This window comes from Homo sapiens, chromosome 22 (genome assembly GCF_000001405.40).
Source record: "Homo sapiens chromosome 22, GRCh38.p14 Primary Assembly".
NCBI lineage: Eukaryota > Metazoa > Chordata > Mammalia > Primates > Hominidae > Homo > Homo sapiens.
This window is the reverse complement of record NC_000022.11, coordinates 45,663,102-45,949,448: the sequence shown is the minus strand read 5'-3', so window position 1 is coordinate 45,949,448 and position 286,347 is coordinate 45,663,102. Positions and strand designations below refer to the sequence as shown.

The following is a 286,347-nucleotide window of genomic DNA, read 5'->3' as shown; positions in this document are numbered from 1 at the left end:
ATGTCGTAGATTCCGAGAGTGGAGCTGGGTAGAGGGAGCCGAGTGAACTGTGCAGGATGCTCCAGCATGACACGTGGAGCACGGGGAATCCAATGGCCGGAGGGCAGGGTGGGTGGGCGGGTGTGGGGAGTGGTTTGATGGACACCAAGCAATCACCGAAACCTGCCAGGTGGGCTGGCAAGATCCCTGCTGCCTGTGCACAGCCCCTGAGGCCACAACCCCTCCCTGTCCTCACAGCCTTGGGGGTAAGGCTTCATCATGCCCATTTTACAGACAAGGAGACTGAGCCCAGAGAGGGGCTTTAAAAAGTGACTTTTGGGCCGGACCTGGTGGCTCATGCCTGTAATCCCAGCACTTTGGGAGGACGAGGGGGGTGGATCACCTGAGGTCAAGAGATCGAGACCATCCTGGCCAACATGGTGAAACCCCATCTCTACTAAAAATACAAAAATTAGCCAGACAATCCCAGCTACTTGGGAGGCTGAAGGAGGAGAATTGCTTGAATCCGGGAGGCGGAGAGAGGTTGCAGTGAGCCGAGATGGCACCATTGTACTCCAGTCTGCGTAAAAGAGCAAGACTCTGTCTCAGGGGAAAAAAAAAAAAAAAAAAAAAAAAAAAAAAGGGATCTTTGGAGCCTGACCTGGGTTTGAATCCAGCTGTGTGACCTTGAACACGTCACTCGGGGCTGCTCAGGGCCTCAGCTTCCCCACTGGTGATGTGAGCTCCGAGCCAGTAGGCCCTCGTGTGGGTCCCCATGGCTCTCCCAGGTGCTCAGTAAACTGCTGTTGTGTGCATGGGAGTGGGGCTAGTGATGTACCCTGCCCTCCAGGCTGTGGCAAGAGGCAGAGGAGGGGGGGGATAACTGGCAGAGTGCCAGGCTTGCAGGGGTGCCCAGCCCATGGGCATAACATGTCCTTCTGATCCTGGAGCCGAGCAGAGCCGCAGCTGCCGGGACACAGGCCAGACCTAGGTTCTGCAGGGCTTGGAACGCTGGTGTGGGGCTGGGGGTGGCGCAGGGGAAAAGCCCCTGGGGCCCGCTTTGTGGTGAGCAGCCTGTGGGTGGCGCCTGGCACAGCGAAGAGGGTGGCACCGCCCGCTCCCTGGGGCCCCACCACCCAAGTGCAGTTCCCTCCCTCCAGGTGCCAGCTGTGGCAGGCAGGGCTGCCCATCCACCCCAGTGGGGAGGGCGTCGGCACGAGTGCTCACTCATGCCAGGGCCCATCTGCCTGCCTGGCCCCTCAGCGCTGAGCTGGCGGGCTCAGAGGCAGCTGTGGGTGCCCCTGCCTCCCGGCCGAGCCCCCGGGGAGTTGTGGTGGAGCTGAGCGTCGATCAGGTGTCCCTCGCTGTTCCTGCTAATCCTTGCTGCCTCGCTGCGCCAGGAGAGGGGCAGACGTGGAAATCGTCCTGCTGCTCGACAGAGGGCTGGGAGCTTGGACTTTATTTGGGACCATGAGACATGGGGTGAGGGACGTGTGGGCCACCCTGGGCATCACTGTGGGGTCCCCGAGCTCGCCTGGGGATCAGGCTGTGTGGCATATGGCTGTGTGTCCTGTCCTGTTCCTCGATCCTGGGAGCGCTGCATCCCGTCTCAGTCTCTTCTGCTAGGGAGCCCACCTAAGACACCCCTGTTGCTTTCCCGAGCGTTTCAGAAGCAAACATTTTGGCAGAGCTGTCCACACCCACCATCCTCACCTCACACCCTTGATCGCCCCTACTGCTCTTGGTCTGGGCCGCTTGTGACCTTCCTGGTGTCAACTTTTCCCCTTCTTCCCTGGCTTCTGGGCCCCGGCTTGTAGCCTGGACTTCTCTGCCCAGTCCCAGCTGGGAAGTGGCAGCTCCTCCAGGTGCACCTTGGCCCCCTCGCCCCGCTCTGCCCTATTGGCCGCAGGCTCACTCCTGCTCATGGCTTCCATTCCCTGCGACCCATGCGAACCTCTGGCCTGACACACTCAGCACCCGTTACTTAAATCTCCTGTCCCCAGCTTTCTCCCGGCCAGTTGTCTCAGCAGAAACCTGGTATCATTTCCCCATACACCTCAGGGCTCTGCCCTATGGCTGCAGCATGGTCTGCTTTTCTGGCCCTCCCCTGGCAGCTGTCACTGCCTCCTGCCCACACCAGCCCTAGTTGCTGAGTTAAACAGAAGCTCTTCCTCCAAAACCTGCAGTAGCTCCTTATGGCCTCAGGATAAAGTGAACTTCTTAGCCGGGAATCTCAGTAGCTGCCTCCCATATTCACCCTGGTTCCCCACATCCCTTCTGAGAATCAGAGCTTCGGGCGTATCTGACTCCTCTCTCCTCCCCAAGCACGCCAGGCCCCGTTCCCCTTCCAGGGCTCAGCTGCGGGGAGTCATGAGCAGGAAGAGGGGCTGATCAGGGAGGCCAGCCATGTCCGAGGCCAGCTGGGTGCCCTGGCATGGGCTGGGAGCTGGGCCATAGGTTGGCAGGCTGCCAGGACACTCGTGGGAACAGCCACTCAAGCAGTGCCAATTAATGATTGGCCCTGAGAAGGGGCTTGGCCTGTGTGGGTGGGACAGCCCCTTTCAGGCGTTGACCTTGGGCTGTGCCTAAATCTCGAGGGCTGAAAGGGTACCCCTTAAAAGGGCAAATCAATCCCCTGTGCAAAGTTCCAATCCCTTTTCCATCACCTGGTGTGGGTGCTTGTATGCCTCTGGGGATGGGGCGCTCACTTCTCCCCATTAGACAGATGGTTTCTTCTAAGGACCCTGTGCTGGCTTTGCCCTGGGCCCCTGGGTTCCAGTTGCTCTGCTCGCCTCAGAGGGTCAAGGCTCACACTAGGCCCCCCTCCACTGCTGTGGTCCCCCTCGTGCCTGGAGGCCTCCTGAGCCCATCCCAGGCCTATTCCTCATGTGTCGAGAGAGGCTTGTCTCTTGTGTCTTCTGTTGACTGGAAATGAGCTTAGAGGTGACTGTCCCCAGCCGAGCAGTGTTCTGCCACGGTGGGGGCAGGAGAACGAAGGGGCAGCGTGAGCATCAGGAGAACCTCGTATCCCAGGAAAGTCTGTTGGAAACCTGGGGCCCCCCAACAAGGCAGGGAGTTTCAACCAGGCACTATCATCGAATCAGGGATGTCAGCAAGGGCTTCCCGGAGGGGGTGACCCAGGCCAGACTGGAGGTGAGCGCAGGGAAGGGGGTGCCAGGTGGACGGAACAGCATCTGCTGAGGCTCTGGGGCCAGAAAGCCGAGAGCACTTTTGCAGGAATGACAGGAGCTTCCAGGGCTAACAGGAGAGGCTGGAGGGTGAGGGCAGGGCTGGAGTACCAGTGAAGCTCTGGAGGGTCCAGAAGGCATAGGAGATTCTGAGCAGGTGAGGGCTTCCCTCTGCAGGCTGCTTCCTTCCAACCACTGCGCCGCCCCCATCCCCCTAGAGCCCAGAGTCCCCCAGGACCACGGGCCTGGGCCTGGGGCAGCGACTGCGTGCTCTTGGGCCCCCTAGCCCCACCCTTGAGCTGCCAGGGAATGCTGAGTCCTGCCCATCATGTGCTAGCCTCAGACATGACCAGGCATAGAGACTGCCCCTAATCCATGCTCACGTGAGCGGCCCGGGACACCAGCACAGCTGTCACCCGCTCCTGTTTGCTTTGGGGGCGAGCTCTGCGTGGGGAGTGTCTTCCTGGGCTGCACACAGCAGGGGCTCAGCAAGGGCTGTTGGCTGCTGGACAGCCTGAGGGGCCAAGGGACCCATCTCGGGGTATCTGAGAGGCCAGGGGTCGTGTGGTGAGAGGGTGACTCCCGGGCCAGGTGCACCTGCCGCCCTGCGGGGCTTTGCAGGCCAGGCCCAGTGACCCCCAGCAGGGACGAGGTCTCGAGGGCTGGATTCTTCACTTGTTCACTCTGGTGACCCCAAGCCACCTCTGGCAGGGAAGTGTTTGTAATATGGTGTGGACCAACCGACATGTGCCGTAAGTGTAAGATATGCATGGATTTTGAAGACTCAAATCCCCAAAGCAAATACAGTATCTCTTGAATAACTCTTCTACTGATTACATATTGAGATGGTAAGATTTTGGATATATTGGCTAAATAAAATATACTATCAAAATTAAGTTCACCAGCCAGGCATGGTGGCTCACACTTGTAATTCCAGCACTTTGGGAAGCTGAGGCGGGTGGATCACTTGAAGTCAGGAGTTTGAGACCAGCCTAACGTGGTGAAGCCCCATCTCTACTAAAAATTCAAAATTAGCTGAGTGTGGTGGCACATGCCTGTACTCCCAGCTACTCAGGAGGCTGAGGCAGGAGAATCACTTGAACCCGGGTGGTGGAGGTTGCAGTGAGCCAAGATCACGCCACTGCAGTCCAGCCTGGGCAACAAGAGTGAATCTCCGTCTCAAAAAAAAAAAATTAAGTTCACCAAAATTATTTTCACTTTTCTTAATGTGGCTACTAGAAAATTTCAGCGGACACCTGCGGCTCACCTGAACCTTCCGTTGAGCGGTGCTGCACCCATAGGGGACAGGAGGGGGTGGCCCAAAGTCATCTGGTCAGGGGCAGACGGGACAATTGAACCTGGATCTGACTGTCACTCCCAGGACACTGTCCTCCAGTGTGGGGTGGGGCAGTCTGAGGGTAGAGGGTCACTGAGCAGCCGTTTTCGGAGGACAGTCAGCGCGGGGGTGGGAGGGCAGCCACCTTCATCAGGCCTGGTTGTTCATCAGCCTGCATTCCTTGAGTGTCTGCTGTATGCCAGGCCAGGGCTTGCACCCAGGACACGATGGGTGAGCACAGGCCAATGGGGCCAGGCCGGGAGGCAATGCCTGCTGGGCCCAGTCTCGTGCTGGCCACACCTTGGTGGTCTGCAGGCCCCAGGCTGACGACCCTGGTCACTCCCCACCTCCACCCTCATCTCAGGGGCCCAGCCCAAGGCAGCTCAACAGACATTTCTGAGGCTCAGGGGCCAGGCAGCCAGGACTGTACGGACAACTGGGGCCTTGAAGGTCAGGGTCAGAAAGACTTTCCTAGCGGCGAAGCTGCCCAAGCCCACTCCTGGCTCAGGGTGGGACGAGGCCGGGGCTGCCCCTCCCCGGGAAGGCAGCTCACAGGCTCCTGGGAGGACGGAGCCTGAGGGGCTATGGCAGTGGCAGGGCTGTGGCCCTTCCTGGGGGTGGCATGGAGGCCCTGTGGGCTAGGCGGCTGCTGGTCCTCCAGTCCCAGTCCTTCCACATGGCCCCTCCGAGGCCACCTGGAACTCATGCAAGTTGGGAATTTTCCATCCTCCCCAGCGGAGCCCTGAGAGACGGACAAGAGTGGAGTGGGGATGGAGTCTGGCTGCAGAGAGGCTATGGCCAAGGACACAGGCCCTATCTGCCCGGGTCCCACTGTGTTACCCTGGGTGCAGCCTGGTGCCCTGGGGACCTTGATGCCCCACCTGCCTCATGAGGGGCCGAGGTGGGGGCTGGGACTCTGCCAGGATTTGGGGTTTCTCCTCAGAATGGGGACATGGAGGTCCCCGCAGAGCTTCCCACGTGGGTTCCGTGGGCAAAGGCTCCAGAGCCCTGGGCCACTGAGGCAGGACACAGACCCCGGGGTGGGTAGGGCCCCTCCCTCGGCCTCACAGGGGCACAGCAGCCCGGCCCTCAGCCATTACTCAGCCCAACTCCTGCCGCCTTTTCAGGAGGGTCATTTCTTTCATGTCGGTAGCCCCCGCCTGGGCTGGGCCCTGTCACATGACCGCCTCAGGTCCTGTTGTCTACACATCACAGATGGGGAGACTGAGGCTCCCAAGGAGACCATGTGGCTTACCCAAGGCCATGTTGCCCCCAAGGGCCAGAGAAGCCCGCAGGCTCTCAGGGAACCGCCCGCCAGGATCCAGGTGCTGAGAGGCCCTGGGGCAGCCCCGGGGAGGAAGGGGTCTCTGTGCCACCTCACACAGGCAGTTGCTGGCTTTGCCAGAGCACTCCCGAGGGCAGGCCACCCTGGGCTGGACACAGGAGGGGCCTCCTGGGCTCCCCGAGCACCTCAGGGCTGGGGAAAACTCCCGGAAGGCCAGGTCCTTCCCACTCGGAGCCTGCTGTCCCCACCTGGGGGCCTGCCGCTTGGCGTGTGAGGGCCTCCGCTGGGTCGGAACAAAGGCCTCGGGCGCACGGGCGCCGGCGTGTTTGGACCTGGCATGACTTTTTCCAATGATCTGTTTATGACAACGGCAGGGAAGAGCTTAGTGTGGAGACGCTGACTCAGCCCGAGCCCGGGTGGGGTCCGGGTGGGGCTGGAGAGAGACAGAGGGACAGAGAGGGACCAAGGGACCCAGAGGGAGAGGGAGAAACAGGGGGGGAAGGACAGAGATGTGTGGAGAGACATACAGCAGTACACCTGGCACACACACACATGCACACACACAAACACACGCACACACGTGCACACATGTGCACACTGCACACACATGCATGCTGCACACACGCGCACACACATACACATGCACACTGCACACATACACGCCTACACACATGCACACTGCACACACGCACACACACATGCACACTGCACACATACACGCCTACACACATGCACACACGTGCACACTGCACACACGCGCGCACACACACGCACATACATGCACACACGCACACACACACACACAGCACCCACTCAGGCTGCACCCAGGCCAGGACCATGAGGCCCAGGGTCCAGGCCTGCTTGGAGACGGGTAATATTAATAAAAGCGGCCCAGACGCATCCAGCACTTTTATGTTCCTACCCGTCCTGAGCCCTCCACTGCCTCAACTCATCCACGTAGGACCCCATGAGGTGCGTGCTGCTATCACCTTCGTGTAAGCCGCAGAATTAGGTGCAGGGTGTGAGGCAGCCTGTCCAGCCCTCCCTGGCCAGAGTGCACCTTGGCCCCGGCTGGTCCAGGTCAGGATTGCAGCAGGGCCAGGCAGGCGAGGGCTCTGGGCTTCTGATCCTTCAACTGCACAAGCAGGGATTGGGGCCAAGCCGTGGCCTGGAGGCTTCTCTGCCTGTGCCTTGGTCTCTGCCTCCACCCCGATGTCCCCAGCCTGAGCTCTGTGTGTGTCAGGGATGCAGATCCCAGACTAGCTCAGGCAGTGAGTTGTCCCCCTGGGACTGAGCCCTGGCTAGGGTCAAAGGGCAGGCTGGGGTGTGGACAGCCACAGGGGGCCATTGTGGGGCCCCACCTGGGCCCTGAGCTTCTCTTCCAGCTTCTGTGCCCAACAGCCACTTTGAGTCCTGTCTAGACCGAGACCCCCAGCCTGGACACGGGTGCCACACCAGCTGGGCCGGGTAACACCAGGAGCTGCGGATGTGGCCCGGGGGTGTCTCCTCACCTCCCTTGGTCTCAATCTCTACACCAGTAAACTGGGGAGGCGGGGACAGTACTCCCCATCCAGCTCTAGGCTGTGAAGAGCCTGGGAATCAGGTGGGGTAGGGGGCAGATGGGGGCTCAGAAAACCAAGGAGCTCCCCAGCCAGCCGTGTCCCAGGGACCCCTCCCCAGCCAGGCCTCAGGGACCCCACCCCACCCTGCATCCCTACCCTACCTCAGCCCCAGCAGTCCTCCCCTGACCTATTCTTCAGGGAAGTCTATCTCACAAAAGCTCCCCTGCTAAAGGGATTTTAAAGAACCCACGACACCAGGCCTCATCCCATGGTAATGGGAAGCTGAGGCTCGAGGAGTGACGGCCTTGGCCAGGGTCACGGAGCACAAGCCCCAGTTCCATGGGGAGTTGGCCCCGGGAGGTGGGGGCTGGGCAATGCTGGGACATCTTCGCGGGGCCAGGCTTGAGTTCCCACCTGCCCCTCGCCTCTCTCCTGCCATCCCTGGGCACCTTAAGCCACCCGTGGCCGAGGCAACTCTTTCCACTTGATCCTGTCCAGCTTCCTGGTAACAGCCCCCCACCAGCTGCCCTCACTGCATTGGGGTCCTCACTGCAGAAGAGTCTGCACTCTTTTTTTTTTTTTTTTTTTTGAGACAAAGGCTGGAGTGTCACCCAGGCTGGAGTGCACTGACGCGATCTCAGCTCACTGCAACCTTCATCTCCTGGGTTCAAGTGATTCTGCTGGCTCAGCTTCCCGAGTAGCTGGGATTACAGGCCCCTGCCACCACACCAGACTAATTTTTGTAATTTTTAGTACAGACGGGGTTTCGCCATGTTGGCCAGGCTGGTCTCAAACCCCTGATCTCAGGTGATCCGCCCGCCTTAGCCTCCCAAGGTGCCGGGATTACAGGCGTGAGCCACCGCGCCCGGCCCTTCTGCACTCTTTCCTCCCTAAACCCCCTCACCCGATCCACTTGCTAATCCCGTTAGCTCTACGCTGAGACTCTGAGACCTGGCAGCTTTTCACCTCCTCTACCTGGCGGGTCATCAGCATTTCTTACCCAAACCCTTGCACAGGCCTCCCGGTGGGTGGGGTGGAGGGTCCCTTTCAATGTAAGTCAAAGTGACACCTTCCAGGGGCTTCCATCTTTTCAGAACAAAGTCCAAGGTCTTCTCTGAGGGCAACATGGTACAGCCCCCAAGGGCCGTCCCCGACTTCATCATCACTGATCTCTGCTGGGACAAACCACTCATGCTCAGCTCATTCTCACCTCAGGGTCTTTGCATTGCTGTTCCCTCTGCCTGGAGCACTGTTCCCTGAACCTGTGTTCCTCACCTCTCCCATCCTTTGGGACCCACCTTCAGCATCCCTTCCTGAGAGGAGCACTCATTGGCCACCCTGCACCCCAGTCCCTCCAGCCACCCTACCCTGCTGGCTCCTCTGTGGCTCTGACCCCTGGCCTCTGGCGGCACTGTCTGTGAGCCGCTCCCAGCCTGTCTGCTCCCCGGGTTCAGTGTGTTGGTTCTGCCCTGCTGTGTGCTCGGCCTTGCACTTGACCTTGGGCAACTACTTGATGGATGGGAGGCTGAGAGCCTCACCCCTGGGATTCTGGGAGGTCCAGCCAGGAGGGAGGCTGTACTTGGTGCCAGGGACACACAGGTGGCAATAACGTGAGTGTTACAGGCAGTGTCGCGCGTGTGTAGAGTGTCAAGAGGCTGGCACAGGCAAGCGTGGCGTCCAGGTCAGTGAGGCACAAGGCAGACTTTGCAGCTTTCCCTGTCCCGGTGGGTGTGGAGTGGGCTGAGCACAAACTCTGGGGTCCTGGTCAGATCCCGGCTCGGTGTCTCACCTGCTGTGTCACCTTGGGCCAGTCGCCTGCCTCTCCTGAGCCCAGTGTCCTAATTGTGAAGTGGGGGGTCTTAGTTCATACCCATGGGGCCTCAGAGAGGGTTTAAATTGAGTAGGACACGGGTATGAAACCCTCTGAAAGCCATCCATTGGCCCTATGTGTCCATCACAGCTTCAGTGAGATCTAATCCACATACTTCACAATTCATCCATTTAATGTGTACAAGCCCACGGTCTTTAGTATATCCAGAGTTGTGTAGCTGTCACTGCAGTTGATTTTAGAACATTTTCATCACCCCAGAAAGAAACCCTGTGGCTTAATCAGTCCCAGTCCTCTCGCCCCTGGCAACACTCAGGTGCTGTCTAACTCTCCAACTCCTGCTCCTCTGGGCATTTCATAGAAATGGAATCACACTATATGTGGCCTTTGGTGTCTAGCTTCTTTCACTTGGCATGATGTTTTGGGGTTTTTTGAGGTGGGGGTTGAGATAGGGTCTCACTTTGTTGCCCAGGCTGGAGTGCAGTGGTGCGAACATGGCTCACTGCAACCTTGACCTCCTGGGCCCAAGTGACTCTCCTGCCTCAGCCTCTTGAGGAGCTGGGACCACAGGCACGTGCACCACCACACCTGGCTATTTTTGTGTGTGTGTGTGTGTGTGTGAGTGTGTGTGTGTGTGTTTGTAGAGACAGGGTTTTGCCATGTTGCCCAGGCTGGTCTCAAACTCCTGGGCTTAAGGCATCCGCCCATCTCAGCTTCCCAAAGTGTTGGGACTACAGGCGTGAGCCACTGTGCCCAGCCGATATGTTTGAGTTTTATCCACACTGTAGCATGTATCAATACTTCATTCCTTTTTAAGGCTGAGTAATATTCTGCCGTATGGATAGAACACATTTTCTTTATCCTTTCGTCCATTGATGGACATCTGGGTTGTTTCTACCTTGGGCTGTTACAAATAAGGATGCTATGAATACTTCTGCACAATATATAAGTGGGCGCCTGTTTCATTTCTCTGAAGTGTATGCATAGGAGTGGCAGTGCTGGGTCACATGGTGACCCTACGTTTAAGTTTTTGAGGAGCTGCCCAACTTTGCCACAGTGGCTGCAGCATCTCACACTGCCACGAGCATCTCACACTGCCACCAGCATCTCACACTGCCACCAGCATACAGGGGTCCCCATTTCTCCACATCCTCACCAACACTTGGTATTGTCAGTCTTTTTTGCCTTTTATTCCTAGTGCGTGTGAAGTGGCATCTCACTGTGGGTTGGATTTGCATTTCCTTGACAGCTAATGATGCTGAGAATCTTTTGTCTGCTTATTGGATGTTTTTATACCTTCTTTGGACAAATGTCTGTTCAGGTCCTTGGCCTACTATTTTTTAGCTTTTATTTTTTGATTGAAAATTAATACGTAATATTACACATATTTATGGGGTCCATGTGATATGTTGATACATGTATACAATGTGTAACAATCAAGTCAGGGTATTTAAGATTTCCTTCCTTTAGAATATTTATCATTTCTATGTGTTGGGAACATTTCCAGTTCTCTCTTCTGGCTGTTCTGAAATACACAACATGTTGTTCTTAACTGTAGTCACCCCAGCATGCTGTCAGACACTACACCTCACTCCTTCCACCTGTGTGTATTTGTACCTCTCTTTTTTTTTTCAAGACAGATTCTTGCTTTGTTGCCCAGGCCGGAGTGCAGTGGTGAGATCTTGGTTCACTGCAACCTCCCCTCTCCCAGGTTCAAGCGATTCTCCTGCCTCAGCCTCCCAAGTAGCTGGTATTACAGGCGCACACCACCACGCCTGGCTAATTTTTGTATTTGTAGTAGAGACGGGATTTCACCATGTTGGTCAGGCTGGTCTTGAACTCCTGACCTCAGGTGATCCACCCGCCTCGACCTCCCGAAGTGCTGAGATTACAGGTGTGAGCCACAGCACCCAGCCATCTTTGTACCTCTTAACCCACCTTTCTTTATCCTCCAACACCCTCCCCAGGCGCTGGTGTCTGTCATTCCACTCTCTACCTCAATAACTTCAACTTTTTTCGCTCCTCCATGTGAGTGAGAACATGTGATATTTGTCTCTCTGTGCCTGGCTTCTTTTACTTCACATGATGACCTGCGTGCCACTGCAGGGATGACAGGGTTTCATTCTTTTTCATGGCTGAGTAATACTCCATTGTGTATCTATACCACCTTTTCTTTATCCCTTCACCCGTTAGTCTTTGTCCTTTCTAATTGAGTTGTTAACCATTTTATTATTGAGTTGTAGAAAATGTCATTTTTTTTTTTAGACGGAGTCTCGCTCTATTGCCCAGGCTGGAGTGCAATGGCGCGGTCTCGGCTCACTGCAACTTCCACCTCCCAGGTTCAAGCGATTCTCCTACCTCAACCTCCCAGGTAGCTGGGATTACAGGTGCCTGCCACCATGCCTGGCTAATTTTGTATTTTTAGTAGACCTGGGGTTTCACCATGTTGGCCAGGCTGGGCTCGAACTCCTGACCTCAGGTGATCCACCTGCTTCAGCCTTCCAAAGTGCTGCTGGGATTATAGGCGTGAGCCGCTGTGCCCGGACAAAAATGTCATTTTTTAAAAAGAGGGGCAAGTACGGGAGGAGAATTGAACTGTGTGGGCCGGAAGCACAGACCCGTGAGCACAGGTTCACATGGCAGCTGGCGGGCACTGCCTCCAAGGGTCAGCCCAGGTGTACGCCAGGGACACGTGCTGAGGTGCACACCTGCTGCCCAGGGATGCCCAAATGTGTGTCTGCCCACGAAGATCCCAAATGTGTCGTGTGTCACACCTACAGGCATGAAGCTCAGGTCAGCCTGCCCCCAGGACTGTGTGTGCCCTTCTGGCCAGATTGGAGCAATTCTCTCATTTTGCAGGTAGGGAGACAGGGACACAGAAAGGCCCCTTCACCAGTCTGAGGTCACTCAGCTGGCCAATTTCAGGGTCTGGACTTGAAGGCAGGGTGTCAGACTCTGAGCCTCCCCCTTGCTTCCAGAAGGCTCCAGGAGCATGTGTGGCCCCCAGACCTTTGCCCTCACCTCAGTCACTTGAGAACCTCATGTCCTGGATCCCCCATTTCCTGAGCTGCTGTGTGACCTTGGGGAGCATGCTGCCCACCTCTGGGCCTCAGGCTCCTTGCTGGGGATGGAGGAGCCGCACTGGATGGTCCCCAAGGGCCTTCCCAGCACTGAGGCTGCAGACTCCTGGCTCTCCTCCTAGGAGGGCACCAAGTACCTCTCCCACCTCCTCCTCCGTGCAGTTAATCAGGTCATTAGGAGCTCAACCATGGCTTTCTAACAAAAGTGCACCGGCCCCTGTGGACGCTAGGAAGTGGCAGGGAGCTTGAGTGGATGGTGAGGAGTGGCAGCTGCGGCTGGGAGGGTGGACTCAGCCCCCAGCTTTGCCCTGAGGAGAAGAGGGGGAAGCCTCATCCTGCCCAAGCCCTGGCTTTGTTCAGGACACACATCTGCTCTTTCTAGAAGCTGCTCACAAAGATCTGCCAGGGTCCCCACCATCCTCCTCATGGTCAGAGTGAGATGACTGTGGATGAGGGCGCAGCTCTGCCCCAGCACACACCCCCTTCCCTGGACATCAGGGTCTGGCTGGCACTGCAGAGGCAGGGCAGGGGGCTGCGTCTCCTCCCTCTGAGCCTGTCCTGGGCCCAGCCAGGGGGTCCTTTGAGGGCTTGAGTTCAAATAACTTACGGAAAAGGGAGCAGAGCTGGATGGCCCTTGCATGGCCAGGCAATTTCTGACCCAGCAGCCTCCATTTACCCACATGTCTCTGAGGACTCTGATACTCTGGATTTGAGGGGACAGCTGGGCAGGGCCGATGGGGCTGGCCTTGGGGAAGAGGCTGTTTCCAGCCCAGTCTGCATGGAGCACAGACAGACACCTCGGTCTGTCCTGGAGTCCTTTGCTGTGTCTGGTCCACCCGTAGCCGGCCCTGGACTGCCCACCATCTTAGTGATGTGGGTACCATGCCCATTCATCCTGTTTGCTCTCAGAGCTGGCAGCTAGGGCTGTGCAGCAAGGTGAGGATTTTGAGTTCCATGTATCAAATGGGAACACAGGCTCAGAGAGGGCTGGTAACTTGCCGAGGCACCAGAGATAGCCTGCACTGGAAACAGTGAATCCTGCCGCAGGGCTGGAACCTTCAGGACCATTACTCAGAAACCCACCCAGTGCTCTTGAGGGCTGTGGGGTGAGGGGTGGCCAGAATATAGTCTGCTCTGGCATTTTCTAGGGATACTGCTGGATGCTGCTGCTGGCTCTAGAATCTGGGGGTACAGACCTGTGCTTGGGTAGGCTGTGGGTCTTCAGAGAGGCCCCTAGGCCCCCCGAGACCCAAGTGTACCAGCAGGACAGCTGCCGGCCCCAAACAGAGCATCCGTGCTGCCCTCATCCAGCTTCCCCATCACCACACACATCTAGGGCAGCTGCTGAGCTCAGATGGCTTTCGTCACTGCCATGGGCCTATTGCAAATCCCTTCCTGCTTTGAAGGCTCGGTTTTCCCATCTGTGAAATGGGTCTGATCAGAATGGGGCTGTCTTGGAGATAAGGTGGTGTGGGGGAGGTGCCCAGTCCAGACCTGCTCATGCATGGGATTTGGGAAACAGCGATGGGTGGGAGGTACAGAAAAGAATCAGATGTGGATCCTGCCTGCAGCCTGAGGGGCACCCAGTGAGAGCCCAGGGGAGGGTGTGCCCACTACAGAGGGCATTCGGGGAGGAGGGAGCCTCCCTCCCTGCGTCCAGAGCCTGAGGAGTGTGTGGATATGTGGGAGGGTGGGCAGGTATTCCAGGAAGGGAGGGGGCTGCTGTCCCCCAGGGCAGGCGGCAGGAAGCCAGCAGGTCCTTTATTCAGGAGTAGTTACTGTGCACCAGAGGTGGCTGCCCAACCTGCAGGCAGGCCACGCTGGGCTGCAGGCAGTGGTGGGCGAGGAGCGGTGGGGTCAGGCCTCTGGGGCCTTGGGGGCCAGGCCAAGGCACTGGAAGTCGTCTCAGAGGCCTTGGGGGCCACTGACAGCTGCTGAGCAAGGCACATGGGTCCAGGCTGTCTGCACCCACTGCAGAGGACCGGCTTCTAAGTCTAAGCACTGGCTCGCTGTCAGCCTGGAGGAAGGATGGCGTGTGGGCGGACTGGCAAGGTGCCCAGTCACGGCCCCAGGAGGGACTTGGGGAGGGACACGGGGGAAGCCTGCAGCCCTTCTGCCCTTCCCACTACACACCTAGGCACACCATGACAAAGCCCTCGGAGTGGGCGTCTAGGTCTGTAACATGGGGTAACGGGCCCTCCCCCGTGGGCTGTTGTGAGAATTAAACCAGACAACACAGGCAACGTGCCGGGCGCACGGGAGCCCACAGTCCACGGCAGCGACTCTCGCCGGACCTAAGGTCGTTCTTACTGATTGTGCCAAAACTATGACTCTCTGCAGCTCACCTCCCCCTTGTCTCCATGACGAGAGACCAGAGGGTTTGGCTCATTAAAAGCAAATAAAAAAGGAATTAGCAGGAGCGGCAGGCGATGAGTAACCGGTGAGTAACTGAGTCTGAGCCTGGGGCAGGCATAGCCAGGTGAGAGCAGGCGCTTGCGGGAGGCTGGAAGGGAGGCTTGTGGGAAGTGTCCTCCAAGGGTGCAAACCCAGCCGTGGATCTGCCAGCCTGCTCAGGGACTTCAGGACAGTGGCATCCCCTGACCCGCTCTGCAGCCTTCCTATGGGGCAGGAAGAGGAGGGTCACAGGCTGTTGTTCCAGGACCTCTGAGGGGACATCCACATCTGTCCTCAAGGTCCACCGGCTGGGCCCGCACAATCATTTGGGGTTCCTAGACCCCCTCCATCGGGTGACACATGCCCACTCCAGAGCCAGCTCAGCCTCCCTAGAGCTCCTACCCAGAGCCTGCCTACAGCTGCGCCTTTCCCCCAGGTCCACAGACTGTCCACAGGCAGCATCTTCCCTGGGGGCTGCATAGCCCACATCCCCCCTCTCCTCCTGCCCCAGGTCACCTTAGCCTCAGAGAGGCCAAGCTGGGGGCAGAAGGACCTTCCAGGGCCCCCGACCCCAGGCACTTTGCTCCTCCGTCAGCCTTCCTGGTCTTTGAATTCATTCCCTGGGTTTGAATCTTGCTCCAGCCACTCTCTGTGCCTCTGCTTCCTCCTCTGTAAACCGGGAATCATGGTTGGACGCGCCTCATCCTAACGTCCAGGTGAAATGGGAGCGCATGTGAGGGCTGGGTGTGCGCCCGGCGCATGTGGAGAGCCCTGAGGGTGGGCTACGCTGTTGCTGGTGCCGACCGGCCTCTGAATGTTCCGGAATCCACGCCTGTGTGGCCAGACAAGTGCCCTGACATCCAGCCCTCCCCAGCAGCTGGCCCTGGCACCTGGACAGAAAGTGCCACCTGCTTGCGAGACATTCTCCCCCTCCTCTGTGGCCACTCTTGACCTCACCAAACCCTTCCACAGCTCAGCATCTTTGCCTCTGTGTGCCCAGGCCGGGAGTGCACGCCTGTCACAGCCACACATACACCACACACACACAGCAAGCGAATCCATGCTCCTTGTTAAGATTGTACCCACTTAAGATGTAACCTCCTCCAGGAAGCCTTCCTTGACTCCACTCCACGGAGGTAGGTCAGTGAATCCTTTGAGGTGCCATGATCCCTCTGTGGCCCTTCTCCACCCTTTACTGGGATCCCCCTCTTGGTTTATTGCCCCCTCCCCCTACCCCCATGAGATTTCTGAGGCTTTCTTGCCAGTGGGCCCTGTTGTGCTTGGGGAATGCAGACAGAACGGGGCGTTTAATACCCCACTTCACACCTCATGCATGGGCTTCCCTTCGCATCATCTTGACCTAATTTAGACTCGGGGAAGTGGGTTCCTATATCCTCCTGGCCCTGGCCCAGGCAGGGAGCGGGCAGCGTGGGTAGGCAGTGGCCAGAAGAGGAGAGGCTGGCAGGATGAGGCCCTTCAAAGGCAGGGGCTGTGCTGCCTGCAGCTCAGAGGAGGCTGATCATTGCAGTCTCGGACCTTGCTGGGGAGGGAGGGATGCTGGACACCATCCTCCCCTTAGTTCTTCTCAGGAAGGAAGTTCCCGGGAAGCTGTGGCTCCCTCCATGACGGCAGACAGACAGCCTACCAAGGTCTTCTCCTAAGGCTGGTGGGCCCCATCCCAGTCCTCACCCTGATGGAAGATACCCTAGGGGAAGAGGGACCCCCACCTGGCTGAGCCCCCAGCAGGCTGCGGGCAAGGAAGTGGCCCCAGAGCATGCACACAGCCCCTAGCACAAAGCTGGGCATGCCGTTGGTGCTCAGTAGTTGTTCATAGAACAGACCTGACTTGCCTCTCTATCTGCGGGCTGTCACCTCAGCCCCAATAACAGGCACAGCAGTGGGCAACTGAGGGCTGTGCAGGTGCTCGCGGGTGCTGGGCAGGGGACTGCACCATGCCAGCAGTGTGAGTCTCCAGCTGCCCTCTCCTGGGCTGAGCACTGTCCCTGTTCTTCCTGTTGCTGAGATGGGCAGGGAGGTTCCCACTCACTGGAGTTTGGCTCTTGGTCCTCCAGCTGGCATGGTTGAGCCTGCTCGGTGTCCACATGGACCAGGCGCTGGGGACATAGAAATGACATGGACTCAGCCAGGGGCAGGTTGAGAGGGACCCAAGAGTCCAGAGCCAGGATGGAAGGATGCACAGGGCCTGGCCTGGAGATGGGGGAAACAAAGAGGAAATGAGAGCTGAACCTGCCCATCTCGGGTCTTCGGACCCATATGGAAGTCCCCGCTGGTAGGGCTCACCAGGGAGAGGGTGTCCGGATCTGGGTCAAATCAGGAACTGAAGGGTCAGGTACCAAGTGCTCCCTTCTGGCGGGGGGGGTCTGGGAAGGCTGCCTGGACAGGGAGGCCTCAGACCCGGGCCTTGGAAGGTCCTTGGGATTTGGGTATGAAGTGGGAGGGAATGCCACCAAAAAGACCACATAATCCCCAGGGGATGTGAGCAGCGCCTGGAAGGACTGAGTCACTGTTCTGGGCAGAGGATGGGGAGAGAGGGCTGAGGCAGCCAGTAGGCATTGACCTGGGACCCTCCCCTCCCAGCTCAGCCGTGGGCTTGGCTCTACCGGCAGAGGGGAGCAGTGAAGGTGCCAGCGAGGGACCTGGCCAGACTGCCCTTGGAGGGAACCAGCTGGTGGCTGGGGAGATGAAGCAGCAGGGAGGACTGCTGCCCAAGTCCAGGCAGTTCTGGGGCCCCTGGGTCAGGCAGGGGTATTAGGAGGAAGTGAGGAAAATGGGCCGAGGATCTGGAGACGGACTGAAGGCGGGTGGACCAAGAGGGAGATGGCAACAAAGAGCTTCTGAGCTGTGTGACTTCTGCCTGGGTTCCTGGCTGGGGGTGGGGACGAGGCCCCCCATGCTCCCCGTGGCCCCAGGTTCCATCAGCCATGCATGCCTGGTCCCCACGGGGGTCAGTGCAAATGCCCGTTCATGAGGAGGGGCTCCTGGGAGGCTGGCAGAGGGGAGGAGCAGAGGCATGGACACCCATCCCCCTCCACAGGTCCCCACCAGTCACTCTCAGGGCTGGAGAAACTGGGCCTCTCCTGCCCAGTCTTGGGAACAGGGAGAGAAGCTGTCGGCAGCACTGCATGCTGGAGGGCAGTCGCAGGGTGCACTGGGGCCTGCTGTGTACCAGGCACTCACAGGGTGACCTGGGGCCTGCTGTATACCAGGTGCTGCCCCTACCATAGCCCTGAGAGATGGCTCCCATCAGCCCCGCTTTGGTGAGTCAGAGGCACAGAGGGGGCGAGCGATGAGCCCAGGGTCACACAACCAGCCAACAGCAGGTGGATCGAGGCCCGGCACCCTGTCCCCTGAGCCCACCTGGCCCAGGGCCTGGGGTCTCACCTTCTGCACCTGTCTGTCCCCGCAGGGAGCCGTGAGGCTGCCTTCACGTACGCCATCACCGCGGCTGGCGTGGCGCACGCCGTCACCGCTGCCTGCAGCCAAGGGAACCTGAGCAACTGCGGCTGCGACCGCGAGAAGCAGGGCTACTACAACCAAGCCGAGGGCTGGAAGTGGGGCGGCTGCTCGGCCGACGTGCGTTACGGCATCGACTTCTCCCGGCGCTTCGTGGACGCTCGGGAGATCAAGAAGAACGCGCGGCGCCTCATGAACCTGCATAACAATGAGGCCGGCAGGAAGGTAGGGTGCGGGTGCGGCTGGTGGGGGCCGTAGCTGGGACCGCTGTATCACCCGCTGACCTCTCGGAGCCTCAGGCTCCTCTTCTAGCAGAAGCAGTTGAGTCTCCGTAGGTGTGCAGGGGGTGGGGCCGTCTGGGTCCTCCACGTGCATGGCTCTGAGCCTCCCAGCACCGGGAGGAGGCTGTCCCCATCCAGAGATGTGAGAGCCGAGGCTCTGAATGCCAACGCGATGCTCACGGCCCCCAGGGAAGATGGGGACTCCATTTCCATGCAGGGTGTGAGCTGGGCTTGGCTGGGGACCCCGTGGCGGAGGGTCCCAGGCCACAGCCCATGTCCCTGCCCTTGGCGTTCCTGGTCCCGGAGGTCACCTCGGCACACCAGGAAAGACTTCCTGGCAGAGGCAGCCTTTTTGCTCAGCAAGGAAGGGATGCCCCCAGGAGGCAGGAGCAGCCTGAGGAAGGTGGAAGCTGTGAGCCGGGGGCTGCTGGGGAGCAGGCCGCTCCTGCATGGGGCGGGACGGAGTGTGGTGGGTGGCAATGGAGGAAATTCAGGCAGGGACACACCGGGGAAGAAGTCAGAGCAAGCCGGGCCCCGCCCACTGGAGATGAGGGCCCCAGATACTGGGCTGGGAGGAGCAGCTGCACGGCGGCAAGATGGCCTGAGATAGGGTGGCCAGCCAAGTGGAACGCCCAGCCGGCTCCGGCTCCGAGGCCTGGGGGCTGCACCCAGGGCAGCAGAGCCTAGGGGGCTTCTCAGGTGTGGGACAGACTTGCCGTTCCAGGCAAAGTGGAGCTGAAGAATCCCTCGGGCCCAGGGACCATAGCTGAGGCCACTGGTCACTCACTGCCCTTTTCTGTGCCAGGTGCTAGGCTGGGCACGGGGCAGAGAGGAATCAGGGCCCTGGCTGTGGGAACTGGGTCCACATGAGGGGTGCAGGGGTCACACCCAGGACGGTGAGGGCTTGGTTGTGTAGGAGAGTGTCAGAGTGAAGCTTTGATGGCCACAGGGCTTGGGAAGCAAGTAGGGCCTGGCACAGAAGAGATCTTGAACACCAGGCCAGGGGTTTGACTTTCTCTTGTAGATGTGGAGGTTATCATGCAGGTGGTTATTAAGTTATTGTTGGATGGATGGATAGATGTATGAGTGGATGGATGGAAGGATGAGTGGGTGGATGGGAGGATAGATGGATGGGTAGATAGATGAGTGGATGAGTGGGTAGATGGTTGGATGGATGGATGGAAGGATGAGTGGGTGGATGTATAGAAGAGTGCATGGGAAGATAGATGGATGGGTAGATGGTTGAGTGGATCGGTGGGTGGATGGAAGGATAAGTAGACAGATGAATGAAAGGATGGATCGGTGGGTGGATGGGTGAGTGGATTCACGGGTGGATGGAAAGATGGGTGGATGGAAGTATGGAGGGAAGGATGGGCGGGTGGGTGGAAGGATGGATGAGTGGATGCATGGATGGAAGGATGGGTGTATGGGCAGGTGGATGGATGCATGAATGGATGGAAGTATGGATGAATGAGGGGATGGGTGGAAGGATGGTTGGAAGGATGAGTGGGTGGAAAGATGGACGGAAGTATTGGTGGGTGGGTGGGTGGGTGGATGTACAGATGGAAGGATAAGTAGATGGACGAATCAAAGGATGGATCAGTGGGTGGGTGGATGGATGAGTGGATTCACGGGTGGATGGAAGGATGGATGGGTGAGTGGGTGGATGGGTGAATAGATGGATGGATAAAGGAATGAGTGACACAGGCTTTGCCTCCAAGGAACTCACAGACAGCATGTGAGCACTAGTCTCCAGGTACAGGCAGATCACAGTCCATGCCATAAAGGAGGCCTACGAACCTTGAGAGTCCAGAGGAAAGTGTGGTTCACCTACCTGGAGGCATCTGGGAGGACTCCCTGGAGGAGGAGGAGAAAGAGGAGAAGGCAAGGCTGAGCCCTCGTGGGAACCACCACCATCCTCGAGCCTCTGCAGCTGCTTAGGTTCTGAGCAGAGCCTTTCCCACACCCCCGGGGAAGAAACTCTCACTCTCCCCATTTTAAAGATAAGGAGAGTGAGGCTCAGAGTGAGCAGCAGACCTGGATGAGTGGCTCTGGAGGCTTAAGCTCGGGTCCCTGCTTGTGGGGAAGTGTACACAGCAGAGATGCGGGCAAGAGCACTCCAGGCAGAGGGAATAGCACAGGTAAAGGCATGGGGAACCAAGGTCGTGGTATGTCGTGGTATGCGGTATGGGGAAACCAGGGCCAGGATGGCCGGGTAGGGTGGTGTTGGTCTCTGGGCTACAGGTGCCATTGCAGGGCCCTGGGGCAGTGACACTGACCAACTCAGGGACCAGGGTTGTGTCTGATTTAGCTCTAGGGTGCTGTGTGAACCCCAGGGCTGACTTGGTGTGGGACTTGGAGGTGTCTGGTGACTCACAAGTGATGGAAAGGCAGAAGGGAAATGGAGACAGGAGGTGGGAAAACAAGGCGGCTGGTGATGGTCCCCACGGGTGGGCAGGAGACAAAGAGGACAGCCACAGGAAAGGGCTCTGATGATGCCGCCAGTGGCCAATTCTCCTACCAGCCTTGTCTCGGATGGCCGGTGGGGCCCTGGCTGACCCACGCTGCTGCTGAGCCTTGACCTCCTCATCTGCACAGTGGGTGCAATGCACTTTGTCCCCCAACTCCTCACTGCCCCGACCCTGTGCACCTGTGGGGCACAAGCGTGGTCTGAGCCCTTGGAGAAGGCCGAGGGTGGTGGCATCACGGCAGTGGGAGGTGGGTGTAGGGTGGGGCTTTGGAACTTTCCATAAGCACTGAATCCAGCCCTTCCTGGGTTGGTGCTGGGGCCCTAGCCCCATCACAGAGTACCAGGCCTGCCCCTGCCCCCCAGCTTCCTCAGGACCCCGCTGCACAGTGAGGTGGGTGGAAAGCAGCTGACTGCCGCCACAGACAAGTGCCGCGGGTGGGGCCTTAGAGCAAAGGACACCTGTTCTCTCTCAGCTCTGGGGCCCCAAGTCCAAAATCGAGGTGCTGGTTGGCAGGGCTGCACTCCCTCTAGGCAGCAGGGGAGGAGACTTCCTGGCTCTCGCAGCATTCCTCAGCTCCCAGTGTTCCTCCGCTGTGGCCACATCCCTCCAGCCCCTGCCTGTCTTCACCAGGTCTCCTCTGAGCCTGAGTCGTCTTCTCTTCCATCTCTTTGTTTTGAGATGGAGTCTTGCTCTGTCGCTGAGGCTGGAGTGCAGTGGCCTGCTCTCTGCTCACCGCAACCTCTGCCTTCCGGGTTCAAGCAATTCTCCTGCCTCAGCCTCCCGAATAGCTGGGATTACAGGCGTGTGCCACTGTGCCCAGCTAATTTCTGTATTGTTAGTAGAGATGGGGCTTCACCATGTTGCCCAGGCTGGTCTTGAACCCCTAACCTCAGGTGATCTGCCCGCCTCGGCCTCCCAAAGTGCTTGGATTACAGGTGTGAGCCACTGCACCTGGCCCTGTTCCATCTCTTATATGGACACTCTCATTGGATTTAGGGCCTACTTGGACAACCCAGGGTGACCTCCTCTCCGTTGTTTCCTTGACCACATCTGTAAAGGCCCTACTTCCAAATAAAGTCACTTGCCGAGGCTCTGAGCAGACATGAATTTGGGGGGTTGCTATGCCGTTCCCCTAGCTGGCATGTGGCCCAGGCTGGTGTCCCTGATGGGCAAGAGTGAGATGGGCAGAGTCTGGAGGCCCGCCCCCGCCCTGCCCCCACTTCTACCAGACCAAGGCCCTGGCTGCCCTTCCCCAAGCTCCCTGGGGGGCGGGGGTGACCTTTAATGGGCTGCCGCAGGGTGCCTGTGCGGAAAACTGTCAGAGCAGCCCCTGAGGTTTTGGAGACCTGAGTGCCCAGTGCCCGGCCCCCAGCTCTGCCCCTGGCACATGGTCCCCACTGCTACGTGGGGCAGGCAGGTCAGCAGGGCAGACAGAGGCCATGCCCCCAAGACCAACCCAGTGAAGGCAAGAGATTGTCCATCTGCAGAGGCCTGGGGGCTGTTGTCCGGACAGCTGAGGGCACCTCTCTTGGTGACATGAGGTTAGAAGCTATCGCTGTGGAGTTCCACCAGCTCCTGGAGCCAGGGGGTGGGAACCCCCTTAGCTGGCCATGTCCCACGTCTTGGCACAGCCCTTCCCTGACTGAGGGTCCACAGCGTCCTGCTGGGTGGGCGCATTGTTCACACCGTCCTAATGGGAGCGCCGGATCCTGGGAGGGGCACACCCTCCACACTCTCCTTCTCGGCCAGTGGCTCATGATGTAACTTCACTCGAGGCCACATTCAGTCCACTCTGTGGGCTCGTGGTCAGAGGGTGAAGCAGACGTGTGCTGTGTCCCTGAGGGGCTCACAGGTCAGGGCCACACTTACTTAGGGGCAGGGACCGGCCAGCATGGGAGGTGCTGTGGAAGAGGGTGTGAGGCACCTCATTCCACAGCCGCAGGCCATGGCCAGGATCCAGGGTGAGGTGCCTTCTGTCGGCCCCAGTGGCCGGAATATCGGACGCCAGGCTCCTGGGCTGGTCAGTCTCGCCCTGGAAGGACTTTAGTCCACCAACCCCATGACTCCCCTGCCTGGCTGTAACTGAGCACTGTTTCCAGAGCACAGGCTACACCCTTATTCTGGAAAGAACATTGAATTGGCCCTTTCCTGGAGCCCCCTCAGTCCACCACCCCCCTGCCCAACCAGGCCCCCAGCGTCGAGGAGGAACCAAGGCCTGGAGGAGCGGCCCCTGCGGCAGCCTGCAGCTCCCCTGAGCAAGATGAGCTCACTCTGTGCCCTGCCAGGTGGTCTCTTGGGGCAGGGGGCCGGTCTCAGTGCTGGCACCACCATTGCTGTTGCTCGAATGCCCAGGGCACTGGAGAAGGAAACGGCACATTCTTGAACCCTGTGATCACTTCCTGGGAGAGGCTCTGACCCAAGGGATCCAGCCAAGCGAGGATGTGGCCCCTCGCTCTGCAAGCAGCGGCCCAGTAGGCTTTATTTGCGGATGGTCACGGGCCTGGCCCTGCGGGAGCCGATTATCCCCAGGCGGGCAGTAGCATGCAGCTGGGTTCCCTGGCCTTGATGAAGACCGGGAGACAGGGACAGGGGAGGGAGGAGGGGGAGGGATACAGGGCACAGTACCAGGGGCAGCCATCCTGGGCCACAGCAGGAGCACTAGAGGGCAGCTTGGGCCTAGACCACGTGGCCTGCACACCCTCTAGTCTGGACAGGCCTGCCAGGTCTCCGGCCATCCAGGCCCATCTGAGGAGGGTGAGCAGCCCGGGGTGGGGTGAACTTCTCCCGGCTGGGAACTCCGAGAGGGGCCACCATCAGGGCAGCTCCTGGGGTGGCGCCTGGCCTGGGGAGCATCCGAGCAGGCCGTGTGGCCAGGGCCAGGGACACTTCCAGGCCTGAAGGGCAGGTTAGTGGAGGGAAGGGCTTTTCCAGGAGGGGACAGATCCCAGCAGAGATGAACAGGGAGCTGGGGTGATGGACAGGATGGGAGAGGGACAGGAGGCAGGGAGGAGGTCCCAATATACTCTCTGGGGGTCGCCCAGACACGCAGTCCAGGCTCTGGCCCATGACCTTGGCCCAGATGCCCCTTAGCCCTGCAATTCCCCAAAGCTGCCCCGCCCTCTTCTCAGGACACCCGGGCTCCTCCCACCCTCTGCCATCCTGGGAGGGACATCAGCCTCCCTCTCCCACCTCCCTCAAGTCTCTCCAGTCTCCCCAGTCTCTCCAGTCTTTGTCCAAGGGCATCACTGATGCAGAGCAGAAAACACCCCAGCTCCAGGCTGCCAGCCTAGGGCCCACCCGGCACCCACCTGCCAGCCTAGGGCCCACACAGCACCCACCTGATGAGACTTTGCGCCCACCCGGCACCCACCTGCTAGCCTAGGGCCCACCCGGCACCCACCTGATGAGCCTTTGGGCCCACCCAGCACCCACCTGCCAGCCTAGGGCCCACCCAGCACTCATCTGATGTGCCTTTGGGCCCACCCAGCACCCACCTGCCAGCCTAGGGCCCACCCAGCACCCACCTGATGAGCCTTTGGACCCACCCAGCACCTGCCTGATGAGACTTTGGGCCCGCCCGGCACCCACCTGCCAGCCTAGGGCCCACCCAGCACCCACCTGATGAGCCTTCAGGCCCACCCAGCACCCACCTGCCACTCTAGGGCCCACCTGGTGCCCACCTGATGAGCCTTTGGGCCCACCCAGCACCCACCTGCCACTCTAGGGCCCACCCAGCACCCGCCTGATGAGCCTTTGGGCCCCCCAGCACCTGCCTGATGAGCCTTTGGGTCCCCCGGCACCCACCTGCCAGCCTAGGGCCCGCCCGGCACCCACCTGCCAGTCTAGGGCCCACCCGGCACCCACCTGATGAGCCTTTGGGACCCCCAGCACCCACCTGCCAGCCTAGGGCCCACCTGGCACCCACCTGATGAGCCTTTGGGCCCAGCCTTTTCCTTCATGCTCAGTGGTCTCCAGACCTTCGCTCATGTTGAACCCCTCCTGGAATGCTGTCCTCTTTGTCTAACGAGCTCCGACTCATCCATCAATACCCACACCTCCTCCAGGAAGCCCTACCTCAAGGACCCTCACTGCAGCAGGATTAGGCTCTCCTGGGTTCCCGCAGCACCTTCACTATGTCCCATGCTGAACTGTGAGCCCCAGAGGACCTCATGCAATCAGGCCAGGGAAGCTGCTTGGGGCAGTAGCCATCTCTGTGGGGTTCTCTCCCTCTTTTTCTTGTACTCATTCATTCATTCATTTTCTGGGGGACTTCTCCACTAGGCTAGAGCTGGGGGCCAACAGCAGGTGCCCCATGACCGTGAGTTCTGGCCCGAGGGACAGAGGGTGGCCAAGCCCCGGCAGGGCTGGGCTGCCGAGTGAGGCCAGCAGAGCTCTGACAGCTGACAAATGGCCTCTCTGCAGCCGTGGGGCGCCAGCTAATAATTCCCCATCTTCAATCAGGCCCGGCTGGCAGGGCCCTTTCGATCCGGGTAAATGAGTACCTGGGGTCAGGGCTGGCTCTGGGAATCAGCCTTCCGGGGCCATGGAGGGAGGCCCAAGGAAAACACTCGGCTGCACCCGTGGAGGGCCCTTGTGGAGCTGGGGAGAAAGAACAGCGGGCGGGCCGGGGCTGTCGGCTTCTCAGCATGCCCGGGCCTCGCTGATCCGTGTACTCGCCTCCCCTGCTCCCCTTGGCCTTGGGCAACGTGCGCCGAGGGCCACCGGCACACCAGGCTTCCATTAAACACCAACTGCATGCCAGACCCTACGCTAAGCTCGAGGGTGGGGAGCGGGAGAGATGGCAGGGTGGGGTAATGAGCATTTATTAAGCACCTACTGTTGCTGGGCCTACCCCACCTGCTGCCTGTGACCTGCAGCAGGTCCCACAGCCCCAAACCTCGGTTTCCTCACCAGTGCATGACCAGGATATAGCATCTCCTTGAAGGGCTGTGAGAGTCTAACAAAGCACCTTCAATAAATGTACAGCAGGCTCTGCCAAGTCCTGAATATTCTCACTGTACCCTCACAACCTCCTATGCAGTGGAGACCTATTGTTAGCAGCCCCATGTAATAGGTGAGGAGGCTGAGGGTCAGAGAGGGAGAGACACTCACCTGTGGTCACACAGCCCAAGGGGAGGAGCGGGCTCCAGGGCTGGGCTAGAGGCAGGGGTAGGGGAACCTAGAGGGGCCCAGCTTGGGCCATGCCGTGCCGAGCAGCTTCCCTGTCACCCGCAGGTTCTAGAGGACCGGATGCAGCTGGAGTGCAAGTGCCACGGCGTGTCTGGCTCCTGCACCACCAAAACCTGCTGGACCACGCTGCCCAAGTTCCGAGAGGTGGGCCACCTGCTGAAGGAGAAGTACAACGCGGCCGTGCAGGTGGAGGTGGTGCGGGCCAGCCGTCTGCGGCAGCCCACCTTCCTGCGCATCAAACAGCTGCGCAGCTATCAGAAGCCCATGGAGACAGACCTGGTGTACATTGAGAAGTCGCCCAACTACTGCGAGGAGGACGCGGCCACGGGCAGCGTGGGCACGCAGGGCCGTCTCTGCAACCGCACGTCGCCCGGCGCGGACGGCTGTGACACCATGTGCTGCGGCCGAGGCTACAACACCCACCAGTACACCAAGGTGTGGCAGTGCAACTGCAAATTCCACTGGTGCTGCTTCGTCAAGTGCAACACCTGCAGCGAGCGCACCGAGGTCTTCACCTGCAAGTGAGGCCAGGCCCGGAGGCGGCCGCGGGCACCCTGGAACCCGGCGGCATTTTGCACATCCACTCCTCACCTTCCCTGCCTTGGTGCTGCCAGCAGCAGACATAGACGGGTGCAGAAGCGGGGAGCTCCAGGTGCAGGAGGGCACCGGCCGGGGCCCACGCCCTCTGCCCGCCTCCCTGGGGCTCCTTCCTGCCACCTCCTCCCATCACCTCCTGCGGCAGAACAGCACCCGTGACCCACCCAGAGAGCAAGGCCAGGGGTCTTGGTGCTCCCCGACGGGGCCCGGCAAGTTCTCTTTCTTCTCTCTGGGAAAATGAACGTCCAGGACACACCTGTATCCCAGAGAGCAAAGTGATGAGGAGACTGAGCGTCCCCAGCCCCACCTGGCGGCATGGACACAGAAAAGCTACGCCGGCTGGCCTCTCCAGACCAGTTCCCAGGCTGGGTCTGCCGCTGGGCCCTGGGGCGGTGGGGACAGATGTTGACACAAATTATTTATGTTTTCTTAGTATCAGAAGAGGATTCTCGGCACTAACACATAGCCAGTCCTAACTCCGTACTCTGTGTCAGCCCATCCCCTAGACACCCTCTGTTTCCTTTCCCGGCCCCACCTGGCCGGCCCTCTGCCCCTGCAGAGCTGAGGCAGCCTGGGGTTGATGGGGACCACGCGGTGCCTGCAGGTCCTAGAAGTGAGCTGGGCAGGGGCTCTTCAGACCACACAGCCCTGACCGGGCCTTGGAGGAGAGCCATGGACAGGCTCCTCCATGCCGTCTTTCCTTCTTTTGAAAATCCTATCAATGGCTGGGCGCGGTGGCTCACACCTGTAATCCCAGCACTTTGGGAGACCGAGGCAGGTGGATCACCTGAGGTCAGGAGTTCGAGACCAGCCTGGCCAACGTGGTGAAACCCTGTCTCTACTAAAAATACAAAAATTAGCTGGGCGTGGTGGCGTGCACCTGTAATCCCAGCTACTCAGGAGGCTGAGACAGGACACTTGCTTGAACCCGGGAGGTGGAGGTTGCAATGAGCCAAGATTGTGCCACTGTATTCCAACTTGGGTGACAGAGCACGACTCTGTCTCAAAAAAAGAAAAGAAAATAATATCAAGCAAATCAAAATATCACCCACGTCAGGTTCCAGGAGTCCTTCGTTCCCTCCCTCATCCTGTCACCCTCCCGGCCTGGCACCTCCAGTTTACAGAGACCCCCTTCCCCCTGGAGCCAGCCTGACCCCTGGGACAGTGCTGCCGCGGGGGTCAGGCAGGTGGTGAGTGGTCAGGGATGTTTGTCCCACTTGACAGATGGGAACTCTGAGGCCCAGAGTGGCACAAGGACCTACCAGAGACCCTGCAGCTGTGACTGGAGGCTTCCACCTTTCTCCTGCCCAGCCTGGGGCTCTGGACCTGGGAGAACACATCAGGATGCCCGGGGTGGCAGTAGGTAGCTCCCATGCCTTGAGGCACTTGGCTGCTCCCTCCACCCCCTGACAGCCTCATTGGGGCCTGCACTCCCCTCGGTGCCTTTGAGGCTTCGCCTAGCCCTGTCCTGGTCCTTTTACCCTGACCCCAGTGCTGAGAAAATCTGGATCCAGAGCTGGACATGTCCTTTCTGGATGCTCCCACCCCTGTCTCTGAGGAGCATGAGTGACAGAGGGAGGAACTTGTCCGAGGCCAGAGAGGATGGTCTGCAGCTGGCTCCTGGTGCACCCCCACTGCCCACGGCCTGGCCCCCATTTAGGGTGTGTTCTCTTGGAAGCCCGTAGGAATGTGTTCTTGAGCAGCCGACAAGCCAAGGGCCTGGGCTCAGCCTGGGGCAAGTGGGTCCCTCCTGGGCTCTGGCCCTGTGGTCCAGCCCATGTGCCTCTAACCATGCCTGGACGCTCTGAGTCTCCGGGCCACCGTGAATGCCCCACCCTCAGCCTGGCCCCATCCCCTTACCTTCCCCAAGTCCCAGAACACACCTGAGTCCATAGGCCCGGCAGCCTCTGCAAGGAACCTGGTTAACTTATGTTGTTATATAGCGTCGAAATGTCTATAGTGTCTTTAAATTATTGTGACCTACACTGGGTACCGGAGAGGGGGATGGCTGCGGCCCCCATCCCTCATCCCCCATCCCATCCCATCCCTCATCTCATCCCTCATCCCATCCCCCATCCCATCCCTGACCCCATCCCCCATCCCATCCCTCATCCCTATTCCCCATACCCACCCCCCATCCCATCCCCCATCTCCCGAACCAGGCTCCTCCTGCTTCAACAGACCCTTGGGGCCCCTGATGCCACCGAGACACTCGCACTGTCCCTTGGCTGCCGGGCACCCCACTGAGCCCCTGCCCACCCCAAAGTCTGCCAGCAACAGGCCCTTTGCCTGGGTGAGACGGGGGTCAGGGTGGCCCAGATGGGGGTGATGGCGACCAAGGTGCTGCGTCCCCACCCTTCTGACGGCAGCCTCCCCTGGAGGGGAGTGCTCGGCCCAATAAAAGCTGGAATCGGAAAAGTGAGTGTGTGTGGAATCCCCATGCGATGTACCTGCAGCTGCGGCCCCACCGGTGGGGACACATGCTCTGCCCACCCAGGACGAGCCCCCGAGGCCTTCATGTGCCCCCAGCTGTCTGGCTTCCTCCTGCCCCTCTGTGGGCCGTCCCTCCCATCCTCACACCAGACACCCTTGCCCAGAGCCCACCCCTGAGATCAAGTCATGCCTACCTGCCTCCAGGCACCTTTGGGCTGTCCCCACCCAGCCAGGGGAGCTGGGGCACTGGACACAGACCCTGAGGCCTTGCTGGACAGCACCAGGCTCAGGCTGCGGGGACAGGAGGGCCATGGGCCTGGCACCTGGTTACTGGGGGCTGGGCCAGAGCTGCTGTAAGAAGAAGGGACAGCAGGCCCCACTGGGCCCTGTGCCTCTGCTTCCCTCTGACCAGGGTGGGGTCTGGCTTTCAGGGTCCCTGTAGGTCCATCCAGCTGGGTCTGGTGGATTTTGGCTCCACAGCCCTGGGGACTGCCTTGCTCTCACCAGGCCTGGGAAGGTGGCATGAGGCCCCCAGAAGCTCAACAGCCTGCAGCTGGCCACAGGCTCCGCTGCTCCTCCCCAGAGCCTGGCCATGGCAGGGCCTCCCAGCCTGCATCCTGCGAGAGCCGTGCACACGGCGATGCACAGCACTTCCCCGAGGGCCAGAGGCATGTGGCAGGGCCGGTTTGGCCACTGCCCGCTGTCCCAGCAGCCTGGCATCGGGTGGAACTGCTGATCAAACAGACCCCATCCTTGCTGTGCCCAGCCCGGGCACCCACGGAACTGGCCCCAGACCCAGATCCCAGTGGAGGGGCTTCTCAAGGGGAATGGACCCCTCCAGGGTGTGGAGAGGGGGCGACAGCCAGAAAAGAGTGTTGGATTCACAGTCCCAGCCCTGTTCCTTCCTGATGCATGGGCAGCCTCTGGGGCGACCCTCCTGGATGTACAGCCTCAGTCTCCCCATCTAAGAGCAGAGGGTGGCCCGGAGCCAGGACTTGGTGGTCGGTGGGGCTCATGGGGCTGGCGTGCATGGGGCCTGGGCTGGGCAGTTTGGCAGGAGGCCCTGGTTCCCCGTGAGACAGTAAGTGAATCAGCGGCGGCGGCGGCAGCAGCGGCACGCCGGGGTCCGGCTACTCCCACAGGGCCAGGAATGAGGAAGCCTCTGAGATGCCCGGCCCTGGTGCCCAGACTGTACTGATTTCTTGGCTCTGGTTCAACCCCCACCCAGTCCCCTCGGGCTGCCCTGCACATCCTCCCAGGGGGCCTGCTGGAGGCCTCACCCTTACTGCTGGCCTGGCCCGGGGGCCCACCTGACCCCAGCCTCCGCCCCTAAGGCTCACATTTTGGGAGCATTTCCCCCTGGCCAGCCCCTCGCACCCCCACTCAGTGGCTCACTGCTGCATGGGGTGGTGCCCCCACGTGCTTAGCCCTGGCCACCCCTGCCCTGCAGGTGTTGCCCACACCAGGGGCTTTCCTGCCCTCTGATTGGCCCCAGCGGTTCCCGCACCAGGCGTGCCACCTGGCTGCTCCCAGACATAGGCCATTCCTGTGGGCTTTGCTGCGTAAGGTTTGGGGACCGATGGCTGGAAGGGCCGGAGTTCTGGGAGCCCATCTCTACGCAGGCTCGCTGGCTAATTCCTTTGCAACTTCAGTTCTGCCCTGGGCTGGCCCTGACTTCCGACCCCACTTCCCCTGCGGTGCCTGTGCCCACAGCTGCCGGTGGTGAGGCTGGTGGCCCATCTGGGGGGATGCAACAGCTGACGACCCAGGCAGCCTGGGAGCGAGGAAAGGGTTTTTTCTGCACTCACTCCTCCAGGCCTCTGAGCCCGGGCTTCCCGCTCTGTAGAAGGGACGTAAGGGAACAGAGCCTCTGCCCTGCTGCCACCGGGTCCCCTCCTCCTCTCTTGGGGGATCCACGTCCTTCCCTGACTCACAGCTGAGCTGCAGCCCTGGCTCCCACCCTGCCCTGTCCCACAGGGCTGCCCGCGCCATTCACTTGGCACTGTCTGGTGGCCAGAGCACACAGGGGCCCTGTGGCCCTGGAGGGCAGAGGATGTCTCATTGGTGTACCCTTAGAGTCCTTTCTGACCCACTGAGGTGCCCACAGCCCATCCCCTCCCCGTCCCCCTGCAGAGTGAGCCCCAGCCCTGCCTGTGCTCCCGCTGGCTCTTCCCAGGATGCACCCCACACTCTTCCTTCCCTGACCCCGGCTTGCAACAAGCTGGCTGTAGAGTCTTGCTCTCTCCTCCTCCCCTGCCTCAGCTCCCACCCTTAGGGGCAGCGTCCTGTTTCTGTGACGGCCCCTGTCTCCCAAGCTGGCTGAGGTCCAGCACAGCCCCGTGCTAGGCCTTGGGCCTGTTCCACACGTGTCCACGACCTTTACAACACCCCTTCCCCAAATAGGTCAGTGCTAGTTCCATTTTACAGATGGCAAAACTGAGGCACAGAGAGTAAGGAAACCCGTCCAAGCTCAACAGCCAGTGAAAGGCAGAACCAGGATTTGAATCCAGGCCCTCTGGGGTCTTCCTTCTACCCAACTCATGTGCCTCCTCCCATGAGGGGACACAGAGGCCCAGGGACCTTGTCCAAGGTCACAGAGAGATGAAGGGGAACAGAGTGGCTATGGCTGGTCGCAGAGAGATGACGAGCAACACTGTATCTTCACCAACAGAACAAGAAAGACCCAGTTAAAAAGCAGCAGGCAAGGTCTGAGTTCGATGCGTCTGAGTGAACTTCACAACTCCCAGAACTGGGAGTTAAAGGAGGGGGATCAGGAAGGAGGGGCTGTGGACCACCTTTTCCCCAAGCTGGGCTAGTCTTGCTGGCCCCTTGGGAGGGGCCGTGGTCAGGGGGTAGAGGGGCAGAGGGGCAGAGCGGTGCACAGGGAGGGGTGGCTGAATCACCGTGTGCCAGACACACGGGAAAACCTGAGCTCCCCGAGCAGAGCCGCCAGCTTGCTCCCGGGAGAGCCCAAAGCTGGAGCAGGTGCTGCAGACTCCTTCCGCCACGGGAACCAGGGACTCCAGCTGGCGGTGACCCAGGCCTCGTCCTAGCCTGTTTCCCTCTGAGTCTGAGCTTGCACCTGCCTTCCTTCCCTAGGGTTCTACCTGTCTGTTCATCAGGTCTTTGCACTTGAAGGACCCGGGGACTCAGAGCCACTTGGCCTGGGTGCCCTAGGACCCTTGGGAATCAGAGCCTGTGAGTTTTGGGGATCCAGGGAGTTGCATGTTGATGCCCACAGCAGTGCCCCATAGATACACAGTGCCCAGTGGGCAGGTGGCCAGCAAAATGCAAAGGAGAGGGGGTCTCAGGACCCAAAGTTCACCTACAGCCTGCCCTTGGCAGGTGCTCCTGCCAGGACCCTGGGGTGAGCAGTGCCTCCAGCCAGAACTGGAGACCCAGCTCTTTTTCGAGTCGTCTGCTGACCCCACCTTAGGACACATGGAGGTCGTGCCAGGGGAGGCAGCCTGGGCCTCCAGGCCACTGTCCTGTGTCCAGGACCTCTTGTGGTCTGGGCCACTCACCTCTCACAGCTGGAGTCCTGTAGCCACAGAAGGGAAAACCCTCCCAGCCTCACTCGGAAGCAGCGGGGAGGAGACGCAGGCGGAAGCTGAGGAGTCCTCTCACTCCATCTGCAGGCAAGGGCCTGAGGCCAGCAGGGCAAGGCCGGGACACCTTCTGGGTCCAGACCCAGGTGTCCTACCTGAGGCCACACTGCTTTCCCTGGGCAGGCAGCCAAACCACCCTGAGGCCTAAGGGTGGCCTCACAAGCACAGTGCCAGGAGAAGCCCAGTGGAAGGTCTTGGGCAGGACCCCTGGAGAGGTCCCTGTGGCGTCTGCAGCCCTGGAAGCCCTCGTCAGAGCGGCTGGGGCCAAAGAAGCCACAGCTGGGGCCACTTGCCGGCTGGACCTGCGCACACCATCCCCATCTGAGCTGCTGGGGCCAAAGAAGCCACAGCTGGGGCCACTTGCCGGCTGGACCTGCGCACACCATCCCCATCTGAGCTGCTGGGGCCAAAGAAGCCACAGCTGGGGCCACTTGCCGGCTGGACCTGCGCACACCATCCCCATCTGAGCTGCTGGGGCCAAAGAAGCCACAGCTGGGGCCACTTGCCGGCTGGACCTGCGCACACCATCCCCGTCCGAGCGGCTGGGGCCAAAGAAGCCACAGCTGGGGCCACTTGCCGGCTGGACCTGCGTACACCATCCCACTTTTCCAGATGGGTGGGGGCCCTGCCCACGGTTCTTCCCTGGCCCCCGGCTCCAACCCTCCCTCTGGCTCCCACCAAGCACGGCCCATGGCATCCACCCAGTCACACACTCGTTTCTTCACTCATGTCTTCACGTGCCCATCACGTGCTGGGCACTTCAGCGCCTGGAGCATGGTCGGGCATTGTGGGGTCTCAGAGCTGAGTCTCAAGTGGGGTCCTCTCCCAGTTAGCCCCAGGCCAGGACGAGGGGCAAAATGACAAATGAACAGTTCCCCTCAGCCTCCATGACCAAGTGTGCCATGGAGGGAAGTAGGGGCCAGCAGTGCAGCCCTGCCTGGGCACTCAGGGATGGCTTCCTAGAGGAGCTGTGTGGAGGGTGAGACCAGAAGCAAAAGTAGGAAAGGAAAGGGGGGAGACCGTGGGAGCCAGAGGGAAAGGAAGCGGCGAGCCTGGGGTAACTGAAGGGACAGTGGAGATGGAGTTAGTGGGAGCTGGGGCAGGGGCTGGTAGAGCTTGGAGACAAGGTTTCAGAAGATTCTGGAGGGACAGAGGGGACTCTTGCTCTTGAGCCCCATGGTTTCTAGCATTCAGCAGGAACTCTCACCCCCCATCCCACCCACCTGTGGCCCTGCAGCCTGATGCCCTTTGGACAAGGAGCTCTCGCCCCCCTACCCCAACCACCTGTGACCCAGCAGCCTGGTGCCCTCTGGACAAGGAGCTCTCACCCCCTCCACCCCACCCACCTGTGGCCCTGCAGCCTGGTGCCCTCTGGACAAGGCCTGTGGCTGCCCAGCCACCCCCGGCTGCCTGCCAAGCTCCTAGGTCCCAGGAGGAAAGTGTCCCATGCTGTGATGAGGCTGTAGGGGAGTGGGGAGTGAGGGCTGGGCACTGGGGCCCCTCTTGGTGCTATTCCTAGCCCCCTCTCAAGCCCCCTGCCAGGCCCAGTGGGCTAGGGCTGTTGGCCTCAGGTTGCCCTGGGGAGGAGGCTGTTTCCCCAGGTCCGTCTAGCCCAGCAAAAGCTCTCCAGGAGAGGCTTCCACACTCCTCCTCTAGGCCTCGGTTGCCCTATTTGGACAGGCTGATCCCTGGGGTTCGTATCAGACCCCAGGATGGGCTGAGCTTGGGTGGGCACAGAGCAGGCTGCTCCCCCAGGCTCATCATAAATGCCTGCATTGCACCAACAAGGCCAATGCCAAGGGCTTTGGGCTCCTTGTCAACCAGCCCTGCAAGGGGGGCACCTTGCCTGCTGAGAGGGGGGACAGGCTGGCCAATGGGTCCTGACACAGACAGTGACTAACATCTGCTTCCTCACCTGGTTCCCAGGAAAGAGGGATCGATTAAATCTCAACCACAGACACTCTGGGAGGGTGAGGGCAGGTGGCGACAGATCCGAGTCACCAGGACTATCTCAGGGAGCCAGGGAGTACTCTGCAGGGAAGGGCACTCCTCAATCTCAAAGGGCCCCACTCTGTGGCAAGGGTTACTGCTATGTGGATCCACCAGCACCTCTCATTCTAGACACTGCATGGGGCAGCCCTAGGAGGCCTAGTAGGGGCAGGCCTCAGGCTGCATTAGAAAGGCCTTTTTCAGGCTAGCCAAGCCACTAGGAGGAGGGAATTCCCCACCACTGGAGGCATTCAAGCATGGTTTGATCTCCGCATGATGGAGAGGGAGGTGTGCAGCCCCTGGTGTTCTGATTCCACAATTCTGAGATGCTGAGAGGCTGTATGTTTAGTTGTAGTACAAGAAGACTTCGTTCTGTGGTTGGAAGGGGTTGCAGTTCTGGGCCAGGGTCTGGGGGAAGCCTCTTCTTCTGTGCCTGACACTGGGAGTTCCCTTCAGAGGTGAGAAGCTCTGTCTCACCCTTGTTCATTGGTTCCACAGACGTTATTGCTTCTCCCATGTGTCTGGCAAAAGTCCTGCCCACAGGGAGGTGACAGTCTGGAGGGGGATGTGAGACCATCAACACCTACTATGAAGGAAGCAGGTGTTATAAATCATCAAGCACTCAGCATGGAAGGAAGTCATCATGGCTCAGGAAGAGCCAGAGGCAGAGCAGGCCACACAGAGATGGCAGTGCAGGAGAGGAGGGAGTGGGGTGTGGAGGGTGTGGACGGTGTTCCAGGGGTAAGGCTGGGAGGCGGGAGAATGACTGATGGCCAGGAGCTGTAGGAGGTCAGTGGTTGGGACAGAGCGAGAGGAGAGGAGTGCAGAGGTGTGGCTGGGCAGACAGCAGGGTCTTTTTGGGCCACCAAGATGATGTGGCCTTTCCTCTCAGTGACTCAATGGGCACTGCAGGGCTGGTGGCAGACAAGGACATGGTCTGCCTTCATTTCTAAGAGGGTCCCTAAGCTGCAGTGCAGGGAAAAGCCCAGCGAGGCAGGGGATGAGGCAGGGAGAGGGTGAGGAGGCCACTCTCAGGTCAGGTCAAGAGGTGCATGGGAGAAGCATGGGGTTCTAGAGGCATTTTGCAGGCAGACCAGGGGCATCCCCGCACAGAGGTCAGGCAGGCTCTGGACAGGGACCCCAGGGAGGGAAGGCCAGAGGAGGCAAGGGTGTGCCTGGCCCAGGCTGAGCATCCCAGGTATCCTTCAGGTGTGGGGGGACTTTCTCCAGGCCCCCCCAGGGGTGGGGAAAGGAGCCAGGACACAGGCTCAGCGGGGAACCTGGCGGGGGAGGCACCTGCCCCTCGTTCACCTGGCATGGCCTGTGGTGGAGGGACTGGCTAGCCGGGCCCAGGAGCAGGCTGAGAGCAGGGGTTCTGAGCTGGACAGCCGCTCTCAGACAGGCTCTGGTGGGGTCTATCTGTGTGACCTTGGCCTCGTGCTACCTCAGTTTCCCCTGTAAGCTGGGTTGAGAGTGCCTGGGTAGCAGCAGGGAGGCGTACTCCATGGAAGCCCCTCCCCCTGCCCGCCTTGGGGGCCAAGAGACCCTCAGAGAGCAGCTGTGTCCCTCCAGCTGGCAGCAAAGCCAGGAGCCCTGGGAGGTCTCTTAGCCACCCGCCCTGCTCAGGGCCCAGCAAAGGCCCCTCCCCTCCCCTGGGCAGACCCATGGGTGGAGGGGAGATGGGGGTGTGGGTGCGGTAGGGGAGGGCAGGGCTGTGTCCTGGGAGCTCTGCAGACCTGGAGGCAGCCCAGGGTTGGCTTCTGGGAAGTTGGGGCTCCAGAAGGGGATTTTCATGGCAGCTGGATCGCTTCCTGGTGAAGATTCAAAGAGCCCCTTGCCCACGTGCCAACAGCACTTTACAGTTTATGAATTCCCCCTGTGACCATTATCTGGCTCAGCCTTGAGGCCTGGAAGCCCCCAGCCTCTCTGCTAGTTTTCAAGGGCCCCTCAGCTGGTGTCTCTCACCTCTCCTCGGTTCCTCCCCAGGGCCCTCTCTCCCTTCACTGGCCCCTGGGTCCCCTCCTGTCCCCAGCCAGCCAGAGAGCTCCTCCTTGAACCCCCCATCCCCTCTGTACTTATCATGATCTCGTAAGAGCTGCGCCTTCCCCGAACTGCCCCTCCCTGCTGGAGATTGCCTGGGGCCACTTGCCCTGGGCTCCCCCTGGACCCCACAGGCCCCTCTCCTGGGGGTCCCTATGTTCATGCCAAGCTGCACCCCCACACTGTTCTGTCCCCGCAGGCACTCGGGGCTGCAGTGTCTTCCCCAAACCCCGTGAAGTGGCTGACCATCATTTCCCCATGTCTACCCTGGACCCCACACCCCACACCCCCCAACAAGCCCTGCAGACTTCTCATCCTCCAGTGCTCCCTGGCTCCCCCTCACTAGCCCCCTCAGTCTCCACACCAGCCTAGCCAGGGCCAGTAAGTCCAGGACTGTCCCAGCCTCACCTTGGCAGTTCCCTCAGGCAGAGACACAGCCCCTTCACCCGGTCGCCCTTCAGGCCTCAGTGGGCACGATGCCTCTTCCAGAACAGGGTCGATGCCACCTGCCTGGGCGTGGCCTGCCTGGCCCTGCCAAGCCTTCTGCAGCTGCAGTGGGCAGCCTCCACCTCATAATCGTTTTCTGCCACCTTTCCTACACCCATCGCTGGCGGTGAAGTCAAAACTTGGCATGAGATCCGGAGCGCCAGACCAGGACTTGCACAACTCTGGGTGGGGCGGGAGGAATCCCTGTGGGGACGCGGAGATGCACCTATTTTTAGCCTTAAGAAGAAAACTCAACCCCAACACGCACAATATGCAACACAAATATTTGTTTTTATTCTTAAAAGGGCTCAAATGGAGGGCTTGGGGCCTGAAGCACATGCTTGGTTGCGTCATCCAACAGTCCCCACCCCGCAGAGCCTCCCGCTCCAGAGAGCCTCCCAGGGTCTCCACCCTCCCTGAGCTCCCCAGCCCTTCCTGAACTCGCCTGGCAACTTCCCCCTCTCACCCTTGCTCCGGCGCGCCTCCCCTCGGTGTGTTGTGCAGTGATGCCCTGCATCCTAAGGTTGGCTGGAGCTCCCCCTGCTTCCCTAGGGATGCCCTTCCTGCCCAGGACTCCCTGCAGCGATTGGCGGGGCCTCCGTGAGCCATGTGGGGGCCGGCGTCCTCCTGTTGGGGGTGCTGCTCTGATGGCCCCATCTTGGACCCTGAGCTGTGTCCCAAGAAAGCAAGATGTTCCCCAGGAGCTCCCAGGCTTGGAGAGACCTGGGAAGTCTGGCTGAGCCGCTGGTGGGGACAGCAAAGAGGCTTCCACGCTGAGGAACTTGAGCTGGGAGGGCATGGTGTCCTGGGGCTGCTGGAATGAATGACAGAAGCGGGGCTTGAAGCAACATTTATTCTCTCACAGTGCTGGAGGCCAGGAGTCTGAAATCGGCATCCTTGGGCCCAAATCCAGAGGTGGGCGGGGCCACGCTCCCTCCTGGCTCCAGGGGAGGACCCAGCCTCTGATGGCTGCCGGCGCCCTCGGCTTGCGGCGGCATCACCCGGACTTGGAGGGCAGCATCTTCAAATCTCCCTGCGCTCCTCTTCCCACGGCCTTGGGGCCGCAGCTCCCTCTTAAAAGGATGCCTGTGATTGCATTAGGGCCCATCCGGATCATCCCGGATAATCCTCCCATCAAAAAATCCTCCACTCAACCCCATCTGCCTTGCAGGGCAATCTCTCCAGAATCCAGGGCTCAGGGGCTGGACATGTTTGGGGGCCATCATTCAGCCTCCTGCAAGCGGCCTGGGTAGAGAGGCTCAGAGAAGACCCCAGGGGCAGCTCCTCTGGAGCAGGGGACAGAAGAGGGTCCATCGGAGCTGGCTGCAGCTGGGCATCCAGAATTGGGGTTTGGGGAGAAAAGCAAGGGTCCTGGTGCATTACAGCCCAGAGGCATGATTGCTGGTCGGGTGGGGGATGGCGTGCGGCAGGCCTGGGTGAGCGTCGGCTCTGACCCTTGGGGCTCCGTGTGCAGCAAAGCACCTGGCCCTGAGCCTGGCCTAGGTCATCCTGGCCCCTGCTCAAGGGCTCTCGTGGGCATCGGGAGTGAGGTGCTGTGCAGAGTGGATGTTCAGTGACCAGTGGCTCTTACCTTTCCCATGCCCCACCCCAGGCCTTCCTGCCAGGGATCATCTTACCTCCAAGGACATCAGAGTCTCCCTGTGGAATCTCCCCAGACCCCCTTGTCTGCCTGTGGGTCAGGTGAGAACGTGGAACCCCAGTTTTGTCCCCTGAACCCTACCCCCAACACCCATCTTTCACCCTGCCACCCCATCCCCTCCGCCCAAGCACCATCATCTCTCCCTTCAACTCTGGGCCTCCGCCCACCGTGTCTCCCAGCTGCCACTTGAGTGATCTTAGTAACATGCACAGCAGGCCGCACCGGCAGCCCGTCCAAAACCTCCAAGGATGCCCCTAATCCCTTCTGACGCTCTCAGGTCTGTGCCTGCCCTGGTCCTCAACTTCCGTTAAACAAGCCCCCTCTTGGGACCGCGGCACCCTCAGCCCCTCCGCCCGGACTCTCCCCACAGACCTCCCTGTGGTCAACCTGCTGATCCTCAGGCCTCACCCCCGGGCCCCACGTAAAGACACCTCCCAGTCACTGGCCACTGAGCATGGTCCCCAGGCCTCTGGTTTGTTCTGATCGGCATGAATGCCTCAGCTGGGGGTGGTGGCCGGCTTGTCACCGCGATAGGCCAGTGACAGACCCCGGGGCGTGGCAGGCACACAGCGAGCTTTTGTGGAACCAGGGGAGGGGTATTTTCCAGATACCGGTTCAATGGTGAGATGATGCCAAAACTCCAGCCCAGAGGAAGCCAGGGAGGCTCTCCGCACACTCAGAAAACAAGAATCTGTAAGTACAGAAGCAAACGCCAGGCAGAGAGGAGGCAGGAACCTGGCTGGGTGCCGCAGCTCAGGCCTGCGACCCCAGAACCTTGGGAGGCCAAAGCAGGAGGATTGCTTGAATCCAGGAGTTTAAGACCAGCCTGGGCAACATAGCGAGACTCCATCTCTATTTTAAAAATTAAAAATCAAAATAAAGAGAGGATTCAGGAGCCCGCCAGATGCACCAGGAAGCCCAAAGGAGATGCCGATGTCCCCTCCTCCCACCCCAGGCCTGGTCCCTCCCAGCCTGGCTGTGCTCAGGTCGCTAAGAGAACACGAGCTCCGGTGCACCTTTGTCCATTGAATGTGTTTTTTGAGCACTACTGAATGCAAAGACTGCCCTGGGAACAGTGTACTGAGTGTCAGATCCAGGAACACTCTGGGACTAGGGGACCCCGATGAGGCCCTCAACCCATCCATCCTTAGGGTCTGGAGACCTTTCCAGAGAAGAACAGAAGGCTGGGCATCTTTCTGGAGTGCCCTGGAGCCTGGCACACAGCAGGACTTAGCGAATACTTTTTGAACCAAATCACACAGGACAATTGGCCCCAAGGGATTAAGAGGAGCACATCTCTGTCCTCACACTGGGTGGGGCTTTGCAGGGGCAGCCAGGTGGCAGAAGCTGCAGGGGCGCAGCCAGGTGGCAGAAGCTGCAGGGGGGCAGCCAGGTGGCAGAAGCTGCAGGGGGGCAGCCAGGTGGCAGAAGCTGCAGGGGGGCAGCCAGGTGGCAGAGGCTGCAGGGTCTCTTCCATCTCGCACCGCATGTGCTGGAGGGAGAGGGGCTTGGGGCCTGGATCGCTGGCATGGCTGACTCAGAGGCCACGAAGTCAGATGTCATTTTGGGGTGCAGAGTGTGGGAGGACTTTTGGGCACTGGGAGGACTTTGGGCCATGTCTGATGTGGTCTAGGGCTCAGGGTGGGTGTCCAGGACCCGCTCAGGCAGGGTCTGGCCCTCAGACCCCCCTCACAGGACACTCCACTTGGATGGTTTTACAAGTCAGGGTCCCACAAAAGAGTTGGTTTGACAAAGGGGCCCCGCTGCTAAAAACATTTGAAAACCACGAAGTGAGTCCAGCCCTGAAGTTTTTACTCAAGGCTCTGGAGCCTCCTGGGTACTGGTTGACCCCGGGCCACACAGGCTGCGCTGCTCTCCTGGCCACATTTGCCCAAACCCAGGGGCTCAACCGCAAACAAGGGCTCCCTGAGGCTGGGCTGCTGGCTCCTGCAGACCCGAGGGGTGGCGCAGTTACCCACATTCAGCGCTGGCGAAAGCCAACCCCAGTAGACTGTGCTAGAATGCGCCTAAGTGAGACCACCACAGGAAAGAGAAGTTCCAGAAATTCTCTGAGAGCTTTTGAGCATGCTAGCTACAGTCGCTGAGGTCGTGGGTCAGGGCGGGCGGCATAGGGAACCTTGTCACCAGGCACAGGTTGGCTCACCTGGGGTTAGGACGGACTGGCCCACCTGCCACATCCCAGGAGGCCTGGCTGCTGCTCTGCCTGTGGGGGAACAACGCGAGTAGGCAGAGTACGCCTGTGACCCCGGGCATGCAGGGACCCAGTGTGACCCATCTTATGAGGCCGACCCCACACCACCCAGCCCCGGGCCTCCCTGGTAGACCCTGAGAGGTGAGAAAGGTGTGGACCCTTCCAGAAGGAGCTTCCTGGAAAGGAGACCAGACAAGGAGCCCGGGCAGGTCCAGGGCTCAGTGAGGTGCGGAGGTTAGCGGGCCACAGAGAAGGCAGTGCTGGCCCCGCTGCCCAGGGCAGAATTGGACCTTCCCAGCCTGACTGGTGGTGACAAGGGAAGGACCCCAGGGAGCTGAGGCCGGCTGGTTTCTGCCCTGGGTGCCCGCAGGGGAGGGGAGCTCTGGGAGGCCTGAGGGTCCCCAGCAGCTGGGGCTGGGTCCAGAGTGTGCAGGGCCAGGAACACCATACCTGGGCCACTGCCTGCCCCACCCCAGGGCCAGGGAAGCACTTGGGCAGGTCCCACCCGCTGGCTGCTCTAAAACCCCTCACATGGGCCTCACACCTGCCGTCTGCCACTGCTGATCACCTCCTTTGTGGGAAGGTCCCTCCTTGTGAGCCCCACACCGGCACCTGCCGAAGCCTCCTGAACAGTGAAAGAATGGATTGAACCCAGGAATGAAAGACCAGTGAAAGAGTGAGTGAGTGAAGGAATGAAGGAGAGAGTAGGGTGAAGGAGAAGCCACGAGGGAATGAAGAAATGAATGAGCAAGTGAATGAATAAGTGAATGAGTGAACACACGAATAAGAACAAATGAAGGTAGAATAGACAAACGGAAGAACAAGTGAATGGATACGTGAGTGAATGAATGAATTCGCGAAGCTCCAATTCTGCCTTAGAAGAGAGCAGGAGCATTCTCCAAAGAGCAGACCGCCCCATTCCCCTCTCCACGCCACGCAGGACCACACAGGGGTCAGTCCGGGTCCGCCGCAGGGCGCCATGGCTACTGGGAGTCCAAACGTCTCCCAAGGTTCCCTGTGAATTGGGCCAGTGAGGCCCATGCTCAGACCCACAGGACCGCAGGGCCCTTTCTTCGGGCCACTGCTCCCGGCCAGGTCCACCGGCTCACTGCCTCTTGCCCAAGGTGAGCATCCTGCCTTCTCTGTCTGCTAAACTGTGCATCCTTCGAGATCTGTTCACGTGCCACCTCCTCCAGGAAGCCCCAGTGCTGCACAGACGAGCTCAGGGGCAGGGTTTCCAGGGCCCAGTCCCTGCTGACCTGCTCCAAGGCCTGTGAGGGCCGTGCGGTGCAACCTCCCAGCCAAGTCCCACGACCCCACCCCTCTCCCAGCCCGGAGCAGAGCCTGAACTCCTGAGGGGCTGGCGGGACCCTGCACCGAAAGGGACTGGCCAGAATTTGGGGCCTGGCACGGCCTTGATATCAGTGCCCAGCTCCTTTGCTCCCGCATAGACCCAGATCTGGGTGTCCTAACATCTCCGAGCCTCAGTTTGCTCATCTGCAAAATGGGGCTCTCTCCCTTACAGCTCCATCGTGACCACGTAGCCTATGTGGCGTGTGCAGGGCACAGAGGCAGGCAGAGTGTCTGCTGCTGGCAGTGGCAGCATAGGCAGCACAGTCAAAGCCCGGACACGGACGGGGCTGAGCGTGTGACTGTGCCTCTGTGGATGCGGGGGCTAGCTCCCCCCTCGCTTCGGGGAGAGCCTGGCTTGGGTGTATCCATGGCTGCAGCTGTGGTCAGCCCCACAGGAGGGCATCTTCCTCCACCAGCCCACCAGCCCATCAGCCCATCAGCCTCAGCTGGGCCCTGAGGCCCTGGGGGCAGAGCAGGGATCCCGTTAGCCCAGAGCGCTCACACACCCACGGAGGAAGCCACCAGTGACAGGGACCTGACAAGGCTGATCCTGGGCAAGTTCCTTCACCCCAGGGGCCTCCGTTTCTTCCTCAGTAAAACAGGGCTTGGGCCACCCTGCGGAAGACATCAGGACTGGAGGAGGCCCTGAAAGCTCGGCAGTCAGCGCGGCTGGCACGCAATGGACAGCGGCCGTGCCTCGCTCGTGTTAACAGCCAGCAATTTGACTTCTGTGATCTCACAGCATTCCTTTGGCAGCAGTGAACATTCACTGCCCTCCTGGGAGCTCCGTGGGGCTGGGCACGGGTGTGGGGAGCTCACAGGCTGGACTCCAGGTCCTTCAACACTTGTGGACCTCACTCAGCATTACGGTTCGGCAATGGCTGCCCCGCAAAGGTCCTGTGGGGACCAGGAAGTGGCCAGTGGTCAGGGCTCCGGGAGCGGCCCCGGGACCTCACTGTGGATCTCAGAGCCCTTGTCAGTGCAGCTCTGCTCCTGGGAGCTGTCGGCTCCTGCCTGAGGGGCTGGGAGAGCAAGCACTGGGGGCCTCCTACCTCGGGGCAGGAGCTCCCTCTCCCTCCGTGACCTTAGCGGCAGTCCTCACCGCATTGTCAGGGGCACAGTGGAAGGTTCCCCGGCTGGCCCAGGGGTCAGATAAGGAAGACCCCCAGACCATCAGCTTGAGCCGGGGAGGGCAACCCTGCGGTTTTCACCGGTTGCCCCGCCCTTGGGGTAATTGAGAAAGCGGCTTCCTTTTAATTAAAGTTCTGCAAAGGGCCTGAGCTCCCCGAGGAAAGGAAAAGTGTCCAAGCAGAATAATTAGCCGGACAAAAGGCAAATCCTCTTAGCATCTCCCTGGGCGATTACAGGTTAATTGGTTGGCACTGCTGCCCGCCAGGGCCAGACTCCCGGCTTTCCCGCGCCTCCCGCCGCTTGCTGACCCCAAGGCCACACCTGCCCCGCTGTCCGGCGTGGGAACCCAGCAGGGCTCCGTCGCCCTCTGATCCGCCCTGCCCTGCCAGGCCCTCTCCTCAGCATCCAGCTCCTCCCTCGTTATCCCCCAGAGCCTGTGAGTCTTCGGAGCTCCTGTGCGGGGACAAGTGTCTCAGCACTGCCCCAAAGGTACACTTGTCTGTGCCCCACGTTCCAGCCACAGTCACCTCTCCACCTTTGCCCAGCTACCTCTCCGTCCTCACCCACACCCAACCCAGGATAACCCTTCTGCCCGGCACAGGAAGGCCTCGTTGTCCCAGCGAGCCTCCGTCTTCCACTCACATGGCTCTTATGACGGTCACCATGCCGCTGCCCCTGCTTGGGCAGCAAATCACATCTCTCCAAAAGGAACACCTGTGCACCGCCGCGGGGAGCGCAGATTATCTCAACCCTTGTGGACAATGGTGTGGCGATTCCTCAGAGATCTAAAAACAGAAATACCATTCAACCTAGCAATCCCATTCCTGGGTATACACCCAAACGAATAGACATCATTCTATTATAGAGACACATGCATATGTGTGTTCACTGCAGCACTATTCACAACAGCAAAGACATGGAATCAACCTAAATGCCCATCAACGGTAGACTGGATAAAGAAAATGTGGTCCATATACACCATGGGACGCTATGCAGCCATAAAAAAGAACAAGATCGCCTCCTTTGCAGGAACATGGATGGAGCTGGAGGCCATTATATTATCCTTAGCAAACTCATGCAGGAACAGAAAACCAAATACCGCATGTTCTCACATATAAGTGGGAGCCAAATGATGAGAACTCATGGATACATAGAGGGGAGCCACACACACCGGGGCCTACTTGAGGGTGGAGGGTCGGTGGAGGGAGAGGATCAGGAAAAATAACTAATGGGTACTGGGCTTAATACCTGGGGGATGGAATAATCTGTACAACAAACCCCTATGACCAACTTTACCTATTTAACAAACCTGCACATGTACTATAAAACCTGAACTGGAAAGTTAAATTTAAAAAAGGTTGCGTATCTCCAATTCATCCCTGCCCTTATCAGTTCCCTTTATGTGGCCAGCCCGCGTTTGAGTCATCTCCAAGGACAAGGGGCTCAGCCTGGCACACAGAGGTGCTTCATTAAGGCCTGCGAGGCCCCTGGTAAGTTGCAGTGCAAGGCTGGCTGTAAGGCTCTGAGAAGCTGCCTGGAGCTTCAACCAAGGGTCTCGGAGAAAAGGGACTGCCCTCCTGCCCACGCCCTCCACCCACAGGAGGGAGCTGGCCTGGGAACACTGGAAGGTATCCGTGGAAAAGAAAGAAGGCTTGAAGGACGAGCGCAGGAGGCGTGGGAGACCGATGGTGACTTCAGGATCATCAGATTCCCGAATGATCGAGGCGCCCAGGAACACAGGTTTCCATTTCCACCCTTGATGAAAGTCACTCCGACACATTTATTTTCCTGCTCTACTACATGAGGCCCCAGGGTGGACCCCTGAACCCAGCCACCATGCTCCTCCCTGTTCACAACCGTGGACAGAGCAAGAGATGCTCCAGCCTGCGTTTGGGCCGATGAGGACCCTGGGGCCAGGAGAGGTCAAGGCCTGGCTGACAAAGGTCACAGAGTGGCCAGAGGGAGAGCAGGGTGACGTGGCCGAGCTCAGGAGTCCTGAGATGGACGTGTCCTCCCGTCCCCCTGGCACAGTGGAAAGAAGGGTCACCACAGGGCTCCTCAGGGCAGCCCCGGCCCCTTCTCGCTGCCCCCGCCCAGGGCGGGCAGTGAGTCAGCCCCATAGCTCGGCCGAGGCTGCGGCTGCGGTGGTGTTTCCAGTCTCAGAGAGACGGGACAGCTGTTTATTTTTCTTGCAGTAGAGGAGGGGCAGGGGCGGGGGCAGGACCTGAGGAGCTGACCCTGCTGGTTCTCACACTTGGCCCAGGCTCCCTGGGAGCCCCCGAAGGGAAGGGGGGGGCCTCAGGGCTGACTGCTGGGGGGATGGGGGCCCCGGGCCTCCCTGCCACACTCCTGGGGCGCCCAGCCAAAGCCAACGCCGCAGGCCAGTTCCTGGAGCGGGATGTTGGGGTTTCCGAGGTCGGGAAAGAACTGGCACAGCTCAACCCATGATGTCACCACCCAGCCCCAGCCCCGCCACCACCTCTGGGAGGACGCAGGGTACCCTGGGGTAGCTCAGAGATGCTGGGATGGGGCACCAGGAGGGGACTCAGGTGCCTGTCCTAGCACAGGCTGTGGGCGTCCCTGCCCCTCCATGCCTTCCAAAGGCTGGGCCACCAACCTGGGACCCCCTCAGCAGCAGGAACCGAGTCCCCCTGGCTTCTGGGCCAGGCTGCAGTGGCATCGAGGGGGCGCTTCCTGAGCCAGGAGAACATCCTTCCAAGACGCTGTGATTCACACATTTTGGGAGGCTCTCCTGAGTGCCACTGACCCTCCTCCCAGCTGGCCCTGTGCTCAGCTGTCCCCAGTGAGGACGGAGTCCCCCAGCCCGGCCCAGGGCCAGGGTCTTCTGCAGCCAGACACCCCCTTCGGCATTAAGTAGATGAGGGGTGGCATCTTCCTTCTCCTTTTCTGGGATTTCCAGTTTTCTACCGCAAACACTATTTTTTCTGGAACTCTTTAGTGAAGTGTAACCCACAGGAAAGCGGACGCAGTAGAAGTACACAACCCAGCAGATTTTCAGAAACCAAACCCTCCATGTCACGGGCACCCAGGCCAGAGGCAGGACGTGGACGATGGCCACGGTCCCATCAGGGGCCTCGCTCCCGACCGTGGCACCGTGGGTCGCTATCACCTGTTTTTACACCGCACAGGAACGGCTCACACACCCCATCCTCTTTGCTGGCTGGCTTCTTTGTTCAACATCGTGTTTATAAGACTCACCCATATTACTGTCTCTTTTTTATTTTATTTTATTTTATTTTTTGAAACAGGGTCTCACTCTCTCACCCACGCTGGAGTGCAGTGGCACAATCACGGCTCACTGCGGCCTTGACCTTCTGGGCTCAAACCATCGTCCCACCTCAGCCTCCTGAGTAGCTGGGGCCACAGGCATGAGCCACTGTGCCCAGCCTGCCCATGCTATTGTGTGTTTGTAACTCATGTATTACTTTAAAAAAAAAATAGGGCTGGGGGCAGTGGCTCATGCCTGTAATCTCAACACTGTGAGATGCCAAGGTGGGAGGATCACCTGACGTCAGGCGTTCGAGACCAGCCTGGCCAACATGGTGAAACCCCATCTCTACTAAAAATACAAAAAATAGCAGAGCATGGTGGCACATGCCTGTATTCCCAGCTACTGGGGAGGCTGAGGCAGGGGAATCGCTTGAACCCGGAAGGCAGAGGTTGCAGTGAGCCGAGATTGCACCATTGCAATCCAGCCTGGGCGACAGAGCAGGACTCCGTCTCAAAAAAAAAAAAGAAAAAAAAGACTTTAGTTTTTTGGAGCAGCTTTAGGGTTACAGAGAAATTCAGGGGAAAGTACAAAGCATTCCCATTTGTTCCCCTACAGTTTCCTCTATTATTAACATCCTGCATTCATGTGGCATATTCCTTGCAACTGAAGAGCTAATATGATAGATCACTAACTCAAGCCCATGGTTTACATTAGGGGTCCCTCTTGGCGCTGGGCATTCTGTGGGTCTGGGCAGGTGAATAACGACACGGTTCCTCCATCACAGAGTCACACAGAGCCGCTTCCCCGCCTGAGCACCCCCTCTGCTCAGTCCAGGCATCCCTCCCGCCCCAACCCCTGGCAGCCACTGATCCTTTCACTGTCTCCAGAGTTTTGCCTTTTTCCGAATGTCGTCTATTTGGAATCATGCTGTAGCCTTTTCAGACTGGCTTCTTTCACTTAGTGAGATGCATTTACATTTTTTTTTTTTTTTTTTTGAGACGGAGTCTTGCTCTGTGGCCCAGACTGGAGTGCAGTGGAGTGGCACCATCTCGGCTCACTGCCAGCTCCGCCTCCCGGGTTCACGCCATTCTCCTGCCTCAGCCTCCCGAGTAGCTGGGACTACAGGCACCCGCCACCAGGCCCGGCTAATTTTTTTTTGTATTTTTAGTAGAGATGAGGTTTCACCGTGTTAGCCAGGATGGTCTTGATCTCCTGACGTTGTGATCCGCCCACCTCGGCCTCCCAAAGTGCTGGGATTACAGGCGTGAGCCACCGCGCCCGGCTGCATTTACATTTTCTCTGTGTCAGGCTTGGCATAGTGGCTCATGCCTGTGATCCCAGCATTTTGGGAGGCCAAGGCGGATGGATTACTTAAGCCCAGGAGTTCAAGACCAGCCTGGGCAACATAGTGAGACCTTGACTCTACAAAACATTTTTAAAAATGAGCCAGACGTGGTGATGCACACCTGTAGTTCCAGGTACTTGGGAGGCTGAGGTGGGAGGATTGCTTGAGCCCGGGAAGTCGAGGCTGCAGTGAGCTGTGATCACACCACTGCGCTCCAGTCAACAGAGTGAGACCCTGTCTCAAAAAAATAAAAATAAAAAATGTTAAAGAAAAAAAAAAGCATTTCCTCCATGTCTTTCCATGGCTGGAGAGCTCCTTTCTTCTTGGTGCTGAGTAATTCTCCACGGTCTGGCTGCACCACTGCTTACTGGTCCCTTGACCTCCAGAAGGACATCTCAGCTTCTAAGTTTTGGTGATCATGAATGCAGCTGCGATAAACATGTGTGTGCAGGTTTCTGTGAGTAAATCCCAAGGGGTGAGGCTGCTGGATCATACAGAAAGGGTATGTTTAGCTTTGTAAGACACAGTCGACCTGTCCTCCACGGTGCGGTACCATTTTGCATTCCCACCAAATGCGGTCCCACATGCTCACCAGCATCTGGCGTTGTTAGTGTTTTGGATTTGGACCATTCTGATAGGTGTGTCGTGATAGCTCACTGTTTTCATTTGTAATTGCCCGGCGTTAGGCACCTTTTCATGTGCCTGTCTGCCATCAGTGGCTCATCCTATAAGATATTAAATACATTTCTTTCTTCTTTTTTTCTGAGACAGAGTTTTGTTCTTGTTGCCCAGGCTGGAGTGCAATGGCGCCATCTTGGCTCACTGCAACCTCCACCTCCCTGGTTCAAGCGATTCTCCTGCCTCAGCCTCCCAAGAAGCTGGGATTACAGGTGCCTATCACTACGCCCATCTAATTTTTTGTATTTTTAATAGAGATGGGGTTTCACCATATTGGCCAGGCTGGTCTCAAACTCCTGACCTCAAGTGATCCACCCGCTTTGGCCTCCCAAAGTGCTGGGATTACAGGCGTGAGCCACTGTGCCCAGCCAAGATATTAAATACGTTTATTTCTCATCTCTGGTGAGGAATCTTTTCTGATCTTTTGCCCATTTTTTAATTGGGTTGTTTGTTTTCTTATTGTTGAGTTTTAAGAGTTCTTCGTATATTTTGGATACCAGTTACCTGATGAGCTTTGGAAACATGTCTCCCAGTCTGTGCCTTGTCTTTCTATTCTTCTCATAGTGTCTTTCACAGAAGTTTAAATTCTCCCAGAATTTTCATATTGTCTTCACAGAAGCTAAATGTTCAAATCATCAATTCTTTTTTTCCTGGATTCTGCTTTGATGTTGCCACTAAAGTCATTGACGAGCCCCAAGTCACCTAGATCTTCTCCTCTGTTATCCTCCAGGAATGTTACAGTTTTGTGTTTTACACTCGGGCCTATGATCCATTTTGAGTTGATTTTTGTGACTGGTGTAAGGTCTGTGTCTAGGTTTGTTTTTATGCACGTGGATGTCCACCTGTTCTTGCACCATTGGTTAAAAGACTGTCTTTGCTCCTTTGTCAAAGAACAGTTGAGGCTGGGCGCGGTGGCTCACGCTTGCAATCCCAGCACTTTGGGAGGCCAAGGCGGGCAGATCAATTGAGGTCAGGAATTCGAGACCAGCCTGAGCAACATGGTGAAACTCCATCTCTACCAAAAACACAAAAATTAGCTGGGCGTGGTGGCACATGCCTGTAATCCCAACTACTCAGGAGGCTGAGGTAGGAGAATTGCTTGAACCGGGAAGCGGAGGCTGCAGTGAGCTGAGATCGGACTACTGCACTCCAGCCTGGGTGACAGAGAGAGGCTTGGTCTCAAAAAACAAAAAGCAAAAAACAAAAAATAAACAAAGAGCAATTGACCTCATATAGGTGGGTCTATTTATTTCTGGGTTCTCTATTCTGTTCCATTGATCTGTCTATTGTTTTACTGTCTCGATGACTGTAGCTTTCTAGCAAGTCTATGTATTACTATATTACTCTTTTTAATTAAGCAAAATGGCTTCTGCAGTTTTTGAGAGATGCCATGGTTAGAAGGACTTTACCTGTCGCTGGCCCGCTGCTTGCGGTGTCTTCTCTGCTGGCCCCATGGTCTCCAGGGTGCCTTGTTGCCCGGGAAGGCCCCTGCCTCTGGGTGGGAGGCAAGTGGGCAGGGAGACCCCATCCTTACTTCCCCATCATGGGTGAGCTTGTTTTTCAGGCACTCGGTGAGTCTATCTACATGGGGCGGGGGCGTGTGGAAAGGTAGGAATTCCTGGCTGTGGTTTGAACATTAACAATTTCACCAACCAGACCAACCTGGGTGGCAGCCTGGGCGGGGTTCCCAGTGCCACGAGGTGGACATCTCCCCCCACTGGCTCCCCAGAGCCATCCTGGCAAGAGGTCCCCATCGATGCTCTGGGGCAGACAGGAAGGGAGCTGGGGTCCCCGTGGTACCTTGGACAAGTCACCTCTCTTGTCAGGGTTTGTTTCTTTACCTGCACATTAGGGGCAAGGACCCCAGCCCTCCTCAAAGAGGGAGTGAGGCCAGGTCAGACCACAGGCAGAAAGCTCTTTGCAAACTGTGAAGTGTAAGGGAGACATGTGAGTGGAAAGGTCAGCCGGGGCTTGAGCTGGGCTGCCTGGCCTCCTGGGGTGGCCCCTGCAGGAGGTAGGGGCCACAGGGAGGTTTTCCAGGCACTTCTGTCCAGACTTTACAGGTGAAGAGAACAAGGACCCCAAGGGATGTGGACGTAACTCCCCAGGTACACAGGTGTATTTTGTGTGTGTCTAAGTATTTTTCCCTCATATAGTAACGTTTTGACATCTTAAACCTTTCTGCCAGCCTGAGCAACATAGCAAGACCCCATCTCTAAAAAAATAAAAATAAAAAATAAAAAATTAGCTCGGAACAGTGGTGCAAGCCTGTGGTCCCAGCTACTTGAGAGGCTGAGGTGGGAACATTGCTTGAGTCCAGGAGGTTGAGGCTGCAGTGAGCTGTGATTGCATCGCTGCATTCCAGCCTGGGTGACAGAGCAAGACCCTGTCTAAAAACAAAAACAAAAACAAAAAAACCCATAAAACCTTTCTGGTTGGGGAGAGAATGACCCTTCCCAGGCTAGCCAATCCTTAGAGACCACAAAGGGCCCACCTGGATCAGGCCTTTGGTACGCAGACCTCCAGTCCAGAGCCCGTCCTCCTCTGCCTGGTGTGTAGCCCCTGGGAGGCGATATTCCTTGGCCATAATCGCCCCTGGGCCAGGGACCAGGCAGCTGGACACCAGCCCTATGTTTAGAGCCCACAGAAATCATTCAAACTGGCCAGTCCTCAACTGCTGGCCCTGCCCTGCCTGGCACTAACTCAGACTCCTTGAGGCCCTGTGTAGAGAGTTCTAGAGTTACGCCCCAGGTAGGTGTGAACAGGAAGCCTGAGGCCACCTGGAGCCAGGTGCCAGTGAGGCCGCCTGCCCCCACTCTCTGTGACCTTGAGCCAGGCCTGTGGGGAGTATGGCCTTGATAGCCCCTGGGCATCTTGGTCTCTGGATAGATTGGAAAACCACTTCTTGTCACCTCCCACCCATTTTTTCGTTCCTTTATTCACTTGGTTTTTAAGAACATTTGATGGGCCCTGTGTGAAGGACCATCTTCCCCACAGCCCCATAGGGTGTGTGTTGGGGAATAACCCTATGTCTGGATGGGGAAATTGAGGCTGAGAGAGCTTTAGTGGCCTGGCCAAGTCCACAAGGCCAGAAATGGGTGGTGAGGGCCACCCAGACCCCCACTCCAGAGCTTGAACTCTGCCTGACACCTGGGCTGCCAGTGCCTCTGCCCAAGCCCAAAGTCCCCACTTGGGGCCAGGCCCCTCCCATCAGCCTCTGAGCACCCCCAGACCCTCCTGCCCAATCTCTAGATAATCATCCACTCCCAGCAGGCACACCGGGCCTTTCACCCCCACCCTGGCCTGGGCACTGCCAGAATTAAGGACTCTCATCCTCTGAGAGTGGGATCCCAGGCAGCCCAGTGCTCCATTAGGCAAATTTATAGGGAGTAAGATTGGAGCAGGAGGAAGAGCTGTGTCCTGAGACATCTGAAACTCCAGGCCTGGCAGTTTGGACTCTGGCCAACGGAGAGCCATGGAGCGTTCCTGTGTGGGGCTAGGGTGGGTGGGGGAAGATCACTCTGGTGGGCTGCTCTGGTTCTCTATCACTTACAAGCCCCTCTTGGGACATACGTTCCCTTGACTGGGAGAAAGTTTCCCCCATCAGGGGCTGGGGTGAGGCAAAACCAAAGCTGGAGGATGCGAGATCCCTGCTTGGTGCTGGACAGGCGGCCAGCGAGGGATCAGCGTCACGCTCTTTCTCCAGGGCTCAGTGCCAGGCCGTGACCAGGGTGTTAGGACCAGAGGGGCTCTCGGTGACTGCAGACAAGTCCTCATGCTACAGGCCTGGGAACGAAGCCCATGGGGGAGGCCCCTCCCCACCGTAAGGCCCGGCCAGCGCATAGCGCACAGGAGGCCTGGGAGAATGGCTCGGCAACAGTGAGCCTGAACCCAGGTTCTCAGGGAGGATGTTAGGAACTGGCCAAACCGGTTGCGGATGAGTTTCCCGGCAGCTTTTCTTAGGTTTTTACAAGAAGCTGCATGGTCAGACAGGGCCTGCCTTCCTCCCCTCCTGCCTCCTCCCTCTATTCTCCTCCATAAGAAAGAGCCACCACGAGGCTCCCTCCTGAGAAGGGCTCTGCCCAGAGGCCCCTCTCCAGCCCCAGGGACCTGGCATCTGGGGAAGCAGCTGCCCTCCTTGTGGTCTCTGGCAAGCCAGCTGCATCTCTCTAGACCTCAGTTCCCATCTCTGTAAAACAGAGCTAGGAGGAGCCAGCTCTTCCCAGCATCCAGTTCTGCATCCCCAGGGCCTCCACCTTGGTCAACCATGGGTCCCCTGTGGACAGCCGGAGCAGCTTGGCCCTTGATGGCTGAGGATGCAGTTCTCGGTGTGAAGGGCAGAGCCCTGGAGGACAGGGGCTCAGGACCCCTAGCTCAGTGCTCTGTCTCCAGTCTGCAGCTACTTGAGCCATGCACCTTGGCCTCCATGGCTCCATCTGTAAGGGGCACGCTGTCACGTTTTTCTCCACCCAACGCTGCCCTGACGGCTGTGTGGCCCCACTCCCTGCCTGGGCTAATAAAGCTTCATCCACAGCCGGAGTCTGCACAGGCGCTGCTCCCAGCACTCCCATTGCCAGATCTGCAGCATGGAAGCCTCCCCTGGGCTCTGGGGACAGAGCTCAGCATCCTGGAGAAGATGCACGGAGGCAGCACCGCGGCCGGCAGGATGGCTGGGGTCAGAGCCTGGCTCTGGTACCGGGTGGCTTCTCCCTGTGGCCTTCAGAGGCCTGTCCTTCCCAGGCCTGCTGCAAGGACAGGGGCCACCAACCTCAGTGCTGCTGAGACCACAGCCCTCTCCCCAGCCATGTCCTCCACCCTCCACCTTCCCTGCCTGACCTCAGACCCCACCTGGGTCCTCGCCTGCCTTCTCTGCCAGGCAGACTCCTGCTTACCTCCAAGAAAAAGCTCCAGGCCCCCTCGTCCAGAAGCCTTCACTGCCTCCTCGCTGGGCAAGGCCCTGATGAGGGAAGTCGGGGGCCATGGAAAACTGTCTGGGTCCTGGGAAGGCTTCTGGAGGAGGTGATGATGGAGGAGAAGTTTAAGTCAAAAGGAGGCAGGAAGGAGCTATCAGGAAGGCAGGTTGGAGTCTGTCGAGGGCCCTTGCCACCCCGAGGTGTTGACCACTTTACGCTGTGGCCTCTGCAGGGGCTAGGCCGAGTCCCCTCCAAGAGCCTGGCATGCACACGGTGAGTGCCAATATATTGACTATCTGACCTTTGAAAAATAACACATGTGGAATATTGAGTCTTGGTCATACTCGCATTTTTGAGCCCATCTGTCTCTATGTATTTCGCAGTACAGTGTATTTTTAAAATATGGCCTTATTATTTTTAAAGTTTGTTTCCATCAATTTTCCTGCAATCTTCAAAGTTTGAATTAATCTTTCTTTCTTTCTTTCTTTTTTTTTTTTGAGAGGGAGTCTTGCTCTGTTGCCCAGGCTGGAGTGCAGTGGTGCAATCTCGGCTCACTGCAACCTCCACCTCCCGGGTTCAAGTGATTCTCCTGCCTCAGCCTCCCGAGTAGCTGGGATTACAGGCACCAGCAACCACACCCAGCTAATTTTTTGGGTTGTTTGTTTGTTTGTTTGTTTTGAGATGGAGTCTCACTCTGTCACCCAGGCTAGAGTGCAGTGGCGCAATCTTGGCTCACGGCAACCTCTTCCTCCTGGGTTCAAGCGATTCTCATGCCTCAGCCTCCCAAGCAGCTGGGATTAAAGGCACCTGCCACCGTGCCCAGCTAATTTTTGTATTTTCAGTAGAGACAGTTTTTACCAAATTGGCCAGGCTGGACTCGAACTCCCGACCTCTAGTGATATGCCCACCTCGGCCTCCCAAAGTGTTGGGATTACAGGCATGAGCCACTGCGCCGGGCCTGGATCAATCTTAATTAATCCAAAGGTCATGATCTACCCAGAAGTGTCCATTGATAGCTCACATTCACATTTTAACGGCCCCAGAATGTGAATCTGTGCTGTCCATGGACACTTCTGGGTAGATGATGACATTTGGATCAAGAAAATTGTCTCTCTCTGCAGGGTTGGGGTACCTTGTGAGCACACGGCAGATTCTCAGTTCTGACATTTTGCGTTGAAATGTGTAAATATTTCAGCCTAAAGTTTCCCACAGGTGCTGTCTTTTGGCCTCCGTTCGGAGTACAAATATTTAACAAATATTTGTACAAGACAAATCTCGTCAAATAAATTGTTTCTATGATGATTTTTAATGATTCTTCAAATGTACGTGCTGCAAAACCGTGGGCCTACTTAATTCCATTCCATTTCAATCTAGAATATAAATTTATCCAGTTAATAGGAACTCCATGAGCTGATGCTTCCCAAGGTTCAGGATGTTCCCAAGGACACAGGTACGATTTCCAAATGAAATCTTGTCACTTTCTGAGCCTTCACTAGTGGATGTGATCAATTCCTGTCCGGCTTCTGTAGGGATGACTGAATTTTAATGTCTTTTGCTTTGCGAGCCGTGTTTCCAGTCATTGCAATTCTACATTTCAAAGCTGAAGTGTTTTGGTGCTTCGTTTGTTGAAGTCTTTGATTACACTTCTGATTTTTTTTTTTTTTTTAACAAACCACAAGCAAAATTTAGAGAACCTGTTTCCAAAGACACGCATGAGCATGGCAGGTCTCCTGGGCTTGTCCTTGAAGCAGCGTTCTGGAGGCTTCTGTGCTTGGGAGGCGAGAGGCCGGCAAGGCTGGAGTCTCTGTGCCAGAGCACTTCTGTGAAGGTGACACCGCATGGTCTCAGATGCATTGCCGTGCAGCTCCTGTGACTGGGCACACCGGAAGACAGTGGCAAAGGTGAATAACCACAGCCTCTGCTTTGCCACCTGGTCACAGCCGCAGTTATGAATTCTGTGAGCGTCACCACCAAGCTCGTCTCTACCCCATTTGGTGTCTGACTTTAATGAGAACATTGCTTTTACCACAGAATTTCTGTGTCTATCATCACTGCAAAAACAAACAATTTTGCCTTCGTGCTGAACTTTTAAACTGAATTTGCAAGAGCATTCACGATCATGTCTAATGAGTCACTCTAGACAGAATCAACTTCTAAAAGCTTTACCTTGATTGCATAGATCGGGTGAAAAATCTAGCTGCCATTGGAATTTGCAATTTGCTGGTGGTGTCTCAGGAGTAGGGGTGGTCCCAGCTGTCCCCAGCCAGGGTGGCTGCAAGTTCCATCCCAGGGTTCCCCTCAAGCTGCCCTGCCCAGCTTCTGGAAGCACAGGCCGCGACGGCCAGGGCCGCAGGTACCTGCCAAGGTGCAGCCAGCCCCTAGGAGGCCAGGGTCTGAGAGGTAGGCCCCAGGAGGACATGTGGGCTTTTTCACTGGCTTATAGCCACACACAGTCTGAGGCGGTGGGTGGGTCTTAGTCCCCTGAGACACAAGTGGGGAAACAGGCTCTGGGTCAGCAGGTGCCTCACCCAGGTTGAGCCAGGGTGGAACAGAGACTGAACCCATGTCTAGCCATGCCTGCCTGGTGGGCAAGGCCGGGGGCATAGGGTGTGCGGGTGCTGCATGTGGGGAAGGGGCCACAGGGCCCTGGCCGGAGGTGGCTCCCCAGGATATCTGGTTCCAACGCCACTTCTCTTACCAGCCTGAAATGCCACTGGCTTCATGCCATGGCTTGATGCCTCACGTGGCATCTCCTGTCCTCCCTGGCCCCCGAGCCCTTCTGTGGTCAGGCATGTCCTATCTCATGGGGTTCCGTGGGACACTGTTTGGGAATCACCGAGTGATCCGTGCACTAAAAGCAGTTGCACTGAGAGGGCTTCCAGGGGCTGGCGTAGCCTGGCCCAGCAGAGGGGTCTGGTCTATGGGCAGTTGCCAGGCTTCTCAGCCTCACAGTGCTGCTTCCTTCCTGTTCAGCCTCCAGCAGGTCCCCTCCTCCGCCTCAGTTTCCCCACTTGTAAAATGGGGTGACTGACCTGCAGGATGCCCCTTCTCATGTTGTCAGGAGCTGATTCCCCAGGGCCTTGAGCACATGAGGCAGGAGGGGACCTGCCAGGCCAGAGGCTGCTCACACGTCCCAGCCAGGCCCCAGTGGGGCCCCAGCCTGCTCACCACAGCCCCAGACCACAGCTGCCAAGGCCTCCTGAGGCGGCCCCCGCAGCCCAGGGCCCTGCCCAGACAGGGAAGCCCGGGAGCAGGGGGGAGAATCGGTTCCGCAGGGCTTAGGTGTTCCCAGTAAAGCAGCTCCAGGCAGCCGCTACCAAGACGCCAGAGGGCCACCTGAACAGGGATGCCCCGGGCTGGGCAGGAGCTCTCTCCAGAGGCTGCTGCGTGTGGGCGAGGGTCTGGGGTGTTCAGGTCTTGGGGCTCTGGGCCAGCCCTTCTCCTTCCAGAGAGGGTCCCTGCAAATGGCTGTCTGCATGGCCCGGGGAGCAGCGTGACCACACCGAGGGGTGCAGAGATGGGGGCTTGAGAGTGCCCGGGGCCCGGGTGTGGCCAAGGAGATGGAGGGGTTGTTGCCCACTTCAGTCAAGAGAGTCACGGCAGGCCTGGAGGCACCCCGGTCGGCGCACCCCTCGGGGGGCTGTCCGGGTGAGGTGGGTGGGGCTGGGACTCTGCTGGTTCTGGTTGCTACAGGCACTGATCCCCCAGGGCACGGGCTCAGCCTGCTCCTTTGTTCATTCCACACACACAGACCACATTTGAAGGTGGCCCTTGGGGTGTCTGGCCTGGTGTGGGGGCCACAGGGGCTCATGGCTTGGAGGGGAAGAGAGGCAGAGGGAGACAGATCAGGCAGGGATAGGCTGCTGGGTGGGGAAGGGGCGCTGTGCACACAGGTGTGGCCGATCCCGGGGGTGGGGTACTAGGTGTCCACACTCACTCCCAACAGTACTTAGCTACTTCCCGCGGGGCGCGGGCGCGTGTGGGCACTGGGCCACCGCGGTGAACAAGACAGACCAAAGCCTACCTGCCGGGCCGGCCGCTCCAGTGCAGACACAGAACGCGAAAGAGGAAGGGAAGCGCTGGGCGGTGGTGAACATCCTGCGGGGCCCCTGGGCTGGCGCAGGGCAGGGCCCTGAGGGATGGGGTGGAAGCGGGGCCTCACCGAGAAGTGTCCCCACAGCCAAGACCTGAAGGCGGGGAGGGAGTGGGCCCCAGGGTGGGGGGGCCGTGGGAGGAGCAGCAGAGGATGAGGGGGACTGAGGCCCAGAAAACATCTGTGGCTGGGGTGGATGAAGCCAGGTGTGAGGGCGCGAGGACGCGGGGTGAGGACGCGGGGTGAGGACGCGGGGTGAGGACGCGGGGTGAGGAGGACGCGGGGTGAGGACGCGGGGTGAGGACGCGGGGTGAGGACGCGGGGTGAGCCTCTAGCAGAGGCTGTGGGGGGCCGGGGGACGTGGGGCAGGTGCTGCTGCAGCTACCAGGAGAGGGAGGGCGGTGCTGGGACCCGCGATGGAGACCGCGGAGGTGGGGCCGGCGGGGTTCCTGAAGGACAGACGCTGGGCTGGGAGAACGGTGGGTACGGGAGAGCCCGGGGCTGCGGCCAGAGCTCCTGGGAGGAAGGAGGCGAGGGCCGTGCGGGGAGCTGGGAAGGGGTCGGAGCAGGGAGGAAGGCGGTTTCTCAGACAACATCCTCTGGAGAAATGAGGCTGGTCTTGGGCCGAAAGTTGGTTTTAGGTCTGACAGGACGTGGAGGGCCCTTGCTCGTGGGGTCTAGCGGTGCATCCCTTTCTCAGTGTGGCAGCCTGATTACTGCACACATCCCAACACACCTCCCTGCCCCGCACACACACGCCCCGCACACACTCGCCCCGCACACACTCGCCCCGCACACACTCGCCCCGCACACACTCGCCCCGCACACACACGCCCCTCACACACACGCCCCTCACACACACGCCCCTCACACACACGCCCCTCACACACACGCCCCTCACACACTCGCCCCTCACACACTCGCCCCTCACACACTCGCCCCTCACACACACGCCCCGCACACACACGCCCCTCACACACTCGCCCCGCACACACTCGCCCCTCACACACACGCCCCTCACACAAACGCCCCTCACACACTCGCCCCGCACACACACGCCCCGCACACACACGCCCCGCACACACACGCCCCTCACACACTCGCCCCGCACACACTCGCCCCTCACACACTCGCCCCGCACACACACGCCCCTCACACACTCGCCCCTCACACACACGCCCCTCACACACACGCCCCGCACACACACGCCCCGCACCCTGTGCAGCCTGTGGGGCACAGCGCAGCCCCGTGGGTGTGGGAGGAAGGGCTGACGGCTTTCCAATTCTCACCACGTGCCAAGCTCTGGGACTGGTGGTCCCACCCGGGCCTTGTGACCCCCTGGGACGCAAACATGATTTATCCCCCGTTTTTGCAGCTCTAAGAACTAAGTTGAGGCCGGAGGGAGGGAGTGACTTGCCCAGAGCCTGGCGCTGGTTCCCAGGGGAGAGGGGAAGGGCAGAGCTCCTCAGGGCCCCAGGACCCTGCCTCTGGGGTGGGGGCCTCTCGTCCTGTTTTCCGATGGAGAATCGGTCCCTCGCCCGGGCCGCAGAGCCGGTACCGGGATTTGGGCAGGGGCCGCTGGAGGCCGAAGCCGCTGTCTTTCCAGGGCCCTTGCCTGCCTGTGGGACCTGTGGGAATTTTCCCTCCCGAGAGCCCTGAAAGGCCGTGGGGGCGGGGTGCCGAGTCCCGCCGATGGAGGCGAAAGGGCCACACGCTTTTTGTGGTCGAATTATCCAAACAGTGAATGGGCTGCATCCGCCCGGGCGGCTGTGAAGCGGGCGGCTTTGTCCAGCCCTGAGAACAGCGGCGCGGCGGGGCCAGACAAAGCCGGCGCTGACGCCGCCTTTTCCACGGTCCGGCAGAGAAAGAAAGGCCCGGCGCACAAAGCCAGGCCCAGTGACTGGGGCGGAAGGGGGATCGGGCTTTAGTCACGGCCCCGCCGGGAGGGCGAGGGGCCCCACCGGAGCTTCCCATCAGGATGGGAACAAAATGGGGCGGGACGACTCGCTGACGGTCCTCTCCATCCTTGAAAGGCCCCCCAACCCCCAGAGGAGGCCTGAGAGGGACGGCAAGAGACACTCAGGTCCCTGCTGCCTTCAGCACCCACCCAGCCTGGCCCCGAGGCTGGAGGTCATCTCCCAGATGGCGCCTGGCTACTCGGATGGACCTCAGACCCCTGGCTGGCCTCTCCATGCCTGGGTGGGCAAGACCCCTTTAGCCTGATGGCCAGCGACCCCCAGAGGAGCCCAGCCAGCAACGCTAAAGCCGATGTCTCAGAAAGAGTCCATGTGCTTCAGGGGCAGAGGGGACAGCAGAATGGCGAGGTGGGGTGGCAGGTAGTCTTTGGGGCCGCGGCTGGGAGCCCCTCATCCTCACCGCTCTGTTCAGGGACAGCCTGTCCTGGGGGGCTCAGTGCTGCCCCTGGCATAGGTGGCCAAGGAGTGACCACAGGCCAGAAGCCAAGCCAGGCCCCTGCCAGGCCACCTTCTGCTCCAGATGGCAGTGTGCCCCTCTGCCAGGGGTCACAGTGAGACCTGAGATGCAGGGAAGGGTGGGCGGAGGGGGGCCCAGAAGAGGAGCCCGCAGCGGGCAGCAAGGACCCTGGAGCCCGTCCCGGCTCGGACACCTGGAGCGGGACCATAGCAGGAGGCCTCTGGCTGCCCCAAGCCTCACCTGCCTGAGGGTTTTTTGAGGATCAGAGACTGAGCCCTGGGCTTGTCAATGAGCAGGCGACCCCATACTTGTGCCCAGGGTCCATGGCGGACCCGGGCAAGGAGGGACTGCGGGGAGTCTCGGGCCAACAGCAGGTGTGGGGTTTTGAGGGGCCAGGCAGGGAGAGGGAAGGAGGGAGGTCTTGGAGGGCACATTTGAGTGGGCATTGGGTGGGTGGCGGCCCTGCTGTGAGAGCGCCCAGGGGGCTTGGTGAGAGCCGAGGGCAGGGGGCGTGGGCTCATTTCTGCGTTTAGAAAACTCTTCCCAAGCTGTCCAGGGAGAGCCAGAATGGAAGTGCTTGGTGGGCCTGTGAGGGCCGCTGCAGCCATTCTAAGAGCTGGTGTCTATTCAAGAGGAGAGAGAGTGGGGAGCTGGGGTGCCCGGGTGAGCTGGCACAGGGTGCGGGGCATGTGTGTGAGGGGCAGGGGAGGTGTGTTGGGATGTGTACAGTAATCAGGAAGAAGGCCTCCTCTGGGAACTGGGGTGCCCGGGTAAGCTGGAAGAAGGGTCAGGTCTAGGGCTGAACAAGGGGACTGTGCCTGGAAGGAGCATGTTCTGGAGACCAGAAGAGCAAGCGGGTAGCCCCGCCGTCTGCCAGCCTCTCACGTGCCATGATTACATTGCCAAGTCCGCAAAAGTGCCCCTGTGGGTGCCGTGTCACTTACATCCAGGGAAACTGAGGCACAAAGGGACTCACCAGAGCCAGAGCTAGAAACAAGGTGGGCCCCCCTTCAGCTGGGACTGACACCACAACTCATCCTGAGACCTCGTGCCATCCTGAGGGAAGCTTACCCTGTCCCCACGGGGACTCCTGGCCCTGTCCCACATGGGACCCGGGTGCAGGGCCTGTGAGGAAGTGCCCGGGCCTTGGCCAGGACTGGGTCATCTTCCATCAGCCAAGGTGGGGCGCGCCCAGCCGGAAGGTAGAGCCCCCAGTATCACTGGGCCCTGCCACCCTCCAAAGCCTGCCCCAACTCCCATCTGGGGCCCGTCAGCTCTGCTTATGGCCAGGAGCATGTGGCAGCCGTGGGGGCAGGGAGGACAGCCTTGGCTTCACCCCAGCAGGAAAGGCAGGTTCTGACGAGGAAGCAACTGGGCGGGTCCAGCCCCCATCAGGTGGTGCCCAGGGAGGCAGTCCAGGCACCCGCCTGGCCTGGCTCCAGGCTTCGGCCACAGTCTTCCACCAGGATGTGACTGAAGGCCTGGCCGAGGTCTGCAGGCCACCTGGAGGGCACCTGGAGAGCCAGGAGCGTGTGAGTACATGCGTGAATGTGTGAGTACATGCGTGAATGTGTGAGTGTGCATGTGTATGAGTGTGTATGAGTGCATGTGTGTGAATGTGAGTACATGTGAGTGTGACTGTGTGTGAGAAAGTGTGAACTGGAGTGAGAAAGTGTGAATGTGTGTGTGAATGTGTGACTGTGTGTGAACGTGCATGTGTGAGTGCGTGCATGAGTGAATGTGCATGTGTGATGTGAGTGCGCATGTGTGTGAGTGTATGTGTGTGAATGTGAGTGCATGTGTGTGAATGTGTGTGTGTGTGAATGTGTGTGAGTGCCTGTGAGTGCCTATGTGTGCGTGAGAATGTGAATGTGTGTGTGAATGTGTGTGTATGTGTGTAGCCTGCCTGGGCTCCGGCACCTTGGGGACACTGTGGTCAGGTGTCTCTGCTCCCACAGTCTCTGCTCCTGGCCTCCTCTCTGAGCCTCCATCTCCCTGACTCTCCAGTGGGGGTGAAAATGCTCACAAAACCATTAGGAACAATAGGAAATGAGGTGATTTGTACAAATCAGCACTGCCCTTGGCCCATAGCAGTTGCTCAAAAAATGGTAACTTGCCCTTTGCATGACCCAGAACCTTTGGGGGCCTGGCCGCGGTGTCACAGAGAAGCAGCCGCTGTCTGCACCATTGCAGGCTGCAGATACTCCCGGTTCTCAGCAAACATTTCCCGGGGTCCTACAACAGGCCCTGGGTCTGGCTGGGGCCAAGGATCCCATGGTGATCAAAACATGGTCCCTACACTTAGTGAACTCTGATCAACACAGGAGATGGAAACTTCGCCTCCCACCATATGGTGGCTGTGGGAGGGGAAGTGTGTGTGTGCATGTGTGAGCGTGTGAGTACATGTGTGCATGTGTGAGCATGTGAGTACGTGTGTATGTGATATTTGAAGCATGGCCAGCACCTAGGCTTGCTGGGCTGGGGTGCAGTCAGGGAGGGCTTCCTGGAGGAGGGAGCATCCGAGTGAAATATGTAGAAAGAATATGCGTGGGCCTGGGTGACAGAGAGAGGGAAGAACTGCCGGGAGAGGGGCGGGAAGGAGGGTGCTGGGGTGGGTGGGGCAGGGGTTGTACCTAAGCAAGACACCCTGAATCAGGCAGGCTCTGAGTCCTTCCAGGCCCTCCCTCCCGAGAACCTGACGTGGAGGGCCTGGGAGCACATGGCCCCCTAGGACCCTCCTTAGGTGGCACGGGAAGATGCGTCAGGCCCTAGTGTTGGGGGCAGGCCGGATGCAGGGTGCCCCGGATGAGGAGGCAGCCCAGCCCAGTGCTCATCAGTGCCCTGGGCCCCCTCTGCCCCCTTCCAGATGCAGATGGCAGCACTGGGCTCGCATGGGGCAGAGACTGCTGAGGTCTGGGGCTGGGACCTGCTTCGGCGGGCATTCAAGCAGAGTGCGTCTGGCCCGAAGCCACCTGGGAATGGCATTTGTATCGTGAATGAGGGCGGAGGGGAGCATGCATCTCTGACAAGCCCACTAATGTGTTTGGAGAGAGCCAGCGAGCAGCCCTGGATGCTCGGTCACTGCTGCTCACCGGGTCAGCCGCCTTTGTTCTCCCAGGCCCCGGGCGCTGGACTCGCTGTCACGTGACGTTGTCCCAGTCAGCGGAATCCGATTCTGCTTCCGAGGCAGGTCCTGTTCAGACTGAAGTGGGGGATGCACCACAGGCCCAGGACTCCACGGCCCCTGCTGGTCCCTCCAGGCCTCGCCACCAGGCTCCTCCCTCCACACCTGACACCCCCAGCTCCCCCAGCACAGGAAGAGGGCACACGCTCACCCCTCCACCCACCCCACCACCCCTAGTTCACACCTGGCAGGGAGACCCCCTGGGCGGTGGGAGTGGTGAGCTGAGATGGATGAGACAGGCTGTGGTGGCGAGGGGACAGTCAGGGACAGAGGGGGTCCCCTGAAGATGAACATGAAGAGCAGGGGAGGCATGGGGCTGGGGACCAGTGCAAGCCCGAGAGGGTGTGGTGGGAGGGGCAGTGGCTTCGGCCACTGCCCTGGGCTGTGTCTCCTGGTCCCACAAGTCCCCGTCCCTGGGGAGTGGGGCCCTGCTCAGCCCCCGTGGGAAGGGGGCCATCTTGGCCAACTCTGTGGGCCCCATGGGGTAGTGGGAGGCAGTCACCCCTGGCAGGGCTCCCCACCTCTGCACTGGGGGTGCAGAGGAAGCCCCCCGTCCAGCTCCATTGACGCCCACGAGGCTCCCCGAGCAGGCTCCTGTGAAGGGCTGGGGCCAGGAAGGCTGCGGGGCGGTGCTCGGACCCAGCCTCAAATGAAGCCTGGGAGCAGGTGGATGGGGAAACAGACAAATTCGCTGAGGGGAGGGGCGGCCACATGCAGGCTGGGGGGAGTGAGGCTGAGCAGGCAACCCAGGCTTTGGGAGGGGTGTCCCTGTCACCACAGCTTGGTCCAGGCCGTGTGTCCCAGTTCCCAGGCAAGGTTGTGCGGCACCAACTCACCCTTCCAGAAATTGCTGAAATCTCTACTGTCCAAACCTGTCACCGCCTTAATCAAAGAAAACATATAGCCCATCAACACACGAGGGAAGCCAGCAGGAAGGAGCCTGGCCTTGTCCCAGCACCTCCTGCCCAGCCCCCTTCCCACACTGCCCTGCCCACAGCCTGGGCATCCTCTCCAGCTGTCAGTGACAGGGACAATGACAGCCAGGTCCTGGTGGCCTCTCAGGGACAGTCGTGTGCTGAGGGAGAACATCGTCTCCTGGCTCATCTCGCTGTCACACCCTCACTGACTGGACCGAGGGCTCGGGGCAGGCACCACCGCTACCCAGTTGCACAGCAAACCCAAGCGAGACCACTGCAGTCCCCAGGCTGGGCCAGGCCCTTGCCCTGGTTCCCACGAGGGAAAGCCTGGCTCAGTGCCTTTGGCCACACCATGCAGCCTGCAATGAGATAAGGGTGGGGAACTCCCTGCCAGCTGCCAGGGGGTTCTGGGCTGGTTTATTCCTGAAACACATCTGCATTCCTTGAACACATCCCTTAGCTCCCCACGGCCCACAAAGTGCAGCTGGAGTGAGCGGGGGCCCTTCCCAAGCTGTCCCTGCAGCCGGGGGCCTTGCATCGCTCCCGGTCAGGACCCTGGGCTCCCTCAAAGGCTTTGTTTGCTTGGGGGCCCGAGGCATCCACAGCCTTCCCAGTTACCTGCCCTGACCAGCCCTCAGCTGTGCCTTCAATGGCGTGGGCCGCCAGGCATCTCACCTCTCCATGCTCACTGAGGTCAGAGGCAGCGCTTCTCCGCCACCCAGTCTCGGGTGGAGACCAGGCGCTGCTCTCGACTTGGGCTTCAGGGGTCCTGCTGCACACTGCCAGGCAGAGGTGTGGGCTGGACGGGCGTTGCTGTCAGGAGTTCACCTCCCGGCTGGACACAGACGCTTTTAAACCCAAGGCCGCGGAGGGACCGGGTTAGCGGTCACGATGCCACACTCCCCATCGCCTTGAGGGAGGCCTCCAAGCTTGGAATTATGGTTCTCCAATATGTGCTTACTTGGGTTTGCTTTTGAAAAGGTTAGGATTTAAGTATCACCCAATAACACACACATGCCCAGCTACATCTGAAATTACAGGGCCGCTGGGCTCAGGGTCTGGCCTGTGCCCACGGCTGGGTGAGGAAGTGCCCACCACAGCTGGGCCACTCCACCCAGGGAGGGGTGGGTCCGAGGGGTGCCACATACCTGAGCTGTCACCGTGCGGGCTCTAGTATGTCACTCACCAGGCAAAGGAGGGTCTTCGGGACACTCTGAGGACAGGAGGGAGTTACCTCTCCTCTGCGTGGCTCAATTTATCATCTGTAAAATGGGGACAAGGCTGTTGCAAGGAGTAGAGAAAACAGATGCAAAGAACCTACCCAAATGCCGCTTGCAGCAAACACACACAGGGACCTTGAGGGTACGAACAGCGCGGGAGCAGGGCAGGAGGGGACGAGCCCAGGCTATGTGTGTCTGGGGCTCAGGGCTCAGCATGTGAAATGGGCTCGATAATGGTGGTGGTGATTATCAACCACATCATCACTCTCGGCCGTGTGGAGGCTGGCCCAGCAAGGAAGGTGGGGTGGCACGGGTGATGCCAGGGGTCCCACTCCAGAGGGTAGAGTAAATCCTTGGAGAGTGCAGTGTTGGCCCTGGGAGGAGCCCCTGTGCTGGGCACCCGTGGAGAAGGCCGGGGCATCCTGAGTCAGGACCGCTGAGGCCAAACCTACCCCTGGAGCCCAGAGGCACCGTTGCAGCCAGGTCTCCCAGCTGCCCGGCCTGGCTCTCCACTGGCGATCTGACTGGGCTGGCTCGTCTCCCGGGCCTCGGGGCTTTGGATGGCGCATGCAGTACCCAAACTGGCTGGGCCGCAGCTATCACCGATCACCAGCCTCAACATTCTCCCCCACATCTGCCATCTCCCCAGCCCCACGGCCACTGGGCGTGGCTCAGGCCCAGGAAAGCAGCACCCTTGCCGGGACTTGCCTGCCCACGCTCCTCCTGTGGGGTGGAAGTGGTGGGGTGGAAGTGGGGTGAGGTGGCCTGGAGAGGAAGCCAGCCTGACTGCCCACACCTGGCTTCAGGGAGCAGGTGACCCTCCCCCTCGCTCTCCCTGCAAAGTGAGTCCTGGCTGTGGAGCTGAAACACGAACTCCCCGGTTCCACGCCCAGGGCCTGGCATTGGCCCCACACTCACCTGAGTGCCGGCCGCCTTCCTCCCGGCTCCCAGCCTTAGCTCCTGGTCCTCCCATCCCTGCCCTCCTCCCTAGGTGTCCCCTCATCCTTCATCCATCTACTGCTGGGAGCCTGGGAGGGTGGGGTTGCCTAGGCCCTTTCCTCTACTGCTGTGTGACTGGGAGAAAGTCAGTTAACGTCTCTGTGCCCCTGGTTCCTCTCCATCGGCGCTGTCCTCTGGGGCGGGCGCTGGGGTTCTGTCGATGTCATAGGTGCTCCGCCCAATGCCCACAAATGCCCGTCAGGCTGGCGCTGGAACAATGTGGAACGCTCAGGCAGTGGCCACTTCGCCTGTTTCACGGTCAGTGCTCCCTGAGCCACCTCCATTACCCCACTTTACACACATGGGCGCTTGTCGGCAGGGGGATCACCGGACTGGGAGCTACCTGAAGGCAAGTCCCCTTCTCCTTAGGCCCCCATGGATATGGATAATGGGTCACTGGTCTGGGGGGCTTCCCCATATCTTTGGCGGCTGAGCAGCGTGAGCCCCTCCCAGGACCTGGACTGTGGCCCTTGTCGGGAGGGGGTTTGCCAGCACCTCCCGTGCGATGTTTTCTCACGTTCATTAAACCTCTGGGTGCAGCAGAGCCAAGACGCCTCAGAGACACACGGAGCTTGCCAGCCGCCAGGTTCAGGTCACAGTCAGACCACAGACAACGGCACCTGCAGAATTCTCAGCCTGGCTCGTGCAGCCGTAAGAGCCAGGGTGGAAGTGACTGTCCACTGGGGTTCAACCTCCCATCCTCAACGATGTCGGTCACAGATAAAGTCTTCAATGGGGCCGGGCGCGGTGACTCACGCCTGTAATCCCAGCACTTTGGGAGGCCGAGGTGGGTGGATCACGAGGTCAGGAGTTCAAGACCAGCATGGCCAAGATGGTGAAACCCCATCTCTACTAGAAACTACAAAATTAGCCAGGCGCAGTGGCAGGTGCCTGTAATCCCAGCTACTCAGGAGGCTGAGGCAGGAGACTTGCTTGAGCCCAGGTGGCAGAGGTTGCAGTGAGTTGAGATCATCCCACTGTACTCCAGCCTGGGTGACAGAGTGAGACTCCGTCTCCAAAAAAAAAAAAAGTCTTCAATGGGCATATCCCCCATAAGGCGTGATAGACAGCAGGGAGGTCTGACCCTGAGATGGGAGGTGTCTGCCAGCCACAGGCGGTCCCCAAGGATGGAAAGGCCCTGAGCCCCAGAAGCTGGGTAGCCCCAGCCTCCTCCCCTCAAGGAACACCAGGACAGGGCTGGGCACAGGGACGTCCAAGAGACAGCCTGGGCGGGAAGCACCCACTCCGGACATTGTGGGGCTGTGTGAACATAGATGCAAGCCGCTTAGCCTCCCGGCCTCAGTTTCTTCATCTTTAACATGGAAATGAGAAGACACCCCGTGAGCAGGGAGGGCACTGTCACTGTCACGATCATTCCCATGGTCACCACTGCTCTCCGGGGAACAGCTGCCACGGGGGCGCTGGGGCCGGGTGGCATCCAAGTGGCCCGGACTCACTGACTTACTGCAGCCCTCCTGGGACCGGCTGGCCAGCGGGGTGCTGGGAGCCACCAGGAGGTCAAGTTTAAGCGAAGGCCTCGCTCGCTTCACTGGCTTAGGCACGAAAAACCCAAACCCAAACAAAACGCAGCACCAGCTCCCCACAAGCGCCTTTGTGTCTGCAGAATCGTCCACTCTGCTCTGGGACATCTGCGGCTGCCCAGGCAGCAGACTCGGCGAGAACAAGGGCTCCGCTCTGAATAGGGATTCACGCGGGCGATTCTCAACCGCGGCTGCATTCATCAGGGCCCGGGTGCCCGGGGACTTCCTTCAGGCCCTGCCCCCAGGACCCCGGCTGGCTCCAGCATTCTCTCCCCGGGGTGGTCCCTGGCCCTCCCATCCCCAGTGCCTGCCACTGCCCCTGAAGGCTGCCCGGGGGGCCGGGGGGTATTGTCCCGGGGACACCTGCCCTGTGCCGAGCCGTGGCCGCTCGGGTCACCTCGGCTGGGGCTCGTTCACACGGCCTGAAAGGCGTCCCCTCTATCCGCACTTGCCCTTCTCCTCCTCGCCGCAGGGGGAGGGGCCGGGCGGAGGCAAACAGTATTTTTTCTGTTCTCTCCGGCACAAATGGAATTCAATTAGTGAAGAAGAAACCCAAGCCCAGCCAAACTGCGCTTTAAAAAATCCCGCAGGAGAGAAGCGTCTTCCCACAACCCCGGCAAATCAATGGGATCGATGGTTCCCGTGCGTTCTCCTTCCTTCCCCCCCCGGAACTCATGGGGTGCAGCCGGAACGTCTTCTCCCGCACCAAGGCAGACCGGGCAACAGGGATATCTGAGGAATACGAATACATGCGCCCCAGCCCCGACCCCATTCCTGACAAACCGTGATGGGAAAGCCAGACCATCCTCGGAGGCGGCTGGCCAGCAGACGGACCCTGGGCAGGGTTCAGCCGCCCCACAGTCCTGGGAGCCCTCAGCCCGGCCACCTTTTCTGCTTTTCCTCAAGGACTTGACCACTGCCCAGAGCTGCCAGGAGCAGCCCCTGGGTGGCCTGGGGCCTGGACACTAGGAGGTCACCGCAGGTGGCTGAGTCCAGGCAGGCTGGAGGCCATGGGGCCTGCTTTCCCCAAAGCCTCTGTCACCAGCCCCCTCCCTGCTGTTCCCAGGGCCTGAGGAGCTGTCACTCTTAAGCAGTCACTGCACGGTCAGGAGGTGGTCGCGGTGGAGGCAGCTGACCTTCCCTCCTTATATGGCTGCACATGTCCCCCAAGTCACAGCAGAGGTCCCCCAACAGGGAGACACCAAGAGCCTTCCCAGAGCCTGTCCTGATGTCCGAGCCTCTCCTCTGCCCCGAGCATCCTTCAGAAGAGGATGGAGGATTTGCCAACACGTCCTGTCCTATCTCTGAAGGTTGCATTGTGTACAGGGACCTACTCTGCCTATAGAGCCAATTATTCTCGGATCATCAATTTGAAACCAGAAGAGAAATGTGGCAGGCTTTTTTTTTTTTTTAGAGCACTCTCTGACCCTGGCCGGGGTGGAGGCCACAGCAGCTTTGTGTCATGGGAAGGTCACAGAGCAGGGGTCCAGGGGTCTGGGCCTTGGCCACGGTTCCGTCGGGCGCAGCACGATTCATGCAAATCCCTGTTGCTGAGTTCTTCCATTTGGGAACTGGGCCAGTTGGGCCCAGGACCAGAGCATTTGAGGTCTAAGAGTCTTTGACTCTAAAGTAGAGTCTATTTTTTGCCCACTAGATGATAGCAAGGAGGGAGGGAGGGAGGAAGGGGGGGAAGGGAGGGAAGGGAGGGAGGGAGGGAGGGAGGGAGGGGGGAAGGGAGGGAGGGAGGAAGGGAGGGAGGGAAGGAGGGAGGAAAGAAGGAAGGAAGGAAGGAAGGGCAGAAGTGTGTAGGGAGGAGGGAGGGAAGCAGGGAGGGAAGGGGGAGGGAGGGAAGGAGGGAGGGAAGGGGGAGGGAAGGAGGGAGGGAGTGTGTGGGAAGGAGGGAGGGAAGGCCGGAGGGTGTCAGCTGTGGGGAGGCCACCCTGTCTGACTGGCTAGTGGTCGTCATGGCCCAGATGCCCTCTGCTTTGGGACTTTGCACATGCTCTTCTCTCCCTGTGTGGGGACCACGGGCCATCTCCCCAGCCCCTCTGCTCTCTCTTCTAGAAGTGCTGGGCCCTGGGTCTACCCCACGACCCCTCTGCCTCTCCCCAGGCTGTGAGCTCCCCGAGGACGACGCCCCCTCTGCTTACACCACCTGCAGGCGCTCCAGCCCCGGCACTGGAAGGCCTTGGCCACCGACACAGCAGCCTCATCTTCTGGCTGGATGTGAGTATCCTCCTGCAGGGACCTCGTGGACACACCGTGTTTGCAGAGATGCTTTCTCAGGAAGGGCAGCTGGCTGGGAGGCCAGGACCCAGCCCCATTCAGCTCCCCAGGCCCGCTGCGAGTGCTACCTCAGCCACCCTCCCTGCCCCGGCCCATTCCACAGATGAGAACTTTCTGGGGTGCAAGAGCGGGAAGGGGCAGAAATAAGCACAAAGGGCGCTGCCTGCCTCTCGCTCAGCTCCGCATCCTTTGATGTTTGAAACCCACAGGAATCATTGCAATCGTTCAGAAGGGACTTGGCCACAGGTGACTTGTCTGCAGATTGCTGGAGCGCTAATGAGTGCTAATTACAAGCTGACTGCTTGCCAGGCAATCTGCCCTGCTGGGCAGGCGGGGCCACAGCTGAGAGAGGGGCGGCGTGTGGGGGGCGGGGTGTTGGGCCCCGGTGCTGGCTTTGAGGATGGGCTGTGAGAAGCGACTCTGTTCAAACGTGTTGGACATACTCACAGGGGAGAAGAGACCAATCATGCCTTCAAGGAGGGACAGTGGCGAGGCCGGCCCGAGGTGGAGTCTTTGGCTGCAAAGGGGAGGATGGGGCCCAGCAGGGTTGCCATGGAAACAGCTTCTGATTGGAAGGGGCCCCTTGCAGGGTGTGAAGGACAGAAGGCAGCACCCTGAATCCTCTCTACCCCCGCCTGCCACCTGGGACCCACTCCGGAGCAGGGCGGCTGTGGACCTGCCTGGCGCTCAGAAGGGGGAAGGGGGAACTGCTCTCGGTGGAGGGGTCACCTGGAGCTTGGTCTCTGACAGCTGGCAGGCAGCCCGGTGAGGGCTTTGGCTTAAGAGTTGCTGGCGGATAGCTCCAGCCGCCGTGTTCTGAGCTCACAGCCGGTGCCAGTCACTGCAATGCGCACCACCTCATCCCCGCTTCCCAGTGAGCCCTGGAGGTCAGTGCTGTGATCTCGACTTGACAGATAAGGAAACTGAGGCTCAGAGAGGTCACGAGAATGTGCTTGGGTCACAGGTGGGTGAGGGAGAGGCAGAGCTGGTGGCAAACTAGGGAAAGAGGTTCCCACAAGGGTCCCAGGTGAATATCAAGATGACGAGGATGACCGATGACACCTTCCACCTCAGCCCGCTGCGCGGCGGCCGGATTTCCTCCGCGAGCTGGAGTCCAGCTCCCGCCTTCACTTTATAGTGGGAAATTTGGGTCAACCGGGGGAGGGGACTTGCTGGGGCCGAAACCCAGATCGAGCTCCGCTTTCCCTTCCACTGCCTCTGGGCCGCCCCATTGGGCCCTGGTTCGTGGTCTGATGTTTTTAAAGGAAACGCCCTCCCAAGGGTGTCCCCTGCTCCTCCCTCCTGCGCAGGTGGGTGGGGAGCCCCAGGGTGGCAGGTGCAGTGTGGAGAGGGACCTCACCTTCCATCCTCTTCCTGGACGAGAAATGTCACATCAGGGCCCCCGGGGAAAAGCAGCAGAAGCTCCATGGGCCCTGCTAGGGCCTCAGGTTACACCCTGCAGCCGGGGTGCTCGTGAGGGGAGACTCTGGGATGACAGTGAGGAGCCACACTGTGAATGCGGTCTCCTGCCCACCCTCTGCTGGTCCACGACCCCGGGGACAGCAGGGCGCAAGGTGGGAGGTGGAGAATACAGCTGTGCAGAGTTCTGCTGGCTGGCTCTCCAGACTGTCTCCGTCTCACTCTGCTGTCTGCCTTTTTTCAAAATCCAGTAGACCCAGAATCTTCTGGTCACCCCACTCCTGCGGGGAACAAATAGGAAAAGGACATCAGGGCTCTGAGCGCCCCCTCCACACATGGGAAGATGCTTAGGGGTGCCCATTCTAATCCAGTCCTCCTGACAGGTCTGCAAGGAAGCTGTTAGTATCCCCAATTTTACCATAACTCCCAAGTCTCTTTGCTCCTAAGTCATCAGGACTGGGCCCCGGGCTTTGCATGGGCAAAGTGGGTTCTGTGTGTCCAGGAGATGGGTCCTCTTTTGAAGACCCCCAGAAGCTGCCTCAGGGCACTCAGTCTCTACCCTGAGCCCTGCTCCTAGGGCCTCTGCCGCTGGATGTGTGCCTGGCTCTACCCACAAAACTGCCTCTGTGTCCCAGGTGTTCTGGACGACCCTCTGTGGGTTCTCTGGTCCCATGGGGATGGATGTGGGCTGCAGGCCAGGCGGCTGGGTCTCTTCCAGCCTTGCTTCCCAAATGCGTAGACTGGGGCGGGGCAGGGGTGGGAGTGAGGAGTAAGGGCCTGCCCCTCTTCCCCCAACCCCTTCCCCCGTGCAGCCAGCTAGGAGCGGGTTCCTGAGCCTGTCCCCTCGGGCCACTGGCCTGAGCACGGTGCCTTTCTCTAGGAAGATCCTCGAAGAGCCAGAGCCCATGCCGGACCTGGGGAGACCCTGAGGGGGAGCCCACTTCCTGGAGTCTCTGGCTGGCCCCTGTTTCTGGGATGTGTGCATTGACACGAAAGCTGAACATCAGGTCCCAGAAAGGGGATTTGGGCTTATTTCTCCAACCCACAGACAAGACCTCTTTTCCCATTAGAAACTCACCTCAGAGCCAAGCGGCCCCGGAGAAGCTGCCTCTGTGGCCCGGTCTGCAGGGTGGAGTTACCGTGGGTCCCTCGCATCAGACATCTGCCTGCGGACCAGACACCTGCTCTCCTCCAAGGAGCCTCAATGTCCAGAGAAGGGATCCTGCGGTGACCGAGGGACAGGCCTGTCTTCTGGGTCACCACATCTTGGCATTTATTATTTGCCCCCAGGAAGGTCTGAAGGATTTTACTTTTAAAAACCATAGTCAGCCGGGCGCGGTGGCTAACGCCTGTAATCCCAGCACTTAGGGAGGCCGAGGCGGGTGGATCACCTGAGGTCAGGAGTTCAAGAACAATCTGACCAACATGCAGAAACCCTGTCTCTACTAATACTACAAAATTAGCCAGGTGTGGTGGTGGGCGCCCGTAATCCCAGCTACTTGGGGGGCTGAGGCAGGAGAATTGCTTGAACCTGCGGGGTGGAGGTTGCAGTGAGCTGAGATCACACCATTGCACTCCAGCCTGGGCAACAAGAGCGAAACTCTGTCTCAAAAAAATAAATAAATGAATGAATAAATAAACAAAGTTGTTTTGGTTCTTCCATTTTCCACACATTTCCATATGAATTTTAGAGTCAGTTTGTCAGCTTCTACAACAAAAGCCTGCTGGAATCTTTATTGCAATTACATTGACTCTATAGATCAATTTGAGAGGAAAATGGCATCTTAACAATTTGGAGTCTTCCAGCCTATGAATGTAGTATACCTCTCCATTAATGTAGATCTCATTTATCTCAGCTGTGTATTTTTAATGTACAGGTTTTTCACATTTGCGTCAGATTTATCCTTAAGTATTTCTTAATTTTCAATTGCTGGTTGCTAGTGTATAGAAATACAATTGATTTATGTGTATAGATTTTGTTCCTGCAGCCTTATTAAATTCAGTGATTAGTTCTAGTAGCTTTTTGTAGCTTCACTGGACTTTCTACATAGATGATCATGTCATCTGCAAATAAAGACAGTTTTGTGTCCTCCTTTCCAGTCTGAATTTCCTTTATTTATTTTTCTTGACCCATTTCCCTGGCTAGAACTTCCAGTACAATGTTGAATAGAAGTGGCGAGACTGAACATCGTTCTCTTATTCCTGATCTCAGGGGGAAAACATTCAGTCTTTCACCATTAAGTGTGATTTTATCTGCAGGGTTTTTGTAGATGTCTGTTGTCAGGTTGAGGAAGTTCCCTTCTATTTCTGGTTTGGTGAGAGTTTTTATAAGGAATAGATGTTAGATTTTGTCAGATGCCTTTTCTGCATGTATTGAGATGATTATATGAGTGTTGTTTTTTTTTTGAGACGAAGTCTCGCTCTATTGCCCAGGTTGGAGTGCAGTGGCGTGAACTTTGCTCACTGAAACCTCCGCCTCCTGGGTTCAAGTGACTGCTTGCCTCAGTTTCCCAAGTAGCTGGGACTACAGGTATGCACCACCATGCCCAGCTCATTTTGTATTTCTAGTAGAGACGAGGGTTCACCATGTTGGCCAGGCTGGTCTTGAACTCCTGACCTCAGGTGGTCCACCCACCTCGACCTCCCAAAGTGCCGGGAGTCCTTTCTTTCGCTTACTTTAATTTGCTCTATTTCTAGTTTCTTAAGGTGGAGCTGAGGTCACTGATTTGAGCTCTTTCATCTTTTCTAATTAGGCATTTGGCAGCATCTGAAGCTAAGCTCAGCTCTGCCTTAGGACTTTCTCACAAATTCTGTGCTATATTTCCATTTTCATTCAGGTTATACTACTTTCTAATTTTACCTTTGGTATCTTCTTTGACTAGTGGAGTATAAGTTATTTGGTTTCCAAATATTTGGGGATTGTCAAGTTATCGTTAATCATTATGTTTTTGATTTCCATTACGGCCAGAGAACATATTTTGTATAATTTTGTATAAGTTGAATCCTTTTACATTTTATGGACCAGAATATGGTCTATCTTGGTAAATGTTCTATGTACACTTAAAAAGAAGGTTTATTTTGCTATGATTGAGTACAGCATTCCATAAATTATAATTCGGTCAAGCTGGCAGATAATGTTGCTCAGATCTTCTATTATATCCTTACCGATTGTCTACTTGTTCTATCAATGTCTGAGAGAGGGATATTGGAATCTCTGGCCATGATTGTGATTTCTTTCTTCCTTCAGTTCCATCAGTTTGTGCATGCATTTTGAAATGCTGTTATTAAGTAGATAGCTATTTAAGATTGTTCTGTCTTCTTGATTAATTGACACCTTTATAATTATTAGGTGGCCTTCTTTATGCCTGGTAATATTCTTTCCTCTGAAATTTACTTCAATGCTGTAGCTATTCCAGCTTTCTTTTGACAACTGTTATTATGGTGTGTCTTTTTCTATCCTTTTACTTTTAACCTCATGGTGTTTGTCCCTTCCACCATGTGAGAACACGGCTAGAAGGTGCCATCTTTGAAACAGAGAGCAGCCCTCACCAGACACCCAATCTGCTAGCATCTCGATCTTGGACTTCCCAGCCTCCAGAACAGTGAGCAATACATTCTGTTGGTTATAAATTACTCAGTCTAACATATTTTGTTATAGCATCCTGAAGGTTCTAAGACAGGGGTGTTTGGACTATTTGCATTTAATGTGATTATTAATATAGTTAGGTTTAAGTCTATCATCTTGTAGTTAGTTATAAAATCAGGAAGTATGACCTCCAACTTTGTTCTTTTTCAAGATTTCTTGGCTATTTGGGACCCCTTACCATTCCATATGAATTTGAGGATTGGCTTTTTCTATTTCTGCAAAAAGGCCCTTGAAATTTTGATAGCTACTGCATTGAATCTATGATTACTTTATGCGGTATTGCCATGTTAACAATATTAAGTCTTCCAACCCATGAATATGGGATATCTGTTCATTTATTTAAGCATTCTTTTCAATTATCTTCTAAGGAGAATTAAACAATTTTGAAAATCTTGCATACGTACCCATGGAGGTGCCATTTTCAGTGTTCTTCATTCGTTTGTGTAGATCTACATTCCCATCTGTTATTTTTCCTCTGCAAGGAGGACTTTCTTTAACATTTTTTTTACAGAGCAAATGTGTTGCCAATATGTTTTTTCCCCTACTTTTGTGTTTTAAAATGTCATTATTTAACCTTTGGTTTTGAAAGATATTTCACTGAGTATATTTTTGTTGAAAATATCTTTTGAAATATATTTTTGCTTTACATACGGGTATTGGTTGACAGTTTTTGATCCCAGTACTTTAAAGATGTTGCTTCACTGTCTTCCCACTTGCATTGTTTCTGATAAGAAGTCTGTTGCCATTCTTATTTTCTTCCTTTCTATGTAATACGTCTTTCCCCCCTCTGGCTGCTTTTAAGATGTTGTCTTTATTACTGTTTTTGAGCGATTCTAGTATGATGTACCTTGGTGTTTTCTTCATGGTTCTTGTGTTTGGAGTTTGTAGACTCCTTAGATCTGTGGGTTTATAGCTTTCATTGTTTTGGAAAAATTTTGATCATTATTTTTTCGAAATTTTTTTCCATTTCCTACCTCCTCTCCTTCAGAGGTTCCAATTATTAAGCTGCTTGAAGTTGACCTACAGCTCATTGATGTCCTCTATTTTGTGGAATTCTTTTCCCTCTGTATGTTTCTTTGTGGATAGTTTCTATTGCTATGTCTTCAAGTTCACTAATCTTTTCTTCTGCAATGTCTAATTTTCTATTGATTACATCTAATGCATTTTTCATATCATGCATTACAGTTTTCAATGAAGCTTGATTGGGCTATTTTATTTTATTTATTTTTGAGACAGGGTCTTGCTCTGTTGCCCAGGCTTGAGAGTAGCATGACCTCTGCTCACTGCAACCTCCACCTCCTGGGTTCAAGAGGTTCTCATGCCTCAGCCTCCCAAGTAGTTGAGATTGCAGCCCCAGGCCACCATGCCCAGCTAATTTTTGTATTTTTAGTGGAGACGGGGTTTTACCATGTTACCCAGGCTTGTCTTGAACTTCTGACCTCAGGTGATCCTCATGCGTCAGCCTCCCAAATGTGGAATTCTTTTTCCCTCTGTGTGTTTCTTTGTCGATAGTCCCTACTGCTATGTCTTCAAGCATGCTGGGATTACAAGCATGAGTCACTGTGCCTGGCCTGAATGGGGTACACATATATTTTTAAATTCTACATGTTTCTATTGTGCGATCTTGTGGAATACAATTATGATAATTATATATATATATATATATATATATTTTTTTTTTTTTGAGACAGAGTCTTGCTGTGTCACCCAGGCGGGAGTACAGTGGCATGATCTCCGCTCACTGCAACCTCCACCTCCAGGGCTCAAGCAATTATCCTGCCTCAGCCTCCAGAGTAGCTGGGATTACAGGTGCACACCACCACGCCTGGTTTATTTTTGTATTTTTTTAGTAGAGACAGGGTTTCACCATGTTGGCCAGGCCGGTCTCAAACTCCTGACCTCAAGTGATCTGCCTGCCTCGGTCTCCCAAAGTGCTGGGATTACAGGCGTGAACCACCACGCCCAGCGATAACTATTTTAATGTACTTCTTTGCTAATTGTAACATCTGTGTTAATCATGGGTCACTTTTGATTGCTTAATCATTTCCTCATTATGTCAGTATTAATAATATTTCCTGCTTCTTTGTATGTCTCATAATCTCTGATTGGATATTTGACATTTGGTAAAACAGTAGATATCTTTGCATTCCAGTAAATATGCTTTGTTCTGGGATGCGGTTAAGTTACTTGGAATTAGTTTAATTCTTCATAATATATTTATTAGAAAGGTCTGGATAAGTAGTCAGTCTAGGATTTTTTTCTCCACTACTGAGGCAAGATCTTTCTTACTCAACCTTCCCCTCCCCAACCCCAGACACAAATATGCCAAATGCCCCACCAGAATTATGGATTATTCCAGTCTGGCTGGTGGAAATAAACATTATTCCTGGGCCCGTGTGAGCACCAGGTACTTTTTTTTTTTTTTTTTTTTTTTTTTTTGAGATGGAGTTTCGCTCTGTCGCCAGACTGGAGTGCAGTGGCACAATCTCAGCTCACTGCAACCTCCACCTCCTGGGTTCAAGTGATTCTCCTGCCTCAGCCTCCCGAGTAGCTGGGACTATAGGCGCCTGCCACCATGCCCGGCTAATTTTTTATACCTTTTTTTTTTTTTTTGAGACAGAGTCTTGCTCTGTCGCCCAGGCTGGAGTGCGGTGGTGTGATCTCGGCTCACTGCAAGCTCTGTCTCCCAGGTTCACGCCATCCTTCTGCCTCAGCCTCTCGAGTAGCTGGAACTACAGGTGCCCACCACCATGCCCAGCTAATTTTTTGTATTTTTAGTAGAGACGGGGTTTCACCATGTTAGCCAGGATGGCCTTGATCTCCTGACCTCGTGATCCTCCCGCCTCGGCCTCCCAAAGTGCTGGGATTACAGGCATGAGCCACCACGCCCGGCCTGTACTTTTAGTAGAGATGGGGTTTCACCATGTTGGCCAGGATGGTCTCAATCTCCTGACCTCGTGATCTGCCTGCCTCAGCCTCCCAAAATGTTGGGATAACTGGCGTGAGCCACTGTGCCCGGCCTGTTCTTTTTAATCCTTTAGGATGATTCTCTCCACAAGCCTCAATTATTTTCCTCCCATATTTGCAGTGATCTGTATTCTGGGGGACACTGGAAAGGCACCCCTGCACGTCTCTCACTTCCCTCCCTGCATAACTCTCTTTTCTCTGAAACTCTGTCCAGTGAACTCCAGCTGCCTTGATCTTCCTGGACTCCCAGCCCCACCTCTGGAACTTGGGAGTCTTCTGGGATCTGTCTGGCTTCCCCCTGCCTGCACCATGGCCGGGGGAGAAATCTCCCTCTCTCAAGGCAGAAATGTGGGGCAATTAGAGGGGCTCACCTTGCTTGTTTCCTTTCTCTCTGGGATCACTGCATTTAATTTTGCCTGATGTCGGGGTCTTGGAAGCCACTGTCTCATGTATTCTGTCTGATTATTTCAGTTGCTGCAGGTGTGGTAAAGAAGCCTGTTACTCCATTTTGGCCAGAAGCAGAAGTGCTCTCTCGTTTTAAATCAAGGATTGGCCACCTCCTACTTGCAAGGCGCGTGACCGCCACACAAAGCCAGACAAATGTCAGCCCTCTCCTGACTACAACTCCACCGAAGGGATAATGGATTGGTGGTGGTAGTGATGGGGAAAACTGCAGACAATAATTCTTACAGAAAGAGAATAAAATGTGATTTGACACAGGTTACTAGGTACCAGGGCTGGCCAGGTTCCCTGGACAGAGGCAAGCAAGCCAGACGCAACCTCCTGGTGGGATGCCCACGGCTTTGTTCATGCAGACGAAAAGCCTGGTGTTCCCCATCTCTGCGATGCCAAGGCTGAGAGAGCCTGGAACCCCTGGCTTGTGGTTCTGATTGCTGTTCAGAGAGCAGTTTCCCTTTGAACTGGAGAAAGAGACTGACAAAGGTGCCACGCGCCAGGAAGAAGGGGGAGAACAAATTTCCCCAGGTGAGGGCAAAACAAAATAAGAGCCAGTTGAGGGGTTGATTGTGATTCAAGCTGCATCAAGCCAAGCTTGGAATTATGCTAACTACAGCCATGGTCATTACCACCCTGGTCCCTGAGAGCCACTATGCTCTGAGCATTCCCAGGGTTACCTTGTTTGGTCTACATGGTGACCAGTAGGGTCGCTTGTAGCCTTTCTATTTGGGAGAGGCTGGTGCTTGTCTGGGAGGAGGAACTCTCCCTCACCATGGCTGAGCAGGCACAGTGGAGCCAGCCCTGCCCTTGGGGTGGGCAGCAGCAGGGGCTGCAAGCCGTGTTGCCCTCTGGGCAGGCAAGGTCCTCCTTCCTGCAAATGAGATGCTACACAAGAGGGTCTTGACAGGAAGGGTCCGCCCAGGGTTCAGTCTCCTGTTGGGCTGCAAGGAGTTGTTAGCAAAGTTGAGGACCCCGGCTCCATAACCGGTGGCAGCACTAGCAAGTGTGTGTGTGTGTGTGTGTGCGCGCGCAAGTGTGCACGTGTGAGTGTGAGCATGTGTGGTAGCAGGGACTCCCAGAGCTCCGAGTCCAAGGCTGAGACTGGGCCCGCCGATGCTCTCCAGTTCTACAACTGTCACAAGAATGTGGCAGCCAGGGCTAAGCTGGGGAGCTAATCCGGCTTTGATGCTGACCCTCTGGCCATCCAGGGCGCTGAGGTCAGGACCACCCGCTCCGGCCCTGGATGAAATGCAGTGGGAGTGGAAGGCTGGAGTGCCCTGGGACTGACGAAGACTCGCCCCTGGGACCACCTTGTTGCAACTCCTGCTTCTGAGAACGGAGCACGGGGCCGTCCATGTGCTATTCACTCAGCAGCTGCTTGCCAGGCACCTGGCATGTGCCAGGGCTGCCCAAGGCACAGGGATGCAGTGGTGAGCAAAGGGACCCACATACTACCCTTGTGAGCCAGATAGTGCATTTAATAGACCCTGGGCCAGCCAGATGGCTGCAAGTCCAAGACAACCGGGAGGCAGGGCAGGGGAGACAGGCCACTGCAGGAAGGAGGCTGCAGGTGCAATTTCATGGAGAAGGTGACATTTTAGCAGACTGGGAGGAGGTGTGGGAATGAGGTGGCAGATGTCTGAGGGAGGAGCGTCCGGGTGAAGGAAGCTTCTGGTGCCTTGGGCCTGAAGCAGGAGGAAGCTTTGTCTGAGTGAGGAGCACCTCAGCGGCCGCGGCGGCAGAAGGGGAAGCCAGGGCAGTGCCCCTTCTGTGGGCTCCAGGAGCACCGGGCTGTGCGCTGAGCAAGCTGAGAGTCTTTGGAGGGTTTTGGCAGAAGAATGATGTGATTTGACTTAGGTTCAGAAAGGATGATGGGTGGGGACTTATGGTGGCCACACCAGGGGCAGGGAGCCCAGGGAAGGTGCAGCCGTGACCATCAGGAAGAGCAAAGGCAGCTTGCCTTGGCTTAGCCCGGGAGGCCGGGTTCTGGCCATGTCTGGAAGGGAGAGCCATGGGATTTTCTGACGGAATAAACGTGAGACTGGAGAGAAAGAGGGGAGTCAGGGACAAGTGTAAAGTTTGCGTGGGGAGAAAAGGGAGGAAAGGAGTTGTCATTTTCTGAGTTTGGGAAGTTGCGGGCGGGGACAGGTCTGGGCTGGGGCGGGTGCCAGGCGAGGCATCCGGCTTGGCCTGGAGTTGGATGTAGGAGTCTGGAGCTCAGGGCACCGTCCAGGCTGCACATATTTGGGGGTCATAGGAGAATTATTGTGTCTGAAGAACTGGATGGGTTTCCAGGGAATGTAGAAGAGAGAAACCCGGTGGAGAGCACAGGGGAGAAGCCGCCAGTGGGGAAGGCAGGGAACCCAGCAGGAGGGCAGGAGAAGGAGGAGTCGCAGCCAGACTGAGGGACATGAAAGGCTTCAGAGGAGGGGCTGTGGGGTGGGAGAAGGGGGATCCCAATGGGAGACGCAAGTGGATGGCACTTGAAGGGCTTTACTTTGAGAAAGAGCAGAGACACGCAGGGCTGTGGAGTGGTGGGGGGCCCGGGGGGGCGCAGAGATCCAAGGGGCTCGGCTGGCAGCCAGCTCGGCCGGGGGTGGGCAGTGAGTCTGGGGCAGGGGGCTTCCGGTGCTGCTGTTTCCAGAGCTGGAAGGAGGGGACAGGGAGGGGACAGGCGCGCAGGGGCGGCCGCAATAGCGTGGACGGAGGCGCGAGGGCTTGGGGACCGTGGTCACGCCTGTGATCACGGCTGCCAAGGAACGCGCGAGTGGATAGATTTAACCCGGGAGGAGACCGCGTGGGGCTGCGGAAAGGGCCCGGGGCCGCGGATGCGTGCAGGATAGGGGCGCGCTGGGGAGGAGGGCGCGCCGGGCCGCGGGCAGAGGCCGGAGGCGGCGCTTGGCCGGACGCGTTCAGGCCGTTCCCTGCTCAGCAGAGGCCGAGCGAGGGTCGGGGAGCCGCTGTCTGTGCCTAAGCTTCCTGCTCTGTGAAATGCAAACAACACTCGCCCTGACCTCCCGGGATGCGACAGCTCTGGAGGGCGCTGGGGAGGGTCCGCCTCATTGTCGTCGTGGAGAAGGGAGCGCTGGGTGCTGAGGCCCGGGGCTGCGGGACACCCCTGGGCGCGGGAGAATCTCCGAGACCCGCGACGGGAGCGGCCTGGGCGCGTGGAGCGGAGGTGGTGGCCAGGCCGGGCGGCGGAGGTGCTGGGGGTCGAGGACTGGGCCGGGCCATCCCGCAGAGGGCAGTGCAGGATCGGCCCTGGCCACACGCGCCCTCCGGCTGCCAGGGCCGCTCCGCCGCGCCGCGCCCTCTCCCGAGGCCCCAGCGGTTCTCCAGCACCAGGGGCGGCGCGGAGCTGCTGTTCTCGCCTTGGACTGTCACAGCAGCCCCGGGACGCGGCCGATCAGCTCCGCTTCATAGAGAAGGAAACTGAGGCCCCGAGAGGTCAAGCACCTCGCCCCAGGCCGCACAGCTAGAAACGGGGAGGCCTGGCTGCGACCCCGCCCTCCGCAGTGGGGACGCGTGGGCTCCTGACCCTACGAATAGCAGGTTGCTCCTGACCCCGCGCCGCCGGCTTCCTCAGGGCCCTCGCAGTCCGCCGCTTTGTCGCCCGTCTGGCCCCGCGCCTGCAGGGGTCCCTCCCGCGCTGCAGGACTTGATCGGGGCTTGGGGTGGGCCGCGGCGGGTCTGGGGTCCTCTGGCTCCCGCGCTTACGGGAGCGGCGGGGAAGGGAGCCCGCCTCGGAAGGGCCCCCTTTGCCGGGCACAGGCAGGCCGGTCCTCCCGCGCTCCTCGCTCCCGGGCTGTGGCCTCGCGTCCCCGGGCCACGGCGCTGCAGCCACGCGGGCGGCGCGAAGTCGTGGAAGGCGCGGACCGTCCTCCCCGGGCACTGTGGGACTGCGGGCCTTCCCGGTCCAAGCCAAAGCACGTGCCGTGGAGCTCGGCCCCGCGCGGGGCAGAGGGAGTGGTCCAGGGCTCGGGAGCGCGCTGTCTCCACCTCCCCAGCACCCGCCTGCCCCGCGCCAGAGCTCGTCCCTTCCCCCATGGCCTACGGGAAGGGAGCTGGGTGTTCTCAGAGGGACCCGGGGAAGGGACGGCAGGGACCTCTCGACGACATGGAAGGAAAGAGGGGAGGAGAGGGAGGGTGGGCACGGGAAGGGGAGCAGCTGAGGGGCTGGGAGGGAAGCGGAGAGTAGCGCGGAGCCAGGCGGAGGAGCGGACTTGTTATTTACAGTTATTAATTGCTGGGAACAGATTGCAGCTGGAAACGCTCTCGGTGCCAGCTCTCGGTGCCAGCTGAACCTCTCGGAGCAAGCCCCATTCGCGCAGGCCGCTGTGAGCGAAGGCTCCACGCGAGCATCTCCTGGGTGTGGGATCTCGGTAACCCCAGGCCTCACATCCTAACATCCAGGCCCTGGAGCCTGTGAGCCTCCTGAGGGTCTCTAACCGACTCCGGCTGGACAGTGCGGGCCCTCAACTTGCCCTAGTATGAGTCATCGTGGCAACACCTCAGAAAATACCCAAGTCACTCCAATTACAGCATTATCAATCGCTGCCATCGCTCTGGAACTCAACCCAATGAAACTGGCGAGAATGCCAGCCGAGCCGGGCCAGGCCGGGAGGAATCCAGTTCTTGGCGAAGGCTGCCGGCCTGGCAGTGCGTCTGCGGCCATGCCAAGCCACAAGCCCTGTGTGGTCGAAGCTGCAGAGGTGTCGGCTCCATTTCACAGTCATGGACACTGAGGCCCACCAAGGCTAAGGCCTGTCCTTCAGCCCAAACCCTCGGGAGAAAACCCAGAGAGGGAAAGGCTGCCTGGGCAAAGCCTGCCTCAGATGGCAGGGGGCGGTGGTGGGTAGGGGGCGGTGGAGAGGGCCGCAGTATGGCCATGCACCGCACTAGTCCCTGGCATGGTGGCCTTTCATGGAGCGTCTATCCTGTGTCGGCGGGGCCATGGGCTGTGCATGCATTACCCCATCAACCTCAACAAAGTAGGTGCCACGATCCCTGTCTTACAGACAATGAAACAAAGGCTCAAAGCATTTGTCACCTGCCCAGGGTTACTCAGTTAGTAAATGACAGCTCTAGGTTCAAACCCAGCCCCATCTGACTCCGGGTCCATGCTGCTTCCACAGGGACTCGCCTTCTGTCTCCTGCCTGAAGGTGAATGTGCTGACCGAGGGCACCGTCTCAGTGCCTGTGTGCACGTGTGCACACGCCACACCCATCAGCAAAGATCCCACTGGGCCCCTGCCTCTGACATCCTGCGGGCGGACAGCCTGGCCCAGCAGAGTGGGGAGGCCAAGTACAGCTGGCCCACCCACGATCCAGTGGTGCTCCATGCTCCTAATCAGTAAGATATGTTTTTGGAATAAAAACCACATCAGCATTTTTATTTTCAAGTTCAGACAAGGCTTTTTTTTTTCTTCCCCATCTTCCTTTCACATGGGTGAGGCTAATCTTCCTGCCTTGACTGACAAGTCTTTAGACTCAGCTATACATTTAAAGAAGCAAAGAATCAATGACCACGGCGCAGGCAGACTTCTTCCTTGAGTTTTTCAGATTTCAGTAACACCACAGCCCATAATTACTAATGCAAAATTAAAAAAAAAAAAAAAAAGATACCAAGACGGAAGCTAAGTGCTTCTTTGCTGTGTGTCCTGGCAAACCAGATGGGGCAAACTCCAGGACACTTCCTGCCCTTCCCTTGGTTAAAGAACGGTCTCACCTTTCTTCCCAAGGACCTTCCTGGGGAGCAGGGCCGGGGGTCCCCAGGTAGATGGGCTCCCAGACTGGGAGCAGGGAGGGGGAGAGCCTGGCGAGTGCTGGTGCTTCCGACGGAAAGATGGACTAATATAATGAAAGGCAAAGATGAATGGGGATGAGGAAGCAGGAGGCGGCAAGGGGAGAGGCGAGCGGGCGTCGGGAAGCTGCTGCAACTGTGCAGGCCCAGGTGTGAGCCAGCAGCTCCAGGGAAACCACTTACAGCTCAAGAATACCAAGAGCAGGCGAAAGCCTCTCTCAGGAGTGGGGAGGACGCCATGGTTACAGAGTAAACATTACCATTTCCTCTCCCCTCCTTAATGTTTTTCAGAGTATATTCAAGTTAAAAGTCTCTCCTCATGGAATTTAACTTGACTTCTATTTAAGAAAAGGTGGGGGTGGGGGAGGCAAATTCAATGCAGTAAGTTTCTTGGGCATTTGTTCAGAAAGGTTTCCGAGAAAAGCAGAGCCTCAAACGCTGGTAGGTGGAGGAGAGGTGGAGAAGCTACCGGCAGAGCTAACTGCACAAGTTACCTCCTTCCAGAGGCAAACCCGAGAGAACAGGCACTTCACTGTGGGGCCTGTTCCGGGCACTGCTGGATGTCAGACACTTGGGCCCACTAAATGTCAGTGACATCCCCTAGTGACTGACAACTCACGCTCCCACATAGTCCAAAATGCCCCCTGGTGGGGGGAGGGGGTACTGCCGCCAGAGAGCTGCTGGGGTGGATAATTGGATGTGTGGGGATTTTCTCACCTCTGGAAGGAGGTTAGACGTGTAGTTGGCTCTGCCGGGAGCTCTTCCACCTCTTCTCCATCTGGCTCACCCAACTCAGCGTTTGAGGCTCTGCTTAAATGTTATTTCTTATAACTTTTCTGAACAAATGCTCAACAAACTTACTGCCTTGAATTTGCAGTAGTGTGTGATGTGTGGGTGTGAGGGGGCACAGAGTGGGGAAGGATGGTGGTTAGAGATGAGGGTGTCAAGAGGCACCAGCTGGCTCATCAGTTGCTTCGAATGCCATCTTGGGGAGGAAGCCCCTGAAGAATTTCAGGTAGGGGAATGGCAGGACAGAGCTGCACTCCAGAAAGATCACTTTGGCTGCCGGGTGAATCATGCTTTAGAGAAAGATAAGATTGATGATTGAGGCCTGGAATTTTCTTTGTGGAAGACAATTTCTTTTATTTTCTTTTTTTTTTAAGAGACAGGACCTAGCTCTGTTGCCCAGGCTGAAGTGCAGTGCACAATCATGGCGCAGTACAGCCTCAACCTCCTGGGGTCAGGCAATCCTCTCACCTCAGCCTCCTGGGTAGCTGGGACTACAGGTATGAGCTACCACCTTGGCTAATTGTTCTATTTTTTGTAGAGATGGGGTCTTGCTCTGTTGCCCAGGCTGGTCTCGAACTCCTAGGTTCAAGGAATCCTCCTATCTCAGCCTCCCAAAGTGCTGGGATTACAGGTGTGAACTGCTGAGCTCGGCCTCGACTTTAATAGATATAGGGCTATTAGGATTTTCTATTTCTTCTTATGTCCATTTTAATAATTCATGTCTTTCATGGAAATAATTTCATCTAAGCTGTCAACATTTTTGGTATAAAATTATTCATAATTTTTCTTTATCTCCCTTTGTAGGACTTGTAGTGATGTCCTATCTGTCACTGCTGTTATCCTTAAAGTGTGGGGTTTTTTCTAGCTGGAGATTGAGCAATTTTATGGATGTTTTCAAAGATCCAGCTTTTGGTTTTATTGATTTTCTCTATTGTTTGACAATTTTCGATTCCATTCATTCTGCTTTTCCTGGTATTGTTTTCTTCTTACTTTGTATTTCACTTGCTCTTGTTTTTCTAGTTTCTTATGTTGGGAACTTAGATCATCAGTTTTCAATCTCCCTTCTTTTCTAACACAGCATAAAGCTCTGCATTTCCCTCAAGCACTGCTTTAGCTGCATCTAAAAAATTTCCAGATATTGTATTTTCCATATTATTCAGCTCAACGTATTTCCAATTTGCTTTTTAATGTCTTCTTTGACCTACAAGTTATTCATAAAAATGCTTTTCAATTTCCAAATATTCAGATTTTTCCAGGCATCTTTTTGTTATATATTTTAATTTAGTTCTGTATGTGAAATCATAGTTATTCTCTAGAATTTCAAGCATAAACATACTACCTTAGGATAACATTCTGAGTGAAGGGACATGAAAATGCAGGTTTTAGAAGAAGTAGTAAGAATATAGCTTTCTCTCAGTATATTTGGGAGTATCCCACAAACACTGCATTTTTAGTCTATGTTTGGTTGAAAAAAACCCATTTTATAAGTGGCTCCTTGCAGTTCAAACTCGTGTTGTTTGAGGGCCAGCTGTATTTCCGAACATTAAAAGAAAGCATGTTCCACTTCAAAATGGATAATGGTGGGTACTACATTTTTCTGTATTTGAATTCTATTAAGATCATTGAAGGAGTGATGTAATTGTTCTATTTTAAAGCATCTCAGCTATTTGTTGAAAATTATATTATTTGCATCTGTAAATACTTAAGATGAAAAAATTTAGAAATCAACTTGATAGTTTGATACAGATTTTTTTCCGTGTTCTTTGGGGAGATGTGAACAAAATGTTTGAAGATAACTTAGCTGAATAATGAATAACAAGGTATCTGGAATTCGGGCATTTTCTTTTTCTTTTAGGATGGGTCAGGCTTGAGCCTACGGGAAAGGAGGTGGCAGGGAGGGAGAGGTGGAAGATGCAGGAGACTGAGGATTGCCTGAGCGTGAGGTCCCTGTGGAAGTGGAATGGGCAGCGTCGCTCACAGGTGGAGGGCTGGCCTTGGAAGGAGATGGGCTTCTTTCACTGTCCAGGAGGGAGACAGGAGCAGGTGGGTGCAGGTGCAGGCTGGAAGGATTGAGGGTGAGAAATTGAGGGAGTTCCTGTCTGAAGGTCCTGGTGAAGTAGGAGGTGAGAGGAGATGGGGGGCCAGATGTTTGGGCAGAATTCAGGTTTTCAGTAGCCCCTGCGGAGCTCAAGGGTGCTGAAGGCATGATGCACGCGCTATGAAAGGAGACTGTTCGACACTCTTGCAGCCCCTGTCACAATTGAAGCTGCGCTTCTTTAGTGCCTCAGTTGGAGAGCCACTGTCTTTTCCCAGTGCCCAGCCCAGGGTCTGGTGCTTGGTATTTGTTGAAGGGATAGATTGCTGGACACGTGAGCCCAGGCATCATCAAAGCACAGCTGTGAGAAAGCCAGGTTGGGCTGTCATGACCAGGCCTAAGACTGCAGTGACCTGCTGCCTGCTTCCCACAGGCGTACCATTCATCTCTCTCCCAGTGCCTGCTCTGAGTGAGTCGTCATAATGCATGAAACCATCTACGGCAGTGGGAACACGTCCCAGGGGTTAGTGGAAGGTGCAGATCGAGGCGGACCCAAGTCCTTGGAAGGTTTCCTGACAGGGGGAGGGCACTGTGGCCGGGCTTTAAAGAAAGAGCAGGTTTTTGGTGGGGGAGAACAATGTGAATAAAAGCCCAGAATAAGGACCCACACAGATCCTGCCAATGGAAGCAGGTGGGGCTCTGCCATCCTCTGCTGCAGCAGGATTCTCTGTGCACTCCACCCCGCCCCCCACCCCACTCTGCAGGAGCCCCAGCACGGCGGCTGCCATTTGCTCAGCATCTTCTTTTTTTTGTTTGTTTTGTTTTGTTTTAAACAATATTATGAAATGGTCTTGTTTTTTTTATTTTTTTTTATTATACTTTAAGTTTTAGGGTACATGTGCACATTGTGCTGGTTAGTTACATATGTATACATGTGCCATGCTGCTGCGCTGCACCCACTAACTCGTCATCTAGCATTAGGTATATCTCCCGATGCTATTCCTCCCCCCTCCCTGCTCAGCATCTTCTAAGAGCAAGGTACCCTCTGGAAACCACCGGATGGAATCCTGACCTCGATTCTGGTTTGCTGGAGGGATGGTCTGCCTTTAGTGATGTTCAGGCCTTCAATGTATTGGATGGGGCCCGCCCCCGTTGGGGAGGGCCCTCTGCTTTATGGGGTCTACCAATTCAAATTCAATTCAAATGTTAATCTCATCTAGAGACACCCTCATGAGCCCAAAATAATACCTGAACAAATATCTGGGCACCCTATGGCCTGGTCAAGTTGACACATAAAATGAACCATCACACCCTATGTCCCGTGAGAATGCAGGGGTGATGTGCGCGTACCTTCTCATGCGGGAGCACTGGCATGGGCGAATCTCACAAAGGGGCACTGACGCGGGCGGGCCTCACGTGCAGGCAAGTCTCAGCAGGGAGGATGGAAAGGAGGAGGGCGCAGGATGGACAGGAGGCTGCAGCTGGTCACCAGGGAAGCGACTCAGGCCTGGCACTGGCTCACCTGGGCCCCACGTGAACTGCACGTTCAAAGTCTGCACCCCACCGGGCTAGCTCCGGTGAGAGTAGGGACTGGGCCTGTCCTATGACGCCTGGGCATGTTTACTACTGTCGTGGGCTGAATGGTGTCCCCCACCCACCCCCTACAATTCATGCGTTACAGGACCTCAGAATGTGACTACATTTGCAGACAGGACCTTTACAGAGGTCATTAAATTAAAATGGGGCATTAGGGTGGACCCTAACCCAACCTGACTGGTGTCCTTGTAAGAAAAGGGGATGTGGACACACAAGGAGACCCCAGGGGCACAGAAGGACAACCAAGTGAGGAGGTCGCAAGCCAAGGAGACAGGCCCCGGAAGAAACCAGCCCTGTCGACACCTGGACCTGGGACTTCCAGCACCCAGACTGTGAGAAAATTCATTTCTATTGCCTAGTCACCAGTCAGTGGTATTTTGTGACGGCAGCCTGAGCTGACTAATACAAGTGCATAGTTAGTGCTCAGTGTTTGCTGAAGGTTGAATCAATAAGCGCTTTCGCCCCAGCCCTGGGTTAGCTCAGTGCAATGCAGGGAGGCAAATGTGAAAGGGCCCAGAGCCGTCACAGGAGCAGAGGGCTGTTCAGGAAGTCTTCCTGGAGAAGATTTCTGGGGGCACACCCGGTGGACACAGGTTGGGGAGGTTCTAGGTGGGGGCTCGCGTGGGCGTCAGCCTCGAGCCAGAAGAGACCGCCAAGTGCTTTGCGGCTGCTGCATGGTCACCTGCCAGAGAGGGAGGGCTGGAGGAGGGCTCGGGACGCACCTCATGTGCCTCTCTAAGGAGTCTGGGCCATGTCCTGAGGGCAGCGGGAGCCTCCAACAGGAGATTCTCAAGGAAGATACCTCTAGTGGCTGCAGATGAATTGGGCAACACAAAGCTGGCACTGCAGGGCAGAGGCGGGAGGCAGCCTGGCCGAGTGGAAGGGGCAGACTGGGGCTCCGCACCCGCCTGGGTGAGCCCAGCGATTCAGCGTCTCTGAGCACCAAGGTCTACATCTTCTCCAGCAAACCCGAATTGAGGGGCGGATTCCATCCAGTGCTTTCTATAAGGTGCCTTGCTCTTAGAAGATGCTGAGCAAACGGCCGCTGTCCTGCTGGGGCACCTGCAGAGTGAGGTGGTCGGTAGGAGCCCAGAGAGAATCAAAGGAGATTCAAAGGTGCAGGGAGACTGGAATGCAAGAGTGGATTTGTCATTGAAGATCCACTTGCTCACCGTGGGAGGGTCTGGAAGACACATCTGTCTCCCCGACTGAGCAGCACGGTTTTGAGGGGCCCGGGCTCCTTGAAGAGCTCTGTGATTGCTCTTCTCTGCAGGTCAGACTCGCAGTGGGAACTGTGGCCACTGAGCTGGGAAATGTAAATGCAGTGGGTGCCACTGAATGCCAGGGTGCCAGGGGCCAAGTAGCAGCCCTCACCCACCAAAGGCAGGGCAGGCACAGCCACTGTAACGGACAGCAGACCCCAGACAGTGAGGGGGTCTGACTCACACAGAGCTGTGACATGGGCTAGTTGATCATGGTGTTCCTACAAGGGCAATAGATAGAGAAGCTACTCAATTCTTCCTGGATACGTGCATAAACAGAAACGTTCTAGGTCAAGTGAACAAAGGTCTAACCTGAATCATAAAAACAAGGGCCATGCCCCTCAATTTCTACACCTGAGCCAGTTGACAGACCCAGCACCCCTAGAGTGAAAGGAAGGCCGGGTCCCCTTGAGGAAGGACCCCAGCACCCTACCAACATTTTATACAATTAGTATTTCTCGGCTGGGCACAATGACTCATGTCTGGAATCCCAGCTACTCAGGAGGCTAAGGTGGGAGGATAGCTTGAGCCTGGGAGGTGGAGGTTGCAGTGAGCTGAGATGATGCCACCTGGGCAACAGAGCAAAACCTGGCCTCAAAAAAAAAAAAAAAAATTCTCCCAGGGCTTTTTACCAGTGTAACTGTGCACTGAGGAAAAGGAAATAATCAGACCTTTTGTGGACCCTGCTGGACACTGGCTCTGAACTGACCCTGATTCCAGGAGACCCAAAATGTCACCATGGTCCACTAGTCAGAGTCAGGGCTTATGGAGGTCAGGTGATCAATGGAATTTTAGGTCAGGTGCATCTCACAGTGGGCCCAGCAGGTCCCTGAACCCATCCTGTGGTTATCTTCCCAATTCCAGATGCAAAATTGGAATAGTTTGACCCAGCAGCTGGCAGAATCCCCATACTGGTTTCTTGACCTGTGGAATGAGGGCTATTACGGTGGAAAAGGCCAAGTGGAGGCCACTAGAATTGCCTCTACCTGGGAAAACAGTAAACTGAAAGGAATACTGCATTTCTGGAGGGACTGCCGAGATGAGTGCCACCATTAAAGGATCCGAAGGAGGCACGGGTGGTGACTCCCACCAAACCCTCATTGATTCAACTTACCTATTTGCCTGTGCAGAGACTAGATGGGTCTTAGAAAATGACAGTGGATTATCATAAACTCAAGCAGGCGGTGACTCCTATTGCAGCTGCTTTACCAGAAAGGGTTTCACTGCTTGAGCAAATTAACACATCTCCTTCAGGCAGCTACTCATCTAGCAAGTGTTCTTGTCTGACATCTATTAGTGAAGACCACTGGGAGCGAGCGGTGTGCTTTCACTTGGCAAGGTCAATGATACACTCTCACAGCCCTACCTCAGGGACACAGCAACCCTCCCATCTACATCATAATTTAGTTCACAAGGATCCGGGTTGCCTTTCCCTTCCACCAGGTATCACACGAATCCACACTGATGACATGATGCTGACTGAACCTAGTGAGCAGGAAGTAGCAAAGCAGTAGACCTACTAGTCAGACATTTGTGTGTCAGGGGGTGCGAAGGAAATCCAACTAAAATTCAGGGGACTTCTACCTCAATGAGATTTCTAGTGGTCCAGTTGTGTGGGGGCATGTCAAGATAGCACTTCTAAAGTGAAGGATAAATTGTGAAATCAGGCCCTCCTATAACCAAAAAGGAGGCACAATGCCTAGTGGACCTCTTTGGATTTTGGAGACAACATAGTCCTCATCTGAGGGTATTAGCCCTTTTACCAAGTAACCAAAAAAGCTGCTGGCTCTGAGTGGGGCCCAGAGCAGGAGGAGGCTCTACAGCAGGCTCTCTGCCACTCGGGCCATAAGACCCAGCAGATCCAGTGGTGCTGAGGTGTCAGTGGCAGACAGGGACGCTGCATGGAGCCTGTGGCAGGCCCCACAGGTAAATCACAGCACAGGCTCTTGGGATTTGGGAGCAGGGCTCCACCACCTTCCACAGATGCCTGCTCTCCTTTCGAGAAACAGCCCTTGGCCTACTGCCGGGCCTTAGCACAGACAGAAGAACACTTAACCAGGGGCCATCAAGTCACCATGTGACCTGAGCTGCCCATCATGACCTGGGTGTTATCTGACCCACCAAGCCACAAGGTTGGGCGTGCACAGCAGCGCTCCATCATCAACTGGAAGTGGTGTGTATGTGACTGGGTCTGAGCAAACCCTGAAGGCACAAATTACACGAAGAAGTGGCCCAAATGCCCATGGTCCCCACTCCTGCTACCTTGCCCTCTCTCTCCCAGAGAGAGAAGTGTTGAAGCCTGCATGACGGCTTCAGAGAGTTCCCTGTGACCAGCTGTCAGAAGAGAGGACTTGGGCCTGGTTCTCAGATGGTTCTGCATGATTCGCAGGCACCACCTGAAGTGGGACAGCTGTAGCATGACAGCCCCGTTCTAGGACACCCCTGAAGGAGACTGGTGAAGGGAAATCTTCCCAGTGGGCAGAACTTCAAGCAATGCACCTGGTTGTGCGCTGTGCCTTGAAGGAGAGATGACCAGATATGTGATTATCTACCAATTCATGAGCTGTGGCCAAAGGTCTGGCTGGGTGGCCAGGGACTTGGAAGGAGCATGACTGAAAAGCTGGTGACAAGGATGTCTTAGGAAGAGGTATGTAGGGAGACCTGAGTGGGAAAATAAATGTGAAGACGTTTTTCCATGAGAATGCCCACCAAAAGATGACCTCAGCAAAGCAGGATTTAAAAAAATCTGGTGGAGAGAATAGCCCATTGTGGGAATGACAGGCAGCCTGTTTTCCCAGCCACTCCTGTCACTGTCCAATGGGCTCATGAACAAAGTGGCCATGGTGGCAGTGATGAAGGCTATGCATGGGCTCAGCAACATGGAATTCCACCCACCAAGGCTGCCTGAATACCACCGGGCATCCAGTCGGCCAGGAGTAGAGACCAACATTGAGCCCCAATATGGCACCACTCCCCAGGATGATTGACCAGCTACCTGGTAGCAGGCAGATGACAAGGACTGCTCCCATCACAGAAGGAATAGCATTTTGTCTTTACTGAAACAGACACTCTGGGTACAATTGCCTTCCCTACATGCAATGCAGTAGCAGAAGGTAGTTATAAATACCAGCTACAACCACATGACCAATCTAATGATGAATATGTTTGTGGGTGTATATCTATAAAGCATAGCAAGTATCTTCATTTTCTTTCCTAGATTATTCCTTTACCATGCAACATGAGGTGTACTGACTTTACAGTATAGTATTTTAAGTATTGTTAATTTTACATCACAGTATTTAAGTCATAGGATATCAAGGAGACGAATAAACACTTAAGGACTCTACTTCCTCTTCGGGTGAAGGGGTTAGTGCATTTTCAGTTGTACTTGGGATATGTGTATCATTTAGGCAGAATTATGACTTTGTTATTGTCTTCATTTGGAGAAGTGTGGTTTACGGAGACAGGTATAGGTGCCAAGCTGACAAAGGGTGGACTTGTGATGGTTAATTTTACGTGTCAACGTGACTGGACCATAGGATGCCCAGATATCTGGTTACACATTATTTCTGGGTGTCTCGGTGAGGGTGTTTCCAGAACAGTTTGGCATCTGGACGGAATAACACAGACAGTCCACCCCAGGGTAGGTGGGCATCATCCCATCTGCTGAGGGCCTGAAAAGAACAAGGCAGAGGAATGTTAAATGCTGTCTCTGCCTGCTGCTTGAACTGAAACATTGGTCTTCTGCCCGTGGACTGGGACTTACACCACTGGCTCTCCTGGTTCTCTGCCTTTGTACCCAAACTGGAATTTACACCACTGCTTTCCTGGTCCTCAGTTTGCAGACAGCATATTGTGGGACTTCGGTCTACACGGTTTGTGAGCCAGTTCCTTATTTTACATATATTCCTATTGACTTCTCTGGAGAAATCACTCTCTTAATGGTGTTTCTTGTAATTTTTTTATGAAGTCCATTTTAGGGGCTTTTGTAACATACTTAAAAAATTTTACCCTATATAGTCATGAGACTCTATTTTCTTTAAGTTTTAGCATTTTGCTGAATGTCATTTAGCATTTTGTCAGATCTACAATCCATCTAGGAGTTGATATTTTTATATGGTATAAGGGAAGGGTCACTTATCCTTGCTCCAAGCCCCCAATATTCAGTGGTCCCAGCGTGATTTGTTGAAACGACCACCTTCCCCTTTGCCCGCCACCCCATGCTCTGCAGTGCTACCTTTTAAAACATATTGTGCCCACATATGTGTCTGTTTCTGGACACTATTCTGTGATCTACTTATCTACCTGGGTGCTAGTAACAATATTCTTTTACTAAGCTTGCTTTTAATAGTTTTGATATTTACTAGAGCAACTTCTCCACTTGGTTCTTCATTCAGAATATCTTGGCTATTCTTGGTTTTGTTGTCATTGCATTTCGTTATACACTTTAGAATTTATTTAAAAAATTTATTTCCCAACTCTCTGTTGCTAGTATGTAGAAATTCAATGAACCTTTGTATATTAAACTTGTATCCAGCAACCTTGCTGTATTCATTTATTCATTCTAACAACTTATGCAGACTTTTTTTTGCATTAGCTATATAAACAATCCTACTGTCTTAGTTCTTTCCCCTTGATTACCCCTCCACCTCCCTTTTCCCCCCTGTATTTCATGGGCTATTTCACCTTTCCAACATAAGGATAAATGTAAGCAGTGAATTGTGATTGACTTTTGCCTTGTTCTTAATAGCAAAAAGAAAATCTTCAACATTTCTTCAACCAGTCCAATGTTTGCTATAGGGGTTTTTGTAGGTATTCTTCAGAATAAGAAAGTTCTCTTCTACTCCAAATTTGCTGTTTATTTTTACTATCACAATTGAATGCTGAATTTTATTATACTTTTTTCCCTGTACTAGTTGATAATGATTTTATTAATATGGTGGTTTTCTAATTGACTTAACATTTTTTTTTTTTTTTTTTTTTGAGACGGACTCTCGCTCTGTCGCCCAGGCCGGACTGCGGACTGCAGTGGCACAATCTCGGCTCACTGCAAGCTCCGCTTCCCGGGTTCACGCCATTCTCCTGCCTCAGCCTCCCGAGTAGCTGGGACTACAGGCGCCCGCCACCGCGCCCGGCTAATTTTTTGTATTTTTAGTAGAGACGGGGTTTCACCTTGTTAGCCAGGATGGTCTCGATCTCCTGACCTCATGATCCACCCGCCTCAGCCTCCCAAAGTGCTGGGATTACAGGCGTGAGCCACCGCGCCCGGCCTTTCTTTTAATTTTTAAATTTAATTTTTAAAGACATGATCTCACTATTTTGCCCAGGCTGGTCTTTTACTCCTGGGCTCAAGTGATCCTCCCACCATAGCCTCCGGAGTAGCTGATACTATAGGCATGTACCACTGTGCCCAGCTTTTAAAAAATGTTGTACCAATCTTACATCCCTAAAATATATAGTTTGTTAATATCATGTTTAGGGTCTTTGGATTTATGTTAATGCATGAGGTTGGCTTTTCCATGCTTTCAAAGTTATTGGGTTCAGGGTTCAATATGTCTACTAAGGCTAACCCTAACTGCATTGTTCAAATACTTAATATCCTTAGATATTATTTTTGTCTGCTTATTCTAGTACTAGGAGAAATTTATTAAAAATTTCCACTGTGATTGTGGATTTCTCTACTTTTCCTCTTAGTTCTGTCAGCTTTTGCTTAATATACTTTAAGGCTATGCTCCATACTGATATAATCACCCTTATCTTGCTCTCTATTCTTTTCCGAAACTACATCTTCCCTGACATTTTTTTCCTGTCTCAAGAATACCCGTTAGTATTTCTGTTAGTGAAAGTCTGCTGGCAATGATTCACTAGAGTTTATCTAAAGTATCTTTATTCCCTTTTCATTTTTCTTTTTGCGAGGGGGCAGGGCAGGGATATAGAATTCTAGGTTGGCAATTATTTACTTTCAACCCTTCAAAGATAGCATTCTATTTCCTTCTGGCTTACATATTTCTGTTGGTAAGTCAGCTGTCAGTCCAATATTTACTCCTCTGAAGGTAATCTGTGTTATTTCTTGTGTAAATTAACTACTGCTGTATAACAAATTATCCCAAAACTCAAGGGCCTACAATAAGAACATCTGTCAGTTCCCGTGAAGCAAGAAAACAGATGCAGCTTAGCTGGTTTCTCCAGCTCTGGGTCTTGCATAAGGATGTGGTCATCTGAAGGGCTGGCTGGGCAGGGTCTGGCCTCCTGGACCACTCAGGTGGCTGTTCCTTATAAGATGGTGGCTGGAGGCCTCCCTCAATTCCTTGCCACGTGAGCATCTCACAACATGGCAGTTCACTTCATTAGAGTGAGCAAGTGAGAGGGCAAGAGTGCCAATAAGATGGAAGTTCCAGTTTTTAAAAATCTAATCATGCAAGTGACATCCATTACTCTTACCATATTCTATTAGAGGCAATTTAGTAGGTCCAGCCCATGCTCAAGAGGAGACGATCACAGAAGGCATCAGGTAGAATCATAGGAGTCATCTCAGAAGTTGCTGCCCCCATTTTCCAAGCTGCTTTACAGATTAAATATTTGTCACTCAGTGACAAATTTTCAGTGGTTTTACAATGTGTTGTTTTCTATGATTTATCCTTCTTGGGGTTCACTAGGATTCTTGAATCTGTGGCTTGATGTCTGTCTCAGTCTTGGAAGATTCTTAGCTAGCATCTCTCCAAAAGTGCTTCTGCCCCATTGTGATGTGCGAAACAAATCTTTGTGGCGCGTGCCTTATCCTCCATTACAAAGGACATTAGGTATATTTGCTGTGTTTCAAACAAACTGGCAAACAAGGTTCCTACCATTTATTAGTTTGCCAGGGCTGCCATACAAAGTACCACACACTGAGCAGCTTAAACAACAGAAATTTATTCTCTCTTCTGAGGCCTCACTCCCCGGCTTATAGATTATTGTCTTCTCCCTGTGTCTTCTCGTGGTCTTCCCTCTGTATCTGTGTCCAAACTTCCTCTTTTTGTAAAAGAACAGCAGTTATACTGGATTAGGGTCCACCCTAATGACTTTATTTTAACTTAGTTCTTTAAAAACCTTGGCTCCAAATATGGTCACATTCTGAGGTTAGGACTTTATTATATGAATTTTGGGGGTACACAATTCAGCCCATAACACCCACCAAAATGTCCTTTTGCTTGTAATCGTGTTTCCCTTCAAATGCACTACAGAATTTTTTTAGAAGAGGTGAAAATCATGTTACTACTCAAAAACCTGCCAAAATCGTAAATGTGTGCCCTGTTGGGATAAGCATATGTTGTTTGTGAGAAGTTGTGTGTGTTGAGATAAAACATAGTTACTTTACCCAAAGACATAAATCCCTGCTATACTCGTAAGCTGTAAATAACTCCCTTAACCCATGATGTAACGGAGGAGGTTAGTGTGGGCGTAACCAGTCAGAACAATGCAATTGTGAGCTTATAGGAAAAGAAGCACACTAAGTGCCCAGATACCCAGTCAAAGCCCAGCCTGTCAGAGCACGTGGAGGATTGAGTGAGTGCTGACCACCTGAGTCTCTTTAGAGTGCAACGAGCTGGCTGAGAGCACTACGTGCCAACCACATATTGACTCCAGCCCCTTATGCAGACTGGGATGAGAAGTTTCTAAGTGGTGGTCACTAGACACGCTGGCTGGGGCAAGAAACGTGCAAGTGAGACTAAGGCAAAAAGAGAGAGAGAAAAGACTGACCAACCTCGGGAAATGGTGGCCCTGTCTTCTGCTTGCTCACAATTACTGCTTGGCTTATTGAAGGAACGAAAAGAATCACCTCTCTAGGCTAAGTGATGCTCGTGTGAATTTTCTCTCAATACTCTGCTTTCTTGGTAATATTCAAACCCCAAGGTTTGGTGGTGACTTTTGGGTATTATTACTAAAAACTAAAGCACCCATTTTTTCCTCTCTTCTTAGACCCTAAATAGGGATATCAGAACTTAACCTTTCACTGTATCCTATATGTCTTTTACTCTATCATCTATATTTTTCATCATTTGGTCTCTCAGCGATCCCTTCTGGATGTTTTCGACTGAGCTATTTTCCTTCCATTTGCTATTTATCTTTTTTGTGGCTAAACTCATCCATTGATTTCTTAATTTTAGTTATATTTTTCCAGTTCAAGAATTTTCATTTGGTCCCCCTGTCACAGTGTGTCCCTTCTTTTGCTGACGTTTCCAATATTGTCCTTTGTCTCTTTAAACACATCGAATAAAGTTATTTGAAATTCCTGCCTGAAGACTCCACTATCAGGAGCCCCTCTAAGTTTGTTTCTATTTGTTATCGCTTCTTTTGACTTTCATATCGTGTTGTCTCGTCACCTCCTATTTTTGATTGAGACAACGTATGAAAAACTATACAAATAATGCAAGACCAAGGGTAGAGCCGTTTTCCTGAGATTTCTGTTGCTAGACGCCTGAGTGAGCAGCACTCCAGGATGTAGTGCATCACTGACATCACACGTCATAGCACACAAGGGGAACTTTAGTTCAGTTTCTGGGGTGCAAATGGTTGGAAACTGAGTGTGGTCTCTGGGAGGAACTACTTCCGGTTCACTGCGACTCTTCTGATTCAGCCCACTGGGTCCCCTGCCTGTAGCAATGGAGGTTCACCGGGACAGCATCCCACCACCTTGGCTCCCAGGACTCTCATAAGCACTCTTTGGCCTCTTAGCCACTCTGCCTCCTCCTCTGAAGTGAAAAATACTTTCAGAGGAAACAGCAACCCAAATACACTTATCTTCCTGGGCCTCTTTTCACTCCCAGACCCTGGCCCTGTAATTCCTTGCTGTGTCTTGCTAGCTCCCAGGTACCTTTAAACAGTAGCTGAAACTATTCTGACCTGTGTTTCAGTTGCCTTCAGAGGGGTTTGGTCAGAACTACCTAGTTGGGAAGTGCCTTTTCTTTTCTAATATGATTACTTCTCTGAGACAAATCTTCTCTAACCCCTTATCTTCCTTCCTTGACCTCCCACAGTATGCAACCTAAAACAAAGATAAGGCTTTAAGCCCTAAGATGTTGACTGCAGCATTTCTAATGATAAGAAGCAGAAAATAAAATGTCTAACAAGAAGGGAATGGTAGCCGGGTGCACTGGCTCACACCTGTAGACCCAGCTACTCAGGAGGCTGAAGTGGGAGGATCAATTGAGCCCAGGAGTTCAAGGCTGCAGGGAACCATGGTTGTGGCATTGAATTTCAGCCTGTGTGATAGAGCAAGACCCCCTCCCCACCAATACATAAATATATTTAAAAAAGAAGGGAATGCTCAAGTCCATTATGGTACATTTTTGTGATAAAGCCATTACAATTTTTTTGAGGGGTCTCTAGCATACTGAGGAGCCTCATGCTCTAATGTTGAGAGCAAGTTTAGACTGTGGGCCACACGTTGACAGCAGGCCTGCTTCACTAGTCTTTCTACAACCTCACCCTAGATAATCTCATTGATTTCCATGGCTTCATATCATCTATACATAAAACCAATCATTCCAAATATCTATTTCCAATACTGATCTGTCTTCTGAGCCCTAGTTTATAGGTCCAATTACTTTTTAAAATCATCACCACTTGGATGTCTCAAAAGCATCTCAAACTTCATTTGCCCAAAATAGAATTCTGGATTCTCTTTGCCACAAATAAAACATACACAAGAACCAATCTTCACATTCAACTTTTCCACCCCAGTGAATGGACAATCATCCACCCAGCTGTTCGACAGATCTCAGGAGCTACTCTTGTGGACTTCATGCACTCCACCCTCAGCTTGTCCTACGGATCCTCCCTCAGACACACAGTTCCAACTCAAGTCTCTCTCTCCATTTCCACTGCCACCATGCTTGTCTAGATCACTGTCATCAACAGCCCCATACGCAATTTCTCTACTTTCATTCTTTCTCCTCTCCATTTTCCACACTGCAGCAAGAGTAGTCATTTAAAAGTGCAAGCAGAATCTTGGCATTCCTCTGCTAAAAATGGCTCAATAGCTTCCCAGTGTACTTCAAGCAAAATTCAAATTCCTCCCATGGCCTTGAAGACCCTGCATGATCTGATTCCTGCTGACCCCTCTGACTTGGTCTTATGATGTTCTCCCCTGGCCACCAGGCACTGGGCCCACTGGCCACCCACCTGGTCCCTGAACAGGTGAAGCTTTTCCAATTTTGGGGCCTCTGCACTTGCTGCTCCCTCTTCCAGAACACTTCTCTCTGATTCTTTGCACAGCTGGCACCTTTTCAACCTTCTTCTGGCTTTTACTCAAAAAGAACACCCCAGTTACCATCAACTTGCCTATTTTCTTCATGGCACTTACTACAATATGCAATGCTCTCGTTTTACATATTTGTTCACTTATTAATAACTTTCTGTCACCCTCACCAGAAGATAATCCTTATGAGAGCAGAGGCCATGTCTGTCTTGTTCACTGTTGTATCCCTAGTGCATGGTACAGTCCTCGAGGGGGAAACGTAGGCTCAGAGTGGTTAAGTAACTTGCTCAAGGCCACACAGCTGGCAAGTGAAGTTGAGATTTGAACTTGAGTTTTTCTAATTGCAAGCGTATGTTCTTCCCATAGCACTCTCCTTGCTCTACATCTGATATGGTTTGGATTTGTGTCCCTGCCCAATTTTCATGTTCAACTGTAATCCCCAATGTCCTGATAGGAGGTGACTGGATCATGTGGGTGGATTTCACCCTTGCTGTTATCATGATAGTGAGTTCTCACAACATCTGGTTAAAAGTGTGTAGCACTTCTCCACCACCCTCACTCTCTTCCTCCTGCTCCAGCCATGTAAGACGTGCCTGCTTCCCCTTCTGCCATGATCCTAAGTTTCCTGAGGCCTCCCCAGCCATACTTCCTGTATAGCCTGCAGAGCCGTGAGCCAATTAAACCTCTTTTCTTTATAAATTACCCAGTCTCAGGGAGTTCTGTATAGCAATGCGAGAATGCACTAACACAACGTCCAAAGCCATAGTCCAGGCATTTCTGCTATATTAATTTTCCACGATTCTGGGAAAAGAAGCTATCTATTTTTTTCTCACTCATTCTCTTCCAATTAACTATAGCAATTAATCACTAAGCATTAACTGCTGTGTGTCCTTGGGCATAACTTCTCTGTGACTCAACTTCCTCATTCATATAATGGGATTAATACCAGGACTAAGCACTTCACACACAACCACTTGCTTGTGCTCTCATGTGCTCTCATCAGGCAGGTGGTATTATGAGCCGCATTTTCAGTGGGGCTGACAATGAGAAAATGGGGACACCCAGAACTTATAGAACCTGCCCATGGGTTAAGCAGGAGAAAGAGCAGGGACTGAAACCCAGGAATTCTAGCTTCAGAGCTGATATTCTTGGCCAATACACTTTACAAAGTGGTGGAAAAATTAAATCCGTATGATAAAAATTGCCTAAGCCCTTGCTTCAATGATGTGAAATAAGCATAGAAATTTGTGAGTAAATGAATAATGTATATGACGTTGTTTAAACAAAAAGAAACATTTAATATAATGTTTCTAATTTAAGCAAGAATAAATAATTATGGAAAACTGTGAAAATTAATTTCCACTGACAGGAATGTCTCTGGTTGAGATGAGGAAAGTCTGATGGATGAGTTAATACCATAACCACTATGTTTACAGCAAAAGCTTACAAATTCATTTATATTGTGGATGGTATATGAAATTCATATTGCAAAGTATCACATAATATTTGACCTCAAAATATAAATAAATATATAAAGTGTGTAGGAAAGAGGAAACAGATATTGTGTCATACAAACACAAGAAAAAAAATCTGAAGTTTGAAAACAAGGTTTTTAATTGATTTTATGTGGACAAGCCAATATGGCTGAAACGATCAGAACCTTGGACAGCACCGAGAGGGTGTTTTTTTGTTGTTGTTTTTTTGGTTCCCCCCCACCCCACAGGCTTGGTTTTATATTAGATCTTAAATGTTAAGGTTCTTCCTCAACTTTTCTGCATTTAAAAATTCCGCCTCAATTCTACTGCTTCACATGTGAAGCACTTATGTGTAGAACTTACTGATGATGAAAGATTTTTTAAAAAGTTTTCTTCCTGCAAAGACTGGAATTTTTGTTCTAACATCTTTGTTTATTCATTCAAGGACAGAAACTAAAGGACAGTAAAAAAATCATTTTAAGACCAGGCGCAGTGGCTCATGCTTGTAATCCCAGCATTTTGGGAGGCCAAGGAGGGCGGATCATGAGGTTAGGAGTTTGAGACCAGCCTGGCAACATGGTGAAACCCCATCTGTACTAAAAATACAAAAATTATAATCCCAGCTACTCAGGAGGCTGAGGCAGGAGAACTGCTTGAACCTGGGAAGCAGAGGTTGCAGTGAACTGAGATTGTGCCACTGCACTCCAGCTTGGGTGACAGAGCAAGACTCCATCTCGAAAAAAAAAAATCATTTAAATAACACTTAAATGCCATGTGTTATCAGGGCAGCACATGAATGACTTCAAGAGAGAATGGATGTAAGATGCACACAAAAAAATTTGATTTAAAGACGTATTAATTGGTAGCCCAAATCATCTCAATCATTTTTTCTATATCCTATTTTGCAAATGACATGTTTTAGCAGTTTCCAAAGCCCTATGCTTAGATTGTGAAGTTACTGAACAACAACAAAAAAATGCATCTCAATGTTAGCTCCTAAAAACAAAAACAAGAACAGAACCACAAAATCAGGACGTTGTATTAGTGCGTTCTCATATTGCTACACAGAACTCCTTGAGACTAGATAATTTATAAAGAAAAGAGGTTTAATTGGCTCATGGCTCTGCAGGCTATACAGGAAGGATGGCTCGGGAGGCCTCAGGAAACTTAGGATCATGGCAGAAGAGGAAGCAGGCATGTCTTACACGGCTGGGGCAGGAGGACAATGAACAAATATTAACAAATCCTAACAGTTTAGTAAGTTGGCCCTTGAAATCTGTGGAGTATTGGTTTCAGGAACCCCCGCTTGGATGCCAAAATCTATGGATGCTCAAGTCTCTGATATGAGCCTTCACAGTATTTGCATATAAACTACCCGCATTCTCCCACATACTTTAAATCATCTCCAGATTACTTGTAACACCTAATAAAATGTAAATGCTATGGAAATAGTTGTTACCTTGTATTTTAAAATTTGTATTATTTTTTGTTGTTGTACTACTATTTTATTTTTCCTGAGTATTTTCAATCCCCAGTTGGTTCAATCTGTGGATACAGAGAGCCGACTGTTTTAAGATTGCAAAAATAAGTATTTTTGAAATCTTCACATCCATTGTTAAGGTATTAAAAAATAATCACTCTGCAAATACTTGGACTCAGTATCAAGCTGAGAAGCCTTCCCCTCTATCTTTTAAAGTGAAGCCAGCTAAAAGCTTTGTCAGCTCGCTCTTGAAAGCAATAATATGGTCACAAAACTTGCTGTGACCATTCTGTCTCTTTACAAATTTTGTAAGGCTGGCCTGCTTTTTTCTTCCTTCTAAATGACTGATTGAGGTGATGATTAATCCTCTATAGCATGTAAAACAAGGTTCTCAGGAGCTCCGAGTCCTCCACGGTAGAGGACAGGGAAGCTGTTGTGCTCAAGAATTAATCCATCCGAGGGAATCAAAGGCAGCCACAATGCAGTCATCAGCATGTTTTCACTATGCAAGCCCCACACTTCCTACTTAGAAAACACATAACCATTACCCCATTCTGTATTCTCACAAGGCTCCCTTTTATTTATTTGTGTTTGTTATTATATAGCTCATACCGACAAGTTTGTGCGATTCCACTGGTGTGCACACATCCATTGAGACAGGAAAAAAAGAAGTGTCTATTGCAAACTTGTTAAAAGGGAAAAGGGACTCCCACTGTTTTCTCCCTTTGGCCAGGCTTCTATTTAGAGGACAGAGCTTTAACTCTTTATGTCCCAGGAGAGAATGACTCCTTTGTGTAATTTTAAATTCTGCAATGGCTTCTTTACTGATGGAAAGTCATAAATGAGAGAAAAAATGTTATTCATAGATTGCTGCAATCCTAGAAGCTGATGTGTCTTCAGAGTTACACAGAGTACATTAGACAGCACATGGGAAAACTTTTACTTCATTCTCAACATGCTTAAGCTATTTTTACAAATCAGTTAAACTATGTCTACACAAAGCTTAGAAGCACTTTATTTGGGAGCAATCAGTATTTTTGTCAAAACTTTTGGACAGGTCTTTATTTTTGTTTTGGAAGGTTCAACACGAATTGTGCAAAATCTCTGGATATATTAGTTTAGCGATATGGTTGTTGAAGAAAATAATATGTTTTAAGCATTCACAACGTGACCTCCCCCTAGAGCTTTTGTTGATGATATGAATGATCTGGATTCAGTGAGTTCAGTGGTCATTTAATCCAGTCCTACCTCTCATACAGCAGACAGATAGATAGATGAACAGACAGACAGATAACTAGATGTCAAATAAACTCCTGCTCCCTAAAAGTACTTTTGCAATTTCAGTGAAGACATGGCTAAAACTGAGTGGCACCTTTATGAGACTGGTGCTTTTTAAATCAAAGAAGATAGAAATGTACCTTTAATCTACGGCACTGCACCAGAGCAGAACATAAGCTATTCCTTCCCCCATGACAGAGGCATGAAGCTGGGGAGGACACAGGCATTCACCTTGACACAGAATGGGTCCTGGGATGTCTACTTCTGGGATGAACTGGAACATGAAGAGTTAAGTGCCCACATGTTCTCTCACCAACCTCACTCCCTGCCACATTCCAAAGGGATAGGGCTCAGTGACAAGACAGCCCAGTACCCAAAATGAAGAGGGAGGGTTCTCGAATTAATTAACTGGAAATGAGTCTTGTCAATGTTTTGGAAAGGCAGAGGGGTGAAAAGAGATTGCTAGAATTAATCACAGTGAGAAACTACTTCAACCGCCTGCCAGAGTTCAGAAAACCCAATGAGAAGAGGAATATAAAGAATGATGCTGACTTGCCATCTGAAGGGACAAACACAGTCAAGCCAACATCCAAGTTTTGTCAAATAAGGGTTGTGCCCTCCAAGAGACTGGTTTATTATCTGCTGTCACAGTAAGTACAATATATTCTTTAAATGCACGTTCTATCCAGGGGGACAAAGGCAAACCACACAGTTACATTAATGCAAAGAAACAAGAGAACACTCAGTTACTTTCACTTTTAGCTTATACACGTTAAACTCTACTACCTAAAAGATTTGTATGTTCCCAAATTTGTACTTATAAATCTTCAAACACTTGCAATTTCACATACGGTAGAAGATGAAAAATCCATGAAACAGATTCCAAAAATTCAGGTATTTGGATGTAGTTCATTCACTAAAGAAGAAGAAAGAAACAAAATTGCAGATGTAGCAAATCTGTTCACAAGATTCATCAGACAAAAGGGGAAAAAACCCAGAACTTTGGTCAGTGGTGACAAATAACTTAGAGAAACCTAAAACAATTCATGCAATATTATTCAAGGAGTTCTGTTTTTTAAACTATAGTGAACATTAACTATCTTTTAAAGAAAATCTAATTCCTATGAGTAACTTACTTTTAGACCATGTATAACTTTTGATATGCCTTTTGTATTTCTCACCCAGAATGAGTTTGAAATTGTCCCTCTTTTAAGAAAATGGCAGCATAAAGCCGGAACAAAAAAACCGTTTGCAGCTATCTTTAGGGCTTTCCTCGGTAAACCACTATAGAGGGCACAATTCTCCCATCCATATTCTTACAAAGAGCCTCGTGCTTGAAGCAATGGGGAAGTGGAAACAGCTTTCTACAAACCAAAGGGAAGGACAGTTCCCTCGAGGGTACTTACTGGCTTAGGGGTGTCTCTAGTAGATTTCAGGATCAGCTTTTCGCCTTTCTTTTCAACTTCAAAACCCACTTTTTTAAGTAGGGATGCATCTGCCAGCCCCTGTTCCTCCATCTTTGCAATCAAATCTTGGTTTTGGCTGTTGTCTTCGGTAAGGTTTCGGATGGCATATATCACCCACTGGGTCAGAACTGGAGCCAGAGTGAAGGAATGTGACAACGTACTTTCCTGTTTGATAACTTCACATAAGAATTATCAGAAAAGGAGTAGAGGAGCACAGAAACACGGAACATCCAGTATCAATCCACAAGTTTTCTTGAGGATGCATTCTCTGAATATGCATCTCAAGTGCAAACACATTAAAAAGAGGCAACGCAGGCATATGCACATGTACATCCAGCATGTGTGTGTGATGTCCAGCCACGGGCACCCAGAGAGATTTACTCAGTATTTGTTGAATGAATGAACAAGGAAGCAAAGACTTAGAGTAGCTCAAACTGAAGTTTATGAACCCAAGAACACACACACAGGCAAACGTGTGTGCGTGCACACACACACATTCCTTTGTTGAATAATTATGTTACTGACTCACTAGGGAAAGAATAAGAAGAGCACTAAAGAATCAGTCACAAAGACGTCAGGTTAGAATCAGGAAAATCATCTTGTTTTAATGGGAGCCCAGTTAGAAATAAGAATTGTTTCCTAGGAGTCACTGTGGAATTTCCCGCATTCAGTATTCTAAAGATGAAGCTGGAAGGGCTTTGAAGGATTTGCTGTGTTTAGTTTGAATACTCAGGCTCCTGAAAGCATCGGGGCTCACTGTGCCCAAGTGTTCACCTGGCACGTTCCGCTTGGCAGGAGACCAGAGACAACCTACGAAGACTGGGATAGCATCGCCACATCACTGAGTAGGGCATTTGATTTAATCACCAAGAGCCATGTAAACCTCATGCAAACATTAAGCTATTATATGTAGTTCTATAAAGGACTGTACAAAAACTACTGCAGGGACCAGTCTTCAGTGGTTGGATCCAGGGACATATGTAAGAGACTGCCAAGAGAGGCTGTGTCCCTACTGGGCCTGGCACCCTGATCCAGGGAGAACAACAAAGAACCTAGGGTAGAACAAATACCTATCCAAAGAAAGAGACCTCCCTGCCCACGAGCAGATAAAGGCAGCAAGACAAACAAGTCCTGTCCCCTGATGATTATCAGATGCTTCCCACTCGGGCACTGCCAATGCCAGAACCAGGGAGTCAGTGTCCCCACAAGGTATCAAACCCTAGAGCTAAAGAGCCAAGTCTTCTGATCTTGTCCTGAACACCCCTGTGCAACGCTGTGGACCAGTTCTGAGACATTTCTAGCTCCCCCAACATGGCATGAGAACACAGAGAAAACTTCAACATTCACAAAGCTGGTGCTCTTTCCTGTAGTATTTGGGAAAGAAAATGAGTCCAACAGTTTCTCTCCCTAATTCAACAGCCTCAAAAGAAAATAGTAAAAATGACTGTCCAATTAAGTCAGACAACTGAAACGTACTAAACACAGTCAGCTGTATGCTCAGGAAGTGTTTTTGGGGCTTTAAAAAGGTTGCTCCATCTTAGTCCCTCCAATACACACCGGGTGAGCTGGCCCAGGGTCCTCTCTGCTTCCCTACTCACAGCACTTAAGCTCCTGGCCTGTGTCTCCCAGCTCCTCCACAGCTGTGGTCGTGTGTTCCTGGGGCCTTGGGCCTCAACATGGAGCCTGGCACAAAGCAAAGGACCAACCAACATGTGCTGAGTGAATGACCTGCTGGTCTTTGGAGGTTTAGCATCAAAACCACTGGTGGGTATAAATGACTGACCTTTTCCAGATGGCAGAGAAAAGGACTGTCAGTGCCCAGCTAATGCTGGTTCTATAATCAGTCATCTGTCTATGGTGGGGAAAAAGTTCTTATTGTGTCATTTATCTGTCATTCTCTCGTGACAAAGTCCAGGTCCTTTATATGGCTGCATTTCCTTTCTGGAGACAGAATCTATTCAAATATTCAAAGGCATTAAACCTAAATTTGAATATCCGCCTCTTTTCCATGATCACTGAACCCCCACTTTGTGCCAGTATAGAGAATAAAGATAACGAGCCCCGGTATCAAGCACTTCCAACATATCCGTCAACTTCTCAACAATGAATTATTTGAGTTTCACACCCAGGATGTCACTGTCGATACACAAACTCATTTTCTCACCTTTTGTAGGAAAAGGAGGAGTCAGTGATTATGAAAAGAACTGACTCAAGGAGCAAGAAATGTAAGACTGGGGAATTTTTGTTCATGAGTATAACTCTCTAATGGTAAATGAAAGAAGCATAACACTCCTTTCTGAAACGTCCTGGTTATTCACTTAAATATAATTAAAGTAGGAAAGCTGAAATTCCCAATAATGCATTCAGAGCTCCTGAGATCAGAGGGGTGGTTGGCTCAGAAACTGAAGAGTCTGGTGCCAGCACCGTCACTGCCAGCAGCAAACGCAGGATGTCTCTGGAGGAAAGGGACTATCAAACTGCTCCACTCCAGGGCACGTGAGACCCTGCCAGACGGCCCCTACCCACCTCTCCTGCCAGGCGCCCTCATCTCTCAGCCTCTGACAATGTTGCAACGCTGGCCTCCCCTCTGTCTCTGCACACACGAATCCCTGACCTGGGATGTGCTTCCCTCACTGCTGCTTCCTTTCTCATGGGGCACACTTAGCCTTCGAGACTCAGCAAGTATCACAGTCTCCCGGAAGCCTTCCCTGTCTTAGCTACCCCTCGGCACCTGCTTAGATTAGGTGCACCTGCTGTCTGTTTCCAATGCATTCTCTCTCTCTTTTTTAACAGTTCTCATCACACTGCATTGTACTCATCTGCTTATGAGTCTGTGAGTTCCTCGAGGGCAGGAGCCCCATCTAATTGACTTCGATATCCTAGCACCGAGTCTCGTTCCCAGCACAAAGTGGATGTTCAATACATATTTATTGAAATTGTGTCTTGAAAGCCTAGGCTCAAGTGATCCTCTTGCCTCAGCCTCCCGAATAGCTGGGACTACAGCCACCGTGTCTGGCCTTATTGAAATTATGTAAGCTATGACTGTTTGTTTGTATTTCTGTATACTCTAATGCACTGTGAACTCCTCACAACAAGACCAATAGTACTCACTTCTCTGTGCTCTGTCCCTAGCGTGGTGCTGGGAAATGTTTGCTAAATGAACAAATGTAAGCATGCTATCTCTCATTCACCACGTGGGTGGGGCCATGGCGGCACTGCAGCGACCCACAGGCTGTGTTTTTGCCTCCTGTTGTTGGTGTGGTTTCCCGACCCAGGGCTTTTTAGGGTTTGAGAGATTAGATGAAAGTAAACCGATATAAATGCAACCCAGGCAAGGAGGCTGGACTGCATAAATAAAAGGTCCATGACAACAAAACACCAGAATTCCCATGTGGATGGGATCAAAGAGTGGATTTTCATCATGTTCATCTTGGGGTTGGAGGGCAACATTTCTATCACGTTTTGTGAAAATACTGTTACCACGGTATTTTAATAGCAACTCACCCTTCAAGTGTTTGGTAGCTAATTTCTGTAGAATGCAAACTTACACAATGCCCGCTTTATATATACGGCAAGTGGAGCACAGAAAGAATGAGACTGAAGAAAAGCCCTCTCGGAGATGAAGGGCTGCCAGGTGTCTCCCTCAAACAGGGACACTGGTTGCAGCTGGGGTGATGGGTCCTGCTCAGCCCCCTGCAGCCCCAGGCTTCAGGCATACTACTTCAGGAACAAAATATGATAGTCAAGTATTTCACACGGAGCAGGTTCTTGGCGCAGCCACGGACCTGACAACCTAATAGAAGAAACACTGAAGCCCAAAGCAGAAAAGGCATTTTTGTCTTCTTCCAAAATTAGTATCCAAAGTGCAAAAAGATGTAAGTCAAGGAAGTGTGGAAGGCTGACAAGAAATAAGGCCACAAGACCACTCTGGAGTCAACTCCCTTTCACGGCCTTGAGAATCAGAAATAACAACCAAGCCAATAATAGTAAACCTCCACACTTTTCATTTAAATATACATTTAATACTCTTACATATTTTAAGTGAAATTCATCTTTCCTTCCGGTTTAAGGAGGACTTCACGAAGGTAGAACCCTTATGCATTCTTCTTAGGCAGATGTGAAGTTTGCTCCACTGCCCCCTCTAAGTGAGCACCAACATTTTGGGGTTTGTGTTGTCTATCTGTAAATCAAATACTACACAAACCTCCTCTAATCTGTTCCTATTTCCAGTGAGAACATTTTAGCACTGCTGTCTTGGGTTCTAGACTTAATCATAATCACAAAATCAATTTTTCATAGTTGTTTCTTTCAAGAAATTTGAGTAGAAAATAAAAACACTGTAAAATATAGCCCTAGGAAGCGTGTCTGGTCCACAGCCCTGGGTCATGAATATGCATGCCACTCCTTGTTAGAGTGCAGCCTGTGCAGACCTAGACAGTCTGAAGTGTCACGAGAGAGATTAAAGCAAGTCTCAGTTAATATTCACATTGCCCTCTTGTTCCCTCTCTAAAGGGACAGAGAGAAAGAAAGAGTAGGGGAGAAAATTAAACATCTTCTAAAGTCTCTAATCCCACCAACATCTGAAGTGCTTTATTGTATGCTTAGCTTTAGAAAGAGAGCTTCTAACGTTTCCATAGCTACTACAAATAGAAGGCATGAGCCTGTTTGTTGCAAAACTGCCTTGAAAGAACCCTGCAATCAGCACTAGAGCGGGACTTGATAGTGCTGGCCAGCTCTTCAGCAGGGGGCTCTGGGGTCTTGACCCAGGCCACCAAGACCACAGCGTCAGTAAAGCACCTTGTACTGCTCAATGGCCGAGGCAGCACTGCACTGGGCCTCAGCTGGTTCAACACAGGGCCTAACACTAAACTGGGTGGCCTTGTACCAGCAAGGTGATAAGATATTAGCAGGGGAGAAGACCAAAGGCTGGGAAACAGCATGATACAGAAAAACAATCCACAGTAAGGGTATTAATAACCAGCAGATTGATGTGCCAAGCTCACTTTTAAAGTACAGTCAGGTAAGCTGAAATGTTAAAACTGGAATTGTCTGATGAGACAGATTGCATCAAGCTAAACTATTCTTCCAGCTATCAAAATCAGTGCTACTTAAAGTCCTCTACATCATTAAATGTAGACTCCAGGGCGACAGGAACTCTGTTCTGGTCACTGCTCTGTCGGTGTTTAGAAGACTGCTAAGAACAGGGGTCAGCAAATGATGGCCTGTGCTTTTTATGACAGCAAACTAAAAACAGTTTTAATATATTTAGATGATTGGAAAAAAATCTAAAGAATACTGATTTCTGGCACATGAAAATTTGAAATTCAAATGTCCGTATCCGTAAACAAGGTTCTACGGCACACAGCCATGCCCATCACTTGCCTGTGTTGGCGGCTGCTGTCACACTGCAAGGGCAGGGTGGAGGAGCTGCCAAGAGACAGCAAGGCCTACAAAGCCAAAATATTTACTATGTGGCCCTTCACAGAAAAGGTGTGCCAACTTCCGGCCTAGAACATGGGAAGCACTAATGGATATTTGTTGAATTAATAAATAAATAGGCCGGGCATAGTGGCTCACGCCTGTAATCCCAACACTTTGGGAGGCTGAGGCAGGCGGATCACGAGGTCAGGAGTATGAGACCAGCCTGGCCAACATGGTAAAACCCCATCTCTACTAAATATACAAAAAAATCAGCTGGGCGTGCTGGTGAGCCGCCTGCAGTCCCAGCTACTCGGGAGGCTGAGGCAGGAGAAATCGCTTAAACCCGGGAGGCAGAGGCTGCAGTGAGCCGAGATTGCGCCACTGCACTGCAGCCTGGGCGACAGAGCAAGACTCTGTCTCAAAAATAAGTAAATAAACAAACCAACCTTAAAAAGTACTGGCACTGAAAAAATATGCATTATGTAAATTAAAATGATTTAAATGTGTTAAAAGACTTTTCATAATGTTCTGATATATATGGACTTTATTTATAATATCTGTATAACAGATACATATATTATATGTAATATCTGCATTGTTTTCGCATCCAGGACATATATTTTAAAACTCTTTTTAGATAACAAACCCATGAAGGCAAGGGATTTGTGTGCTGCAGGGCTTTCCAAAGTACGCTGTGGAGCAGGGAGGGGCGCACAATTAGAACCTCTCCCAGAGGGGGCCTGCACATAGCATGGTCAGCACGGGCAAGCCTCCTCCACCCAGGCTTCTACAAACCTGTGTAATTATCTGCCCTGTTAGAAAAAGGTTTTCCTAGATGAAGATGCTTCACAAATCCCTTGTCACATCTAAACAAATATCTTCTCGGACCATGGTAAAATGTAGAGTTTTTTAGAGTGCAAAGTAGTAGTTCAGTTTAAAAATTGCTCTCAAAATGCGTTATATTGCACAAACCAAAATACTTTAAAATATGCCAATTTCTGTCAGCCAAAGAAGAAAACATGCCAAGAGTGTGGCCCTGAAAAGGCAACCTCCTCACCCCATCTCACCCCAGTGCATCCCCAGGGGGGAGTCCTCATTGACCTTGGCCCTGTTCTCTAAGAACTTTCTTACTGAGAGGAAAAAAGACACTTCCCAAAGTGCTGCCCAGGGAGCCCTGGGCTTCCTGGAGTTTCATGGGACTTGTGCTACCTGTTGGGACCACCTCCAAAAAGAAGAGCTCCCGCTCGCAGGGTGCTGGAGAGCAAGGCAGGAGGCAGGAGACAGGGAGGGGGCCAGGCAAGATGGAGGTCCTGGGACAGGACATCTGAAGATCCCCTTACTTTTGCAAGGGGTCACAAGTTTTTCAGAATAAACTCGAATGTCAAGAGATATTTTCATTGCTTTCTAAAGTTCACTTTACTTCCACCTTCATCTGCTATGATGATCTTTTGTTCTCAACTCTCATTTATGTCAGTGGTCCCACTGCATACTCTTCTCATTCAGAAAATTAAAGTACAAGTCTAATTTATGGTGCAGATTCTACACAGGGTCTCCCTGCATGACGCTGGAAACTATGTGTTCAATACCCACCACAAACCACCCATTTTGGCTCCCTCTTCCTTCCCTAAATTGTTGGTCTATCTGGTATCTAATTTCCCTCTGAGTTTTTATATTTTAATACGACAGAACATCTGTGCTTCAAAGGTTTCCATGCAATGCTGTATGTACTGTTCTATGTTTCGTAGCCTGTTATGCCTTAATAGCATTTAAAAATAAAAGCTAAAATCATGAGTATGTATACCCTCCAATTTACCAATTAATGGCTAATTGCTAATACTGAAAGTGTTAAAAAAAATACTAAAAGAAGGCAGAGAAATAATTGTCAGATTTGGAAATTATAGGTTACAATCTGAAGAATATAGAGTAAGATTTGCATTTAATACACACTATAAGAAAGAGCAGTTTCAGTCTTTCCGGAGGGAAAAAGCCATCTCAGCAACACCCCTGCACTGAAAGCTGAGGCTGCTAATCGGCTTCTAGGCCGTAAGGGAAGTGGTACATAGGCCCCATAAAACACTGCTGAGTTTGACAGAACTACATTTCACACCTCTGTCCACTAGAGATTTTATATCTGTGCATAACCCAAATCAGTACTTTATTAAAGATGCTGAAACGAAGGCCCATTCACTGTCCTTGCTTGGCACAATGTACTTTCCATAAATTGCAAAGGGAGAGGGGAGATGTTCCTGACTTCACAGGCCTCCTCTCTGAAGCCTGAAACCTCTCTCTGTACAAGGCTCACACTTCCTCCACTGCACCCCGTGGGCCCGAGCGAAGGGCTGTGGCACCAGTGCGCTGTCCAGGCCTTGCTGGGCGTGTACTCTCCATCCCTCACCAGTCCCAGATGTGAAAGCTCAAGCGCCCGCGCCAGGCAAAGCAGGACCCATGAGCCCACGCCAGGCAAAGCAGGACCCATGAGCCCGTCCATCTGGCAGTGAAGTCATGGGAAGATGACCTGTGCCCTGCCCACTCCAAAAGCTTCTGTGGCCGATGGAGGGCCGCGCTCACAGGTACCTCACATTCACGGGGTTTTGGCGGTGAAGGATCCTGTGGCAATGAAACTAATTTTGTACATGACATGCTCTGGAATCATTTTACTGACCACTTCAAAGCAAAGCGTGGTACGAAGCAGTCACAGTCTGGCAGCCCCATCACACACAGGTTTCAGGGTCAGAAACAACCAATACCACTTCTAACTTAAACCACACGAAAGGGTTTTGGGGCCATGAAGTAGTTCCAGTTGGATTTGGGGCAGCACTCCAATGTCACATCTGAGACTCGGAAGGAGCCACTGTATGCAGCATGGTTAGCAGAGTGCCTGGCACACCCATGCACACCGCAGACATTCAGGCCACGGTGCACGAGCTCTGACTCCAGAGAATGTGTGCTCACCATGTGCTCAGACTCCTATCTTACTGGTCCTTGTAGCTCCTGGCTACAGTATGAGTGTTTAAAATATTTGCCCATTGGTGCCTGGATTTGATCTACTTATGAGGCGGTAGCTCCCAGAGTTCTGTCAGATCTGGGCTGAAAGGGAGGTGTGATTTAATAAATGCATGTGGATACACAGCCACGATACAATGTCAGCCTTCATGCTGCAGGAGACAGTTGTGGGGGAGCAGCATTCTGGGGACAATAAACTTCTAAAGTAAACAACAGTGCTCAGTGTCTCCACACACAACCCGGGACACTGCCAGTAGCACACCGGCAGAGCTTCACTGCCCAGATGGTGGCAGGGGAGGTCCTAACGATAGGGGATTTATGAATGGGAGTCAATGGAAACCCAGTAGAAACCGGGGAAGTGTCAGGCCTCACCTGCCAGGTAAAGAGGCTGTTTACCAAGTACCTGGTGATCTTTGGGATCAGTGGCCAGATAATAAGCTGGCCCCACTGAATTTCTGTTCCTGGAACACACTGCCACTCTCAATGCAAGCAAAGCTTTGTACAATTAAGTGTCTCTCACATAAGCCAAGACTGAAAATGAGATTGTCAGTTTACCTTCATAAAATAGTAACACGAGTAAAACTAATAAAGGTAACAGCATCAGTTGTCACATTCCAGGACACAGGATGTGCCAGGGGCTGTTCTAAGTGTGAAAGCATTCAATCCTCACAAACTCTCTATGCGGTAGATGTTCGTTACTATCCTCATTCTACTGATGAGAAAACTTAGACACAGAGGCGAACATGGCCAAGGTCCCGCAACTGGATGTGTTCAAGGTGGATTTGGAAGTAGGCAGTCAGGCTCTGGCATCCGCTCCCCTGATCGCGATGCCGTATCGCTGCTAAGTGTGCTCTCGCGACCAGTCCATCCAGAGAGACCTCTGGAGGGCAGAGCAGTTCTTCTTCCGGGTTGCTATGACTGCACGTTTCTGAGCTATGCCTACAAACCAGTACAAGGAACGGTAGGTTTTGTGATACATGAAATACATCCCTTTCTCTTCAAAGAAATCCCAAGTGATAAACTTGCAGATACCAGTCAGAGTAACTATCTCTGCAAAATACCTTTAGAACTAGCTAATAAGCTAACAATTCAAAGTGAAATAAAAATTTGGAGCAGAAAAAGTAAACCCACCTAAGTTATAAGACATTAGTGTTCGTCTAGCACTGTTGATATTTCAAAATTAATGAAGTACAGCCAAGGATCAAAAATAGTTCTAAGTTAGAAAGGATTAAATGAAGAACATGAACAGGGTGGAGCTTCTGGCGATTTAGAACAGACAAGACCCAGCAGGCCCTGAGGAGTCAAGGAGCGCTCTTATGCTGTACACACCAGTGTCTGGGCATCTGGTAGCACTTGCTCCAATGGCATTAGTTACCATGGCCATCCTGACCTGCCTCCTCACCCCACCTCCCCCGACGCCTTCAGCAGCTCCCAGGAAGTCGGTGGTCAAGGGTGGGGAGGGCTTGCAGGGTGAACAGGGACAGATACCAGATGCGTGCGCTTCCCAAGGACTCTATGATGCTGCAAAGTCAGCACAGGAGAGAGGTTCTCATTTCATGCTGTCTGCTTTCACTTCTAACAGTAATAGGTGACTCAAGAGTTACCTGCAGTCTGATTGATTTCTTTCAACAAGGAGATCTCTAATTCTAATTTGTCCTCATCAGGGGAAGAGCACTACTATATCCATTTAAAGTCAGGACAACCTTCAGCAGAAAGGTATAATACATAAATAACTCCAACATTCACTATAACACTTTAGACTATTTAAAAGCCAAGTGGTCATGCTGGTGACACTTAGTTCTAAAACTCTCCCTTGACGCGTATCTCTCTAAAAAATTTCTGAAGTACTGAATATTTCATTTTGGGGAGAAAATTCATTGAATTACAGAAACTTAATACTTTAACACTGTTTTCCTCTTTTCTATGAACAACACACCTCTTGATATTTAGACTGGCGTTGGAGCAAGGGATTTAGATATGAACAAAAATTCAAACTGTTAATCTTACATCTGAATGTCTCTCAAAAATTTAATCATGATCTATTCATTCATTTAATAAATACGAAGGCAAAATGCTCAATACTGGTAAGACAACAGCTAACAGGATAGTCCAGTCCCTGCCCTTGGGGCGTTTACATTCTAGCACTTGCAGAGGCAGGCCCTAAACCAAAAAACAAAGTCTGAAAGGGGTGACAGAGCATAATTACAAGAGGACAACTTGGGGAAAGAGGGGAGTTAGGGAAGGCCTCTCTGAGGAATTAACATCAGAGCTGAAACTCAAAGGATGAAAAGAAGCCAGACCCCTGGAGAGCTGAGGAGGAGGGTGCAGATGGGAGCAGGCCACACAGCGCCTCCACATGGAGGAACACTGATGAGAAAAACTTGTATGGCTGGGAAGAATGAGTGAGGGAGAGTGGATAAAAAGAAGCAGAGGTCAGTCAAGGCCAGCTCCTTCAGGGATTCTTAGGCTATGGTAAGGAGCTTGCTGTACTGCATTCTAACACAATGAGAACTCATCGAAAGAGCTGAAGTAGAAAAATTAAGAAGCTCTTGTGGGCAGCTGCGTGGAGAGTGGAACAAGGGAGCAGGAGTCCATAATGGTGAGAATAAAATTTTGGAATAATACAGACTTGGGTTCAATTCTGGCTCTGCCACTTTACAAGCCGCACGGCTTTGGGCAATTTACACAACTTTACCAAGGCAGTTGTTCCACCTATGAACTTGGACAGGTGGTGGGTACAGGTGACGGAAGGGGGTGTTTGCCATGTGCACAACACACTCAGTGCACCTGAGAGCCATGGGTACAGTGGAGCTCCAGCACAGGCTCTGGGTGGGCTTAAAGGCCACCACGCTCCTCTATCAGGCACGTGACTTCACATCCTTTCGCCAATGAGGGGGAGACAAAATGATCTCTCAATATGTCAAACGATAGTACAGAAAAGTGATTATGTTCTTGGGCCTTGTGGGCAGAAAGTTGAGGTTCAAATTGCATTGCTGTTCCACTGCCGAACAGCTGGTGGCCCTAGCCAGTTATAAAACCATTTGCCTAAATTCCCTCCTCTATAAAATGAAGATAAAAATATTGTTTCATAGGATGGATGCAAAGATGAAATAAGATCACAATGCCTGGCATGAAAAGAGGCACTCAATGTCAGATATTACTGTTAAACAGACAGAACTGTTTGCTTTTTTTTGACCCTGAAGAATGATTAATTAGAAAACTATTTTGTGCTCAGGCCCCTGATGAGGATCTGAGACATACAGGAAAAGTCTGAGGTACAGTTGCTGCCTACATTTATTTTTCTCCAAAATTTTTTTTTTTTACTGTGGTAAGGTACACGTAACATAAAATTTCGCATCCTAACTATACTAAAGAGTACACATTGGTAGTGTTAAACGCATTCACAACGTTGTGTGTCTATCACCACCATCCATCTCCGCAACTCGTCTTGTAAACTGAAACTCAGTCCCCATTAAACAGTAATTCCCTTTCTTCTCTCCCCTCAACCACTGGCAAGCACTCTACTTTCTGTCTCTGTGATTTTGACTACTCTAAGTACCTCTTATAAATAAGCTGACACGGTATGACTGGCTTATTTCACTAAGTGTAAGGTCCTCAGGGTTCATCCATGTTGTAGTGTGTGTCAGAACTGCCTTCCTTTTAAAGCTGACTCATATTTCAGTAAATGTAGAGGCCACATTTTGTTTATCCACTCATCCTTTGGTGGACACCTGGGTTGCTTCTACCTTTTGGCTACTGCACATAATGCTGCTAGGAACATGGTGTACAAATACTTCTTTGAGACACTACTCTCAATTCTTTCGGGTATATACCCAGAAGTGGAATTGCTAAATCATATATATAGTAATTCTATCTTTAACTTTTTGGGGACTTGCCAAACCGTTTTCCACAATGGCTGCACCATTTTACATTCCCATCAGTAATGCATGGGAGTTCTGATTTCTCCACATTCATGCCAAGACTTGTTTTTTTTTTTTTTCTTGTTTTGTATAGTGGCTATCCTCATGGATGTGAGGTGGTATCTCATTGTGGTTTTGATTTGCATTTTCCTCATGATTAGTGATGCTGAGTATATTTTCATGTGCTTCTTGGCCATTTGTATATCTTACTGGAGAAATGTGTACTCAAGTCTTTTGTCCATTTTTGAATGAGGTTGTTTTATTGTTAAGTTTTATGAATTCTCTATATATTCTAGATATCTATCCCTTATCAAATAAATAATTTGCAAATATATTCTCCCATTCTGTGGATTACATTTTCACTCTGTTGAATGATTCTTTCACTCTGTTGAATGATGCAAAATATTTTAAAATTTTCATGTAGTCCAATTTATCATTTTTCCTTTTGCTGTCTGTGCCTTTGGTATCACATCCAATAAATAACTGCCAAATCCAATGTCATGTGAAGCTTCTGCTCTGTATTTTCATCTAAGAGTCTTACATTTAATCCACTTTGAGTTAATTTTTGTATATGACGTTAAGTAAGGGTTCAGTTTCATTCTTTTGCACCTGGATATCTAGTTTCCTTAGCACCATCTATTGAAAAGACTGCGCTTTCTCCACTGAATGGTGTTGTCATCCTTTTCAGCAATCATTTGACTACATTTGTGGAGATTTATCTCTGGATTCTCTATTCTGTCCCACTAGTCCAGATGTCTGTCTTCATGTCAGTACCACATTGTTTTGATTATTGTAGCTTTATTATAAGTTTCAAAATCAGGAAGTGTGAGTCTTCCAGCTCTGTTCTTCTTATACATTGTTTTGGCTATTCAATGTCCCTTGGGATTCCATATGAAGTTTGGAATGGGTTTTTCTATATCTGCAAAAAATTTCATTGGGATATTGACATGACTTGCATTAAATCTGTAATTGCTCTGAGCAGTACTGACATCTTAACAATATTGTTTTTCAACACATGAACATGCGATGTGTTCCCGTTTATGTCTCCTTTAATTTCTTTCAGCAATGTTTTATAGTTTTCATGGTACAAGTCTTTCACCTCCTTGAGTAAGTTAATTCCTAAGTATTTTATTATTTTTGATGCTATTATAAAAGGAATTGCTTTTGTAATTTCCATTCCGTCAGTATTAGTAAATAGAATGCAACTGATTTTTGTGTGTTGACTTTATATAGTTCTACTTTACTGAATTCATTAAAACATGAGTTTTAATGGTTTTTGTGTATGAGGGGGATGGAATCTTTAGGGTTTCCCATAGATCATATAATCTGTGAAAAGATAATTTTACTTCTTCCTCTAATTTGGATGCCTTTTCTTTTTCATGCTTAATTGGTTTGGTTAGAACTTCTAGTAAGATATTGAATAAAAGTGATGAAAGTGGACGTCCTTGCCTTGTTCCCGATCTTAGAGAAAAAGCTTTCAGTCTTTCATCGTGGAGTTATGTTTGCTGTTGATTTTTCACTTGTTGGGTTTTCCTGGCTTTTATTATGTTGAGGCAGTTTCATTATATTCCTAGTTTGTTGAGTGTTTTTTATCATGAAGAGATGTTGAATTTTGTCAAATGCTTTTTCTGCATCAACTGAATTGATCATGTGTTTCTTTCCCTTCATTCTATTAATGTGGTGTATTACACTGATCAATTTCAGTATGTTGAACCACCCCCGCATTCCAGGAATAAATTCCATTTGGTCATGGTGTGTAATTCTTTTAGTATGCTGTTAAATTCATGTTCATAAAGGATGTTGGTCTTTAGTTTTCTTGTAGTGTCTCTGTCTAGCTTTTGTACCAGGGAAATGCTGGCTTCATAAAATGAGTTAGGAAGTGTTCTCTTCTCCTCAATTTTTTTGGAAAAGTTTGAGAAGGATTGGTATTAGTTCCCCTTGAAATGTTTGCTAGAATTCACCAGTGAAGGCATCAGGTTTAGGGCTTTTCTTTGTGAGATTTTTCATTGCTGATTTAATTGTCTTACTATAACTAGTAACTTATAGTACTTACTATAGTACTTACTATAACTAGGTCTATCCATATTTTATAATAGGTTTTGAGTTTCTAGGAATTTGTCCATTTCATTTACATTATCCAAACTGATGGTGTACAATTGTTCACAGTGCTCTCTTGCAACCCTTTTTATTTCTGTAGAATCAGTAGTAATGTCCCCACTTTCATTTCTGATAATTTGAGTCTTTTTACCTTAGTCCACCTAGCTAAAAGTTGGTCAACTTTTGTTGATCTTTAAAAAAGCAACTTCTGTTTTCATAATTTTCTCTATTATTTTTCTATTCTCTAGTTTGTTTTATCTCTGCCCTAATATTTATTATCTTCCTTTTGCTAGCTTTGGGTTTACTTTTTCTATGTCCTTATCTAGTTCTTTGAACTTTCTTATTTTTTAATGTAAGCATTTATAGCTATAAAATTTCCCCCTTAGCATTATTTTTGCTGTGTCCCATAAGTTCTGTTATGTTGTCTTTTCATTTTCATTTGTCTCTAAATATTTTTTTCTTCTTTTTTTTTTCTTTTTTAAAGTTTTTAATAGAGATGGGGCTTCACCATGTTGCCCAGGCAGGTCCTGAACTCCTGGCCTCCAGCAATCCTCCTACTTTGGCCTCCCAAACTGCTGGGATTACAGGTATGAGCCACTGCACCCAGCTGACCTCTAAGTATTTTCTAATTTCCCTTGTGATTTCTTCTTTGATCTACTGGTTAACAGTATGTTTTTTAATTTCCATAAATTTGTGAATAGTCCAGTTTTAGTTCTATTTCTGATATCTAACATTATCCAGTTGTAGTCAGAAAAGATACTCTGTATGATATCTTTAAAAATCTATGGAAACTTAATTTGTTACCTAATATACACTCTATCCTGGAAAATGTCTTCTGTGCACTTGAGAAGAATGTATATGCTCTTGTTGTAGGATAGAGTGTTCTGTGTATGTCTGTTAGATCTAGTTTGTTTATTAAGTCCTCTGTTTCCTTACTTACCTTCTGTCTGGTTCTTCTATCCATTATTGAGAGTAGGGTAATGAAGTTTCCAACTATTACTGTAGAACTATTTCTTCCTTCAGTTTTTGCTTCATATATTTTGGCCTGTTATCGGTCTGTGCAAATGTTTATATCTGTTGTATCTTCTTACTGTATTGAAACTTTAATATATTATGTTCTTCTTTGTCTCTTGCAACCTTTATTTGATTTAAAATCATTTTGTCTGATATTAGTCACGTCTGCTCTCTCTTACCACTTCCTTATACTATCTTTTTCTATCCTCTTATTTTCAACCTATTTGTGTCTTTGGATCTAAACTGAATCTCTTGTAGACAGTACAGTTAGATCAAGTGTTTTTATCCATTCTGTTAATCTCTGTCTTTTGATTACACAGCTTGATCCATTTACATTTAAATAATTACCGATAAGGGCTTATTTATGTCATTTTGCTATTTGTTTCCCATATGTCTTATAACTTATTTCTTACATTATTGTCTTCTTTTTATTTTTTGTACTGAAATGTTTAAGTTCCTTTTTCATTTCCTTTTGTGTATATTCTATAGCCGTGTGTGTGTGTGTGTGTGTGTGTGTGTGTGTGTGTGTGTGTGGTTACCATGGGGATTACATTTAACATTCGAAAGTTATAATACTCTAATTCTAATTTATGCCAGTTTTACTTCAGTAACATCCAAAAATGCTGCTCCTTTAAAGCTCTGTTTACTCCTTTCGGTTAACATAAAAAAAATTAAAACCTTATATGCTGTGTACCCCAAAAATAAACTAGTAATCCTTTCAGACACATTAGTCTCTTAAAATATGTAGAAAACAAAATGTGAAGTTATAAACTAGCTTGTATATTGCTCATGAATTTATCTCTATTGAGATCTTTATTTCTTCATATAGCATCAAGTTACTGTCTGTTGTCTTCTCATTTCATCCTGCAGGATTACCTTGAGCATTTCTTACAAGGCAGGTCTAGTGGTAACAAACTCCATCAGCTTTTGTTCGTCTGTGAATGCCTTAATTTATCCCTCATGTTTGAAGGACAGTTTGGACAGACAAACGATTCTTAGTTGACAGTTTTTTCTTTTTGCACTTTGAACATTTTGGCCCACTGCCTTCTGGCCTCCAAAGTTTCTAATAAGAAAACTGCTGGTAATCCTATGGATTATCTCTTGCATGTGATGGGCTGCTTCTTCCTTGCTGCTTTTAAGATTCTCTTTATCTCTGTCTTTCAAAACTCTGACTATAATATGTCTCCTTGAGTTCATCTTAACTTGGAGCTCACCGAGTTTCCTGGTTGTATATATTCGTGACTTCCATCAAATGTGGAAAATTTTCAGTCCTTATTTCTTCAGATATTCTCTCTGCCCTTTTCTCTTTTTCCTTGTTTCCCACAATGCGTATGTTGGTTGGCTTGATGGTGTTCCACATATCCCTTAGGCTCTGTTCACTTTTCTACAACCTTTTTTCTTTCTGCTTGTTGGACTTAATATTTTCCATTGTCCTAGCTTCCTTCTCCCTGCTCAAATCTGTCTTCGAATCCTTCTAGTAAATTTATTTCAGGTATTGTACTTTCAGCTCCAGAATTTCTCTTTGATTTATCTTCAGGTCTTCTATCTCTTTGCTGACATTTCATTTTGTCCATATTGGGCTTTTTGTTTTGTTTTGATTTAGAGACAGGGCCTGGCTCTGTTCCCCAGGCTACAGCACAGTGGCACAATCTCAGCTCATTGCAACCTCCACCTCCTGGGCTCAAGACATCCTCCCACCTCAGCCTCCCAAGTAGCTGGGACTACAGGTGCACACCACCACGCCTGGGGCTAATTTTTGTAGAGATGGGGTTTTGCCATGTTACCAGGCTGGTCTCAAACTCCTGAGCTCAAGCCATCTGCCCTGGTAGGTGCTGGGATTACTGGTGTCAGCCACTGCACCTGGGCTTGTCCATATATTGTTTTATTGATTTTCCACACGTTCCTTTAGTTCCTTGAGCATCTTCAGTAAGACCCTTGTTTTAAAATATAGTAGATGAATCCAAGAATGGTTTCTGTTTGTTTCATTTTTTCCCCCTTGAATGGGCCTACTTTCCTGTTTCTTATGTATGCCTTATGATTGTTTTTTAAATGGGACATCTGACTCTAATAATGTGGTAACTCTAGAATTCAGATTCTAAGACAAAGTGTTTGCTACTTTTGTTACTGTTCATTATTATTATTATTTCTGGATTGTTGCAGGCTGTCTCTGTGCCAAGGATAAGCCTGAGGTGTAAATTTAAGATCTTCTCAGGTCTTCTCCGAGCCTATGCTATTCCCTGGGAATCTACGGTGACTTTCTAATTTTCCCTGTATATACAGTTATTTTTCAATGTCCTAGTATTTAATGCCTGGTTCCCAAAAGATGCAAAAGAAAAATAAAGGGAAGAGGGAAAAAGGGTGCTGGCCTTTTAAATACCCAGAAAGCCACTTCAGCCAGAGGTGGAAGGACTTACAACAATGGGGGCAGATGCAACAATAATGGTCTCCACTCCTTTGTCTGTACCTCTGTGATCAAAAGCTGAAATCAGTAATCAGAGCACTGACCCCAGATATTTGCATGTCAGGGTCTTTTTGGCCCACCCTACCTGGCTCCCACAAGCTGCTTGCAAGATGCTCTAGGAACAGTGTACAGCAGCTGTCTGCCATAGGACTGGGGATGGAGGAGGAATAGCTGCTACTGAGCTAGAGCTGAAATTGACAGAAGTTAACTCCACTTTACCATTCAAGCCTTCTTGTGGACATTGCAAGACTTCAGTGGACTTCAGCGTACCAAAACAGTTACATCAGATTCAGTACAAATGTTGTCTAGGAGATTCCTGGGACCTCCTACCCATGAATTTCCCTGAACCCTCTCCCACACAAATCTGTTATTACTGTTGTTGTTACAAGGTCTTTATCTTGAGGTCAACAAAGACAGGTTATAGATTCTGGGTATCACAGAAAAAGCTAGATCACATCACCTCGGTCCATAGATAAAAACCTCTATCAATTCAGTTATCAATACAAATTTGTTTTCTAGCTGCCACCATATACCCATGGATATGTGATGTGTTTACTGCACTTTGTAAGTCATTGTTCCCAACTAGCATCTGATGCCACTTGAAGATTTCATTAAATATGACACGATTCTTAGAGTTTCCTCATTTTCCCTTTACCAATTTTCAACTAAGGGATGGAAAGTAAAGACAATCACTATGGAAGGGGGACACAGCAGAGATGGTGCCTATGTTTACTCTAAATATCAATTTAGTGCCTTGAGGAGAGTTAGATGCAGAGAAATAAACACATAATTACAAAGTACTATAAAAGCTACAATGTTAAATTACAGGATAAGGTGAAACAATAAAAAGGGGGCCTTAAATTTGAGTTGGGATCATGAAAGACTTATCTTAAATAAATAATATTTAAATCAAACTCAAAGGTGAGTAGGAGTTGGCCAAATGTAGAAAGGGGAGAACTCCAGTGAGAGGAACAGTATGTGCAGGTCTCTGTGAGCTGCAGGGGCAGTGTGGGATATTAGAAGAGGGTGGCCAGAGTGCCGGAAGGGAAAACAGGACGGGCTGACTACACTCAGCAGGTAAGAGCGTGGGGAAGGCAAAGGAAGGTAGGAAGGTAAGTCCCTGCTCCAGAACTTACTGCATACCCACTGTACCACCATGTGCCAGGGACTACCAAAACAAACAAACAAACAAAAAACGAAGAAGTAAACATGATGTGCTTTGCTCTCAAGGAGCTCACAAAAAAGTACAAGCGACAGACCCAGCAAGGGCACGTCACAAGATGCTGAGGGCACAGAGTCTCCCAGGTGACCTGAGTGCCTGCCCCCAAGCCTAGCAGGGGGTGTGCCCACCTACCATACTGAAACCTTCATGGGAGCACACAGTGTCTCTTTTTTGATCAACCATTGTATCCCTGGCAGCTAGAACAGTGTGCAGCACATAACATGCCAGCTACTCAATAAACACCTGCCGAATAAATCCATGAACATAATGATACAGCAACTGACTGAATCCAGCAACATATAAGAAGGATAATATATGAAAAGTTGGTTAACATTCAAAATTGGCCCTACCGGATACCAAGATCATAAAGTCACGATGATTACAAGAGTATAGTATCAGGCCAGGGACAGAGAATACAGCACAGGAAACAGAATCATGCCTGTAGGACAATGATTTATGACAAGGCGGTCCTGCAGAGCCAAGGGTGAAATGAAGGTTTTTAAATACTGAAACGGAAACAACTGCATAATCGCAGGGGAAATTAAAAAAAGACAGAATCCCTACTGTACATCATAAATAATTACAATTCTGATAGATTACAAATCCAGATAGAAGGCAAAACTGTAAAGCCTTTAGCATACTTTTATGACCTCAGACCTCAGAGACACAAAAATCACTAAACATAGAAGGAAAGACTGATAAATTTTACATTAAAATTGGGAATTTTTATTCATTAAAACATCATAGAAGTCAGAACAGAAGTTACATCTGGGGATTGGCAGTGAGGGAGACGGGACACTCAAGAAGCCGCCTAGGGAGATGGGCATGTTCTGTATTTCCATCTGGGTGATGCGTACATACATCTGTACTTATGTCAAGATGTATACTTAAAAATTTTGCAGTTTACTCTATTTAAGTTATACCTCAATGAAATAATAAGACACCATGAGGAAAGTAAGAACAAAGATGGATGGGAAAGACTATTTCAACACATACAACTGAACAAATAATTTTTATCCTGGATATAGAAAAAAGTTCTTAAAAATCAGTTTTTAAAACACCTAACTATGGGCAAAAAATCTGAACAAACTCTTCATGACACAAGAAATCCAAATAGCCAAAAATCACAGAACTGTGTTTATTAATATTAGAGAAATTCAGCTGGGCACCGTGGCTCACATCTGTAATCCCAACACTTTGGGAGGCCAAGGCAGACGGATCACCTGAGGTCAGGAGTTCAAGACCAACCTGACCAACATGATGAAACCCCATCTCTACAAAAATTAGCCAGGTGTGGTGGCGGGCACCTGTAATCCCAGCTACTCATGGGGCTCAGGCAGGAGAATCACTTGAACCCAGGAGATGGAGGTTGCAGTGAGCCGAGATCGTGCCACTGCACTCCAGCCTGGGTGACAGAGCAAGACTCCATCTCAAAAAAAAAAAAAAAAAAAAAAAAATTGGAGAAATTCAAATAAAATCACAACATATTATATTCCTCAGAATGGCAAATATTACGAGGTCTGACTGCATCAAGTGTTGGCAAGAAGGCAGAGTGAAAGGAGCTTTCATATACTGCTGATGGAAAACAGGTACCACTACTCTGAAGAGTTTGGCATCATCTAAGATAAAGATATACATGCCCTGAAGCCCAGAAATCCCATGCCTAGAAAAACACCCACACATATGTGTAGCAGGACACATGCACTGTATGTACCAAGATGCTCACAACAATAACTGTAATAGCCCCAAAGTGGAAATATGACAAATATCCACCAACAGTAGAATGCAAAAATGTTAAAATTTCTTGCAATGAAATGCTATAAAATAGACCAAACACAATTTTGGTGAATCTCAGAGTCATGATTTTGAATGACAGGAAACAAAAGAATGCAGGCTATGATTCCGTTTATATGAACTTCAAAGACGGCCAATCTACCAGACATGGTTTAGACACACTCTGGAGCTGATGATGGGGAAGAGCAGGGAAGGCCTGGTGCTGGTCAGGCCAGCGGAGGACTAGATGGATTCCTCAGGGAAGGCTGGCAGTGTTTTTGCCTCTCGACCTGAGTGTTGGTATGTGGATGTCTGCTTTATAATTATTTGCCAAGTGTATACATATATATTGGCTTCACTTTTCAGTATGCACGTTACATTTCAAAATAAAAACAAGAAGTTTTAAAAAAACTAGGATGACTGAAGTGAGACCTGAAGTGTGAGGGGGATCTGCCAAATGCAGTTCACAGGTTGCATCAGGTAGACAGCACCAAGAAATACAGCCCCTAAATGTCAAGATGTATACTTAAAACTTGCAGTTTACTATATGTAAGTTATACCTCAATGAAATAAGACACCATGAGGTACTAAGATGGATGAGAGAGACTATTTCAACACATATAACTGAACAAATAATTTTTATCCTGGATATAGACTCACAAATGTCACCATGATGTGCAGTGCCTTCCCAGCTCAGATGCCTGACTTGCTTTTTCTGCATCAGAAACCTAGCAGGGAGAGGAGGTTGGGGTCTTTCACAATCATCATTTTCTTCTTGAAAACCCATTAGGATTTCCTGGTGCTTCCTAATTATGCCTGGAGGAAACTGTGCTAGGTTCGTTTTTTTTTTTTTTTTTTTTAAAGAGACGGGTCTCACTAAGTTGCCCAGGCTGCTCTCAAACTCCCAGGCTCAAGCGATCCTCCTGCCTCAGCCTCCTGAATAGCTGGGAGGCGTGAGCCACTATGCCTGGTAATTGTACTCGTTTCTACAAGTGCTTTAGGAGAGAAACACAAAGGAAGTAGTTTTGATTCTGATACACTTTGGCTTCTCTCAAAAAACTGGGAAAATATTTTGACTTTTCTACAGGCTTTTCCTATCTTCAGTCAGAAAGTGCACATCTCTATCTGAATCTGACAGAGTCATCATTCTCTGAGCTTCTTGGAGAATGTTAAAGTTAGGTCATTTTCCAAAGACGAAGGCAAGACTCTCTTGTAAAAGTTAAGTCTCGTCATATTCAGGTGAAAAATCTTAAAGGCAAGGCTGGGTCCTTCTCATAGAAACTCGAACCATTTCTATTCGTGCTTTTCCCTGGCTTCTGTCCACCACTGAGGCTCTTTCACAGCACAGGGCCTGTTTTCGGCTGTGCTCAGTTAACCCTGAAGAAAAGGTCTGTCCATTCCCCAAGACGACTTTCCCGGCAGCTCACAAAAACCAACCACCATTGTTGGGATGGCCGGGGTAAGCAAACCACCCTGGCAATGCCTGCGGCCACGGGGTCCAACATCTTTTCTCTTGACCTCAATGAAGATTTTAAGACTAAAGAATGGTAAGAGTTGAAAAGGTGAGCACATCTAAAAGTTAGCTTTATTTTTATACTTTCTCCAATGAAGGGATAATGTGGATCTACAAAACCACAAGGATCAGAAAGCCCAAAGCAGCCAGAGGCTTCCCTTTTCCTCCAGCCACCCCATCTCACTCCATAAGAAGCAGTCAACTCCAGGCAGAAAAGCAGACCTCTGAATTCCCTCCAAGTTGCTCAGAGTCCAAGTCACTTATCATTAGAAGAAACACAAATGAGAGATGTGCAGGTTGGGTCAGAGCCTCTGAGTAGGCCATCCTTTCTTCTACCACCCCTTAGCGTTCTGTCCTGTATTATCACAATGGCCTGTTTCTCCAACTAGACGGTGATCAGAGCTTGCATCTTCCTTAGGTTGGTGGTCCCACCGTAGCACACGGCCTTTTCATTTCCTGGATAAGGAAATGAGTGCCTGCTTATAAGTCCCATTAGAGATTTTCCTTCGAAGAACCCTTCACAGAATCCAACAGGCCCAATACGTTTTTGCTTTTTAATGTATTGGTCCTAGAATAACTGGTACAGAGAATAGAACACTTCCTGATCCTGATAGAAATGATCATCTCAAAATAAAACAGCCCAGGAGTTACAGTCCAACAGTGCTGAATGGCTGTGACACACTCACGTTTTGACCAGGCCCTTGGTCACTGCTAAATGTGACTAAGGTCTTTTTAGACAAAAATCCTGACAATTATCAGGGTTACTGGAACATGTTCCTTTATGCCAAACTTTGGCTACCCAGTCTCTCAAGTGTCTCACAAAATATATAATCTGTGTGGCAATGGTATTTAAGTTTCGCAATTTAAAAAGGTATTAACTTTCTCAACGTATCCAAAAGTCACTGCTGTTTTTAATTAATCTAATGCAAAAAGAAAAATTGGCAAATAATTAACTTCATAAGAAAATACATACATTAAATGATAATAATAATGTATACAAGCACAGACCACAGGCCAAGAACTCATCTCAGCACTTCATGCACAGGCAGTCACACTTCCCTCCAGTCTCAATCCAGCAGCTTTCCTGAAGGTAAAGCTTCCTGCATGGGACTGCTGTGATCACAGAAGTGCCCTAGTGGTTCTGAGTCAACTACAATGAATACGTCAGTGATGTGGCTTGGTAAAGCCACCTGGGGACAGAGTGAGACATCATTATGCAGCACGGCAAGGGTGTCCTGTGACTACCGAACTTTGTGTTCGTTCCGTGCAGAGACAGGCTCAGTGGAATCAGAGTGTGCTTCCTACCCACAGAGGCAGCATTTGAAGGAAACCATCAGGCATGTGGATTTTGAGCTGATACTTTAGGCTACTTTAGGCTTATGATCTGATCTTATACATCAGATACAAAATTTCTAAAATACAAAGTTAAGAATTATAAAAGCCTATTCTATTCTATTCTATTCTATTCTATTCTATTCTATTCTATTCTATTCTATTCTATTTTCTATTCTATTCTTCATACTACAGAGAAACCAGGAGGAATGCAGGATGGCTACTCTGTTAAATGTACTGTTTGAGTAAACAATTTTGAAAAACAAGTATTGCATGTAGCTTCTAAATTTAAAATACTTTCTTAAGCTAGTAAGCTTACAACTGGTCTAGAATAGTGACGATTAAGGTGAAATTATTTAGGCATGGATTTCTCATGTTTTCCCTACGTGTCAGACTACGCAAGTTTTAGGCATGCAAAGAAGCCAGAGACACAGTGCACCAAGGTCAGGCCCCAGGATGCTGCCATCAGCCTGCATCAGTCACGGGGCTTGGCTCTAAGGAGCAGGTCCTTAGGAACAGGCAATCAGTGTCCACATACAGTTTTGTTTCTGTTTTCAAATAAATGTTACATGGTGGCCCTTAGAACATTAACAGCAACCACTGAGAAGCACGCTTGGGAAAACGCAGCAGACAGGCAGCTGAAGTAACCGAGAGCAAGTCCAGGGAAGCAGCTTCCCACACCTCTTTCACACAGCTTCCTGCGTGATGATCCCTGCCCCCTGATCCCTGATCCCTGCCCCAGGCTGTTGATCCCTGATCCCTGCCCCGGTCCGCTGAAAGCGAGGGTGGTCACCTTCAAACCAAAAAGGACCGCCCACATGGCTCACACTGAGAACCTCGCTCTGAAAAACAACAGGCTGGCGTCTTCTGACTGATGTGAGAATAAGCATGCAGAGTCTTGCTTTTAACACAGGTAAACCAGACAAGCAGAACCAGATGCGCTTTGACTCCTGAGAGCCAGGGAGAGCTGAGCAACCAGGCTTGGCAGGACAAACGCAAGGCACTGGCCTGCAGGAACACAGAGGCCTGAGGCAGAGAGAGGGACGCAGTGACCATGGCTCTAAAGACACACAAGTGCATAACTGTTAATGCCCTGGAAAGAAGCCAGGCTGTCTGCCAATCCGTACACTGTAAAACTCCCAGTGTGCTGACACAGCTTTAGCTTCTAGCCTCTGTGATTCTGGAGGTGTAAGAAAATGAGAGGCACAAAACCAAAAGCTGAGTAGACAAAACCTGAAGGAGCACAACTTGGAATATTTACTTGTACAGTCTCATTTTAAAACAGTTTGACTACCTGCCAAGATACCTGAGCGAGGAAAGGAAGTCTCTTTTCTGAAAGCTTATGCATTCCAGCATGTCTTTCTCCAACTTCCAGCTTCTCACCCTGGGAGCCCGTTGCTAAGGTACTAGGAGAGCTGGCTAAAGCAGGTCCCCCTCACTCTTTCACTAGGGATGAGTCTGTTTGAATGGTGACTCCTGCATCTGTGTAGTGGAGGCAGTTGGTGGCGGTGGGCTGCTCTTACTGGTCTGGGCTGGGAGCATCACCAATTCATCTCACAGTCCTGCACCCGGCAATCAGCTCCCTTCACTCATACAGGGCCCTGGGAGGCCTCTGCTCACCTGTGAAATCACCTTCTGTGTGTGCACTTGTTTGTCTTCATTGATCTGGTTTACGCAGATAAATCACACTAGCTGAGGGTGGGAGAATTACTATACAACTTAAAAAAAAAAAAATTAAGGCTGGGCAGGGTGGCTCACGCCTGTAATCCCAGCACTTTGGGAGGCCAAGGCAGGGGGATCACTTGAGGTCAGGAGTTCAAGACCAGTCTGGCCAACGTGGTGAAACCCCGTCTCTACTGAAAATACAAAAATTAGCCAGGCGTCGTGGCATGGGCCTGTAATTCCCGCTACTAGAGAGGGTGAAGCACAAGAATCACTTGAACTCAGGAGGCGCAGGTTGCAGTGAGCAGAGATCGCGCCATTGCACTCCAGCCTGGGCGACAAAGTGAGACTCTGTCTTAAAAAAAAAAAAAAAAAAAAAAAAGTTAAATCAATGGGAAGCCATACCAAAAAGATTCTCTCTTAAAAGCAAAACAGCACTAATGGGTTTTCAATAACTGAACAATTAACACATAGTGCTTATAAGCTGTTTAATCCTGAGAATGTAGAAATCAGCGGAAGAGAGGCCGCCCCTCCAGAGGAAGAAAGGCTGGCTTTGGCAGGAAGATGTCCTAGTCATTCACTGCATCAAACAAACGTCAGGATGGCCAAAATGAGATATTAAAGCAGACACACACTGCTTTGTGAACACAGAGCAGGCGCTCCTGGCATGGAAATTCATTGCTATCTTTTACAAACCACACCGAGCCTAGCCAGCTGCGCCATCTCGAGGTGTTTAAGACACTTCCCTGAGGAGCCTCCTTCCGGCTGCTGTTTGGCAGGCCTGATACCACGCTAGATTCTCCACCAAGAAGAGTACAGAACAGAACATGTTCCTACATTTATTCTAAGATTCCTGCATTCCCAAAGATGTGGCACTACAGTTCAGAATTTCCCAAATGGAAGCTCCAAAATGCACATGTGACTAATAAAGACTCCACGAGGTTCTGCAAGCCAGAACATCTGCTTCACACAGGCTTTCTCACATTTTATTAAAAGAAGGCTTCTCCCGTATATTACCTATTAAGATACTATAGACAAAATATGCTTTGGAGCACATTTTGGAAACAGTCCCCTGGGTTCACAGGGTCCAATGTTGGGAATGCACTCAGGGTACAGGAACAAGATGACATAGTTCCCACCTGGGATAAACTTTCCTTGGGGGAAAGGTTACATATCTGGGTATTCTGGTGTGTCATGTTCAGGGAGAGGCACAGCCACCCAACCCAACTATAACACGCCAAATGGAGGCACTCAGCTCACTGAAGGGATCTAGAAAGAACTCTGAGAGGAAGACATACATGACCGAAGTCTAAAAGGAGGAAAGAGAGGAAACGGGAGAGGTATCTGTTTCCCAAGGAGCTACTATCTCAGTGCTCAGCACTTTCTCCTGATTATGATCTAAGATCAAAATAGGGCAGTGAATTTTTATTTATTTATTTTTATTTTTTAGATAGAGTCTTGCTGCAACACCCAGGCTGGCGTGCCAATGACACAATCTCAGCTCACTACAACCTGCGCCTTGCAGGTTCAAGCGATTCTCCTGCCTCAGCCTCCCGAGTAGCTGGGACTAAGGGTGCGTGCCACCACGCCTAGCGAATTTTTTTTTTGTATTTTTAGGAGAGACAGTTTCACCATGTTGACTAGGCTGGTCTCAAACTCCTGACCTCAAGTGATGCACACACCTCAGCCTCCCAAAGTGCTAGGATTACAGGCAGGAGCCACCGCGCCTGGCCAGACAGTGAATTTTATTGAGTGGTTACTACGTGCTAGATGCTCAGTAGGATTAATGAAAGATTTTGTATCCAACACAGATGTATAGTCACCTGTCCCTCAAGGAATTACAATGGAAAGAAACACTGACATTCATCCTTTACATGGATGAAGGACCTGTGTGGAGTTTAAACGTCTGAATTAGGACCAAAGCCTTGGAGTGAGAGAAAGCTGGGTTTACACCCTGGTCCCATCACAAGCCAGGAGAGCTTGGACCAGCTACTTTAACTCTCAAGAGCTTTAGTTTTCTCACTTGTAAAATGGAAACAATTTTTTCCAACAAAGAGGACTCTTCCAGTGACACCATGAAAAAGGAAGGAAGGAAGGCAGGGAAGGAGGGAGGGAGGGAGGGAAAGGAAAAAAGTGAAAACAAAACAGAAAAACCCAAAGAGAACTGTTCTGAAAATGTAGCACAGGATTTGGCATACCAAAAGCACTCAATAAATGATTTAAACAATTTTAATACGAGTGCAGCAGAATGTCCTACCTGCACTGCTCATCTTAGGTAAGTTCTTTCACGTGTACTTCCATGTGACTCCCCACCACAGGAAGACTGAAAACATGTCCAGCATCCTCCTCCCCTGCCAATCCCTACCCTTCTACCCCACGTAACTATTATTCTGACTTCTATTACCATAGATGAATCCTGCCTGTTCCTGAACTTCAGGTAGATGAACTGTACAGTACATGGTCTTTTTGAATCTGGCTTCTTTCACTCAGTATCATGCTAGTGAGATTCATCCATGTGTTACACATAGCAGTTCACTCCTCTTTACTGCCGTATGGTATTCCATGACATGAACACACCACAATTTAACTACCTATTCCACTACTGCACATCTGGGTTATTTCTACTTTGGGGCTCTGAAGAATAAGGCTGCTGTGAGCATTCTTGCACGTGTCTCCTAATGCAGCAGTCCCCAACCTTTTTGGCACCAGGGACTTGTTTCATGGAAGACAATTTTTCCAGGACGGATGGGGGTGTGTGGTTTCAGATGAAACTGTTCCACCTCAAATCATCAGGCATTAGCTAGATTCTCATAAGGAGCATGCAACCTAGATCCCTCACATGTGCAGCTCACAATAGGGTTCACGCTCCTATGAGAATCTAATGCCGCCACTGATCTGACGGGAGACGGAGCTCAGGTGGTGACTGATGCTCACTCACCTCCTGCTGATCTCACCGGAGACGGAGCTCAGGTGGTGATTGATGCTTGCTCACCTCCAGCTGTGCTGCCCAGTACCAGGTCTGCGGCTGAGGGGATGAGGACTCCTCTTCTAATAAACATGTATCTGCATTTCTCTTTGGGGATATACTAGAGTGGAACTGCTGATTCACAGGATAGCTGTATGTTTAATGTTAGCAGACATTCCCAACCAAAAAGCTTTCCAAAGCAATTCTTCCTATTTACATCCCACCATCATGTATTAGTTCAGGCTGCTTCATATCCTTGCCATCACTGAGTATTGTTGGGGCTTTTAAATTAGCCATTCTGGTGGGGTCTAGTGGTTACTTGTTGTGGATTAAATTTGCATTTCCCTGATGACTACTGATGCTGAATTCATTCCATATGCTTACTAACCATTTGGATTTCTTCTCTTGTGAAGTGGCATGCAAGTCTTGAGTCATTTTTAAAAACTGAATTGTTTCTTTTCCTTGTTGTTTTGTAGAAGTCCTTATCCTCTGTCAGATATATGTAACGCAAACATCGTTTCAAAGTCTTTCTCTTACAGTTAGTGTTTTTAAGTTAGCCTTTGTGTGCCTTAAGAAACGCTTGCCCAATCCAAGATAATAACCAAAGTCATCTGTGATTCTTCTAGAAGCTCTTTTGTTTTACCATTCACACTGAGGTCTATAAATTCAACTAGAATTGACATTTCTGAATGGTGTGAGTTAGGATTCCCAGGTCATGTTTTCCCCACTATGGACATTAAATTGGTCCAGCACCATTTATGAGAAAAACCATCCTTTTCTCAGTGAACTTCAGTGAGGCCTTTGTTGACTGTGGGTGAATCTGTTTCTGGATTCTATTCTGTTCGGTGATATTATTTGAGTTTCACCACTGACCCACAGTGCAATCACAGACGAAAATTTACCTTTCTTATAGGAATGAATAGCTACATAGGATATTTGTACAAAAACACTTATTTGTTGAGAAACTATTTCTGGGCACTTTATAGGCATGATAACATTTCACACTCACTATAACCCTGTTGGGGTAGGTCCCATTCTACAGACAAAGCTAAAACTTAGAGAGATAGAGTGCAATGCTCGGAAATTAAGGGGTGGCAGAACTTGAGTGTGGGTCTGCCTGGCCACAGGACTGATGCCCTTGCCACTGTGCCATTCTTCCTCAACATAGGATTACCGGGAAAACTACTGTTCAGTGATTATTCCTATAAACTCTTACATTTCTGTACAGAAGTGAATTTTGTTTTCTTACAAATTAGGTGTTTCCATTAAAAAAAAAAAAAGAAATGAAGAAAGGAAGAAAAAAGAAAAAAACAAAAAAACCCAAAACAACCCAGTCTGGACTCTCATTCTATCCCTGTCCCCACACCCTCCCCCCAGTAAAAACAATATGAAAAAAAAAAAACAAACCCACATCAAGGACAACCGATCAAAACACAGATCAAAAAAGAATGAAAGAAAAAACACTTCAAATAAAGTTCAGCTGTTTCTATTTGGAAACAACAACAACAAAAAATCCCACAATAAACTGACAAATAAGAAATTGCCTCTGTGGTAGCGGAGCTGGAATTTTCCGATGGCATTGGCTACTGTGTCATTACTGTGGGTGACCCAAAAGTGAGTTGGGCGAGTGAACAGCTGGGCACTAGTTGGGCTCGTGTCCCTGAGGAGGCAGCAGTCAGGGCGGTCCTTCAGAGTTAAGCTTCCCCTTGTAGCTGGTGCCTTTTCCCTGGATTTGGAAATCCCTGGTGGTCTCTAAAAGCTACCTCCAAGAAACGGAAAAGGAACCCTTCCAGCCCCATCCCCTACTGTGGGGCAGTTTTTGCTTCTAATCTGCTCTGACAGGCCAGTTTGGATTTCCTAACCCGTAGGGTGGCCGACAAAAGTGGAATGTTCTATACAGTCCTGACTGCAGATGTCCCATGGGGCACGGGTAGACTCCTATCCAAAGGCATCCCAGGCCTCACTCCTGTCCCAAGAAGGACATTATCCAGAGTGCTCAGAGAAGAGTGGTGGTGTTATTAGTGGATATTCGACACCAGCACTAATTCCTAGTCTCAGCATGCCCAAAATATCTATTGCTTTTTAACACAAAATACTAAAATTAAATTCAATAAAACTTGGATGGTGCTAATTACTAGAAAAATGGGTTAAACCAAATTTTAAATAATATGACTGACAAACCAAGAATACTTAATTTACCCGAGTCAAAGAACTCATGGGAGACATTTCTCTTGAGCTTAGAACCACCCTCTCCCCCCAGATAAATAAATACACACACATGCACACGCACACATACACATATTTCACCAAGCTGCTCTTTGCTCATTTATTTGTTCATTCCTTTTCCCATTCAGGTATCTATCTAAGAAATATTTTTTGGTTATCTACTACATGCAAGACAATGGTATATTTATATTGAGGTGAAACACAGAAAACTTGATCCCTGCCCTTAGGAAGCAATCCAGCGGGTAATCCAGACATAAATGCACACATATTTAACAATAACCTGTGATGAGCTGAAGGAACAGAACAAGTTTTGGCAGGGATCGGAGCGGGTGGCCTATCTCAGCTGGGACTTGAGAGAAAAGACACAGAACGCTGGGTGTGAAGCATGAGGATGACCAAGCCCAGGAGGAGCACAAGCAGAGATGTGCTTGGACAACTGCCTTCACGCAGGAACTGAGATCCTTCTCGGAAACAAAAACGTAGGTGTGCCTGGGGAATGCTGAAGAAGGGGAGAACAGCACTGGATACAAATGAAGAGGACCTTTTAGAATGTGATAGACTAGGCTTATTCTGAGGATGATGGGCCGTCTAGGAGGCTCTGTGAACAGGGGCATGCTTATGCAAGGTGGTGTGGGGAGTGGGAGAATCAGAGAGGAATGATCCAGTTTTGGTTTTCAAAGATCATGACACTGAATGAATGGGGAATCAAAAATCACCTGGACCCAGCAGGAGCAGAAACTGAAAGATGAGTTAGGAAGTCACTGCCGAAGTTCAGGGCCAGCAATGATGCAAGTGTGGACTGGATGGTGGCACTGGGGATAGAGACAATATCATCATTGTGTGAACATCACAGAATGTACTCACATTCTAGGCTATATTACCTAGTAACCTACTACACACCCAGGCGGTATGGTATACCCTACTGCTTCTAGACTATAGAACTGTATAGCATGTAACTGTACTTAATACTGTAGGTGCCTATAATACAATGATAAGTATCTGTGTATCTAAACATAGAAGAGGTACAGTAAAAATACAGTATTACAGCCTTATGGGACCAAGGTTGAATATGGGTCTGTGTTGACCAAAACATTACTATGTAGCACATGACTGTATATACTTTATACAAGAAACACATCTCAGACAGAAAGGTTGAGAATAAAAGGACTGATAAAATTGTACCATGTAAATACCAATCCAAAGCAAGCTAGGATAGCTATATTAATATTAGGCAGAAAATCATTTTTAGAGATAAAGAGGGTCACTTCATAATGATAACAGGACTATTTCTCAGGACCTATCATACACCTTTACTTAAAAACCTTACCTCAAAACATATAAAGGGAAAATTTATGTAATGAAAAAGAAAATTAGATGAATCCATAATCAAAGGTTGACATTTTAAAATACCTCTCTGATAAATCAAAGTAGACAAAAATATCAGTAAAAACATAAAAGTTTTAAATACCACCATTTACAAACTTGACCTAATGTATGTATAAACATTACTATACCCCACTACTGGAAAACAGACATGCTTTTCATGCTCACATAGAATATTTGCAAAAACTGACCATATTACTAGGTCATAAATCAAGTCTCAATAAATTTCATAAGACAGAGGATATCAAGTAGGTGCTATTTGATCACAATGCATTTATACTAGAAATCAAGCTCCAAAAGATAACTGAACAATTCTCAACTGTTTGGAAATGAATTTCTAATAATCCACGAGTCAAAAAAGAAGTTATAATAAAAATTGAAAAACACTTTTAAATGAATGGCAACAAAGTAATACATACAAAAATCCATGCAATGGAGTTCAAGAAGTACACAGAAAAGAGTAAAACTGAAAATTAATAATCCTAAATAAGCGGACAGATATAAGATGTTCTTGGGTTGGAAACTAAGTACTGTATGTCAATTCTCATCAAATTCATTTCAGTCAATGCAATTTCAATGAATAACTCAGTATGTGGGGGCTTTAAATTGTTTTTGTTAGTGGTAAACGAGGTTTTCTGTGTGTGTACAGGTATATACATGTATGTGCATGTGCACACGACCAAATGTGTAGAATTTATACTGATTCTAAAACTTTTATGCAACAATACAAATGACCAAAAATGGTCCTAACACTGTTACAAAAGAAGAGACAAATTGGAAGAACTGACTTATCCTTTATCAAGACATATTGGAAAGCTATAGTAATTAAGACCATCATACTGATGCAGGGATAGACAAAAAGATGAATGGAAAAGAAAGCAGAGTCCACAAACAGACTCAAAACTTGTATCAATTCTTCTGATAAAGGTGGCGCTACAGTGAACAAACACATGTTCTTTTCAGTAACTAGGGCCAAGACAATTGTGTGCCATCTGGAGAGAATAGAAATAGATCCTAACACACTCCGTACACCAAAGCTGACTCTAAATGAATTTGACATATATATATAAAAGGTAAAACTATAAAGCATTCAAAAGATAATATATTATTATCATCATAACCTCAGGGTAAAGAAATACTTCTTAAAACAAGATACACGTGCAAAAAACCTTAACTATAAAGGAAAAGAGATGAATTTGACTAAAAGTAAAGAATTTCTGTTATTCAAAAGAAACTATAAAGAAAATGACAAGGTAATCACAGAACAGGAAAGAGAAAATACTAGCAACACATGTAGCTGACAAAGAACTTCAATCTAGAATATATAAAGATGTGTTAACAAATAATAAAGAAAAATATCCCAATGGGCAAAAGGTTTGACCAAGGACATTGTAATGTATACACACATATGCACGTACACACACTCACACACACCTCAAATAGCAAACACTTCAGAAGATGCCAAGCCTCATTTACAGCGTGGGCAACAGGGAACGGGATGTGCAGTCCTAACTCCAGGGGAAGCACAAGGGAGGGAGGGGAGGAGGTGGTGTACAGGAGCTGAATGTTCATGTCATAAAATAAACAGGTCACACCAAAACTTGATATATCAAGAAACAGCAATAAAGCATATTATTTAGATATACAAAAGTACCTACTAGAAGAAATAGCTAAGAGAGTGAATTAAAAAGTGTAAAAAGTGGAGCTAGAGATATTGTTCCCTTATTGAATGCCTTTTGGAATTTAAAAATCCCCATATAGGTGTATTATTTTCATGAATTAAAAAAATAAAGGAAAAAATGCACAAGAAAGGGGGGGAAAGAGTGAATGGGAAGCGAGGAGTAAAGTAGGAGTCATTAGATAATTCTTTGGGAATGGCCTGGAAGAAGCATCAGTGTGGTTTTACCTAGGGAATAAGGTGAATTTTGAAATTGTATCATGTCCTTATTTACTTTAGTACTACGAAGGCCAGATTTTAATTTATAGCTCAGATCTAAAAACTGAATCTCTAGGCTGTAAGGCTTTTTCGTTTCTGACCATTCAACTACCATTCTCCCTTTGCACTGATATTTCAGTATGTGTCTCATATCTTACCACATTTTATATGCCTTTAAAATCTGGTAAGCTTAATAAATACAACTCCAAAGAATTACTGAATACACATAACACTAAAGATGCTTGTGATATTTTATCTTTTCTTAATGATTCAGGAGATTCCGTGATCTTGCAATATTTCACTGATTATCATTCTAAAAGCCAGTTATCCAGCTAAAGATATAGCTATCCATATAAATTTTTCCATGTGTAACTTTGAACCATTTCTCCACTACATGAATATGTTTATGTGGTTCTCTGCATGTGCTCTGTCTCCTCCCGGTGACTTTTAAGAAGGCAGTGTGGGGAAGTGGCTAAGGTCAGGCACTCACATGTATAAAATCTGGTTCTGACCTCTGGGCAAGCTAGAGACTCAGTTTTATTTCATCATCTACAACATACGGATGATAATCATAGTATCTGCTTCATGGTGTTGTCAGGGTTCAATAAGGCAATGGGTGTAAACACACAAGAGGGACTGAATGAATGTTTCCTGAAGGAAGAACTGAATGAACGGATGGCCATCTGGCAAGGAGGACACCAAGGTGGAAGGTGCTGCGAGCATCTGTAGGCCTACAATGTGCTCGTGTACAACAGTCTTTTTATTTTCTGGTCTTTGCTAAAAGCCAAAGACGCAATGAACACCCTGCTTCACTGGAAGGTCAATTCAGGGAATGTAAAAGTAAACTGTGAGTGAATTTCTTTTTTCATAATAAATCATCGTTTTCATTGGGAAATGCAACATCTGCAATTGTACCTGAACATTCTCGTACTGCTTTCCCATGACTAGAAGCTTTCTTCTTTTTTCTTTCCTTTTTGGGGGGCTAAAAAAATGTCAACACTCTTTAATGAGCACAGCCTTCAGGGACTCATGATAATGCCACGCACTAAACCAAATTTGCTTTACCCTGCAGAGGAGTCTTCTGAGGCTGTGTATTTGTCTTTTCCTGACTGAACTTACAAGCTACTGTGCTCTTTAAAATAAGATTGTTTTCTATTGCTAATCAGACAAATGACAGTATCTTCAGCACAAATAATAAGCATCGCTCAGTCTACTTACTTTGAAACACATGATTTTCATCAGCTGCTTTTCTCTTCTTGGCAGAAGCCATAGTTTTATTTTTAAAATGCCCCCCTCCTCAGTCTCCTCAATGCTAGGCTAGGCTCCTCACTGCCTCCCGCAGGCTACGCTCCCAGTCCTTGCAGTAGCCTTATTCACCCCTGCCCCACCACCAGCCAAGCAGTGACCAGGACAAGGGACACAGCTAAGTTTGGCTTTCACCAGGGAAGTTCGTGAAATTAAACAGTAGGTTTTATCTCAAATCTAAACAAGCTGTATCCGGTCCCTGGTTAGTCACCACTGTACAGTTTTGTATAGTACAACTAGTTGAACTGGTAGGAAAAAAGCAGGGTCCCTGCAGAACACCCTCCAGCAAGGGTGGCCAACCCAAGCCAGGGCAAGAGCCAGTGCTCTCAGCTTCTGCCGCAGAGGGCTGCAGGACAAACCCTCCGAAGATGAGAATTCAGCACCACTGAGATGCTCCTTCCTCTTGCTAGGGAGCCAGAGTGCTCCTCATGTTTCTACGTTGCCAAACCCTTGTTAAAACAGTACTTCCAAAAGACTGGGTACTCAGAATCTCTATAGCAAAACAATATGCCATAGTTCGTGTCTACTCTAGAGACCACACACACACTGGAAAGGTGACACCGGTGATGCGCAGCACAGTGCCTTGCATGGGCTGCCTGTGCCCCAGGTTTTAAAGTGCTTTTTGGCCACATGCTCATTTGGAATGTCTTATTCACCATGAAAAAACTAGCTTACCATACTACAAAGGTTACAGAAATGATATTCTAGCACCATAACTCTGAGAAAATGATTTGGTTCTCAGGAACAAGTAAACAAGCAAGCAAGGCAGCCAGCTACATACTGAATGAACATGAGGCAAGGGACTTGTTTTGCTAAGGGCCCCGGCTGTAAACTTGTGCATGGTAATTCACATGCAAGGATACAGGGGTTACTGTCACTGATGTTGCAGTTGTCCAGGATCAACGGGATACCATCCAGCTCATTTACCTAGAGAGAAAGAAGATAAGTTTATACACTGAAAACAGCATGGCTATAGTCAGAGATTACAGATGACTTGTTCCTTTTGTGTTTTCTTACTCAATGTTATAATATTGTTTGCACTATTATCTGAAATATCTATATCAACCCAGAACTACATAAAACAGACATGTAAACAAAAAGTGATATTTTATTTTATTTTCACTGGACTTCAAAAAAAAATATTGGGGCAAGTAGGTAGCCATATAAAAAAGAATCTAAGTAGATCACTTCCTAACATTGTTCACCAGGATAAACTCCAGATAGATATGAGATCTAAACTTAAATAATAAAGAAAATCAGTACTAGAAAAAAACATGGGTGAATTCCTCTTCTAAGCTGGGAATAGGAAAAGCTTTCCTAACTATGATTCAATCCGGAAGCAACAGGGGAAAGGTTTTAAAATTTGACTATTTGTTTTTCAAGGCAAATGAGAACTGGGAAAATTATTTGTAAGGTATCACGGATTTGGAAGATATTTGCAAAGGATTAATATTTTAATATATAAAGAACTTGTAAAAATTTAAACACCACCAACAATACAATAGAAAAACAGGTGAGATACATGAAACATACATGGCACCGAAAATACAAATAAACTAAAAAGACATCAGAATATGTTCAAACGTGCTCATAAGAGGGAAGCAAATTATAATTATACACATTTCTTACCTGCCAGACTAACAAATAACCAAGTCTGACAACAAATGCTATTGGTAAGGCCACAAGGAAACAGACACTCTCATACACTGCTGGAGGGAAAATGGTACAACTCCCATGAAAGGGAACTGGGTGTAAGCAGCAAAATGACACATAACCCAGTAACCCCATTTCTAAAATTACAGATCAAAAGCACACTACCCCATGAAATAATGTGTGACACAAGGTTATTCACTACAGCATAGTTTATTTTGTTATTTTATTTTTTTGTAAAGATGAGGTCTCACTATGTTGCCCAGGCTGGTCTCAAACTCCCAGCCTCAAGTGATCCTCCTGCCTTGGTCTCCCAAAGCACTGGGATTATCGGCATGAGTGACTGTGCCTGGCCCAGTTCATTTTTTGCTGAGACATCATCACAAACTATAAAATTCACACTTTTAAAGTGTGCAATTTGGTGGTTTTCAGTATATTCACAGAGTTATATAACCATTAGCATGATCCAATTTTCCAACATTTTCCTCACCCCTAAAAGAAACTCCACACCCACTGGCAGTCACTCCTTATTCTTCCCTCCCCCCAGTCCTTGGCAACTATCCTTCTACTTCCTGTCTCTCTGGATTTGCCTATTCTGGACATTTCCTATAACGGAGTCAGAAAATCTGAACGACATGTAGCCTTTTGAACCTGGCTTCTTTCACTCAAGGTTCACCCATGTTGTGGCATGTCAGCGCTTCATTTCTTTTCACGGCTGAGTAACGTGAACAGTGCATTGTACGGATATGCCACATTGCATTTTTCCATTCACCCACTAATGGACATTTGTGTTATTTCCACCTCTAGGTTATCATGATAATGCTGCTCTGAATGTGCATGTACATGTTTTTGAGTGGATATAAGTATTCATTGTTCTTGGGTATATACCTAGGAGTCAAACTGCTAGATCATATGAGTTATAAACATTTGAGGAACAGCCAGACTGTTTTCACAGTGTTTACAGTATTTTACATTTTCACCCAGCAATTTATGAGGGTTCCAGCATCTCCACAATCTCATAAACACTTGCTATTGTCTGTCTTTTGTAGTAGGCATTCTAGTGTAAGTGAAGTGGTATGCCATTGTGGTTTTGATGCGCATTTCTGATGACTAATGATACTGGGTGCAGCACAACTTATTATGAAACAACTCAAGTCTCCACGAATGGGGGTTGCTTACATAAACTACGGTACAAACACAGTAGACTGCTATATGGCTGTGAATGTGAGTGGAGAAGATTGCTGATGGACTGCTGCGGGAGGATCGCCAGGAGATGTAGCCAGATTACAACATGTTAATAGCCTTATATGAGAATCTTGTGTGTGATAAAGGAGTATTTTTAAATACTCTGAACAAGAAACAATGGAAGGTTAAACCAAAAACAAATAATGGTTATCCACAGGGTAAAGAAGAGAATGGGGTGGAGGAAACAGGAATGGAGACTCTGTGAATGTGCCTTGTATAATTTTGACTTTGGAATCCTCTGTGTTTTATCTACTTTTAAAAAATTAAATTTAAAGTTATAAAAATTGAAAACATACAAATTAATCTAATGAAATATAAAATAAAGTTCTTTTCAGAATTAAACAGTATTTTGACTTTACATCCCTAGTGAGATATACATAACCTAAGATGATACAGAACCGCATAGAAGTGTTTAAACTGCATTCAGTCATCTGAACATGAACTATTCCAAACGCCATGTCCCGCTGAAAGAAACCAGATCTCCAGCTGATTCTAACACACAGGCTTGCTAGGAATCTATTAACGATCCTTATTTTACAAAGGCCAGGAAGAAGAGAAAAAATTAGTTGGTAACCATCTAATTTCTGTAATTTTTTCCAGGCACTGAAGGTGTGATGGGAAATGAACTACTATTTAGTAGACACCTGGCATATACTAGGCAATCAGATGCTTTAATGACTTCGTTTAATTCTGAAATGCTAGAGTAAGTATTATTGGTTCCCTTTTACAGATAAAAAAGTGAGGCTCAGAAGTCCCCTTCCTGTGGTCACTGACCTAATAAGTGCTATTCAAGGTGAGGTCTGGAGACCACTGTCAGTTTGTAGGAACAGACACTGAAGGGAGGGAGCTGAGAAACTGCCGACAATATGACAGCCATGCGGTGTCTGCTGAATCTTACGATGAAATTTGGGCTTGAATTCTTATGCCTTTTTTTAGATTTATTTTTCTAGTCATTCATTTTATACTATATCCTATCCAAATGTAGGTCCAGGATGGTTTGAGGGAAAGATAAGTGGCTCTTCACCACAGCTAGTTTAGGAAGCACTGGCATGGAGGGTTCGACCACTATAGAGAGTGGGTCTTGGAGGGGGGATCATGTGTTTGAGAAGCACAGAGAGAGTTTTATGGCCAAGTTGGTAATGACCCCACCTGAGACTGTATCCAAAGCTTCCCAAGGATGCCCTCACACCCCCACTTCTCCTCTGATAACCTGCCCCACGTCTACCAGCAGGATGGGGTACGTACGCATCCTGTACGTAAAGTAAAGTACGTACAGTAAAGTCTGCAAATGGGAAAGAAGAGATGCCAAATGCCTTTGCCTTGTGCTGACCGATATTGGGATGAAGATAAGGAGAAATCCAGAAAAGAAGCAAGGGCCCTATAAGTGTCACTGAGAGGAAAGAATCCAGCTCGTCCTCACCAGCTCTCCATAAATGTGTGATCCAAACCCTTCTGGAACATAGGTGCATCTCCACGCCAGATTGAGGTTGGTTTTCACGCTCATAGTTTGTTTGGCTAGAAGAACATATAGCATGGGGCTCACAAGAGAAGGCCTCCCTAAAGAAGTGGCATTTAGCTTAAGATGAGAAGAATGAACAGGAATTAAATAAGGCAAAGGGGACTGTGGGAGTGTTTTGGGCAGGGGGAAGAGTATGTGCAAAAGCTGGAAGATAAGATGAAACATGAAGCTCATGGAACTGGGAGGCAGTGCGGCATAGGGATTAAGAGTGGCCACTGTGGAGCCAGGCTGCTGGGGTCAAAGCCTGGCTATGAGATCTGTTGGCCTTGGGCAAGTCAAGAAACCCCTAAGACTTGGTTTCCTCCTCTGTAAAATGGGGATGATAGTGCCTTCTTCAAAGAGTAACTGTGAGTGTGTTTAGCACACAGTAAATACTCAATAAAGAGCACTGGGAGTGATAGCAGTAGTTGGTGACATTCACACTGTTAAATGCAATTAGTTCATTTAGGAACAAGGGGTTGGGCAGTAGCTCCTAAATGCATGACGAAACTGAATAATTACTTCAACAGGGCTGAATTTACACTTCTTCTCTGCATTAGGCAAAGTTTCAAATTTATTTTCAAAAACCAGGTTTTTTTTGATTAGTGAGAAATAAAAGTATTCGGGATTTATTATTCAATGCATGGAAAACACCTCACTTTCTACAAAAAAAAAGTAGAACTCTTGAGATATGCTAAATGGGTAAGATGTTCTTTGAAGGAAATGAAATCACACATTAAAAACTGAAATTTAAGCAGGCAATAAAGGTGAACTAAAGAGTTCTTAAAAATCATGGTTCCACTGGAGTTGTGTGTCAACTGAGGGTATGCGTTCCTGGATAAATATTTCTTATTCATACAGCTGCATTAGGAAAGGATACAAGGGAACCATTTATAGAAGTTCATTAAACGTTTACAACATAAATGACCTATTCTGGACAAGGATGACAGCGGCATTATGACAAATACACAATTACATACTTAAGAATGAACACAGGTTAAGGTCACTGGGAAAAGCAGACACCAATACAGCACCTTCAGGAAGGGTGACTGACGATACAATTTTGTTTTTACAAAGTCCAAGTTTACTGCTATAACTACAAGTGTCAAGCTAATGTTGGGGCAGGAGAGAAACAATTAAGTTTTCTTCTGTCAGCACTTCATTAAACAAGAAAGTTGTTTGTTTCTTTACTAACATGTTGGGAGTTGATTGTAGGCCCGTAATTAATGAGTCACAAGTTACAGTTCACACTGAGGAGCCAAGCTCAGTCAACACTTTCCCGTGGTAGTGCATCTCCAGGAGACAATAAGCCTGGCTTAAACAAATTAACATTTAGCCTCTGGAAATGAAGTGTAAACAGAGGACAACAAATAGATTTGGGAACTGTTCTTTCCCACATTAGCCAATAATGCCAGAGTAGGCACTCCGCTAAGGGTACAGGCCCAACTCTAATAACCAAGCTCCTTTGGGAAAACCTACTAGGTTGACAGAAAACAGAGCCTGTTAGCTGTGTGACCTTGGGGAGGTTTCTGAACTTCATTAAGTCTAAATTTTCTTACATGAAACAAGAGGGCCATACCCACCTCCCAGGTGTACAGTGAGGACTGTATGGGAAAGCATCCAGCATGGTGCCCAGCACATCATGAGACCACAGGAAATGGCAATGATTTGTAATATTATTTTCATTTGGCTCTGAGATTCTAAAGGTTTCCTTTACCATCCACATTTGAAAAGAGCTGGATATGGTAATCCTTCACCAACCACTAGCTGTCCTTCAGCAAAGTTTGAATATGGAAAGATCTACTTCTACAATCATAAGAAATTTGGTAGATATGGGGTTATTCTAAGTTAGTGTAATGTTGTTCTTGACTGTCTCATTAACTGGGTGTATGTCTGGATTTGTAATTTCCATCCATACTCTTTTGCTGGCTTTAGCCTTACACAGCAATTCTAAGTCTCACAAAAATATAGTACCATTGATCTTTGTGTTGCATTTGTTTCCATGGTGTTTTGTGCCACTTAGCAGTGGGCATTTCAGGCCTGAGCTGCTGCTTTTGTCCACAATGCCTGGGCAGCAACATATGGTGTGACTCAAGCAGAAGTAAAAAAGAAGTGGCTTGGGCATTGCAGACACTCTCTAGAGAGAAAACTCAGAGCCAAAGTCTGGCCAGTGCTCCTCAGCCTAGGCTACAACTTAGAATCACTTGGGGGAGGTTTTAAAAAGTGCCAGTGCTGTGGTCCCAACCCCAGAACAAATGAATCTGCATTTCTGCGCATCAGTGTTTTAGACAAACTCTCCAGGTGACTCTAACATACAGCCAAGGTGAAAACGCCTGATCTCCCCAAAGCCAAACAGCACCCACCAAGCCAACCTGTAAGACCTGCTCAGAAGAAACGCCTGAAACCTAACGCACTGCCCTCCACACACTATCCCCTTTGGTGCTTCGTTTTCTTTACTTCTAAAAGGCATTTTATTGAGGTATAATTTACAGAAACTGCCAAGTGCATCTGCACAGCCACAAACAAATCAAGACATGGGATGTTTCCATCACCCCCAAAAGCTCCTTGCGCAGCTCTGCAATCACTGCAGCTCACCTCGCCCCTGCCCCATCTCCTCTTAGGCATCTGTTTCTGTCATTACAGGTAAATTTTGTCCGTTCTATAACACAAATGGGTTTAATGAAAAGTGTTTTCCAATGTTTTCGAGATTCATCCACGTTGTTACATGTATCATTGATTTTTGTTTATTTCTAATTATGAATATACTACCATTTATTTATCCACTCATGTGTTGATGGCCACTGGGTTGATACCAGTTTTATCCGCAATGAATGGAGATGCTATGAACACATGCATCTGTATCTTTTCATGGGTGCATGTTTTCATTTTTTGGGTGGATACCTACGAATGAAATTGCTGGGTCATATGAAGTATATGTTCAACTTTATTAAGAACTGCCACAGTATTTTTCCAAAGTAGTTGTACCATTTTACATTCTCCCCTACAATGTATTGGAGTTACTCTAGATCCTTATCAACACTTGATATGTTGTCAGCCGTTTTAGGCAGCATCACACTGTGGTCTTAATTTACATTTCCCTGATGGCTAATAATGTAAAGTATCTTCAGGTACTTATGGGACATTTCTGTTTCGTTAGTGAAATGTTATTCAAATATTTTGCTCATTTTATTAACTGGGTTGTTTTCTTCTCATCGAGTTGTAAGAGGTTCTTTACATATTCTGCATATGAGTAAGTCCTGTGTCGGATATATGTATTGCAAATATTTTCTCGTATACCATGGCTTGTTTTTTCAATTTTTTAATAATACGTTTCAAAGAGCATTGACTTTTTAATATAGATGAGATACAATTTACCAAAACATTTTTTCATGGTATTTTTTATATTCTAAAAAGTCCTGGCCTACTTCAATATATCCATAATGTTTTCTTCTACAAGTTTTGTATTCCCAGCTTTTATGTGGCTATTTTAAATCAATTTTTGTTTGGTATAAATTAAGAGTCTAGGTTCTTTTTTACTCCATAAGGATATAAAATCATTCCAGTGCCATTGTTGAAAAATATATCTTTTCTCCACTGAGTCTGGACTCTATTCTGTTCCACTGGTATATACATCTATATTTACATAAATACCATACTATCTTAATTAGCTTTATAGTAAGTCATGAAAGAAGTAATATAATCCTCTTTGTTTTGTTTTCAAAATTGTTTTGGCAATTGTATTAGTTTGGTAGGGCTGCCTTAACAAAGTACCACAAACCAAATGGTATAAAAGACAGGAATTTATTGTTTTACACTTCTGGATGGTAGAAGTCCAAGATCAAGATGTTGGCAAGGGTGGTTCTTTCTGAGGACTATGAAGGAGAATTTGTTCTAGGTCTCTCTTTAGCTACTGATAGTTTGCTGGCAAACTTTGGTGTCCTTGGTTTTTAGATCTCTGTCTGTATTTTCACATGACATTCTCATTCTGTGTGTCATCTGTGCCCAATTTCCCCTTTTTATAAGGACACCACTCATACTGGATTAGGGGCCCATCCTCCTCCAGTATGATCTCGTCTTAAGTAATTACATTGGCAATGACACTGTTTCCAAATAAGGTCACGTTGTAAGGTATTGGGGTTTAGCAATTCAACATATGAATTTTGGGGGATACAATTCAACCCATAACAGCTATTCTAGGTCTTTTGCATTTTCAAATTTTAAAACCAGCTCATCAATTTTTATAAAAAATGTTTCCTGGGACGGGCGTGGTGGCAGGCGCCTGTAATCCCAACTACTCGGGAGGCTGAGGCAGGAGAATCTCTTGAACCCGGGAGGCGGGGGTTGCAGTGAGCTGAGATCACACCAGCCTGAGTAACAAGAGTGAAACTCTGTCTCAAAAGAAAAACAAAAAACAAAACACAAATGTCTCCTGGCATTCTGACTGGTATAGCATTCACTCTATAGAGGTCAACTTGGGGAGATCTAACACTTAACAATATTGAGCTGTCTGTTAAATTTTAACTTCTCTCAGCAATGTTTTATGGTTTTCAGAGTATAGGTCTTGCACATATTTCGTTAAAGTTTATTCCTAAATATTTCATGTTTTATGATGCTATTGTATGTGGCATTTAAATTTTTTCTTATTATTATTTGCTAGTTTTATATAATTAATTTTCATTTACATATCTTGTAACCATTCAAAATTCACTTCTCATAACTTTATCAGTTCCTTAACACACACGATCACCTCATTTATGAATAAAGCCAGTTTTACTTCTTTCCAACCTGCATGCATCTGATTTTTCTTGGCTTAGTGAGTTGCTCTGGACCTTCAGCACGTTGTTTACTGGAGTGGTGAGAGCAGAAATTCTTGCCTTGTTCCTGATGTCAGAGAGAGAGCAGTGTTTCATCATAAAGTATGAAACTAGCTGTTGAATTTTTTTTTCATAGATGCCTTTTTCAGGATGAGAAAGTTCCTTTATACTGTTAGTTTGTGGCAAATTTTGACGTGAATGAGTGTAAATTTTGTTCCGAATGCTTTTCCTCTATTGAGATAATCATATTGTTTCCTCCCTCTTATTCTGTTAATATGGGAGAATTAAAGTGTCTGCTTTTCTAACATCAAACCAACAGTGCACGGCTGAGATAAACCATCATAGGTTCATGATACATTATCACTTTCTGTATTACAAGATCCACTTTGCTGATATTTTGAAAAGTGTTTTTATGTTTCTGACCATGAGAGACACTGCTCTGTAGTTACTTTGTTTGTTCCCTTTTAAGGTTTTTGTCCGGATTTGGGAACAGAGTAATGGTGGCTTCATAAAATAAGTTGAGAAGTGTTCCCTCCTCTATTTTATGAAAGAGAAAGATTGGGTATATGCTTTCCTTCTTAAATGCTTGACAGAATTCACTGCTGAAACTATGTGTGCCTGGAGATTTTGTTGTAGAAACATTTTAAACTACACATTTAATTTTTAAAAATATTTATCCTTTATTCAGTTTTTATTTTGTTTCTTTCAAGAAAACTGTTCATATCATCTATTTTGTCAAAATTTTTTGGCATCAAGTTGTTTATGCTATTCTCTTATTATCTTTTTAATGTCTGTAATATCTATAATGATGTCTCCTCTTTCACTGCTGATAGAGGTCATTTATATTTTGTGTCATTTTCTTGACAGGTAGACAGATTTATCTGGAAAGATTGATCAATCTTTTTAAATATGCATCCAGCTTCTGATTACATGGACTTTCTCCACTCTATGTCTATTTTATTTTCTACTTCAAAGATTTCCATTCTTATCTTTGTTAATTCTTTTCTTCTACTTACATTGGTTTAATCTACTCTTGGTTTTATTACCTTCTTAAGTTGGAAACTAAGATGACTGATCTTAAATCTGTCTTGTTTTCTCATGTATTTTAAATTTCCTAAACACTACTTTATCCCCATCTTACAATTTAGGTATGCCATTTTTCATTTTTATTCAGTTCAAAATATTTTCTAATTTCGATATGGTTGTGTCTATGACATGTGGGTTATTTAGAAGTGTACTGTTTAATTTTCAAATATCTTGGGATATTAGAGATATTTTATAGTTTTAACTTATAATTCTGCTGTAGAGACAGAATATAGTCTATGTTTTCAGTTCTTCTACATTTATTGAGCACTGTTATGGCCCCAGCATATGGTCTGTCTTGGTGAATGTTCTATGTGTACTGGAAAGAACATACATGCTGTTATTGGTGCAGTGTTCACTAAATTTCACCTGATCAAGGTGGCTGATGGTATTCCAGTTTTCCATATTCCTCCTGCTTTTCTTTCAGCTTGTTCTGTAATTTATAAAGATAAGAACGCTGATATCTCCGATTATGACTGCAGATCGATTTTTTCTTTCAGGTGTCAGTTTTGGTTTCAGTTATTTGAAATTCTGCTATTAGCAATGTATGTTTAGGCTATTATGTCTTCTTGATGAACTGACCCTTTAATCATTATGAAATATCACTCTTTTACATCTAGGGAAATTCTTTGTCCTTAGGTCTATTTTGTCTAATATTAATATAGCCACTCCAGCTTTCTTATAAGTGTTTACATGGTATATCATTCTTTCACTCTTAAGGTATCTTCACCTTTATATTCAAAGTATATTTCTTATCATAGCATATAATTGAGTCTTGCCTTTCAAAATCCAGTATAGGCCAGGCACAGTGGCTCACGCCTGTAATCTCAATGCTTTGGGAGGCGGAAGGTGGGAGGATAATTTGAGGTCAGGAGTTCGAGACCAGTCTGACCAACACGGTGAAACCCCATCTATCGGGGGAACCAGCCCCCAATATTTCAACGTAGGTTCTTTTCTATTTTCCTTAAGTGTCGGCCGGTCTGAGAAATAAAGAGAAAGAGTACAAAGGAGAGAAATTTTACAGCTGGGTCTCTGGGAGCGATATCACATGTTGGCAGGTTCCGTGATGCCCCTTGAGCCACAAAAGCAGTAACTTTTTATTAGGGGTTTCAAAAGGGGAGGGGTGTACAAACAGGGTGTGGGTCACAGAGATCACATGCTTCAAAGGCAATGAAATATCACAAGGGCAGAGAGGCAGAGTGAGATCACAAGGCCAGGGCGAAACTAGAATTACTGATGAAGGTCCATGTCCTGCTGGGCACACACTGTCATTGATAAACATCTTAACAGGAAATAGGGTTCGAGAGCAGTCAACCGGTCTGACTAGAATTCGCCAGGCTGGAATTTCCTAATCCTAGCAAGCCTGAGGGCGCTGCAGGAGACCAGGGAGTATTTCATCCCTTATCTACAACTGCATAAGACAGACACTCCCTGAGCGGCCATTTTAGAGACCTCCCCCTGGGAATGCATTCGTTTCCCAGGGTTATTCCTTGCTGAGAAAAGAATTCAGCGATATTTCTCCTAGTCACTTTCTGAAAGAAGAGAAATATGACTCTGTTCTGCCCGGCCCTGCAGGCAGTCAGGCCTTATGGTTATCTCCCTTGTTCCTTGAAAATCGCTGTTACCCAGTTCTTTTTCAAGGTGCCCAAATTTCATATTGTTCAAACACACATGCTTTACAAACAATTTGTGCAGATAACGTGATCATCACGGGATCCTGAGGTGACATACATCCTCAGCTTATGAAGATGACGAGATTAAGATATTAAAGACAAGACAGGCATAGGAAATTATAAGAGTGTTGATTAGGGAAGTGATAAATGTCCATGAAATCTTCACAATTTATGTTCAGAGACTGCAGTAAAGACAGGTGTAAGACATTATAAAAGTATTAATTTGGGGAACTAATAAATGTCCATGAAATCTTAACAATTTATGTTCTTCTGCCATGGCTTCAGCCAGTCCCTCCGTTCAGGGTCCCTGACTTCCCGAAACACCGTCTCTACTAAAAATACAAAAATTAGCTGGGTGTGGTGGTGAACCTGTAATCTCAGCTACTTGGGAGGCTGAGGCAGGAGAATTGCTTGAACCTGGTAGGCAGAGGTTGCAGTGAGCTGAGATCGCGCCACTGCACTCCAGCCTGGGCAACATAGAGAGACTTCATCTCAAAAAGAATAGAATAGAATAGAATAGAATAGAATAGAATAGAATAGAATAGAATAGAATAGAATAGAATAGAATCCATTCTAGTAGTCTTTTAGTTGGATATTTAAGCCATTTACATTTAATATATTTATCAACATGATTGAGTTTATCATTCTGCCATCTGTTTTCTATTTGTCTTCACTATTCTTTGTTCTTATTTTCCAGACTCTTTTGAGACTGAGCATTTTTAAATATTCCACTTATTTCTCCAATACTGGCTTGTTAACTGTCTCTCTCTTTTTCTAAAAGTGGTTGCACTGGAGTTTAGAGTATACATCTTTACCTTGTTGCAGTCTATCTACAAATAATACCATACTACCCCACATACAATATAAGAATGTTGTAACTGTATACTCTGTTTAATCTTTGGGCAATTACTCTCATATATTTTTCTTCTATATACACATTAAAAATCCCCTAATATACTGCCATTATGATTACTTTAAAGAGCCAATTACATTTCAAAGAAAATTAAAAGTGAGAATAGAAATCTTTTCTTTTTACCCATATATTTAACTTTTCCAGGGATTCTGATCCTTTGTATATATTTGTATAGGTCAGGTTTCCATGTGCTATCATTTACTTTCACCTTGTTGAACTTCATTTAACATTTCTTACAGGACATTTTACCTTCTTTTTTTTGACCTTCATTTTTGAAGGATATTTTGGCTGGATACATAATTCTAGATTAACAGTTTTCCTTTAGTATTTTTAAGATGTCATTCCATTGATTCCTGTCTTGCATCATTTCTGAAGGAAAGCCTGTTATCATTTTTATCTTTGTTCTTATAAACTGACAGGCAAGAAAGTCAGTGAATTAGAACAACAACACTACAGAGAAGATTAGCCAAAACCAAAAGCTGGTTATTTGTAAACATTAATAGAATGGAAAATTCCAGAAAGACTGAGGAAGGAAAAAAGAGACATCCTTTTTTTTTTTTTAAGAAAGAATAGAATTAAAAGGGAGAAACAGGTTTTAGACAACCTAGATAAAATATTAAAATATGAACAATTTTATGAAAAAAATGTGAAAATCTAGATGAAATAGATATTTCTGAGACAGAAAATGTTAAAATTGACAGAAAAAAATCAAAGGCTTGGATACAACTGTCCTTTTTAAAGTGCCCAGCCAGGCTACTGCCCATGTCCTGGAGAGGTAGGAGGCAGGGCTCAGACACCTGACCAAATTGAGGACTAACTAAAACAGGTAGGTCAGGGGTGGAAGCCATTTTCTATAAGACATACCCACCAATATGTCATGTCAGTTTACCATTGCCATGGCAACACCCAGAAGTTACCGCCCCTTTCCACAGCAACAACCTGATGACTTAAGAGTTGCCACCCTTTTCCTAGAAATTTCTGCATAAACTGCCCCTTAATTCGCATATAGTTAAAAGTGGGTATAAATATGAGTGCAGACCTGTCTCTGAGCTGCTATTCTGGGCACACTGCCTATAGGGCAGCCCTGCTCTGCAAGGAGCAGCACCTCTGCTGCTGCTATACACTGCTGCTTCAATCAAAGTTGCTGTTTACCACCACCAGCTCACCCTTGAATTATTTCCCGGGCAAAGCCAAGAACCTTCCCAGGCTAAGTCCCAATTTGGGGGCTTACCTGTCCTGCATCACTGGGGAAAGGCAGGAATCGGGGGTGGCAAGAGCTCCTCAGTAGCAGGCAAGAGGGCCTCAGCATGGAGCTGTGTGATTGGTGACTTCTCTTGAGATGCTGTGGCACCTGCATCCTTGGCAAAGGCTGGTGGAACAGACTGTGACTTCTGAAGCAATAGCTGCCTAAAATGAAGGTGCAGGCTCCAGAATTCTAGTCATTTGTCACAGAAAGATTGAAGAGCTTGACAGAATTATTTGTTAAAGAGAATCGTGAATTCAGAATAGCAGAAGGAGCAGTGAGAGATTTATTAAATGGAATAAGACCTCAAGATGTGGACTCTGCTACCATTGTTACCCTTATTGAAATGCAGTAGATGTTTCCGTCAGCTGGTATTTGGATGATGGACAGCAGAAAAGCACAGAACAATTACTGCCAGGCTTCGTGAAGACAATTTTTAAATTACTACACTCTGGACTGATGTTGTCACTGATGGAAGACATGCTGAGGACAAATTCACAACTGACTAGGAGATGCTGAACACAAAGCTCTCTAGCAAACAATTCTATGTCTTTGGGTTTTGATGGTACTTTATCTAATTTAATGGTTATGGAGATTTTTTAAAATAAGAAAAGTCTGTTGGACATCAACAGAGTACAATACAATTGTTTTTGAATTTTAAGATATGTCAGGTTTTGTGGGAGAACTGTAGACAAACCTGGTGACCACGGTCCTGAGAAGCAACTGCAGAGCCTGCAAAAGGCCTGGCTGGGCTATTAGGAGAAAGCATTTGGGTGGAACTAAAAAAGCTCTTGTCAGTAAACATGTAAATCATTTGATTCACCTTATCTATGATCTTCATGTGGCTCCCTATGTAGGTATAACAGCCAATGCAAGTTTAGAAGAATTTAACAAAGTCAGTAAAAATGTCGAAGGTTTTTCACCAAAGCCAATGACTCTTTTGGCCTCATTATTCAAAGTACAGAATGATGTCACAAAATTGGATTGGAGGTTGACGATTTCAAAAGAAGAGAAAAACCTTGGCTTGTTTATAGTTAAAAATAAAAAAGACTGAATTAAAGCAATAGATAGTTCAGAGCCACTGAAACCCTACCAAGACTTTCTCAGGGACTTTAGGGAACTTGCCGTGACTTCTCACATACGTGAACTACTGAAGAGCCAAGGAGAGCACCATCCCCTAAAGGAAAGGCAGCTGTGGTCCCTTCCTACAGTTCCTGTTCAGTGGGCATGACACCAGAAAAGGGGACATTTCTTGGGGGAAAAGAAACCAGGGCTCTATTACAACAACTACAAGAACGGTGGAGAAAAAGTGGTTACCAAGGGGGAAAAGATAAACTTCTAAGTTATCTGAAGCTAGAGAGCTCACTACTAAAAAGTGGAAACTTTTTGGTAAGACCAGTTGATTTACTGTCCTCCCTCTTAGTGAGATGAAACTACAGCAGAATAAAAGCCAGCTTAGAGGACCTCTTTAGAAGAATAACGGTCTTATTTAGTGAAATATAATTATATTTTAGGTACTAAATTTAAGTCTACCTCCTCTTAATCTAATTTATATCATTGAATCTTCTAATTCTTTCAGAATAATTTCTATGAGAAGGGTAGAATTGACTTCTATTTTAATCTATTTAGACTTTTTTAAAATTTTTGTTTTTGCAAAGGATAGTGCTAAGATTGAGCTTAAGAAAAGGTAATTGCCTTGAAGAAAAAATGTTTATTAACATTTGGAATGCTTATAAGTGTCAGTTCTTATCTGAATTCCAAAATAAACTGTGCCTGGGAAGAAAATAAGAAAAAATATTAAAAGAACAAAAATTTTTAAAGATACTAAAATGACCAAGACTCACTAACAAACACAAAGACGCAAATAGCTCTCAAGCGAGTTCCACCCAATTTTCAAGAAACAGAACATGTATTTTGTATACAAGTTGTTCCAAAACAACAGAAAAATAAGGAAAGATTTCCAACTCATTTTACAAGGCTAGTATGACTTTGTTCCAAAACCAGGAAAGACAGACCACTGTAAAGAAATTAAAGGCCTTTTTAACTTATGAAAATAGATCCCCTTCCCCTAAAATATTCTAGAAATAATATTAGCATAACTAAATCAAAGATGCTACAATAATACATCATGTTCAGGCAGACTTTTCTCAAAAATGCAAGAATAGATTCAAGTGGATCAGAAAATCTACAATGAACCTCATTAATGTACTCATAATAATATCAACCATCACAGAAAAAGTACCCGACCATGCTTAGCCCCTATTTATGATTTTTTTTGATTATCAGAAAACTAGAGAACTTTTTTAACTTCAAAAAGGCTATGTGTCAGAAACCCATAGTAAATGTCATAGGTAAAGGAAAGTTTACATAGATGCTAAGACCAGAAAAAAAACACAAGGATACTGTCTCCTGGCACTGATATAGAAAAATAAATTCAATAAAATACTATAATTTTAAAAGGTCTTTGTTTAAAATGTTCTATCTCTAGAAATCAAGGATGTTCAGAAAATCAAAGAGGAACTAGAATGATGTAAAAAGTATTTCAGTCTTACTATCAGAACAGAAACAACAAAAGAATAAAAACAAACTAAAGCAATAAGGCTGATTTAGCTGGAAAACAGTAATGTTTTTTGGAGTAAGAGCACTTTGGGAGGCCAAAGAGGGAGGCTGGCTTGAGGCCAGGAGTTTGAGACCAGCCTGGGCAACATAGAGAGACCCCATCTCAACAAATAATTTTTTAAAAAATTAGCTGGGTGTGACAGTGTGTAACTGTAGTCCCAGCTACTGGGGAGGCTGAGGCATGAAGATGGGTTGAGCCCAGGAGTTCGAGAGTACAGTAAGCTATGTCTGTGCCACTGCACTGCAGATTGGGCGACAGAGAGAGGGAGAGAGAGGCTCTGTCTTGAAAAATAAACAATAAAAATAAATGAAATGGGAAATAAGATCTAGAAGGTCAGGATAAAAAGATATAAAGAGGAATGAAAACGCACTGTGTTCTAACACACTTACAGTGAAGTGTAGAAAAGAGTAGATGTTTCAGTGGCTATTTGAACAGAAACTGTGATTGGGTCCTACAAAACCCATGAGAGAAGCAAGGCATGGTCTTGACTCACTGGAATTACTGACAGCAAGATCCAAGAAATTACTGAGGAGATTGCTCCCAAATGTGTAGCCCCCCAACTGTCAGAGACTAACTGAAATCTGCTGAAGCAGAAATGAAGACTTTCTCCATCTTTCCCTCAGATATCACAGACTTTCTGCTATGGTCTGCTAGTTGGCAACAAGTAAGAAGTATTGGTTTCTGGAGACATACTTTTGCTTGGGGTAACTATTAGAAGACCAGGAATTGGCTTGTTTTCTAACTCTGGTGTATGTGTGGGGCGGCGGGGGGGCAATGTTTTGATAATCTCGTGTCCTGTTAACTTTTTTAATTTTAAGAAGTGAGGCATATCAGAGGTTTGGTATTGGGTGTTCCTGAAAGAACCACACACATTCCGGCAAGAGACAGTCCAGACTGCAGCTGTTACAAAAAAATCCTGACCCTATACAGGCATTAAGAGCCCCTCTAACTGGGATTGTGCAGAATAAGAAATCAGGGAGAATATATTTTGAATTTCAATTTATTTGAACACACATGGGCAAGAGAATTGGACTTTAATGCCTTTGGACTTTAATTTAAAATGCAATGTTATCTTTGGATTTTAATATCTCTCTGGAAATCTGATAATGAGATAGAATTAATATTCAAATATGGAGTGTCTCTTATGGGCATTCTATTATTACAATGAATGTAGGCCTTTCATTGGAGTATCTTAATATGGAATGAATTTTCCACCTTGAGGTCAAAGTGATTTTGCAGTTAATTAGATTCATGTGTTGTTCTGACCCACTTAAGAGTCTTCTGGGGGTAAAATATCCACTCCTCACCAGCGGTCCAAGAGGAAAAAAAGGAGTGTAGTTGGCAAAGCAGCCTCATGAAGGTGGGAGCAGGACAATCCTGACAAACTGAGCTTCTCTCCAAAGGAAGGACACACTCCTACATCCCTAACGGCCAAAGCTAAAGCCCAACACATCAGTGCACCACCACCACCACCACAAAGGGGCTGGATGGGTTAGAAGGCTCTCCCTCTCTTCTTCTTGTCGTGGAGAGAGCTGTATTAACATACTAACCCCTAACTTTTCCAGGCCCTTCACTGGCGCCTTCCCAGGGCGGTGACAATTGAATCCCTCTTTGAGTTGAGCTGTATAGCGTCCATGGTATACAGAGCAGCTATTTGTTTGCTTGTCTCACTCTTTCATTAGACTCTGGGGCTTTCAATGACAAGAGCCATGTTTCCACTCATCCTTGCATCCCTTGCCCGGTCCCGAGATACTTAACAATGATTTGCGGAAAAAAAATATATGCGCGTGAGAAGCAAAAGCTCACCTTCCACCCTTGCAGGGTCCAAATATAACCAACAGATACGTACTGAATGAAACTTAGCCAGGGGGAGGCAGGTGAGTAAATTAATAACTAAAAATACATTTACAAATTATGGTAATTCCTATAAAATAAATAATTAAGATGATCTACTAGAGATTGAGAGTGGCCAAAGACTGTTTTAGAGGGGTGGTCAGGTGAGCCTTTCAGCTCATGAAGATGTGCTGATACAGTCTGAAGAAGCACTGATACAGAGCAGTGACTTTCCATCCTTACTGTCAATCTGCATCTCCTGGGGAGCTTTTAAAACTACCCATGTCTTGGCCCCACCTCATGCCAACTTAATCTGTATCTTGGGGGTGACGGTCCTGGCACAGATACATAGTTTAAAAGCTCCTGGCTGGGCATGGTGGCTCATGCCTGTAATCCTAGTGCTTTCGGAGGGTGAGGTGGGAGGATCATTTGAGGTCACAAATTCGAGACCAGTCTGAACAACACGGCGAGACCTCATCTCTACAAAAAATTAAAAATTAGCTGGGTGTGGTGTGTGAGCCTGTAGTCCCAGCTACCAGGGAGGCTGAGGTGGGAGGATCGCTCAGGAGTTCAAAGTTCCAGGGAGCTTTGACTGTGCCACTGCACTGCAGCCTGGGCAGCAGAGGGAGACCCTGTCTTTCATTAACTAATGAACTAAAAGCTCCCTAGGTGACTCAGATTCACAGAAGGGTGGAATATAAAGTCTTGGAAATCAGGAAAAAAATTTTAGATTTGTGTGAGAAGGAGCAAGAGCGGCACGAAGAAGCCCAGTGAGGAAGCTGCTGCAGACGCTGAATGAAAGGTGATGCAGGCCTGAAGCCTGCGACAGCAGTGGGGACAGAAAGATGCAGGTGGATACGAGATACATGGTAAAGGTAGATCAGACACTAACTGCTCTCTAGGACTGTGGTAAGAGAAAGAAACAACTGGAAGATTCTAAGAGTCTGGTTGAAATGGATGTGTGGTGGGATCATTTACTGGGAGGGCAAAGAAAAGATCTGGGGATGCGGGACTCAAGGGCACAGTTTGGGCATATTTCGCGGGAGGCACTTAGAGACGAGACACCTAAGTAAACATTACCAGTTATATATTATCCATCTCTTATACATTGAAAATGTGAGCAGTTATGTCCCCTAGTGTGGAGCCCCAGGGACATGTCTGGGCTCAACAGGCATTCTGCTGTCATCTGCATACAAATGGCCCTTAAATCTTGGGCACTGGAAATCTCCTAAAGCGGGTAGATGGAGACAGCAAAGGGCTCAGGACATAAAGGTCTCAGGAGAGAAATCCTGGTGCTCCTTGTATAACCTTGGGATCAGCACCAAGTATTACTCAACCAAAAGATTTGAGTAATCCCACACTAAATATTGTAGGCAAATGTAAACACTCATTCCTGATAGATTAATTTGTAAATGATATGAATATTTTTGTTCCTGGAAAAAGATCATCAGTAACTGAAATTGCACAAGATTTTCTTTAAAAGTTACAGTGATCATCAAATTATTTGCCCGCTGATTGTTTTTCAGGGTAACTTCTTTCAGAAATGTATTTCCAAACTGCGGGCTGTGAAATATGCAAATGTCCTACTGTGTTCTGTTAAAATTATACAGGAATAACACACAGACAAACATATAGACCTCACTAAACTGAATTAAATTATTTTAATTCCAACTGACTATTCTGTCCAAAGCTGGGATATGGGAAGAGCCACCAAAGTATTGATGAGAACGTTCAACTCAAGACGACTGGACAGCATTCCTTCCCATACAGTAAGTCTACTGAGTACCGAAGGTCAAAAGAAGCAAATGCCAGGCTTGGGAACTGGAGGCTAGAAGGTGGGAAGGAAACTGCCAGGGCACTCGGCATTTCCTGGGCCCTCCTGTCTCCCTAGTGCCTTGAGGGAAAAGGGGCCAGGAGGCAGATCAAGACACAGCGGTAGACGGAAAAAGGTCCGAACTCCAGTTTTGGAGTCAATGAGAATTAGAGTCCATTTCAGCTAGAGGATCGTCACCCTCAAATCTCACTGCAGCCCAGCTGAACACTCTAGGGTCTGACCCTTCTTTCAGGAGCCAAGCCCCAACCCTGAGATGGGGACAGATCCTATCCATGAAAATTCTCTGTGTTTTTCAATGCACATATATTAAATACTTATACTTAATTTGTTAAAAAATGAAGATCATCTTTATATATACAGTATTTTAGATCTTTCCATACAATAAAAATTATTTGAAAATGTGATTTTCTAATAGTATATTCTATTCAGTCACTATAACCTACCATAATTTACTGAACATTTCAGGACATTTGCATCATGACTAAATTTTCACCAACAATGCAATGAGCATCCATATAGACAATTTTTTTTAACCTCATCACTGATTATTTCCTTTGGAGAAATTCCGAAAAGAATTACTGGACAAAAACAAAACAAAACCATCTTTGAGTGTCTTTGAGACATACTGTTAAAATGCCTCCCAGGAGGGTTCTCCCAATTCATACCACCCCTAGAACTGTCCGTGCTTCCCTTTTAATTACTGATGCTGCAGATTTTTAAAGTTGCTTTTTTGATAGGTAAAAAATGTTCTTTGGGGCTTTCCTTTGCCATAAAGGAAGGCTGAGCATTCCTCCAGCTGCCTACATTTTATAAATTAAGATTTTATGAGATAAAGGCATTTAATAGTACAAGTTTTGCTGACCAGCTGAGATGTGCCCGCAGCATTGCACTTGGAGTGGGTACGAGACCTAAGTAAGGAAGAACCAACAATCCTTCCGACCAGGGAGCAATGCCCTGGCAGGAAGGGTGATAAAGTGCGGGCTGCACTGGCGCCCAGCTTCGCACACAAGGACTGCACCACTGCACGGGGCCTCAGTGGCCACACGGGAACACAGTGAGGCCGAGAATGTCAGAGACTGCATCCCATAAACTAACCCTGCTCCCCATGACACCTCCAAAAAGAAAGGAATCCAGAGAGAATGATACTACAGTTCTATGGCAAAACTCAATAGGGTAAAGTAGTGAGTAGCATTCTCCAAGCTTTTGTGACAAAATAAAGATGCTTTTCAAGAATAGTAATGGCAGAGGCTCTTAAAGTACCCGGAAGTACAAAACACAATGTGATTAATACAAATATTCTCTGAGTTCAACTACCAAATTCCAGAAAAATTAGCAACTATCTTTTCTTTAGCAAACATTCACATCTGAATTTAGTGCAATTTTCTCATGAATTATTCAACTAGCAGATAAAATCTTTGTTTAAATAATGAATGAAATTAGCTGATTTTTAAGAAGCTAGCTATATTTCTGATTACAAGATGAAAAAAAAATTTGGTGAATGAATGTTGAATCACTGCATAGCTACAAAATTTGTCTGCTTTGTCCAAAACAACCAGAAACCTTAGAGCTAGATGTCAGAAAGGTATTTTCAACTGATTTGGAATGCAAAATATCTTCCCACGTTTGGTCCAGGAGGACGTGGCTCAGAGGCTGCCAAGTATACCCCTCCTGCAGGACGGTGCAGACCCCTTTGCACAGGACTGTCTCTGACTCTCAGCCTCGCGGCTTCCTCAGACTTCCACAGAACAAGAGGTAATGGCAAGAAGGCAGGGACAGGACCCAGGAGCACTGAGTTAAGCCTGGCGCTGCCACCTGCTCAGCCATGTGAACTTAGGTGAGTCATTCTGGCCTCATGAAAAACAGGCCAAAAAGCTCTACTGCAAACAGAAGGTGTCATTCTAGTAAACGGTAAGAAAACAGAACGTCTTACACAATACCTGGCTTCTAGAAAGTGCTCAATAAAATGCGAGAATTTAATATCATCTTTTATTTGTACTTCTACTTAGGGCATTTTTGTTGCATTCTTTATAAAGAACTTTAAACTAGCTGAATCATAAGAAAAAAAGTAGAAGCACAGTGTTAGTTTTCCATTACTGTCATTTCTTTAAGACAGTTTAATTAGGCAAAATGTCAAAAGCTGGCCAGTGAAGTATTTAAAGAGCTAGATGAAAGATCCCCATTTTTAAGCAGAAGCAGGAGAAAATATGAATCAAGAAGTGAATTTATCTCTAATGTACTTGAGTGCACATTACTTAAAACTCCACTCCATTTAGTAGCCTCCCGAAAGTACCACAAGACATGACTTGAGAGAGCAACAATACCAGAAAGGGATGGGTAAACCATGGCAGCAGCAGAGAAAACAAAGCAGCTCTGAAAAGCTGTTTCGGCACATCTGTGCTAACACGCACAGCTACATTTAGAACAAAAATAACCCATACAGCAAGTTTTTAAAAATATGCATTCTGCCTCTGCTACTTGGGGTGCAATCCCCACCCATAATGCATCATCTACAATGTCATACTTCAGTGCCTGAACAAACAGAATTCTGTCATGAACACATTCAGTCTTTAATTTTTAACTCATGGACAGAATCTCAATTGCTTGTTGTATTATGATAAGCTCCTTGCCATCAATAAATAATGCCCTGGAAACTGTTGATCAGCTTGCCCACGGTGTTTAAAAAATAAAAAAATAAAGGCTTGCTGGGAGCTCAAGTGTCCAGCCCGTGCTGGGAATCTGCCACACAGCAGCCCTCAGAATGACTATCTGGAATGTGTAAGAATAGCCATGAGGTCAATTTGGGCCCTGCTCTAAGCTGTGTGTCCTCTGGGCACAGGGAGGGGGTCGACAGGCGAGCCCACAGGAAGCCAGCCTCCTGTCCCTTCTCCCGTGCCTGCCATCCACACCTCCTGACAGCCTAGCACAGACCTCCAAGGCAAGACATGTGGAAGCCCCACTGTTACCTGAGGCAGACTGTGCAATGTGACACTCGGGGTGCAGATTACAATTAGGGGACTATGTCTTACGAATCAAGATCATATGTCTTAGAAGCTGTGTTAGCTCTGCTTGAAAATGGGAAATAGGCGAGGGAAAGGAAACGTGCCAAGTATCCTACTATATTACAAATCTCTTCCATGCAAATATTTGGTATTCCTAATGGTTTTGCAAGGTAGAAAATAATGTTCCAAGATGACAGATAAAGAAAATGAAATCTGTAAGGGTTAATTTGTTCACAGTCATGGAGCTTAATGAGTGGCAAAGCCCAGATCTGCCTAATTTAAAAATGTACATTTTTTTTTAAAAATTGTACCACACAAATTGCAGGTAACTATTTCTGGTTTTCAGAAAAGAGAGAATGGCTGAAATAATATTAAATGTGCTGGAAAACCTCAAAGTGTGCAAATGAAGAGTGATGAGGATTAAGAAGGGGAGAGGGAGGGCCAGTGACACAGACCTGGCCTGCTGTAGGACAGGGGACGGCCTGCAAAGCAGTCAGGGACAAATGCGGGTAGTGGGCCGCCAGCCTCAGCAGACCTAGGAAGACATCTCAAGTGCCAAACTCTCACCAGCCTTGACCTACAGGAAAGAAGTCTGACCATTTCCTCGGTGCCCTCGGGAATCGTGCCATCAGCATGACACAAACATGACAACAGCACTTTCAGGTCCTTTTTCCAAGACCTATTTCTCTGTGTGCTAACACCTGGCACCTCTTTTAATCTTCTATTTATTTATTTGATAAACATTTAAAAGAAAGCTACTTTGTGATAGACCTTGTATTGGGGACTAAAAGGTAAATCAGAAACAGGTACTGCTCTTACCAATGTCAGGATGTGGGTGGGGATAAGGGAGAGAGAAGGCCCCACAGACAAGCAAAAAGCACCATTCACATCCAGCACTGGAGGGAAACACGAAGGGCTGCAGGAATACAGAAGAGGACACCTGAGCCGGCCAGGCAGGTCCAATCAGGGGCAGCCCTGAAGGCCAAGCTTACCAGTTTTAACTTTGTCCTGAAAGCAACAGAAAGAATTTACAGAGACTGGTGCTTCAGAAAAGAACAGAGAGTTGTACCCTCATTCAAGGATTCACGTTTTGCAATTTTCAGTTACCCGTGGTCTGAAACTATTAAGTGGAAAATTCCTAAAATAAACAATTCCTGTTTTTTAAGTTGTGCACCATGCTGAGGAGCATGAGAAAATCTCTCACCATCCCTCCCAGGGCTTGAATCCTCCCTTGTCCAGCACACCCACACTATTTATGCTCCCCAGCCATTCTGCCATGGTATCACAGTGCTCGTGTTCATGGAACCCTTATCTTACTTAACAATGACCTCAAAGTACAAGAGTAGTGATGCTGCCAATTTGAATATGCCAAAGAGAAGCCATAAAGTGCTTCCTTTAAGTGAAAAGGTCAGAGTTCTAGACTTAAGAAAAAAACTGTATGCTGAGGTTGCTAAGATCAATAGTATGAACCAATCTTCTGTCTGTGAAATTGTAAGCAATCTATTGTTGTTGTAATTGTTCTAGTTTACCATTAGTTATCGTTGTTAATCTCTTACTGTGCCTAATTTATAAATTAAACTTTATCACAGGTACATATGCATAGGACAAAACCTCACATACATAGGGTTTGGTACTATCCTCGGTTTCAACATCTACTGGGAGTCTTGGAACATATCCCCCATGGATAAGAAGAGATGACTGTATACATTTCTTTAACATTTAATTTATTACGGTAAAGTGCACAAATCTTACGTGTATCGCTTATACAAGTTTTATATATGTAGGCAGATGTGTAACCACCACTCATATAGTGGTAAAGAACATTCCAGCACCAGAGACTCCCTTGTGTCCTCTCCCAGTTGATAACCCCTACTAGAGGTTAGTATTCTGACCTCTATCACCCTACATTACTTTGGCCACTTCTGGGATTTTGGATCAATGGAGTCATACAGTAGGCACTCTCTTGTGCCCAGCTGCTGCACCTCCCAGAAGCTCCCTCTGTCACCACTATGTAATATTCCGCTGAATGAATACCATAATGTATTTATCCACTCGATTAGTGATAGACACTTGGGTTGTTTCCAGTCTTTGGCTATTATAAATTAGGCTGCCATGAACGTTTGTGTTCATGGCTTTTGGTGGACACGAGCACTCATTTCTACGGGATATATACCAATATAATAGCTGGTTTAGCAAAACAATATATTTAGCAAAAACACCATCACTTTTGTTGAAAATGCTGGTTGATGTATCCTGGACTAAGGCCAATAGGCCCGAGTCATGAAGAATAAAAGACTGAGAAGAGATCCTTTCTTGTTTTAACAGGAATGATGGGTTAATAGGATCATGAAAATTTCCAGAGAGTTGAGTCACTTGCTATTCAAAAGCTATACCAAGGAAACTCGATCCACTCTTGACCCTCTTGAATTTGTAGGTTTATGGTTTTTGCCAAATTGAGGAAATTATTCTTTTGAATACTTTTTCGGCCTTTTATTAAAGTCCCACATATCCCTGAAGCTTGGTTAACTTTTTTGTACAGTCTATTTTCTTTCTGTTGTTCAGACTGGATAATTTTTATTCCATCCTCCAGTTCACTGATTTTTTTCTTCCAGCATCTCCATTCTGCCACTGAACCCAATCACTGAGTTTTGGCTTTTTATTTCAGGTTGCTGTTTTTTTAGTCCTAAAATTTCCACGTGGCTTTTCTTTGTATCTTCCATTTCTTTGCTGAGATTTTTTCATTTGTTTCCAGTGTGGTCATAATTGCTTACAGAAGCATTTCTATGATGGATGCTTTGAAATCCTCATCAGATTATTCCAACATCCATGTCATCATCTTGGTATTGGCATCTGTTGACTGCCTTTGCTCACTTAAGCTAAGATTTTCCTGGTCCTTAGTGTAACCCATGATTTTAAATTGTACTCTAAACATTTGGGTGTAGTGGTATGAGAAGACTGAATCTTAAGTTTAAGTCTCCTATTTTAGCAGAGCTCGTTCAACAACAGCACGTGGAAGGCAGAGCAGCTCACTACTGCCAGGTTGTGGTGAAGATCTAGGTCCCTCACTCAACCTCCTTTGACACCCGGGGAGAGAGGGGTGCCTCACTACTGCTGGGCAGAGCTGGTTGTTCATGCTCCCTACTCGGTCTCTGCTGACAGTACAGCTGGGCAGGGGTTGGGGGATGCCTCATTACTGCCCAGTGGGGATAAAAACCTGGCTCCCAGCTCCATCTTCTCTGACACCACCTAGCAGGGGTGAGGGGTGCCTCATTATAACCAGGGGAAGGTTTCTGTTTCGGCTCCCCATTCAGCCATTGTTGGTGGGCTGGGGCCACATTCTTTTCCGTGGTGTTTGGCTGAAATAGGGCACTTACTGTCTAAAAGTTTTCTGTCTTAAGTTGTCCCCTTCTTGGTCCTTTAGGGAGAAAGAGTGAGCTTTCCTCAGGGCTTTCTGGTCTGCACCCATTGGTGTTTCTGGGTTGACAGCTTCTCTAACATTAATCAGTCTGAGAAAACCCAGGGAACTTGCCACCTTATCGTTTCTGAGTCTCAAGGCCCCTTGCTAGTATGCCGTCTTCTCCCCACCTGTCACGTGTTTCCATGATTGTTTCATATATGATGACAGGGTTCTGGATGTATTTAGCTGGAGAGATACCGGGAAGTGCATCTGCACCACCTTAATCCAGAATCCCAAGTCCAATTGCCAACGTATTGTTTTTAAGGTGCCAAAGGACTTCCATTAGCAAATGAAGACACAAGTCACTGATCCAGGTTTAAATTTCAGAAGATTAGGATATATTTGTGCAAACAAAAATAAAGGCAGTTAATATGTACTAAGCATTGGCCAGCACTGTTCACGTTACATGTAGTATCTGACCTAATCCTCCCTATGAGCCTCTGAGGCAGGACTTCCTGTTATCCCATTCTACAGAGGGGGAAACAGGCTGGCACAGGTTCACATCCACTCCACAGCAGGGCCAGGGTTGAACCTAGGTCTGCCTGACTCCAGAGCCAGACCTCCTCCCACCACACTGCATAAATTCTGAAACAGGCAACAAGGGGGCTTTCACACCCTGCTCTCATGAGAGCAAACAGTCCGACGGGCACAGTGGCTCATGCCTGTAATCCCAGCAATTTGGGAGGCTGAAGCGGGTGGATCATTTGAGGTCAGGAGTTCAAGACCAGCCTGGCCACCATGGTGAAACCCTATCTCTACTAAAAATACAAAAATTAGCTGGGCGTGGTGGCACACGCCTGTAATCCCAGCTACTCAGGAGGCTGAAGCAGGGTAATCGCTTGAACCTGGGAGGTGGAGGTTGCAGTGAACCAAGATCGTGCCACTGCACTCCAGCCTGGGTGACACAACGAGACTCCGTCTCAAAAAAAAAAAAAAAGATGATGCAGTCTGCCTTTTTGTTTGTATAAGCGTTTTTATTTGGAATTTCACGAATGTAGAATACTTAGATATTAAAAACATTAACTTCAAATGTTTAAGGGCAAGGACTCCTGATTGGTAAAATCATTGGAGTATACTTTTCCACTTCTTTATCAATCAGAGATTTTTTTTTCAGAAACACATTATTAATTCCTAAATATTTTAAAAATGAAAGCCCCAGAAGAATGGCATGTTTCCAAATAAAGTACGAATGATTCTTTTTCTTTGTACTCTCAAAAAGTATGTACGAATTCTATTTCATCTCTGCTAGATCACAAACCACAAACTACAGATTTCAAGTCTTCGCTTTCTTGTCTGTAACCATGCAAGGCAATATAGAATTGGTCCTTTCACAGCATCTGTGCTTTCAGATCTAAACTTTTCCTACAAGGTTATGTACCAAAGGAAGAGCATTAGAGGAAAAAGGATACTACATAAACACCACATAAAAATGACAAAGATGCCTACTGAGGCCTGAAATCACTACCAGTGGTTGCGTACTGCAAGACGGCCACTCACCCCAACAGCAAGTCTAGTCTCGCTCCCAGCTGTGAAGTTTCTCTCCTTAAAAGAACAACAACAACAACAAAAGCCCAACATAACCCTCTTCCTTCCAGTCCGTCTTTAGTCTTCTGAATTATAGTCTTCTGAATTATATTCTGGAGTCTCAGAATGCCAGAACTGGAAAGTGCCTTCAGTGACTATGTGGTCCAACAAAAATCATACTTCCACTTACATACGAGGCCCAAGAAAGAAAATTATCCTCATTAAGAAGTTGAAGAAATTGATAATTTCTCGAGATGAGTAGGGTCCTGTTACTCCAATATTATGCATTCTGTACTTAGAAACATGAAGAAATAGAGGTGTTGCTTCATTATGAAAGGGAAGAAGTGGTGGCTTCTTGCAGGAGAGAAGAACGATGCAAAGCTTTATTTTGGGGAATCTGGTCACAGAGAAAATTCATAAATCTCATACTCAAGAGCTGAAAAGAGCCTGGAAAAACTCAGTCCAGTCTCCTTACTTTACAAACGAGGAACACAGCAAAATTATTTTCCCCAACTCATATAATCAGGAGCTTCTAGATCCTCTGATACTCTGTATCCATTCCACTCACCAGACATGCCTGAGTGCCAAGATGGAGAGTGCTCACATCCTAGGACCTTTTTGTACAAATATCAAATTAATTAATTATCAAAATTGAATGTATACAAAGAAACTAGTATTAATTTCATATATTAATCAAATGTTTACTTTTCCCATTCTCATCTTTTCCATGTGAGCCATCCTGTGTACCAAGAACAATCTTGTCAATCTCAGACTGCTCTTAGCTGGGAACTCAGTGACACGATTTTATTCACTTAATGGAGAATCCTAATTTCATACAAGCTCCTCTCTCTCTTTTTTAGGCTAATTGTACCAGATATATGCCCAATTACTTCTAATCATTCGTTATTTCAGTAAAAACCTCAAGAATAGTAAACGCGGACTTATAAGGGTTCCAACTCTGAACAGAGGTTCTACTTTGTTTTACACATTAACAACCCTATAGTTAGCATAATAACGAACACACTGAGCATGTACTCTACTTATGCTTTACAGGTATCATATATTAATTCATCTCATCCTCCCTAGGAGGCATGTACAATTATCCTCATGAAGATAAGTTTCACTGAGACGCAAGCTCCATAAAGGCCAGTATTCGTTCACTGCTGTATTTCCTGAGCTTGGAGCAGGGCCTGGCACATAGTAAGTTCATAATATATACTCACTGAGTAAATGGATAAATGACATTAATAGGGGAAAAATTAAGGTACAAAGAGGTTACAGAACATGATCAATGTCATACAGCTATTGCATAACACAGCTGGGATTCAAACTACTGAGTTTTTTATTGCATTAAGTCAGGGGCCAGCAAACTTTTTCTGTAAAGGGCTAGAAAATAAATAGTTAAGACTCTGCAAACCATACGGTCTCCACTGCAACTACTCAACTGTGTTGTTGTAGTGTGAGAATGGCCATAGGCAATATTAAAGAAATGAACACAACTATGTCCCAATAAAACTTTATTTACAAATAGAGGCCCACAGCATAGTCTGCTCACCCCTACATTAAATCCTCATAAGAATCAAGCTCTTTCCACTACACCTCATGGTCTCTATGAAAGGGAGACTTGCAGACCATTCATGCAGTAGGAATTTGCTTTTGCATTTTTAGGCTATAAAGCAGAATCTCAATTCTCATTTGCATCTTGAAATCAGAACCATGACTCCAGCAGGCAGCTAGAGCTTAAGTGAACAGGCAGGTGCGGAGGGGTGCGTGCAAGTGCACAGACATAGTTAATCCAAAATCTGTTTTCACAAGAAAATCTGACCTTACATTAAGCACTGTGATCTGGAAACAATGCAAAGACTCCATCTGGAAGACAGGCAGGGCACAGGATTGGCCATTTCTGTTCTCATAAGGAAAACAGCCTAACCAAACTAAACACTAACCTGGTTAAACGTGAGGCTGAACATAGCTGAATGCATTAATCATCAGACAGGACAATAAAGGAAAATATGCAAGCTCTCTCCCAACTGTTTACCACTTGTATTTTTCTTGGAACAGAAATGCATTTTATATATTATATGAACCTGTAAAAAACACATACCTGGTAAAACATTTGAACATATACTCTAGATCAAGAGAATACTAAAACATGAAATATTCCATCATCATTAAAGAATTTTGAGTTCACAAAGGTTTAAACACCCACCCGACTCCAGCTATGGTAACAACGACATAACAGAAACTAAACAGCACTTTATGCTAACTGGATATAATCTTGATAATTATAGGCTATTCAGTGTGTAACAAAGTATGACAAACCTCTCCCTAAGGCTGATCCATCTCAGTAAGTAAGGTATCACTTAGGAGTAACATGGCAAAGTTTGAACAGGAAAACCCAAATGAATTATTTTTCGAAATATAAAAGTAGCTTTCTGGTTTATTTAAAATTAATGCTCATGCATACATAAAGTCATTCAAGTTCATCGTTGTCCACTATTCAAATGACATAAATATTATTTGCCTCAAAAAGTTCAACTTGATACATTTATTGAGAAATTATGTGCAAAAATGATGCATAGGAATAAAAAGCTGAAAACGGTACAGATCCTTCCATGAAGAAACTTTTAAAAACTCTTGTCTCAGAATCACTGGCAAAAACATAATTTAATTAGAATACCAATGCTTAAAAAAACTGGCAGCAGCAGTTAGTATTTTGGGTGATATTCATATACCAAGCATCACGTGATATACTTTACATATATTATCGTTTGTGTTTATAGCAATGCAGCAAGACATAATGCATGATTTTCATTTTCTCTATTGAGAAAGCTAGGGCTCAATTACTCTTGCCCCAGATCACACAACTAGTGGGCAGCTGAGCCATGCAGGCTTCCAAACCAGGCTGCTTGGCCTTCAAGTAGAAACTTCTCTTCCATATCAGTTTAATTGCCTTAAAGCAGGGTTCCAACTTTGACATTAAAAAAAAAAAAAGGTATCAGGGAGTGCAAATTATATGAAAAACTTCATATGGCTGTGGGTGTGTGAACTTTCCTGAGAGGGGAAAATTTTAAGGGGTAAAAAATGAAAGGTGGTCAGACAAAATATCCATGTCACGCATCACACCTGCAGACATGATCATCTTCGTTTTAAACACCTTCTTCAGTGACATGCTTATGAAAGTGCTTTATAGAATGGAAAGTGCTATCAAAAGATTGGTTGTTATTAACAAAGCAACAAGTGGGTGGTTTATGATTAAGGTAAACCATGGTCCACATTAAGTTTTAGACAGAAAGAAATGGAAACAATCACTGAAGCCTTTACACAACGGGTGTTTTTTTATTCTGCAAACTACTACCTCTGGTTAACCGTAGGCTTACAGAGTATATCACCATCTTGATTTCGAGGACATGAAAACTAAAGTTCAGAAAGGTAACAGGACATGCTCAAGGGTGGTGATGCACAGCCCTGGGTTCCCTGAATTGGGTCCCCCTCCAGCAGACAGGTCAAGTGTGGGTCAAGGACGGAACCAATGGGCTGTGGAGTGGCCACAGATGTCGGTGCCCATGGTGGCTCCACTTAATCTCCGGGAGCTCCAGGTTTCAAACACCAGCAAACGGATGTTAATGTTACCTCCCGGCTGGCTGTGAGGGGCGGAATGATCTATCAGGTTAGAGGCTGTAGAATATTTATTATTGGTGCTACCGTGCTAAATAAATCGGAGACCCAGGTCATGACATGAGGCACTAATGAGGAAGTAAAACTTGAAGCATGGAAACTACTCAACCGCTGTTTTTCACTAAATCTCTCTCAATAACAATACTGCAAGTCACATTTTTATTATAAATAGTCACACGAAGGAGAAAAACAGTGTCATTACACAGGCTAACACTGACGAAAGCCATGTTTGGCAGTCACCTAATTCTAACCATATTTTCCAATATTAACTGCATTTTAATAAAACTGAGACACTACAGAATAACTATTTCTGAACCTGCTTCAACAAGTAAACAAGAAAATGTTTGAACAGAATAAAGACAACTAAATATGGAATGAATATAAACTTTCAGCAAGCACCCACCCGTTCTACAAACCCTCACAATGTTTGTGTTTTCCAACTTGTCTCAATTTCTTACAAAATCTCCATGAAGCCACTTAAGAGAGGGTGCACCTCAGCTAACAGGCCCTATGTTGAGGTCCAGATGTGAACACAGGGACAGGGACACAGCCCCATGCCCAGGACCAGTAGCCTCCTGTTATGTCCAGCCCTCCCAGTCCTCCATGTGCACACATCTGTCCCCTGCCCACTGCCATCCCCTCCTTCTCTAGGAGTGGTAAGGACTGAGGGCCAGTGTTTCTCAAAGAAGGCCCCAGACCAAAATTCCCACCTCTAGAAATGGTGGAGTCCTAAAATCTGCAGAGTGGATAAGTGCTTCTGGTAATACAACACTAAAGTTTTACAAACTACCAGAAAAAGGGATGGGGAAAAGGCAAAACAAACAAACAAAAAACTTTAGTGTTTCTCCGACCCCTGCCTTTATTTATTTATTTGTTTGTTTTGAGACAGAGTCTCACTCTGTCACCCAGGCTGGCGTGCACTGGCGTGATCTTGGCTCACTGCAGCCTGCCACCTCCACCTCCCAGGTTTAAGTGATTCTCCTGCCTCAGCCTCCCCAGTAACTGGGATTACAGGCGCGTGCCACCACACTCAGCTAATTTTTGTATTTTTAGTAGAGACAGGGTTTCACCATGGTGGTCAGGCTGGTCTCAAACTCCTGGCCTCAAGTGATCCGCTCACCTCAGCCTCCCAAAGTGCTAGGATTATAAGCGTGAGCCACCGCGTCCAGCCCCCCTGCCTTTATTTTGTAAAAAACATTAAACATCCTTTCTCTTTTTCAGGAACCTGACATGGAAGATTTCCTAGAGTTGGGATCCTTTGCTGTACAACACTGGTCAGGACTGGAGAGGCAGGGAGGTGTCAGGTGGACATCTGGAATTTCCTAATAGCGATCTCCTCTTACATCAAAGTAGTAGTTCCCCTCTGCCTGTAAGGCAGACTTCATTTCCAACATAAGGAACAGGAGACCTGGAGCTCTCCCACAGGACTGCTTGCTCGCACACTGTGTCTGCATTATCTGTCTCACTCCAAAATAGCGATGCAGGGACTGGTAGGGACAGGCTGCCATTCCAGACAGGTGCAGCTCCTGCTCTCACTCTACTGGACAGATGGCCATGGTCAACAGTCACAGAGTTATGGAGGCCAAAAACTCCCCCAGCAGAAATGCCAAGTAGGAGGCAGGTGCCCCACCATGCCTACTAAGGCAGGGCCACCCCCAGACATTAGCAGGCTGTCACAGTACTTCCCAGAGTGCCAGCGCACACATGCACATGCTGAAATGGTGCTGGCTGAAGCACATGGCATCAAATGGTTCTTTCTGTCTGCAAGACCTGAAGAGGGGCTGTTTTGATGGCTTCATGTTTCTTACAATTTGTTTCTACAGGCCATTCTCTCTACCCAGACAGGACTGCAATGAGAAATCTACATAGTATCCCACTAATGGGAAATCATTACATAGAAATACACCTGTGGATAAACCCATCCTTCTCTTGTTCTTCCAATGGTTGAGTCTTTTAAAACAAACAAACAAACAAACATCAGTTCATTTCTTTTTTCTTTCTGTGGTTTTGTTTTTCTTGTGATTATTTTTTACTGTTTCTTCAGGTTTAATAATTCTTCATTCAGGCCAGGTGCAGTGGCTCACACCTGTAATCCCAGCATTTTGGGAGGCCGAGGTGGGTAGATCACCAGAGGTCAGGAGTTCGAGACCAGCCTGGCCAGCATGGTGAAACCCCATCTCTACTAAAAATACAAAAATTAGCCAGGCATGATGGTGCAGCCTGTAATCCCAGTTACTCAGGAGGCTGAGGCAGGAGAATCGCTTGAACCTGGGAGGTGGAGGTTGCAGTGAGCCGAGATTGCACCACTGCACTCCAGCCTGGGTGACAGAGCGAGACACCTATCTCAAATAAATAAATAAATAAATAAATAAATAATTCTTCATTCAGTAAAAAGTAGGTTCTGTTCCCATTTAACCCCCACAGAGAAGAAGGCAGGCAGGGACATCACAGCATGATCAAATAAGGCTTGTGACTCAATGAGACATAAAATGGCAATAAAAGGCATACAAATTGGAAAAGAAGAAATAAAACTTCATCCTTATTCACAGGATATGATTGTTTATGTAGAGAATCCCAGAGAATCTATTTTTCAAATCTCCTAGAATGAATGAGTTGAGCAAGCCCATACGACACAAGGTCAATGCAAAAGTTAACCATATTTCCACATGCGAGACGAACAACCAGGAACTGGCTATTTTTAAAAAGTAACATGTACAGTAGCTCCCCCACCACATGTTATACACAGTCAGCCCTTGTGTCTCTGGGTTCCACAGCGTCAGACTAATTCAACTGCAGATCAAAAATATCTTGGGGGAAAAAGACTTTAAAAATACAGTATAGCAACTATGCACACAGCATTTACATGTATTAGGTATTATAAGAAGTCTACAGATGGTTTGAAGTATACGGGAGGATGTACATAGGTGATATGCAAATACCATACCATTTTGTATCAGGGACTTCAACATCTATTTTTGGTAGCCACAGGGGTCCTGGAATGAATACCCCATGGGTACCAAGCAACCACTGTGCTAAAAATAAATCTAACAAAGCATACACAGGATCTACATGCTGAAAATGAGAAAACACTGATGAAAGACATCAGAGAAGATCTAAATAGAAAGACATTCCTGGTTCACGGATTGGAAGACTCAACACAGTAAGACATTGATTCCCCCCAAAGAGAGCTGTATATTTAACGCAATTCCAATCACAATCACAGCAGAGTTTTGTAGAGTTATGAAAAAGCTATTCTAAAATTTACATGGAAGGGTAAAGAAGATTAAATCACTAAAATAAAGTTGGATGAATCACACTACCCAATTTTAAGATTTACTGTAAATTGACAGTAATAAAGACAATGTTGTAATGGTGAAGAGACAGGCACAAATATCGACGAACAAAATAGCATATCTGGAAACAGACCCACACAAATTGGGCCATTTGATCTTTGACAAAGGTGCAAAAGCAATTCAATGAACAAAAAAGGATAGTCTTTTTAACAAATGCTGCTAGAATAATTCATCATCCATTTGCAAAACAATGAACCTTGACCTAACCCTCACACCTTATAGAGAGACTAACTCAAATGGATCCTAGATCTAAACACAAAACATAAAACTACAAAATTTTAGGAAGAAAAACTATGAGAAAATTCTTGTGATTCTGAATTAGGGACAGAGTTCTTGAAATGACACAAAAAGTATGATTCATAAAAGAAAAAAATTGATAAAGTGAACTTCAAAAATTTTAACTCTTGCTCTGCCAAACACACTGCTAAGAGAATGAAAATGTGGGCTACTGACTAAAGAAAATACTGTGGATCACATCTCTGACAAAGAACTTGTGACCAGAATACACAAAGAATGCTCAAAATTCTACAATAACAAAACAATCCAGCTGGGCACAGTGGCAAGCACCTGTAGGCTCAGCTCCTCAGGAGGCCAAAGCAGGAGGATGGCTTGAGCCCAAGGAATTTGAGGTCAGTCTGGACAACACAGCAGAGGCCCCTTCTCTTTTAAAAAAATAAAAATTAAGACAGAAAGAAAACAACCCAATTTCAAAATAAGGAAAAGACTGGAACAGATACGTCACCAAAGACTCAGGCCGGGCACAGTGGCTCACCCCTGTAATCCCAACACTTTGGGAGCTCGAGGTGGGTGGATCACTTGAGGTCAGGAGTTCGAGACCAGCCGGGCCAACATGGTGAAATCTTGTCTCTACTAAAAATACAAAACTTTGCTGGGTGTGGTGGTGCGTGCCTGTAATCCCAGCTACTCGGGAGGCTGAGGCAGGAAAATCACTTCAACCCGGGAGGCAGAGGTTGTAGTGAGCCAAGATCACATCATTGCACTCCAGCCTGGGCAACAGAGCAAGACTCCATCTCAAGAAAAAAAAAAAAAAAAAAGACTCAAGCATGGCAAATTAAACATATGAAAAAACGTCCAACATCATTAGCCATTATTAGGGCAATAAAAACTACAACAAAATGAGATACCACTACACACTTATTAGAATGGTTAAATTAAAAATACTGACAATACCAAGAGCTGACGAGGATGTGCAGAGTTGTATTCCATTGTATGGATGTACCATTGTTTATGCATTTAACCATTAAAGAACATTTGGGTTGTTTTCAGCTTTTGGCTACCATAAATAAAGCTTCTGTGAACATTTGTGTGTAGAGGTTTTTGTGTGAACCTCTTTTCACTTTTCCAGGGTAAATACTTAGGAATGCGACTGCAGGGTTTTGTGACAGTATGTTTAATTTTATAGGAAGCTGCCAGGGTGTAGTGGCTGTACCATTTTGCATTGGAGGGAAGAAGGCAGCCGCAGAGAGCCAAAAGGGCTGGCCTCGAGTGCTCCCAGGATGGATCTGGGTTCTTCTCTCTGAGAAGGCTCTGTGGCTCTGTCCTCTCTCTCCAAGTGAGCACTTCCTGAAAAGCTACTCAGGGATCAGGGAGGGAATTTGGGGGTATTCCCAGGCCATGGGACCAAATGAAACAATTCACTGGCTAAAGGGTCCCAGCAAGGCATGGAGAATGTGACGTGGCTGGATCCTGCCCTTAGCTCCCCTTTCTTTGAGAAGCCCTCTTCAGATCCTGGGCTGAGCCCAGCTGCAGTGAGCTATCATGCTTACAAGTTTGTTGCCTCAGACAGGCCGAGAACCATCAGTGGCTCTCGCATATGTGGACGTGGCTCTCTGTGAAGCCCTCAGGTCTGGTCCATTCTGGGAGGACTCCAGAGTCCAGGTCTGCCTATCATCCAGCTCATTCAGAGCCCCCTCTGCAATGTTAAACTTTCTTTGAATTTATCTGATCGTAAGAAACACATATGCATTGCAACCTAATGTTGCAACACACATTCACAGACACAGAAACACACGTGTGTGTCCCATTAGTGTGTATATTCATCACATACCCCCCTCTTTTTCACATCACCTGTCCCAACCAGCGACAGTACTTATTACAATGTGTCCTCATCCTGTCTCATTTTAAAAAAATTCTCACTATGACCAAAGAATTCATTTCGTATCTCGTTATTGGGATGCAACCCACATTTTTAAAAACTCTGCTTAAGATGGGATTTAAATAGATATGGGTTTCAATCATATTTGCTGTAAATTGTTTGGGCAAATTACTTTTGACTTTGGTTCCTCATGTCCTCATGTGTAAGACAGGAGTAACACCTCTCCTAGGTAAATGGCATACAGAAAGCACAGAGCTTGACACATAATCATTTCTCAAGAAACAGTAGCCATTACTGGTCTAGAAACCCTAAGCCGCCCTTCTTCAGCTCTTAGTCTTGCCATCTGGGCCACAGCCTGCTCTGTGAAACTGCATCTGAGAACCTTTATTTAGAACTGTATTTATAGAGTGACAAAATACTTGTGGTAACATTTAATTTTTATTCAACCAACATGTTTATAACTTACATTTCATCAGAAAATTTTTTATATTTTTTAACTTCCTGACACTCTTAAGAGTTTTTGTTCAGATCACACTCTACTGCATACAGAGTAAATTCATTCATCAGATATTTTCTGAGCACCTGGCAGACATCTTGTCAGGCTACTCGAGAAGGCAAGAGAAAAGAGGCCTGGCTCCTGGCCAGGAAGATGCCCAAGGCTGGCTTCAAGGTCCTAGGGAATCGGCCTTGGTCTTCTTTTCTTGACCAAGTCTATTTGAGATTCTCTCTAGCTTCAGCCAAACCTATACTGACCCTTTACCTTTCTTCCTCTGTACCTCTGCTGGTGTAATTCATTCCTTTGAAATAGTCTCTTCATCGCCACATAACTGCTACCCACCATTCCTCAAGGCCCAACTCCACGGTGACCTCTTTTCCAAGCCATCTCCATTCCCCCTATACTGTGGCATTGGGGGCCTTCTGTGCCCTCATCGGGCAGGATTCTACCCATTTCATGCTTGATTCTCCCATCTACCTAGCACAGTGCCCTGTACCAAGCAGATCCTGTAGAAATGTCTGTTGTGTCTATGAATATAACAACAAAAATGTGTCTGTATGGGGGAGAGGGGATGAACGGCGCCCATCTGCACACGTTACTCTTTTGATAAAGCTGCCTTTCAGATTCCATGATGAGTCCCCTACCCACCAAGAGCTCTCAACCTCGGGTCAACAACAATAACAACTCTTTAAAAATTTTTAACCATTTTTTTAAATGAAAATTTCCAAACACACCACAAAGTACAGAGAGAGGGAGGTATAATACATACTCACACACCCAACATTCGGCTTCAGAAACCACCATGTTGTCAACTTGTTTCATCTGTCTTCTTCCCACACTTTTTCCCACCAAGAGTATTTAAAATAAATCTCAGCAACTCATTTCACCAGCTAATACCTTGGTATTTCTAACAGACAGCACCTTAACAAAAATAACCAGATTGCCATTGTTTTGCCTAGAAAGATTAATTACAATTTCTTAATATTACCTAAGAGCCAGTCCACGTTCAAATATCCATGGACATCTCTCCATGAACATCTCAAAAATGTCCTTTACAACTGGTTTGTTCAAATCAGCACTCCAACAAAGTCAACACAGAGCATCTGCTTGCTGTGCCTCCTAAATAGTTTTAATCTGTAAAGGTATGTTCCTCCCCACTCCTTTCAAGCCATCTGTCACTGAGCAAGCTGGCTGTTTGTCTTGTAAATTCTTTTTAATGCCCTCTGGATTTGGTGACTACGTTTTCTTTAACATGCCCTTCTCTCTCATGCCTGTATTTTCTCTAAACTGACAGTTAGATCTAGAGGTTTGATTTGGTTGCAATTAATTTGTTTTAGCAAGAAAACTTCACACGTGGTATTATACTTACTGCATACATTCTTAGCATCATTACGAACTATGGGATTTTTGTGTTTTTTACACAAACCAGTTGTGTTTTCTATGTGTTTCAATCCACTGCATTTTTTTTTTTCATCCTCAAACCATCCCTGCTTTGGACAATGGACAACACTTTAAGGGTCTTGTGTCCTTGTGACATAGCTGCAGGGGGACTTTGGCAACTTTCTTGTACATCTATATGTCCGAGGTCCACCTTCCCCATTTCCTGCCCCACCTAAAACCAGCCATATCTCCAAGGAGCCCTGGTTCCTTATAGAGAAAAATGGTATTAAGAAAGCACAATTTGGATGATACCAGGGCTCAACGATTTTAGTTCTTTTCAGTGAATAAGGGTAGGAAATAGGCACTTTCTGGAAAGAAAAATACTAACCATGATTTCATACTGCTATTTCCAACTCAAACTTTAAGGGTTTTAAACTTCACCTCTTTGCTTTTATCTTTGTATCTCTATTATGCTGAAATTCTTGCTGTCTAACAGCTTTAACATAATCAGTTTTCTCTATTCTAAAATAAAGTATGTAGCACACACATATAAAACAGTGTGTACACATACACACAGTGTAAGTATTTCAGAGTAACAATACCAACGTTGCTACTAACAGAATGCAGTTTATAATTTCTCTGTGGCTCTTCTGTTCCTAGGCTATACCCCACTAGAATTACATTGTCAAAATACGATGTTTTAAAATCAGTTCAAATATCCTCTCTGTGAGATATACATAGATTCCTTCCTTCCTTTTCTCCTTCTTCCTTCCTCCAACCCTCTCCCTTTTTTTTCTTTCTTTCAAGAGATTGTATTTGTATTTCCTTTTTAATTTTTAATTAAGTAAAACATATACCTGATTTCAAAGTAATTCTATAAAACAGGCACACTCAAAGAATTTTAGTTTCTATCCCTGTCTATTCCACCCTGGCCTCTCCTCTTAAAGCTAACCATGTTTAAAATGAGTTTTTAGTTTATTCTTCCATGGTTTCTTTTTTAAATTATATAGAAAAAATGTGTGGTGTGTGTGTGTGTGTGTATGTATATTTATATACATATGTGTATATAAATATATGAATATGTACATATATTCATATTTCTCCCTCTGTATTACATAAAAGATATAGTATACTATAAAAATGTTTTGCGATTGCTATTTCCACATAATAATACATCACTCAGATCACTCTGCAGAATATATACAGGTCTACTTCATTCATTTTTACAATGCATTGTATTTCATTACATGGACATACCAGAAATCCCCTCCTGATGGACACCTGGTTTGTTTCTAACTCCTTGGAATAAGAAATAATGTTGCAATTAATGGTCTTGAACTAGTTTCTAGTATAGAGTCCTAAAAGCAAGACTGCTGAGTCAAAAAGCAAATGCATATGAATTTTACCAGAACTACCAAATTCCTATCTACGAAGACGGCTCCATTTTGCATTTCCACCACAGCAAGAGAATATTTGTTGCCCTATGGTCTTGCCAACTACATTTGATATCACACAGGTGAAAAATGGTATCTCAGTGAGTAGTTTAATGTGCATTTTTCTTTTTATGAGCAAAGTTGAGCACTGTTTCACCTTTGCGTTTTTCTGTAAACTGTCTATTCATATCTTTTATCCATTTTTCTGTAGGGCTATTGGTTTTTTCCTTTATTTTTGGAAACTCTTTGTATTATGGATATTAGGCTTTCTGTTTGTGATTTAAGTTGCAAATCTTTTCCACTATTTTTTCTTTATCATTTTATGTGCTTATTTGCTTCTTGTCATCCAACTTTTTAAAAATGTACTTAAATTTATCAACCTTTTCTCTTATTGCTTCCAGACTCGGAGGTTATATAACGGAACTCATTCATGTTTTCTCCTAATACTTGCATGGGTTCAGGTGCTGTTACATTTACACCTGTGCCATTTACAGTTTATTCAAACTGATGTCTATGTTATAAGGGATGTATCCAGTTTTATCTAAAGGAGGAGTTCCCAACCTTTTTGGCACCAGGGACTGATTTCATGGAAGGCAATTTTTCCACAGACTCGGGGGAAGAGGGGTTGCGGGGAAGACTTCAGGATGAAACTGTTCCACCTCAGATCATTAGGCATTAGATTCTCATAGACAGCTTGCAACCTAGATCCCTCGCATGCACAGTTCACAACAGTATTCACGCTCCTGTGAGACTCTAATGCCACCTCTGACCTGACTAGAGGCAGAGCTCAGCTGTGTGGCCTGGTTCCTAACAGGCCATGGACCAGTACCAGTCCACGGACCAGGGATTGGGGAACCCCTGATCTAAAGGTAGCGGATATCCTTGTCCCCATACTTTTTATTAAATATTCCTTCTTTTCCTCCCAGTGATCTGAGATGCCAGCTTTATCATACACTACATTTCCAAAAACATTTGAATCTATTTCTGCATTTTTCTACTGTGCCCCATTAGCCTGTCAGCCCCTTCACGTGCCAATGCCAGGTTGTTTTGAACAGTGGAAGCTGTATAACATTTTTAGTATCTGGTAGAACTAGCTGTTATTTTTCTTTTTCAGGGAATTTCCTGGCTATTACTGCTCATTTATTTATCTAAATAAATTTAGAATCAATCTAGCTCAAAAAAAACCTGAGGGTATTACTGGGATCATATTAAATTTGTAAATTAATGTAAGGAGAAATGCCATCTGAATGAAATTGAGTCTTTTTACCTAAGCACATGGTACGAATAGGGACAATTTTCAGGTAGGCTGCTTCCATCTCAGTAGGGTCTTCATGAGAACAACCAATATTTTGAACAGCAAGAGTAAGATTTGCAATTTTCAGGAAGTACTTTATATTTGAGGAGTGATTTATGACATGGAGGGGCTTTTAAAATATTTGCACTAAAGATATGAGCACCCAATAAGGGGGAACTTAGGTAATGCCAAGGTGCAGGTGGAGGAGGGGAGCAAATCCACCACAATCAACCCCTCAGTCCCAGCTGATTCTAGAGCAACTTCTTGCAATTAGGAATTAGGGAGAGAGAGAGGAATAATTCACCAGAGCACAAGTTTATCTTCCAAGATTTGGGCAGCATTTTAATGCCTCTAAACTAATTTCTAATGACTGGCAAAGTTTCGCTTTACTACAAACCCTGCCAAGTCTCCCTAGTACTGTCTCCCTCTTGGTGGCTTTCAGACTTGTCTTGCTCCTCACAGCCTCTCTGTATCTTCCTATGATGATGTGCTGCAACCTCCTGATCTTTATCATCCCCACACTAAGTCAAATCTTTCCTCCTGCCATTGCCTTGGGGAAGAAGTGGCTTCTAGGACTGGCCCCGCGATGAGAGGGCAATCTCCTTGGCTCCCGGTAGTGTTTCCACAGGGGCATACTTCACGCTGCTTTCCAACCAGTATGTTTCTTCAAACGTGCTTCACCAGAAATCCTGAAAGGGATTTTTACCATTTATAAAATGGAAAGTTTATCATATAATCCTTTAAACTGTAAAATATAAGATTACTGGTGACAATGACTGTTGGGAATTAACTGATTGAAAAATGAAGAGCATATACTGAAGATGTGAAAAGGTTCAGAATAAAAACCTCACAACAATTTAAAACAGACAAATGTCCCCACAGTCACAAGGACACTAGCAGACAGCACTGACATCCTAGCTGTCTGATGCTGAGAATTCAACAGAATGTGTGTGGAGCAGAAGCGCCTGTGAATTTCCAATAACTCCGCAGCTTACTAAATATACACGTGGTTTACGAATGTTGTTATTTGTTCCATCCAGAGAGTCTCATTTTACACCGTTCTGAATAAATTCTTTGGGTGTTCAAATTTTGCTTTGCTCCACTTCACCAAAGCATGCAAGGGTTTGATACCAAAAAAGAGAAAACTCTATCTTAGCTTCAATCTACCCACAAAGGATGATGGGGTAAAAAGTCAACGAAACTACCACTGGTAAAAGACAAAGGCTCATGAAGAGCGAGTTGGATTCTGAAGTCTGAAAGGATGAGGCCAAACAAACCCGGATTAGCCAGACGCAAGGGAGATGTCTTTTGAGAGTTGAGACTCAAACTCATGGGGAAGGGAGGGGAGTTGTAAACATTTTATAGAACAGAAGCCTTGCTAAGGGAAACCCTTCCACGGAAACTTACCAGGAGCCCTGGTAATGCTGAGCAGGAAGGCAGTGTGACAGGAGGGAATCTGAGAGGTCTGGGCCTGGGGCAACAAGGCTTGCCTGAGTGGGAGTGGGGGTGGGGGCTGGGGGGTAGCGGTGGATCTAACCCTGCAGAGAGGGAACTCCCCTGCGATGGGGGAGGGAGAAGATGATTCCTGCAGAGAATGTGGACTTAGCAAGCAAGCGTATGAAGTCAGGGTCAGATGCTGCAGTATTGAAGATGAGTGTGCACCGTGAGGAAGGATTTCAAGCACACGCTGCAGGATCAGGGAGAAGCAGAGAGGCTGCCGGAGAGGCCGGGGAGAAACTGGCTGGCCGAATTCTGGAATGGAACTCACAAGTCAGGTATTATAATTTTCTCCAATAACACGTAGCAGCCTTAGATAAGAAGGGGGCCTGGAAGACACTGGGGGAGGTGGGGGTAAGAGCCTAACACAGCCGGCACCTCAAGACAGCCCATGCTCACCAGCTCACTCAGTGAGCCCACTCCACCACCATGCTATGCTGTTCCCAGCACCAGAATGGTGAAGAGACAAATGGTCCCTGCCTATCCTCCTTGTACTTACATTCTAGGGTTGCGAAGAGCAGAGCAGACAAAACCAACCACAAATGTGCCTGTAAATGCATGCATATGAAGACAGTCTGACCTGTGGCAGTGAAGGAACAGAGAAAAAGGCAAGAGCCCAACCTGGGGAAAAGGAAGGGCCCAAAGAGCAGGGACAGAGAGGTGGGGGGCGTGGTGGGGTCCGACTTTTAACAGGTAGGGGGCAGGAAAGACCTGTGAGGAGATGAGCAAACACCTGAGGGTGCAGCAGCCACACACTCTGCAGACCTGGGGCTGGGGAGAGGAGCGCAAGCACAGAGGCTCAGGCAAGGAGCCGCCTGTCTCCTGGCAAAGCGAGCGAGGGGCCAAGTCCAAAGGCCTCAGCTTGAACTCAAAGGCCTTTCGTAACCTTGACGAAACCTTCACTCCCACTCAGCCTCATCTCTGAGGAGCCCTCCAAGTCTCTCCAGCCAGTTCCCTCGTTCCTTCCTTCTCTGCCTTGAACACGCCAGGCCCACCTCACCACCTCACTCTCTCCAGCTCTCCAGATTCTCCCACCACCTCCCTGCCCCCAGAACACTGCCCGGCAGCCCTCCCCAACTGAGAGTCACCAGGGTGAGGGAGAGGGGGTAGGAAGGCCACAGAAACATCATTTCCTAGGCCTCCTTCCAGATGAAAATGCTGTAGCCACAGCCTCCTACTCCAGGAAAAGGGACCACGCAGTTCTTTGCGCAGGAGAGGCCATGGCTTTACAAAGCGCTTCTTAAATGCTTCTGTGCATTCCAATCCCCTGAGGATGGTCTGATTCCGGATGCTGGGGTAGAGCCTGAGACTCTGCATCTCAGACAAGCCCCTAGGTGATGCCTCTGCAGTCCACAGTCTGGGCTGTGAGGGACTACAACAGGGATGGAGACAGACCCAAGGGAAGCCACGCAATTACTCTCACTTGGAATTTGGAGCCAAAACACAGGGGGAAGGCATCTGTCAGTGGGGGCTCCACAGCAGGGAGGGGAGGATGTGGAGAGATGGCTGGGGCCATGTGAGGTCACCAGCCTGGAGACAGGAGTAAGAGTGAGGTGGCCTCTGGGGGACCAGGAGGCAGTCCCTGAGGCCTGGAAGCCCCTTGGTTCATGCTCTGGGAGTCTGTGCTCTCCCTGTGGCCTAAACACATACACTCTTGCCCAGCTTCCCTTCAGCCAGCTGGAGAGCGAGGAGGAAGCACCCTGGCCAGACAGGAGCATGCCTGGGAGCCTCCCAGGAAGACACAACAGGTGTGCAGACACAGGTTCGGCTAGGGTGGAGCCCACCAACACTCAGCCAGAACATGCACCGTGGAAAGAATCCTGCTGCTGTGGTCTGCTTCTGACTGAAATCAACTGCTTTATCTGCTATCTATCATAACAAAGATAAATAAAAAATGAGATGTAGTCATGAAGCGGGAGTGCCTACCCTGGGTCAGGCCCTCTGTCAAGCAATGCAAAGACAGAGAAAAATAAGCCGAGGTCCCTGCGCCTCCAGAAAGAAACGCACGCTGGTCAGGGGAAACAGACAAAGGGCAAATAAATAGAAACACAGTCTCGGAAACGCACAGGGGACAGAGACTGACTTCCTTTCTACCTGTAATGTCAAGCTTTTCACTTTTTCTGCAATTGTTACAAGTAAAATACTATCTTTTATGAGTAACTTTTGTTGGTTGGCTCACTTAAACCATAAAGTGAAGTAAAAACATATGACTAAATAGGAAGTTTTTAAAAATCAGAAAACCTGGGAGTCAGAAGGCTCTTAAAGGCGAATATGGTCCATTCACCTGCTTCAGTTAAGACCACAACTACTTCATCCCAGTCAGATGTGTTTTTTTTAAAAGCCAGATTATACTTTAATCTATTTAAGTATAGTTTCAGCCCAACTGCACTGAAATCAACCTTTTCTGTTTTAGCCAACATTTTAAAAAATCTAACACAATGGTCTAATTTTTTAAAATTTTAATTAAAGGCCCATTTAGAAAAGTAACCAACTTTTGATATTCCCTGAGGTGGAACTTAAAACAGATTTTAATGTAACTGCTAACAAGGACTAAGCAAAAACTGGGAAGAAGTGTATGATAAAAAAATAGATAAATAAAGAGCAAAGGCTTGCATAAAATGTTCCAGTCACTGGATTATAATGCTTCGTTACATTTGATTTTTACCTTTTCGAGATTATACCTATGATACTGTATTACAATTTAACCAGTTATCACCTAGTCTTCCATAAAGGTTGGTGAGAAATGAAAATTAAGTAAACACAGTATTACATAAGTGCTTAGAAAAGTTTAACTGTGAAAACAATGAACAGATTTAAAAATATTCATTTGTTCATCCCTAAAAGTTTACAGAGCACTCACTGTGGGCCCGGAACTGTGCCAGGGGCCCTGGAGAGAATGAGGAGCAAACAGACATGGAGCTTACATGCTAGGCTTGTAGTGTTTTAGATGGTAATACAGTCTCTGCTCAAAATCACCAATATAAAAACATTAAAGTCCCAGCTACTTGGGAGGCTGAGGCTGGGGAATCGCCTGAACCTGGGAGGTGGAGGTTGCAGTGAGCCGAAATCACGCCACTGCATTCCAACCTGGCGACAGAGCAAGACTCCGTCTCAAAAAAATAAAATAAAATAAAATACTGAGGTCACCCTTGAAAACATAAGCCAACAATGAAAATTCAACTTCTTTCCCAAAAGGAAAACAACAATAATGAAACAGAATAAGCTACCTGAAAGAAAGCTTCCTCTTTCATTACTCTTTATCAAATTACTGTCTCTCACATATGTCCTTTTATTTCCAGGCTTATCACCACCCTCCAACCAGGCCTCCACTGCTGTAGCAACCTTTTAACTGGCTCAGGAATCCACTCCGCACACTGGGGCTCTTATCAGTGAGGATGGGCTGGTTCGTGCTGCAGTAACAAACAATCCACAAAAATCTAAGAGGCTTAAAATGAAAGTTTCTTTCTTTCTCATGCCACTTAACAGCTGTGTGGCCTTGGGTACACTACTGAACCATTCTGGCCCTCAGTCTCCTCATCTGCAACATGGGAGAGGTATCATCATTAAATGAGGTAAGAGACGAATACTCAGAACTGTGCCTAGGACACAGGACACACTCAATAAGCAACTACTATTGCTGTAATCGTTGTTATTCTTGACACCACAAATCTTGATCAGAAGCCTTCCTAGCTTCTGATCAAGGCTTCTGATCAAGATTTGGGGTATCAGAAATAATGGGATATGACTACACCCTATCATCTAGCCATCTGTCTCCCACAGTAGATCATGAGCTACTTGAGAACAAGGACTGCCTCTGACTCCACTGTTGAACTGCAGAGGTTCACAGAAAGTGGCACATGGTAAGCACTCAGAAAGTGCTTGCTGCACTAAAGGGAACGATGTTGAATAATAATCACTGGTACGTGAATAAACCCCACATGTGCTGGACATACACAGAGTCCCATATTAATGAGGGCACACTCTCAGATGCATCTGGCCCGCAGGAAACCTGACTAAAAGCACATGATGAAGATAGGGAATGTCATCTGTAGGTGGGAAAGATGGCTTTACAGGCCCAGAACCAAGCCACAGTTGAGCTAGGCCACCAGTACATGGGCTACTGCTCCCAGGGAAGTCTAAGCAAACGAAGGAGGATGTTCCACGTTGTGGAATTAGCACAAATCTATCTCCACGTGGGGAAAGAATGTAATTCAAGATTCCCCCTGTTCCTCCTTCCTTTCTTAGGGCCATCATTCCCCTGCCCCATGCTCTCCTGGCACACTGGCACACAACAGCCAGCATGGAAAAAACTTTCTGAGGGGATAGAGGTGCTCTCTGTACCTTGACTGGGGTGATAATTACACAGGTGCAGACATCTGTCAAAACTTATCAGCCATTCATTAAAAATCTGTGTTTAGCTGTATGTAAATTAGAAAGAGAGAGAAGCAAGCGATGGACAGTGCTGACTGTTATATGGTCCCTTAGCTCATGCCGGCAGCTGAGGTGTGACCCCATCCCACCCCATCCCCTACAAAACTAGAGCTTTATGAAGGGCAGGGTGGCTGGGAGGGAGGAGCTGATGCAGCTTGGTAAACTGGCCTCTGGAGGACATTATGAAACCTTGCTCATCCTCGTGCAGCCTCAGCTCCCTCAGGAGGCCTTTCCTCCTGCTTCATGGCACAAGAAGAGTACGGAACCCTCACCCTGATCAGACTGCTCTAGAATCTTTTTTGTTTGTTTGTTTGACACGGAGTCTTGCTCTGCCCAGGCTGGAGTGCAGTGATGCTATCTCGGCTCACTGCAACCTCTGCCTCCCGAGTTCAGGTGATTCTCCCGCCTCAGCCTCCCGAGTAGCTGGGATTACAGGCATGCGCCACCACGCCCGGCTACTTTTTGTATTTTTAGTAGAGACAGGGTTTCACCATGTTAGCCAGGCTGGTCTTGAACTCCTGACCTCAGGTGATCCGCCCACCTCAGCCTCCCAAAGTGTTGGGATTACAGGTGTGAACCACCATGCCCGGACTCTAGAATCTTTTACTATTTATCATTGTCCCTCTAAGCTTCAAGTTACTTGAGGGTGAGGACCTTTTCTTCCCCTTCCTTCTCTCCAGCACCTCGCATAATGCTTGGCACACAGTGTGCTCTTAATCAATATTTGTTTCTCTGGCAGTAAGTTTCTAAAGTTATCTTTAAAGATATGAGATATACTGCCTTTAAATAAGAATGGTACTTCTAAGTAAGAATAATGTCTAAATTACATTAAATCTTGTTAACTCTAAAGATTTAAATCTCTTCTTTTTTGGAGAGGTATGACTCCTACTGTCATGATTTATGACTCCATAAAAGCCATGTATTTACTGGGCAGAATAAACGGTAAGCTTGGTATGCATAACACAGCACTAGAATTCTTGCTATAAAGATTACTGATGCCTCAGGCTGTTATAAACGAGATGTCACATGAAGCTATGCATCAAGAGCTTGCCCTGAAGACAAAAACATCGCATACTGCTCTATCAAGTCCACGTTCAGTTACAGCTCCTGGCGCTCCGCAGTGGCTATGTGTATGCACATGTGCGTGTGCAAACACATGGCCAGTGTGTTTAAATGAACACCTGGCAACCCAAAAACAACATCTTAAAGATAGCTGTCAGAGCATGAAACATTGCACTAACCAGGAACTTCCATGGTTGTGGATTAGCAGAATAACACATCAAAGCAACCTTGAATTACGTGTGATATGCCTTAGGAAACTTCAGTTTCTGATGACCAATAATTTGAATCTAATCTTTTGAACCAAAAAGAATTATGTATTTTGTTCCAAGCACAAAGTCAGTGGCTATAGCTCAAGCCATGAATATGTAATTTCCTAAAAGTAAAACTGGTTTTTCTGAGTCTTCATATGTATTCTAAATGGCTAGAGAAGCCTGCAGTTAACAATGGTGGTGCTCCATGGAGGCACTGGTGGTCTGTCAAGTACCTATGCTTTCCACACGCTGGCTCAGCTAACTCCAAACAACCCTGCAGGGAGACTGTGGCCCTGCTCCACAGCCGAGGGACACGAGCAGTGTGGACGACTCTGAGCCAAACGTCAGGCGGGAGCTGCGGAAGCTCAGGACAACAGGGGCTGGCAGGGGCAGGGTGTGGAGGCAGCACCAGGTGTCCCCTACCCACTGCACGGGGCTTCCTGACGCCACTGTTCTGGTAACGAATAGTTGCATCCGTCTCTGCCATATACTTTGGAAGCATCAAATTTAGTTTGAATTTGTGTGTCATCACAAAAGCTCAACTTTTTTTCTTCTTTTACAAATTTCAAAAGAAGTAAATAGTATCCACAGCAGAGGTCCAATAAATGCCAATTTTATAAATACAGGCTCAACGAATATGACTGGAGAAAGTGTGCCAGAGTTTATTTCTCTAATAAGTCCAAGTTGAATCATGTAAGAAAAGTACTAATAGAGAATAATTCTTAAAAGAGAATCAAACATGAATGAATATAACTCTAATCACATTTTTAATAAATATAATTTCAAAACAATATGACTTATAAGGTCAGCATATGAAAAATGTATTGAATCCTATGTGTATGTAAAAAAAATTTTATCCCATCCATATTTACTAATACTGTACTAATGTTTTTTTTTTTCTAAAATGGCTAGAAATGATTTTTCAAGATTAAGAACAAATCTATCTTAGAGAATACAGAGAAAGAACCCATTTCTTTCTCCCTCCAAAGTACTGAATGAAACATCCACACCTCCCTTTGGAACATTCTCCAGAGGCCTTGAACGGGGAGCAGCGAAATCCTGAATCCCAGCCTGGGCTCCCACCTCGGAGCCTCAGGCATTTTCTGTCCCTGCTCCCAGCCAGCAGGCGCTGCTGGGCCACACTGTTAGAATCAGCTGGTATTGCTCCAGTTACACTGAAGCTCTGAGGCATTTTTGTTTTGTGTGGGGCTAGGGGAGGGAGGAGGGTGTAGCTGAAAGTCGCCAGGGTTGGAATTCCAACAGGCAAAGGACACGCCCTCTCTTCGAACTGCTCCAAGGCCGCCAGTCGGATTTTTCCTGTCAACACCCCCGCCACCCACCTCCCCATCAGACTCCCCAGTCGTCCGCCTCCACAGCCCCAGCCCCAGGCAGTCCGTCCAGAGCTGCAGGTGCAGACCAAAGCCATTCCTCCGCAAATAGGAGGAGGGCACAGCCACTTGGGAAAGCATCTGGAACCGTGTCTCTCGTCTGGTTCTTCTCCACTCCTTCCCTCTTCCTCAGTTTCCACGTGCTGATGGAGTGGGATTCACACGATGAGAAATCAACTCCAACTCCCTCTCTTGCCCCCAACTCTGCCATGGAAATGATTTCATTTAAAGGTTCCTCTTGGATTTTTCCAGTGGATATATTCAATATTATCACTAAAACATGTCAAATAAATACCAATGAATCATTCCCAGAAAGTAGTCTCACATTAAACCAATTATTCAATGTCTGAGAGTAATATGAGCTAAGTGCAGCTTGTAGAAGGATTTGTAACATAAGATGTACAATAATACAAAAAGTTCAACCTGAAAAGGACAATCACAACCCCCATCCCCACCCCACAGTAAACTCTGAAGGGCAGTTTCAGCTGGACTGGGAAAAGTTCAACATATTTAGCTCTTTTCTTTTCAAGCAATAGTTCATTTTTCTCAAATGATTAAAGCATACATATTCTCTTGCTTAAAGTTGGTACACAATTTCCTCTAATAAATATATCTTTTTGGAAATGTCAGTCTTTCAAGCCTGTACACAGAATATTGATTACTTAAAAAGGGTCTGGGGCCGAGTGTGGTGGCTCATGCCTATAATTCCAATGCTTTGGGAGGCAAGGCAGGAAGATCACTCGAGCCCAGGGGCTCGAGATTAGCCTAGGCAACACAGCAAGACCTCATCTCTACAAAAAATTTAAACATTAGCCAGGCATGGTGGTGGACACCTGTAGTCCAAGCTACTCAGGAGATTGAGGTGGGAGGATCCCTTGAGCCCAGGAGTTTAAGGCTACAGTGAGCCCGTTCACACCACTGCACTCCAGCCTGGGTGAGAAAGCACAACCTTGTCTCTTTAAAAAAAAAAAAAGTCTAGGTAAACAAAGAGAATTCCATTTTAAACTTAATTTACGATAACATGGAAAACTCTGGCTAATGGCATGCCCAGTGGTCACCTCTCTCAGAGACTTGGCCAAGGCCAAGTCTGTGCCAAACATGGCAGAAGGAGGAGGTGGGTGGGTGGCTATGTAGTGGTGCAGAGCATGGGTCTGGGGCCAGGCCACCTGGGTTCTTATGCGGTTGCACCCTTGATTGGCTGTGTGTGACCTCAGGCAAGCTATTGAACCCTGATGTGGCTCAGTTCACAGATTTCTATGATGGGGATAATATGTTCCCATCTAGGAAATATCATGAGGATGAACGCACTGATATATTTAAGGGCTCAGAAGAGTACCTGACACACAGTGAGCACTATAAAATGCTCCCCTGCACTACTGTTGACTCTGGTCATTATTATTCATTTTGGAAACAGTTTACTTTTTCAGGGTCTTGAATAAGGTTCAAAATTTTATTTTTCCAATCTATAGAAGAAACCAAGTTAATAATACCTTTCCCCCAAAAGACACAGGGGTACTTCCAAATATACACAAATTATTACTATTAGTAGCATGAAAAACACCAACAAGATATTGATGACAGTAACCAACCCCAGAACTTAGTGCGGCCAGGAGGAGGGAAGGGGAAAGGAGCAGAGCCTGGGAGGCAGTGAGAAGGCAGAACGGCCAGAGAACCTTCACACCTCTTCTTGCTCCTCCTTGGTCTCTTGAGGCCCCCTAATCAGAGTTTGTTATGATTAGAAATACATCCATACAAGTATGTAAAAGAAGGATGAGGGCTTAAAACATTTCCCCTCCAAGGTGTGTTTGCATTTTGACATAGATCTGAACTAAAGGAAATGAAAAGTTAAAAGTGGAATTCCTATCACGATGAAAATATCGGAAGGATAGAGGGTCATGGAGAAATCAGGCCACACCTCTGACTATCTGAATGGGCCACTGCTGCAGGATTTACAAGCACTGTGCAGGCACAGGAAGTCCTGAACAAGCGTTTGGAGGGTTGGAGATTTCCTCTGAGGGCCACACATGTGACCAGCACAGGGCCACAGGTGGTACTCCTTCCCCATGCCCTGCCACCTGGCTTTCCTGAGCACCAGGATGCTGGCTTGTGAGAGACAGCCAGTCAGTCCTGTGTGTTGAGGGACGGTCTCGCAGCTCACAGGCAGAGAAGGAACAGGCATGGACCTCATGCTTCTCATACTCTTGGCACCCCTTCATGGTGGCTGCCTGCCCAAGAGCCTGTTGCAAGGAGGGCCAAGACATTTTTTGAGACAGAGTCTCACTCTGTTGCCCAGGCTGGAGTGCAGTGGCACGATCTCAGCTCACTGCAACCTCTGCCTCCAGAGTTCAAGCGATCCTCCTGCCTCAGCCTCCCAAGTAGCTGGGACTACAGGCATGAGCCACCATATCTGGCTAATTTTTTTGTATTTTTAGTAGAGTCGGGGTTTCACCATGTTGGTCAGACTGGTCTCGAACTCCTGACCTCAGGTGATCCGCTGGCCTCGGCCTCCCAAAGTGCTGGGATTACAGGCTTGCGGGACTACTGAGACAGCACTCCCACCACTGAGTGGCTTTGAGGAAGCCTTTCCTGCACATTTAACTTAGAGAGGCAGAATGACACAGTAAGCACAGGCTCTGAAGAGGATGAGATAAAACAAAACACACCTCTGAAACATCCCACTCAAGCACATGCAGGAGGCATTCATGGAAGGTCACTGTGACTGCTGTCATCAATAGTAATTTAATCCTCACAATAAATGTATGAGGGAAGTAAAATCATCTCTACTTTACAGATGAAGAAAGGGAGACTCACAAGTTAAGTCAACATGTGAGGTGTTGCCTGGGTAGAAAGCAAGAATATCCTAGAATTTAAACTGTTTTTTCACCTGAATCAAAATTTCCCATGCACCACGAAGGTACACGTGCCAAGCTGCTGGAGCCCACCTCCGTGGGTCGTCTCTCAGCAGCTCCTGCTTAGCTGACAGGACTCACTTTTGCACTTAACCCCATAAGGCTCAGGAACCCAGGTTGCGTCCTGCCACTGGGCAGTGTGAGCATCATTCTCAGAGGCCAGAAATAAAACCCAGAGAGGCAGACAAGAGTGGAGGCATGCAGGATCCAACTAGGACAAGGTTCCTGGAGGCTAGAGTTTTCAGGACTGCAAACAAGTAGGTGGCTTTTGGCTTACAAAGGGCAGAGACAAAGAATGAAAAACTCTAGTCTAGGATGGGACCCCATCACAGGCTGCCACATCATCAAAATCTCTGTGTAGCAGTTAAAAAGGTTTTGGGTTGCTTCGACATCTCAGTGGGGGACCAGGGAAGACCATTATCACAGGCAGCTACTGCATCCAGAGTCACATTGTCAGTGTGGTACTAGAATCCCAAGTCAAGAAATTATATTAATATAAAAACTGAGATGGGCGCAGTGGCTCACACCTGTAATCCCAGCACTTTGGGAGGCTGGGGCGGGTGGATTGCCTGAAGTCAGGAGTTCGAGACCAGCCTGGCCAACATAGTGAAACCGCATCTCTACTAAAAATACAAAGAATTAGCTGGGCATGGTGGTGCACACCTGTAATCCCAGCTACTAGGAAGGCGGAGGCAAGAGAATCGCTTAATCCCGGGAGGCGGAGGTTGCAGTGAGCTCAGATCACACCATAGCACTCCAGCCTGGGCAAGAGCGAGACTCTGTCTCAAAAAAAAAAAAAAAAAAAAAAAAAAAAAAAAAAAAAAAAAAAAAAAAGCTGGTAAGAGGTGAGTGGACCCTCTAGGACCCGAGGAGATGAAAACAAAAGCAAATCGCTCTGTGAATACAAGTCCACAGCCAGGACCTATGGGACTTCTGCCGAAAAAGGTTTCTCCTAAGAAGATGAGATCAAGTTAAAAGACAGAAAAAAAAAATCACTGGGAAAAGAAACCGCGGGTGGAGAGGAGGAGGGGAGGGGTTAAGGGAAGAGGGAAATGAGAGAGAACAAATGAGAAAAACCATACCCTAAAAACTAGAAATAAAAACAATCTCCAAGAGAAAATAAGTGTCTTAAATGACTCAAGACGAAGATGGACAACACAATAAAAAATAAGTTGATCAGCCGGGCACGGTAGCTTACGCCTGTAATCCCAGCACTTTGGGAGGCCGAGGTGGGCAGATTACCTGAGGTCGGGAGTTCAAGACCACCCTGACCAACATGGGAAAACCCCACCTCTACTAAAAATACAAAAATTAGCTGGGCATGGTGGCGCATGCCTGTAATCCCAGCTACTCGGGAGGCTGACGCAGGAGAATCACTTGAACCTGGGAGGCGGAGGTTGCGTCGAGATCGCACCATTGCACTCCAGCCTTGGCAACAAGAGCAAAACTCCGTCTCAAAAAAAAAAAAGAAGTGGATCTGAAAAAGAACCACAAAATAATCCTCAGAAATGAGAGCTACAATAAGGAATCTACTAACGCTGAAAATGGCCTAACCCTTAGTTCCCACAGTGAGTGCAGAGCCCATCGTGCAGCCAAGGGGCCAGCTCTCTGGCACAGCCCCAGCCCCAGCCCCAGCCCCAGCCCCAACCCCAACCCCAACCCCAACCCCAACCCCTCAGGTGCCACTGGGTCCTGCACTGTCCCACACACCTGCTCACCCACTGCCTGCAAGGCTGACCTACTCCTCTAACTGCCTAACTCTTTCTCATTCATCCTTCAAGGCCTGGATCCAGGAGGTTCTTCCTGAAGTTCCAAGTAGAGCCATTTATACCAAGCACTTAGGTACTTTTCTACTGGCTCTCAATCCTGTCACACACCACTTATTCTATGATACTGAGATGATAGTTTCTACATCTGTCTCCTTCTTTACACTGTGAATTCCTCGAGAGAACAGTAGGCCAAATCCATTTCTGCATTCCCAGTGTCTAGAATACTGGCTGGTACACAGCATATGGCAAACACATACTTGTTGAATTGAACTACAAGCTCTTACCACTATGCCAAAATAGCACGTTCATTTCTATTTGGAGTAAAAAATATTCCCAACTTTAACTGCAATATAGCAGTAGGTTTGAATTCAAACTAAAATCCACAGTCTGAAACTAAGTATCATTTTTGTTCTATTAGAATATGATGGGCATGAAATTAAATTCTACCTGAATAAGATAAGCAATCAGCTTTTAAAACGTGGGGGTGGGGGGAGTCAGACAATGCCTTCAAGCACTGACAGGAAAAAAGTCTTTTATAGGAACATAACTTTGATCCTCTTAATTTTCAGCTGCTGCCAGGAAAAAAAAAAAAAAAAAAACTAAATATGCTAAAGATCAAAACTGCTTTAGATGTGGGACAGACATTTCCCATCTTATTATTATTATTATTATTATTATTTTTTTTTTATTTTTTTTTTTTTTCCAGAAAAAGGTAGAGCTACTTTCCAACATTTGAAATAAGAGCACTTTTCTCATTTAACCAAGAAAACGAAGCCTGGGGAGATATATAGACATTTCACAGTCAGATTTTCATTAGATTGAGATATGTCATAGAAATCCTGAACATTCAAGCACTCAGTAAGAGCTGATGTACCCAAGTCAGAACACCTGACAACAGAGAGGAAATTCAAATGCCTATTCCTTTAAAGGGGAAAAAACACATATAACAGTGGAAGAATGATCTTTATATTTCCATCTCTGTCTGTCTCTTCCTCTCTCTCTCTCTCTCTCTCTCAAAAACACACAAACCCTATCACCACCAGCCCAGCTATTAATTATCTCAGTTAGCAAAATTCTCCAGATCCAATGCTAACGTTTTACTTTTAAAAATCTTTCAACTGAAAGTATAATTGAAATTGTCATTGCTAAAGCCCCCAGATCTTGGCCAAAGAAGGGTTAAGAGGTGTACAAAGTATAAAAGAAGAACAAAGAGGCTGGGCATGGTGGCTCACACCTGTAATCCCAGCACTTTGGGAGGCCGCTGCAGGCAGATCACTTGAGGTCAGGAATTCAAGACCAGCCTGGGCAACATGGTGAAACCCCGTCTCTACTAAAAATACAATAATTAGCCAGGCATGGTGGCACATGCCTGTAATCCCAGCTACTCAGGAGGCTGAGGCAGGAGAATCACTCAAACTCAGGAGGCAGAGGTTGCAGTGAGCTGAGATCACACCACTGCACTCCAGCCTGGGCAACAAAGCAAGACTCTGTCTCAAAAAAAAACAGGAAAGTAGAAGAAAGAAAGAATTACTACAATCACTAATGAACGGAGCATGTTCTCTTCTTATCATGGAGAAAAACTCTTTACATAAGCTTTTTTACAAGCTTTTGTAATAAGCTTTCCTTTTCTCCCCGGGTTGCTGGATTATCCTTATCACATGGTAAATTCGTATAACTTCTCCTGGGTCTGTTTGGAAACTATGTCTGCCTCCACTAACCTATAAACTTTTGTAAATTGTTTTGATTATTTTAGCCTTAAAGTATATTTTAATATTGATATGACAATTCCTCAATTATTTTCATTTTATAGTCAAAATTATGGCTTATTTTTCACAGTGGGATTTTAATTGGTCTAGTAATAAAAATCAGTTTAAAAATAACTAATATCTTTCCCATATTCCATACTTCCATACAGGAACAAGGTACAGCTCTCAGTTTATACAGCTGGTTTTCCCCTCACCCAAGTCTCAGATATTCTTCTTTTTGGATACTGTGAAATAATTGTTTTTTACTGTTAAACACAAATCCATTTAAAATCACTGTTGTCGGCCGGGCGTGGTGACTCACACCTGTAATCCTAGCACTTTGGGAGGCCAAGGTGGACAGACTGCTCAAGCTCAGGAGTTCAAGACCAGCCTGGGGAACATGGGAAAATCCCACCTCTACAAAAAAAAATACAAAAATTTGCCAGGTGTGGTGACATACCTCTAGTACCAGCTACTTGGGTGGCTGAGGCGGGAGGATCACTTGAGCACAGAACTGCGGTGAGCTGTGATCACACCACTGCACTCCAGCCTGGGTGACAAAAGCAAGACCCTGTCTCAAAAATAAAATTAAATTAAATTAAAACGTCTGTTATCTAAAAATTGATCATATGGCGTAAGTAAAGAAAACTGAGTAGCAGTTAGGAAAACTGGATTCATGACTTTTACAAACTGCGGAATCATCATGGGCAGCACATTACTTCCCCAATGTCTCCCTTTCTGTGTCTACAGTATGGGGTAAATTATGCTTCTCGGAAATACGCATGTGCCTGAAATGTAGCCCTCAACATGAACCTTAAAGAAACCATATTCAGGCCAGGTAAGGTGACTCAAACCTGTAATCCGAGCACTTTGGGAGGTCAAGGAAGGAGGACTGCCTGAGGCCAGGAGTTTGAGACCAGCCTGGGCAACACAGTAAGACCCTGTTTTTCTACCAAAAAAAAATTTTTAGTAGTCGGGCATGGTGGCACATGCCTGCAGTCCCAGTTATGTGGGAGGCTGAGGTAGGAGAACTGCCTGAGCCCATGAGCTCAAGGCTAAAATGAGCTATAATCACACCACTGCACTCCAGCCTGAGCAACAGAGCAAGACCCCACCTCTTAAAAAAGAAAAAAAGAAAGGGAAAGAAAAAAGAAACTACATTTACTAAAACACTAGACATTAGATGATAATGAAAAAAGTTCAGTAAGAATTGTGGAAAAAGCTGTAATACAATGTCCTGCCACCTCAAAGAGTCACACAAATTTGGTCATAGATTTCAAAGGACCAGTCTCAAACATCTTCTTTTGTGGTGACGGTGGAAGCAGTGGATGGTAACAGGAAAAGTATGGGCTCTGGAGTCAGAATTTGGCCTGCTATCGCTCCAAGCAAGTAACTACTCTACGCTTGACTCACCAGTAAAGCAAGCAAAGTCATCCAGCGTCCATTAATTTCACTACACTATGTACCCAGTGTTACGGCAGGTGTTAAGCCAAATATGATGTGTCTGCCTTCACGCTTAAAGCCTAGGGAGGAATATGCAGTGGTAGGAATTCCACGATGAAGCACAGGTCAAGGGCCTGGAGCCTAGTTAGTTTGCAATAGTAATGGTTATCGACAATAGTACGCTGTTACATTGCAATTATATAATTAGTATCATTCTTCTTTTTAAATAATGTTATGCATTTCCTGGAAGAGAATAAGTCAATTATTGTAGAACAAGACATAGAAAAGGGGTTTTTGGAGTCAAATGGTAGACCATCCTTTAGTCTTTTAAAAAAAATTTTACAGCTGCAACAACCTAAACCATGATAGGTTTCCTCTAGATAGGAATTTTAATTTCATTTACTGTTACAGGAACTGTAAGTTCAGGGAACTAATGGTGACAGTTTGATTTATGAATTTTGACATATTTCTTGATCTGGGATTACATTACAAAGAAGTGGAATTCTAAGCAAGCCAGATCTTGCCTATACATTCAATCTTCAAATCAATAAGCTGAGATTTGGTGCAACTTGCTTCTGACAAGAGGAAAAACACAGGAAAAACGCACAATCCAATTGAGGTAAGACATATGCCCTGTAATTTAAAAGTTCCTTAACATACTTTCAGAATTGAGCTAGAACAGATTTTGGAATTCACGCGGAAAACACTTCAGCTCTTTACTAGATAATAACATAAGAGAAATTCAAGTCAGAAAACATTTATGACAAGAATCAAAATTACTCTCATCCTAAAGAAAGTTCTCATATTTGTTTTCATTTTACTTCCTCCATAAAGCCCCATCTATTAGAAAAAGTAATACACACAGAATGCAGAATATGAGGTTTACTTTGAACTTTGCAAATCCTTGTGAAATGTTGTCTACAAATTTCTATGTAAATACATATAATGGGGAGACACTGGAATGAACTAGATCTTTTCAATTCCAAAGGGACTGGTAGGGAGGGTAAGAGGAGGGACACGGAAGTATTATAGTTAGAGACATAAGGCAATCCATTATATACTTTTTTTTTTTTTTAAAGACAGAGTCTCGCTCTGTTGCCCAGGCTAGAGTGCAGTGGCACGATCACGGCTCCCTGTAGCCTCGACCTACTGAGCTCAATCAACCGTCCCACCTCAGCCCCCCAAGCACCTGGGAGCACTGGCTAATTTTTTAATTTTTTTAGAGAAACGGTCTTATTACGTTGCCCAGGCTGGTCTCAAACTCCTGGGCTCAAGCGATCCTCCTGCCTTGGCCCCACCAAGTAACTGGAAATACCGGCTATTTATTTTATTTTTTTAGAGATGGGAGGTCTTACTATGTTGCCCAGGCTGCTCTCAAACTCCTGGGCTCAAGTGATCCTCCTGCCTCGGCTTCCGAAAGTACTAGGATTACAGACATGAGATACTTCCTATACATGATCACATTTAATCCTCCCAACCCCACAAGGAGGTGTAACTGCCCCTATTTTATACATGAAGAAGCTGAGATTCAGAAAGGTTGAGACACTTGTCCAAATTTAAACAGTTAATAGATGGTCAACTAAGAGGCAACTCTGAGTTTACTGAACTCTAAAGTCTCATAAGCTCTCTGCCTGTTGTAAGGTTCCTCTATAAACAGCACACACGTGGATCCAATGTTACAAGCCAAGCAATGACAGAAAAGTCAGTGACAGGAGAACCCACTGCTCAGACATTTTCTGTTTCTTTTTTTTTAAACAGGGTCTCACACCCTCACCGAGGCTAGAACACAGTGGCACAATCACGGTGCACTGCAGCCTCGACCTCCTGGGCTCAAGCAATCCTCCTACCTTAGTCTCCCAAACAGCTGGGACTACAAACATGCATCAACATACTCAGCTAATTTTTAAATATTTTGTAGGGATGGAGTCTTATTATGTTGTCTGGCTGGTCTCCAACTTCTGAGCTCAAACAATCTCCCGCCTCAGCCTTCCAATGTGCTTGCTGGGTTTACAAGCTTGAGCCACTGCACCCGGCCCCCCAGACATTTTCAATACCCTGCCTGGAATTCCCCAATTAGACAGGCAGAGTTAGGTTCCTATAAAGAAGGAAAAACATGTATCTGGGAAAGAGAGTGAATTAAGCCATTATCATCCAGAAAGACCTTGGGAGATGGGTTTCATGAAAGACAAAACATCAAGGGAGGAGCAAGGACAAAAGTGGTGGTAACGGTGGTATAACTAAGAAGGGATGGAGGCTGCTACAGTAAAATTGAGTGATACCCAAATAAAGTGTTTCATATGTCACAGTTCTGCTGGTGATCAGTTTACGTATGTGTATCACACTAAACACTTATTAAGTAAAACCAAAAACAACAGCACACGTATACTGAAATATGCATCAGAATCAACAACCCATAACCTATTTACCCACAGAAACTGATTATAGGTAGAGTGTAAGTCAGGGGGTGAGCAGAGGGCAGAAGAGTATAGTGAGGAGCGTAGAAGAGAAAGTGTTTCTGCACAGGTCAACAGGGTACCTGTGACCTTGAGTTCTGAAGGCCAAGTTAAGGTCACTCAGGGAAAGTATGAAGGTTGGGAAGTCCACACAGTGCTAGTATAGGCTGAGAATATAGAAGCTGGCCCTGCCTGAGCACCAAGGGCCATGCCACCCCGGCCTATTTTACAGTTGCAAAAAGAAAAACACTAACACATATTAGTTAAGCATTTATTTATTTCTCTGCAGAGCAATCACTCGATCAATTATCCGAGTAACTGACAAGTCAGCCAGTACTGATGTACAAAACAGGTACTAATCCTCATTAAGAGCAACAACCTAAATAAAATCATTAGGAAATAGCCATAGACTTTTTTTTTCAGTTTTTCATGATTTAACAGACAAATACGCTGCTTGAAAACATTTCAGACAGGAGGAAATAATAAAGGAGTTAATAATTTGCCTGTTCTTGGCTCCTTGCAACTAGATACAAAAAGGGTGGAAAATAGTACACCCCACCAAAAAACCCACTAAAAATTGATCATGTTATGAATGTTTAACAACTGTAAATTCAGTCTTAAATTTTATTTAAGATTAATGAAAAAACCGCATTCAGATCTACGAAGCCTAAACCTAGGATTTAAAAAATATTTTTTAATTACTTGCAAATATTATACAATACAGATGTTCTTATAATCTAAAATATATATGATTTGGATCAAATAAAACGATGGCAAATTACAGTAAATTAGAATATATTCAAACATAAAAAAAGACTTTCAAAAATACAGAACTCAGAATTTAAAGGAACATTAATTTTCATTTGAAAAGTTATCTATTTTTACTAGTCTTTGTAAATTTAGTCAGAAAATTGTATAGTAATATTTACACTCCTTGAAAAGAACTGTCTTACTTGCTGTGTATCTTCAGAACCTAAAAGTGCACTTGATATGTAGTAAACATTCAACATTCAATTTATTTTACAAATAAATTGTCATTCAAGAAAAATTAGAAAAATTTACTGAATGCCTACTATGTGCCAGGTACAATTTAGATGCTGGGAGTAACATGATGAGCAACACAAAGTTAACGAAAAATGTATTACAAAGATTATTTTATGTATATAAATGAACCTGCCTTCAAAATTGAGAACTGAAGGGGCCAAATAAAGTTTGTCTTTACATGTTGAACTTTTTCATACAGTACAGACTTACTTTAAAATTAAGGTATGCTTATAGTAAAAGATTTATAGGCACATATATTTGACATGGGATCATCAAGTATGTGACTGCTGGGAATATTTTAAATCAGGGAGGAGGAAGGAGGAGGAGAAGAAACTGAATAGCAGTTCCATAACCTTTAGCAGAACGGATATATGGCCCATCCTAGTCAATACAATTTCCTTGGCGGGCGGAAGGTAGATAAACTAGATCATCTGTCTGTCCGATTTGAAAAATGCACTTAGCTTTATGAAATAAACGTTTGGTTTTTCTTCTAATAAAGATTCACTTAAAGAGGTTATGACAATAGTGAAAAGAAGAAGAATAGGGAAGAAAAAGGTAAACCATACATTCCTTATTCTAACAAAGAAGAAGCTGAAGAATGCTTTCTTCATGTTTATAGCATTAGTATCTTTGTGCTTCTTACAATAGAAACCAAAACAGAATCTCCATTTAGGTCCACAAAAGTTTAGAAGTAAACTAATCACTACAGTTGTAGCAAGGAAATACTACACAAGTCGAGAACAAAAAAACAAGGTAAGAATAGAAGTCAGTAAGGATTTGACACCTCCCTACCATGACGAGGTAAAGGGAAGTCTAGCAATTCCTTTACAATTCAGGAAACACTACATCTATCACGTGTACAGACTTAAGCATTAAAGACTCATGAGAATTTGGGATAAAATACATTTCTGTGCAGATTTTCAATCTGAGGCAACGTACCTTGATTCTCTTAAATCTTGCCCAAAGACAAGTATCTCAAAGAAAGATGACCATCCTTCCAGTTGATACCATGCTCCTGGCAGTCCAGTGCCTGTCCTTAGAGAGAAATGCTCCTGGCACAGCCAGCCCAGAGGACACATCACCCCCCTGTTCCTTTCTGACAGGCCTCACCACACGGACTTTTGCTACAGCTCCTAGTGGACATGTGTCATTCCACCACTAAAGCGACTGTCTTCTCCAGAGCATGCAGCACACGGCAATTCTCACTCAGCAAGTGCTAGCTGAGTTAAATCACACTTGGTCTCGGGGCCTTGGTTTCTTCATTTAGAAAATGATGGTGGAAATATCTTTTCAGCCCTTTCCACAGAGGTATCATAAGGCTCCAACAAACTAAAGCAGATGAAAAGAGCTCTGGAAAATGGAAAGTGCCACACAAGTGTAAGAGGGCCATCCAGCAGGTGGGCACCATACTCACTGCAATGGATGAAGTTACACAGACAACACAGACACAGTTGGGCTTGAAAGAGTCTTGCTCAAAATTCAGAGGAATCAGGCAGTACACAAAGATTTTAGGAAAATCTGTGTCATGAGTAGTTTTGAGATTCTGATTCAAAGAGGCAAGCATGGTCCCCAGATGATGCCAGAATGGAAGCTCCACAGAAGATATTAATACCTTGCCTGAATTACCCGTCAAAGGATCCCCAAGCCAGCAAACATTCGTATTTGATGAATGGGTGAATCAGAAACAAGGATAAGAGGACCCCCAAGAGCTCCCAACTTCAACCAGGAGGGAGTCTAAGGGGCCTGGCTGGCCTAGGAGACGCAGACTGACCAGCCTCCAGCCTGAAGTCCTGCAGGAAGTCTATTTTAAACCCTTTTCTCCAACCTTTTGGCAAGTTCTCACCATGGGGCAGGAAGTGAGCACAGGCCTGGGAACTCAATAGGCAAACAAATCCAAATTCTACCCTGGGCTCTGCACCTAACTGGATGGCCTCTCCTTAAAATGTGGTTACCAGAACCTGCTTTGCAAGGCTGATGCAAAGATTAAAGTTGATAATATATGTAATTCACTAAGCACAATGCAAGGACATAGTAAACACTAAACAATAAATCATCAGTCCCTTTTGTCTTCTGGGCAAAGGAGGAACCCAAATTAGGCTAGATGATACGAAATCCCTCCCAACTCAGATCTTTAGTCTTGGAGCAGAGACAGAGCCAAATTTCCCTTAAAGCCCTAGCTGGGTTAGAAGTGAGACAATCCATCAAGACAAAACACTGAGAATTACTGGTCCCGTGATAAAGACCTGCTACATAACCATCCATTCCATTTTCCCAAAACTATAACCAAAGTCATCTGAGTGCGAGTGAATTCCATCCCTTGAGGCAACAATGAGCAAGGCAAATATCTGTAACACCCAGCTGGAACAAGGATTTGGCTACAAGAATAAAGAACACTCTAGCACATCCAGAACAAGATTTCGGCGTTGTGTCGGTCTTTGGAAGGAGGAAAAAAATCCCAGAGGTAATGCTTTCAGGTTCAGGCCTTTTGTTGACACACGTAAGAAACTGAGAGAAACAGAGGGCATTTGAGTTGATACTCAAAGAATGAACTCCTTCATACCCTCTAAACTGTTTGCTGAGAAATCAGCAGTGCTATTAGCAACTGCACAAGTGACAGGACACACCATCGACTTCCTGTGCGCCCCAGTGACCTCTGCACAGCAGCACTTGGGCACACTCCATATTTACTTATGGTGCAATCTGATCCTGACTTCAGTGAGTTATTTCGCAAGCCTTTTAAGGGTTACTGCATTTTGTTCCTATAAGAGGCCAGTCCAAATTAGCAACAAAAGAATAGTTAAACACAAGAAAAACCACCTCTTTTGTGCTCAAGAAAGGCAGTCCTGGTCATTAAAAAGGTAAAGTGCTTTATTCGCTATCAACTTTCTTTTGCAAAAATCAGTCCAGTAATTTCCCAAGGGGGGAATCAGTAGTCTCACTCTCCTGAAGATGAGGATTGCCAAAATGGTGCGCCCATATACTAAAAGTGCAAGTTGTCTAGCGTTTGGTTCTGCGCCATGTCTCACAGGAATTATTCCAGCTATCAACGGCTACATAACAAATTACCCTAACATTTAGCATCCTAAAGCGGCCGTTTTATTTTCAATCTTTCTCCCCGCTTTTGTTTTTCAGACTAGATGATTTCTACTGATGTATCTTAAAGTGTACTGGCTCTTTCCTCTGTGATCTTTCTTGAGGTTAAGCACATTCGGTATTTTTTTTTTTTTATTTTAGATACTGTATTTTTCAGTTCTAGGATTTCCATTTGGTTCTTTTTTATAGTTTCTATTTCTCTGCTGAGATATCCCACCTTTTCACTCTTATGAAGCGTATCTCCTTTACATCCTTGAGCACGGTTACATTTGGTACTTTAAAATCCTTGTCTGCTAAGCCCAGTATCTGTGTCCTCTCACAGTCAGTCTCCGCTGATCATCTTTTCAATTGAGAACAGGTCACATTTTCCTGAACGTCAAGCAATTGTAAACTGTATCCTGGACATTACAGGATACATTATGCTGTGGCAATTCTGGATTATATTATATTCCTCTAAAGAGTGTTGATTTTTTTTTTTAGAGGGCAATTATTAATTATCTACAGTGTAAGTTGGACTTAATACTATAAACTCTAGGGTGGGAGCTCAAATCTCAATACAATGACTTCATCCTTAGCTTAGCTGCCTGGAGCCTGCCCCACACGTGTGATTCAGCCATTAGCAGAGATTTAGGTAGCTGACACCCAGAGTTTGGGGTCTGTTTTCTACTTTCCACAATTCCCCCCTCACTTTCCAATGCCATGGTTGCCCTCAAACTGTTCTTTGATTCTTCAAGCTAGAAAGACGGAAGATTTTGTAACTGACTTTTCACTGCCCTGCATGCCACACACTGTGTCATTCCCTTCTTCCAAGCATCAATTTCACTCCAGAATCTGCCCGTTTGTGTCAAATTCGAGTGTCTTCACATGGCTATTTTTTGTCCAAAGTTTATAATTGCTATTTGAAGAAGGATCAGTCCAACAGTAACTGACTGGGCTACTAACTGAAGCAGGACCTATATCCCTTATTTTTTTTTTCTATTTTTTACTTTTTCTCATAATACTATGGGTCATAAATTCAGGAAGGACTATGCCCAGTAGGGGGGCCCTGATCTATGTGGCATCAGCTGGGCAAGTAAGAAACTGAGGATGGATCTACTCCCAAGATGGTTTCTCGCACACATCTCATGCCTTGATGTTCCTTCACCAGACCTTTCCTCTCTCCTCATTGTATCTTATCTTCCAGGGCTTTTCCATGTGTATTCAGCAACTCGCAGCAAGGTGATCTCTGGGAATCTATACTTCTTACATAGTGACGGGCTTCTAAGAAGCCAGAAATAGAATCAGCTAGACCAGTTAAGGGCTATGCTACAAATGGTATAGGATCACATATTTGATTGCTCACAGCAGCCACAGGGCCTGCCCAGATTCAAGTGGATGGAGAAATAGATGCCAACCCTCGACAGGGGAGTGGCAAAGTCATACTGCAGACACACATGTACAATGCAAGACATTCTGCCACCATCTTAGAAAAATATAATCTGGCAGAAATTTAATTAATATTTAACTAAGCAAATCAAATGCCACCCGAAGTAAAACTCCAGAAAAATACAGAAAGGCGAGATCAATCTGAAGCATGTGGTCCAACTGCCCTGAGATCTTTCTTACCATTCTCTCACATTCTCAATATAACTACCTTTAAGCTCTTCTGCACATAAGAGGTTTCTAAAAGCAGCCTACTAGGTCCTCAAAGACTTCATACTTAAATATTATATTCCTTTTATATCCATTTTAAAACATCTAGAAGAAAAGGCTTATGATGCTATCGTCCATAAACATAGGATATAGATCTAAGCTTTGTTTTTTAAGATAATAGGCAATAATAACTAGTGTTTATTAAATATCTACTGTGTGTTAGAAATTTGTCTAGGCTCCAAAGAGCCTATATATTAACATATACATATATATATATACACACACACACACACGTGTGTGTGTGTATATATATGTGTGTGTGTGTGTGTGTGTGTGTGTGTGTGTGTGTGTGTATTCATATAAAATATATATCTCTCTATCCAAGCTACTTTCTAAGCACCTCAAGCTTTCACTCCAAAAGAGTGAATGTCTTCCAAGGACTATATTCTAAATGAAGCCATACATGTATAATACATACTAAGAAATCCTCTTACCTTGTCTTGGTTATCTTTATTCTTGTAACACAGATTTCCAATCAGACGAATGAGATGAGACTTAAACCCATTGGCCACATTGGAGATGTCACCTTCTGCTCTCACGCAACCACAATTACTGAAGATGTTTGTGGTTTCTTTTCCAGCTACATGAATCACCCGCAAAAGATCTATAACCAAAAGAGTAAACTTCATTTTCCACAGAAAAGTAACTTTTAGTATGTTGTACTAATAGTTTTCCATAGACAAATCTAATTTATTGTAATAGGCTAAAGGTAGAGCACAGAAAGCTTTATTTAAATAATGATTACAAGGCTCTTCTGCCTTTGCTTCAAAAAATGATTAGAAGGCTCTTCTGCCTTTGCTTTAAATTTTTTGACTCTAGTTTTGGGGAGATAAGCCATAATGACTACCCCAACTCAGAGTTTCTATTTATCTACAAAAAAAGTTAGCTAAAAGTTTGCTAGCATCCTTCTTACAAAAAGGTTTCCAATCTCAACTTCTTTATGAAAGAACTTTTCTAATAACTTCAGTCAATGAAGTCTAAAACACAATATCTATCCATAATGATGCATATGACAGAAACCAAGAAGAGTGCTTATTTTTCCCTCATCCAACTGGCCAAATCATCAGAAGCCAGCATATGTTCTCTATACTTCACTCCAGCTACATTCAGGAGAAAGAACTTACCACTGCTCTACTCTATGAGCACCTCCAGGCAGCCAATGAAAACAGACAATCTTCCAGGAACTGCATTTCAGTGTTTCCACATTATCTCATTTAACCCTCTCAACAAACCTATACAGGAAGGTATCACTTTCCCAATTTTATAATGAAGAAAACAACAGGCTCAGAAAAGTTGGCACCTGGCAGAGCTGGGATGGCAACCCACATCGACCCTGGCTCCAAACTCAGGCTCCTTCCATAATCACTCAAGTGTGCTAGGTTTGTGGTGTTTTATTTAAATTATCACTAAAAGCAATGTACTCAAAATACAACACTGATGAGGAATTCTAAGGATCTTCCTCTACAGCTGACTGCTAGCTCATCTATACTGCTAGACACAAAGTCATCTTTCTCAGGACACTGGTCTCCAGAGTAAGTATCATCTTTTTAAAGGAAAAAATTGCAAATAATGAACAGCAAACCTAAGCATGGCTAGCCACAAGGAACAGGTTCTACTTGAATTATTTTGCAAACAGCTTTTTAGCAAGGTTGGTAATACTTTTAACAATGGTTTCTTGTTTAAAACCTTTTTCTCATAAGATTTGTATATATAATATGTATAAAACACCATTCTATGTGTTCACTAAATGTAAATGGGAAAAATTTACTGCCACATTTTACAAAGCTATAGTAATATAAAACCACAATCATCATCGCAAACCTGCCTGCCCCACCTTCTTCATCACATCCTATATTGATGAAACATCTACTATATGCATAACAGGCATTGTTATCCTCACATTACTGAGAAGGAATCTTCAGTTAACAGAAGGGAAGTGGCTGAACAAACACATGGGCTCAGGTTTATCTGGCCTGCCTGAACTGTTACAACACTGTGATTCCTCTCAAAAAAATATATTCACAAAATTCCCAAAGTACACTGAAAATTAAGGATTTGTATTTGGATTTATATTACAGTATGACAAGCCAAAGATTTCTTAGCTAAAAATACAATGTGTGATATTTCACTCACCAATCACTCTTTCCAGCAAGCCAGGGAAAACCTGCAGATAGCCGAGCAGCTCAGTATTCACAGTCATTTCGCACAGGACGTCGAGAAGCCTAATTGTAGCCAGTGCCTCCTAGAAAGAAAAGAAAACATAACTTTTTAGCATATTTTAAGAGAAATTATTTAACTGTTATAAATAACTGTAAGAGAATAAAATATTTCAATAAATTTAAAGAGTCTGTGCTTGTAATAAGTCAAAGAGAAAAACAAAACTATGAAGAACAAAACAGAAGTATGAAATATGTACACGACTCATCATTTTCACTAACAGCAGACATCTGCCATCAAGAATGCAAGATTATGTGTCATTATGTGTCTTCTTGGAGCAAAGAGTCAGAAAAGTTCTTATTCAAGCAAAAAGACATTCCAACAGTGGAATAAATGTTCAAAATTACTAGCTATGTACATGACATTTATGCAAATACTTTCTTTTTAAAGCATTCCCAGCATGCAAATTCCACTTTAAAGATACAAATATCCCATAAAATACATTAATTTCTTGTCCACAGAAATCCTGTAAAATGCTGTGGTTGAAAAAACTCTGGCTTTAAGAACTTGCATAATTTCTGGGTAAATATGAACTTCTATGCAATATCTTGGTAGATTAGAAAGACAGTACTGTTTGAAAATGCTACTTCACATAGCTACTAAATAATTTATCAAATACACTGCATGACCAAGAAACTACCCAGTACCAACTGCATAGCATTAAGTAGTCTATACAAAAATTTTAAATGTAACTTTTGTATAGATTTTGAACCCCATTTTTAAAGTACCCATCATTTGACAAAATGTGGCAGAGATTATAAAGTTAGTCCATAAAGATAACATTCTTCACATTGGGAGGCCGAGGCCAGAAGATCACTTGAGGTCAAGAGCTCAAGATCAGCCTGGTCAATATGGTGAAATCCCGTCTCTAGTAAAAAAAAATATAAAAATTAGCCACGCTTGGTGGTGGGTGCCTGTAATCCCAGCTACTAGGGAGGCTGAGGCAGTAGAATCGTTTCAACCTAGGAGGCAGAGGTTGCAGTGAGCCAAGATCACGCCACTGGACTGTAGCCTGGGCAACAGAGCAAGACTCTGCCTCAAACAAAAAAAAAAAAAAAAAAAAAAGAGATAACATTCTTCAAAAGAAAGACAAATTACTTCCTTGTTAGTTCTAAATGTGTATTTACTGTTTTCTAATTAAGAGATTTAAAGGTAATACATTAATATAGTATTCTGAAATCTCAAAATAAATAGCAAAAAACAACTCATATTTTTAATGTCTTGGATCTTTAATTTTATATCATAGCCTTCTTTTGCTAAAGAGTTAAGTGGGAAAATCTAGATTAGAAGTCTAGATTAGTAGTACCATGTTAAAACGAGTCTTGACCAACTCCATCAATTTCACAAAGCTTCATCAACCTCTTTTGTTAAAGGTGTAGCTGCCCAGATTGTTATCGTGAGATACCACTGCTCCTTCAAGAACAGACCTGGGACAGCCCATGCAAAAGGTAACCCTGGACATCTTGTCATAGCAGACAACAAAGACGCTATTACAGGCTACTAGGGTCATGTCAGAAATTCGGAATCAGAAACAACTTGATGAGGCTCCCACCGGCCAGCAGTGGCACATTAAACATCAGAAAGAATTACAACGGTAACGGACTGAAAACAAATCAAGCGGTTTTACAGCTATGGCTTCATAATGAAAATAAAACAAAACAAACCAACTCACTGGTCATCTTTGAATGATGCCACAAAACCAACTCATTATTCTGAAGATTGGTAATCAAGAGGGAAAACAATCGAGCACTTATCCTGCCTTTCTTCATCCAGTGTACCTCACAGAACCTAAGAATTGGTTAGGGAAAGTTTCTCTTTAAAAAATATTCCTGCTAATAAACAAAAAATGAACAATAATGTTAAAATGCCACCATTTTGCAACCCCTAAAGAATTCATGGATCTAGGTGATCATTAATGACTGCTAATATCACAGAGACAACCAAGCCTCATGTGCTTCTTGACGAAAGTAGTATCATCAACAGCGAAACACTACTGCAAAAAATAAACAAAAAAAACTAACCCAAATCTGAATATGCCTCTGGAACGAATTTTCATTCACAGGAAATGCAAGGTAAAGAAGAATATGTTAAGTGCCACCCTGAAGACATACTCATCAAAATCTAAAATCTAGAAAAGTCTACAGGAAAAACAACCCAGTTTCTCCAACAAATAAGTAGCAAAGAGGAAAAAAAGAAGAGGAAAGGGGAACCTATACACTGGAGTAAAGTTATGTCAATCACTTGCCCTTATCTGTAAGGTGTTACAGATAAGGTGGCCCTTATCTGTAAGGTGTTTCAACAAAATAAACTTGAAAAAGATTATTAGACAATGGGGGAAATCTGAATACTATTTATTTGATAATAAATGTTATTATTAGTTATTTTAGATGTTTTCTTCATATTATACTTGTGTCTGAAAACTCCTTATCTTTTAGAGTAACTGATGAAATATGTTGGAGCTTTGATTCAGTCCACGGCAACTGGCATAAGAATGAGTGGAACTGTGGAGGAAAGAAGAATGGTGATGAAGGGGAAGCTGCTGAAGCCAGGGGATGGCATATGGAGTATAAGTACACTTTCTTCTTAGTCTATGTTTGAAATTTTCCACGTTAAAATGACAGAAATAAAATTAGAGGTTGGAAGAGATGAACTGGAAGTCTCCTTCCAGCTCTTAAATTCTATGATATTAACTAAAATAAACCTAAAAGAAAATTAATCTATCCCCACCTAACACATTCACAATTTTACTCATTAAAATCATTTTATTAAGAAAGTGTTTCTAATGAGCATCTGGAAATTAGTAACGAAAGAACAGCCAGGAAAAATTACTGTCTTAAAAAATAAGATTAATGAGTAAAATGCCCTTCCAGATATTTAAAAGTCTTATGAAACTAATATTAATTAAATCAGGCACTAGGGCAAAAAAAAAAAAAAAAAAAAAAAGACAAGCAAATGAAGGGAACATCGTGAAAGATTTTGAAGTGAGCAAAAAAAAAAAGATTAGTCTCCTGTCTAGCTCACCTGTCTCAGTTAACACTGTCATTTCGTATCTTTGAGCAATTTTACAGCTTTGTAAGTTACAGAAAACTTATATTAATACAGAATTATTCCTGTCCATTAAAATGCAAATTAGTTATATCTGCCTGGACTGCAACTACTTTGTTGATAGATCAGTTTCTGCATTTTTTTGTGTGTTCATTTCAGTGTTCCTTTATGGCATATAAACACATACCTCTCTGAATTCTCCCTTCTCCAGTTGTTAACATCTTACTGGTTCCCTCCAATTTGTTTGGAGGGAACCAGTAATTGATCCAAATAAATAAAAGAATTTAGGATATGATATAGGTAGGTGGGAGGATCCTCAAGCCCAGGAGTTGGAGAATATAGCAAGCTACGACTGCACCACTACGCTCCAGCCTGGGGAACAGGGCGAGACCCTGTCTCAATTAAAAAAAAAAAATTAGTGGAAAGGATAAGATTATTCACTAAATGGTACTGAAATAATAACAGATAACATTTAGGGAACATTAACTATGTACCAATCTGTATATTAAATGTTTATATTAAAATACAACCTGGCCGGGCACGGTGGCCCATGCCTATAATCCTAGCACTTTGGGAGCCCGAGGCGGGTGGATCACCCAAAGTCGGGAGTTCAAGACCAGCCTGGCCAACAAGGCGAAACCCCATCTCTACTAAAAATACAAAAATTAGCCGGACATGGTGGTGGGTGCCTGCAGCTACACAGGAGGCTGAGGCAGGAGAATCGCTTGAACCTGGGAGACGGAGGTTGCAGTGAGCCAAGACCACACCTCTGCATTCCAGCCTGGGCAACAGAGCAAGACTCTATCTCAAAATAATAATAATAATAATAATAATAATAATATAACCCATTTCAAGAAAAAGAAGGGCAGAGAGAGGCTAAGTAACTTTTCCAAGATCATATGCCTGTAACAGAAGAAATCAAGATTCAAACCCAGTCAGTCTCACACCAAAAGATTTTATAATCTTGGATAGTCAAAAGACATAAATAATTCATTTGGATCCATAACTCACTCCTTACTCAAAAATAAATTCTAGATAAATAAAAAATGAGAACTAAGTACTGAAAGAACTAGACTATGTAGGTTTGTATTTCCACAATCTAAGTGGAGAATTTACTTAAAAAACAAACAAACAAACAAAAATCTTCTTGGCTGTCAGTTGTCAAAAAAAAAAAAAAAAATCCAGAGGCCAGAAGGATAAAATTGATAACCTCAACTAGATTAAACACAAACAAAAAACGACTACAAGGCTAACAGAACATCAGAAATAAATTCAAACAAAAATTACGTAAACAATAGTTTACTGTATGTATGACAGAAAGACTAATTTCCAGAAAATGCTTTTTAATAAATGCATTTTAAAGAGTAACCTAATATGCAAAAACAAACATAATGGTCACTGAAAAACATTAACGAGAAATAGTAATTAAATCAGATCTGCAAAAGGCAACTCGTGCAATCTTGTGTTGCACTGATGTGCAACTTAGAAATCTCTCTAAAGTTTTTAAATACACATAATTCTTCAACCCAGCAATTCAACTCCAGGAATTTATAACCTGGATTTGATTTACTTAACCGAAATTTGTACAAGGATGTTCACTATAACATTATTTGTAAAGGTTAAAAGAAAAAAAAAGCAACCTGAAAGCAGCTGGAAAGTCTATAGGGAACAAATGAAAAAATTATGATGAGTCTATATAGTTAAATATTATTCAACTATTAAAAACATACAATGAATATACACATGCTAAAGTGCAAAGATGTACAAGTTACATCATAAGTAAAAACAGCAAGTTGAAGAATAGTGCAAAAAATGAAAACAAAAAACATATAGGTGTGTATATACAAAAAAAGACCTTTGAAAAGAAAACAAAAAAAAAAGGATATGCAGATCTATAGAAAACAAATGGAGGCTGGGCAAAAAGGGGAAAACTTTGTAACTTTTTTTTTTTTTTAAGATGGGAGTCTTGCTCTGTCGCCCAGGCTGAAGTGCAATGGCACAATCTCAGTTCACAGCAACCTCCGCCTCCCGGGTTCACGTGATTCTCTGCCTCCGCCTCCCGAGTAGCTGGGACAGCCTCCCGAGTAGCTGGGATTACAGGCATCCGCCACCACACCCGGCTAATTTTTGTATTTTTAGTAGAGACGGGGGTCTCACCATGTTAGTCAGGCTGGTCTCAAACTCCTGACCTCAGGCAATCTGCCCACCTCGACCTCCTAAAGTGCTGGGATTACAGGTATGAGCCACCACGCCTGGCTGAAACTTTGTAACTTTATGTTTCACTGACTTCAGCTTAAATAATTTTTAACAACAAAGCAAGCATTATTTGCGTAATACAAAAATTTAAGCCCTTAATATGTGGAAAAAATACACTATTTATTGTAGAATATGTATTAAATATGTATTATGTAATTAAATATGTAATACCTACTGCATAACAGGTACTACAGTATGGCCTAACCTGGGGTTGCAAAGATTAAAACAGAATGCAAATCCCACAACCTGGCAACAATTATTGTAATATATGGATATCAGAAAATACAAAGCTAAAAGGAATGTTTTTTGAGCTTTCAGAGAAAAGGCAAGGCTTGCTACAAGTGAACAAGATTCTGAACTGACAAAAATATATCAAAAACTGGAAACAAGTATACAAAATATATCAAAAGACAGGAATAAGTACATTAACATGAGAACCCAAAACTATTTTTATAAAGAAACGTATGAAGAAAACCTTGGGATTTTAAAGCCAAACAATTACATAAATTAAAAAACACATGCTATAAATACAACTGTTTCCATTCTCACTTTTCAGTCATAGCATTGAGAACTTTACTGAATATCTATCTTGTCCTAAAAAGATCACCAATGAGTAAATGCAGTGGTTTGGCAGAAGAATGGCTGGGGTGGAAGAGGCAGGTGGAAAACCCTGATTTGTAGCATTTGCTGGTTTCCATGGCACAACTACTTCCACCATGGATGATTTCAAGGTACCAACAATTTAACAATCAGCTCACAAATTTCTAAGCACTTAATAATCAACTCTTAGAAGTCACCACAGGCCAGCTCCAGTATAGCACTTGGTCTTTGGCATATTTAAATACTGGCAAAGTGGTCCTCTTTTAAAAAAAAAAAAAAAGTATGACATATGTGCATTAATACGCACAAGTCATAAATGTATAGCTCAATAAACTTCCAAAAGTAAATTAATTTGGCTTTGCAAAAGAAAACTGCCTACAATTTTTTCTTTTTTTTTGGAGACAGGATCTCACTCTTCCCCAGGCTGGAATGCAGTAGCGCAATCACAGCTCACTGCAGCCTCAATCTTCTGGGCTTAGGCAAGCCTCCCACCTCAGCCTCACCGGTGGCTAGGAACACAGGCACACACCACCACACCCAGCTAATTCTTTGTGTTTTTTTTTTGTACAGATGGAGTCTCCTTATGTTGCCCAGGCTGGTCTCCAACTCCTGGGCTTAAGCAATCCTCCCACGCCTTGGCGTCCCAAAGTATTGGGATTACGGGCATGAGCCACTGTTCCCAGTCTACAACTTTCCATTCCATTAATATATAAAAATACTTCCCATCTTAGAGAAAAAAGTCCAAAGGAAAAATAGAAGTTTTCCTAAATATGAAAAGTTACACCAGGAATTTCTCACTACAATACTGAAATCACCTATATTTTAAACAGAAGTGCCCTGAAAAGTTTAAAGCTGTGATCTGTCTTTTCTCTGTCTCTTAGAGAATTTTTAAAACTTTTCTTAAGCATGACTCACTGCTCCTCCTGCTGGAAACAAAGGCAAATCTATCTCCAGAAAGTAAACGCAAGCCCCTGAATAAAGACCTTTCTTTCCTATCACAGAAAATGAGAACTAAAGTTAACGAAATGATTAGTAAGATCTAACATGGTCTATATGACAAAGCACAGAAAATCAATATCAAAATGGTCCTGAACGAAAGTATATTCACAAAAAAGGAAATACACTCTCGTGGGCGAGCAGTCATAGCCATGAGCTGCATTTACAACAGGAGTTAACAGTTTCACAGTATCGGATCACATTCTCTACATTCCCGCCTGTGGACAGTGGATGAGTATCCACTCTGGATTCCAATCCCTCTCCTCCAGTGTTGCCCATTTGCCAACAGTGATTCCAGCATCAATTACTCCCTCTCTACCTGACCATTCATATCAGCATACAAAGGAACTCTCTATCATCTTTTATTGTTTAAATCAGCTTTATTGAGGTATAATATACATGCAATGAAATACACCCATCTTAAGCATACAGTACAAAGTTGTGTCAAGGTATACAGCTAAGTGCCACATTCTACTATCCAGAAAGTTCCCTCGTGTTCCCCTGCAATCAATTCCACTCATTCATTTCCAGACCCAGGTGACATCTGATCTATTTTCTGTCATGACCGATATATCTGGCCTGCTACAGAATCCCACGGAAATGGAATCAGCCAGCATGTTTTCTAGTCTGTCTGGCTTCTCTCCCTCAGCACTTCTGAGATTCTTCCCTGTTGTATCACAAGTGCATCCCTTTTTACAGCTGAGTGGTCCAGAGAAAGAACAATTCTAACTTTATGACAGAAGAAAGGGAGAATAGATAAAAACAGGAAGTTCTGAAGTAAAGACAAGGGATAGAGAATTAACATAAGCTCCCTTCCACGCCCTGATAAAACAAGACCTGAATGATCTAAGGTAGGCTTAAGGAGAATAAAAAATAGTTTAAATAATTAACCAGGACAGTATACCACTAGGAATCTCCTATAAAGAAGAGAAGAAGCAAACTGTCTAGAAAGCAGTTTGGAAGTATGTATCAAGAGCTTTAAACATGTGATATCCTTATACATAGCAATTTCACTTCTAAGATTATGTCCTAGGATAACAGCTGTGGAAATGTGCAAAGATGTAACTATAAAGGCATGTACTACAGTATTATCTAAAATAAGTAGAAATAAGAACAACCTACTGCCAGATGTGGTGGCTTATGCCAGTAATCCCAGCACCTTGGCAGGCCGAGGCAGGCAGATCACATGAAGTCAGGAGTTCAAGACCAGCCTGGCCAATATGCCGAAACCCCGTCTCTACCAAAAATACAAAAATTATCTGGGCATGGTGGTGGTGTGCACCTATAATCCCAGTTATTTGGGTAGCCAAGACAGGAGAATTGACTGAACCCAGGAGGCAGAGGTTGCAGTGAGTCAAGATTGTGCCACTGTGCTCCAGCTTGGGCGACAGAGCAAGGCTTTGTCTCAAAACAAACAAACAAACAACCTAAATGTCCAACTACAGGGATTTGGACAAATAAATAGGAAATTCTTTACTTGAAATGTTATGTTGGCTTTTTTTTTTTTTTTTTTTGAGACAAGGGTCTCACTGCATCACCCGAGCTGGAGGGCAGTGGGGCAATCATGGCTCACCGCAGCCTCAACCTCCTGGGCTCAAGTGACCCTCCCACCTCAGCCTCCCAAGTAGCTGGGTCTATAGGCATGTGCCACCATGTCCAGTTAATTTTTGTATTTTTTACAGAGATGGGGTTTCACCATGTTGCCCAGGGTGATCTGGAATTCCTGGGCTCAAGCGATCCTCCCGCCTTGGCCTCCCAAAGAAGTGGGGTTACAGGTGTGAGGCACCGTGCCCAGCCTATGTTGGCATTTATTTAAAAAGACATTTACAATGTATTATTTATTTATTCATTCAGCAAATACTTGTTCAGTGCCTACCATATACATAGTACTATGGACACAACAGTCAAAATTTCTGCCCTCCTAGAGCTTACATTCCGAAGAAAAAATGGGAACCTGCAAACAGAAGGCACAGAAAGGCTCCACTTTTAATAGATACATATGTGCACATGTCTACGTCTGTGTGCATGTATCTGATGTCATCTGTCTAGAAAATTAACCAGAATTTGCCTAAGTCATTGACTCTGGATGGTAGGAATAAGGACACTGTTTTCCCTTATCTAAATTTTCCAACTATTCTCATATATGGATACATTACTTACATAATATTTTTTAAAGCTTTTAAAAAAGAATTCTCATACAGGACTTGGCTGAGTTAGAAAATCTGTCCATTCTCTTTTACCCGAGATTGGGAAATCTGCCTCCCTTACCTCATCATCAGGAGGCTCCTCAGAGGCCAGCTTGAGCACAGTCTTGCACTGATCCACAAAGGTGCTTGCAATCAACTCAGCATGCCGCAAAAACACAGGGATGTCATCCTTGGTGAGTGGCTCATCACTCGTTATCTTGGCTATCATAAGGTCTAACAGTGTAACTCTGTAAAACATAAAGGATTTCTGCATGAATCTATAATACTTAAATTATACAATGCTAAAAATACCTAGGAAAGCAACTTTAAGGGAATATTATTATTTTAAATTCCTTACCTTGCTTCTAATGTCTAGCTAGGAAAAACATGAATAAAGTTAATCTTCATCAATCACCTATTTTTTAAATTCTTCATTTCTTTGATGTGTCTTGGCCACAGAAACTAGAATTGCTTAATGCACCTTTTATGTCCATTACTTTCAACATTAAAATAATTGGACATTTTAGACATGCTCAGTTTTTTGTATGAACACATCGACGACACTAGCAACAGCAAAGTGAAACGGGCTAACATTCATTCACCATTTTCTACGGAGCTAAGCATGTTACACACATTGTATCACTTAATCCTCACAAAAACTCCATGAGGCAGGTACTGCCATTAGTTTCACATTAAAGGTGGGTAAATAAGGCTTGGTGAGGTTAATTAACTTGTCCAGTGTCACAAAACCACTGAGAGTCTAAGCTAGGATTCAATCTGTGCCCTGAGCCAGGTGCTTTAACCACTCATTTGGTAGTCTTTACTGTGAAACTTTACTATTTATTTTAGTTTACACAAACACAAATCTGAAGACCAAGACTGTGCCATTTTTACATCAATATATAAGTTACCAAATAAATATTTCTTTTCAACCATCTCTTTCCTTCTCCTAGGAAAAATGAATCACACATAGGTCAATCTGTCTAGCATAAATCAATTAGCACATTTGCTCAAAATTACATTTTGATTTGGGATTATACGTATAATTCTAATTTCTATAGAAGACAGGGTACGAACATCTAAACTGCTTATTAGCAAATAAGGGTAAATACACTCAAATTAGGCATGGAACATTTCTTACCAAGAAAAAAATTTAAATTATTTACTGCTTCAAGTAAGAAATAAAACTATAGCAAACGCTTCCTGTACTGTGGCCAAATGATGGGAAATATCATCAGTCTGGAAAAATCACCTACAGACCTTAGCAATTCTCAAAACTCCTAAAACGTCAGATTTCTTGTGACAATAATTAATCCAAAATAAAACTAATACACGGTCCACTCAGTTGAGCACAGTATTAGAGAATTTCTGTTTTCCCTTATTTATATATAATCTTTAAAAATAAATTGAGGCTAAAAGTTCTAAAGCTTGAAATAAAAGGTCGACAGGCACCAGCATGGAACCTCTTGAAAGCACAAAATGCACAGCACCTATAAAACAGTAACACAATGGAGAACACAAAATATCCAGGTAACAATCAACATGATGGCTGGGATAGTACCTCACATCTCAGTATTAACATTGAATATAAATCATCTAAATGCTCCACTTAAAAGATACAGATTGGCAGAATGGATTAAAAAAAAAAATCACAAACCAAATACCTGCTGTCTTCAAGAGACTCACCTAAAACATAAGGAATCTTACAGAATCAAAGTAAAGGGGGTGGAAAAAGATATTTCATGCAAATGGAAACCGAAAGCAAGCAGAACAGCTCTTATGTCAGATAAAATAGACTTTAAAGCAACAACAGTAAAAAAAAGACAAAGAAGGTCATTATATGATGATAAAAGGATCGATCCAACAGGAAGATATTATAATCCTAAATATATATGCACCTAACTCTGAAGCTCCCAGATTCACAAAACAGTTACTAGACCTAAGAAAAGACAGACCACATGGCAGGCCACAAAGCAAGTCTCAATTTATTTTTTTAAAAATCAAAATATATTGGCTGGGTGTGGTGGCTCACACCTGAAATCCCAGTACTTTGGGAGGCCGAGGATGGGGGATCACCTGAGATCGGGCATTCGAGACCAGCCTGGCCAACATGGTGAAACCCCATCTCTACTAAAAATACAAAAACAACTAGCCAGCCGTGGTGGCAGGGGCCTGTAATCCAGCTACTCAGGAGGCTGAGGCGGAAGAATCACTTGAACCCAGGAGGCAGAGGTTACAGTAAGCCAAGATCGTGCCACTGCACCCCAGCCTGGGCAACAGAGCGAGACTCAGTCTCAGATAGATAGATAGATAGATAGATAGATAGATAGATAGATAGATATAGATAGATAGACAGACAGACAGAACTATATCAAGTATCTTCTCAGACCACAATAGAATAAAACTAGAAATCAATTCCAAAAGGAACCCTCAAAACTACATAAATACACGGAAATTAAACAAGCTGCTCCTGCATGATTTGGGGGTTAACAATGAAATCAAGACGGACATTTAAAAGTTATTCAAAATAAATGATAACAGAGATATAATTTATCAAAACTTCTGGGATACAGCAAAAGCAGTGCTAAAAGGAAAGTTTACAGTGCTAAATGCCTACATCGAAAAGTCTGAAAGACCACAAGTTGACAATCTAACATCATACCTCAAAGAACTAGAGAAACAGAACCAACTAGGCCAGGTGTGGTGGCTTACAACTGTAATCCCAACACTTTGGGAGGCAAAGGCAGGAGGATTGCTTAGCCCAAAAGTTTGAGACCAGCCCGGGCGACACGGTGAAATACTGTCTCTACAAAATATTAAAAAATTAGTCAGGCATGGTGGTGCATGCCTGTAGTCCCAGCTACTTGGGAGGCTGAGATGGGAGGATCACTTCAGCCCAGGAAGGTCAAGGCTGCAGTGATCGTGCCACTGCACACCAGCCTAGGTGACACAGCACGACCCTGTCTCAAGAAGAACAAGCCAAACCCAAAGCTAGCAAAAGAAAAGAAATAACAAAGATCAGAGCAGAACTAAATGAAATCGAAACAAAAGATCAAAATATAAAAGTTGGTTCTTTGAAAAAATAAATAAAATCGATAGACCATTAGCTAGATTAACCAAGAAGAGAGAAAATTCAAATTAGCTCAAATAGAAACGGAAATGGAGACATTATGGCTGGCACCACAGAAATACAAAAGACCATTTAAGGACACTATGAATACCTTTGTGCAAACAAACAAGAAAATTTAGAGGAAATGAACAAATCTCTGGAAACGTACAACCCTCCTAGCTTGAATCAGAAAGAAATAGGAGGTCTGAACAGACCAGTAACAACCAGTGAGATTGAATCAATAACAAAAATTGCCAAAAAAACAAAAAACCCAGGGCCAGACGGATACATGGCCAAATTCCACCAGACATTCAAAGAATTGGCACCAATCATACTGAAACTATTCCAAAAGGTTGAGAAAGAGAGAATCCTACCTAACTCTAACCTAATTCACTCTATGAAGCCAGTATCACTCTGATACCAAAAGCAGTAAAGGACATAACAAAAAAAGAAAACCACAGACCAATATCCCTGATGAACATCAGATGCAAAAATCCTCAACAAAATACTAGAAAACTGAATCCATCGGCACAGCAAAAAGATAATTCACCATAATCAAGTGGGTTTCATCTTAGGATGTAGGGATGGTTCAACATACCCAAGTAAATGTGACTCATCACATAAACAGAATTAAAAACAAAAAAAATATGATCATCCCAATAGACGCAGAAAAAACGTTCAACAAAATCCAGCATCCCTTTATGATAAAAATCTGGGCATAGAAGGAACATATCTCAAAATAGTAAAAGCCACACATGACAAACCCATAGCCAACCTCATACTTAATGGGGAAAAAGATGAAAGCATTGCCCCTAAGAACTGGAACAAGACAAGGATGTCCACTTTCACCACTTCTATTCAGTATAACACTGGAAGGTCTAGCCAGAACAATCAGGGAAGAGAAATAAACAAAGGGCATCCAAATTGGAAAAAAGGAAGGCAAACTATCTCTGTTTGCCAATGATACGATCATATACCTAGAAAACCCTAAAGACTTTACCGAAAGACTCCTAGATTTGATCAATGAATTCAGTAAAGTCTCAGGTAACAAAATCAATGTACACAAATCAGTAGCACTGGTATACATCAACAATAACTAAGCTGAGAAACAAATCAAGAACACAGTCCCTTTTAAAATAGCTGCAAAAAAAAAAAAAAAAAATCAAATGCCTGGAAATATATTTAACCAAGAAGGTGAAAGATCTCTACAAGGAAAACTATAAAACATGGCTGAAAGAAATCACAGATGACACAAACTAATGGAAATACATCCCATGCTCATGGATTAGAAGAATCAATACTATTAAAATGATCATATGCCCAAAGCAATATATAGATTCAATGCAATTCCTATCAAAATACCAACATCATTTTTCATACAATTAGAAAAAATAATCCTAAAATTCATATGGAACCAAAAAAGAGCCCAAATATCCAAAGCAATCTTAAGCAAAAAGAACAATTCTAAGGCATCACATTACTCCAACTTCAAATTATACTACAAGTCTATAGTAACCAAAACAGGATTGTACTGATATAAAGCTAGATATACAGACCAATACAACAGAATAAAAACACCAGAAATAAGGCCAAATACTTACAATCAACTAACCTTCCATAAAAGCATACAAAAACATAAACTGGGGAAAGAACCTCCTATTCAATAAATGGTTCTGGGAAAACTGGATAGCCACAGGTAGAAAAATGAAACTAGATCTCTCACCATACACAAAAATCAACTTGAGATGGATCAAAGATTTAAATCTAGACCAGAAACCATAAAAATTCTAGGAGAAAACCTAGGAAAAACTTTATGACATTGTCAAAGGCAAAGCATTTATGACTAAGATCCCAAAAGCAAATGGAACAAAAACTAAATAAATGGGACCTAGTTAAACTAAAATGCATCTGCACAGCGGAAGAAATAATCATCAGAGTAAACAGACAACCAACAGAATGGGAGAAAACATTTGCAACTATGCATCTGACAAAGAACTAATATCCAGAATCTACAAGGAACTCAAACAAATCAGTGAGAAAAAAACAAATAATTCCATCAAAAAGTGGGCAAATGACATGAATAGACATTTCCCAAAAGAAGATCTACAAATGGCCAACAAACATGAAAAAATGCTCACCATCACTAGTCATCAGGGAAATGCAAATTAAAACCACAATGAGATGCCACCTTAACCTGTCAGAGTGGCCATTATTAAAAAGTCAAAAAAAACAACAGATGTTGCCATGGATGTAGTGAAAAAGGAACGCATATACAATGCTGGGGGGAAAGTAAAATAGTAAAACCTTCATGGAAAATAGTATGGGGACTTCTCAAAGAACTAAAAGTAGACCTACCATTCAATCCAGCAATCCCACTACTGGGTATCTACCCAAAGGAAAAGACACCTGCACGCGTATGTTTATCACAGAACAATTCACAATTGCAAAGATATAGAACCAATGTAAGTACCCATCAACTGAGGAATGAACAAAGAAAACGTGATATATATATATATACACAATGGAATACTACTCAACCATAAAAAAGAATGAAATAATGTCTTATGCAGCAACTTGGATGGAGCTGGAAGCCTTTTATTTTTTTTTTTTTTGAGACAGGGTCTCACTCTATCACCTAGGCTGGAGTGCAGTAGTGTGATCTCACTGCAACCTCCGTCTCCCAGGTTCAAGCAATTCTCATGCCTCAACCTCCCCGAGTAGCTGGGATAACAGGCAAGCGCCACCACGCCTGGCTAATTTTTGTATTTTTAGTAGAGACGGGGTTTCTCCATGCTGGCCAGGCTAGTCTCAAACTCCTGGTCTCAAGTGATCTGACTTCCTCCACCTCCCAAAGTGCTGGGATTACAGGTGTGAGCCACCATGCCCAGTTGGAGGCCATTATTCTAAGTGAAGAACTCAGAAATGGAAAAATCAAATACCATATGTTCTCACTTACAAGTGGGAGTTAAGCTATGGGTACCCAAAGGCACACAGAGTAGTATAATGGACACTGGAGACTCAGCAGGCGGGAAGTTAGGAGGAGGGTAAGGAATAAAAACTACATATCAGGTATAATATACACTGCTCAGGTGACAGGTGCACTAAAATCGCCGACTTCACCACTATACAACCCATCCATGTGACCAAAACCACACCACTATACAACCCATCCATGTAGCCAAAACCACACCACTATACAACCCATCCATGTGACCAAAAATCACACCACTATACAACCCACCCATGTGACCAAAACCACACCACTATACAACCCATCCATGTGACCAAAACCACTTGTACCCCAAAAGCTACTGAAATTTTATGTCTATATAAAATATAGATATACCTATCTATATATATCTCTATCATAAGTGGATCTATCTACATATATATATATACACACACACACATATATATATATAAACACACACACACATATGACTTTCAAGGAATGCTAAGAGGCCACCTATTCCACGTGGCCCAAATGCGTACTCTAAATATATTCCTTTTAAATTGGATTACATAATGTAACAGTTATTGCTAAGTATAAGAAGTCAGGATCCCTGGCTTCAGGGAATTTGGCACCTAGTTCACTATTTCTTGAATAGGTAATGAAATAGAAGAAAATAATTTTATCAGATTTGTGAGTGTTAAGGTATCCACAGATAGGGATGTGGAGAAATGAGAAAGAAAACAGATGGATTACAACTGAAGAAAAAAAACGAACAATAGTGCAGATCCTGAATCAGGGGCAGATCCCAAATGGGCAGTCCTGAGGTGAGGACAGGAAGGGTGGGCCCCAAGGTGGTGGAAATCAAAGTTGTTCAGCAGCAACAGGAGACTCCGGGGGTCCAAGCGGATGAGGTGCAGGGAGATCTGCAAGTGCTAAAGGGAGTAGAAGCACACACTGCCTTCCTTACACAATGACACACAGGCCAGCCTCCTCTGGCTCAACTTCTCCCTGGCCCAGCAGATGCCGCCTGTATAATGCAGCTTTATTATATGGTTACAAGATGAGAGAGCTAACGATGTGGGTACTGAGTGATTTCAAAGGAAAGAAGCAGTCAAAGTCAGAAATGAATCTTTAAAATATAAAAGTACAAACTAAGTTTGACTATCACCTCAGAATAGACTATCCTTCATTAAATGATCCTACTTACATTAAGTCATCTGCCATTTAAACCTTCTAATGGTTCCCACTGTTAAGGAATGAGTCTAAAAGCTCTTTAGTCTGGTATACGGGTCTCCCTACCAGACACTCCACCCAACCCTCTATCTCTTCCTTGAAAATATAAAAGAATACAAGTGGTCTGACAAATGCTAGTTACTCATTGACTTATTCACTGTGGTGTGAAGGATGCAAAAGTAGGAAAGACCCAGCTAAAGGGGTTAGAGGCTACAGCCGTCTAGAATTATTACACATTGGTGTGAAAGTCTTGCTCCCTTAACCCAGAAATCATCACTCAGGCTGCTCTGAGTTCACCAGACACACCTCTCCAAACAGAGCCATGCTGCCATAATTTTGTCTCTCAATCACTGGCTGTCATTAGCATTCTATTTCTAATTCTCCCCTGATTAAATACAGTACTTACATAGTCTGCCTTAAAATTACGATTCCTGTTTTGTTTTGTTTTGTTTTGTTTTTTCATGTGACAGAGTCTCGCTCTGTTGCCCAGGCTGGAGTGCAGTGAAGCAATCTTGGCTCACTGCAACCTCCACCTCCCAAGTTAAAGTGATTCTCCTGGCTTAGCCTCCCGAGTAGCTGGAACTACAGGCCTCAGAACTCCAATTTGGAAAATGTCAAGAATAATACCTATTTCACAGAGTCTGTGAGGATTAAATGACAAGGGCTACATGGTGCCTTCTATACATAACGGTGATGCTACCTGGAGAAAACGGCAAGGTCATCAGCATAGTAGCAGTAGTTGTTAGACTTGTAGTTGCAGTAATAGTAGTAAGAGCATGGAAGCAGAAATAGCAATAGCTCAGGTTATAGATTAAGGTATTTGCCCTGGGTTACAGAGGTACTGAGGTGGTATTTGAACTCTTTCTGATGCCAAAGTCAATTATCTTCTTCCCTGCAACACGTTTACGGGGGTGACCATTACATGCCAGGCACTGAGAGTTTTATACACATTTCAATCAGTTATCATAACAATTTCATGGGGTAGCTACTATTATTCTCATTAACCTATCCAAAGTAGTAAGCGGCAGCACTAGCATCTGTCCTTAACTACTATGCCGTACACAGAGATCATAAACCTGAAAACTACACAAGCTGTTTACCACGAGCAGCTAGTCCAATTTGTTAATATTCACTCCAATTCACCTGGAAAGGAGACCAGACAAGTATGTAAATGTAGGCTCTCATTTTTGCTGAATCATGCCACGTGAATTGATGATGAGTCTATATCCAAAATTTCCCCACCGAGTAATCTGCATGAATAGACTACCAGCCTCTGGGTGAAGAAGTCAACTAATTTTGACAACAATGAAAAGAACTAGCACAAGAAAAAAGCTTAAGAATTTACACAGCACTGTCATTCTTGTACATAACAACACATGGTTATTACCCTCACAGTAAGGGCAGGGACTGTGTCTCTGTAATGCTCACATGCACTCACTTGCCCTCTCACCTCCCACCATGGGATAACACAGCAAGAGAGCCCTCACCAAATGCCAGTGCCATGTTCTTGGACTTCCCAGCCTCAGACTGTTAGAAATAAATTTCTTTTCTTTATAAATTACCCACTCTCCAGGACTCTGTTATGGCAGCAGAAAACAGATTAAGACAGTAGATGCACCATTTACATTCCCACCAGTAGGAAATAAACAGTGCACAAGGGTTCCAATTTCTCCATATCCTTGCCCAAACTTCCTCTTTTCAGTTTGTTGATAGTAGCCATCCTAATGGGTATCAAGTGGTACCTCATTGTAGTTTATTGTTAATGGGTACAGAGTTTCTGATACACAAGATGAAAAAGTTCCAGAGGTTCACTGCACAGCAATGTGAACATCCTTCACACCCCCTGAACCGTACATTAAAAAATGGTTACAATGGTAGTCTGGCATGGTGACCCACACCCGTACTCCCAGCAACTGGGGAGGCTGAGGTGGGAGGATTGTTTGAGGCCAGGAGCTTGGGGCTGTAGTGCACTACGATCACACTTGAGAGCAGCCACTGCACTCTAGGTTGGGCAACACACAGCAAGACCCTGTCTTATACCTTTTCCAAAAAAAAAAAAAAGGTTACAATAGTAAACTTTATATTATGTGTGATTTACCACAATTTTTTGACAAAGGCTATTGTCAAAATCTAGTCAAAGATTCCATAGGGTAAACTAGGGCTGTGACAAAAAAGAGAATAAATACATAAGACCTTGGGATAGTATAACTGATAAGGTTTACTGACCAGTATGAACTGAAAAGGTAAAGTGGAGAAGCTGAGTATAACCTTGAGGCTTCCAACTTAGAAGATAAGATTACATTAATCAATATACTAGAGGAACACTTTATTGAGTAAGAATATTCATTCATTCACTCATGCTTTCACTGAAAAACTATTTTTTTTTCTTTTTGAGCACCTGCTGTGTGCCAACCACTGACTGGAAATGTGGAATGAAGAATAAGAAGGGATGAATCCTTGCCCTCAGGGTGCCAACAATCTAATGGAAATGTGCTACAATAACAAGCAGGTATGTGACACAACACGATGAATGAATGATGTGATGAAATGACAGCTCATCTCCTCCAGAAGAAAAATAAAGCAGGGGCAAGAGGAGGTGACAACTGAGCAGAACCTTGAATGAAGTAAGGATGCACCTGATACAACTTTATCAATAAAAATAAAACATTTTTAGTCTACCATCACCATGTAGTTATGTAATAAACCATTTAAAAATAGATAATTTTGATAGACTATGGAAAATATCAGCTTGAATATTAAAATACAATTAAACTGTGCATTCTTCCTGTATTCAGGTGTTCCTTACTGCAAAAAAAAAAAAATACTAATTTTTAGCACTGTATGTCGTATTATCTCTTTTAGGTCAAAAAACTACAAATACTTCTCTATCTGTAATGGGGGTATACATATAGGGAAAGAAGCACTGGAATTGGACTTATAAACCTGGTATTTCATATGACTTTAAAAGCATAAGCTTTTCCTGTTTGAGATATTAAAGAAGAAAAATGACCTAATTAATAAAAGACTACAAAAGTACACAAAGCTTAACTACTGAAACCTAAATACAAAGTAAAAAGTCCAAAACCACTAAAACTCGTGACTACAATCAAAAGATTAACAACTTTAAGAGATTTTCATCACTAGATCTGTAGTTTCTGAATATATTTTGTTATTTTCCTAAGGCAACATTTCTAATAAGGTTAGGAAAAATATATTCTATTGAAATGAAGTGTACTGCAAATTATTTATTCAATCTCCTTAATTTACAGGTCAAGAAACTGAATCCCTTGTACCTTACCATAGAGGTTTAGGAAAAAAAAAAAAAATACACACACACACGAACCTGAATCCCAACAAGGTCACATAAAGAACTATAATCACAGCAAAGCACAGGGCCAGTGTCTTAGAACTCCTAGGTCACTGTTTTTCCTACTACAGTAACTGTGACATTGTGGACGGGCGTCAATTTTATTTTAGTCCAAATTATCCATTAGAAACCTACAAACCTAGCAGAGTGTATCACAAATAATAACACCCATGACCTAAACAAATGAGTACACCTCAAATATTCAACTGTAATACACAGTTACATAAATTACTATTCTAAAATCCAGGCATATGCATAATATTTTGTTCTTAATGTTTTTCTTAATATGCATTTACTGAATAATGGCACCAACCTGGATCCTGCTACCCTCCATAAATCACTGCCTACTGTGGCTAAGCTGTAATGTTAACCAACCAATTTAAAACCATTACCAACACAGAAACATGTATTTAGAGATTCTGTGCCAACTCAGAAACCACACAGCTTTTCAGTCACGTGCATCGAATACCCTATATGGAATGCTAAATACTCCAGACCACGCTGGTTGGGGGGTTACCTTTCTTGATTGTTCAGTTTGGGAAACATGGCTTGTACCAATTCCGGGCTTTTCAGAAAGAGGTCTGTAATAATCAAGAACCTAGGGAAAAAAGAGGAGGAAAGTTTGGTTACTTGAAACATAGTAAAAGAGACATGCCCTTATCTACTTTATAGGCACCACTTACACACAAAAGCATTTCTTTTCAGTGAATTTTTGATTTGCTGTAATCTTAAATGTCTTAAAAGGTTCACATACTATTAATCTATCAGCAGCTAAAAGGAAAAAAAATCCTAAAAATATTTTTCTCCAATTTTACTTCTGAAAGCTTTATGGAAATAATTTAAATTGATTCAACGGGAAGACAGGGCTACTATAGCTGTTATCTAAGTTGAGAAAGAAAAATTCTTCATTTAGCAACAAGATCAGGTATAAACAAAAAACATATTAAATTGGTTTAGTCAGAAGCTAACTGCTATAATGAACCAGAGAAAGACTTGTCACACTTCCATTACTGGCTTGATTATTCACTCTTTAAGAATTCTCAAGTTACCAAGAAAACATCCTCATTGTCAAGCAATGCACTCATCTAAACTTAAGAGATCAACTTATGGAAACCCCAAGGCAAAGATTATAGGCATAGTTCTTCAAAGTACCCCTGTGACAACTAAAAAGATTCAACACTATTATTAATTAATTATGAATTATATTTACCAGAGGGCATCTGAGGAAAAGACTTAAGAACTAAGGAATATACTGATTATAACCAGGTTATAGTAATAAAAATTGACTGCAAGCATTAAATATATTGACACATAGTTTAATCACTTAACAATACAAAAATACAATAAAACTATATTCAGTCTGATAACCAAATGAAGCATATTAACTACTACAATACACTGTCACTTCACATAAAAGCGAAATCCAAATACATATTCTATTTCCTCTACAGCATTTAAAATAGCTGATCAACACTCTGATGTAAAATATTCCTAAAAATAATGGATAATATTTGAAATTCTCAAACAGTATTCCTATCAATCTGGGCAGGTCAATAGAAATCTATGCAATCCCAGATGGATACACAAACTAAATTGAGATCTTAAAGCTCATTCATAATTCAGGTACTTAGAATTTAAAGCATTTTCCCATAAGAATAGCAAAAACGCAATATTCCAAGTCACAAGCCATATTGCCAAATATATTCTCCAAACAATAAAGACCCATATTTAGTCAGATAATTTACAGAAGAACATGTTAAGTGCTGACAGATACACATTAAGGATTATATAATAGAAACAAATGTATCTAACCAATAGGCTGGGGGCAAGAGGGGTGACAGACAGGGGGCAAGAAGATCAAACAGGCTAGAGGAGGTATTTCGCCAATCCCTAGAAGAAGGAAAAGAAGATAGCATTTAAATTAGGAGGGGAAAAAAAGGACTTAGAAAAACAGCAAGAAGGAAAGAACAGCAGTGTGTCTGGGGAACTACAAGCAACAAAATACTATTAGGGCTTCAAAAGGAAGTCAGGACCCAAAAGCGTGGGTCTTCAGAGTGTCTCAGGTGAAGAAAGTTGCCTCAACCAAGGTTTGAGTTTATTGAAGACTGATGTGATAACTACACATTCTTTCATAGTGTTGGTAATTAGTGCTCTCTTTCTTTTTTCTTGATCAATTTTGTTGGTCAAAGATCAACTTTTGCCTTTGTGAATTTTTTCTATTGTTTTTGTCTTATGTTTCATTGATTTCTGTCATCTTTTATTTCTTTCTTTCTTACTTACTCAGGACTTACTATGCTCTTCTTTTTCTATCCTCTCAAAGTAGAACTGTGGGTCACTGATTTCAGACCTTTCTTTATTAATAGAAACATTCCAGGCCGTGGCTCACACCTTGTAATCCCAGCACTTGGGAGACTGAGGTGGGTGGATTACTTGAGGTCAAGAGTTTGAGACCAGCCTGGCCAACACAGCATAGTGAAACCCCATCGCTACCAAAAACACACAAAAAAAATAGTTGGATGTGGTGGTGCATGCCTGTAATCCCAACTACTCGGGAGGCAGAGGTATGAGAATCACTTGAACACAGGAGGCAGAGGTTGCAGTGAGCCAAGATCATGCCACTGCACTCCATGCACTCCAGCATGGGCGACAGAGCAAGACTCTATCTCCAAAAAAAAAAAAAAAAAAGGAAGCACTCAAAGCAATAAGCTCTCCTCTAAGCGCCGCTTTCGTTTTTGTTGTCTTTTTAAGACATGGGGTCTCGCTCTGTCACCTAGCTGGAGTGCAGTTGTGCGATCATAGCTCACTGCACCCTCAAACTTCTAGGTTCGAATAATTTTCCCACCTCAGTCTCTCAAGTAGATAGAACTACACGCATGTGCCACCATACGCAGCTTTTTTTATTTTTATTTTTTTGGCAGAGACAGTGTCTTACTATGTTGCTCTGGCTGGTCTTGAACTCCTGGCCTCAAGCTATCCTCCCTTCTCAGACTCCCAAAGTGCTGGGATTACAGGCATGAGCCACCACACTTGGCTGCTTTTGCTTTATCCCACAAAACTTGGTACTTCAGGTCAAAATATTTTCTAATTTGCCTGTGATTTCTTTTTTGACAAATCAATCAGATGTGTTAATTTCCAAAAGTTTGGAATTTTTCTAGAAATCATCTTATGAGTAAGAGAATGTGCTCTATGATTTCAATCCCTTACACATTTACTGAAACTTTTGTACAGGCCAGCCTATGGTCTACCTTAGTGAACATGACACATGCAGGTGAAAAGAAAGTGGAGTTTGGAAGTACTAAGGGAAGGTCTATAAATATCACTCAGGTGAAGGTGGCTACCTACGACAGTACTACCAAGATCATCTGTATCAGCGGTGTCCAATCTTTTGGCTTCCCTGGGCCACACTGGAAGAAGAATTGTCTTGGGGCACAGATAAAATATACTAAGAATAGCTAATGAGCTTAACAACAACAACAACAGCAAATAACAAAAACAACTCATGTTATAAGAAAGTTCACAAATTTGTGTTAGGTAGCATTCAAAGCCATCCTGGGCTGCATGCGGCCTGCAGGTTGGACAAACTTGATCCATATCATCATGTTTATATAATGTATAAAACATCAGTCTATACTGATATTTGTCTATGAGTCCTGCCCATGGCTGAAAAGCAGGTGTTAAAATCTCCAACTATCGCTTCTGCTTCTGGGCATAATGGAATAACAATTTACCCCCTACCTTAAACAACATAAAACCAGACAATATATATAAACAGTTTTTAAACAGTGGGCAACAGACTGGGTCTGCTTCACTTTGGAAATTTTCTTCTTGAAAAACCAAAAATCTCCTAACAAATGTTCAATAAATGTGATTTGATCAATATGTTCATAAAATCCTCAAGGACTTAAAATAGTAGAACTGAGACATCGTAAAGGAAGGACTGAGTTCTGCATGCTGGAATGCGTGGTTAGGAAGCAAAAGTTGAAGTAAAAAAGTTGTCCATGGATGGAGCAGTAAGGGTATAGGGACTAGGGCAAGGACGGAGGAGAAGGGAAGACAGGTCTCAGCCATGACAGTGCTCTGTTGCCGGGACCACCAGCATCATCAGAAACAAAAATGAGAGTGAATCCACACTGCAACCTTTAAACCAACATAAATTCCAAGTAAATCAAATACTTAAACAACAAAATTGAAATGATATACTAGAAGAAAGCCTTGGTAGAGGAAAGGCCTTTATAGCTATTATCAAAACTACGGAACACATTTTTTTAAAAGACTGATTAATTCATCTACTAAAAAAATCAAAAACTTTTACATAAAAAAGTATCATATGGCTGGACACAGTGGCTCACACCTGTATTCCCAGCACTTTGGGAGGCCAAGGTGGAAGGACTGCTTAAGGCCAGGACTTCAAGACCAGCCTGGGCAACATAGTGAGACCCCATCTCTACAAAATAAAAAATTAATCAGCCAGGTGCGGTGGTATGCACCTGCGATCCCAGCTTCTCAGTGGGCTGAGGAGGGAAGATTACTTGAGCCTGGGAGATTGAGGCTGCAGTGAGCCATGATTGCACCACTGCACTCCAGCCTGAGTGACAGAGACGCTGTCTCAAAAAAATAAAAAATAAAATACCACGAACAAAGTCAAAATACAAAAACAGAAAAATACATGTATTTTATTTTATATGATGGGTGATATCCCTAATCTAGAAAATACTCCTATACACTGATAAAGATCAATACCCCAATAGAAAAATAGGTAAAGAAAATTAGAATACACATAAAAGAAAAAAAAGGTTCTCCAACTCATAAGAAAAATACGAAATAAAACTGTGCAAGAAGGCCGGTTTACACCTTGGCAGAACTGGCAAATCCAAATCTTGCTAACACTGTTAGCAATGATGTGGGACAGGGGAGTTGACACTGGCACAATAGCGATGAAGGACAACCTGAAGTGTTTGTCAAAATTATAACAGTACATTCCTTTTGACCCAGAATTGCACTTATGAATTTATTCTACAATCATTACTTGTCCACATGCGATATGACATGTGCAACCAAGGCTATTCATGGCAGTAGCTTCTAGTCGTGAAAAAACGGAAACAATCAGAATGCCCATAGAGAAGAGACTGATGAAATAAATCCTGGTATATTCATACAATGAAAGATCTTTAACTGAGGAAAGTCTTTATATAGGAATATGGAAAGATCTCAGAAATGTACTATTTAGTGAAAAAAGCAAAAAGCCCAACAGTGTGGGGAGAAGTAGGGGTTGTGGTTGGAAGAACTAGGTAAACGGCTGGGGGTAAACTATGCATTTTGATATCTGAACCACATATAGTCTATCAAATAATTCAGTATGTAATGTAAGCAATATATACAGGCAAAGTAAGCTCACACTTCGTTCTACTTAATAACCATTCTGCTAAAGAGTGACAGTATTTCTGCATCTTGGTGGAAGTACCATTCAGATGAACCTGGCTCCTCAGGCTTTAAGGACGAGGAACGGTCATATAGGAGAACTCTGTAAGTTCGCCTAAGGAACTCCTCAGTTTAATCTTGAAATTCATCATTTAAATGTCATCACAGAAAAGCTAACATTCACAAATCACATTGTTGATGCCAAAGCACTAACTACACTTTACATCATTTTCCACACTTGCCAAAAAACAAAATGCATGAAGGTCTCTCTTCTCATCTTTTTCCTTCTCTCAATCTTTCTCATTTATGATTGATTTTAAAGTACGTGAACAGTTGCAGGCAGATGAATCAGCATCTGCATTACAATACTGATATACAAAATAGAAGGTAGTAAAGGTCACCTGTGTGGGCATCGAGGAGCACATGCCAACAGACAGCGAAAGGCGAACTCCTCACCAGTAAACAGAGACAGTCCTAAAGACGGGGGGTTTCAGGGAAATTTTTTTTTTAATGAAGGTCATCTATTATCCATATCCATACATGCATACAATGGCGATGCTATACTCACAACATGAGTAAAATAGATTTCAATCAGTTCAAAAACCTAGAAAATGTTTTTATACCTCATAAACAAATTTTGATTTAAATGTGCTATGGAAAATAAATGCCACTCTCCTTTGTTGTGAGATCTGGGAAATCTAACCCACAGTTGCTTAACACAGCAATTTGGACAAAGCTTACAAAGCTGGTCTAGAAAATAACCTCCCTTCTCCTGTTAAAAGAGTTAAATAACATTTCCAACGGGTTAAACGTGAGTAGCATTAAACTAGAAAAATAACAGTCCACTGATTCAATGGCGATGCTTCCTCTACTAGAAGAAAATGAGTTATAATCTGAAAAATATATAAATAGATTTCCTGAATCTACATGTGCCAGGCACTGGGGGAAACGTATTACACACACGCACATCCCAGCCACCCTTCCTTTAATGTCGTCCTCTAAGGGAGGCAGTGGGTGTACAGATTAAGAGCACAAATTTTGGTCTCAGAAAGAGCTGGGTTTGAGTCTCAGCCCAACACTCACTGGCAGTGTGACACTGGCTACGCTGTCTACCCTTCAGTATCAAGGTATTCTGCTTCTCCTGTTTCCAGTAATAATGTATCAGAATTCAACTCCAACAAAAATCAAAGAAATTAAACTATGTTTCCCTCCTGAAGCAAAAGCAGATAATGAAAAGGACATGCATTCGCCAAACACTGACAGTCCTTGTGGATATCTGCCACTTTTTCCCCTGTTCAGCATCCCCTTTTTTCCTTCCTTGGATAACAAGAATTCTTTTTCCTTCAAGAATGAGCCCAAACCTGGTAGCTTTTTCCTTCAAGAGTGGGCCCAAACCTGACAGCCTGTGCCCCCAGGGGAGGTCACCTGACTGCACACCCTAACAAACAGCACTGCCCCAGGGATGACAATGTGACCCAAAAAGAGCCACTTGCATGCCTCAAAAACATCCATCTGGTTATTACCTCTTTGTTTCTAATTCCCAAACTTCTCAATACCCTTGCCAGTCAATGTTTACAGAAGAAACTTTTTTTTATATTCTAAAGTATTCCATACAACATTTCACAAAAAGATATACACGTATACACAAAATCACAAGATGCATTCCATACACTGTTGGTAAAAAGTCAGAACTGTGTACAGACATTTAAGAAGCACTTCTGGCATAATGGTGGCATTAAGAGGCTCCATGTTCCCGCATACAAAGCCAACTGTCTGCTGACAACTATACTAATTCTATGGCAATCAGAAAGAAATGTTTTAAGCAGTGCACATCCTAACATGATAGTCTGTTATATACACAGGTGCTTTACCGAGTTTGGGTTTTTTTTAATTAAATATTTTTATTTTGAGATCATTGTAGATGCACACGCAGTTTTACAAAACACAAGAGAGATTCTGTGTACCCTTACCCAGTTTTCCCCAATGGTAACATCTGTAAAACTATAGTATGTGACAACCCAGATGCTGACAGTGACACGATGTGCGGATCTTACTCAGGTTTCCCAGGTTAACTTGTGCCTTTACTCAGGAGTAGCTGTGTGCATGTCTTTAGCTCTCTGTAACTTAATAATGCAGGGTCACAGATCCCCTCTCACAGGTGAGAGCCAGAACGGTTCGGCACCCCTTTTGCAGGTTCACCCGCCTATAACTCCAGCATCCTTCCTCAATCCCCGACAACCACTAATCCGTTCTCCATTTCTGTAATTTTGTCATTTCAAGAATGTCATGTAAATGGAATGATACATTATTTAACCTTTGGGGATTCATTGGCTTTTTTTTTTCACTCTGCTATAATTACCATGAGATCTTCCCAAGTTATGGCTTGTACCAACACTTGTTCCTTTTTATTGCTGAATAGTATTTTAGTTTGATTCTATTTTAAGACACTGACTGGGGTTTTGGGTAGACATGTAACATTTTATAATGTCCCCATTTTTAAGAAGGAAGTAGGCTCTCAGTCACTTTTTTGCACAGAATGTCTGATTTTCAGGAATAGATTGCTGATGTAAAATGAAGAAGCCTGTATAGAGTTCTAGAGAACAACGATACAGACCCTTTGGGGGTCTCTCACCAAAGTCTTATCTGGTTCAGGAGAACCAGGCTTATCTGCTTCAGATAAGCCTGAAGTGACTGAAGGACAACGATGCCACCAATCACCAGACTTATTCAACAAATACTACTACCAAAAACCCTTCAATGGATGGGGTTGGCAAACTTTTCCATAAAGGGCCAGACAGGAAATACTTTAAGCTTTGCAGGCCAAATGGTCTCTGTCACAACTACTCAACTCTGCCACTGTTACATGAAAGCAGCCGTAGACAATAGATAAACAAGCTTGGCTGTGTTCCAATAAAACTTTATTTATAAAAAGAAGCAGTGGGCCGGATTCAGACCATGGGCCATAGTTTGTCAACACATGTTCTAGGTGCTTTGGATAGAATGATGACCAGGACAAACTCCAGGGCCTTATGGAGCTAGTCCTACATTCTAGCAACCAACAATAAACAAGAAAGCAAATAAGATTTGTATAATGTTCGATAGTGGTAAGTGCTATTAAACAAATGAATAAAAGAGAGTAAAGCGATACGGGTTTACAGGAAACACTACTGAACATAAAGTGCTGGGAAGGTCTCTCAGTCGAAATGATAGATATTTGAACAGAGACCTAAAAGAGCTAGCCATGGGAAGATCTAAAGGAAGGTTCCATGCAGAAAGACAGCGGATGTAAAGATTCAGGACAGAACAAACTTGGAGTATTCAAAGAAAAACAGTAAGACCAGATGGAACTAAGGAGCAGGAGTAAAAGTAGTAAGAAATAAGATGAGGTGGTCAGTCAGACGCCAGGACATGACAAGTACTTTGGATTTGCTTCTAGGTTGCAATAAGAAGGCACTGAATGGTTTATTTAAGCAAGGAGTGACAACAGCTACAGTAATTTTTAAAAGGTCACTCTGGCTACTGTGTGATGATTCAGAGGGCAAAAGGAGAGACAGAAAGATGAGTAAGAAAGTTCTGGCAGTAGCAATGAAAGATGTCTATGGCAGAGGAGGCATGAAGTAGGTGAATGTGGAACACCTTTTGAAGATAGGGCTAATGAGTATAAGTGGGTGAGAGTGAAAGAAAATCAGGACTCAGGTTCCAGGCCTCAGCAAACGAGTAAATGGTGGTACCAGTTACTGAAGGATAAACATTGGTAGAGTAACAGGAGGTGTTATGTGTGGGGGAAATCAAAAGTTTGGACGCAGCCTTCATACATTTCAGATGCCAATTAGAAGCACATAATAGGAAGCTGTATATGTAAACCTAGAGCTTCAGCAAGAGATCAAGGCCAGAAACATAAATGTGGAAATCATCAATTTAGAAGAGGTATTTAAAGCTGTGGTATGAGATGAGGTCACCCAGAGAATGAGCAATAATGGAGAAGAGTGGTCTGAGGACCAGCCGTGGGCCATGCCAACCCTGAGTAGGCAAGAACAGGAGCCAACACAGGAAGCAGGAAATGTGCCTTACAACAAAGCCAGCACAGGAGAAAAATGAGACAAAGATGAGACAGATACTGATGACATCTTTCAGCCCTGGATTCACCGTGCCTTCACCCAATGACCCTGGAATTTTTCAGTTGCATAAGCCAATAAATCCCTTTATGTGCATAAACCATCTGAAGTGGACTTCAGTCACTTAGATTCAGAAGAATCATGACTAAAATAATGCTTATCACATGCCAGATATTATCTTGTTAAAGATCCAATAACAAACAACACTAAATCCTGCCTTACAGGGAGCTCACAGTCTAATGGACAATTAAATGCGCTAAGTGCCATGAAAGTGGAATGCATGGCTGTTGTGCGCGAACAGAAGAGGGGCAACAGATTCAGACTGCAAGAGGATGGACAATTATGTTTATCTTCCTAATATTGTTACACTTAAGCTGATAATAAAATGTACATGCATAAGGCAAGACACATCCCTAGAGAATACAAAATAAATCAACTAGATAACCCAAATACTAACAAAAAAGAATGCTTTGCTCCCAGTTATAACTTCATTTTTGTAGTGAAACTGGGTAAAAAGTTCAATGGATTAATAAAAGTTTAGGTGGGCACGGTGGCTCATGCCTGTAATCCCAGCACTTTGGGAGACAGGCGGGGAGATCACCTGAGGTCAGGAGTTCAAGACCAGGCTGGCTGACATGATGAAACCCCATCTCTACCAAAAATACAAAAAATTAGCCAGGCGTGGTGGCGCACGCCTGTAGTCCTGGCTACTCAGGGGGCTGAGATGGGAGAATCACTTGAACCCGGGAGGCAGAGGTTGCAGTGAGTCAAGATCACACCACTGCACTCCAGCCTGGGCAACAGAGTGAGACTCTGTCTCAAAAAGAAAAAGTTTACACCAAAAGAGGCTAAAACTGAAAAGAGTTCATGCCTCACCTTTGAAATGCAGACCTCCTCTCTGAAAATCGGTAATTTTCATAACACATGACATGGTATTAATAAAAATGGGATAGGCCCTCGAGTTTGGCATCACTTGCAATGCTGCCTCTGCTATATGCTAGTTGTGTGACCTTTGTCAGACTGGTTTACTCTGCTTAACTTTCATAGGTACATAGTAGCAAAATACAATTCACAGGATGGCAGCAATGTGAAAATGAGATTACACAGACAAAGCAACCAACACATCACAGGATCAGCACGAGGCAGTCCTACCTCTTCCTCTACTGTGTAATTCTGCACTGACTGACCTAACCTACCAGTGCACATTTACTGGACTTTCAGATTTAGATGAACTCAAAATAGAATCCCTGGATTCATCTAGGGTTATCTAAGAGCATGAAAACATCTTTCACACCTACAAACAAAAGAACAGACATTTTTAGAAAGACATTATCCCAATAATTCAAACCAAGTAGTGCCAAAGACTTTCTCGCCTACACTTTCCTGTGTCTCTAGTATACTCAAATAAAAAAACCCAAAGTTATTGGAATCACATTTGCCCTTTTCTAAGAAACAAGCAAAGGAAGAAAAGAAAACATAATGAAACCATGAATTCTAAGACCATGTAGTTTTGTATTATTTGCCACCTATCTCCTAAAATGTAGGGAAGAAAAAAGGCAGAAAGTGGGTTTTCTCCAATTTCCAGGGATGAGTTTATATTTAACAGCAAAAACAACAATTTCGTCAGAAGCCTCTGGATATTCTGTGATCTCATTGTTTGTTACCAAATGTAGAGTTCCTCTCACATAAATCAAAGTATTCCGCACCTGGACTGCAGAAGTGATCATTTAACCACTACTAGATCCATCCTTTGTTCCTTTCTGAATTCCTTCTAGTGGTCTCTAATACCTTTAACTTGAGCTATTTATATATTATATTATATTATATCATATTATATTATATTAAACAGATTTTATATTTTGCCCTTTATGACCTTTTGCCCTTTATTCCAAGCTGCTAAAAAAAAACTGCAGATGATTAAAATACAGACCCAAGGTACTCAACAAATAAAACAGAACTCAGCTACAGAAAATTTCTCTAAGTAAGTTGACTCTAATGATTGATCCTGTCATGTTACATTTGCATACAAAGGGAAGTTTTCTAAGTTAAACACATCATATTATTGTATGTACCAACTTCTGTTTGTTTGTAAATCTTAATTGAAATACAAATGAATATTCAGAAAAAGAAATAATTTCAAAATTAGGTATAATTTCAATAGAATGATAAAAGATTACACTGCAAGAAGCCAAAATTGAAAAAGCTCATACCTCACCTGTGAATGCAAGTGGGATTACAGGTGCTCAAGGCTTACTCCCTGGAGAAAATCTGTGGCCTAATCACACACTGACTACTATGTGCAAAAGATATGGAAAAATAGATTTTTTAAAAAACAGGATATTGTTAAAACATAAACAACAAAATTTGTGATAAATTTTATAATGAGAAAGGGTCAATGCATCAAGAAGGTATAACAATAATAAATATAAACATGTGTGTGTGTACTTAACAGAGCATGAAAATAAGGGAAGCAAAAACTGACAGAACTGAAGGAAAAAATGCACAATAATTCACTTTCAATAATGAAAAGAACTAGAACAGAAGATCAGCAAGAAAACAGAAGATTTAAACAACACTATCAACCATCTAGCCAACCAGACCTAATAGATATCTACAGAACATGCCACCAAAACCAGCAGCATACACATTCTATTCAAGTGTACATGGAACATTCTCTATGACAGACCACATGTCAGGCCATAAAAGAAGCCTAGGTAATGTCAAAAAGAATGAAATCATATAAAGTGGGTTCTCTGGCCACATGGAATAAAATTAGAAACAAATATGTGGAAATTAAACAACAAACTCCCAAATAACCAATAGGTCACAAAGGAAATTGGACTATAATTTGAAATAAATGAAAGTAAAAGCACAAACACCAAAATTTACAGAATCCTAAATTATGGGATGCTAAAGTAGTTCCTACCAGGAAATTTGTAGATGTAAATGCCTATGTAAAAAAGACAGAAGATCTCATATCAGTAACCTAACCTTCCATCTTGAGAAACTAGAAAAAGAAGAGCAAACCAAACCCAAAGCACGCAGAAGAAAGAATATAATAAAGATTACAGCAAAAAGAAATGAAATAGAGAATAACTGTAAAGAAAATCAACAAAACCAAAAGTTGGTTCTCCGAAAAGAGCAAAAACTCTAACAAACCTTTAGCTATAGTGAACAAGAAAAAAGAGAAGACTCAAATTACTAAAATCAGGAATGAAGAGGGGACATTCCTACCAATCTTACAAAAATAAAAAAATTCTAAGGGTCTATTAACAATTTGTGCCAACAAATTAGACAGCCTAGACCAGTGGTCCCCAACCTTTTTGGCACCAGGGACTGGTTTCATGAAAGACAATTTTTCCATAGACAGGGGTGGGGGGACGGTTTCAGGAAGAAACTGTTCTACCTCAGATCAACAGGCATTAGTTGTAATAGATTCTCATAAGGAGTGTGAGACCTAGATCCCTCGCATGCGCAGTTCACAACAGGGTTTGTGCTCCTAAGAGAATCGAATGTGGCTGATGATCTGACAAGAAGTGGCGCTCAGGCAGGAATGCTTGCTTGCCTGCTGCTTATCTTGTGCTATGTGGTCCTGTTCCTAACAGGCCATGGACAGGTACCAGTCCACAGGTCGGGGGCTGGAGGACCCCCGGCCTAGACCAAACAGGCAAATTCCTAGAAAGACACAAACTACCAAAACCAACCCAAGAAGACAACAATCTGAATAGACCCGTAACAAGTGGAGGCCGGGCGCGGTGGCTCACGCCTGTAATCCCAGCACTTTGGGAGGCTGAGGCAGGTGGCTCATGAGATTAGGAGTTCAATACCAACCTGGCCAAGATGGTGAAACCCCGTCTCTACTAAAAATACAAAAAAAATTAGCCGGGTGTGGTGGCGGGCACCTGCAATCCCAGCTATTCAGGAGACTGAGGCAGAGAATTGCTTGAACCCAAGAGGCGGAGGTTGCAGTGAGCCGAGATCGCACCACTGCACTCCAGCCTGGGCAACAGAGTGAGACTCCGTCTCAAAAAAAAAAACCAAGACCTGTAACAAGTAACAGGTTTGAATTAGTAACCAAAACCCTTCCCATGATAAAAAGCCCAAGACCAGATGGCTTCACCAGTGAATTCTACCACATATTTAAAGATGAATACCGATCCTTTACAGTCTTCCAAAAACAAAACAAAACAAGACCTCATTCTGTAAAGTCAGTATTTACCTGATACCAAAACCAGAAAAAGAAATCACAAAAAGAAAAAAAAGCTACAAACCAATATGCCTTATGAATATAGATTCAAAAATCCCCAACAAAATATGAACCGAATCCAGCAACATATAAAAAGGATTATACACTATGAACAAGTAGGATTTATCTCAGGAATCCAAAGTTGATTTAAAGTATAAAAATCACTGTTAGACAAAGTATTAATAGACTAAAAGACAAAGCCATATGACTATCTCAACAGACACAAAATATATTTGATAAAATAGACTTTCATAATAAAAACATTCAACAAGTAAAAGAAAATCAGTAGAAGTAGAAGAAAAGTTTATCATCCTGAGCAAGGGCTTCTTAGAAAACCCCACAGGCAACAGCACACTGAAAGACTGCCCCACTAAGATCTTAAATAAGAAACATATGTCTGCTCTCACCAATTCTACTCAACATTGTATTGGAATTTCCAGTCAGGGCAACTAGGCAAGGAAAAGAAAGAAAAGGCAACCCAACTGGAAAGAAAAAAATATTACCTACTTGCAGATGGCACGGTCCTGTACAGAAAAAATCCTAAGAATCACGTACACAAAAAAATCTACTAAAACTATAAATAAGTTCAGGAAGAAAGATTGCAGGATATAAGATTAATATACAAAAATCAGTTGTATTTCTACACATTAGCAATGAACAATCCAAAAATGAAAGACTTCCATTTGCAATACCATCAAAAAGAATAAAATACTTAGAATAAACTGAACTAACGACACCCAAAACTCATAGACTAAAAACTACAAAACATAACTGACGAAAATTTAAAAGGCCTAAATAAATAAATGAATATCCTCTATTCATGGATTGGAACACTTAATCTAGGTAAGATGGCAATATTCCCCCAAGGTGGTCTACAGATTCATGTAATTCTTATCAAAATTCCAGCTGTTTTTTTTTTTTAACAAATTGAAAAGTTGATCCTAAAATTAATATGGAAACAGAAGGGACCCAGGACAACAAAACTGAAAAAGAACAAAGTTGGAAAACTCACACTTCCTGATTTCAAAATTTACTATAAAATTACGGTAATCAAGACACTGTAGTACTGGCAAAGAGAGAAAATGGACTGGAAAAAAAAAAAAAAAGCACTGAACAGAGCCTCAGGCACTTACAAAACAACAACAGAAGACTAACACTTGTATCTTCAGAGTCTAGGGGAACAGCTCCACATAGTGCCCTGGTGACCTTGGATGTATCCATATATACCATGCATGCCAGAGCTTGAACAGCGGCTAATCTGAGTCTTGCCTGCTGAATAGCTTGTGATCCTCCTGGAACCCGAGATGGGAGGGGCCTGAGGCTTCTGAGGCTGTATCCTTTTTGCTCTTCTGTCTCCTAGGGGAGGCTGTCATGGGACAGGTTCTAATGAGTTTGGTGCTAATGAGGTACAGAGCTTTCTGCCTTGCCCCTCTTAGCATATAATGCCTCTTTAAACAGTCAAGAAGGCCTCCTCAGGAGTGGGATACCTCACAATTCATATCCTAATCATCCAGGTCTTTGTGGTGTCTGGGACAAGGATCAGGAGGAGCTGGCCCCTTTGGCTTCTTCTTTTCTCTGTCTATATAAGTAACAAACTGTCTAAACCTAAAAGTAGATTGTTGTAACTTGTATTATTTTCACAGTCCCATCAGTTGAGCCACAGCCTTGGCCCTGCCTTGGACTGTGTGTGCGCCTAAAACATGGAGTCCCAGAAGAAGTGGAGAGAGAACAAGGGCCTGAAAAAAAGTATTCAAACAAATAACAGCGAAAATTTTCCAAATTAACTTCCCCAATTTGGCAAAAGACATAAATCTACTGATTCAAGAAGTTGAGGAAACCCCAAAAAGAGTAAACCCAAAGAAATCTATGCCAATACCATAATTAACCTCTGAAAAGACAAAGAAAAATCTTAAAAGCAATCACAGAGAAATAACACATTATGTATGAAGGGTGGCAGTACATTATGTATCGGGGGGCAATTTGAATGGCAGTCTCTATCTCATCTGCACAGATGCTTACAAGGCTCGCACCAACCTCTGATCTAATGAACTAGCTACTGCAGCCACAACAGTCTTATCTGTGCACTCCAAAGGTGCCTGGGCATTTCACACTGTTTTTTCATACACCAAGAATGTCTTTCCCGCTCCTCACCACCTTAAAGAATTCTCTTTGTCCTTAAAGGCTCAATTCAAGCCTCACTTTATTCACCTCATTCACAAGTTCTCTAGATTCTGCTCAAAATCTTCTCTAATTCTGTCAACACATGTTAAGTTTTAACTTATCGTTCAATTATCACAATGTCCAAATTTTTACTTAAAACCTCTGCAAGGAAAGTGATCTGTCAGGATGCCCCAAAGCAATCAAATTTCTAACAAGATACTTACGGCCATTCTGATTCAGGATGTTTTTGGTAAGCATCTATGACATCAATTGCAATATTGAGGTTCTCCTCCAGTTCTTTCATTCTTTCATGATTAAGGGATGTAAACAAAATCATTGAAGAGTAGGCAACAATTTTTTTGTCCGGATGATTTAAGCAAGACCTTCCAAACAAGGAAATGAGATTGTTAGCCCAATTTAGTAACATGATAAAACACAAAAATAACAGTAATACCATTGTCAAATTCACTACATGCTAATACTTTTGAGGATTTAGAATTATAGCACTTTAAAATAAGTAGATTATTTACTGTAAAAATAGTAAATATAAACTTAGTCACAATAAAAAGTATCCAAAATATTAAAGTTGAAGTTGACATAGAACTCAGAAGGCAAAAGGCAAATAACTTACCATTAGAGAAAAAGATTAGAATGATTACATTTATAAAACATTAAAATGTTCATTCTTGTTAGAAAGAAAAAATCGACAGGTACAAAATGATACCTCAATGACTGCTGGCACTGCTTTAATAGTCCTTAGGGACAAGATGCCTACAGGAGAGATGGTATAGTGGGGCAAGAAATAGAATTTGGAGTCAGGAGCCTCGCTATAACTCCTAGCTCCTCTAGCTATCAGCCAGGTGACCTGGGGAAGGTCACTGACATATTGATTGTCAATTATATCATGGGTTATGCAATATGGCAGGATTTTTTTTCATTTAAACTTCATAATACTCTTCTGAAGGAGGTATTATTCATCTATTTCAGATAAAGAATTTGTTAGCTTCACTTGGCCAATAGCACAAAGCCAGCACCTGACAAAACTGGAATTCAAATTTGGTTATATCTGTCCCATAAATGCATAAAAAGTGAAGGCAAAGAACCTCTCTTAATATGTTTTCTGGTATAAAAAATAAAATACAATAACAAAACCTCTATTTCACAGGGTTTTTAATGACGATCAAATGAGATCATCTAAAAGCAACATGTAAACTGTTAAGACTTCTCTGACTGACCTACACTTAAGCCTCTCCCTTGTTTTTCTATTACACCCTGGATTTGCCCTAATTACCTTAGTTCTTACATCACAACCTATGTGCCTGTTCCTTTACTTCCCCAACCAAAGAATGAAATCCTTCAGGAATAACGAATATATAAGTTACCACCACATTCTAATCATCTATCCCAAAACCTGGCAGATATTAGGTATCCAAAACGTTTTAAGGGAATGAATTCTCAAAAATAAGCAATGCCTATTTCTGTAGCTTGAATTTCGTAATTCTCTTCTTCCACCTAAGCTCAAATATCATTAATATATGTAACATTAATATATATACACCTTCAACTCTTAATTATTTGCAGGAATTTGAGAAATTCCATGAGCTACAGGTGAATTAGAGTTTATCCCATCTTAACGCTATACTTCACAGAGGAGCCCAGGAAAGCTGTACAACAAGGAAGGGCATTACGGAATTTAAGCAGCACAGTATTTACAATGAGCATAGATAGGCTTTAGATCCAGATGGCAGCAATGGGTTTACACTCTACCTCTGCCATTTACCAGTGATGAGCTTCAGGTCTCTCATCTGTCCAAATGGGGAGACAGTAACACTTACTCTGCAGGCTATTGTGAGAACAGAAAAAATATACGGATAATGCCCAGTTCAGGGTATGTACACAACAGCTGCTACCCTGCTGTGCTGCTTATACTGTTGCAACCATCAAAGTCACCCCATTCATTGGCACCAAAGCCTAGATTCAAAGCCAGGTCTCCCACTCCCAGACTGTGCCTTTCCTACTAGGTATACTGACTCTATTCCCTGCTCACCTTTTACCTCAATGCTCAATTTCTTATGAACAGAGCTGGTTTTTAAGAAGTAGAATCACCAGAAAAAGTACCAGGATCCAATCGAGACAAATGGAATGGTTACCCACATCTTACACTGATAAATGGACTGGTTACTCACTTCTTACATGGATAAACTGATTGTTTATCCACATCTTCTTCTTATCTTCCAAAACATACAGCATTGTGCTCAGCATATCAGTATTCAATACATAAACAATTTTAATTCATTGCCCATACTTTGATGCTCTATTTTAATTGTGTTTCTTATAAATTTCAGTGTCCTTAACAATATTACTTACTTTATCCATGACTTTATTTTTGTAAAAGTAAACTGATATACAATCAAGGGCATAAATCTTAAGTGTACATACAGCTCAATGAACAAAGTTTGGATATGTATACATCCATGTAACCACCACCAAGGTCAAGATATAGACGAACACTTCCAGGACCCAGGTGTTTCCCTAGTGCCCTCTCCCAGCTGGTACCCACCCACCAAGAACAACTACTATCCTGAACTCTATTACAGTGGGTTACTTTTTCCTGTTTTCGAACTTTATATAAAATGGAAAAATATAGCCACAATCTTCTCACAAGTTAGAAAAATGCTTATCAATATACTCACAAAAACAGTTCTGGGAAAGCATGCACCCAAACAATAGACTGGGAATCTTCATTCCGTGAGGCAATGTTGCCTAAAAACTGCAGGCCACAGCGAAAAGCTAAGAATATATAAAAGTTATAAATAAATAAATAAATGATTAAACACAATAAATAAATGCATCTTAAGAAATATTCTCCATGTTATTAAACAGAAAGTTTCTGCTTGCTTCTTTTAAAAATTAAAGTCTGTCTCCACAAGTTCACTTTGGGAATAACATGAATATGCCATGGCTGGGAGCGGCGGCTCACGCCTGTAATCCCAGCACTTTGGGAGGCCAAGGCGGGTGGATCACTTGAGGCCAGGAGTTCAAGACCAGCCTGGCCAATATGTCAAAACCCCATCTCTACTAAAAGTAAAAAAAATTACTTGGGAGGCTGGGGCATGAGAATTGCTTGAACCTGGGAGGCAGAGGTTGCAGTGGGCCAAGATCACGCCACTGCACTCCAGCCTGGGAGACAGAGTGAGACTCTGTCTCAAAAAAAAAAAAAAAAATTAATATGCCTTACCAAAACAATATACTCTACATACAAAATTAATTAACTTATTGCCTGGGTGCAGTGGCTCACACCCGTAATCCCAGCACTCTGGGAAGACGAGGGGGGTGCGGATCACCTGAGGTCAGGAGTTCGAGACCAGCCTGGCCAACGTGATGAAACCCCGTCACTACTGAAAACACAAAAATTAGCCAGGCGTGGTGGAAGGCGTCTGTAATCCCAGCTACTTAGGAGGCTGAGGCAGGGAGAATTGCTTGAACCCAGGAGGTGGAGGTTCCAGTGAGCCAAGATTAAGCCACTGCATCCAGCCGGGGAGACAGACCCAGACCCTGTCTCAAAAAAAAAAAAAAAAAAAGGAAAGAAAAAGAAAAAAAAAAAGATTTCTACTGAATATTTTAGAATATTAACACTCAGATCTGTATAAAACTGAACATGCAAAAAGCCAACAGTATAGGTTGATCTGAAAACCAACTGATCCAACAACTCATCAGGCACATAAGATTAATGCTCAGGATCAGAACACAATTCTGAAAAGGAAAAGGCTTAAAGATGTCCCAGACACAAGAAAAGAAAACTCCAGACAGGTACAAATGACAGTTTACTTTACCAAACAGCTTATCAACTGATCTTTATGTAAATACTGCAAATGTTATGAAGACCCTCAAAAATCCCAACATTATTTTTACAGAGTAAGAAAGAATAAAGGCCAAAAACAACACCAATAACTCAATTAAAATAACTCATGCTTGTGTTTACATAAAATTTGATGGGCATAATATATTCGTCATACCACTGCAATTATTCCCTGAAAATAATACTCTAAATATTATTTTGACAATGTAATTACAGTTCTTACCTCAAGTGTGGTAACAAAAAACTGGCACACATACCCTGCTAAAAAATCTACCTAGAATAAAGTTCTCACAGAGAAAGAGTCAAAAAAGTACAGGCGCTTTGTTAGGAACCAGAATACTTTTTAAAAGATTATTTGTATTAGGTTTGAACTAACACACCATAAAATTTTTTCTAAGTTTCACTGTTGAATCCAAATTTCATTGCTGAATTCCAACTAAAATTCGGTCATTTCACTAGCTGCCGTTTTCAAGGTGATGAGAAATATTACTTCCTTTCCATTTTCCTTCCTGCCTCAATAATATCCTTCCAATAACATCTGTGGCGAAACACAAGCTATCTACTAAATAGGAACACAACTGAAAAATTAAATAAGTCCTGAATAAATAGAGAGATGTTCCATATTCATGAACTTGAAAACTCAATAGTGTTAAGATGGCAATTCTTCCCCAATTGATCTATAGATTCAATATTATCCCAAGTATCTACAATGTATAGAAAACCTTTACAACTCTACAAGAAATAGACACAAACAGCCCAATTGAAAACTGGACAAAGGACTCAAATAGACATTTCTCCAAAGAAGATTTACAAACGGCCAATAAGTACGTGATCATTTAGGAAATGCAAATCAAAACCACAATGAAGTACCCCCACTTCACACCCACCAGGATGACTACAACACAGAAAGAAAGAGTCAGCAAGGATGCAAGAAATGGGAACATTCGTATGGTGTCGGTGAAAAGTCATATGATTCAGCTGCTATGGAAAAGTCTGACAGCTCCTCAAATGGTAAGCAGAGTTACCATATGACCCAGCAATTCTATTCCTAGGTATACACCCAAAAGAAATAAAAACAGATAAACAATTGGATGTACCAGCATGTTCACAACAGCATGACTCATGATAGACAAAAGGTGGAAACAACCTAAATGTCCAACAAACAATGAATGGATAAACAAAATGTGATATATCAAAACAACGGAGTATTATTCCACCATAAAGAGGAACGAAGTAATGATACACACTACAAGGTGGATGAACCTTAAAAACATTATGCTAAAGGCCAGGAGCGGTGGCTCACGCCTGTAATCCCAACACTTTGGGAGGCCGAGGCGGGCGGATCACAAGGTCAGGAGATCGAGACCATCCTGGCTAACACGGTGAAACCCCGTCTCTACTAAAAATACAAAAAATTAGCTGGGCGTGGTGGCGGGCGCCTGTAGTCCCAGCTGTGCGGGAGGCTGAGGCAGGAGAATGGCGTGAACCCCAGGGGGCGGAGCCTGCAGTGAGCCGAGATCGCCCCACTGCACTCCAGCCTGGGCGACAGCGAGACTCTGTCTCAAAAAAATAAATAAATAAATAAAAACATTATGCTAAGTGAAAGGAGTAAGACACCAAAGGTCACATAATTAATTCTATGATTCCATTTATATGAAGTATCCAGAGTAGGTAGATCTACAGAGACAGAATGCTAAGTAGTGGTTGCCAGGGGCTACAGGGAGGCGGAAAGAGAGCAGCTGCTCAATGAAAACGGTATCCTTTTAGGGTGATTTTTAGGCCGGACGCAGCGGCTCACGCCTGTAATTCCAGCACTTTCGGAGGCCGAGGTGGGTGGTTCACCTGAAGTCAGGAGTTCGAGACCAGCCTGGCCAATGTGGTGAAACTCCATCTCTACTAAAAATACAAAAATTAGCCAGGCGTGGTGGTGGGTGCCTGTAATCCCAACTACTCAAGAGGCTGAGGCAGGAGAATTGCTTGAACCTGGGAGGCGGAGACTGTAGTGAGCCGAGATTGTGCCACTGCACTCCAGCCTGGGCAACGAGAGCAAACTCCGTCTCAAAAAAAAAAATTTTTTTTTTAATTAGGTAGAGATGGTAGTTGCATAATACTGTGGATGTACTAAATGCCACTCGATTGTTCACTTTAAAATAGTTAACAATATGTGAATCTCACATCAATAAAAAACAATTAAACTCATACAAATGCAACTACCTAAATTAAGAACAACATTTAATACAGCTAACATGTAACAGGTCTGTAAGAATCTGCCCTCTCTGCCTAGTGAATATGAGTGAATAGCCAAGCTAACAACCAAATAACCAATTTACTCCTCAATGACAAACTGGTTCATAAAAGTAGTTTCAGATATCTGCTCCGTTAAATTTTTTCTTAGGTCATCTACCTGCTTCAGTGGAAAGTAATCCTGTGAAGGATGAAATAATCTTTTACCATATATTGTAAAAACTAAATACATCTTTTGTAGCACATTTGGGATAGAGCAGAAAAACGAGATACTGGACTGACGGGGACATGGAGTCAAAAGAAGATATTTTTAAATGAAAAATGGGAGGGCATATTACTTGCTGATGAAAATGATGGAGTAAAGAGGAAAAAAACAGAGGCTGCCTGAGAGCAAGGGGATAATTTCAGGAGAAAAGCTTCTGCGTGGGCAAGTGGCGATGAAATCCAGCACATGGTGGAGGGGCTGGCTCCATTCTAATAGTTATTTAATCACAGCATTTGTACAGCACTTCCCCTTTGCTTCTTTATTTAGCATATATCATTAAAAGAGAAACCTCCTTCCGCCCACCACAGCACAGCAGCTCTGGAGCGCCACACTGCCCGCCCCATCAGGATCACCAATTATAAAACACAGTACATTCTCAACTTTCTTTCTCAATTACTATACCACACAGAGACCTCAAAATAGCTGCCCTTCCAAGTGACACTGTGAAACACGGACTTTACTGCTAATTTATAATTCCCCAATTTTGAGTACTGATGCTTCCCTTTTATTATAAAATAGAGCTACAGAAGTATCTTTAAATATATAATATCGTAAAAACATTTCACAACTAAATCCTACATCCTTTCAATTTCTTGAGATTATTTTAAAAACTGATGCTCAAAAAAACATGGTGATGCACTTTGTCTGTAAATTCTTAAAGGAAGTAATTAATTTTTAATTACCATTTCCTAAAGGAATACTTCAAAATCAAATAGCAAGATCCAAGAATTTCTAGCAAACTGAGTTTAAAATGAAAACACTAGGAAATCACAGAAATTAAACCAAACCAGGCAGTGCTCTAACACGCTAATTTAGCCTATTTCACCTGTGAAAAAAGACCATCACCTCTAGTTCTTGTCTATCTACCAAGAGAAGCACACATATTAACATCAATAGAAATATGCCTCACGTGGCCAGGTGCGGTGGTTCATGCCTGTAATCCCAGCACTTTGAGAGGCCGAGGTGGGTAGATTATGAGGTCAGGAGTTCAAGACCTGCCTGGCCAAGGTGAAACCCCATCTCTAATAAAAAAATACAAAAAATCAGCCGAGTGCGGCGGCAGGCGCCTGTAATCCCAGCTACTCGGGAGGCTGAGGCAGGAGAATCGCTTGAACCCGGCGGGAAGGCGGTGGTTGCAGCGAGCCAATATCGCACCACTGCACTCCAGCCTGGGCGACAGAGTAAGACTCCATCTCAAAAAAAAAAAAAGAAATATGCCTCATGTTATATGCAAAGTACAGGCATTAAAACTGTATATAAAACAATTTGTAAGTCAAATAATATTTTAAATGCAACTGGAGACTTCTCATTTAAAGGTTATATTCATTGAATTATAAGGTAAAGACGTTATTACAATGACAATTTTTTTTTTTTTTTTTGAGGTGGAGTCTCGCTCTGTCGCCCAGGCTGGAGTTCAGTGGCGGCAATCTCGGCTCACTGCAAGCTCTGCCTCCTGGGTGCATGCCATTCTCCTGCCTCAGCCTCCCCAGTAGCTGGGACTACAGGTGCCCACCACCATGCCCGGCTAATTTTTTGTATTTTTACTAGAGACGGGGTTTCACCGTGTTAGCCAGGTAGATCTCCTGACCTCGTGATCCGCCCACTTCAGCCTCCCAAAGTGCTGGGATTACAGGCGTGAGCCACTGCGCCCAGCCAACAACAACAAAATTTAACCTATAATTTAGTACATCTAACTTATCCACCTGGAAATTTACATTAAAATTTTCTGGGGTTTTGTTTTTTTTTTTTTTTTTTTTTTTTTTGAGACAGAGTCTTGCTCTGTCACCCAGGCTGGAGTGCAGCGGCGTGATCTCAGCTCACTGCAACTTCCACCTCCCAGGCTCAAGCAATCTTCCTACCTCAGCCTCCAAGTAGCTGCGACTACAGGCGTGTGCCACCATGCCCGGTTCTTTTTTTTTTCGAGACAGAATTTCACTCTTGTCACCCAGGCTGGAGTGCAATGGCACGATCTCGGCTCACTACAACCTCCATCTCCTAGGTTCAATCAACTCTCCTGCCTCAGCCTCCTGAGTAGCTGGGATCACAAGCATGCGCCATCACACCCAGCTAATTTTTGTATTTTTAGTAGAGAGGGGGTTTCACCATGTTGGCCAGGCTGGTCTTGAACTCCTGACCTCAAATGATCCGCCCGCCTCAGCCTCCCAAAGTGCTGGGATTACAGGCTTGAGCCACTGCACCCAGCCTTTGTATTTTTTTGGAAACGGGGTTTCACCATGTTACCCAGGCTGGTCTCAAACACCTGAGCTCAAGCAATCTGTCCACCTTGGCCTCTCCAAGTGCTAGAATTACAGGCATGAGCCACGGCACCCAGCCTACATTAAGATTTTTTTATCAAATAATTTAGGTTTACCCATAAAGTATTTCAATTCCTGGCACAAAGAGATCATAAATTAAAAATCTACGTTTTTTTTTTAAACATTATGTTAAGATAATAACCACTGTCCAAAGGAAAGATGTTGATGCTAGAAGAACAAAGACCAAAACCATTCTACTAATGAGTCTAAAGAAGTGTGGTGTTTCTCTTAATCCCAAGTCAACAACCGTTAACAATCAGAGCTAAGTTCCATTTTCATCACACTAGATACTTGACTTAGACACTTAACATGTGGTTCCCCTCAACGGAATGTGAGTTCTCTAAGGACAGACACTTTTTGTCTGTTTTGGTCACTGTTTGAATCACACCCAAAACCTGGACCAGGGCCTGTCACATTCATAAATATTAAAAGTCTTACCACAGACTGAATGGCTTAAACAACAGACATTTATTTTTACACAGTTCTGGTGGCTGGAGGTCCAAGATCAAGGTGTCGAGAGGGCTGATTTCTTCTGAGGTCTCGCTCCTTGGCCTGTAGATGGTCATCTTCTCCCTGTGTCTTCACATGGTCTCTACTCTGAGCATGGCCATGTCCTAATTTCCTCTTCCTATAAGGATACCAGTCATATACCCTCATTTTACCTTAATTACCTCTTTAAAGATCCTATCTCCAAATTCAGTCACATTCTGGGTATTGGGGGTTAGGACCATGCTATGATCTGAATATCTGTGCCCCTCCGAAATTCCTATGCTGAAATCTAATCCCCAACTTGCTAGTATAAGATGGGGCCTTTGGGAAGTGACTAGGTCATGATGGTGCAGCCCTCGTGAATGGGATTAGTGCCCTTATAAAAGGGGCCCAGAGAGCTTGTTTATGCCTTCTGCCTTCCACCTTCCACCACAGGAGAACAAAGCAAGAGGCACCATCTATGAAGACGAGAGCAGCCCCCGCAAAACACCCAATCTGCTGGTACCTTAATCTTGGACTTTCCAGCCTCCAGAACTGTAAGCAATACATTTCTGTTGTTTATAAACTACCCAGCCTAAGGCATTTTGTTATAGCAACTGGAACAGACAGACTTCAACATACAAATGTGAAAGGAACAAAATTCAGCCATTCAGGAAGGGAAGTTGATACAACTTTATAATTCTTTAATAATTCACTATTAAAGTTTCCCTATCTCATGAAATACAGAACATGTGTTTCAATGAATGATGTTAATACTCAAAGTACTGGTTTTGAACCCTTTATAAAGATATAAATAATCCATGAATTATATTGCATGCTACCTGTCAACAGAGATTCCTGTTCCACTCGCAGTTCACGAAACAGAAGAATCAAATCAACAGCAACACCAATCGTATCCAAGTTCCTGGGTTTTTTAAAAAAGACAAAATTAGACATGTTCATTCATTCATATATTGTCTATGGCTGTTTTTGCACTACAATGGGAGAGCTGAGAAATCTGACAGAGATTACAAAGCCTAAATTATTTATTATCTGGCTCTTTACAGGAAAAATATAGCAACCCTAGCAGTAGAGGTTATATTTACATGCAGAGCTAACTGCTTCCAACAGCTTTCTTTGAGTACTTCCTGAAGTTTCCCATGACTCAGATTCTTTGCTTTATTGTATTTTACCCCATTCCATGCATTCTTGGCAAAAACAGTCCCAGTCCACACAAAGTGCAAAAGATGTAAAAAGATCTAGGCTTTAATAGCATCACACCTTTTGATGAACTCTTTAACGACTTAAAGTAAAACATCAGAAAAATATGTACTAGTTGCAATCTGAATCTTGACTGGCTCAGAAATACTGGCCTTAGTTAAGCTTGGCCACAAAGTCTTTACTAGAATCTTTGTAGTATTTCTAACTAGAAAATTCTTTTCTGAAAATTGCTGCCCTAAATGGTTGAAATTTTCCTTTAAAAATCAACAGTGAATAATAATACAATCCTAGAAGGGAAGAGGCAGAAAAATTAACACCCTTAAATGTTCATTTTCATTTCCGCCCAACCATAAGTTGCATGCAATAAAAAGATATCACAAACAGCACAGCCCTTGCTTTGCTGGCCCTACCAAAAGACCACCGATAACTTACTTGTCATAGTATTTATTTTTGTAATGTTAGAATTTTTATAGTTTGCATATATTACTCAAAAAAGAAAATAAAAATTGACTGCTTTGAAAGAAAGTATTAACATAAACTTGTGTTGTACATTCATTCCTGAGGCAGAGGCAGAAACATTTAATGTTTACTGAGCACACAATGTGCATTAGGCATTTACATAAGTAATCTCATTTACACCCCATAACCAGCCTGTTTGGAAGACATTGCTTACCTAGTTTTACAGAGGACAAAACTGATACTCAGGAAGACCAAGTCACCTGTCCAGGGTCAAGATGGAGCAGTCATCCACAACAAGACCAGTGTGTAAGGCTCAGGACAGCAAGGGTAGACTGCATTTTTTTTTTTGAGACGGAGTCTCACTCTGTTGCCCAGGCTGAAGTGCAGTAGCCCAATCTTGGCTCACTGCAACCTCCGCTTTCCCCGTTCAAGTGATTCTCCTGCCTCAGCCTCCAGAGTAGCTGGGACTACAGGTGTGTGCCACCACACCCAGCTAATTTTTTATTTTTAGTAGAGACAGGGTTTCACCATGCTGGCCAGGCTGGTCTCGAACTCCTGACCTCATGATTCACCCGCCTCGGCCTCCCAAAGTGTTGGGATTACAGGCGTGAGCCACCGCGCCTGGCCCAGACTGCTTTTGAGCTTAAGCTCAGAACAGTAAGGGCAGACTGCTTGTTAAGCTTAAGCTTTAGAGTCAGATGTCTGGATATGGAGAGAATGTTCCCAGCCTCTCTCACTTAACAAGTGACTCTCAGACAAGTTATTTAACCTCTCCAAGTTACAGTTTCATCTTTTGTAAAAATGAAAAAATTTCTTGAGTTTGTTCTAAGAATTAAAGAAGATACTACAAGCAAAACCCTTGGGACAAAGCCCAATGCCGAAGGCAGGCTCAACGAATGCTCACTCCCTTCCCCACCAAGATTAGCCAAGCACAAAGGTGTATCTGCCAGCCACAGTCAAAAGTTAGTTCTACGGCTCTCCTTTCCTTCCCCATCACACTAGAGCACCTTGTGACTGGAAAAGGACAAAAGAAACTAGCCTTCTGGCCAGATGCTTCTAGCATATAACTAGTTATGTTTTAGAATGTAGACTATTATTATCAAGATTATTGTTGTTTCTATCCATTTATCCTCAAATGGATGGCAGGTTTGGTTTAGTATTGAAGTTACACGACTCACTTTTTACCCTCTCTCCTTTGATCTTAAAAATCTCATTAATCATATCAAAGCCTCGGGTATATGTGTCTAACCGAAGGGAGTCCCTCAAGTGGCTTCTGGACCAGCCCAAGCTTACCCGTCACAGTGGTGACAGGGAAGCCTGGAGGCTCTGTCTACATCCAAGTCCAGGAAGGAAAGTGAGCATCCTGTTTGTGGCTTCTGACTTCAAGTAAAAATTTTTAATAAAAAGCAGGTTCCACAAAATCAAAGAAGAAAGATGCTGTGTTCTGGGAGGAGACGGTAACACGTAAAAGCAAAGAAGAGCACTGGACAGCTCGCCTGCTCATGTTTTAACTACTTTTAAAAATGTGCGCATCATAAAATAGGTGGAAGCAGAGCTTGGAACTTTACATGATCTTTAGGAAAGACAGGTCATCTTGTAAATTTACAAAATATGCTTCTTGTCCAAACACAAGAGTAACAAATTAAAACATTAAAAGTAATTAAAACATTTACAACCTGAGGTCAAGAACTGCATATAAACTTAGGCAGGTAAAATCTAGGAACAAAGACTCAAAATCAGCTTCAAAACACTATGAAGAACCAAATACCTCAAAACATGTGATAAAAACAAACAAGAAATCTAACCCCTAATGTTAAACACACTCCATTATTTTATACACTAGTCAGAGAGACTCCAATGGCAAGGCCTGTAGAGGGCCTCTCCCAGCAGATGTAAAGGGCAATCCTGCAATAACAGTGGGTGATACTATCATGCCAGAACAACTTTTTTTTTTTTTTTTTCCCTGAGACAGGGTCTCACAATGTGGCCCAGCCTGCAGCAATGGCATCATCTCAGATTACTGCAACCTCTGCCTCTCCCTGGCCCAAGCAATCCTCCCACCTCAGTCTCCTGAGCAGTTGGGACTACAGGTGTGCGCCACCATGTCCAGCTAATTTTTTGTATTTTTTTTGTAGAGACAGGGTCTCACCATGTTGCCCAGGCCGGTCTTGAACTCCTGGACTCAAGCAATCCTCCTGCCTCAGCCTCCCAAAATGCTGGGATTACAGGCATGAGCCACCTTACCCAGCCCAAAACAACTTCTAACAGATAAACCAAATGACAGAACCAGCATGCACATATACAAAGAAACAGAATCCAAGGTACGTGTGTAACTACCTGATTGAATTCTGGTTCACAGAACACTCTATGCAAGCATTGCGAAGACACCTGAAGCATTCTGTTATTAACTGCAGACTGGAAGCCAGGTTTTCCACTTGGGATGGATCTCTGCAGGCAAGCTCAACAGCATGAGAAGATTTCTTTAGGATATCCAGAACTCTTTGGAAGATAGTCCTGGGTGCTGTTTCTCTGAAAAAGGATAAAATTATCACGAATCAGAAAAAAAAGATTATGATTTCCAAATGTCCTATTCAGAAAACTGCTTTTATCTACTATTGTGGGGAGGTACGCTACGTTTATCTGCTTTAGCTCCTTAATTTACAACACCAAATAAAAGATCTACACATATTGAGCACTTACTATGCACCAGACACTGTTCTTGTCACTTCTCATGTATTATCTCAGTCTCTGCAACAGCCTTATGAGGCCAACACTGTCCTCTCCATTTACAGATAAGGTAAGTGAAGTAGAGATGGTAAGTAACTTGCACAAATCACTCAGCCAGTAACTGGCAGAGACACAAGGCCAAGTGAAGCACTCTGGCCTGAGCACTTCCACTACCCATGACAACCCAAATCCCAGTTCCAGTGACTGCTCATGCTTATGGATCTACCCTGAATCAGAACAGAGTATCTTTATTTAATGTTCTAGACAGAGAATATATTCTGGTCCTCTGTCACCCAATATGTAGCTAAGTTCAGTTATAAGAAACAATATTCCTGTAGGACAAGGATACTATCTACTCTGTAGACACAGTGAGGCTGACAACACACACACCAAACTTCTACAGTCAACTACATAGATGGGAGAGAAAGGAGAGGGGGAGAATGTAAAGTGTGCCTGTTCTTCCACCAAGAATGTATGCCCAGGGAGAAAGATGAACCTGTGGTTGTACCCTCTGGGCATCTCAGTCTCTGCGTGCCTCTCATGCCAGGAGTACTGCCTGCACTGGCTATCATTCCAGAGCTCTAAAGATAAGAATTTTTTGTGCAACATTGCACCTAAATGCAAGCCAACTTCCTCATTCCATAAATCCCCTAAAGAAACAGCAAATCTCTTTTAACGTTAGAAGGAAAGTTGCCACATTGGACAATTTAAGAGATTCTATAAATGCCAAATGATTCAGACCATATGAATTTTCTCCTTCTGCTCTCGCTGTAGATTCACAGTGCCCTACCTTTCACCCTTGGATTGAGCCAGACCAGCAGGGAGCCACATGTTCATTCAGAACTCTGGACACTGAGCTGCCCAGGTTACAGAGCTGCTCAGTTGCCGCAGAAGACACCTATGGAAGCCCCTTTTCCGGGGGCAGAGGAAACACGTCTTTCCTTGAACTTCAGTACCATGGCTTCTTATACACCAAGTGATGTGTGTTTTTATCTTACGAACAGACAATAGAACTCACATTATTTATTATGTTTTCTCTCTGTCGGGGCCTTTCTTAAGTCTGGAGTCAAATTTATGACCCAAACAACATGAATCCTTACTTTTTCTATCTGGCTTTTCCACTACCCCTAATTTCCCCCCTTATCTTTTTCTCGTATTTATTTTTTAAGGTATCTCAAACTTGGTTTTGAAAGAGGCAGAGTATAAATTAATTAAAAACTGGGAAACTGCACATAAAATAATTTGTCTATGTCTCCCCCAGTCAGCCCTGAGTGTAAATAATGAAACTTTGACTCAGTGTCTCGGCAACTGAGTGACCAAATTAAGAAATGAAAATTCAAGGGTACAGCACTAATCTTGCCTCAATAAACTGTATGAAACAAGTACATAAGCCATTTTTTAGTGACAGCATTGCCGTAAGAAGAATGGAAGAATACTCACTAACACTCTTTTTTTTGAGACGGAGTTTTGCTCTGTCGCCCAGGCTGGAGTTGCAGTGGTGCAATCTTGGCTCACTGCAACCTCTGCCTCCTGGGTTCAAGCAATTCTTCTGCCTCAGCCTCCCGAGTAGCTGGGACTACAGGCACACGCCACCACGCCCGGCTAATTTTTGTATTTTTAGTAGAGACAGGGTTTCACCATTAGCCAGGCTGGTCTCGAACTCCCGATCTCGTGATCTGCCTACCTCGGCCTCCCAAAGTGCTGGGATTACAGGTGTGAGCCACTGCACCTGGCCGATTCACTAACATTCTTAAGGTAGCTTTAAGGAGTACCAAATATATTGTAGACACTCATCAGCTAAGAAAATAACCAGGAGTTTAAAACACTATGAAGAATGCTAAGGCTGATCACAATTTCTAGGACAAAGAACAAAACTAATCACCTCTATTTGCCCCATCTGCATGAAGTTTTGAAGCCATTTATTATTTAATGCTATAGTCAAGTAAAAGTAGAGCTCTGCAACTTGAATAAGCTTCAATAACGCCTCTCTTTTCCTACTGAGATGACTAAGAATGTGTATTTACAGCTGTAAGAAAGCAGCGAGAATTATTTCTTTCACCTGATCCTTTGCCGTCTGCCTCTTATATGGGAACCACCTTTCCCCCGTGAATGGTCTTCCCTGAAGTCATTCCTTGCAATCGTAACATCTGTTTTACTCAAAATTGGTATCTAGCACAGCAAAAGCTTTGGAATCAAACTATGGTACAGACTAAACAAGACAGAAGAAAAGCAATATTCTTAAAGAAAATGGGAAAAATGATTTCCCGACCATAGAATAAATACTAAGTTCATGAACTATGTTGTGAATAATTCCCAATGCTACATGGTAATTTGTTATATATGCACCATGCCCTTATAATAATTTTAACCAAATGAAAAGCATTTAACTGAGCTAAGGCCAACCAAAACATTCCTGAAATCCAAATAACTATTAATAGCGACTAAAGAGTAATCATGACAGCATCTATTTGGCACACAATAATTCGCGTTTGCAGTATAAAGAAAAAATAATGTGGAGCTGTGATCACTGTCATATGCTCTCCCCAGGTTGTAAACCATGGATTCCTGAAAACCCCCGATTTCGCCAATCTTCTGTCTTTGCTCAAACATATCTCACCACCAGAAGAAAGTCCTCTCCAAATCTCCCAATCCTCTGCCTGGGAGAAACTTACATCTCCTTTTTTTTTTTTTTTTTGAGATGGAGTCTTGCTCTGTTGCCCAGGCTGGAGTGCAGTAGCGTGATCTCAGCTCACTGCAACCTCCACCTCCTGGGTTCAAGTGATTCTTCTGCCTCAGCCTCCTGAGTAGCTGGGACTACAGGTGCATGCCACCACGCCCGGCTAATTTTTTTGTATTTTAGTAGAGACAGGGTTTCACCATTTTGGTCAGGCTGGTCTCGGTCTCCTGACCTCGTGATCTGCCCGCCTCGGCCTCCCAGAGTGTTGGGATTACATGCGTGAGCCACTGCGCCTGGCCTGCATCTCCTTTCAAACCTTTGGGAAACTCAGACCTGGAGAAACTCCTCCACTTTTCCAGACAAACAGACTCCCTCTATGAAGCCCTGGAGATCTGTTCATAAGACTGGAATAACTTGTCCACATCAGATAAGATTTATATAACCTATCTCCCCGGCTAGACTGTTAAGTCCTTGAAAAATGGAGACTATCTTATTCTTTTCTGTATCTCTAGGGCCCAGAATTGGCACCCATTAATTGAATTTGTTCAAGTTTTAAACAGTGATGAGACTGTTTGCACACTCAAAAGTGGCCCCTGACTGCATCACAGCCTTGCTATGTAATCCAAGCACTTACAGAGCTTGTGCTCAGAGCCAGGAATCAAGCCTGACATAGGCAGTGAAATCAGTACCCTTTGAGTCAGCAACAGAAAGGGGAAAGTGAGGCATCAGCTCAACCCTCCCTTTCCCATTAAGAAATCCATATAATCTCTACTCAGAAACTTAAAAACGTGTCAGATTTTAAGATGTGAATATCATATAGATATTTTATGACTGCTGTTAAGCAAACATCGAATTTCTCCTTTCCCATTAAATGATACAGTGGATAAGCTTGAGGGTCTGGGAGGAGTTATAACCCAATTAACTGTATTTTAAATTTCTTAAGAGCAAAGAACATGTTTTAGATGTGTTTCCTTTTATAAATGGTGTCAGTAAAACTCTTCCTCTAGAGTCATATAATAAATATCTATAGCTTCTATTCACCATATTTTTATACAATATAATATGTCAACAACTTTCATCAGATGAGGACAAAGAAGCTTTTATTCAGTAACAGTAAATACTATGAAAGCATTTAACTCTTCTATACATCTTTACCTTCTCTACAGCCTTGAAAGAAAACTATTTGGCATTACAGATCCAGAATAGTCCTAGTATACTCTTGTCTGCAAAATCTACGTTCACTGTCAAGACAATGCAGCTAAATATGTGTAATGATTAACGACAATGAAATAGTAAAGATCAATCACTCCAATATTACAAAAGTTATTAATAATAACTGCTGTCATTTCTGCTTTAACCAAACTAACAAAAAATGTACAGCGACTTTAAAAAGCTTAGCTACTTCATTCACAGAAGGCGGAAAGTACTTACAAGGACAATTAAAATTCAACCGTTAGACATTCCTATTACAAAGGAATGCATACCCTGAAGACAATGTATAAATGAAATGTTACATTACAGAACCAAAAAAATCCTTTGAATTATACAAAAGGTAGAATTTCATTTCCCTCAAGTTTGAACAGATCTGTAGGGTTTAATCTTGGCAAGTTCTGTTTGAGTAAAATTAAAGAAAACTACCTGTGATTATATGTAACAGGTTAGATAGGTCTAATATACTGTATGCACACACATTTTACAGTTCAATCATCAGGTGGGACCTCCTACTGAAAAAAAAAAAAAAGCTACATGCTAGTCATTGTAATGCTACAACTAAGACCTTCATACTTGTTAAAAGATTTATTCTAATACCTTAGATTTACTTAAAAACTGGCATATGTGGTTTAGAGTAGTTTAACAACTGCCAGTGAGAAAAACTATTAAAATCCACACAAGTTCACAGATTAAAACAACAATCACTGGTTGTTATCTAAAACCATAATCTTGCTGATTTGACTGGGCAGGATTGAACAAAAACAGAAAATAAAAACATCTGTATCTCCTGCCACAAACAGCCTAGGGTAAAATTTTGAAATCTGCGCAGAACTCAAAACTTCTTTTCACACTCTTCTCTCCTCTTCTGTCACATCCAGGATTCCGAAGCCGTCCTGACAACCCAGACCAATCCATTTTGCAGGGTCACAAACTTTTTCTGTAAAGGGTCAGAGAGTGAATATTTCCAGCTCTGATGGCCAAACAGCCTCTGTCACACTCTCAACTCCCCCAGTGCACAAACGCAGCCACAGGAAACACCTAAACAAGTGAACATGGCTGGGCTCTAATGAAACTGTTTGTGGAAACTAAAATTTAAATTCATATAATTTTCATGTGTCATGAAACTTTATCATCTCCCCAACCATTTAGAAACGTAAAAAACCATTCTTAACTCATGGGTCATAAAAAAAACAGGTAGTAGGCCAGATCTGGCCATGGTCTGGCAACCCCTGCTTTAAAGGGCTCCAAACATACCAGTCCTCTCCCCACTCCCCAAAAACCACACACTTCCTCTTTCCCACTGTCCTCATCACATTGAAAATTCATCTTTCATCAGAACAAACGCACTGTGCTAAATGAAAGGAACTAAGGCGGCCAGGCGCAGTGGTTCATATGCCTATAATTCCAGTGCTTTGAGAGGCAGAAGCCAGGAGAGTTCAAGACCTGCCTAACATAGCAAGACCCTATCTCTACAAAAAAAAAAAAAACAAAAAAACTTGTTTTAATTAGCTGGGCTTGATGGTCTGTGCCTCGTAGTCCCAGCTACTTGGGAGCCTGATGCAGAAGGACTGCTTGAACCCAGGAGTTCAAGGCTATGGTGAGCTATGATCACAACACTGCACTCAGGCCTGGGTGACACAGCGAGACCTTGTCTCTAAGAAAACATGAAAAGAGAAGAAAATGAAAGAGAAGCTAAGAAAAGGTGAAATTAGCACAGAGGCAGAAAGTCAACCACTGGAAAAGACAGCCCAAGAGCAGAACTGTGTATACATGGTAACTTGGTAAATGGCATCTATCAATAGCATTAAAGACCTGGGGAAGATGGACTGTGCTCGAAGAGGTGCTGTAACAACTGTTAATCTAAAAAGAAAAAAACTGAATTGGATCCTTACTTACACTACCCAAAAAGTAACTCCAGGTGGATTTAGGAATTACATGGAAGACAAAATTGCAAGGCTTTGGAAGAAAATATAAGGAGAATGTCTTTACATGCTTAGAGAAAGATTTTGTACATAAGATATTATTTAAACCTTATTTTAAAAGTAGTATTTAAGCACAGATCCAAAGAAGGTGAGGGAGCCAACTATGCATCTTGCTGGGAGAAGAGCTTGGACTAGAGGCAAAGGCATACAGAGCACGTCACAGGGAAGTCAGGGCTGGCTTCAATGAACCCCAGTGAGAAAAGAGAAGTGCGACTCAGAGAGACAAGACAGAGCCACCCTGGACAGGCACAGTAGGCCACGGAAGGACGCTGGCTTTTATCCTGATGTGAAGCCATGGAAGGTTCTTTTTTTCGTTTTGTTTTTGAGACAGAGTTTTGCTCTGTTGCCCAGGCTGGAGTGCAGAGGCAGGATCTCAGCTCACTGCAACCCCCGCCTCCCAAGTTCAAGCAATTCTCATGCCTCAGCCTCCCAAGTAGGTAGAATTTCAGGCATGTGCCACCATGCCCAACAAATTTTTGTATTTTTAGTAGAGATGGGGTTTCACCATGTTGGCCAGGCTGGTCTCAAACTCCTGGCCTCAGGTGATCCACCTGCCTTGGCCTCCCAAAGTGCTGGGATGACAGGCGTGAGCCACCGTGCCCGGCCCATGGAAGGTTCTGAGCAGAGGGGTGACATCATCTGACTTACATGTTAAAAGGATCTCTTTGGCTGCTTTGTAAAGAATCAATCTTAAAGGGAGAAAGAGACGACAGCAGGAGACCAGTTAGGGGGCTGTTTTTGGAGCAGAGGGAAAGCAGCAGATACGGTAAACAGAAATCAAATTCTGGATATTTTAAAGATAGAGCCAATAGGACTTGATGATGGATTCTTATGAGGGTGTCTAAAAAAGGGGAGTGAAGGATGACATCAAAACTTTAGCCTGAGCCATAAATTGAAAGATGTATTTATTGTTTACAGAAACAAGAGTACTCTGAGGATATCTGGTGGATGAGAGGATCAGTAGAAATACAAGTAGAATGTGAAGTAGTCAGGTGAATAAACAAGTCTAGCATTCAGGAGAAAAATCTAGCTAAGCCAGGTGCAGTGGCTCATGCCTGTAATCCCAGCACTTTGGGAGGCCAAGGTGGGTGGATCACCTGAGGCCAGGAGTTCAAGACCAGACTGGGCAACATGGTAAGACCCTGTCTCTACAAAAAAAATTTAAAAAATAGCCGGGTGTGGTGGTGGATGCCTGTAGTCTCAGCTACAAGGGAGGCTGGGGTGGAAGAACTGCTTATGCCTGGGAGGTCAGGGCTGCAGATCGTGCCCCTGCACTCCAGCCTGGGTGACAGAGCGAGACCCTGTCTCAAAAAAAAAAACAAAGAAGTCCAGCTAAAGAAAAATGTTAGTCACCAGCAAACGGAAGTTATTAAAGCCACAAGATTGAGTGAGAATACTCTGAAAGTAAATATAGGCAGAAAAGAGAAGAGGTCTGAGGACTGAGTTCTGAGATCCGGGAAGGATTATCACTCAGGGAAATGGAGGGAGAGATTTTTCTTAGTATGGAAAAATTACAGCAGATCTATAAACTGATGAGTGCAATCCAATAGAAAGGGTAAAACTGATGATTTTTAAGGGGGGAGAGAAGAAGACTGCTGGAGCAATGTGTGCAAAAGGCAATGGAATTTAGTGCAAACTTAAGGGGAGCTCATATTCAGAGCAAGATCGCTAATCCACAGACCAGAAGCAAAGGCAGGCTACGGGCACAGATACAAGTAGGTGGGCAGAGAGGGTGATGAGAGTTCCTGGAAATTATCTTCTAGTTGCTCCTATTTTCAGAGAGCTGAGAGTGAGGATGAGGGAGATGGGATGGAGGTTTGAAGAGGGTGGAGCATGAAATACCTGACTCGGGGAGCAGGAGAGTCAAGGGACCAGGGCAAACAGCGGGACTGACAGGTAGCATTAAGGGCCACGTTAGTTAGTGATCAGCAAGTTAAAGTGAGAGCAGTCTGCACGGCTGTATGTTTTTCTCTAGCCTTGTTCAGCTATTTGGGTACTGTCGCAAAGGTAACAAGTTGGATTTGACCAGAGCTGGAGTTTTACCAGGCAAACATAACAAAGTTTAGAGAGGAGGCAGTGGAGTTGAGGATGTACATTAAAAAATGCTCTTATTACTCATCCATGGATCTAAGCCAGATCAAGATGGGAATGTGAACATTAAGAAGGGGAATGAAAAACAAAAGGGGTAGTAAATAGGAAATAGGGTCAAAAGACTGTAGGTCCTGGTGAGGTTAAAGACTTGATGAAGCAAGGGCCCTAAAGAGAAGATAAAACAGGGATTGGGACTCGAGATTGTGGGGGAAGGCAGCTACAGTTATGGATAAAGTCTAAGTAAGGTATGGCAATGTGTGTCTGAGATGGGATGGAGGTCAAGCTCACTAAGGGAGAGAAAGTCAAAGAAATTCGAGGTCAGGATAATGAAAGGAAAATCTATATAAACAATGAAATAACGAAGATTTAAGACAGGAGAAGAAATAGAGTGAAAAGTGAGCCAGGGCTAAACTCTTCAAGGAATGAGGCAGACTGACCCAAAGGTCTCTTTTAACCACAAAAGTGATTAAACAAGGGATACTCTGATGTCATGAGATTAAAAGTTGGAGTGGTCTATGGAGGAAAAAGGTCTGAAAGCAGCAATGACAATCAAGGAGAACTACCACACCTTTGAGCCAAGCATTGTACTGAGTGCAGGAGAGAAAACAGCCTCCCACTTTCAAGAACCCTGGGAAAGGCATGTCCTCAGAGCCATATTTCATTTAGATCAAGAAGATGAATGGATGTTTACAGAAGTTCAGGATACAGGGAATTTTGCTGAGGGCATAGAGAAGGATCTTAAGAACTGGGGAGTCAGAAGAGGATTCATGTAAAAAAACCTTAAAGGGTTCCAGGAACAGTGGCTCACACCTGTAATCGCAATACTATGGGAGGCTGAGGCAGGAGGATCACTTGAGCCCAGGAGTTCAAGACCAGCCTGGGAAACATAGTGAGAGCTAATCTCTACCAAAAAAAAAAAAAATTTTTAATTAGCGGGGCATGGTGGCGCTGTGATGGCACCACTGCACTCCAGCCTAGGTGACACAGTGAGACCCTATCTCAAAAAAACAAAAAAGCCTTAAAGGGATGACAGTTCAGAGAGTAAGAGAAAACCTAGGAGTTTCTCATATAACTTAGAAAATCTGTGTGAATTTCTAGCAAAAACCCTGCTGCAATTTTATTATGAATGGCATTGAATCCACAGGTCAATTTGGGAGGTATTGATGTCTTTGTTATTGAGGTTTCCTATAATACAATGGTGTATCTTACCACTTAAGTCTTTTTAAATGTCTTTTGATAGTTTTATAATATTCTCATTGATGATGATGATGACAATGACACCAACAACGAAAACGCTAACACTTAAACTGTGTCTATTAGGTGCCAGACACTGTTCTAAGCAGTACACAAACTCCTCAATAGCTATAATGAAAGAGCATCCCCCACTTATGGATCATCTCGTTAACTCTAATAACTTCTCTAAGCTTGTGGCCATCACAGGGCCCAGCTCACCCTACTGGTAGTCCCACAGTTCCTTTGCTTTTGAGTGTCATTGCCCACAGTCCAGTGACCAAGCCCTTGGGTCCAGTGACCACTACAAAAGACTGGAAGAATGAAAGAGCTGAGAAACTCTGCTCTGAGGGTACTGGTGGTCACAATCCTAACCTTATTTATTTCGATTGGTTTTATTTATTTCGGCTGGCTCAAACTCTTTCCTGTCTACTTCATGCATTTAAGATAATTGAATGTATGAGGTGGCTCACACTGACCACTTCTGTATTTTGAAGCTGAGTCAGAACACCTTACCAAACAATTCCATGTAGCATTCCAGCTCATGGCATAGGTAAAAATAAAGGAAATTGCCAGCACACTCTAAAATATGCTTTTTATAGTGTAACTTAATTGATGTTCTCTCTCAACAAAGTTGAGCTGAATCATGGTTGAGTCAAAACGCCATATGGCGTCCTCAGCCAAGCTGACGACTCGTGTGGGTTTTTGTTTTTTGGGTTTTTGTGTGTTTTGGTGTAGTTAAAGACACTTGCTGCCCAGAGGCTCAGTAATGTCCGGGGAAAATCCATGTGCGTGTGTATACACAGATGGATAGGTTTATTTTTTACCTCTGTGGTATGTTGACCTCTAAAGTGCTTAATCTATTCACTTTCTTTATGAAGGTTAGTCAACATATTTATACAACCAAGTAACAATACCAAGTCATTTTTTACCCCTTGAAATCAGTCATCTGTCATATTTAACGTTTCCTGTCCCCTCCTAATTAAAGTCTTTCTTGTATGCTCTCATTTTCTCTCTCATGGCTCAAGAAAATCAGGTGTTCAAGAAAATAATAAAAATACTATTGGATGCTCATTATGTGGTAGGCCTGAAAGTTGGTACTGAAAACAGAGGTAAATAAGAGTCCTGGCCTCGGGCTGCTCTCACTCTAGTGAGACTGGTAGGTAATTAAGTGATTATGTGAAGTTCTTTGAAAGAGGTAAGCACAGAGTGCCAAGGGAATACAGGGCAAAAGCACCTGAAGGTCAGAAACGGCTTTCAAAAGGAAGTGAAATGGTAACTCAACCTTGAGGGAAAATGAAGAGTGTGTATAAGCAAAGGAATGAAGGCTTAAGACATTTATATTTACAAATTTACAAATTTATTTTGTAAATATAAATTACAAATATACATTTTTAGCAAATTACAAATGTATTAAATTTAATAATTTAATAGCATGTGAGCTACTCCTATGTCAGTAGTTCAAAGTAAGCTACACATAGTTAATTTTATCCTATCAATCACAGCTGCAGCACTAAGCACAGATCTTACATGTATCATGTGTGGTGTGAGTCAATGAATGAATTACATGGTAAACTAATCAATAGCATTTTAGCAATTTGAGTAATTACTGATTGGCTCACTGGAGCTACTGGCTCTTCATTGCTCTATTCAGTTCAGTTCAACATTTACAGAGTACCCAAAATGGGCCAGGCACCCTGCTAAGAAACACCATAAAGTCCCTCCCTTCAAGAAAGGCACTACTGAGTAGGGAAAAAGATACATAAAAGGCTATTTTATTATGAAACAAAAATAGCAGTGAGGGAGGAGTTCACATTTTAAACACATCCCCTCTACTCCAAACAATGTGACTTTTTAAAAATCATAAATATATAGCTTCACATGCCCACCAAAATTCAGTGTCACTCATTTTCATTATAGCCATTCTAATAGGGATGCAGAGGCACCTTACTATGGATTTGTTTATAACAGCACTATTGAGATAGGGTTCACGTGGCACACTAAAGTCACCCACTTAAAGCGTACAATTAAATGGATTTTGGTACATTGTATTATTAATTTTTTTAACTGTGGTAAAATACATATATATAACATAAAATTTGCCATGTTGTTCATTTTAAGTCTACAGTTCAATGGCTTTAATTATATTCACAATGTTGTACAACTATCACCTCTACTTCCAAAATTTTTTTTAACACCCAAATAGAAACTCTGTAAACATGAAGCAGTAACTCCCAATTTCCCCTCTCTCCAAATCCTAGTAACCTCTAATCTACTTTCTGTCTCTACAAGTTTGTCTGTTCTAGGTACTTCATAAAAGCAGAATCATACAGAATTTGTCCTTTTTCATTTTCTTCGGGCACATACCTAAGAGTAAAACTGCTTGGTCATATTCCATGTTTAGCTTTTTGAGGACCCACCAAATTATTTTCCATAGTAGCAGCACCACTTTACATGTCCACTAGCAACACACAAGGGTTCCCATTTCCCCACATCCTCAACGATACTTGTTCTTTTCCATTTTTTGGATAATAGCCATCCTAAACGGCATGCAGTAGTCTCTCACTGAAGTTTTAACTGCATTTCCCTAATAACTAGTGATTTGGAGCACTTTATCATACGCTTATTGGCCTTTATTTTTCTTTGTAAAGCACAGATTTTGCCCAATTTTTAAATTGAGTTGTAGGAGTCTTTTTTATTGAGTTGTAGGTAGGAGTACTTCATATATTCTGAAACAACTTCTTTATCATATATATTTTAAATACTTCTCTAAGTCCAGGACTTGCCTTTTCTTTTTTTTTTTTTTAAGACCTTTTGGCCTGAATTTTTTTTTAATTTTTAAATTAAACACCAACGAAAACCTCATTTTGTCTAAGCAGATTGAAGAGAAAAAATGAGCTATACTGATAGAAGCTGAAAAAAAAAATTACTGTCTACACGACTAAGAAAAAGACCAAGCAAGTGCAATGAGTAATAAGTTATAGAAATAGCAGCAACTCCACAAGAAACTGATAAGCATCTGCCACTATCAACTCTATGCTAGATGCCAGGCATACAGTGAATGTGATGTGCCCACTTCATTCAAGAAGCTCATCAGGTGGAAGACCAATGAGGTATCAGTTTAAGTATGAGATGAATTTATAGAAAGCAGCATCCAAATGTTCCATTATTTCAAGAATACTCAAGAGTCAAAATACAATCTCCCCTATAGAAAACTTACTACAGAAGAGCACTATTTCCAGAACTTTCTGTGATGATGGAAATATTCTATATCTGTGCTGTCACATCACATGTGGCCAATGAGCACTTAAAATATGGCTAATGCCAGCCTGGGCAACATGGCGAGACCCCATCTCTACAAAAAATAAACAAAAAAATTATCTGGGCATGGTGGTGTACACCTGTAGTCCCAGCTACTGGGGAAGGAGGCAGGAGGATTGCTTGAGCCCAGGAAGTCGAGGATGCAGTGAACTATGATCGTGCCACTGCACTCCAGCTTGGGCAACAGAGTGAGACCCTGTCTCTAAAAAAATAGTAATAAAGGGCAGGGCACGGTGGCTCATGCCTGTAATCCCAGCACTTTGGGAGGCCAAGGCAGGCGGATCACCTGAGGTCGGGAGTTCAAGACCAACCTGACCAACGTGGAGAAACCCCGTCTCTATTAAAAATACAAAATTAGCCAGGTGTGGTGGCGTATGCCTGTAATTCCAACTACTCGGGAAGCTGAGGCAGGTGAATCGCTTGAACCCGGGAGGCGAAGGTTGCAGTGAGCCAAGATCACACCACTGCACTCCAACCTGGGCAACAAGAGTGAAACTGTCTCAAAAAAAAAAAAACAAATTAAAAAATATGGCTAATGCAACTAAGGAAATGAAACATTAATTTTACTTATTTTCAATTAATTAAGTAGCTACATGTAGCTAGTGGCTACTTAATGAACAGCACAGATGGAGTATGACAACCCATCTCACCTGGCTCTACACTTTGTGGGGTCTGGAGATGCCTCATGGATGCATCATAAAGGCAACTAGCCAGGTACGGTGGCTCATGCCTGTAATCCCAACACTTTGGGAGGCCGAGGCAGGAGGATCACTTGAGGCCAGGAGTTCGAGACCAGCCTGGGCAACATAGTGAGACCCCCTTCTCTAGAAAAAATGCACTCCAACCTGGATGACAAAGTGAGGCCCTGTCTCGGAAAAAAAAAAGAAAAATAATTAAAGGAGCAACTAAAATAGAATTTTAAATGTTTGTCTTACTTGTTCAGAAAGAATTTAACATGACTTGCAAAGACTCACAGCAAGATAAATCACTTGTTAAACAAATGTGAAATACGGTGATATCTACATTAAACAAAAAGTATAAAACAAATGTGAGAAAAAAGAATTATCTTACACAGAGAAGAAACAGCTGAGGAATATCTCAATACTGATATTATATGACCATAAGCAATATGTTTAAATTATTTTAGTGACCAAGACACTGTTTAAGAAGTGGGTTACAGAATGCATTTAATACACAGCATGGAGAATTAAGACTGGTGTATTAATGATGTATTGCTACATAGCAAATTAGCCCAAAATTTAGCATTTTAAAACAATAACATTTATGATCTCACACAGATCTGAGAGGCTTAGGGTGTCTCATGAGGTTGCACACGTGGCTGAGGATGTGACTGGAGCTCAGAGGACCTGCTTCCAAGGTAGTTCATCACATGGCTGTTCAAAGGAGGCCTCAGCTCCTCACCACACAGCTCTCTGCATATGGATGCTTGAGTGTCCTCATGACATGGCAGCTGGCTTTGTCAGAGTGGGTGATTCAAGAAAGAGCTAGCAAAGAGGAAACTACGATGCTTTTTATGACCTAGTCTGAGAAGTCGCACACTGTCACTTCTACCATATTCTACTCTTCAGGAGCAAGTCACTAAGTTCAGCCCACACTCAAGGAGAAAAGAATTAACCTCCTCCTCTTGAGAAGGTCAGAGTATCAAAGAATTTGTGGACATATTTAAAATTCCCACAATGGGATGTAAGAATTTCTTTTCACTTGGGGGCTGCTAAAATTGTAATGAGATCCTGAGATCCCCTTCTCCGGAAACCCCAAAATTAGAACTGTCTTCCTGAAATAGCTGCAATTTTTGTTTCTGATAAGACAGGAGATTCAACACAAATGGATTCTTGGTCACTTACAACCTTGTTATATTTTAATAACAGGTCCTAAATAAATGGCATTTACTATGCATAAACCACTATGCTACACATATAATATTACAGATCCTCAAAATAATCTGTCAAAGTGGCTACCATCATCCCGTTTTCAAGGAAAGAAACAAGAAGCCTCACAAACTAAACCAGGATTCACATCCAGGTCTCCATGGTTCCAAAGCCACTGCTCTTCCCACTGCATGACACTTCTATTACTCAAGCTACCACTGACAGAAGTTTGTTTTGTAGCATGGAAGAGCTCAGAAGGACCACCAACTACATTATGTCTATGATTCTTCAAATATAAAATGGAATCCTAGAGAAATAATGTATTCCACCAAAAGAGAAGAATCTCTTAATTACTTTCCTCACTGTTTTTGCTTTTTGTCTGCTGTTTTCTATTTGCTACACTGAGGACTCATTTTGCCTGGCTTTTTGTCTCGTCCACCTTCTAACACCTTGGCCCATCCTCCCCCTGGATCCATCTGTGTTCCTGTTCATACTAGACAACAGCCCTATGTCCTCTCTGAAGAGGAGACCCCCAAGGACAAACACTGGCTCCCTGAGCATCAGAACTGGAGGGATCCTCTCAGAGGAGCAGGAGTCTGGGCCCAGCCCCACAAGACCCTTATAATTTGTCCAAAGACAAAGAGAAGCAGTGACAGAACCAGGACCAGAAGCCTGTCCTTATAAACCCTGATCATGAGTTCTCTGCACCACCACACAACTGTGTCTTTCCATGCCAGGACCTGCACATCAGTTCACCTTTCCTGGTCTCCAATCTCTGCCTGGAACAAGGACACTGTCCCAGAACTCAGATGAAATCTGGGAAGCATCCTCATTTCCTCATTCTCCCCCCCACAATCCAACTGGTCCGAGTCCTGTCCATTCAACCTTGTATCTCTCAGTATTTATTCTACTCATCCCCACAATGTCCTAATTTAGGCACTTTTCTCTTTCACATGGGCTTCCGCTACCACTCCTTAAAGGTCCCCCCTGTCTCTAGCTTCGTCCTCTCATTTATTCCCCACAATGGAGGCGGAGGCGGCCAGGAAGATCTAACAGGCAGATCTTATCGCGCCACTCCCTTGACAAAAACCATCAATGGTTCTCTGTAACTTCTTCCCTCACAAGAGATAGAGTCAAGAAGGGCCTTCTAAACTGGCTCAGGGGCTTGGATTTTCTCCAAGTTATAAAAAGGGAACTGATGTCTGACTAAATGTCTCTTCTGTACGAGAAACCTTATCTATGTTACTTAATTGTCTCATCGGTTTTGCAAAATTAACATATGGCCCCTTTGCAGACACTGTTCCCTCTAGTCCTCTCATCTATAACCGAGCACCTGAAATAACCTTAAAAAGCCTCTCCTGGCTCGCCAATCTTCCAACATATCCACATGCTCCCCTGTGCCACCACCTCTTGTATAGATTTCCATTACAATGTGTTTATTTAGCTATTTCCCAAATATGCCTGATAAAAGGGATCACTCACATCATTCCTCTCTGTACCCTCAGACCCCAACAAAAAAATCTGTTTCATAGTAGGTGCTCAATAAATGGTTGATGACTGGGTTATTAACTAAAAGGAGGGTCCATCATGATACAGAAATGCCTAAGCATTAAATCAATAAATACATCTCCCCCAAAGGCCCATAGAGCAGTACCAGGGACTTTTATTAATAGCATTCCTTCAGCAGCTCCACATTTCCCAAAGTGATGTGAGGTAAAGGAAGTGCTCAGACCAGGTGTCTAGTTTAAAGAGAGGAAGTCCTCTAGTGATCACCTAGGCTGACCCAAGTCTCAGTATTTCTTTCTTCAATGTTCCCTCTGCTTTGTACATACATACCCCCACAGCTGTGTTATCTTGTACATACTAGTACAGGAGAGAGCAAGGACTTTCCATTTTCCTACCCCATCACCTAGCACAATAGCTGATACATGGGTAACTACCAATCAATGTGTTAAGTGATAATATCAGCTACATTTAGTGCTATGTACAGGTATGTCCTAAGGATTTAATATGCATTATATCTCATTTACTCCTTATGACACTATCACCAGGGAGGTACTGTTCAACTTTACTCCCATTAAATAGACAAGAAAACTGAGGCCCAGAGGACAGAACAAGATCAAACAAGCATTGACTGAGGGCTTCGCACATTTTATATTTTCACGTACTTTATTTCATTTATTCCTCTGTACAATCCAGCAACTAAGCTGTGTATTATAGTCCCATTTTTAGACAAGAATTCTAAGGCCTGGAGAAACTGCACAGTAACACGCAGCTTGCAAGGCCAGGAACCAAATCCACAACTGTCGACTCCTGGGCACCTTCTCTTTTTGCCTGGCTATCTTGCCCCTCAGTGGCATCAGGACTGGACTGGTCTCTCCAGGCCCGTGCTCTTCCACACTGCACAGAGCGCTGCCCCCAGGGCAGATGGTGCAGCCTGGGCTCTAACGCCGAGGAGAAAGGAGTGCCAGTCCCACTCCATGCCTAGAGACTGCCATCCCCGCAACTGCCCAATTCCCGCGTCCGTAACACGGGTCTCTCCCGCTAAAACACACGCTTTATGACTCTGGGGGCCGCGTGGGTCTTGCAGCCAGGGCCTGGCGCAGCCCTCGCACATGACAGGGGAGGCCTAACCGTGTGTTGGGTCAACATCACCGGCACGCCGCGGCAAGGGCTCCCGGGATCGCGGCTTCGCACCCGGACTGGCTGCGGTGGGGGAGCGGGGCGCCCGCCCCAGGCCCCGCGGGGACCCACGAGCACGAGGCGGTGCCTGGGAGTCGGGAGGCCTGGGTGGCGCTCAGGCAGCCCGCGCAGGCCTCGCCCTCCGCGTCTCCAGCGAGGCGGGGGCGGCGCCTGGGTCCAGGCCGGGGCCGCCGCGGGAGTCCCGGCCGCCCTCCCCTGCCCGGGGCAGCCCCCCGGCCGGACCCGTTACCGGTTCCGCTGCTCTTTGAAGAGCGCCGTGAGCGCGCGCAGGGCCTCCAGGTCTTGGATGGGCGCCGGCACCATGACGCCCGACAGCCTGGCAGGCGGCGGCCTGGGCGCCGCCATCTTGCCGCTCACAGCTGGGTCGAGCCTGACGAGGAGGAGGAAGGCGAGGAGGACGAAGGGGGAGGATGACGAGGAGGGAGGAGTAGGATGGCGAGGAGGAAGGGGGAGGCCTCGCCCTACACAGCCCTAACCGCCGCCGCCGCTGCAGCCCGCGCTGCCCTGAAGCTGCGCCGCCGCCGGAGAGCTCTAGGCTGAGCCCAGACTCGCCTCAGGCGGGAGGAGGAGACGGCGCCGCGGGGGAGGGGGCGCCGGCGGAAGTCCCGCCTGAGGGGAGGGGGCGCGGCGGAAGTTCTGGGTGAGAGCGGGGAGGGATGCTGGGGGTGATTGACTGGGAAGCGTCGCAGACGGGGCTCCTCCGAGGGGAGGGGACGCCGGGGGGAGGGGGACCTGTGTTGATGTGGCCGTAACAGGGTCTCGGTCTTGGGAGCGGGTATCGGGAACCAGAGGTTCACCCTGAGAAAGAGGGGCGCGTCCTATAGGAGGGTGCCCGCGGACAGAGGGGTCTCCCCCAGGGGAGGGGATCCGGGGGGTAAGGGGCCTGTGGAGGGTGGGGCCGTAACAAGGTCTCGGTCTTGGGAGCGGGTATCGGGGACAGAGGTTCACCTTGAGGAAGAGGGGCCCTCCTGTGGGAGGGGGCCCGCAGACAGAGTGGTCTCCCCCAGGGGAGGACATTCTGGGTGGAGGGGACCCTCTTGGGAGGAGACGCTGACTGAGGGTCTCGGGAACGAAGGGGGCCGGGCAGAGGCTCCCACTGCTAAGGCTGAAGACCTTGATCCCACTGCTCAAGTGGGTTGATCAGTGCCCCCGCCCGGGTCCACTGGAAGCTGGAGCGGTCTGTCACTAGCTTGCAAGTCTCAGGCCCTGAAAACGCACTTCCCAGTACTTACTGATCATTGCTGATCAATACCAGACCACTTACCAGGCACTTTGCCTCTAGTGAGTATACATTGCTCCAGCTCCTCAAAGCCTTAAAATACCGTTCGAAGTCAAGAAGCTAAGTTACACAGCAATAGGGTTAGAATTGTTTTTTTTCCTAAGGGAAATGAATATATTTCACAGGAATCAGACAAGGCTTCTCTAGCTGGTGTTGATAACTCACATATTTTCTTTCCACTGCCCTTTATTACAGTGTATATACTTTCAACAAAAATTGTTGCTAAGCCCTGCGCTAGGTGCTGGAGATGTAAAGATTAATAAAAGACAGTTCCAAACCTGAAGGAACCTCACAGACTATTGAGAAGGAGAGAAGCAAACATAACTGAGTATAGTTGTGAACTGCTATAACTGTACAAATTGCTGTGGGACCACTTAAAATATATAAATACATACCCTTTACATTCTGCTTGGAGGGTAGGAGTGTGCTTATAACATGGCGCTTTTAACATTCTTTGCTAAATAAAATGTAAAGATAACAATAAACACCACCAGAGTATGCAGAAAAAGTGAATCCTGGTGGGGCATGGTGGCTCATGCCTGTAATCCCAGCACTTTGGGTGGCCAAGGCAGGAGGATTACTTGAGCCCAGGAGGTCGAGGCTGCAGTGAGCTGTGATCACACCACTGCACTCCAGCCTGGGTGGCAGAATGATACCCTGTATCAAAAAAAAAAAAAAAAAAAAAAAAAAAGGAGGGAGGGAAATGAATGCTGCTGCACAAGCAAGTTACTTGATATTGTCATTCAGTTTACCCATTTAATTGAGTATGTATTTATTCATTCCACGAATATTGCGGTGTACTATGTGCCAGGTATTAGATCACTTATTAGTAGCAGTGCTCAAGACAATGCAAAATGTTTAACACTCCTTAAGCTAACAGGGCAAAAATCTCTTAATTTTCCCTTGAGGAGCACAGGATAGTAAAATGTACTTGTTATGCACCAAAATCCTGATCTTTAGGCCAGACACGGTGGCTCATGCCTGTAATCCCAGCACTTTGGGAGGCCGAGGCGGGCAGATCACTTGAGGTCAGGAGTTCAAGATCAGTCTGGCCAACATGGCAAAACCCCCTTTCTACTAAAAATTAGCCAGGCATGGTGGCGGGTGCCTGTAGTCCCAGCCATTTGGGAGGCTGAGACAAGGGAATTGCTTGAACCTGGAAGGCACACGTTGCACTGAGCTGAGATCATACCACTGCATTCCAGCCTGGGCAACAGAGGGAGACTCTGTCTCAAACAAACAAACAAAAAAACCTGGCCTTTAGTTTTCTTATTCTCAAATGTAACATTCCCAGAAAAACATTCCCTATAATATTCATACTTCTTGCCTGGAATATTGTAATATATTCCTGATTGGTCTTTTGGCCTCTGCTCTTGCTTCCTTACGTTTTAGATCGTTTAAAAAATATTTCAACATTTAACTCTGCCCAAAACCCTCTAAGGGATTTCCATTTCACTCAGAGTAAAAGCCAAGTTCTTCCAATAGAAAAGCCCCTAAATGACCTGCCTCCTCCTTCGCCATCACCTCCAGCCCCTGTGGGCTCTAATCACATCTACTAGCCTCTTCCTCTTCCATTGTGCTTCAGCCATACTGACCTCCTTATTGTCCTCTGTCTATTTAAAAGGAATAAGCTGAGGTAAAATCAATATAAAGAGTTTATTTGGGCCAACGTGAGCATTGCAGTCCAGGACACACATCCAAGTTGCCTTGGGGAGTGCTCTGGAGAACGAAAGAGAAGCTCAACTTTTTAAAGAAAAAAGGACGAATCAGGAGAGAGGGTGATTTAAAAGGTTGTTTGTCATGAATTCTCATTGGTTTAAGAAATAATGTTGGTTAATGATTGGCTGTACAATGTTGAACTATAGATTGTATGCCATTGTGTAGCTAGTTGACATCAGTTCGTCTAGAGGCCAAATAGAATGTGGCTTCAAGAGGTAATTAGGCCAGGCATGGTGGCTCATGCCTGTAGTCTCAGTGCTTTGGGTGGCTGAGGCAGGAGGATTGCTTGAGCCCAGGAGTCTGAGACCAGCCTGCACAACATAGTGTGAGACCCCCCATCTCTACGAAAAAATTTTTAAAAAATTAGGCATGGTGGTACATGGCAATAGTCCCAGCTACTCCAGAGGCTGAAATGGGAGGATTCATTGAGCCTAGGAGTTGAAGGCCTCAGTGAGCTATTACCACACCACTGCAGTCCAGCCTGGGTAATAGAGAGAGACCCTGTCTTTAAAAAATAGTAATAATTCCTTTTGAAAAGAGGTAAGTATTCAGCTCAAGGAGGAGAGACATGATTGGTGTTTCATTCCAATGCTTCTCTAGGCCCGATCATTTAAAGGAGATCATATTCCTCAGATAAAGTTTTGTTTTTCCTTTTTTTTTTTTAAATCCCATAACTCCACCAGGAAAAGAACTCTCCTGCCTTAGGAGTTTGTATATGCTGGTGTTTTTGTTTTTGTTTTTGTATAGAACAACTCCTCACAAACATCTCCATGACTTGCTTCCTTATTTCCTTCAACTACCTGTTCAAATGATCTTTTAACAACCTTCCTGATCAATCTATTTAAAATTGTAACAGGCTACCCAAATTCCTGATCCCCAGGAATTTTCCGCATAGCACTTAATACTTGATATATAACTTACTTTTCTATTTTGTTTATTGTTGCTTATCTATTTCACTTACTACTAGAATGTAAGCTCTACAAGGGTAGAGATTTTTGTCTCTTTTGGTTATTTTTGTATCTCCAGCCCAGCACCTAGAAAAAGACCTACTATGTGGTAATTGCTCAATAAAAGTTGAATTAATGAACAAAGAATCTTTTTAACTATATCAGCAGAGGCCGGACGCGGTGGCTCATGCCTGCTTACGGTTGTAATCCCAGCACTTTGGGAGGCGGAGGCAGGCAGATCGCCTGAGGTCAGCAGTTTGAGACCAGCCTGGCCAACATGGTGAAACCCCCATCTCTACTAAAAATACAGAAAAAAATTAGCCAGGCATGGTGGCAGGCACCTGTAATCCCAGCTACTCAGGACGCTGAGGCAGGAGAATCACTTGAGCCTGGGAGGCAGAGGTTGCAGTGAGCTGAGAGCACGCCATTACACTCCAGCCTGGGTGACAGAGCAAGACTCCATCTCTAAATAAATAAATAAATAAATATACATATATATATATATATATATATATATCTGCAGAAAGGAGAAAGGAGATAGCATGCCTCTAGAAGAAGTGCAATAATCCAAAAAGTACAGAAAAGGAGGCTGATGGAAAAAGAAGAAAAATTATAAGGGAAAAGATTAAAACAGAGAGATTAACAGGACAGACAAAAAGTAGAAATACGCATAAGAGAAACGAAAGGAAATTAAACTGGTCAAACAGTGGATGTTATTGACTGCCCAAAATCGACTAGAGGATTTCAACCTTGACTGAATTGACAGAACCAAGTTAATATTTCACTAGGGCTAAATGACATTGTTAATGTTATATAGCTGTTTGACTTAGACAAACCAGATGAACATGCCACCATGTTGATGTACGTGAATTCGACTTCAAATGAAATTTGTGATATAAATTTGTACCTTGAGCCCACTGCAGAAGAATTGAATCAGCAATGACTCAGTAATCAAGAAGGAAGTAAATACAAAGAAAAGAAAAGGAAGGAAGGCAAAAAAGAAAATCAGAGAAGAAAGTAGATGAGGTGCAAGGCAAAAACAGATTTGGACCAAAGTGCATATGATTTTGGCAAGGAAAAGAAAGAGGAAGTAAGTGAATACTGGTAAAGAGAATAGAAGATGAGGCCGGGTGCGGTGGCTCACACCTGTAATCCCAGCACTTTCGGAGGCCAGGGCGGGTGGATCATGAGGTCAGGAGATCGAGACCATCCTGGCTAACAAGGTGAAACCCGTCTTTACTAAAAATACAAAAAATTAGCCAGGCATGGTGGTGGGCACCTGTAGTCCCAGCTACTCGGGAGGCTGAGGCAGGAGAACGGTGTGTACCTGGGAGGCGGAGCTTGCAGTGAGCTGAGATCACACCACTGCACTCCAGCCTGGACAACAGAGCGAGACTCTGTCTCAAAAAAAAAAAAAAAAAAAGAGAGACTGAGTAGAAGATAAGTGACAAGTGGATAGAAAAATGTGTGCTTCTGCTGGCTTTTCTGTTGGAAACATCCTTCTTAGCATCTCTGCCTACGATGCTCTTGCTAGAAAGCTTTTGTCATATATCACCAACTCCACAAGATCTCATGTGTTCTTCAGAAGAATCTCTGGTCAGCCTGTGCCTCTCTTTTGGCACTGACTTTCCATAGTCAGCCTGTGCTATAGATGTGTGTTTATGCCCTCCTCTTCCACATCTGAGGTCCCTCAAGGCAGGGATTTTCTCATCTTCATCCCAGCCCTGTGCTTAGAAGCAATGCTATCAATATCTGTTGAATGGAAAACTCTGGAGATTGAGAAAAAGGAGAAAAAAATAACAGAGTAGTGTACTTGTTCAGAGCAGGGATTGGCACACTATCACCTATGAGCCAAACTCTTCCCGCCACCTATTTTCGTAAATAAAATTGTGTTAGAAACTGTCATAGTCATTCATTTACATATTCTCTGTGGCTATTTTGGCACTAAAGTGGCAGAATTGACTTGTTGCTACAGAGACTGTATGGCCTCCAAAGCCTAAAATATTAACTATATGGTTCTTTTTAGAAAAGGTTTGCCAACTTCTGGTAAAGAACATGAGCTCTGGAGTCAGACAGACCTGGGTGATGTGAATCCCTCTTTTATCTCTTAGCACCTGAACTTGGACAAGTAACCATCTCTTTAAGCCTTTTTTTTTTCATTTGTAAAATGGAATAGTAATAGCACCTATTTAATTAAATTGTTGGGAAGATTTGATGATAGTCAATTCAGAGTCTGTCATATATTTAGCTTAGTTCAATACGTGTTAACAGCGAACTGTGTGGTGTAAAAGTGAGAAAGTAGAAAGAACGAAGTGGGCAAGGAGATCAAAAGCTGTTAGGTAGTTGGGCAAATGAGAAACAGTAGGAAACACGTAGGAAATCGTGAGTACGGTCAAGATATAATTGGTAATAAGTGACTGACAATAGACTACCGGTATTTGAGGTGATGATTCTGATGTTAGTAATAGTTGCCTTGTGGGGATCAATTATTTTTATGTAATTTGTAAAGTTATTAAGCTATTCCTTATGATTGTTACCAATCCATTTTACATTTTATTTTTCATATTTCAATTTAACCAGAAGATTTGAGCATCTATCATGGACTATATTAGAACCTAGTCTTATGAAGATGAATAATATAATACCTTAGTCATGAATAACCTCTGAGTCTATTAAAGGAAAACAGAAATATATACTGATAAGATAGCATAATAAATCATGTCAGAAAAAAGATGTATAAAGAGCTAAGAAGCTGGAGAGATGAAGAAATACAACTAGAGAAACCATGTAAGCTGAATCTTAAATAATTGTATGAGCACTAGACAAACAAAGGTGGAAATACATTCCAGAAAATGAAGCACCAAAATATAGCCTCAAACCAGCTGACTTTATATATGGTTCTACCAAACATGGAGAAAAGATGTAATCCCTGCCTTATACAAGAAGCTTCATAAAACAGAAAAAGCTTCACTTCTGGTAATGTCACGCCAAGTTATTTAAAGCTATCCTCTGAATGAGAAAAACTTTTATTTTAAACCCAAATGAAATATTTCAAAAACCTCTTTGTCACCTGGTTGATCCAAGGAACCAAAACACCTGAATTGGGATTAAGACAGACCCAGAATGGTGGCACATTTAGACACATGACAGAAGCAAATGAAAACCATCTTTGGAAGAATGTGCCATCCTAAGCATCAAATTATTTCTACAAATACTTCTCAAATAGAGTGAACAACACAAAAATAACTCACTCTACAGGGAAACCAGAAATTATAAGAACCAGCAGAAGCAACATACAACAGAAACTGATCCACAAAAACTTAAGCTATTGGAATGGAACATGGCAATGACACAACAGGTTTACTATGTTCAAAGAAATAATTCGGCCAGGCGCAGTGGCTCACGCCTGTAATCCCAGCACTTTGGGAGGCTGAGGTGGGCAGATCATGAGGTCAGGAATTTGAGACCAGCCTGGCCAACATGGTGAAACCCCGTCCCTACTAAAAATACAAAAAATTAGCCGGGCGCGGTGGCATGCACCTGTAATCCCAGCTACTTGGGAGGCTGAGGCAGGAGAATTACTTGAACCCAGGAGGCAGAGGTTGCAGTGAGCCGAGACCACGCCACTGCACTCTAGCCTGGGCAACAGAGTGAGACTCCATCTCAAAAAAGAAAAAAGAAATAGTTCAAAAGTCCAAGCAAGGTATTGAACTATAAAAAGTGAAATAGTGTATTTATATAATAAATAAATAGAAATTCTGGAACTGAAATTAGAAATAACACAGTAACAACTCAATTGATGGGATTAAAACAGGTTAGAGAGACCTAAAGAGAGAATAAATGAACTGGAAGATTTAGAAAGAAACTATCCAGAATGAAGAAATTAAAATACAAAAAATACAGAAGAGCTAAGAGATGCAGAAAATAAGTTGAGAAAGTCTAACACATGTAATTGTAACAGAGGCAATACCTAGGAGAATAGCTGAGAATCTGCCAAAACTGATGAAAGATTCCAAACCACAGATTCAAGAAGCTCAATGAATAGAAAGCAGAATACACGAAAAGACATCTAAATATAAACACACCATATATTCACATCTAGTGAAGTTATGCAAAAAGACAAAGACAAAATCTGATAAGAAGCCACAGGGGAATAAAAAGACAGTTTATTTTTAAAGGAGTGAGGATTCAGTAAGCTGTATCCTCCACAGAAACACTGGAAACCAAAATAGTGGAATGCTATCTTGGATGTGCTGAAAAATAAAAATAACTGCCAACAGATCCATGGTAAAGGAAATACAAAAGAGTGTGAATTAGAGACAAAAACAATCCCAGATGGAAGATGAGAGACACAGAAAGGAATAAAGAAGACTGAGAATGGTATTTACCATCCGCTTCATCTAAATGAACATCCAAAGTACAAAACAATCATAAAGCAACAATGTCTCATAGGGTTTAAAATAAAAAATTAAAATATTCATGACATGGCTCTGCTCCAAACCATCATAACACTACCTGGGACTTTTGCCTTCTGCTGTCCCAACTAGTGACCCCAGGACTCTCAAAAGACCACCTCTGTAGGAACAGGCCCAGGTTTATCTCCTGCCTAAGGACTTCCTCTGCCTTATACTTCCCAGCAGCCAAGATCACAGAAAGTCAAAGGCCAGCAAAGAAAGAAAATCCATTGACAGGAAAGAAGGGAAATCCATTGAGAACAGTCTGTAAAAGCCAGAACGGTTTTTTGTGAAATGAGCTTTGTCAAGTCAATCAGTACCAAACAATATTTGGATATTATTGGCACTTTGTGCTCCCTCTGCCTGAACTGGGAATTCCTCTATTAGTTTTGACATTATCTGGTATTGAACCTCACTTATAAACATCTGGTAGAAAACTATGGAAGAGAAACTTGCAAATGCCATTCTGAATGGGGCCATCATTGAGACAGTGGTTTAGGCCAGGACTATTCAAAGTGCTCTGCGGACCAATTCATGACAAACTTCCACTTCTGGGTAAGATGGACGAAGACCCTACTTGGTGACCCCCACACTTATGTACCCCATAGTAAATAATCATAAAACCTAGATATACTACAAAAAACAACCACCTGAAGGGCTTGAGAGTGAACAGACGCAGACTCTGATGAGGAGTACCTCCTCACTTGGAGGAAGGGAGATGGGGAGCTATACAAGTAGGTTCACATCTCTGTAGCTTTTAGCCTGGGACTAATTGTAGCACGTGGATGTGCACAGCAATGGTTGGGGGCACATGTGCAAAACTCTGCATTCTTTCTGGCCTGGGGAAACATAAAAGTAAATGTATGAAAATTGAACACTGAAGAGAATGGGAAAAATCCCAAAAGGGA

The 286,347-nt window shown here is 46.1% G+C and overlaps 3 protein-coding genes, 1 long non-coding RNA gene, 1 other non-coding gene and 1 pseudogene across 14 annotated transcripts in view, besides 23 other annotated features; 3 read left to right on the top strand and 3 right to left on the bottom strand.

Moving 5' to 3' along the window:
* Window positions 1–29,083, top strand: part of WNT7B (Wnt family member 7B) — a 56,797-nt gene extending 27,714 nt beyond the window's left edge. For both annotated transcript variants that reach the window (NM_058238.3, NM_001410806.1), the window contains exons 3-4: window positions 18,080–18,351; window positions 26,114–29,083. In NM_058238.3, the coding sequence (NP_478679.1) occupies window positions 18,080–18,351; window positions 26,114–26,593 (752 nt within the window). In that variant the 3' untranslated portion in view covers window positions 26,594–29,083. The remainder of the gene's footprint in view (window positions 1–18,079; window positions 18,352–26,113) is intronic.
* Window positions 13,754–14,254: an enhancer, noted in NCBI's record as "H3K4me1 hESC enhancer chr22:46331075-46331575 (GRCh37/hg19 assembly coordinates)". NCBI's record gives its function as "activates a minimal SCP1, AML or CMV promoter by ChIP-STARR-seq in naive H9 embryonic stem cells {active_cell/tissue: H9 hESC(naive)}" and the evidence as "EXISTENCE:reporter gene assay evidence [ECO:0000049][PMID:30033119]".
* Window positions 52,075–52,956: an enhancer, noted in NCBI's record as "H3K27ac-H3K4me1 hESC enhancer chr22:46292373-46293254 (GRCh37/hg19 assembly coordinates)". NCBI's record gives its function as "activates a minimal SCP1, AML or CMV promoter by ChIP-STARR-seq in primed H9 embryonic stem cells {active_cell/tissue: H9 hESC(primed)}" and the evidence as "EXISTENCE:reporter gene assay evidence [ECO:0000049][PMID:30033119]".
* Window positions 52,957–53,840: an enhancer, noted in NCBI's record as "H3K27ac-H3K4me1 hESC enhancer chr22:46291489-46292372 (GRCh37/hg19 assembly coordinates)". NCBI's record gives its function as "activates a minimal SCP1, AML or CMV promoter by ChIP-STARR-seq in primed H9 embryonic stem cells {active_cell/tissue: H9 hESC(primed)}" and the evidence as "EXISTENCE:reporter gene assay evidence [ECO:0000049][PMID:30033119]".
* LOC105373071 (uncharacterized) lies at window positions 55,033–82,700 on the bottom strand. Of its 7 annotated transcripts, XR_007068131.1 has the most exons (9): window positions 72,916–73,004; window positions 71,779–72,118; window positions 70,866–70,935; window positions 65,559–65,634; window positions 65,048–65,342; window positions 64,292–64,337; window positions 63,640–63,695; window positions 63,364–63,473; window positions 55,033–55,618 (listed from the first exon to the last, which is right to left on the bottom strand). XR_007068131.1 is itself a non-coding variant. In XM_047441693.1 (4 exons), the coding sequence occupies exons 1-4, from the start codon at window positions 64,557–64,559 to the stop codon at window positions 63,105–63,107; spliced, it is 573 nt and encodes a 190-aa protein (XP_047297649.1). In that variant the 5' UTR covers window positions 64,560–64,794; the 3' UTR covers window positions 62,105–63,104. The 7 variants fall into 7 exon arrangements, 1 of the variants encoding a protein (XP_047297649.1); XR_007068133.1 differs by adding an exon at window positions 78,822–82,700 and having other exon boundaries at window positions 63,640–64,337; window positions 65,048–72,118; window positions 72,916–73,059; XR_007068134.1 differs by lacking the exon at window positions 70,866–70,935 and having other exon boundaries at window positions 63,364–64,337; window positions 65,048–65,634.
* Window positions 61,723–73,369, top strand: LOC107985535 (uncharacterized). Its single transcript, NR_171771.1, has 3 exons — window positions 61,723–61,803; window positions 70,200–70,358; window positions 72,908–73,369. It is a non-coding gene; the product is annotated as an uncharacterized LOC107985535 (long non-coding RNA).
* Window positions 67,707–68,621: an enhancer, noted in NCBI's record as "H3K27ac-H3K4me1 hESC enhancer chr22:46276708-46277622 (GRCh37/hg19 assembly coordinates)". NCBI's record gives its function as "activates a minimal SCP1, AML or CMV promoter by ChIP-STARR-seq in naive H9 embryonic stem cells {active_cell/tissue: H9 hESC(naive)}" and the evidence as "EXISTENCE:reporter gene assay evidence [ECO:0000049][PMID:30033119]".
* Window positions 68,622–69,537: an enhancer, noted in NCBI's record as "H3K27ac-H3K4me1 hESC enhancer chr22:46275792-46276707 (GRCh37/hg19 assembly coordinates)". NCBI's record gives its function as "activates a minimal SCP1, AML or CMV promoter by ChIP-STARR-seq in naive H9 embryonic stem cells {active_cell/tissue: H9 hESC(naive)}" and the evidence as "EXISTENCE:reporter gene assay evidence [ECO:0000049][PMID:30033119]".
* Window positions 81,532–82,106: an enhancer, noted in NCBI's record as "H3K27ac-H3K4me1 hESC enhancer chr22:46263223-46263797 (GRCh37/hg19 assembly coordinates)". NCBI's record gives its function as "activates a minimal SCP1, AML or CMV promoter by ChIP-STARR-seq in naive H9 embryonic stem cells {active_cell/tissue: H9 hESC(naive)}" and the evidence as "EXISTENCE:reporter gene assay evidence [ECO:0000049][PMID:30033119]".
* Window positions 103,029–104,414: an enhancer, noted in NCBI's record as "VISTA enhancer hs1559". NCBI's record gives its function as "enhancer in: neural tube[13/14] | forebrain[13/14]" and the evidence as "EXISTENCE:transgenic organism evidence [ECO:0001131][PMID:17130149]".
* ATXN10 (ataxin 10) lies at window positions 104,142–277,615 on the bottom strand. Of its 3 annotated transcripts, none has more exons than NM_013236.4 (12): window positions 277,270–277,615; window positions 259,546–259,737; window positions 256,371–256,453; window positions 249,071–249,167; window positions 246,602–246,760; window positions 230,956–231,036; window positions 219,859–220,024; window positions 210,610–210,718; window positions 208,911–209,080; window positions 142,427–142,490; window positions 106,271–106,458; window positions 104,142–105,780 (listed from the first exon to the last, which is right to left on the bottom strand). In NM_013236.4, exons 1-12 carry the CDS (start codon window positions 277,383–277,385, stop codon window positions 105,778–105,780), a joined length of 1,428 nt encoding a protein of 475 aa, NP_037368.1. In that variant the 5' UTR covers window positions 277,386–277,615; the 3' UTR covers window positions 104,142–105,777. The 3 variants fall into 3 exon arrangements, with proteins under 3 accessions (NP_037368.1, NP_001161093.1, XP_047297270.1); XM_047441314.1 differs by lacking the exons at window positions 104,142–105,780; window positions 106,271–106,458 and adding exons at window positions 137,015–137,438; window positions 137,656–137,751 and having other exon boundaries at window positions 142,345–142,490; NM_001167621.2 differs by lacking the exon at window positions 259,546–259,737.
* Window positions 153,886–154,795: an origin of replication, noted in NCBI's record as "STS-E to STS-F replication initiation zone; region encompassed by primer sets P5 and P6; peak of nascent strand synthesis in cell lines with an increased copy number of (ATTCT)n repeats; determined by quantitative PCR of size-fractionated nascent strands". NCBI's record gives the evidence for it as "EXISTENCE:fractionation evidence [ECO:0000100][PMID:17846122]".
* Window positions 154,005–154,142: a replication regulatory region, noted in NCBI's record as "alleles with increased copy number of (ATTCT)n repeats can rescue DNA unwinding element (DUE) deletion in ectopic context of MYC replication region, as determined by quantitative PCR of size-fractionated nascent strands". NCBI's record gives the evidence for it as "EXISTENCE:fractionation evidence [ECO:0000100][PMID:17846122]".
* Window positions 154,025–154,094: a microsatellite, noted in NCBI's record as "n=14; non-pathogenic allele; does not promote DNA replication".
* Window positions 154,025–154,094: a tandem repeat, named in NCBI's record as "ataxin 10 repeat instability region".
* Window positions 154,025–154,094: a repeat instability region, noted in NCBI's record as "repeat instability region; expansion of the (ATTCT)n pentanucleotide repeat is associated with spinocerebellar ataxia type 10". NCBI's record gives the evidence for it as "EXISTENCE:polymerase chain reaction evidence [ECO:0000082][PMID:11017075]".
* Window positions 155,752–157,466, top strand: TRNT1P2 (TRNT1 pseudogene 2; annotated as a pseudogene).
* Window positions 163,692–163,741: a silencer, noted in NCBI's record as "silent region_13888". NCBI's record gives its function as "represses an Ori minimal core promoter by ATAC-STARR-seq in GM12878 lymphoblastoid cells {active_cell/tissue: GM12878}" and the evidence as "EXISTENCE:reporter gene assay evidence [ECO:0000049][PMID:35858748]".
* Window positions 171,754–171,813: a silencer, noted in NCBI's record as "silent region_13887". NCBI's record gives its function as "represses an Ori minimal core promoter by ATAC-STARR-seq in GM12878 lymphoblastoid cells {active_cell/tissue: GM12878}" and the evidence as "EXISTENCE:reporter gene assay evidence [ECO:0000049][PMID:35858748]".
* Window positions 180,464–181,037: an enhancer, noted in NCBI's record as "OCT4-NANOG hESC enhancer chr22:46164292-46164865 (GRCh37/hg19 assembly coordinates)". NCBI's record gives its function as "activates a minimal SCP1, AML or CMV promoter by ChIP-STARR-seq in primed H9 embryonic stem cells {active_cell/tissue: H9 hESC(primed)}" and the evidence as "EXISTENCE:reporter gene assay evidence [ECO:0000049][PMID:30033119]".
* Window positions 186,205–186,798: an enhancer, noted in NCBI's record as "H3K27ac-H3K4me1 hESC enhancer chr22:46158531-46159124 (GRCh37/hg19 assembly coordinates)". NCBI's record gives its function as "activates a minimal SCP1, AML or CMV promoter by ChIP-STARR-seq in naive H9 embryonic stem cells {active_cell/tissue: H9 hESC(naive)}" and the evidence as "EXISTENCE:reporter gene assay evidence [ECO:0000049][PMID:30033119]".
* Window positions 186,346–186,640: a silencer, noted in NCBI's record as "tiled region #9609; K562 Repressive non-DNase unmatched - State 24:Quies". NCBI's record gives its function as "represses a minimal TATA promoter and a strong SV40 promoter by Sharpr-MPRA in K562 cells {active_cell/tissue: K562}" and the evidence as "EXISTENCE:reporter gene assay evidence [ECO:0000049][PMID:27701403]".
* On the bottom strand, window positions 188,851–188,925 carry MIR4762 (microRNA 4762). The gene has a single exon (NR_039919.1). It is a non-coding gene; the product is annotated as a microRNA 4762 (primary transcript).
* Window positions 190,784–191,782: an enhancer, noted in NCBI's record as "H3K4me1 hESC enhancer chr22:46153547-46154545 (GRCh37/hg19 assembly coordinates)". NCBI's record gives its function as "activates a minimal SCP1, AML or CMV promoter by ChIP-STARR-seq in naive H9 embryonic stem cells {active_cell/tissue: H9 hESC(naive)}" and the evidence as "EXISTENCE:reporter gene assay evidence [ECO:0000049][PMID:30033119]".
* Window positions 199,199–199,396: a silencer, noted in NCBI's record as "fragment chr22:46145933-46146130 (GRCh37/hg19 assembly coordinates)". NCBI's record gives its function as "represses an EF-1alpha promoter that drives an FKBP-Casp9 reporter gene in an ReSE screen in K562 erythroleukemia cells {active_cell/tissue: K562}" and the evidence as "EXISTENCE:reporter gene assay evidence [ECO:0000049][PMID:32094911]".
* Window positions 252,928–253,027: an enhancer, noted in NCBI's record as "active region_19229". NCBI's record gives its function as "activates an Ori minimal core promoter by ATAC-STARR-seq in GM12878 lymphoblastoid cells {active_cell/tissue: GM12878}" and the evidence as "EXISTENCE:reporter gene assay evidence [ECO:0000049][PMID:35858748]".
* Window positions 276,983–277,312: a silencer, noted in NCBI's record as "silent region_13886". NCBI's record gives its function as "represses an Ori minimal core promoter by ATAC-STARR-seq in GM12878 lymphoblastoid cells {active_cell/tissue: GM12878}" and the evidence as "EXISTENCE:reporter gene assay evidence [ECO:0000049][PMID:35858748]".
* Window positions 277,643–277,692: a silencer, noted in NCBI's record as "silent region_13885". NCBI's record gives its function as "represses an Ori minimal core promoter by ATAC-STARR-seq in GM12878 lymphoblastoid cells {active_cell/tissue: GM12878}" and the evidence as "EXISTENCE:reporter gene assay evidence [ECO:0000049][PMID:35858748]".
* Window positions 277,753–277,942: a silencer, noted in NCBI's record as "silent region_13884". NCBI's record gives its function as "represses an Ori minimal core promoter by ATAC-STARR-seq in GM12878 lymphoblastoid cells {active_cell/tissue: GM12878}" and the evidence as "EXISTENCE:reporter gene assay evidence [ECO:0000049][PMID:35858748]".

Coding starts and splice junctions, on each gene's coding strand:
- LOC105373071 (XM_047441693.1), bottom strand. CDS start 64,559: ATGAGCCAGGAGACGATGTTCTCCCTCAGCACACGACTGTCCCTGAGA. Junction 63,696..64,291: donor TTTCAGCAATTTCTGGAAGG/GTGAGTTGGTGC, acceptor TCGCCACCACAG/CCTGTCTCATCCATCTCAGC. Junction 63,244..63,363: donor GAACAAAGGCGGCTGACCCG/GTGAGCAGCAGT, acceptor TGCCATTCCCAG/GTGGCTTCGGGCCAGACGCA.
- ATXN10 (XM_047441314.1), bottom strand. CDS start 277,385: ATGGCGGCGCCCAGGCCGCCGCCTGCCAGGCTGTCGGGCGTCATGGTG. Junction 246,761..249,070: donor GCTTTCCCAGAACTGTTTTT/GTGAGTATATTG, acceptor CTTGTTTGGAAG/GTCTTGCTTAAATCATCCGG. Junction 209,081..210,609: donor CTTGCTGGAAAGAGTGATTG/GTGAGTGAAATA, acceptor TTTTGGTTATAG/ATCTTTTGCGGGTGATTCAT.